This window comes from Typopeltis vanoorti, chromosome 5 (genome assembly GCF_054136105.1).
Source record: "Typopeltis vanoorti isolate ZY-2024b chromosome 5, IOZ_Tvanoo_1.0, whole genome shotgun sequence".
NCBI classification, from domain to species: domain Eukaryota; kingdom Metazoa; phylum Arthropoda; class Arachnida; order Uropygi; family Thelyphonidae; genus Typopeltis; species Typopeltis vanoorti.
In genome coordinates, this window is record NC_143553.1 from 99256462 (window position 1) to 99494103 (window position 237642).

Consider the following 237642-nt stretch of genomic DNA (forward strand, 5'->3'; position numbering starts at 1 on the left):
GTGGTATTGACTTGGGAGGTTTCAAAATTTGTGGATTTCTCCCTTAAGAAAGGATATAGCAGGGCAGGTAATTATAACAAGCTTTGGAGGAATCTTACAGCCATCCCAATGGCATTAGAAATTGTAGCTAAAAGATGTTAGCATAGCATGGGATATAATCAGCGGGAATCTAAAGGAAGCAATATTGGAATGTATTCCCATGATCAGGGAAGACATTTAACTTAGAAGTTAGATTCAAGAGTAGTAATATTAGGTGTGATCAGCAAAAAAAGTAATGCTATGGCAGATTTAGAAGGAGAGAGACAATCAGCACACTCACGAGCAATACAAAAATTCAGGCCAGAAAAGTTACGAGTATAGTAAGGAAAGCTAAATCAGATTATGAGAAGACCTTTGCCAAGCAGGTCAATAGATTTTCCAAAGACATTTTTCACTATGTGGAAAGTGAAAGAAAGAAGGACTTTTGAAGGATAACTTTAGTGAGTGCTGATGGTAGTGAGGTGATTAATTCAGATGTAAGAGTACAGTTACTGTGTGAGCACTTTTCAAAAGTCTGTCACCAGAGAGAGAGAGAGAGAGAGGGGATATTTCTATCTTATGTAGGCAATAACTGATATGCGAATTGAAGTTAATGTATTAGAAGTACTTAGGATATTACAGAATTTAAATGCAAATACTGCTGTAGATGTGGATGGAATATCAGCTCGGGTATTACGTTAATGTGCAAATGAACTATCAACAGTTCTTTCTTTGATGTTTAACCTACGTCTGAGCTATGGTAAGGTCCCTAGGGAGTGAATGGAAGGTAATATCATCATCATCAACAACAACCATGGGTCCAATGCCCATAGGTGTCTGCTGCCTCTTGATATGATTCTTCCATTGCATTCTATTTTGTGCAAGATGACTCACTTTGTGTATTGAATTTCAGCACCATTTGGCGATGTCATCGCCCCATTCTCTGTTTGGTCTTCCTCTTTTGTTCTTTCCTTCAGTTATTCCAAACAGCAAAATTTTTAGTTTTCTCTCATCATTCATTCATTCTACATGTATGGCCAAATAGATGTAGTTTCCTTTTGATTATTTTCTGGATCAGGTTTTCTTTTGGTTGTATTCGTCTGTAGATTTCCTGATTGTTCACTTTCTGTATCCAGCTTATTTTCAAGATCTCTCTATAGCACTTCCTCTCAAATGCTAATATCCTCCTTTCAGATTCTCTCAGGAGTACCCAGGCCTCGCATCCATAGAGCATGCTGCTGAAGATACAGGTTTCTACAATGCATAGTTTAGTTTGCATCTTTATAGCTCGGCTCTTCCATATTTTGTCTATTGCTTTTAAAATAGTTGTTGCTCTGGCTGTTCTAAATTTTATCTCTTTTTCGGGGGCCAAGTCACGCGTCATGTGGCATCCAAGATATGTGATGTGTTCCACATTTTCCAGTTGAAATCTGTCTATTGTAACTCTGTTCAGTAACTCCTGTTGTCCGAATATCATTGTACTAGTTTTTTCAAAGTTGACATATCTTTTTCCTTCTGTGTATAGTGTTTGCAATGACTGCTCCAGCATTCTTGCGTCTTCTTCAATCAGGACGATGTCATCTGCAAAGCAGAGGTAGTTTATTGTTATGCCATTTATTGAAATGCCTCCACCTTCTTCTTTAATCTTATCTAGTGTTCTTCCGAGATGTGTGATGAAGATGACTGGTGATATTGGGTCCCCTTGTCTTGTGCCTTGACTAGTGGCAATCCAATCTCCAGTCTCACCTGCTATCCTGATTTTTGCTTGTGCTTGGCTGATTATATGTTTCAGTGGGCGGATTAATTTATTGTCCACACGGTAGGATTCCAAGACAGCTCATGCTATATATTGATCAATATTATCAAATGCTTTTTGGAAGTCCACGGAACAGCAATATATCGTTTTGTTCTTTCTTCGAGCTTTCTCTGCTGTTAGTCTTAGTGCGAGTATTTGATGTATTCGATATTGTCGTAATCCGACTTGCTCATCCGGAAGATGTGCCTCCATATGCATCTTCAGGCATCTGTTAATATTTTCATCATCACTTTGTGAAGATGACGCATTAATGCAATAGTGTAATTGGTGCATTGTAAAGTACTGCCTTTCTTATGAAGAACAACTAAGACCGATTTTTTCCACTCTTCGGAGGCATATCCAGATCTCCATATTTCATTACATAGCTGATGTATTTCTTTTACAACTGATTCCCCCCTACATTTTAGCATCTCACCTATAATGTTTTCATTTCCAGGACTCTTCTTGTTCTTGAGATGTTTTATAGCTTTATTCACCTCCTCTTCCAAGATGTCATTTTCAAAGATATCTAATGGTGAAGAGACTGCTTTTAGTTCATTGATTACTTCTGTTGCAGTATCATTTCGTTGATTTTTATATAGTTCGCTGCAATATCTTGCCCATCTATGTATGATTTCTGTCCTGTCCATCAATATTTTACCATTTTCATCTTTGACTGCTACTGATCTTGTTGGCCACTTCCTATTGACATTTCTTATAAGTTTGTAGACTTCTCTAGTATTGTGTTCTCCATAGTACTGTTCAGTGGCTTTGCATTGGTCCTCCAACCATTTAGCTTTATCTTGCTGCTTTCCATACTTCATTGCATTTTTGACGGTATAACTCATCTTCTGCCTCTGAATTATCTCTTTTAAGTTTCAGTTCTCTTTTCTCTTGTACCAATTTTAGGGTTTACTGAGTTATTCATTTCTTGTTGATCTTTTCTCTTTCAGGAATTACTTCCTCTACTGCTTTTTAGCACTGAAGTCAGTCGTTCTGCTCTTGTATTTATATTTTATTTTTCACTTCCAGTCTTAAGCTTACTTTCCAATATGTTCTGATATGATGTTCTTAGCCTGTCTTCATTTAGTTTTGAGATATCTCTAGCTTTTTGGAACTTTCCTTTATACTTCTGTTTCAGTTTTAGTCTTATATTCGCAATCACTAAACTTTGGTCCGAATCAATATCAGCTCCTTGGAATGATCTGCACTGTTGAACTGAGGTTCTCCATTTCTGGTCTATTAATATCAGGTGGATCATGTTTCTGTGTTTACCATCGAAGGAGCGCCACGTCCATTTATGACAATCTTTTTGTTGGAATTTGGTGTTGCAAATCGTCAGGTTGTTATCCATGGCAAATTCCAGAAGCATCTCTCCACGTTCATTTCTTTTTCCATATCCAAATTTTCCCATAACCTTTTCCCATCCTGTGTTATTTTTGCCAATCTTTGCATTCCAGTCTCCTCCAGTGATGAATATATCCTGCTTCGGCACCTCATCAATTACAAGTTGTAGATCCCTGTAAAATTTTTCAATGTTTTCATCTTCACTCTCTGCAGTGGGTGCATATATTTGAGTGGTTGTGATATTAAATGGTTGGGCACTGAATCTTGCAACCATTATTCTTTTACTAATTGGTTTGTATCCTATCATTGCCTGACAGGCCTTGTTACTTAGCAGGAAACCTACGCCTGCTTCATGCTTACTTTCATTTCCTGACCACAGAACTCTTCCACTATTTGATTCCCTCGACAATGTCCATCTCATTTCTGAAATACCCAATATATCACATCTGCACTTCTTCTTGAAGCAACTGCAATTTTCCAGTTGCCCAGAGTGTATGGACATTCCATATGCCAATTGATAATCCATCCTTTACAGGCCCGAGGTTGATTTTTTTGTCTTTGTTTTCAGTAACTGATTTTCAATCCAACCCTGATTACTCGATTGGGGACGCAGACCTTGTTCGACCGCGCGACATCCAAGCCGGCATGAGTCTTTTTTCTTGTACTTTGGCATCAGATTTCAATCGTGTTTTCTTTTTACTGTCAGCACATCGACACTTAACTGACAAACCCTTAGTCTTCCTTGAAGAGCTTGGGAAAGAATCAGAAGGAGAAGGAGCATATAGATTTAGGCTTAAGGCGGCCTAAGCTCGCCTTGACGCAGTACCGGCATTGGACTTCTGTGGCATTTTATAGAGTTACTGAGGTTGTCCACTAACCTACCACGCTTTGTTAGTATTGCCGCTTCTTGTTCCGAGACTGCTTATTGGCTAATCGCAGTTAGCCACCATCTCTGTTGGCCATTCCCCGATCCGAACCCTGGGGACCCGTCCAGTGGCATGTAGCTTTGCCTCTGGGGGGAAAGACTCCAGACCAGAGGTAATATAGTTCCTTTGAATAAAGGAGACTCTCAGACTCTAAGAAAATTAATGATCAAATACTATCCTTGAAGTGGTGGTAAAAGAAAAGTATTGGAAAAGTTGGTTAAAGATAGAATCCAGGAATGGGTGGATAAAAATATGCTACTCTATGGGGAAAACATGTTTCCCCCCCCCTCTTTTTAAAGGATGGTCTTGCCTTACTAATTTATTGACTTCTTATAATAGAGTGACAGCTAAGTTGGACAAGGGAAATGGCTGCAGAGTAATACTGCAGGATTTTGCCAAAGCTTTCGACAGAATACGCAAGCAGTAATATACAAATTACAACAAATAGCGATGGATGTGGATACCAGAAAAAAGATTTCAATAGGATACCCACGCAATACTTTTACGGAAATTAGAACCATTGCGGATGGATATTAATCTGATGATGTGGAAAGCAGTCTGGCTCATGGACAAATACGAAAAGTAGTGTATGGAGAAGTAGTCTCCTATATATAAGAGGAATGGCTACAGAGTGATACTGCTGTATTTTGCCAAAGCTTTCGACAGGATATTCAAGCAATACTGTTATGCAAATCTGAATAAATTGGGATGGATATTAAACTATTTATGTGGATACCAGAAAAAACTTTCCATAGGATACCCAAACAATACTTTTACGCAAATTAGAACAATTGGGGATGGATATTAAACGGATAATGTGGATACCAGTCTGGCTCATGGACAGATACTAAAAAGTAATGTACAGAGGAGTAGGTTTCCTATATATAAGAGGAATGGCTACAGAGTGATACTGCTGAGTTTTGGCAAAGCTTTCGACTGGATATCCAAGCAATATTGTTATGCAAATTAGAACAAACAGGGATGGATATTAAACTAATGATCTGGATACCAGAATGGCTCATGGACAGATACAAAAAGTAGTGTATGGAGGAGTAGAGTCCAGAATAAATCAGGTGACCAGTTGTATGTTGTAAGATTTCTGTGCTTGGATCATTATTGTTTAATTTGTTCATAAATGATATAGGAAATGACTTGAGGGGAGATATTCAGTTGTTTGTCAATGATGCAAAGCTGAATAAACAATAAATAATCAAGCTAATGTAGAGATATTGCAGGATGCTTTAAATAACCAGGCCGTATGTACAAATGACAATGGATGTCAGTTCAATGTACAAAAGTATAAAATTATGCATTTTGGGATTAAAAGATTACAAGCTGTGTAGCACATTAATGGAACTGAACTTGAAGAGATTGACGAAACTTTGGATTTCAGGGTGATGGTCAACAGAGAGTTGAATTTTAGAGAGCATATTGCCAAGGTAGCAAGATAGCTCATAAGTATGCTTGGCCATTGAAGAACAAAAAAACATGCAGAGATAAAGAAGTTATGATTCTTTTTTATAAGGCGGTGACGCATCCACATCTGGATTACTATGTTCAGATCTGATTTCCGGGATTCCTTCAAGATGATGAAGTAGTAGAAAATATTCAGAGGTGAGTGACCAATTGGTGAGTGGTGTAAGGCATTCCCCCTACATTGATAGATTGAGAGTTTTTAGGTTACAATAGTTGGTTAATAGGCTGAGAAGATGGAACATGAGAGAAACATTACATAAGTTACTAAATTATTTTTATAAGACTGATTCAAGGGATATATTTCAGTTGTGGAAGAACATGAGGTTATCCCTGGAAATTAAATAAGAGTGTGGTTAACAAGGCTGTGAGGAATGGATTTTGAGCTTGGACAGTGGTGAATGAGTAGAACGCGTTGCCTAACTCAGTCATGAGCACTTTTTCCATCAATAAGTTCAAGAAGAGGTATAATAGATATTGTGTGAACACTATGAATCACACGCGATGAATCTACTGACTCTATGTGGAGGCCCATATAATAGTAATAATAAACAAATAAATAAAGGAGCCTGTGTAACTCAGTGGATGTGGCGTTTGCACAACGGCGCTTAGCCGCACGAAGGAAGAGTTGGTTTCAAATCTAGTCGGTGACTAGAGGAAATTTTTCTAAGCCTTTTATCGACGGGTTCCCGAGTTACTCGAAAACTTTGGCATGAGCAAGCAGGTTTTTTCCTCTCGGAACTTGAGTTTTCGTCCCGTAAACTCAAGAATGACGACCTTCGAACCCACACTATTTTCAGACATTAATAGTATTGTGTTAGGGTCAGAGAGCACGAGATGGCGGCACTTTCTAGCCTCCGTCCTCACTGTGCAGTGATTAATAAGTGATCTTCTTGGGCCAGCTATGTCTGATTCGCTACCAGTGGAGACTGAACTGCCCACTCAGTCTCCAAAAGTTAGATAGGGCTAAAACGGCCTCGCCTACTTCCGATACGGGAACAAAACGGCGTTAGCTGATATATATATACATAGCCACCAATCGGTGAGAGTGATCATAGGGTCTTAACTTGGGAGGTGGCTAAAGGTGTAGAATTTTCAATTAAGACAGGGTACATGTGGAATTATCGGGCGGGAAAGTATGACAAGCTTAGGAGTTTGATTGGTTCAGTGCCATGGCATGTACAACTGCAAGGACTAGAAGTTGATAGTGCATGGGAGGTAGTTAAGAAGTGCTTGCATGAAGCAATGGCTGACTGTATACTTAGAGTCCGAATAATAAATCAAGTAGGGGTAAAATGGATGAATAACACCATTAAGCTTGAGTTGCAAAAAAAGAAACAACTATGGAGGGAATTTAAGGAGAAGGGTGACCGGCAGGCACATGAACGGTATAAAGCGCAGGCCAGAAGGGTGACGAGTGTGGTAAGAAAAGCAAAAAAGGATTACGAAAGAACATTGGCCATGCAGGCTAAAGAGAATCCTAAACAGTTTTTTAGATATGTAGCAAGTAAAAGGAAAAATGTACATGGCAGATTGATTTTAAAGAATGCCGATGGTAGGGAGGTAACTGAATCAGTTGAGATAGTTGAGTTACTGAGTGAGCACTTTGCAAAAGTATATCATCCAGGTGGTGACATTGCAGAAACGAATAAACCAGTAGATTATACGGGAATTGTGGTTAATGAAGTGGAGGTGAGTAGACTATTGCATAACCTCGATGTCAATACATCTGTGGGATTGGATGGTATACCAGCTCGTGTTGTACGAGAAGCAGCTAAAGAATTGTCAGTACCCTTGACCATTTTGTTTAATTTGAGTCTCGGGTCTGGGTTAGTCCCGAGCGGGTGGAAAGAGGGGAAAATAGTTCCACTGCATAAAGGTGGTTCCAAGACTGCTGTTGTAAATTACCGACCGATTAGCATATCAGGAATCATTGTCAAGGTCTTAGAGAAAATAGTCAAGAGGAAAATTCAAGATTGGATAGAAGAAAATGGGATACTGTATCGGGGACAGCATGGTTTTGTGAAGGGTAGGTCATGCCTCAGTAACTTGCTCACGTATTATAACACAGTGACGGCTGAACTGGATAAGGGTAATGGGTTTACGGTGATTCTACTGGACCTTGCCAAGGCCTTTGACAGGATTCCACATGGAATTCTAATCAGTAAATTGCAGCATATGGGAATGGACATAGGGTTGGTGAGATGGATAGGAGGGTGGTTGACGGAGAGATATCAGAGAGTGGTTTACTCGGGAGTAGAGTCCACAAGACGGCCTGTGACTAGTGGTGTGCCACAAGGATCTGTTCTTGGACCACTGCTGTTTAATTTGTTCATAAATGATATAGGAAATGATCTGAGAGGAACAGTTCATTTATTTGCGAATGATGCGAAGTTGGGTAGGGCAATAGTGAAAGCAGATGACGTCAAAATTTTGCAGGATGATTTGGATAGATTGGAGGTCTGGGCTAAGGAGAATGGATGTCAATTTAATGTGGCAAAATGTAAGGTTATGCATTTTGGGGTGAAAAGATTGGCGGCAGTTTACTGCATTGGTGGAACCCTGCTCCAGGAAATTGATGAGGCACGAGATTTAGGAGTGTTGGTGGATAAGGAATTGAAATTTAGGGGACACATTCCAAAAGTGACCAAAACAGCTCATCAAATCACTTGGTTGCTGAAGAATACGTTGACAAGCAGAGACAAGCAGGTTATTGTTCCTCTCTATCGAGCCTTGATAAGACCCCATCTAGACTACTGTGCTCAGATTTGGTCACCTAGGTTTCTTCTTGATGGGGAGGAGGTGGAGAGGATCCAGAGGCGAGTGAACAAGATGATAGCAGGTCTGTGGAATGAACCGTATGAGAACAGGTTGAGGATTTGTGGGTTGCAAAAATTGGTTGATAGGCGGAGGAGGGGAGATATGATTGAGACATTCAAATTACTGAAGGGTTTCTATAAAATTAATTCAGAAGATATTTTTGAGAACAGGGCTGGTTGTGGGAGGACTTGGGGACATCCATGGAAACTGGGCAAAAGTGTGGTTAGTAAAGGTGTTAGAGCTGGGTTCTTTAGTTTTAGAGTAGTGAATGAATGGAATGCACTCCCTGAGTCTGTAGTGGATGCTGTGACAGTGAATGAGTTTAAGGCGAGGTATGATAGATACTGTATGAATGTCAAATAGTTGTGATGAATATGATTTGGGGCCTCCCTCGATGAGTCTAATGACTCCCTGGAGTTGCCCGTAATAATAGTAATAATAGTAATAATATATATATATATATATATATATATATATATGTAGAAAGTATTTTTATGTTATATATATATAGTTATATATAGTTATATATATATATATATATATATATATATAGTATAGTTATATATATGCTTGGTTATATATATATATATATATATATGATGCTATGCATTAAAGGCAAGGGTCACTACTCACTATATCTCCGCAAGGGGTTGTGCTTTGCGTTAGGGGAAAATACTTAGGAAAGTGATCGGATCTTACTCCACCTTTACCACGAGTTGCCTCAGACTTGCACAATGTGCAGGCACAAACTTGATTTACTTATCTGTTGGTTTACTTGGGGAAAAAAGGATTAAAACCTAGTATATAAAATCGCTTGGTATCTTTAACATAGTATACCCAAGTAAAAAACTTTATATATATATATATATATATATATATATATATATATATATATATATATATATATATATATATATATATATATATATATATATATATATATATATATATTAGGATAACCAAGCAATTTTATATGCTTGGTTATTTTAGCTCCTAATCCCAAGTATGCAAACAATTAAGTTTGCGCCTGAAACAAAGTTCAAGTCTAAAGATGGTACAACACCTGTGCAACTCATTGTAAAGGTGGGTAAAGCTCTGATCACTATTCTTAGTATTTTCCCATAATGTAAAGCACATCTCACTAGAAGATGTATACAGTTGCACAGGTGTTGTACCATCTTTAGACTTGAACTTTGTTTCAGGCGCAAACTTAATTGTTTGCATACTTGGGATTAGGAGCTAAAATAACCAAGCATATAAAATTGCTTGGTTATCCTAATATACAATATACCCACGTTAAAAATTTATTTCCATCAATATCTCCTTCAGAGATTTTTATTAAAGCTTAATACACCTTATTGCAACTTATATAGGTAAAGTTGATAACGCTCTGTATTACTAAAACCTTGGTATTTAGGGTCTAGCTACTCACTGAGGAGACCTCAAAAAAGGTTGAAACCGGTCTGGGTAGTGATCCCACCCATAATGCATTGCAGTATACATCTTCTAGTGAGATGTGCTTTACATTATGGGAAAATGCTAAGAATAGTGATCAGAGCTTTACCCACCTTTACAATAAGTTGCACAGGTGTTGTACCATCTTTAGACTTGAACTTTGTTTCAGGCGCAAACTTAATTGTTTGCATACTTGGGATTAGGAGCTAAAATAACCAAGCATATAAAATTGCTTGGTTATCCTAATATACAATATACCCACGTTAAAAATTTATTTCCATATATATTAGGAGCTAAAATAACCAAGCATATAAAATTGCTTGGTTATCCTAATATACAATATACCCACGTTAAAAATTTATTTCCATATATATATATATATACCGGGTGATTATAAAATAACGTCAAGTGTTCAGAGCCCTCTAGCGAGTAATGAACCAAAACTCGCCATTAGGGGAAATTTTGGCGCTGCAAAATTAATTTTAGTAGGTGTAACTAATGAATTACTAAATGGCAAATAAGAGACAGCACTCATCAATTTCATGACATTTATTGTTAATTACAAATGAGGTTCAATATGACCACCATTCTGATGTTCCACGAACTCTACATGGTGTACGATATTTTCCACAGTGGCTCGCAACATATCTGAATTGATTTGTGTCACGTGTAACGTTATTCGATCTTTCAAAGTTGGAATATCGGGTACATGTCCTTGATACACAATGCTTTTAAGAAATCACCACAGCCAAAAGTCACAAGGATTGATATCAGGCGATCTCGGTGGCCATGGCGTAGGAAATGCATGACTAATGATTCTTCTGTCAGAGAAATGTTGTCGCAAAACACGCTGTACCCGAAGTCCGATGTGGGGTGGTTCACCATCCTGCATGAAGATGGTCGAATCGAGACATCTTCTTTGCTGCAGTTGTGGAACCACAAAGTTCTGAAGCATATTGGCATACCTGTTAGCATTGACAGGACAGGTCACTGGTCCATTTTGGCGAATTTCCTCGTAAAAGTATGGACCAATGATAAAAGATGCCGTAAATCTGCACCACACTGTGACTTTGGGCAAGTGGATAGGTATCTGCAGACACACGTGTCGATTAGTGCCCAAATGCGACAGTTGCGTGTGTTAATATCAGCGTTCAAATAAAAGTGCGCTTCGTCACTCCATAAAATCTCTCATGGCCATGCACCATCCACTTCCATGCGCGCTAAGAATCTCTAAGATAAGTCGATTCGTGTGGTCGCATCACCAGGGTGCAATCCTTGAACATGACTGATTTTATAGGGGTAAAATTTCAACATCTGATGTAGGATTTTCCACACCGTTGTGTATGCGATATCCGTTTGCCGGGATATTGCTCGTGCATAGCTGGTAACCTGCACATTCGTCATCTCCTGTTCCACAATAGCAGTTGCAATTTGTTCAACTTGTTGATGATTGATTGGTTTGCGTCCCCTACCTAGCTGCACTGCTAGAGTTCCAGTAGTTTCAAATCGCCGAATCAGTTTTCGCAAGTTTGTTACGATAACCGGTCCTTTTCGTAAATTTTTCATATGCCGAAAATCACGAAGACAAGCACTGGCATTATTGTTCTGCTGATAATAGAGTTTGACTAACAAAGCACGCTCACGTAAGGTAAGAGGCATCGAAAAGCAGTTCGTCTACGAATGATAATAAATCTCACAGGCTTTCCTTTTATTGCATAATCGCTCACAAGAAACGCGATAATGTAAATTAATGCGTTGTACTCGGTTAATAGCGCCAAAATTTCCCCTGTTGGAGACGTTTGGTACTATTGTTTTTTTTCGTTAAATCGAATCGCCATGTTCCACTGTGTACATCTACTGAATATTGATGTGTTTTGTCCAATACATTACTCGCTAGAGGGCTCTGAACACTTGACGTTATTTTATAATCACCCAGTATATATATTTCTATTCGAAGGGCGCAACGACGGTACGTTGCGCCCTTCGAATAGAAAAGGCCTAAATTCGATTCCTGTGAGGGGAGGAATCTTTATATGGACTTTTTCAATTGAAGGTGAGTTAGCCGATCTCATACGGAGGTTACAGGTTTTTTTCTCCCAAAAAAAGCATTGTTCATCCCGCATACCAACAAATTTGCCCTTCAGAACACACGCAATTTACAGACAAAAAATACTAGCTTTGGTTGTGATGGTTGTGAGAAGTAGATGGCGTTTATGCCTTGATGCGTTTATCCACTACTACAGAGAACCTCTACTACCAATCAGGTGATTGGTAGTAGAGGTTCTCTGTAGTAGCGGAGATGGAGAGTTGTACATTAGGTGTCCTCCCGCAATGAGGCTTCGGACTTCTTGGAGGTGTCACGAATAATAATAATAATAACCAGTTGATGCCTTTTATTCTCTTATAGGGAGCAGGCGAGGCGGTTTTAATCATCTCAAGTTTTTTTGGAACTGAGTGGGCAGTTCAATCTCCTCAGGTAGCTAATAAAAGATTGCTAGCTTATGACTGTCACTAATTGTAAGCAGTAACCGATGAAGAGATGGATAAAGAAGTGCTGTGATTTCTTGGTACCTGACTTTAATAGGATGTGTTACTATCTGAAATATTATTTGTTCTACTGTCGATTTTCTTGAGTTTAAGGGACGAAAAACAGGAGTTTCCTGGAGAAAAAAAAACTGCTTGCCCATGCCAGAGGTTGACTAACTCGGGAACAGTTCGAAAACAATGATGTCACTTTTACACAAGTTAACATAGAAGTAGGCAGAGGAAATTCAACCTAAGAAATTGAAACTTCAGAATACAAGTTTACAATAAAGCATATATCTCAACAAGAAAATTTCCAGGCCAGATAGTCTAACCAGTGAATTTTATAAAAGATATTTTCAGAAATATGAAAACTTGTTTATGGGGATGACTAATCGAAAGTATGAAACACAGGCAAAATCAGAAAATTTTAATTGTGCATACTGTCATCACCTTAGTGGCAAATGTTTTCCATCCAGCAATACTGAAGGATATAAAATATGGACAGATAAACATTGCTAAATACAGGTTATAAAATAATTTCAAAAATTCTCACAAACGCACAAAAATTTCTACAGGGACTTGTATCACCTGCTCAAACATGCACAGTAAAAGTAGAAATATAAAAATGCCATAAAACATCTCACAATGTGTATATGAGTACAGTCAATTGACCAACAGCCTATGCATATTACTAAGTCTAGAAATCGAAAGAGCATTTGACACAATGAGCAAATCCTCAAAGAAGTATAGGAAATTAGTTTTGTAGCAAACTTCAAGAGGAAATTCAAATTTTTGATGAGAATGCAGAAAGAAGCGTAATAATAAATTTAGAAATGCTCTGTACCTTTCCAGATCAATTGTTGGGTACAACAAGTTGAGCCACACGCTATGACCCCCATCTATGTATTAGTACTTGAACCACTAATTAGAGCAACAAACGCAAATAAATGATATCATTGAAGTATTATTCATGGAGAAAGTGTAGCAAAACTGTTAGCTTATGCCGATAATATAACACATGCCTTAGTTCAATATTCGCATTGTTTCCTCAAATTCTTTGAGGAAACAATGCGAATATTGAATTCCTTCGGAAAGGCCTCAGCTCTTAAATTAAACTTGACAATATCTTACTGTGTGATAATTGGCGATTAGAAAAAGGAACCTAAAATATGGATACGAACGTCGAAAAAAATAACTTATTAGTGTTAAGAATCAAAATTGGAGCCACGGATACTTAAATGAGTCAGTCGAAAGACTTATAAGCAATATCAAAGAAAAAAAAAAGCAATATATGAAGACACATCTCTCTCTCACATCTTAATGCATGAGGCAAAGTCAGGATTTTAATATGTATTTAGCTTCTCATCTGTGGAGCAAAATACACAATATCCCATACCCCAGACAGTGGATAAATAAAAATGATACGGGCTTTGTGACATACACATGATGTTCACAATAGGAACGATTGCGTACAAAACTCTTCTACGAGAGATAAGTAGAGGTTCTAGTCTGAGTCAATATACATCTGAAAAAATTAATAACCACAGCCTTAGCTGCACAAAAAGCACAATGTTAATTCATACCACGGATATGCAATTGCCATTCTACAAAAATAGCTTCCTGACAAAGTTATCAACTGTCTTACTTTTCTTATACAAAGACCACTTAGAATGTTCGTTGAAATGGCTGAGAGATATCGGTTTATAGAAGACAATTATAGCATACAGAGGTTACTAAATACCAATAAATCACGAGAGCTATATGCAAAACGTTCTAAATCCACGTGCCCTGTACCCCAGCACTAGAACAAAGAAGAGGATAGAAAATTCAAAGTAATTTTTAACAATTTATTTTCCTTTCAAATCAACCCATTTTACAAAATGTTTTTCTTCACAGTACATTTCTTAGAAAGCAGTCAGCAGTCACCCTCATGGGCAATGTGCATGGTGCCATGTAACAAGTCAAGTCACATGTCTCTGGCTGGTATAAAGTGGAAAAATACAATGCGTCCAAGTAAGTTCACTAGGATCCCAGTGAAATGGCTGTGAGAAGAGAACTGACGGAGTTTGAAAGATCCGTTGTAATTGGATGCCATGTTTCAGGCATATATGTTCGGCAAATTGTTGACAAATTGAGCCATTCCAATTCAACAATACAATACTGAGGGAAGCGTTAGGATTCAATTGCAAGTATTACCAACATTGGACGATCCATCACGCTCACCGAACGTGAGCGTAGAGTGCTACGAAGGATAACATGTAAAAACCTCCATTCGCCAGCAGGCTCGGTGAATGCAAAGCTCCGGGCACCGACTGTAACACGAATCTGCAAAAAAACATTCAAAACGAATGCTCATAACATGGGTTTCCATGGTAGAACTGCAATAAACAAGTCCCACATTATCTTAACCAAAATACTGTGTCGTCTTCAGTGCTACAAAAACGTGTGCAGTGGACATGGAAGTGTCGAAAGCTGTATTATGGAGCGAAGAATCACGCTATATCACGTTCACTGGGCACCCAACCAGCTTATGTGGTTGGGTGCCCAGTGAACATATCTTACCAGAGTGTAAAATCCCAACCATGAAATTCGGAGGTGGCAGGTATTGTCCTGTATTTCCTGCTTTGACCTCAGAGCTCTATTTTCGGTGCCACATATATTGATCACCGAGAAGTACCTGAACATTCTGGACAATGCAATGCTTCCTACTTTGTGGCTTATCTACGTAATTAACCATTATCTCTTTCAGCATGTCATAACGCTGCTGCTGTAACCGTGTGTGTTGTGAATATAACCATCACCACAATTGACTGGCTTCCACAGAGCCGTAATTTCAGCCCTATTGGACATCTGTGAGATGAACTGGAATATCGATTCATGGCAAGGGACGTTTGCCCGCCAACAATCTAGGACTTAATTACATGCCTAGAGGAAGAATGGTTCAAAATTGCCGTTAATCCCTATCATATTATTATTATTATTATTATGGGCAACTCCAAGGAGTCCTTAGACTCATCGAGGAAGGCCCTAAACATCATATCAAGAACAAATATTCAGCATTCGCACAGTATCTCTCATACTTTGCTTTGAACTCATTTACAGTCATGATGGCACATATAACAAACTCTGGCAGCTTACTCCACTCATTCACCACTCTCCAAGTAAAAAACCTAGTTCTAATACCATTGCCAACTACACTCTTGCTCAGTATCCATGAATGAACCCTAGTTCTCCTATTACCAGACCTGTTCTGAAAAATATCCTCTGAATTAATCATCTAAAAACCTTTCAGTAATTTGAATGTCTCAATCATATCACCCCCTTTTCCGCCTATCAAACAATTTCTGTAACCCACAGATCTTCAAACTGTTCTCGTAAGGTTCATTCGATAGACCAGCCATCATCTTGGTCACTCGCCTCTGGATCCTCTCTACCTCCTCCTCATCACGAAGAAACCCAGGGGAACAGATCTGGGCACAGTAGTCAAGATGGGGTCTTATCAAGGCTCAATAGAGAGGAACGATAACTTGCTTATCTCTACTCGTCAAAATATTCTTCAGTAACCAAATGATCTGATGAACTGATTTAGCAACTTTTGCTATGTGCCCCCTAAACTTCAACTCCCTATCTACCAACACACCCAAATCTCTGGCTTCATCAACCTCGTGGAGTACAGTTCCACTAATGTGATATACTGCTGCTAATTTTTTCACTCCAAAATGCATAACCTTACACTTTGCTACATTAAACTGACATCCATTTTCATTAGCCCAGTCTGCCAACCTATCCAAATCATCCTGCAAAATTTTGACATCGTGTTTGTTCATTATTGCTCTGCTGAGACTTAAATTAAACAATATGGTCAAGGGAACTGACAATTCTAGCCAACTTTGCATCATCAGCAAATAAATGAACAGTTCCTCTCAGATCCTTTTCCATATCATTAATGAACAAATTAAATAGCAGTGGTCCAAGAACAGAACCCTGTGCCACATCACTCGTCACAGGCCGTCTTTTGGACTCTACTCCTGAATAAATTACTCTCTGATATCTCTCCATCAACCACCCTCCTATCCATCTCACCAACCCTATATCCTTCCCCATGTGCTGCAGTTTACTGATTAGAATTCCATGTGGTATCCTGTCAAAGGCCTTAGCAAAGTCCAGCAGTATCACTGTAAATCCATTACTCTTATCCAGTTCAGCAATTACTGTATTATAAAATGTGAGCAAGTTACTGAGGCATGATGTACCCTTCAAAAAATCCAAGCTGTCCTCCATACAGTATCCCATTTTCATCTTTCCATTCTTGTATTTTGCTCTTGACTAATATCTCCAAAACCTTGACAACGATTCCTGATATGCGGTCAGTAATTTGCAACAACAGTCTTGGAACCTCCTTTATGGAATGGAACTATTTTCCCCCTTTCCACCTCTCAGGACTAACCCAGAGCTGAGACTTAAATTAAACAATATGGTCAAGGGAACTGACAATTCCTTTGCCGCTTCACGTAAGACTCGCGCTGGCATACCATCTAATCCCACAGATGTATTTAGATTAAGGTTCTGTAATATACAATTCACCTCCATTTCATTCACTTCAATTTCTGTATCAGCCATTCATCTCCCATACCTGCAATATCACAGCCTGTATGATATACTCTTGCAAAGTGTTCGCTTAGTAATTCTACTATTTCATCTGATTCAGTTACTTCCCTGCCATCGGCATTCCTTAGAACCATTTTGTCGTATACAGTTTTTCTTTTACTTGCAGCATATCGAATGAACTGATTCGGATTCACTTCAGCTTGCATTGTTAATTTACTTTCATAATCTACTTTAGCTTTTCTTACCACACTAGTTACCCTTCTGGCCTGTGCTTTGTACTGTTTGTGTGCTTGTAAATCACCTTTCTCCTTAAATATCATCAACAATTGTTTCTTTTTTTTTTTTGCAGCTCAAGCTTAATGGTGTTTTACATCCATTTAACTCCCAATTGATTTACTCTCCTAAATCTAGGTATGCAGTCAGCCATTACCTCCCTCAGAACGCTCCTTAACCACTTCCCATGCACTATCAACATCCCTTGCAGTTTAACATGTCATGGCACTGATCCAAGCAATCTCCTAAGCTTGTCATACTTACCAGCCCTGTAATTCCACATGTACCCTAACTTAATTGAAAATTCTACACATTTAGCCACTTCCCAGGTCAAGACCTCATGATCACTCTCACCAAATGGTATCAATATGGTCATATTCATAGTAGAAAATTTATCAGATCCAGTTACTAGGTCAAGCACTCTCTAACCCCTAGTGTGTTAGAGAGTGCTTGATCTAGTGTGTTAGAGAGAGAATGTCTCAGGTAGTATTCTCTTTGGCTGCAGTTCATCAGCAATCATCAATAACACTCCTTCTCTCCCCCTCCCCCATTCTTTTCTCTCTGTCTTTCCTGAATACACTATACCCCTCACATTCTATCTCACTAACTATATCATCTTCTGTTAGCCATGTCTTACTAATTTTTGACCTTACCAAGGTCAAAAATTCCTCCTTCTTATTCCGAATACTCCTGGCATTAGTGTACATATAGTGCAGAAGTCCCCTAGCGCCATCCCTAATTTGATGCCTTATACAAACTATCCCATTTTGGTTTGTTATCCTTCGTCCTAACTCAGGCATATTATACGCATTCTTACACTCAACTGCCTCACTGATGTCTGCATGTCCACTTAACAGCATCATATGCTTGTAGAAAGCATGCCCTGTAAAATTGCTGCATTCACGTAGCGAAATGTCCTACATCTTAATTAGGTGGGTCGAATGGCTGTTTGTTCCTCAGTATATGGTATCCATTGCTTCCTTCCAAGCAGTGTACGTTGTGCATGATTGCTGACCAAACTCTGGGTTGCGGCAGAAGTATACTTATTGAGGGGCCCCCGCAACCTATCACTTTTGTAAACAACCAGAAACACATTACTACGTGATGTTTTATTCTAAAAAAGCAAAAGAAATATGCTGTTTTGGCTGAAAGTTAAGTAGAATGCAAATGATTATAATTATTATAACCAGGGCATTTTTTCAGCCGGAACGATTCGGAAAAGTTTACCGGAACGCATTTCAGCTGAAAAAAAGCCCATATATATAGGGCTTTTTTTTTTAGCCGGAACGGTCCGGAAAAGTTTACCGGAAAGCATTCCGGATCGTTCCGCGGCTGAAAAAAAAAAAAGCCCTGATTATAACTATAACTATAACTATATATATATATTAACTATTATCTAATGACTTAACTCCGAGATTATAAGGAAATAAATTTAATATATCCACATAACTAGTTTCGTCTGGATGCCGACTTCGTCAGGTGTGACAACATAAAAATAATTAAAATACTGTAAAAACATTGCACTTGTAGAACAACTGAGCATCAAAAACTGTAGTTCTAGTTGAATTGGAGTCCGAGCTACAGTTCTAGTGTTATGCACATGCCAGCATATGACTTCTCGTGTTCGCCAATACTGAATAGCAGAGTTATGAGAGTTTGGCAAACTGTAACTGGGATTGCTATTCACGTGGGAGGAGTTAAGGATTGTTTCTTTTGATTCAAGGATACGACGTTCTAGTTTATCGTAACAATTGTGTATGTTGGATGTTAAATTCCAGTCTGTTAGATGTTGGCGGCCTTCATCATTGGAATTAACTGAGAACAAGACGTGGCTGGAGAGGGCGCTGACTCAGGTTTTGTTATAGGAGATGTCTCTCTGGTGGTCTTCGAGACGTAGAAAGACAGATTTTCAGTTTGGTCTTGATATGGCTTCCCACAATCGCACACTATTCTGTAAACACTTGGAAACTGAAGATAGTGATGCTTTTCTTTGGGGTGGCTTAGGACCGACCGGAGTTTTGGTAAAGTGGAGAAACATGTTTTGATATTGAACCTCTTTAAGATTCTTGCCAGTTTAGGGGAGCGAGAGAACTTATGTAGGGTAAGGAGATGTAGGTTCTGGGGTTAGTAGAAACCTCATTAGTGTGTTGATGACGGTGGTATAGTAGTTTGTTAATACTTTTCGAAGAGTAACCATTATTTAAGAAGGTCCTTTTTCATTTTTTGGAGCTCTTCTTCGTCTACTAATACGGAACTGGCACGATGAGCGAGAGTGGATATGATGCCAAATTTCTGTGATGGATAGTAGTGAGGGGACCCATGTAGGTACCTATCTGCTTGGCGGTAAACTTGATTTCGGTTTGAAAGTTATTTAAATAATTTAGAAAAACTTCAAGGTTGTCTGTGCCGTGTTCCCATATCAGGAGAACATCGTCTATATACCGGAGCCAAATTTTCGTTTTCAGCATAGCGGAAGAAATAGCTTTAATGTTTGCCTAGTACCGGCGACAGTGGACAACCCATGGCTAATCCTCTATTTTGTTCGTAAATCTTGTCCTCAAACCTGAAGTAGCCTGAATTAATACAACGCGAAAGTAAAGAGAAGATCTTTTTTGAAATCTTGTTTCTAAGAAGAGTAAGAACATCTTGGGTGGGTACATTGGTAAAGAGCGATACTACGTCGAAGCTTGCCATGATATCTGAATGTTGAGTTTGAGGTTTTTTTATCTTTGAAACAAAAGCATCTGAATTTTTGATGAAAGAAGAAGAAGAAGATTTCCCTGTGAGGCCTTTCAAGGAGGTAACGACATATTTCGAGAAATTATATGCAGGGGGAGTTGATACTTTGAACTATGGGCCTTAAAGGAGTATTTTCTTTATGAATCTTTGGAAGGCCGTACAATCGGAAAATAAGCGGATGAAGAGATCGTAGAGATGGGCGGATATTTCTTGGTAGTTTTAAGAAAATTGTCAGTCCGATTATGTATCTCTCTTGTGGGGTCTCTCTCAAGTTGAGAGTAAGTATCTGACTCTAATAAATCCAAGATTTAAAGCGGTAGTCTGTTTTTTTTATTAAGGATTACGGTTGCATTTCCTTTGTCAGCTGGAAGGATGATAATATCTTTGTTCCTCCTCAGTTGTTTAATGGCCAGTCTGTAGGGAAGTTTTGTTGTCTGTAGAAATGTTGTCTACAGACAACAAAAGAAGAAGACAACAACTGAAGAAATGTTGTCTGTAGGGAAGTTTTGTTGTTGATCGCGAAGATGGCTTCCATGCGAAGTAAATTCGCGTCTTTAGTTGGTAGTAGAGAAGCAGCTTTTTCTATTTTAGTGAAAAAACATTCTTTAGGAATTGATTTTGGAGACAGGACAAAATCGGGGCCCTTTTGAAAGGCTATTTTGTTGTGGACTAGTGAGGATATAGGAAGATTTATTGAAAACTACTTTTTTGAGCACGTGAGAATTATTAGTAGAGGAGGATCGTTCCTGTGCATGTTTGAGAGAATTGAACTTATTAATAAGTTTAGATTCATTGATGTTTTATGTTCTCAAAGCAAAACGTGTGCTTATTTCTTCAATGTTGTTCCATGACATATTGTCTAAGGATACTTCTAAACGACCTTCTAAAGCGGATTTCTTTGTAAAAAGAGAAGCTAAACTGCGTTTCGTATCAGCAATTCTTTCTGATAAGAGTTCCAGTTTGACTTTCCGGTAAATTCTATGCGCCCTTTCTGTTGTTATGATTTCTATGATTTGAAGGCAATTAGTAATAATACAATATATAATAGAACTTACACTGTTTCAAGAAATTCAGCCTGTTGATGAAAAGTTCAATATTCTTAAGGGTCTTCTGATAAACTTTTATAAGATACTGGTTGTCCTCGTCATAAGGAATATGATTATTAGCAAGCAGATTGACTCGGTTTCTAGATAGGTTAACTATTATCTAATAATTGAACTCCAAGATTATAAGGAAACAAGTAAATTTAATATATCCACACAACTAGTTTCGTCGGGATATTGTGTTGATAGTTTGGTTCTTCAACGATGAGTGATAAGAGGTACCCATACAATAAAAATAATAATATGGTAATTACGAGTCCACGCGGTTAGCCTAGTGGCTATGCGCTTCGCAACCATATGCCTGGGGAAGGAGTGTCCTAGGTTCGATTCCCGTCGGTGACGTGAGGAGCTTGAAGGATCTTCCTCAGCCATAGCCAAGTTAGCCAGTCTTGAGCGTGGACAGCAGGGTTTTTCCCCAGTTTATTCTGGGGTTTTTTATCCCGCAAAGCAGACAAACTGGCCTTGAGAACTCAACACTACAGGCCATAGGATACACCGGGGCATAAGGCTGACCACCTTATCCTGTAAACGGAGTGAGGTCCGATGATCAATGAACCCTCGACACCGCAAGGTAAAAGAGGGTATAAGGAAGATGATGATGATGATGGTAATTATGAGACACCTTCAGGGAATTCAAGGACTCATCGCGGGAGGGCATTCTTCTCTACTTCACTAAATACAGAAAAACTTCGCTTAACGCGAATTCGATATGAGCGATAATCAGTTAACGCGATTGAGTGAAATGATACTATTTCCTACTTTAAGAGAGTGATTAATCAGTTAACGCGATTTTTGATGTTACGGGAAATTTTTTGTCGCCAATTCTGCAGCAAGCGAAAAAGCTGGAAGTCATTAAGAGACATGAAAGTGGGGCTAGTAATACAATGATTGTACGAGACCTGAAATACAGCGAGTCTACAGTTTAGACTATAATAAATAAGGGCAAATAATACAAAGAACAAGGAAAAGTGGCTAGTGCTTCTTTAAGCATGCAGATTCCCCGAAATAGAAGCCATTTAATAATCGAGATAGAACGTCTTCTATCACTCTGGAGTGAGGATTATAACCAAAAAAAAAAATACCTCTTAGTACAGGGAATATTCAGGCAAAAGCTCTCAATATTTTTATCTCACTGAAAGAACACCAAATTTCAAGGGGAGTGTGAAAGCTTTACTGCGATTTAGGCTGTCGAGTTCGATTTATAAACCGAACTAAACTGCATATCGTAAGAATAACTGGGGAATCTGCTAGTGCTGATAAAGATTCTGTGACCAAGTTTCCTAATGCATTGCAAAGGATAATTCAGGAGGGTGATTATGACGATCAGCAAATATTCAAAAATTTTGTTGGCGTATGCCAACAAAAAATTTCCTAGCTAAAACTGAAGCATCTCAACCAGAATACAAAGTATCTAAAGATCGTCTTACGATTTTATTAGGAGGCATTGCAGAAGGCGACTTTAAACTCAAGTCCATGCTAGTTTATCGTGCTCAAAATTCAAGATCTAACATCAGCACAATAGGAAAAAAAAAAAAAAACTTGGATTTAATGAACTGGATAATGAAGGTGTGAGAAACTTGCTCGATTTCCATTCAGATGAGTTAAGTGAGAATGATCTCCTTCAACTAGAAGAACTTCAGCGTGCATATGAAGAAGAAGAAGATAAGGAGCACAAACAAGAAGAGAATGTTACGACAAAGAAGCTAACTGGTAAAGAACTTGATCTACTTTTCAATCACATTGAGCATGCTAAGGAAATTTTATTTGATGCTGATTATTATATGTAACGAAGCTACGAAGTCCGCTGAAATTTTTTTTTGTAAAAAATAGTTCAATGAAATCTTTCTTCTTCAAGAGTCATCCCGAGAAGTAGGTTGGCAACCATATCACGGTGTTAAACTGGGTTCCAATTTTAATTTAATATTTGTATTCATATATATGTTACAGTTAAAGTGATAAATCCGGTGATTATTAATAATTACGGGTTAAAGTGAATAATTCCTAGAGAAGTCTGGTAAATGTAATAAAAACACGTTTATAGGTTTTATATATAGATTTTCATTCTCAACAGAAATTATAACAGCTTAGGTTAGGTTAGTTTATAATGAAAAAAGTAAGGAAAGTACTTCTTTTGCACTCAATGAAATCAGAAATCAGAAATAATTATAAACTAACCCAAACTAACCTTGATGTCGCATGTCGAACCAGAGTGTAGTCGTAGTTTGCAGTAGGCAGATTAATGGGGACAAAAGATAAACGTTGTGAGCCAAGCTTAATGATTGCGGGCAGATAAATGGGGATAACAAATAAAAGTTGTTGTGGGCAGATGGGGATTATAGATAAACGTCGTTGCTGTACCTCTTTCCTCATCAATGGAGAAAAAACACTGATCAGTTCCTCTCTGATTTATCTATTATCCTCATTCATCTGCCCACAATAACTTTTATTTGTTATCCCCATTTATCTGCCAGAAATCATTAAGCTTGGCCCAAAACAACGTTTCTCTTTCATCCCCATTAATCTGCCCACGACAAACTACGACTACACTCTGGTTCGACATGCGACATCCAGGTTAGTTTACGTTAGGTAAGTTAGGTTAGGTTATAATGATTTCTGATTTCATTGAGTGCAAAAGAAGAATTTTCCTTACTTTTTTTCATTATAAACTAACCTAACCTAAACTAACCCAATCAATAAAGGTTAGGTTAGTTAAGGTTAGGTTAGTTTATAATAATTTCCAACAGATAAAGGTTAGGTTAGGTTAGATTAGTTTATAATGATTTCCAATCGATAAAGGTTAGGTTAGTTTATAATGATTTCTAATTTCTGATTTCATTGAGTGCAAAAGTACTACTTTCCTTACTTTTTCATTATAACCTAACCTAACCTAAGTTGTTATAATTTTTATTGAGAATGAAAACCTATATATAAAACCTATAAACATGTTTTTATTATATTTACCAGACTCCTCTTGGAATTATTCACTTTAACCGGTAATTATTAATAATCACCGTATTTATCACTTTAACCGTAACATATATATCTTCTGTTCTGACTTGCCCCATTAGTAACTTCTTAATCTAACATTAGTGAGTCATCTCTTAACTACCAATCTAGGCCGATGAGCAATTTTACAAGATGTGCACGTGGGCTATGAAGACAAAGGAAATGTCGTTAATTGGCGCCAATTCCTTTGTTTCAATTCTGTTACTGGTTCCTTTTTAATTTTAGGGAAAATTTATATATAAAAATTTATAATGATTTCTAATTTCTGATTTCATTGAGTGCAAAAGTACTACTTTCCTTACTTTTTCATTATAACCTAACCTAACCTAAGTTGTTATAATTTTTATTGAGAATGAAAACCTATATATAAAACCTATAAACATGTTTTTATTATATTTACCAGACTCCTCTTGGAATTATTCACTTTAACCGGTAATTATTAATAATCACAGTATTTATCACTTTAACCGTAACATATATATCTTCTGTTCTGACTTGCCCCATTAGTAACTTCTTAATCTAACATTAGTGAGTCATCTCTTAACTACCAATCTAGGCCGATGAGCAATTTTACAAGATGTGCACGTGGGCTATGAAGACAAAGGAAATGTCGTTAATTGGCGCCAATTCCTTTGTTTCAATTCTGTTACTGGTTCCTTTTTAATTTTAGGGAAAATTTATATATAAAAATTTATAATGATTTCTAATTTCTGATTTCATTGAGTGCAAAAGTACTACTTTCCTTACTTTTTCATTATAACCTAACCTAACCTAAGTTGTTATAATTTTTATTGAGAATGAAAACCTATATATAAAACCTATAAACATGTTTTTATTATATTTACCAGACTCCTCTTGGAATTATTCACTTTAACCGGTAATTATTAATAATCACAGTATTTATCACTTTAACCGTAACATATATATCTTCTGTTCTGACTTGCCCCATTAGTAACTTCTTAATCTAACATTAGTGAGTCATCTCTTAACTACCAATCTAGGCCGATGAGCAATTTTACAAGATGTGCACGTGGGCTATGAAGACAAAGGAAATGTCGTTAATTGGCGCCAATTCCTTTGTTTCAATTCTGTTACTGGTTCCTTTTTAATTTTAGGGAAAATTTATATTTATACTGCGCCACCCTAAAATGTACTTGATGAATATTTATTCATGGAACCAAAGTCTAGATCAGCACACTGTCTCGTAATTCTTAAACATTTAGCAGAGTATTCTCAATTAATCTCGCTGTTACGATTTATCTCGCAGTCGTAGCCACCTATTTTTTGTTTGTTATTCTTACTTCCCGCCTTGGTTCGAACTTTTATGAACGATTCAGTAAAATGGAAATCAGGTAAGTCTTCATATTCATTTCAAAAGAAATTAACATTGAATTCACTGAATAGACATAATACATGTTATAAGAAATTTTTTACTGACATAAATTAATCTTGATAATATTGGGAAGTGAGTAGTTTCACTTATGATTGCTAACTCTCTTTTAACATATTAGATCATAATTTCATACCATTAATTCTAACAAAGATCTAACTCTCATTTATATATGACACCATTAAAGGCTATTCCTTCTATAATTCACATACATTCAGAATTATCTTCACACTATTATTCCAATTAAAGTATAGAGTTCCTAAGTTTCATCAGCATAACTCCTAAAGTTCTTTCAATGAGGGGCTCATTGTTCTGAGTTCATAAAAGTCCTGAGTTGAAGATTTTACCTATATCTAACTATTGTCCCCTATGCAATTTTATATAACAAATAAGAGTCTACATTACCAGTAGTTGGGGATGCACTAGGCCTTCATGTATATCCCTACTGCACCTTCAATTTCTAGATTACTTTCCAGATTTACCTCAGCTTTTCTATACATAAGTTGAATTCGGACATGACACATCGCTGACGGGTGAAGCAATTCTGACTCCCTGCTCGCTCATCAATCGGTTGGGCATGGGTTTTCGATCTCCGGAGTGATCTGGAACTTTACCGTGTCAGGTCATTCCATAGCCTAGAACCGCCCATGGACACTGCCGCTTGCTGCGATGACCTCACGATGGACTTCTCTGCCGATGACCACTACAGTACAGGGAACGAGAAAAAAGCCACGAGCTACTGCCGCAGCGCCTTTAAAAACGTGTGCTCTATGTTTCTTGCCTACATCGTCCTGATTTCTCCCTTTCCTCATGGAGCGTCACTCCTTTCATCACCTAGCGCCAATCTCCTCCTCTAGCATGTATGACTTCAGGCCATTGCTGTATAATCGGATTGTCCTTTGCCTTCAACATTGTAATAGCACTTACATAGATTACACATAGTTTAAACTTTACAAAACACTTAATTATTTTCAATATGATGCATTAGGTAAAACTTTCTTGAATATTATCGTAACTGATAATTTACAATTGGTTATTTTTCTCGATATATTAATACTGGCTCCGGAATTGATAAACCGTGTTAAATCTGAATGAAAGTAAAGGTTTTGACTTTTCCTTTCATTCAGAGTATAACAATGGAACGTTTTTCTTTCTTTTTCTGGTCTGGAACATTTATGGTACTTCAAGCCAGTCAAGTCCTTAATGTCTTCCAACCATATTCTCCTGGGTCTACCTCTCCATCTTTTTCCATCCAGTTTCTCTTCTAATATTAATTTCTGAATGCCTTCTTGTCTAGTTCTAAAACAAAAAATCAGCTAACGCCTTTTATTCCCCTTATAGGGAGTAGGCGAGGCCTTTATACCCTATCTAGCTTTTCGAGACTGAGTGGGCAGCTCAATCTCCACCGGTAGCCAAACAGAAATAGCTGGCCCATGTCTATCACTAATTATAGAAGCCACCGATGAAGTGGCTGGAAAACAAGTGCTGCCATCTCTTGGTACCAAACCTTAACAACATATGTTACTATCTGAAATAATGTGGGTACTACGGTCGATTTTCTTGAGTTTACGGGATGAAAAACCCGAGTTTCCGGGAGGAAAAACCCGCTTTCATCTTGTCTAGTTAGATGTCCAAAATATTTAAGTTCTCGTTCTTTTCATTTTCATTTCAATTATTTTCATTAATGTTCTTTTCACTTTTGCTTTCTTTAAAACGTTTTGTTTTTCATTTTCTCTGTCCATAGTATTTTCAACATTCTTCTGATGGTCAACATTTCGCAATCTTCTAATTTTTTCAACTTTTTTATTTAGAGTCCAAGTTTCACTGTTGTAGAGAAGGCTTGACCAGATATAGCATTTTATTAATCTTTTTCTTGTGTCTATATTATTGTCTCTGGATGTTAGAACAGTTTTCATATCAATAAAGGCTTTTCTTGATATCTCTATTCTTCTTTTTATTTCTTTAAGGGAATTTCCTCAGTCTGTAAGCATTTGTCCCAAATATATAAAAGACTGAACCTGTTCAATTTTCTTTTTGTTAATAGTTATTTTTAGTTTCTTATTTATTGGTTCATTTGATATAATAATGCACTTTGTTTTCTTCAGGATAATAATTAATCCCATGTCTAAACTTCTGTTGTAAATTTCTGTGACTTAGTTTTGATGATCATCTTCAGATTCAACTATAAGGATAGTGTCATTTGCATACCTGAAGTTGTTGAAGTTCCTACCCCTTACTTTTATACCATTCAGTTCTGAAATATTTTAAAAAGCTTGCTCACTATATATATTGTACAGCAAGGTGATAAGACACATTCTTGTCTTACTCGTTTGTTGATTTCAAAGTTGTCAGAGTATGCATTTTTATATCTTATTGAGGCCATTTAATTCCAGGATATATTTGTATTTATACGTAGATTTTTTTCCTTTTAACCTTATTCTGTAGGATATGTATTAATTTCTTGTGATCTATTTAATCAAATGCTTTGGTGTAATCAATAAAACAAAGATATATGCTTTTCTGTTTATCAAGGCTTCTTTCACATAATGTTTTCAAATTGAAAATTATCTTGTACCTTTGACTTTTTGAAAACCCGATTCAATGTCTTCTATTTCTACTGACAAAGTACCTTTTATTCTTTCTATGAATATTCTCAGTAATAATTTTGTAACATGGCTTGTTAAACTTATTAATCTATATTCTGAACATTCAAAAGTTCTTGGAATTTTAGGAATAGTGACAAAGATGGATTTCGTTAGATCAGGGGTGTCAAACTGGCGGCCCGCGGGCCGCGTGCGGCTCCCAAAGCAATTTCGTGCTGCTCCCGACGCCAAAAGGAAAGATTTTTAAAAAAGAATGGTTGCTTTTTATAATAAAATGGATTCATTCATTCATCAGTTGCATCAGTCTTGGGACTGGTAGCTCAGCAGCAATTTCCTCCATTCCGCTCTGTCATTGGCTATCTTCTTAACCTCCTGGTAACTTCAAACCCGTGCTGTCTTTGACTTGGTTAAGAAAGCTTTTCCTTGGTCTGCCTCTTCTTCTTTTCCCCTATATTTTGCCTTCAGTTATTCTTTTCACAAGTCCATCATGTCGAAGCATATGTCCAAACCACCTATCCCTTCTAATTTTGATCGATTTTATTAGAGTTCTTGTTTCGTTTATCTCTCTCAGGACTTGTTCGTTTGATTTTTTTTCTGTCCATCTTATTTTGTTCATGTGGCGCCAGCATCACATTTCAAAAGCCTCAATCTTCTTACATCTTCTCTGCCTAGAATCCAAGTTTCACATCCATACAGTGAAATGTCTTATCAATGTCTTTACTAGTTTTTTTTTTTCAATTGTAGGTTGAGTTTCCTGTTAAAATGCTTTTCATCTTAGAGAATTGGGCTTTTGCGTTGTTTATTCTTGATCTTATGTCTTCTCTTGTTCTGCCATCTTCTGTTATTAGGCTTCCTAAATATTTAAAGCTTTTCACTTGTCTTATTTGTTTCCCGCTGATGTCTATATGCTCTATATTGATAGAGATTTTGCCTGTAACAATGATTTTAGTCTTATCTGTGTTGATTTTCATTTTATATTTTTCAAGGTTATTATTTAGTAATTCTAGCATTGTTTTTAACGTTCTTCTGTTTTCTGCTACAAGGGCTATGTCATCAGCAAATCTTATACACATGACTTGCTCACCATTTATCTTTATGCCACTATTTATTTTATCTTTAGTTTCCTGAATGGCCTTTTCAATATATAAACTAAACAAAAGTGGTGAAAGTATACATCCTTGTCTTACTCCACTCCTGATATTTATTATTTTCTCCTTATCATTGATTTTAATCATCCATTTTGATTTTTGTAAATTTGATAAATTATTTTCCTATCCCTCAAATCTATGCTTAGACAATTTAGTTTAGGAGTATTTGCTGGTTTACTTTATCAAACACTTTCTCTACATCAAGGAAGCAAATGTAAGTATTTTGACTAGGTCTAATCTTTTCTCTATTATTGTTCTTAAACAGAGTATTGCCTCTCTTGTTCCTTTATTCTTTCTGAATCCAAATTGGTCTTCATCCAATAGACAATCTATTTTTGAGTAAATTCTATTTTGAATACTTTTTAGCAGAATTTTGCTAACATGTGGGATTAAAGCTATTGTTCTAAATTGGCTGCATTTGTTTGCATTAATTCTTTTTGGTATTGGTATTATGGTTGATTTCATAAACTCCTTTGGTATTTCTCCTCTGTCATAGATTTCAGCTATTAATTGATAGAGTAAGGTTTTTTCTCATCACCTAGATTTTGTAGCAGTTCTATAGGAATATTGTCTACACCTGAACTTTTTCCCTTACTCATTTCGCACAGTGCTTTATCAAATTCTTCTCGCATTATTGGGGGTCCTAGATTATCTTCATTTTGATTTTCTATGCTGATATCAGCATCAAGCTGGTCGCCATTACAGAGATTTTTAAGATAATTCTTCCATTCCATTAATATATCGTCAGATTCTATTAGTAATTTTCCATTTTCATCTTTGATGGCATTGTTTTTGCTGTTCTTATTAAATTTGAAAATTAGTTTGTTAATTTCTTTATAGGCTTTCTCTATGTTTTCTTTTTTAAATAATTCATCCATGTTATTACACTGTTCTTCCAGGTATTCTTTTTTGGCTTGTCTACATTTTCTTTGATTTGATTTTTAAGATATTTGTATTTGGCCACATCTTCTTTAACAGCATTTTTATATTTTCTTTTTTCATCCATAAGGCCAAGTATTTTATCTGTTATCCAATGTTTTCTTTTTTATTTTTCTGCATTTTTCAATAATTGATTTGATGAATTTGTAATTAACTCTTTAATCATATTCCATTGGTTTTCAATATTGTTCTGACTATTTATGTTTTCTCGAATGTTATGATCAGTTGCCTCTTGGTATCCTCTCTTTACTTCTTTACTCTTTAATTTTTCAAGGTTCCATCTTATTGGTTGGTATCTTTGGATTTGTTTCCTATGTTTCAGTTCTGTTTTCATTAAGACAAGGTTATGGTCACTACTAATGTCAGCGCCTGGATAGCTTTTGCAATTTTTTATTTGGTTTCTGTATCTTTTCTTGACCAATATATAATCTATTTGATATCTATTTGAATCCCCAGGCGCTTTCCATGTGTATCTTCTTCTTTTTGGAACTTGAAATAGTGTATTTGCTATAACTAACTGTTTTTGTGTACAAAATTCTATTAATTGCTTTCCTCTTTCATTCTACATCCAAGACCAAATCTTTCTAAAACATTATCATTACTCTCTTCTCCCACTATAGCATTCCAGTTTCCCATTATTATTGTATTGTCTCTGCCTTTAAAGCTGCTCCAGATTTCTTCTATTTGTTCATAAATTTCTTGTATTTCTTCATCGCTATGTTTTGATGTTGGCATGTAGACCATTATAATATTGAGGTTTACTGGTTCATTTTGAATGCTTATCGCCACGATTCTGTCACAATAGTTAATTGTAGTGATTAACTTTCCAACTTTTTCATGAAGCATTATTGCAACACCTGACTCACCTTTCTTTTGTCCTGAATATATTTTCCGAAATTCTCCACTCCAGAAATCACCCTGTCCCTCCCATCTCGTCTCACTAATGCCCAGAATGTCTATATCAAGTCTTTCCATTTCTTTTTTCACATTTTCTATTTTACCTGGTTCTAGCAGTGTTCTTGCATTCCGTGTACCAATATTCAGCTTATTTCTTGTCTTCATTTTTGAATAATGGAATAAAAATGGATATACATACATACATACATACATATATCTTAAAGGCCCACTCTTCCTAATTGGGTTGTGGGGGAAAAAGCTGCAAGAGGAACTTTCAATGGTCACGATCCTCTGCCACCAAGTTCAGGTGTTCTGGTGGGATTCCCAAATGTGTCCACCCAAGGTTTTGGATATAATCTATCCAGCGAGTCCTTGGGCTTCCACGTGGCCTCCCACCCTCTGGCTTGGCAAAGAGGGCCTGCTGAGGGAGCCTCTCTTGTGGCATTCTGACCAGGTGCCCGTACCAGCGTAACTGTGATCTCTCAACATGGAGAAGCAGCGGTTGAGTATTGAGGGTTCCCGAATTGCAGAGCTTCTGATTCTGTCGAGTTTTGTCAGCCCCGCAACCCCTCGAAGGAACCTCATTTCAGCCGCTTGGATTCGTGTCCGCATTCTTTCGGTCATTACCCAACTCTCATGACCATAGGTGAGGATGGGGACATAGACTGTATTGAAGACAGCCAGCTTTGCCTTCTGGCTTAACTCCCGCTTCAATACTACTGAACGGCCAAGCTCCCGCAATATTGAGCTTGCTAACCCAATTCGAGTATCTAGCTCTATGTCCCATTTTCCATCCTTCGTGAATATGGACCCAAGGTATTTAAACTTCTCCACCTGTCTCATTGGGACTCCACTTACATGTAGAGTGCACTGGGATGGTTGTCTTGAGACCACAAATGTTTCAGTTTTGGCCACACTGATCTTCATTCCGGCGTCTGCACAAACAGCTACAAACCTGTCCAGGGTCCACTAGAGGTCATCTGTGGAAGAGCTAAGCAGAACTAGGTCATCTGCAAAAAGCAGACGTCCAATGCTACATTTTCCAATTCTGACACACTCACTTCCCCAGCTGTGCTTATCAATCCAGTCCATAAATATTATGAAAAGGAGGGGTGAGAGAACACACCCTTGGCATAGGCCAACAGAGACTGTGAAAGGTTCAGATTTTGTGCTGTTTACTCTGACACAAAACTCTGGGCATTCATACAGGGACTTGATTGCAGCTAATAGTTGACCATCCACTCCATACTCCTGTACTACTTGCCAAAGCTTATCCCGAGGAACCCGGTCATATGCCTTCTCCAAGTCCACAAAACATGTGTAGACATTCTTGGCATATTCCCAAGATTTCTCAAAGACTTGCCTTAAAGTGAAGATTTGGTCAGTTGTGCTTCTACCAGGACGAAAGCCACATTGTTCTTCCTGGAACTTTGACTCAACTATGCTCCTGCACCGTCTTTCCAAGCACTTAGCATACACTTTCCCAGGCAGGCTGAGCAGAGAGTTGCCACGATAGTTACTGCAATCCTTCTGGTCTCCCTTCTTAAAGACTGGTATTATTATGCCTGTCTGCCATTGCTTTGGTGCTCGCCCAGATATCCAAGCAGCCTGACACACTCGAGTCAGTCAGAGAACACCGTCTTGATTTAAGGCTTTTAGCATTTCGGGCAGAATTTCATCATCGCCAGCAGCCTTGCCTGATTTTATTGCTAAATGGACCTCTTCTGCTGTAAGACTAGTCATTGCCCCGATCTGCACCTCTTGGATGTCCACAACTGCTGGGCCACCCGGGTTAAGAAGGCGCTCAAAGCATTCCCTCCATCTGTGGAGGATATCCTTCTCGGTTGTTAAAAGTGCACCATCAGAGGCCTTAATTACCCTTGCTGTGCACGATTTCTTCTCTCGAAGGCGGCGGATGGTCTTCCAGAATACTTTGTTTGCATTCGCATAGGATGAATCTAATCTTTCTCCAAAGGATTCCCAAGCCTTCTGCTTTGCTGTCTTTACTGCCTTAGCAGCAGCTTTTCGTGCCTCAGCCTACTGCAAACGCATCTCAGGTGACCTGACTCTAAGCCATGTTAGGTAGGACTCCATTTTTGCCCGGACAGTTTTTTTTGGACTTCTTGGTTCCACCAAGGTGTCCTTTATTCACTACCCGTTGTCACGCCGAGCCACCTTCTGCCACACCATGAGAGTGCAGAGGCAGTGACAGCTGTTCTGAACAACTCTCATTCCTCCTCAACATCTGCAGTATGCTTGGGAATCTCTTTGAACCTGGAGGAAATGCCATCTGCAAAATTCTTCCTCACAGCCTCATTTTCCAATGTCTCCCATTTCACGCGGTATAGCTGCTTAGGCCTACCAGCGTTGATGGTAGCATCTGGTTTCTGAAGCCATAGAGTGCACACAACAAGGTGGTGGTCAGTTGGCAATTCTGCCCCCCTCTTCTCACACGAACGTCCAACACTGAGGAAAATAGGTCTGCTGAGACTATAAAGAAGTCAATCAGAGACCTTTGTTCTAGTGTATCCCTGTACCAGGTATACTTATGGACTTCTCGGTGCTGGAAGAAGGTATTCATTATGGACAAGCTATTAGTACAGCAGAAGTCCAATAATTTCAACCCATCCACGTTAGGGTCAGGGGCACCGTTCCTCCCAACCACACCCTCCATGTCTGGTCATCTGTTCAAACATGTGCATTGAAGTTGCCCATTAGCAGGACTGATTCCATATCTTCCACCCTGTCAAAAGCAGCATCCATAAAAATGGATATAATGGATTTTATTCAAAATGGATATATTTTGCATAAAAATGGATATAAGGAGATTATTAAGGAGAGTAAAAGATAACAGCATGGTAGGAAAGGTAGTCAGTGTGTTGCCAAGGTATCATAGTGATGAATTGAGAAGGAGAGCAAAGATTATGAATGATATGTTAGCGCAGTTATGTGAAGAGAATGGAGTGCATTTTGTGAATGTGTTGGAGGAATTTGGAGGATTGTAGCCAACGGCTACAATCCCTACAAAATAGATAAAATACTACATAGGCCCATTACTCTGCCCTCCCCTAATACACAAGAATACAACATGACCATTTCTATTCCCTATATCAGAGGTACATCGGAAAAGATAGCCAAAGTATTGTTGAAACATGGCCTTCGCACCACTTTCAAACCTCATGTCAAGCTGGCAAGTCTGATCAGCTCGCCTAAGGATAAACGTCACCCTTTAGCACACCCAGGAGTGTATGAAGTTCCATGTGACTGTAACTTGGCCTATTATGGGCAAACAGGAAGATCAGTGAACATCCGCCTGGAAGAACATGAAAGATACATTCGCTACTATTACTATGGCAAGTCGGAACTGGCAGACCACGCTTTGGACACTCCTTCACACAGGATTAGATGGAGAAAAACGAATGTGCTATTTAGGAGTCGTTATAGATCTGAAAGATTATTTTTTGAGTGAGCAATGGCTTTGAAAAATTCTCCCAACCTTAACAAATATGATTGCATTAATTTGTCAAAATTTTGGGAGATGGTTATCCTAAAAAAAACTCCTGGATAACTGCTGTTTTTTTTCCCGTTAGAGGGCCCCAAAAAATAGGACTTTAGATCTTTTGTCTTTTGCAATTATATTGTTTCACTCACTCACTGTCGCGTTTACAAGTGTGTTGTGCTCTGATGATGCTGAGTTGAAAATTCGCGAAATATAAGTGTTAATAAAACATTTTTGTTGATAAAAGTGTTTGTGGTGTTGTTAATAACGTGAAAAATAAGTCATGGATGAAATATTTAGTTGCGTGTTGCTATAGACTTGGTAATATGGAGGATATTGAGAAGAAAATGTAGAGGCAAATTGGCCTAGCTAGCATGAAACGAGTTATCATTATGGGCGACTTTAATTATGGTAATATAGACTGGAAGCAAGAAACTGCATCTGGGGGTAAAGAAAGTGAATTTTTGGAGTTTTTGAAAGATAATTACCTTAGGCAGCACGTAATGGAGGGTACACGAGAATCAAGAGTATTGGATTTGATCATCTCGTCAGATGATTTAATTATAAATAAGGTGTCAAATCTTCCACCAGTTGGTGAGAGTGGCCAAGAGGTGATCACGTGCAGGGTGAGCAGTCATTCTAGGACGTCTGTTGGAAAGGGATATATGTGGGGTTATAAGACTGGTAATTACGAAAAGCTCAGGAAACAGCCTGCGATAATAAATTGTAAAGAGGAACTGGATGGAAAGGATATCAATGCTGTTTGAGCCATACTCAAGAACTATTTGGTGGAGGCAATATCAGAGTGTATTCCAAGGGTCAAGAGGGTAAATAGAGTGGGTGTAAAATAGATGATTCAAGAGATAAGGTATGCAATCTGGAAGAAGAAGGTATTATGGATGAAACACAAATTGAGTATTTATAACAACCAGTTGCATGAGAAGTACAAAGAGCAGTCGAGGAAGGTGACTAGCTTGATAAGGGTAGCAAAAATGCAGTATGAGCAGCAGTTAGCTAAAGCGGCCAAAAAAAATCCTAAGGAGTTTTTTTCGATATGTCGCCAGTAGAAGAAAGAATAATTATGGCAGGATGGGCTTGATTGGTGAAAACGAAGGAATGATAACCCTGCAGTGGATATACTTGAGATATTTGGTGAGCAATTTCTAAAGGTATTTCATTCTTGTGAATGTGGCATCATGCAGAACTTGAAAGCAGCGGGAAAGGAGGACGACGACGAGGAGGAACTACTAGTAAGTGAACAGTAGGTATATGAAGAATGGAATAGACTTGATGCTATTTCACCACGTGTCTTGAGGGAATGTGCCAGAGAATTAACAGCAGCTTTCGTATATCTTTTCAAAATGAGTCTCTCACTGGGTGAAGTTCCAAAAGAGTGGAAAGAGAGTAAAATTGTCCCAATTCATAAGGGAGCTGATAAGAGTAAGGCTTTGAATTATAGACCAGTCTGTGTATCTGGAGTTGTGGTCAAGGTATTAGAGAAGTTAGTTAGGAATAATATTCAGAATTGGGTTGACAACAGAAAAATACTCTTTGGCGGCCAGCAGGGATTTACTAAAGGAAGATCGTGCTTTAGCAACCTGCTTACTTTTTATAATAAAGTGACAAATGCGTTGGATAAGGGTGTTGCATATACAGTGGTATATTTAGATTTTGCAAAGGCGTTTGATAAATTGCCACATGACAAGCTGGTAATTAAATTGGAACGGATGGGGCTGAACAGTAGATTGGTTCGCTGGATTGGAGATTGTTACTTTCCTCTTCAATAGATTATATTGAAGAGGAAAGTTACTAGTGGTGTACCTCAAGGGCCTGTTTTGGGTCCATTGCTGTTTAATTTGTATGTAAATGATATCTGGAGAGGTCTGAATGGTGATGTGCAGTTGTTTGCAGATGATGAAAAGTTGGGGAGAGCTATCAGGAGTAGCGTGGATGCTGTAGCTTTGCAAGAGGACTTGAATACACTGGCTGAATGGGTAAATAAGTGGGGATGTCAATTCAATGTTTCAAAGTGTAAGGTTTTTAAATTTGGGAAGCAGAGATGGGATGTAAAGTACACAATCGGTGCAAATATCTTGGAAGAGGTAGAGGAAATGAGAGATCTGGGAGTGATTGTAGACAAGGACCTAGAAGTAAGGATGTTATGGTTCCTTTGTATAAGGCTTTGATCAGGCCACATATGGATTACTGTTCCCAGATCTGGTCACCTGGTTTTCAAAAAGATGAAATTACGTTGGAAAAAGTTCAGAGGCGATTGACTAAGGTGGTTTCTGGTCTCTGGAATGTAGACTATGAAGACAGATTGAGAAAATGCAATTTGCAGAAATTGGTGGATAGAAGGAGGAGGAGGGGGATATGATTGAGACATATAAGCTGTTAAGAGGTTATTACTAGATTAACGTCAGGGAGGTTTTGCATAGAATGGGTGAGGATAACAGGAGAACAAGAGGTCATTCCTGGAAGCAGTATAAGGAGGGTGTGAGCAAGGGAGTGAGGAGCAGGTTTTTTACATGGAGAGTGGTGAGTGATTGGAATGCTTTGCCCAAGAGTGTGGTGTGTGCAGAGACAGTGAATATATTTATGGCACAGTATGATAAACTGTATGTATAACAGTGGATCTCCCACGATGAGTCTTTGACTCCATGGAGGTTTTTATAATAATATTTTTTTTAAATAATAATTTATTGATTGCTAAAATATTTACATATACAATAAACATCTTGAGTGACATTGCAACTTATAATTTTACAGAATTCAGCACTAAGTGCTGCATTTTGTACATTGGATTTCAATTAAATTTTTTAACAATATTTTTTGCCTCTATATTATGTATTTACAACACATGTTCTTCTAATATTAACAATAAAGATTATACAGAATTTTTTTGTATAATAATTTTTTATTATACAAAAAAATTCTATTATCTATTATAATAATAATTTTATTTATTTTTTTAATGTCTCAGTAAATTACAAACATTATATGAACACAATAACACAATAATAATAATAATAAAAATAATAATAATAATAATAATAATTTTTATTTTTTATTTTTTATTTTTTTATGTCTCAGATAAATTGCATACATAAATACTGTAATAATTATATATATATATATATATATATATATATATATATATATATATATATATATATATATACTATATATATATATATATATATATATATATATAATATATATATATATATATATATATATATATATATATATATATATATATATATATATATTAGGAGAATATTAGGAGAATAGTCATTAAACTTATTATATATATATATAATATTTATAACTCATTACAATTGTGAGTAACAGATACTTGCAAGTTAATAATTTTCTTCCTTGAAGCTTAGCAGAGCTTATTTGAGGAAGATAATAGATATAGATGGTGGTGGTGGTGGTTTCATGGTTATGTTTCTATACTGGTCACAAGCCAGGTGTTGATTTTACTGTTTGTTGGTACTTGCTTGGAAGACTTCAACTGCTATTACAGTTTAACTTTTTTTTTCTTTTTTGCAAATAGGGTTGGATTTAGACATGGTGTGTTTGTTTCTTTGTGTTCTTTTAGTGATGGTTTTTGAGAGGGGGGATTAGTCATAGGTGTGTGTGTGTGTGTGTTTGTGTGTGTGTGTGTGTGTGCGCGCGTGCGTGCTTGTGCCTGGGGGGGGAGAGAAACAGGAATTGCTCTAATTTTCATTCTCGCTATAATATTTATATTGCTCCTGTTTCAGCTCTCTGTATATTCCTAAGTTTCTGTTGTCGAACGGCAGTTTGTTTATCATGTCAGGTATGGTAGAAGTTTCGGGTGGCTTTGCCGTCGTGATTGTTGTACTTATATGTTATGTAGTTTGTTCACTGTGGTCTTGTTATTTGATATGTTGTTCTGGTTACTCTATAGGTTGGGCTGTAGTAATGTTTTAACAAGACTGTATAGTGGCATAAGTGTTTCACCTTAAATATTTTGTATTTTGTCCGTGCTTCCTGCATAAGTGTGGTTTGTTCCCAGAATATCAGTTTTTCCATTTTATCTTGCAACCATTGTAACCTGTTAAGTCTGTAGTCTGTGCAGAATGCGTATAATGTGATTGCGTATCTTAAAATGTTTTCACATAATGCTTTATAGATTAGTATTTTTATGTGGGTTGGGGCAATGTCTTTTAATTTGTATAGGTTGCTTGCTATTATCCTAAGTAGGGTATGTAGGTAGTTTGTATGGCTATTCCAACTTTGATCAGCATCGAAGTGAAGTCCGATATAGCGTGTTGTTTTCCCCTGTGTGATGGTTGTGATTTTAGGTTCTGCGCTTTGTGTATAAGAGGATGAATGTTGGATAGTGAGATATTTCGTTTCTGTGGGCAGGGTTTGGGGGTTTTTGAATACCATTAACTTTGTTTTTCCAGGGTTTATATATATGCCGTTTTCGGTTAACCAGTTAGTGATTTGATTGATGTCGTATTGAATATTTGTGTAAGCGATATTTGCATTGTTGTGAATGGATACTATGGCCGTGTCGTCTGCATACTGGAAGATTTTACTTTTCAGGGGAAGGTGGCTTATGTCGTGTGTGTATATGTTATATAGAATGGGAGATAGGACAGCTCCTTGCGATAGACCACAGGTTACATGTACCTCTTTGCTGTATGCTGATCCTATACGTGTGGTGTGCTGTCTGTTTTTCGTGTATGCTTTAAATCGCTGGAGTAGACGACCTCCAATTCCGATATGCGTTAGTTTCGTTAACAAGGTTTTGTGTGTTAGTGTGTCAAATGCTTCTGTTAGGTCAATGAATACCACTAAAGTTATCCTGTTTTTATCCAATACATTCATTAGCTCTGTGAAATTTTCCAGGAATGTTTCTGTTCCTTTATTTTTTTTGAAAGCAATATTGTATTTTGGGTATGATTTGAAATTTTTCCACGTATGTGGGGAGTTTCTGATGTACGATGCGCTCCATGATTTGGTTGATTACAGACAACGTTGCGATGGGTCTGTAATTACTAATAATGTTTCTTTTTCCCTGTTTGTGTATGGGTGTGATTAATGCAGTCAGTGTTTCAGGTATGTGTCCCGTCTCGAAGATTTTATTTAACAGTTTTTGTATAACTGGAAGTAGGTTGGTTCAGTGTTTCTTGATGTCTTTTGGTCTGATTCTGTCTATCCCCGGTCCTTTGTTAGGGTTAATTTGTTGAATTGCCAGTGATAGTTCTTCTTTTGTTACTGTGGGGAACCACATCGACTGGGTTGCTCGTGGACCTAGTGGAGAATATTCGTTTGTTTGAGGAAAGGTTGTTTCTTGTAGTTTTTGGACAGAGTTCACGAAGTGCTGATTAAAGTTGTTTGCCAACTGTTTGAGGGATTTGGGGTCGCAGGCAAAGCTGTGTTTTATTGTTTCTGAGGCAGTGGTTCTGTGTATATTGTCCAGCATTTCATTAATCAGGTGCCAGGTTTCCTTTATGTCATTCTGAGCTGTTGTTAATTTGTTGCTATAATAGTTTCTTTTTGCCGTTCTAATCTGTGTTGTTAGGAGATTCCGTTTTCTTTTGTATTCAGTTTTTAAAGCGATATTGTTCGGCGACTTCTTAAGTTGTTTCCATAGGGCATCTTTCCTTTGTATGTCTGTTAATATGTTGTCTGTTATCCATGGATTTTGTTTCGTTTGGGGGCATATTTTTATTTTTATTAATGCTTTGTTATATATTTTGTTAAATGCAAGTTTAAGATTATTATATACAGCTTCAGCAGAGTCTAAAGATGCTATCTGCATCCAGTCTGTTTTTCTGATTTCATCGTTTACTATTGTTTCGTTTTGAATGCTATAATACTATTTTATAGTCTCATTGAGTTTTATGGGTTCTGGTTCAGTGTGTAACTGTAATGCTGTGAAATAATAGTCTGCCAGTTTGCATATTATGACGGCTACTGTGTGGAGGGCCCTTATATTTATGTGATCAATGCAGGTTGAGGTAGTTGTGTTTCCGACTATCTCTTCTCGTGTATACGACTGTATGGATGGGGTTATGTTATATGCCGATAATAGGTCTAGGTATTGTTCTGTGTTGTTATTTATGTTCCTAATGTTTATATTAATGTCTCCTATTATTATCAAGTATTCTGGGGCGCCTCCTTCTGTGGCTGAAGGCCATCTGTTTAGTTCTTCTAGGAATTTTATGGTGCTTAAGTTCGGTGGTCTGTATATTGCGTTTAATACCAAGGATTTTTCTTGTTTGATGTTTTTAATTTCGATACATATGTTTTCTGTGTATTTTAATTTACAGTTTATTTCTGTTATTTCTAGTTTATGTTTGGTAAATATTATTATACCACCGCCTCGTTTTGTTTGACTGCAGTGTTTGTGTTGTTGAATGTAATAATAATAATAATAATAGTAAAATAATAATAATAATAATAATAATAATAATAATAATAATAATAATAATAATAATAAAACAGAAATACCGTATTTACTCGAATATAACTCGTCCTCGCATATGACTCACACCCCTGTACCCTGATTTTACTATATGAAAAAAGAAATTAAAACGTTTTGCATGTACTGTGCATCGCACAGAAAATAAAATTTAACCATTTTCACTTCGGGACAATAACTCGCTCCCCACGGTAATAAACAACACGCTTTCCCCAACTGCAATTATACTATATATGTAAGAAAAACGAGTAGTTTTATTGTACCGCTGAATAAAGTACAGAGACATTTGCTGTCTGTGTAATATATTTCTTTAGTGCGATTAGAGACAACTGGTATAAAAAAAGGCACTAACTAATGAGTCACATGTCCCTGCCATATTAACCATGCTGTTTAGACTTAAGCAAAACCATATGTTTTACCGGCAAACACAGTATCTAACTAAAATCTGTTGTTTTTAGTTAGGTGTGTGTGAGTGCCCCACTAACTCCAACACAAGGCTGCAATAAAATTCGTAAACGTGTTAAACTAAGACATATAGAGTGAATGTTGTTATGACAGTTTCAGATGATATGGAATTTGGTTGAAAAGAATTAGCATTTCAACTCAAAAACGTCGGCTTGACTTCGTGTTTTGGTAACTCGATCTTTTGTTAATACCGCACCAATTATATCCACATCGTCATAGCCGTTCTATCTCAATTGGCTTACCATTGCTTTCCATTTTACGTTCTGCTTTCACTTCTCAGACATTCTTGAAGGGTGTTCATTACGTATCTGAAATCTTGTAAATTATTTGTAATTTTTACTTAGAATAATGAGAAAGAAGATGACAATGCACACAAGGAAACCGCACTCGAGACCGGAAGTACTATAACGAAGAGGAGATTCTCGGTAAGTCATCCACATTTTCAGTTTGTTTTCTGAAAACTTTCGTTTCTAAAAATCCCCACATATATCTCGCATCATGATTTTTTAGCTTTAATTTTGGGGTAAAAAAGTGCGAGTTATATTCGAGTAAATACGGTATCGATTTATTCGATTGCACACGACATTTATAGTTACAATATGGATGCAACGAGCTGCTATAATGTAATTGCAGTAATAAAAATTTATATCGCAATTTCAATGTTAGATCCGATCCTAATCAATTCGTAAACTATATTTACAACATACAACATTACTGACCTAAGGGACGAAGCAAATGCTTTTCATATTCCCCGCTATCTTAAGAGGAAATGTGAGTGAAGAAAGTTTTATGAGCTAATTGCTCGCACTGAGTGGGCTTGGAGATTAGTCCTCACTATTGTAGTTTAGGATAGCTTTTGGTCTTTTATGTTTGAAATAATCTATTGCGTCATAATCTGCATCCAGTTGGATCAGTTTGATAAGGTGCACAGATTCTTTTCAGAAGAATTTGGTTGATATAATCTGCATGAAAGTTTAAATATAGGTGACATTTGTGTCGCGATAAAGTTGCACAGTACGTGCGAACCATGGGGCGTTCAGGATCATTCTGAGGCATTTGTTTTGCACACGTTGTAACTTAAGAATATTAGTATTAGCGGTATGTCTCCAGGTCGGAGAAGCGTAGGTGAGTATTGGACGAACCATCAGTTTATATATGAGTAGTTTGATTCTGGTGCTCAGGTTAATTAGCAGGTAGAGCTGGACTATGGTTTTTGATGAATTTGCACAGAGAGTCTTGATATGGGAGCTGAATGTCAGTTTTCTGTCTAATAGTATGCCAAGATATTTGATCTCAGTTAGCCATGGGATTTTTGTGTTGAAAAGGAGGATATCTTCTTTAGGAAGCATTGATCTTCTAGAGAATAGGACGGCTATGCTCTTCTGGGGATTCACTTGGAGTCACCATTTGGCAAAATATTGATCGATTAGCAATAGGTTTTCTTGCAGTTTCTTGATGGCTAGGTGCTGCCTTTAAAGATCTGGACAATATCGCTGTATCATCGGCGTATAGGGCTTTGATTGATTACAAGGGGTTATGCGGGATATCACACAAGTATATGGAAAATAGAATCGGTGCTAGTAAGGATCCTTGTGGAACTCCAGCCAAGATGCGTTTTTGTGTCGAAACTACCCCACACATCCTAACTTGCATGCGCCTATCGTAGAGGTATGCCTTGATTAGATGAATGATTCCCATTGGTATACCAGTTGATATCAGTTTGTATAGCAAACCATAATGCCAAACCTTATCGAATGCACTGGCTATGTGAAGGAAAACAGCCCCAGTGCATTGACGCCAGTTAAAACCCGTCATGATATATTCCCCTAATCTGTATATTTGTTGCGTAGTGCTATGAAATTGGCGAAAGCCAAACTGCTCCTCAGGAAGGATATTTAGTTGGTGCACTGATTCTTGGAGTCTGGTATGAATTACTTTCTCGGCAATTTTGCCAGGTTTGAGATGAGGCAGATTGGTCTGTAACTTTGAGGCAATCAAGGGTCTTTTCCAGGTTTATGGATTGGCATTATGTCAGCCAGTTTCCAGTAGGAAGTGAAGGATGGAGTTAATTATATTTGTCAGATGCACAATATCTCTGCGAGGTAGTAGCTTTATCACCTTGTTGGAGATACCATCAGGTGCGGGGGCCTTTTGTTCTTCAACTTCTTGATTATATCATATATTTCAGCAGGTGATGTGGGTGCAATTTGAACGGAATATGTGACAGAAGATTTGAGTGAACATCTGACGTGTTGGTGGATCTTATATATGCAACTGAAAACGAAATGATCGTATGAAGGTTTACATTCCATTTCTAAATGTTTTGCTATTGCTTCAGCTTTATTTGCATCGGTGTGGATAAGACTTGAATCTGTTTGGAGGGGGAAAGAGGTTTATTTTTGTTTTTAATCTTTCTGATAAGATTCCATATGAAATGGTTATCAGGAGAGGTGGAGATCAATTTTTCTTCCCAACGTTGATTTCTATTGGCTGTGAGGGCATCTCTCACTGCGGAGTTGAATCTGTTTAAGATCCGTTTGTTTTGTGGCGCTCTGGTGTTGTGGTATCTTTTCCTTGCTTTGGTTTTTTTCCTGATCAGATTCATAATAGCTTCTGGCAAGTGGTTGGATCTGTGGGTAGTTGCAGAGATAGTAACTGTTGCACAGGCTGCATTAATCTGTTCAGTTAGATCTTTTACGGCTGTTTCAATTCCCTCTTTGGATTTTATGATGGGTACAGGACCAATATATTTCGGGAGTACCTTGGAGAGCCTTTCCCAAGGAATGAATGAGTGAGGGGGGGGCAGTTTTTCTTGGTTTCCGAATTATAAGTATTGGATTGTGGTCAGATGATAGATCATTAATAATTATTATACTGTATTGGAGGCTGATATGCTATGTCCAAGACATCAGCGCGACCATAAGTGTTGTGATGGTTGGCTCAGCGGGACCTACCAAAGCAGGTTGTTGAATCCAGCATAGTTTTCTAGTATGTGTCCGTTTTTGTTGGTGGAACGGCTATTCTAGACTGAATGCTTGGCGTTTAAGTCTCCAGTCATGATGGTAGGCTCACTGGTATCCAATATGGCGTTCAAATCTGAGGAGAGTAATATTTTTTGTGGAGGATTATATGCTGCGAAGATTTTTAGTTTGCCAGCCGAACGCGTGAGAATCTCAATGCCGGTGACCTCGAGGTTAGTGGGAAGAGGGATATTTATAGAATGATGAGTGATGCAATTTTTAATGAAAACGGCAGTGCTTCCTCCTCTGTGGGACAGTCTGTCTGCTCTGTACAGTTGATATCCCCTAATTTTGGGGTTTTCTGAAGGTCTTAGGTGCGTTTCTTTTAGTAAAGGACATCCGGCTGAAGCGAAGTTCTGGAGTTCTAAGATCTTACTCCTCAGGCCGGTTGCATTCCACGCGATGATCTCTAAGGAGTCTGGTTTTAATTTATTATTGTTCATTAGTGAGTGCTGAAATGATAGTTTGTGTATCCTTTTGGAAGCTTTAGGTAGAGGAAGGTGAGGGGTTGGATCTACTAAAGTCCAGCAGCATATTTGCTACAGAGGCGGTGATAATAGCTGTCAAATTTGATAGTGGCGCTGGTTGAATCTTTTCCTGGGTTGACTTTATTGTACGAACTATGTCTTTGTCTGATTCTGTAGAGATCTCTGGTTGCAGAGGATGGATTTCTGAGGGTTTTTGGTTGTCCATGGGTGACTGTTGGGCGGTTCTGGTCTCTATCTTCCTCTGCTGGAGGAGGAAGAGATCTGCCTGCTTCCAACTGTTTTTCGGGTTTGGGGTACAACCTCTATAATTGGCAGTTTGAGGACCGCCGCAGTTGGCGCATTTTGCCGGAATAGTTTTTGGCTTTGTGCATGTGTTGGTAAGGTGACTTTTTTGCACACTTCAGGCATTTGAACTCTGCCTTTCAGAGTCTGTGAGCATGACCGAATCTTTGACATCTATGGCATTGCCCAGTTGAAGACCTCTTTCTCAAAGGATCTGGGGTGATTCGGAGACTACATACTGATTTGAGGTCATAGATGTTTTTATAGACTTGATGTATCTCTATTAAAACTAGAGGCATGGGTGTTTTGTCTGCTTTAGTCATCCTTCTGACCTTGATGGGTGGCAGGTCCGGGAGGCGGAGGTCGGCCTCTATTTTGTCAGAGGTTATATCCTCTGAGAGTCCCCACAGGACCACCTTCAAATTTCGTTCCGAACCAAGAGAGAATGTATGGTATTAGATATTATATGAATCCAGTTCTTTTGTTTGTTTTTTAAAGTCTGTCACTGTAGCAGGATGAATCCTAACGCCATCATCCTTATTTTTAGCCGAGACATACTGTATCTGTAGGTTAGACATGATGGCCCTCAATTGTGTCCACTTTCTTTTTTCCCGGAGGACAATCGGGGGTACCCTCTCTTTGGGGGTGGCTGTGAGATCAAGACTGGGAGTATCCTCTTCCATACCTAAATCCATGAGAGGTATAATGTCAGAGGTTTTACGTTTCTTGCGAGCCCGATTTTCATCGTATTCTGTAGAAGGGGAAATCACGAAATCGGGTTTCTCCTCAGTCTGGGGGGAGGGGTGTCTTCGCACTCTTCGAGTTTAGGTGGCAAGGAGTAGAAATTAAGACTGCCGGGCCAATCATTTTCAATTCATTTCAGTATCTTTTTGAGAATGCTAATCAGACATCCTTTGGTTCTGAGCGATTTAATATAAGCATCAACTTCTTCTTAGCACATTGTGAAGTATTTAGTACAATATGCCAGCAATGGCGGTTTAGGCCTAGCGAATTGCACTCTTATACATAGAGTTCACTTACCTGTGTGTGTGTTTAGTTTTAATAACCAGAAGCACTCGTGTACTATTGAGTCTTGCAGATACTGGTTACTGAACTCACTGACTAAAGATACGCGTGAAATACGTTTAACTACATTAGAAACCAATTCCAAAACTCATAATTAAAACACGAAATCGCACTATCTCACCGTTAAAAATCATCCTCATCAATCAAACTATATTTATGCTTTCATTGTTAATTTATAGCACGCTGCTGGTAGCGTCCTGAAAAAGTTGAATTCTATTGGCTACCAGCTGTTCACGTGACGCGCATCATACGCACTCATGGATATCCAGCTATGAGTTTATAATTGCCTGCTATGGGCGTGATTCATTGTGATCGGACGTATTCCTTTAGACTCTGCCTAGTTGAATTTTATATAAGGTTTTTCGGGAAGCTTGCATTGCACTGGAACTAACACAGTTCGAGACTTACTATCTCTCCTTCTGTATGAAATATGCAGAGGTCTGATGGCCGCCAGGCCCCACCCGCAATGAGGATCAGTGGTGGATGAATGGTATTTTAGGGAGGTAGGTCTCTGCACTGTGTCCAAGTAAGTTCCCGAAACTGCTTTTTCCTTGTTTTTAGAATAGTCACCTATAATAAGTTAACATTTTGCTAGCAGACGATTACTCTAGCTGTACGGGATTAGCTAGTAGACTCTCAGTCTACAGGATTACTCGGGAAACCCGAAAACCGCTAATTTCTCTCAGGCCAAATTATGAGCTCCCCATATGATGAGTTCGACTTCAAGCAGCTATTGGCAATCTTCAAACATGTAGGAGGGCTGCTGCAAAGGAAATGGCCAGGAAAGGTAGCAATTCACCAAATAGAAGAGAATGAATCAGAGGACTGCCAATCCCCTCACCCTCTTCAAGATTCCAGCAAAGAAAATGCCACATCAGCTGATATTCACACACTAGACGATAATGACGACTTCCAAGTAGTCAGTAGGAAGAAGCGAAAGAAGGAGTCTATAGAACCTGAAATGCTACCTCGGACCACAGAGAGAGCAACACCAATGGATACTGCAGCACAGGCTGCGGGAGTGGTGGAGATGGATACAGTGGCTCAGTATAAAGAGAGAATTCCACTAGTGATCTTACGATCCAAACAAAAATGGTCATCAATCACTGAGTTGATGAAAAACAAGAACATTAAATTCAACTCAGCAAAGAACACCGATGAAGGAGTCTGGATTCAGCCTGAAGGTGAATCGGACTACCGTCTGCTCACCAGACATTTAGATGAATTGAAAGTCCCATATCACACTTTTCAACTTAAAAGTGAACAACCTCAAGGTGGTAATCAGAGGTTTGATAGAAACCATACCATCTGAAGAAATAGCCACTGATCTCAAATCGCAAGGATTAACACTAATAAAAATATCGCGCATGTACAGAGCGGATAAGCGGCCCATGCCTCTGGTCTTTGGTAGAGATCAGTAAAGATCAACGAGAGATTTATGACCTTACAACTGTCTGTAACTTGGTTATCAAGACTGAACCCCTCAGAAGGAAGACATCCGCCGGACAATGCCATCGCTGTCAAAAGTATGGTCATGCGCAGAAACTTTGTAGGGCGGAATACAAATGTGAAGTGCGGAAATAATCATCCCTCGCACACATGTGCCAAACCAAGAACCACTCCTGCTCAGAGTGCCAACTATGGCGGCCCACATCCAGCTAATTACAAGCGCTGTTCACTCCACCCATCGAACCTGATAAGGACTAGAGAGGCAGTAACCCCGCCCACTCAGAAGCGAGTTACACACCTTAAATCGGAAATTAAAGTGCTGGCTATTTCACCTGATAAATCATATGCCTCTGTAGTTTCCTCATGCAACAAATCAGCAGAAACCCCACCAAGCAGCCAAAACTCTACTGCAATGCTTGCTGCCACTTTGGGAGAAATACTATCAGCTTTTAGCAAATCAAATCCAAACCAGGCTGACACAAACAGATTTCTGAAAAATACCCAAGTCATATTCTCGTTGATTAATGGATTATTCGGCCATCCCAATAAATTCTATACAGGTTGCCTTCTGGAATGCTAATGGATTCATCAACAACATTCTAGAATTCCAAGAATTTGCTACCCACTACAAAATTGATATCCTATTAATTAATCAGACCCATCTGCAGCCCTGTGATAATCCCAAGCTAAGAAATTACTCGTTAATTAGAAATAATAGACCCAATGCCAGAGGTGGAGGTATACTGCAATCTTTATCAAGAAAAACACCGGTTATAATGAGATAAAAAAGATTCCTACAAGTAATCTGCAAAAAACTGGCATAGAAATTTACACCATTAATGCAGGCAACTTAAAAATATATTCTGTTTATAACCCTCCAGGCAGAACTCTGCTCTCCTCTGATCTTTCTCAGCTGCTTGACACAACGGAAGCAACAATAGCAGCAAGTGATCTAAACTCAAAACATCCCTTATGGAATAGCAGGTGTACCAATTACAACTGAAAAGTCCTTTCAAATTTTGCTAAGCTGAGAATATTATCATCGCAGGCCCGATTGAACCAACACACTATTGAACTCATGGCAGGCCCGATGTATTAGATATAGCCATATTCAAAAACACATCTCATCAATTCCAGCTGCAAGTAGTTAACGACCTCAGTACGGACCACAACCCAATACTTCTAAAACTGGGAGAGGATCCGGAACTTATTCCCAGTCAGTCAGTCATTTACTAATTTCACAAAATTCAAGGCTACAGTCAACACTATCATGGATTCAGTGCTGAATATCTCCACCTGTGAAGAAATTGACGCAGCAGTCAACAACCTGGAAAGAAAAATTCAAACTAGCTTAACTGCAGCCTCTTCTATTTCCACTCCAGCTCAAGTGAACCTACTTCCAGAAGAAATCCTTGCTCTAATCAAAAACAAAAATAAAATCAGACGTCACTTTCATAACACGCTATCTGCTTTTTAAACTTTGTTCCCTGAAAACTGAAGATAACTCCTTGTGGAAGTTGGCAAAGGCTATCCATACGGACCGTTCCAATATCCACTCCATTCATGGAGAAAGAGGTATAGTTTATAGGGATGATGAAAAGGCAGAAGCCCTCGCCGAAGCGCTTCATCTTCAGTGCAGTCCTAATTATGCACATGCGGATTTGGTCTTCATAGAGAAAATTTACCGTCGAGTCCATACTGCGCTCCAGCAGCCTAAAAACTGTGTAAATATCTGTCCCACCTCGCCTAAAGAGGTCTACTCAATCATTGGGAAGCTTAACAACAAAAAAGCCCCTGGCCCAGATGAAATTAACAACAAAACAATCAAGGCCCTTCCGCACAAAGCTGTCATGCACTTGGTTGCAATCATAAATGCAATACTCAGACTAAACTATTTTCCAACCCGATGAAAACAAGCAGATATAATCCTCATTCATAAGCCGGGAAAAGCGCCTCAGTTACCGCAAAGTTACAGACCCATCAGTCTCCTTTCATCCTTGGGAAAAGATTACAGAAAAACTGTAATCTTTTCCCAAGAAAGATTACAGTTTTGTTCAACACTTCAAGATGTGGTGAACAATAACAACACAATACCGAAAGAGCAGTTTGGGTTTCGAACCGGACACAGTACTACAACAAGTTCACAGTCTGGTCGAATTTATCACTACTGGATTCAATTGGTGACAACATGCAGGAGCTGTTTTTCTGGATGTAGCAAAAGCCTTTGATAGGGTTTGGCACAAAGGTCTCATCTATAAATTATTTATGGCCAAAGTTCTGCTCTACCTTATCAAACTTATCGACTCCTTTCTAAAAAACCGGAAATTTCAGGTCAAGTTAAGAGGACTCAAACCTTCTTTGACAAGAATCACTGCAGGTGTTTCTCAAGGCTCGTTGCTCTCTCCGCTGCTTTTTAACATCTTCGTTGCTGACGCCCCTAACATGATATCAACCACCACAGCTTGCTATGCGGATGACATGCCAATTTTGAGTAGATCTCTCAGGCCGAACTTAGCTACACAGCGCTTGCAGACCGCAGCAACAAACCTGGAAAATGGCTCAGGAAATGGAGAATAGCTGTGAATGCCGACAAAAGTACTGCCATTCTCTTCACAAGACGGAAGGCATCCCACTACGGAGAAGTCAAACTTTTCAACACAACTATTTTATGGAAATCCAGCACCAAATATTTAGGTATTCAACTAGACATCCGCCTCAACTTTAACTCTCACATCGACTATACCTGCAGCAAGGCAAACTTTGCAATTATGAAACTTTACTCTCTTCTCAACCGAAGAAGCCGTCAGCACAGAAAACAAACTACAGATCTACAAAACAATCATTAGACCCACATTAAGTTATGGATCACTGGCTTGGGGTCACACCCCTCCTAGCAACATCAAAAAGCTACAGGTCATCAAGAACAAATGTCTCCGTATGATATTCAATGCTCCGTGGTTTGTCAGGACTACTCTCCTCCACCGAGACGCTGCCATTCCTGATATTCACATGTTTCTCCGTGACACTGCCATTACATATTTCACCAAAGCAGCTAGTCATCCCAATCAACTCATTCGAGAGTTATCTAACTACGATGAAAATGATAGGTGGAAACACAAGCGTCCGAAAGCGGCTCTGCTTATCGGTACAGACTCCCACACTGCCCTAAAATGGGTGAGCCAGGTGCTCGATAAATTCTCATTAATTTAAGCCATTTTTATAGAGATGAAGGGATAATAATCCATGGGATTGAGGTCCATCAAGCCACAGAAGTTATCAGTTATCAATTAGTGATATTTGAAGTTCAGTGCGCCCGATTCAACGACAACCTAGCAGTGAGAGAGTCCCTAATATTATTCTTTTTTATTTTCACTTGCAATAGTATCGTGCACTGGTCTAGTTTTGTGCGTTTTTATTCAAACATTTCTATAAAAATTGTTAATAATAATAATTAGACTTACCATAAATTTTTTTTATCAAACCGGGACATTTTTCAGAGTTTTCTCAAAACAGAAAGTAACGCCTTCTGTGATTCAAAAGGCTAAATAACGGAGTGGTTAACAAAAAAACATTTCGTAGTAATAATTTTTAATTACTCTTAGTTGAACATAACTTATTATTAAAAAGTTATTAATATTTATCACCAGCGTGATCTTTCTTTAAAAATTCTTTGTTATTTTTAATCGCGTCGAAAAATTCACCACAATTTAGTTCACTATTAAGTTTGCAGCTCAATACAGCTTTTACTGTTGACTCAGACATTCTACCTCTTTCTTCAGACCATATGTTATTCATTATTTAGAATATCCTTTCAACAGGTGAAGATGTGCCTGGCAGGCTGAAAATGTATTCTATAATTTCGACAAGATTGGGCAATGAAATGTTCTTTTCTTTGAAATGACTGAATAGTTGTATCCATTTTTCTTCGCAACTTGTATTTTTCAAAATGTCATAGTTTGCCGACCAAAAAGCTTTTGCAATCATCACTTCATCAAACAGTTCATTCATGTTTATTGTATTATTTGCAAGAGTTTCATTAAGTTTTTGGTTTAAATGAGAAGGATGATATAGATTTTGTTTCAAAAAAATGTTTGCTTTACTGACCCATTGCATTAAGTCTGGTATCAAGACACCTCCTACAAACAAAACCAAGGTCTAGCGATGGGCAACCCTTTATCTCCTATTCTTGCGAGCATTTACTTGGAGGATTTTGAAAGAAAAGCTATATCATCCTTCTCGTTTAAACCAAAACTTTGGAAACGCTATGTGGATGACATTTTTATTATTTGGAGTCACGGCCAGAACTCTCTCATGGATTTTCTTAATCATCTCAATAATAAGCATCCTAATATAAAATTTACAGTCGAACTTGAATATGACAATTCCCTACCATTCCTGGATATAAAACTTTCACGCTGCTCTGGAAAATTTAGAATCTCAATGTATAGAAAGCCTATGCAAACTAATAGATATCTTCACAGTTAGTCCCATCATTTTCCTCCACAAAAACTTGGAACTATTTCTACCTTGGGTCATAGAGCATGCTCTTTTCTGAATAACCCAGGTGAACTTCAAAAAGAAATTAATTACCTCTCACATGTCTTTAGACAAAATGGATATTCTGATAAAACCTTGAAAAAATTTCTTCTAAATCCTCCTAGCCACAGCACTAAAGAAATAACCAACATTAAGGTTTAAATAACCATCTCCATCTCATACATCAGTTCATTTTCCAAAAAATTAGCTGAAGTTCTTAAGAAGTACAAAATCAGGATCTTATTTATTCACTACCTTTCCAAAAATCAGCTCGCTAGTAAGCTATTCAAAGCCTCATCTTTTATTATTAAATTTTCATTTAATAATAATTCGGTTCTCGGGATATCCAGCATATTTGTAACTTTATGGCTATGAACCGCATTCTGGCACTAAACAAAGTCGAAATCTGAAACATCCTGAAATACATAAACTGAAATATCCTGGCGTATATAAGATATGTGTGATTGAAATATCCCGTATTTTGGTCACACAAATAAATCTATTGAATTACGTATGGAGGAACACAAGAGAGACATCCATTAGAAAAGAACACATGCCAGTGCCTTGTCTAGGTATGTTCTTTTCTTGAACAATCCTGATGATGAACACCAGGGTTATTCAATATGCTGGGATAGATCCGAAAACATCTTTCGTTGCCATGATGAGTTTGAAAGAAAAATTGTGGAGTCCAGAGAAATCATCCTTTATCGTGAACATTTAAATAACAATTTGAGCTACAACATCCCTGATAGCCACTCAACTGTTGTTCAGTACTGGCGTTCACGAGAGTCTGTATGCACGCACTCAACAAACAATGCCACGTTTGAAAGAACAACTTAAATGTAAATCCAATGTTTTTTCATGTCAATTATGTACTGCAATTTTCCTGTGCTTCTCAGTTTTAAACTTCAGTGTTTTATTGCTGTTTCCTGTTTTTAGAAGACATGAAAGCTGTCAAAAGCCGAAGAAACTAGCTGTGTTATATATCATTAAAGTCTTACAATTATTCTCGGTTTTAGTCATTAAATCTCTTTATAATATATATATATATTAACCCGAAAATATTATTTTTCTCCAAAATATTTTCAGTAACATTTAAAAAAAGGTGTCTGTGTAGCTCTGTGGATGTGGCGTTTGCATACCACGGCGCTTGGCCGCACGAAGGAAGACTTGATTTCGAGTCTAGTCGGCGACTAGAGGAAATTTTTCTAAGCATTTTTCCGACCGGTTCCCTTTTGCCCATGCCAGAGTTAGTCGAACTCTGGCATGGGCAAACGAGTCTTTTCTCTTGGAAACTCGGGTTTTTCGTCCCGTAAACTCAAGAAAATTGATTGTAGAACCCCTCATTATTTCAGACATTAAAAATATACGAGAGTTAGGGTTAGAGACCACGAGATGGCGGCACTTGTTGAGCCGTCACTCTTCACTGCGTGCCACTTAATTAGCGATAACCTTGGACCAGCTATCTCTGATTGGGTACCAGTGGAGATTGAACTGCACACTCAGTCTCCAAAAGCTAGATAGGGCTAAAAACGGCCTCGCCTACTCCCCATATATATTGGAATATTTATTAAAATAAAATTTAATTTCGGTTTAATTTATTTAATTTCGGGTTAATTAATGTATTGTAAATATTAATATAATAAAAATATTCTTTATATTATTATTTTTTTGAGTTGTCATAATCATTATACTATTTTTTGTGTTTTGTAATGACTTAGAATAAATAAAATTTTTGTTATTAATTTTCCAATTTATTTATACTCATTTTCCCCCTTCCCTTCGATTCTAATTAGTGCAGGTTTTTTTAGTCGATTTTTTTTGCTGCCCACTTGAGTTACACTTTTATAGCAAATGGCCCGCCGTCCAATTGAGTTTGAGACTCCTGTCTTAGATCATCAGGGATGTATCCTGTCTCATAGATGTTATTAAAGATAACCTTTAGGTCATTAAGTGTGTTTTCATTTGCTTTCTTTAAGAATTCGATAGGGATCTGGTCAGGGCCTGGTGTTTTACCTGATTTCATTTGACTTAGAGCATATTCTATTTCTTCATATGTAATTGGTTCACTATCCGTAATTTGTATATCTGGTGCGTCTGTGCGATCAGATCATCAGAATCAAACAGTTCTTTTCCATATTCCCAATGAAATGTTTAGACATTAAATAAAAATTTAAGCAATTGATTTTTATTAACTTTGATGATTTTATCCTCCAATATAGCTTATACTGTAATTTTCCCCCAAATTTACGCAAACATGGATGAATTATAATTATTCCTATTGTTTATTGTATTCGATTAACCCGATTTCGCTTAGCGCGCATTATTTGATGGATTCTCGTTAAGCAAGGTTTTCCTGTACATCTGACCTTCTCCACTACTATTTAATTCTCCTACGACGACACTACTCTCACCGCCCATCATCACCAACAACAGTATTTTTTGTCTGTAAATTGCGTGTGTTCTGAAGACCGATTTGTTTGTACGTGGGGTGAAAAAAAAACTCTGCTACCTCCGTATGAGATCGGCTAACTTACCTTCAATTGAAAAAGCCCATATAAGGAATCCCCTCGTCACAAATTGAATCGAACAGAGGCCTTTTCCAATCGAAGGCCGAATGTTCCTCTGTTCTTCCAATTGGCAACAAGAGCAACAACTATTATTATAATTATTAACAAATATTGTAATTACACTATAATGCAAAGTTACTTTTATCTTTTGTTTGAATTTTGATTAAATATTTATTCATTTTGTGAAACATTTCCATATCCATATGTAAGGCATATTTGTGACAACTTATGCAATACTTTTGGTAATAAGTAACTGCCGTATTTTTTAAAATGACATGCTATGAATATCGATTTCAATTTCTCTTACCACAAAATTTACAATTTGTGCATTGTAATTATTAAACACTGATGTCTTCAGGTTTACTCTCTTCTCTCGACTTTATTATTATTTTAGCAATCTTGAACAATACTTTATTTCTTGGGTTTTCTCCACAGCTCTAGCGAATGCTTGATATTAATCGTCAGCTAGGTCATGTGGATAGTTGAATTAATATTGAATGCTATCGAGAGTAGAAATAGGGTAGGGTTCCTCAATGATTCGTTAACTCAAACGGAATCCGCTCGGCGTTGTGCCTTTTAATTAAGTGCGTGTTATTATATCTAGTGCTTTAAGTGTTTGTTAGTTTTCTATTTAATTCACGAAATTAACGGAATACCAAAGAAAGTGGAAGATTATCAGTATGTTGGAGTTTATATAGGAATATTTATGCAAACTGCTATTACAAAACTTACTTACGATTGAAGTAATTTACAGTTTTTGATCTCCATATCTTCCCTTCCCTTCCCCCCCCTTTCCCCTCGTGTATGTGTATACGTTTGTGTAATCATTGTGTATTGTCAGATGCATATAATGTTTTAGGCCGAATCCTTACTTGTTATACAAGACCTATAATATTTGATACTGTAGTCGATGGCAATACATTATGCAGTTCTAAAGAGAATGCCCCCGGATATTAGTGGATCGGAAAATTTTCATTTAATAATATTTCGGTGCTCGGGATCTCCAGCATATTTGTAACTTTATGGCTATAAATTCTAGCACTAAACAAAGTCGAACTAAATTTATTACAAAACCGGAATAAAGGTGTGTTTAATGCGTACGTTTATAGATCAGCGAATCAAAGTGTACTGTACAGATCAGTTCAATATTCGTGGTTAATGCATTAGATTAATATTGAGAAAGGAAAAGTATCGTGTTTCTACATAATTGTAAGGTTTTATCACTGTAATAACTGTTGCATTTTTTGCATCATTAATCACCAGGTAAATAGATTCCCATGCCATGTCAGATGCTTTTGGCTCTTGAGCTAATATTCGTTTACATTATTTATTTTTAAAAGTTAGATAGGGCTAAAATGGCCTCGCTTACTCCCTATATATGAGAATAAAAGACGTTAGCTTATTTTTTTTAAGTATTTATTTTTAATTAATACATAATGACATTGGCAGATGGTGATCTTAATCTCCCTTGGTACATACCTAAAGGGAACCTTGGTGTACAGTTGTGGGGACAATCTTTTGTAGTGAAACATTTCATTCGTAATCTTGTGAATCTGAATATTATAAGATTATATTTAGTGTTCCATTCGGTTTTCCACTGGTCAGTGATTATTGATAAAATTTTGGTATATCTTGAGAAAAATCATACATAACTAATTGAAAAATTTGTTTTGAGATTAAAGAAAAACCAAGAATGAAGAAAGGAGTATGCTAATGAGTAGTTTGAAACATAATAGGACTATAGTCTTGCTTGTGAAACTAAGCCACTCTAAAGGATGCATTTTTTTAAAAAAAATATCCTTTAAGAAAATAAAAGTAAATAAATTACAGTTACTGTATAAGTTTATAGTAAATCAGTATTTCTGGTTATTTCTTTACTATTACCTCTAAGGAACTTGCTATACTACGGTGCTGATTGCCCAAATAACCTTAAAGTGGTAATAAATATACAGTTGTTTGAATATTGTGTATAACACCAAGTAAATCATTAAACCCTGTAATTCCATTTTATTCTCCAAAGAGTGTAGTCAGAAATCTTTTATCTATAACTTAAGGAAATTAGTGGGTACTTGGATTCCATCCCTTTGATGTACTGGGATAGTTTATTTCATCATCATCCTTTTAGGAATTTAGTTCCAGTCTCATTCCATCTTTTCCTTGGTCATCCCTCACTTCTATATCCTCCAACTGGGTGGTATCGGAGTATGTTTTTAGGTCGTCTTGAACTGTCCATTCTTTTGATGTGTTCAATCCACTTCTTTCAGTATTCATATACTTTGTCCAATACCAAGTCTCTTTTTAGTTTTTTATGTATTTCTGTGCTTTTTTTTTTTTTTTTTTCATCCCAGAGAGTATAGCCTACTGACCTTTGCAGGAATTTCATTTCCATATGTTCACTGGGCATCCACAGATGCCGTATGGTCATTTTGATGCTTGGTGATGTGCCACACCAGGCCTCACCAGTGTTTTTATAGTGTCCAGAATTCACTTCTGTACAGTAGAGAAGGCCTTTCCAAAACTTTATAGACTCTTATTCTTGTATGCTTTTGAACTTGGTTAGATTTGAAAACATTATTGATCATTCCTGTTATCTTTAGAAAATTTGAAATTGTGATGTCGATGTCAGCTTCTTTTGTATATGATACAGCACATCGAAGGTATTTGAAGCAGTTAATTTGTTCTAAAATTTTATTTTCAATCATGATTTTACTTCTGACTGGAGATAGTTCTTTAAAAGCCATGATTTTTGTTTTGTCTGTTGATATTTGTATTTACATTTTTTGCACTTATGTTTAAGGCATATATTGATTTTTGGAGTTCATCTTCACTTTTTGCTATGATTATCTGGTCATCTGCAAACAAAAGAGTAAAGAGTATTAAGTATAGTTCCATGATCTAGTTGAAATACCTGTTTGATATTTTCTTCCATTTCTTCACTGTTTCATCTATATAGATATTAAATAAGAGTGGTGACATTGAGCATCCATGATGGACCCCCTCTAATTATTGATTTCCATTCTATAACGTTTTCACTGATTCTTACAATATTTGGTTGTTTTGATAATTGTTAGTTTTTTGCAGCAAGAATCTGATTTGTAATGTTTAGATTCTTGATACGGTCCACAATTTGTTCCTTAAAACTCTGTCAAAGGCTTTCTGGTAATCTACAAATGCTGTGTGTGTTTCTATGTTGTATTCATAATATTTTTCCATGAATATGTTTGATGTAGAAGCTGGGTCAATGCATGATCACCCTTTTTTGGAGGCCATTTTGTTCTTCACAAAGTTTATCTTCTACATATAGGTTTTGAAGTTAGTATTCGTGCATATAACTTATAACCAGTATCCAGGAGACTTATTCCTCTGTAGTTTTCACAGTTGCACTTATCACCTTTTTTATATGTTGGGATAATAAATGCCTTATTCCAACTTTCTGGGATTTTTTCTTGCTGCCCGATATTGTTAAATAACTTTAAAAGTCGTTTGATGAATAGGATGCTTGCATATTTTATAAGTTCTGTATTTATTCCATCTTCTCCAGGGTATTTTCCTGATTTGCCTTGCTTTGCTGTATTGCTTGTTGGATTTTTTGTAATGTTATTTCTTTCACTGTATAGTTAATGACTAGCATTATATATTTTAGATTTGTTACTGTCTTGCCATAAGTTTTGGAAGAAGTCCAAGTTTTCTCTTATTTCAAGTTTCACTTTTTCTTTTACCTTCCTGTTCATATTTCTTAGATTGTATGTATTTGGTCTTTTCATTGTAAGATCACTTTTCAATTTTGCTCTGAAGTTATCCCATATTTCTCTATTCTTTTTTCAGCATGCTTTTTTGCTTTTGTTCTTTGATATTTATAATTAATTTTTCCTTCTGGTAATTTTGTGTTTATCCACTGTTTATATGCTTCTTTCTTGTCTTTGATTATTGCTGTATATGATGATGTTGTTGTAGTAGGTGGAAAATCAACAATAGTTGATTTTCCACCTACTAATGAGAATGTGGCAGACAATAATACTATGATGAGAATATGGCAGACAACTTGCTTCCTTTGTTTGTAATTTGGACTATTATTTTTGTGAATATTGCATGTCTTTGACAGCTGATTTTTTTCAAGTTGCACAGAATTTTAACATAGGTTTCTTATTCTTATTTTGAGATATAATAGGTTTCTACTACATACTTACCAAAAATTGATCCAGGCACCGATTATATATAAAAAATAAAAAAAAAATAGAAAATTTTTATAAGTAAAATCAAACCTTGAAAGGTTTCTTCAAGTCTAGCATCAAGTTACCACAAGGCTATGTAAGCATCTCGCGTATATTGCCTTAGAAAAAATTGGTAAATGACTTCAAACAGATGATATAGACAAATACTGTTTATTAGTGAACATGCTCATAATGCTGGTAGATTTACAAACTACATTCTTATCCATGGTGTGGATGTATCATTTTAAATTCTTGCATTTAACTTTCAAATCATAAAATGGAAATCAGTCCATTACTGTTATCTGGAATTATGCTACATGTTCCATCAAGTTATTATTATTATCCCAAGACCTCATGAAGTCAGACTCATCTGGGAGGTCCTTCTATCTCACACACACACACACACACACACACACACACAGCTCATCATACCGTTCCTTGAACACATTCAAACTCCTTGCAGACACCACACTCTCAGGCAAGGCATTCTAATCATTCACAACTCTGCACGAAAAAAACCTGCCCCTCACTCCCCTACTTATTTCTTTCTTTCTATGTTTCTTTCCCCCCCCCCCAATCACATAATAGCCTACTGAATTTCTTCTTTAAATTGCTTTTGTTCCTTAGAGCAACTTCCTACACACAGCCAATAGCATCCTCATTACATGAGGTTTTTCAAATTTGTGCCTATAATCTAAAGAGTGGGGACAAACTATTTTCATAGTACACATTTATATAAAATTTCTCTGCAGGTCTAGTACAAAATACAGTACAAAACTGGGCAGCTTTGTACTGTATAAAAAAGCATACTAAAAATGAAAAACATTAAAAAAAACTGTTTAGAAATTAAGGCAATTAAAGCTTATCAATGAAAGTTAGAGAATTTTCAAATATGTTCTAATTATATGAGGAACATATAAATATGTATTGTATTCATTATACGTTTCATCTGTGTACATATTCAGTTGTCTGATTATGATTCTGTGTGCTTCCACTTATATCCAATGTTGAAATAAGTAATGGGCTTGCTCAGTATTTCAGAAAAATCTAAATTGCATAGTCACTAAAATTCAAAGTGATTTTCAATAGTGTGATGGTCCTTCCAGTCTTATATTCTTTGAAACATGAATAAAACATGAATACTGTTGTTGGATTCCATCTTGTCCTATAGCTGTTTTATTCAATTGATATTGAGACTGTGCAGGCTAGTCAGGTTTTCTCATGTTTTCTACAAACTCTGCCATAGTAGCAGCTGCTGTGTAAAATCATGTTGAAAGAGACATAGGTCTGTCATGTAAAAATGCAGTTATTTAGGGAACATTGTATTATCTATAAGTGTTCATATTTACGAATTTAGGGACACAAAACACATGTATTGAAGAAATGATTATTTTACTAATTATTAATAAAATAATTAAATAAAATTAAACATTGAAAAAATAAATAAAAAAATTATTTAATTTTTTTAATTAATTTATTTTTTCAATTTTTATTTTATTTTATTTAATTATCACTAGAGGTCAGGCTAAGAAAAAGATTAATTAACAGCGTAGATTTAAGTTACCGGTATAGAGTGCAAGAGCATGTAGCTTGGTTCCCTATACGCATGTATCCTTCTGATGATGACCTCAATACAGGGGTCGAAACGTCAAGTGTTATTTTATTAATAATTAGTAAAATAATCATTTCAACACGTGTTTTATGTCTCTAAATTCATAAATATGAATACTGATCACCGTGTAACCTTAAAAGAAAGAGTCATCTATAAGTGTTGTATATCTCAGTATTTATCTTTCCAGGTGTTACAACCAAAGGTCTGAGTACATACTAGAAGAAACAGCTCTAGAACAAGTCACAGCTGAGATGATGCATCCTAGAGCTGTATAAATGTATATTAACAAATTAAGCAGTGTGGATTCTCAGATAATTTGCCAGAAGTATAGCATGCATTTCCTCAGGGAAGCAGAATGTCAAGGATGTGTATAATGAGAAAACTTAGAAATTGTGACCTAAAAGGGAGGGGAGATAATGCTATCTTTCTTGAGATAGTCAAGATATATTTTGTTGATTTCATTGTTAAAACGATGATGGAATTCATGACTGAACATACACACGTAACCACTGTAATAAGATTTTTTAATAAGTAAATGTTTCATCCTAAGTATCATAGGACATCTTCAGTACGGTTAATTCAAACAATACTAGGAATCACATACAGTTAGGGCACATGCTTACAATGGAATCCCTCTATGCATGCAGTAGCATGTTATAGAATTAAATTAAAATATATATCTGGAAAAAAAAAGAGGGTTACATTAAAATGAGATAACACATATAAAATTATTTTACACAATTTAGGATGACAATTTCCCAAACTTTATGGATAGTAAATAGTAAGAATATCATTATGGTTTAAATTGGGTCTGTGACGTAGGGCTTCAGCACTTTCTTTATATAAACGTTCATGTTTATATAAAGATATATGTAGAACTTTGGTCTTTTTCCAATGGATCCTATGGTTTGGATTTTCAATTCCATGTTGTGCGAGGTCAGATTTCAGTGCTTTGATAAGACGGTGGTTTGATATTTCAATCTTGATGTTCCAAAATGCGTTTGCTAATGGATCTACCTGTCTGCCCTTTAGTAAGACAATTTACGGGAATATGGGACCTCATACACACCGGGTAGCATCAAAGGTGAGAGTTTGTCTTTAGGAGAAGGTAACTAATTATGGATCTGGTTGATTGGTTTGTAGGTAGCAGCAAATTTATATTTCTTCATAATTTTTGAAAAAAACTTTCGGAAATGCCTTTGACATAAGGTATGGGAATCCTACAGGCTTGATCTTGTCTAGGTTGATGTGTAGGGAAGTGACTGATGATTTTTTTGAGTTGTTTTTGGGTTTTATCTATTTTGTATTGCTGTATTTTTGATTGTTTCCAATTCTTGGTTTAAAGATTCTTTGGAGGAGCAGAGTCTGTGTGCTCTTGTTACTAAGGGTTTGATAATGCCAAATTTTTGAGATGGATGATGATGAGCTGAAGAATTGTGAATGTAGTGACCTGAAAATGTCAGCTTACGATAGACAGAAGTGGAGATAGAACTATTTTTTCTAGCGTGAATTTGATGTGAGGATGAAGAAGGTTGATTTTATCTAGAAACAAGTGTAGTTCTTGTTCAGAGTGACCCCCAGACAGCAAAGACGTCATCGACATATCGTAGCCAGATTTTTGGTTTAGGATTAAATGGGAAAATTTTTTCTTCATGGTGTTTTAGAAAAAGGTTGGCTAAGTTTGGTGATAAGGGAGACCCCATTGCTATTCCTTCCTCTTGCTTGTAAATTTTCTCTTTCCAAGTGAAGTATTCAGATGTGATAACAAATTTGAATAATTCAACAATATCAGATGGAAATTTTTGAGTTAGTAGGTCTATCGTTTCCTTAAGTGAAGAGAGAAACAATGTTGAAGCTAATTAACATGTCAGTTTCCAACAGTTGAATGTCTTTAATTTTTGCATGAAACTCTGTGGAATTTTTAATTGATGAGGCTGAGTGGCCTATGAGAGGACGGAGAAGGTTAGATAAAAAACTTGATAATTTGTAAGTCAGGCTGCTAATAGAATTATGATGGATCTGAGTGGAATATTATTCTTATGAAGTTTAGGTAAACTGTATATTCTAGGAGGCCTAGCATGGTATGTCCTGAGTTTTTTTTTTTTTTTTATTGTTTCTTGATCTAGGGTAGGGGCTTTATCTAGTTTCTTGAGCTGTCTTTTTGTAGGATCATAATCAAGTTGAGTGTATGTATTTCAATCTTGGAGTAATAAATTCATTTTTCTGTCATACAAATTGGTATCTAGGACAACAGTGGTATTTCCCTTGTCAGCTCTGGTGAAGATTATGTTTCTATTACGTTTTAAGGAGGTAAGAGCTTTCAGTTTTGATGGTGGGATATTCAAGTCCGAAGGTTTGGCATCATAGATTATTTTTGCAATTTCAAAACGTAGTCTATTGGCTTCATTGTTGGACAGGTGGCCGATGTTTCTTTCAATGTTGTGTATAAAATCTAAATATGGAATGCATTTAGGTGAAATGGCAAATTTATGATCTCTTACTAGAACATTTAATTCATCTTCTGTGGACGACTAGATAAGCTGACAACCCATTTTTTGGTCAGTAATTTGTTGGTATTTTTCTTGGATCGATTTAACAAAGTAAGGTATTTTTTATGTAGATTAATGTTACTTTTTTCAGATGCTTTGATATCTGCATTTTTGAGACATTAGTAATCAATTGTAGCAATTCTTGATTTAACGTACTTGATAATTCAGCTTCTAATTCTGTGATTTTTAAAATATTTGTTGCCAGTTCATGTTTAGAAACTCTTAATTGATAAATTTTATGAGCACCTGGTAATTTGATAACTTCCTTTAGTTTAGCAAATGTGGGAATGAGTTTATCGTGTCTGCACTTTTTTAAAAAAGAGATTCTGGCACATAGCTTATCCTGTTTAGTCATGAATGCTCCACAGGTTTCATTATACAACAAAGATGATGAAATTCATGTTCTAGTCACTGCAGTATAGGAATATGCTGAACTGCAGTGAACTCTGGTCAGGCTGCAGCAACTATATCCTCTGTATATATCTTTATGTTGGTGACCCTTTAGTAGTCCTGGATATATTCAATAGGCATTAGACTAGAGGTAACTAACCTAGTCAAAGATCGAGATAAGGCATCCATACTTTTCAAAAGAAAGGACAAGTCTGTGTGGTACTAGGTGGTAGATAATGATGTTCCATTGCGTTTGTAATACCACTACTTTGTTCATTGGAATCTTGAAGTGGCCAAAAACTATGTTTAGACCTCAGAGCACAAAGACTTGGTTTATTTTTTTCCATTCTTACACATGCAATGTGTAAGATATCCAACATTTCTTTTCAGAGGGTACAGCTTTAAAATGATTATTTTGTGCTAAATATATATCAGACTAAACAACTTGGAGCAACAGTTCAGGAAGCTTCTGAGTCAGCAAGCAGTCTTGCTGCCACTGTTCTGCGAGATGTATCCAGAGGGAGATGTATCAAGTATATTTAAATGTAATCAAGTAAAATCATGTAAAAGTTACTCTGGAGCTGATGCAGACAGTGATCACAATTTGGTTTTATTGAAATGCAATTTAAAATTAAAAAGTCAGAATCAAGGAAAAGGCTCAAATGGAATATAGATAACTTGAAAATAGAGGAAAACCATTGAATCTGTAAACAGAAGACCAATAAAAGCATCAACATTGGAGAGAGCAGAAAGAAAAAATACAACGAAAGTGGACCTGTTTTAAGGACAAAATCATCAAGGCAACTTTTACTTCTATGCAACAAAATCATTTATTGCATAGAAGTAAAAAAAAATAAAGCAGTGGATCACCTTAGACATTCTAAACATAATAGGTAAAAGAGGAAAATACAGAACCTCTCTATATGAAGAAAGTAAGGAAAAATATAAACTAAAAAATATGTTAAATTAGAAAATGTGAAGAAACAAAAGAACAACGGCATATAGAGAAGTGCAAAGAAACAGAAGATTTAATCAAGACTGGAGAATTGCTAAAGCATATAACATTCTAAAAGGAATGAGCTAGCATAACAAAATAAGCACAATTATCAAAAATAAACATGGGAGCATTCTTATAGATAAGGAAAAATTTCTGAAAGTTGGAGGGGGGGGGGTACTAAGAAAAACTGCAATGAAGGAAAAGATCTAGACAGTGAAGCCATAGATGAAACAAGGCTTGATGCAGAGGAAATTGGTCCATCCATATTACTAGATGAATTTGAATGGGCTTTAAATGAATTGTTTTCTAACATGGCACCAGCTGTTGATAACATCCCCTCAGAATTAATAAATTATTCAGGAAATATAACTAAGGCATACCTATTCATGATAATAAGGGATATATTATTATTATTATTTGGCACCTCCAGGGAGTCCAAAGACTCATGAACTGAAATCATTCCTAAAGAGTTCACACAATGCTCTGTCATTCCCATTCCTAAAATAAATCATACAGACAAATGTGAAAATCATTGAACAATAAGTTTAATATCAGTGCTTCGAAAATATTATTTTCGAAGCTAAAATTTATACAAATAACGTTGAAGAATATTGGCAGTGACTAATTTGGGTTCAGGAATCAAGGGATACGAGGCTCTAAGAAGCTCTTAGAACATTGATAGAAAGAAGAATAAAAATACCGACAGTTTTTCATAACTGGAGAAAGCCTTCGATAGTCTTGACTGGAACCAAATGTTTGAAATCTTAGAAACAATAAAGATAGATTGGAGAGAGATAGAAGGCTCATATTTAATCTGTGCAAGCATGAAGAAGCCCAATAGAAATAACCAACAGCAGAACAAAAACAGCATGGATGTGTAAGACAGAGGTGTTCTCTTTCTCCAATACTGTTAATCTCTACATTGAATAAACAGTAAATAAATTAACAGAAGTAATAGAAACAGGAATTAAGATAAATGGAATTGTAATTAACTGGCTGTGATTTGCTGATGATATTGCAATTATCACTGATAATGAGGACAAAGTGAAATCCACCCCAACAAAGATGGAAGAAATTTTCACGCAATATAGCCTAAAAATTTATTATAAGAAAACTAAACTGCTAATCACAAGTGAAGTGAATCCCATGAAAATAAACCTGAAAATAAATAACCCAATTCATCAAGTAAATTCCTTTATATACCTTGGGAGTCTAATCATTGAATGTAGAAGAAGCCAGTTAATATTAAAGCAAAAATAAGCTTGGCCAAAAAAGGCATTCTAGAAGAAGAAGAAGATGCATTTTTACTAGTAAAGAATTCTGCATTCAACTGGTGAAAACATATAGAGCATGGCATTACATGGTTGGGAGACTTGGACTTCAACAAAACAAGACACCAAAAAAAGTTGGAGTCATTTGAACTTTGATGCTGGAGAAGGATGACAAGGATTAGTTGGACAGAAAGAAAGACTAATAAAGTTATAAACGTGGCTCAAGAACAGCAGTCACTAATGAACCACATCGATAAGAGAGAGGAAAAAAAGAAGCCTAATTGGACACCACCTGAGGATGACTGATTACAGAAATAATGGAGGAGACTGCAGAAGGGAAGAAGACAAGAGGCAGACCAAGAATTTCTTATATAAAACTTAACAATAACAACGAGCTAAAAGCTATGAAGAAATAAAAATGAAAGCACAGGATAGAACATTATGACATATGACTACCACCAACAAATCTTCACATTGACACATCTGAGAAGAGAATATCTGACTTACACATAAAAGGTGACAAGATCTGTAGCACATCAGTGCCATATATGGGCAAGAGGATAGAAAGAAAGAAATCAGTTGACTCTTTTTTGAACATCTGAAGTTGTAGTCCTTGGGGATGACTGAAGGAGGTTGTTCTAAAGAACAGGTAGATGTAATGAAAGAGAAGGTGATTTGGTAAGTTTGGAGACAGACTACAAAAGGATGTTGACCAGTAGCTGCGCTTGATCTTACAGTTTTGGAAAAGAGTGGTGAAGAGTATTTTTAGGGCTGAAGCATCTAAGGATAAGAGGCTAGTGTGTTATATAAATCTGTAAATTGCATGTGTCCCTTCTGGCTGGTTTGCCTGTTATGTGGAATGAAAAACCTGTTTTTTCTGGAGGAAAACCCTGCTACCTCCATTATTGAGACTGGCTAACTCACCCTCAGATGAAAAGTCCTGATAAAGGTTCTTTCCATCCCACGGGATTCGAACCTATTAAAGACCTGGTCTAAGCTAAGCTGTGGAGGTTTCATATAAAAGGCAGAAACAATGTCTGAACGGAGTATTGATATGATTCTTAGAAGTCAGTCATCAGTTAATCTGTTAATAGCATCAAGCACTCATAATATCACATGATATGTGTGACCAGTATTCTGTATTTGTGTGGGTTGGTTTTTGGATTTATACAATATTAGCTGTTGTGGAGGTGAAAAAGGTAATACCTTGAGCAAAAAAGTTCACAGTTCTTTATTAGCTGAAGAAGCTATAGCTGAGATGTATTTGTGCCAGAAAAGGTTGCAGGTGCTGGTAAGCTAAATCTGATCATGTTTGGATGTCATCAAAAGTAAGGATGAGTGACATGAGGTTTTTCTTGCAAAAAATTACACAGGATTGTGGTTGATTTGTGGCTTTGAAGTCCACAAGGTTATCTTTGCCCCATTGATGAATAGCAAGGAGATCCAGAAAATTTACAGCATTGGTTATGGAAACTCTTGAGACTTTTATTGATTGAACATGACAAGGTTTATTGTCATCAGTAAAGCTATGGATAGAATTTGAAGTCGGTGAAGATGAGAGGAAGAGTGAGTCAAAGTATGGAGCCCTGGTTACTTTTACATTCTTTGGGAAATCTGAGGCATGGATATATCTATGCTGATATATAGTGAGCAACTAGAGAGGAAGTTGATGTGATTGAATTGCCTTAGAAATGCCCCAAGTTAGTTTCTCTAATCTTTTTAGTGGTTTGAGTCTAGGAGTGGGCGGTGAAGGCTAGAGGATCAGTGGCGGATCAAGGCAGAATCCGTATTAGTTGGTCACTAGTTCGCTGATGATGGCCCCCATTCACAGTTTGTGTGTGTGTGTGAGAGAGAGAGAATAGAAGTGAGAGCAGTTAGAGGATAAGGTAGTGGCTGACTATCTTTTCTTGAATGGATTGAACATTTAATGTAAGCTTGTTTCCATGCCAGTTGAACAGAAAAAGTTGGAGACAATATTGGATAGGTGCTAATTCTGGAGCACAAGCACTTAGCACACTGCTGGGAGGGACCAGGACCAGATGCTCATGAGTACTTGTTTTATTTGGATTCTTCTACTTCCTTTCTGTGGAAAATTAGAGATTGAAGTGAGTAGTTTTTGGTATAGTGGGGATACTTTGTCATCAGTTTAGGAATTGGAAGAGAAGCATGATGCCAGTATTGTAACATATCCTGGTCTTTGGGATATGTTACAATAGTAGGCTTGACTGCTATTATAACAGGAGAAAGAGTTAAAGCATTCAGCTGCTTCAAAATTGGATTTAGGTTTCTTGATTTTTTTAGTTATTGAAAGCTGCAGTGTAGGCTATGTGTGATGCTGAAGTTTTTGTTTTAAGTCATTTGTGATATGCCAAATTTTTTTTCAGTTTGCTTTGGAACTTATTAGAGAACCAATGCTTTGGATACTGTTTGGGAATTTTAGGTGGAGTGAGAGGACGAAGAACTTCATTCCAGTTATAATTATTTTGATGTTTTAAGGATACTTGTGACATAAAGACTGAATAATATATATGCATGTAAACACAAGAAAGATATTTAATTAATTTATTGTTAGTATTCCACCTTGTATTTGTTTAAAACTGTTCTTGTAGTGCCACTGAAGATGGTCTGCTATTTCCAGACTGAAATATTTGGTTAATTAAATATCTTTCTTGTGTTTACGTGCATATATTATTCAGTCTGTAATTATTTTGGTTTGAGCAGATGTTGAAGAATGAAGGCTTAGATGGTGATTGGGAATTTTGAATGGAATGATAGATGGCCTTCATTTTAGTGAAAATTATTTCTTTTATTTGGTCTGAGCAGGTATTTAGATCAGGAGAATTGAAGCAGTAATTGGGCCATTCTGTGGAGCAATAAAATTCTTAGCTGCTTGTCTTCTGGCACTACAAGGGTGTCATTTCACACCCTTGTAATTCCAGCAGACATGCAACTAAGAATGGCTTAGTGAAGTTGTAGTTTGAGTTACCAAGAAGAGAAACAACATCCACAGTGTATTTTGAAGGGAGGCTTGTTAAGAAGAGGTCAAGATTAAGCATTACTTTTGGGAGGAATGAAGTATCGATATCAGTAATTTTATAGTTATCTGATTGCATTGGGAAATTTATTTCATGGTTGATTAACTGAATATGTGGCTATATAGTTACATGCTGTTGTTCAAGTGTAACAGAAAGTTTGGTTATTTGAAGGTCAAAATATTGAAAGATCACTATATTGGATTACAGTTGACAGTTTGGGTATTTTGATTTTTAATTGATACCTTTTTACTCTTGTAGTGAAATAATCTTTGATATGTGTATTTTGTTCTTTGAATAAATTGAGCAACTATTTTTCAAAGTGTGTAAATCAGAGGCTTTGTTGTGTATGCCATTCCATAAAACAATGCCAGTAATTCAAATACAGGTATTTGTGGAAAAGAATAATTGCAGTACTAATGTTGTGAATGACAAAACTGCGAATATTTAAGATTGCTAACTGTTATTCACAGTATTGTGAATGACAGTTTGGAGTGAAAATTTTTTTTTTTTTTGTCTTCAAGTGAACAAGTTCAATATCAGTTTTGCATGTGGATCAGCATATCTTGTACTGAAGTTACTTTTTTGACTTCACTATATGAGTACACACTGTCCTTTTTGTAATCCCGAAGAAAAAAATTAATCTAAGGATGTAAGTTTGGCAATGTAAGGTAGTCAGGAAATGAGTAATTTTCTCAAGCATCTATACGGCAGACGGGAAACTAAAGATATTGTATGCTATTTCCAAAATGCAGTGATGTCCATTCTTCATTTTGTGAAAGACGATTTTCTAACATATATATTTCATTCACCTTGGAATTAAGGCAAATGAGGGTGACTAGTGGAGTGCTCCAGGGCTCTGTACTGGGACCACTACTCTTTAATTTTTATATTAATGATATAGCAGAAGATTAGAAGGGCATCATCGACAAACAACATTCAGTTGTTTGTCGATGATGCCAAACTAGGGATGGCAAATAATTGATTTAAATAAATTGTCAGTGTGGGTAAAGGACAATAGTTCTCAATTTAGTATTGTAAAATGTAAAGTAATGCACTTTGGGATGAAAAGATTACACAGTTTATATCATATTGATGGTACTAGCTTACAGGAAATTGAGACTAGGGATCTGGAGATGATGATGGGTAAAGATTTGAAATTCAGCGGACATATTGCACGAGTTGGCAGACTAGCTTGGGTGATTACTTGAATGCTTTTTTTATAAGGCTATGATTTGGCCACATGTTGACTACTATGCACAGATTTGGTCACTTGCATTTCTTGGGATTGTGAGGTTATGGAAAGGATTCAAAGATGAGTGACCAAGCTGATGACAGGTCTATATAAAGGGATACTATAAGATTGACACAGAAGAAATTTTTCAATACATGGGGAGGAGGGTTGAAACAAGGGGTCACATTTGGAAGCTGTCTAGGAGTGAGGTTAGTAAGGGTGTGTGTGGACTAGGTTATTTTCTTGGAGAGTGGTGAATGAGTGGAATGGGTTGCCAGAGTGGTTGTGGGCACCCCAACAGTGAATAGGTCTGAGATATATGATAGGTATTCTGTTAATGAATAGAGTGGGGTCTCCTGTGATGTGTCTTTTGACTCCATGGAGTGCCCATATAAATAATAATAAAGTACTGTCTGTTTTCTTTGCAAAGTAAAATTGGTCTAGCATATACACAGTACATACTACCCATTCACTTTGAGAGAATCTGTTCTGGATTCCAGCAGGCAAACTAGCACCTCATATTTAACGGTTGTACCTGGTGTATTTCTTGAAATGTGGAATGCTGCTTCATCTGAAAATGCAGCTCTTGTTCTTTTAACATATTGCAATAGTTCATTTTTGTTTGTTTTTCTCTGCAAAGAAAAATGAGCATACTTCTGTATTTTGCAATACATGCTATTGATTCACTTCAAAAAAATTTCTCTTTGTCTGGATAATTAGAATGTAAACTAGAACCCCCATATATGACACTTATTCTTTCATATTCCTTGAAATGTGCTTCATCTAAAAATATAACCACTGAGGATTCCATCTTCCATCTTTGATATATAATGGAATTCATCTGAGCTTGTCTATAGTTTCATTGATATACTGAAATATCTGCTACATGTAAAGCCTACACTACAATCTTCTTTGAAATACTTTGTGACCATTTAAGAAATGTTCAACTCTAAAAGTTGGTTTGTGTATCAGCAAAAAATGTTCTGTCATGAACTGTGGAATATAAATGGGACAACTTTCAGAATTTTTGACAACTAATGTTGGAGAGCAGTATGCATTATTCCATTCATTGTTAAAAGTAAATCACGTTTCCATCCTGAAGTTTTCAGCATTCTGGAGAGCTTACTTATGGATATGGCAGCCGTATCTTTCCAAAATTTATACTATGCCAGAAAGTTAATACCTGTCTGCATTCCTTTGCATTAAACTGTCTCAAAGAAAGTATGCATAACCATCAGCACTGCTGTTTGGTTATGCATACATTGTGGACAAAACATCCAAAATAACCATCTGGTGGTATTATTATTGCATTGATCAGTAAGCACCCCAAACACAAGAATTATAGAAGCCATTGAATTTTCAAGGGCTACAATCTGTTTATTTAAAAGAGAAAGAAAGTGGATCATCTTTCAGTAGAAATAACTATACCAAAAGCAATAGTAATAAGGAAGTAACATATGGCTTTAAGAAAGTGTGGAGAATGAATGACCTTTTTATTGTTTAGTAATTACTGACATTCTTAGCTGCTAGTAGTAAATTATATTGAAATGTGTATTAGTAGAGAACATAGTAGGAGTGAGTGGTAGTGTAGTGTACAAAATATGAATAAGAGTATAAAAAGAAGTGACCGAAAGTAATGCAGATGATGAGGTGACAGTTTAGAGAGAAATAGTTTACTTGTGTGGTGTCCTTTACAGGACAAAATGCGAGCTCGAGTGGCTAGAGAAATCATTAGAATATGATAGATTAGGAGAGGGAGAATGAAAGAAAAAGTGAGTGAGAAAAATTGAAGATGCAAGAAACTGTTAGTAAGAAGGTATTGTATGTAGATTTGATAGTAAGTATACTTACTGAGAAAGCATGTTTTCCAGGCACAGAAATAAAGCATGTTAATGAAGCCATTAGTTTGGAGAAAGGAGAAGTGAAAGTTAATTTTGTTTTGACAGTCATCACAAATGTTGAAGGGTGAGAAATATGTGAGAGAGGATATGAAAGAGTTTGTGAAAGAAGTGAAAATGAAGAGTAAAAAAGTTAAGATTGTGTGTCTGCTGCCTCTACATGATAGGACAGAATTGAGAAGAATTGCCATGATTGCTAATGAGTCAATTAGAATATTGTGAAGGAGGAATGGTGTACAGTTTATAGATGTATGAATTTGATGGACAAAAGGACTTGTTTATACTTAATGGATACATTAAATGATTTTGAAGTTAGATGTTTGAAGAAAATATTATTCAGTAAGAGGTTGGAAGTGCAAATTCAGATAAACTAGAGGTATTGTGGGGGAGTGGAGTGCAAGCATGTGTCTTGCCATCTCTGTGACAAATGAGTGTGAGCACAGAAATAATTATAAACCATTGAGTACAGTTTTCCAGGTTTCAAATCAAAGTGGGTTGGTAATGACATTACACAAGAGTAACTGTGGATGTGAGGGATGCTGAAATGCATGTATGCAAATACCATAAGTATCAGATATAAAGGAGAGGAGTTTTGGCATTGGTCAGCAAAAATGTATTGGCATCAGCAAGACCTGGTTGTTAGAAAATTATAGTATAAGGGATATTGTATTTTTAGAGAGAATAGAGGATATAGGGGGAGGAGACGTGTTATTGATGATAGCTAAAGAACTTCAATCAGCAAAAATAAAGTCAAAGAGGATTTTAGATCTGAGGAAGATGATTCATTTGAAGCTATCTGATATGAGATCGAGGTCAAAAGGACAAATTGTATTGCTGGTTGCTGCTACTATAAACCAGGTGGACTATAGGAAGATGTGGATGCCATGTATTAGCATATTAGCACATGGAGTGCAGGCTGAGTAATTATAATGAGGACTTCAATTATGGAAATACAGATTGGAAGGGGAAAAGGGCATGTGGTAAGATGGAAGTGGAATTTAATAAGGGATAACTACCCAAAACAGCATCTGATAGAGAGGACCATGTGTTTTGAGAGTGCTGAATCTGGTAATAGCATCAAAGATGTATTGATAATCAAGGTAGACATTTTGCCTCCAGTAAGGAAAAGTGATCATGCAGCCTTATTTTGGGAGGTTGCTAAATGCGGAATTCTCTCTCTCTCTCTCTCAAGAAAGGCTTTATGTTGAACTATAAAGGTGGTAATTATGACAGATATTATGAGTAGCCAAAAGGTGTCACACCTTATTATTAAAATACTCTGGATTAAATATCTCTGGATTAGAGATAGTTATAGAATTGGAAAAACTTGATGTTTTTCCAACAAATATCTCTAATGCAGAGTATTTTAATAATAAGGTGTGACACCTTTTGGCTACTTGTATATGAAAATATGATTTCTGCATTACTTCAACCTTAGTATCACCTCTGGGTCTGGCTCCCACTGATGAGACCTCAATAAAGATAGAAACCAGTCTGGGTAGTGACCTTCCCATAATGCATAGCATTATACATGTCCATAAGGATATGTGCTTTGCATTATGGAATACTAAGGCAAGTGATGTGAAGTCATTAGCCTCTATATATAAGTTGTCCCAGCCCTGAAAATACTTCAGGTGCAAACTTTGTTTGCTTACACTTGGATAAACCAAGAATATAATTTCTAGATATCTTTAATTTATAATTTTAAAATTTTATTTCTGTTGTAAAAAATTTGTAAACTTGTTCTGTAGTACTTGATATACTGAATATAAATATTACATTATGGCAAGATGTGACCAAGATGATAGCAGGTCTGTGGAATGAACCGTATGAGAACAGGTTGAGGATTTGTGGGTTGCAAAAATTGGTTGATAGGCGGAGGAGGGGAGATATGATTGAGACATTCAAATTACTGAAGGGTTTCTATAAAATTAATTCAGAAGATATTTTTGAGAACAGGGCTGGTTGTGGGAGGACTAGGGGACATCCATGGAAACTGGGCAAAAGTGTGGTTAGTAAAGGTGTTAGAGCTGGGTTCTTTACTTTTAGAGTAGTGAATGAGTGGAATGCGCTCCCTGAGTCTGTGGTGGATGCTGTGACAGTGAATGAGTTTAAGGCGAGGTATGATAGATACTGTATGAATGTCAAATAGTTGTGATGCATATGATTTGGGGCCTCCCTCGATGAGTCCAATGACTCCCTGGAGTTGCCCGTAATAATAGTAATAGTAATAATAAAGGATTAAACCAAGAATATAATTTCTAGATATCTTTAATTTATAATTTTAAAATTTTATTTCTGTTGTAAAAAATTTGTAAACTTGTTCTGTAGTACTTGATATACTGAATATAAATATTACATTATGGCAAATAAATGACTGTTTAAAACATCTTGAAGTTATCATTTTTATGTAATGCTTCACTATTCCAGTTTTATTAAATACACTTGTTTTTCTCTCCCTTTATTTATTTTATTATTTATTTATTTGCTCAGAATATAGCTACAATGGGTCAGACACTTTCTGAACCTGTGACTGTTAAAGAAACCTCAAGTTGTGCAAATGAATTTGTTAAAGTAGGTGCTTCATCCATGCAGGGATGGAGAATCAGTATCCTTTTTTTTTTTATTGTTGTTTATGGCATCTTTTAGTTTTAAATTTTAGATGTAAAGTTTTATAAATGCACTAATATAATTTGAACAATTTTGCATCAGTGAAATTTTATTGTAATACTATTTTATTAAAGATTTATAAGTTAAGAGGTCTTATAATAGCAATTTCATTGGAAAGTTCACTGTGTAAAAATAATACAGCTGCATACAATTAGATTGCAAATTTAGTATTGTAGAACCAATGAGAATCTGAACTTCTTGTTCAGAAAAATAAATCATAACTGTTTTTGCAGCTAAGTGTTTCAAAAACTTTAATTTTCACATTTCAGCATACTATTGTTTCACTTTTGGTTGCTGCTTTCCTGAGAGGAAACTAAATGTGCTAAATGTTGATAAATGAATATATATTCCCTTTTTGTTCATTCCTTTATCCAAACGGTATGTTCCATAGTGAAGTTGAAAGTTTTGCCTTCAGCTGATGTATTGTTTAATTCACTTTATTAGTCATAGATCAGAACTTGGATAGCATCTTGAACTTTGTTTCTAATTTGCCATATCCCTTTCAGTATAAACACAGAGTATTAACTTCTTGATACTGTTTACACATTAACATTGTTGATGGCAGGGCTGTGAGTGTAAGCTACCAGGATAGGTATGAGATGAACGATGGTAGTATAAGGATAGGGCTTTAGGAATTGCTCAGTGGAACAGCAAAGATCCACAATTGCTGTGTGTAATGAAGAAAGGGGGAACCAGGGGTGGGTTGAGCTATTGTTTATACTACAATGCAAGGAATATTAGGAATAAAGAGGCAGATGTGTTGTCTTGATAAAATTAGTCGCTCTGCAAGTCATTGGTGTCAATGAGATGTCATTGACATGAATATGATGGATATAGCATTTTTCAGGGAAGATAGAAATGGTAAAAGAGGGATAGGGTATTACAGATGATCTCAGAAGAGTTGTTTTCTTCATGTGATACTTCAAGGAAGCAGTAGCAATTATAGCTTAGAGGCCATTTAGTGTTAAGGTTGATGTAAGCAGTAGTTTTAGATATTTGATAGGGTGCTGGCCAGAAAATGTAAGGGAGGCAATTACAAAATGTTCAAACTGTTGGCTGGTGAATGACAAGTAGGTGATGATAATGTATAACTTTAGCAATAGAAGCATTAAATGGACTCGGGAAATAATGTGCGAGTAAGGAATATGAATTCCTGAGTTACTTAGAGATAACTATCTTGTGCACGATACGAATGTTGAATGTCTCATATAGTAATAACAGAAGTTTCTATGATACACTGGTTGGTAAGCATGATCATGTTATTTTGATGCTGGAAGGTGCATCTCAAATAATGGGGATATATGGATTTAAAAGATGAGAGACTGCCACACTAAGGAAACATGAATTACTATTGGTTTGATCAATTGAAGGGGTGAGAAATCATTAGTGATTGGGACTTGGTTTGAGATCATTTTCTGATTGGTGCTGCTAGATTGTGTTTCTAAGGTTAGGAGGATAAATAAATACTATGGATTTGAAATGAATGAATTTTGAAGTTATGTGGAAGTTGCTGAGAACAATTGCATTATGTAAAATGTATAAAACACAGCATTACTCATCTGCATCATGAGGAGTATAGGGCACAAGCCAAGACAGTGAACATAGCAAGGATGGAGCAGTTAGCATGTGAAAGGAGATTGGCACAGAGCAAAATGTACAGAATTCTACAGTTTGTAGCTAGCAGAAGAAAGCATGAATCTGGAAGATTGACCTTAGTTTGCTGGAGATGGCACATAGGTCACATTCACTGAAGATTATTATGGAAATTTTCAGTGAATGTTTTGTTAGCATATTCCATGTTTTGAGAAGTTCTGAGTTGTGGTGAATAACAATTGAGAAATACACGAGTTCTGACATTTCCAGAATTTTATAATACGGTGACAAGTATATTGGATAGACAAATTGCTTATATTAGTAATTTTTCTAGATTTTGTATAAACGTTTGATAAATACGTCATATTACTCTTGAAATTGAGGAGTCAGAATAATAACTTGGTAGCTTTAACATGTATAATTGACTGATAGGAGCCATTGAGTTGCCTGGAGGAAGGGGCAGATAATATCTCAAAAAGAGAAATGTGAATAGACAAAGTACTACAGGGTTTTGTTCTGGGACTACTGTTATACTGACACTGTAGTTCAAGATTTTGAAAGATATTCACTTATTTTTCTATGATGCTAGCAAAACTGGAGAGCAGTGTTAGGAAGCCTCAATATTATGAGAGGATTTAAGTTGGCTGGTGGCTTGGACTGATGAATGGGGATCTCAGTTCGGAGTTGCTATGTCAACTCCAGACTCAAATGTACTTGGCCAAAGAAAATGGAACAAGGTGTATATTAGAGAAGCATCTCTCAAAGGGAGGGGTGGAGTTGTTGTTGGATAAGAAACTGAAGTTCAGGGTGCACTTTGAAAAAGTTGTAAAGAATATTTAAAATTCAGCAAACTGAAATTATTCAGAAAATTGATGCCCTAATGCAAAGGATGCTGACAAGGAAGGCAACAATTTTTGGGTAATTTTTACACTATTTGCATTGCATCTCCCAAACCACATAATTCTTGTATCACTACCATTGCTACTTCTCCTATCTTCCAATCTTTGCAGAGCACATTCCTTCAATCAGTCCTGATATTTGACATTCTAGAACTCTAAGACAGTCTATAATTACCCCTATATGTGCTTTCTAATAGTTTTTATCAACCACATATCAGTATTATCGATAGTCAACTTCTCCACTACCTAGAGGCCCATCAGTAACCACCAGTATAGTTTCCATCATTTAAGATCTGCAGCTTACTTCTTAGCTTACATCATCTGCCACTGGATATGTACTATGGAAAGATTTGTGGAAACATTCTGTCGCTCTTGACATTTCCAAAGCTTTTGATCATGTCTGGCATTAAGACACCTTAATGCTAAATAAATTGCATTCCATTGGTCTTCCTGTCACTCTCTATGATTGGGCTGCCAGCTTCCTTTCTGGTCATTCACTGTGTGTGTGCATTGATTGATGCTCCCTCTTTTTGAGCTTCAACAAACCAATGCAGGAGTACCTCAGGGCTCTGTCCTATCACCTATTATCTTTCTCCTGCACATAAACAACCTACTTTCAATCATCACTAATTCTCTCTCTTTCTCTCTCTCTCTCTCCAGTTTTGCAGACAATAGTATTCTTCATCACTGCCACCAAAACAGTCTTGCCTTTTTTGTCACAAAAGAGATCTCAGCTCACATTCCCCTCCTTCAATAATACACAAATCACCAGACAGGACCAGATCTCTCTGCTTAGACTGAAAAACTAGGCATTCTGTTTTGTTCAAGATGTTTTTTTACACCCATCCAGCTCTTAACTATATACAAATCCCAAATCTGACCATTCTTAGAATACTGCTCACATATTTGGGGTAGAGTACCTAAAACTTCTTTAAAAATTTTTAATGCTGTCTACAGGAGAGCAATCCTGTAAGCACTTCAATGGTCATTGCTCCACTGAACTGGCCACCATCTTCCCTCCACTTTCTGTTGCACCTGTTAATACAAGAGCAGCAGCTGCTGCCCAGTAACCCTTTACTGTTCAACTGCAAACACACTGAACCTGCTTTATTTCTCCTCTTTTATTCCATCTATCTTCTTCTGAACAGCCTTCCACAAAAAGTATTTCCAAACAACTACAACCTGTAGTTCTTTAAAAAAAAAAAAAAAAAAGTCAAGAAACTCTTATCTGAGTCCTCAATTGTACTCTAGACATGGTACTAATGTGCTTATAGGTCATTCTACCTCTCATGTACGGGATCAATTAAAAAAAAACATCCAGGTGATTCGTGATTAGATCAGCTCATAGAATCATGATGTTTTTTTGTAAAAGGTGGAACTGTCGCCTTTTAGGTATTGAGGAAATATTAAGCATAAGTATGTTCAGTAATCTACCATTTATCTGGCCTTCAAAACAATTACCCTTCAATTAACTGAATGTGGGGTGCTTAAGGGTCAAAGCTGTATAACTGAGAGGAGACCTTCACATAGCCCCTAAAGGAATGTGGAGAACCGACCAGGGCATCTAACCTAATATCTAATTCTCACCTTCTCGTGGTGCACCCTGTTGGGTATCTACCTGGATATTGAACAAACGAGTATGGGCTGGCAATTTGGGATTTAGCCGACCAAATTGTATTCTTATTGGCTTAAACCAATATACAAAATGATGGTACAACATGACAAAATTTCATGCCAGCTGAGGCGTCACCTGGTTAAACAAGGCCCCCGTTGTTTTCACCAGGGAACCAGGCCAAACAGTGAAAAGTCAGCTACTGGAACAAATCTGAATGCACACCCCAACTCAACATCACCAGAGTTAAAGATCAGTACTATCAACATAAGAAGCCTGAATGGCAAAGAAATGGAGCTAACTGAGGAATTAGATAAGTACCAGATCGACATAATAGAGGTGACTGAAACAAAAAAGACAAAAACTGGTGAGATCTTTCTGAGCAATAAATACAAAATATTATATTCAGGCAATGACAATCAAGGAAAAGAAGGAGTAGCCATAGTATTCAACACAAAATACGAGGCTAATCTTCTTGAATAGCAGGCATTCTCAAGTAGGGTGATGTGGGCAAATATCAGAATGGGGAATTAGACAATGAGACTTATTTGCGCCTATGGTCCCAGAGAAGGATCTACTAAGGTAGAAGTGGAGGAATTTTTTGATGCTTTAGAAAAAGCAACTGACACAATGAAAAAGGAAAAGTTGGTCCTTGTTGGGGATCTAAATAGCAGAGTAGGAAATGATTGTGAGACATACAAAAATATTTTGGGAAAATTTGGAGAAAAGAGCAAAGCTAATAATAATGGCAAATATCTGTTGGATTTCTGCTCAGGACATGGACTGGTTATTACTAACACCATGTTCCAACATAAAAATGTTCACAAATTCACATGGAGAGAAGAGGCAAGGAATAAGAAAAGTCTCATTGACTATGTTATTGTTGATAGTGATGTTTTCTCCCTGGTGCAGGACACCAGAGTGTACAGTGCATTTGAAATTGGAAGCGATCACTATTTAGTCTTGAACAGGATAAAATTGAATTTCATATTGAAAATAATAACATGTAAGAAAGTTTTAAAGCGAATAAAAGTTGAGCAGCTCTCAGATGTGAACTGCAGACTAAAATACACAAAGATTATTGAAGAAAAAATGAAAGAGTTTGAGAACAGGAACCAAACCTTGGAGATTCAGTGGCAAGTCTTGAAGAAAACGCTGATTGATTCAGCCAGAGAGGCATGTGATGAGGTTGTCTGCAAGGATAGAAAAATAAGAACTCCATTATGGACACAGGAAGTTAAAGAGGCGGTGAAGGAAAAGAAGAAAGCATATCAAAAGTTCCTGGCAAATAAGTCAGCTTGTGCTCTTAGAGAATACAGAGACAAATGTAAGAATGCAAAACACTGTGTAAAACCAGCTAAACAGAAGTCATGGGAGGACTTTGGCAAGAACATAGAAAATAAATAACAAGGTGGTAAGATATTCTGGAGGTTGTTGAAGCTTAGAAATGGAGGAAAGAGTGCTGTAAAAGGAGTTAGAGATGATAAAGGTGACATGAAAACGTGAGAAAAAAATATCCTTGAAGTATGGAGTAATTACTTCAAAAAATTGCTAAACGAAACAAGCAGTGATAGCACAGTGGTAAAAAACACTGAACAGGCATACAGTCAGGAATACATATCTATAGTTGAAGTAGAAAAATGCCATCAAAGGCTTGTAATGTGGAAAGGCAGCAGGAGTAGATGATACTCAACTAGAAATGCTGAAGTATGGTGGTATAAAAGTCTTACAGTGGCTGCACTGCATAGTTCAGAAAGACTGAACAGAGGGACGAATTCCCAATGATTGGAGTAGAGCTATAATAGTATCCACATATAAAATGGGAAATAAAACTGAATGTGAGAATTACAGAGGTATTTCCCTGCTGAGTGTTTCTGGTAAGATCTATGCAAGTATACTTGAGAAACGTTTGAGAAGAATTGTGGAAGAAAAGCTTGCTGAAGAACAAGCTGGATTCAGGCGAAATAGAGGCTGTCAGGATCAGATCTTCACTTTATGACAAATAGTTAAGAAAGCATGGGAATATAACAAAGATCTGTAAAACACTTTGATCAAGTGTTTTACTTCAGAAGTAAAACACTTGATCAAAGACTAGAGACCGCAGATGTGAGAGTCCTGAGAAAGATTAGAGGCATGAACACATAGCATCAATGGCAATATCATATTAAAAACGAGGATATTAGGAAAGAACTTGACATTGTCAGCATCCAGGAGTGCGTTAGCATAGCTAATCTCAGGTGGTCTGGTCACTTAAACAGAATGGGTGAGTAAAGATTAGCAAAACAAGTGTTCTCTGCTAGGTTGGCAGGAAAACGACCCAGAGGAAGACCAAGATATAGGTGGATTGATACGGTACAAAGTGCCTTAGACGATAGAAATATAAAATCTGATAATATTGGAGTCTTGACAAGTAACAGACTGATTTGGAGGAAAATTGTAGATAGGAAGTTAGTAATAATGTAAAATTTTCATATATTGCTATCATTTCCTGTACACCCCCTTCAGGTTACATGTATGGAATTTGATGATGATGATTAACTGAACCTTGCATGTCAAGCAACTTTTGGTACAACACCAAGTAAATGTACTTCATTTATCTAATAATGGAAGCACAATTACTTAATGCTCTACCAGGATTGTTGTTAAAGCAAGATTATGTTATGTATATACATATTGTTGTCTGTATTGTGTTTGGCCTCTTCTGATGAGTCTTCTTGCTAATTAGCTGTGGTCTTCTGACTCAGTTGACTAATTCTCAGTTGAGTTCATTTTTATCTAATGCTGTAGTGGTATGTTTAAGCTCATAATTAGGTTTAATGGAATGAATACAGCAAGAGAAACACAGTTTAATCATTCTGGTATATCGCCTGACACAGGGACATCTTCTGGGATACAGTATTAAATATTGTATCTTAGAAAGTTGCAGTTGGACGAAAACCCTAAAGTCCTATGAGGAATGCATTCTATGGGTGCTATTGGCTGTCTGTTAGGTGGGAGGTCTAGGAATTAATGTTTCCCCAAATCATGGAAAGTTTAACACAACCTTATTTATTCACAAGTTTAACACAACCATACATAAAGTTTTTTTTTTTTTTTTTTTTTTTTTTTTTTTTTTTTTTTTTTTTTAAGTCTGCTGCTAATTATAAAAAGTGTTTCAAGTTAATGTTTGCAGCAGTGAAGCATAGCAGTCTTTTCCATTTGATTTAGTTCAATATATCCAAGGTATGGTCAGCTAGACCTGATTGACCATAATTAAGTCAACAGATGTCTTTTCCAAAGTGGATGTTTGTAGATCTGCCAGTTTGTCCATAATATGACAAGTTGGAAGAACAAGGAAGAGGGAGGAGTAGATCCAGTCTCCTACTGGATAAGGGCAGCCAGTTTCAAATGAGGTTTGGAAGCAGTTCAGAGATTATACACTGCTTAGAAAGAAGTCAGTGGACACCCTTGGACAAGTGCATCGTAACAAGTCACATGTTTGTAGCTGGTGTAAATTGGAGGAATATAATGCTCCCAAGTCAGTGCAACTGTGTCCTGGTGAAATGGCACCAAGAAGGGAAACTGATGGAGTTTGAAAGAGGCATCGTGATATGATACCAAATTACAGGCCTATCTATTCCACAAATTGTTGACAAATTGGGCCATCCCTGGTCAACAGTCAGTGATACCATACTGAGATAGAAGCACATGGAGTCAGCTGCAAGTGCTACCTGCAGTGGACAACCCACACACTTACTGAACGTGATTGTAGGGTGCTATGAAGGATAATATGTAAAAACTGCCATTCTTTGAATAACATATTGAATGGATAATTCCAGGCATTGACTGGAACATGAATTTGCACAAAAACATTCAGAACTGAGGCTCACAACATGGGTTTCCATGGTAGGACCACAATATGCAAGCAACACATTACCCAAACCAACATGCAGTGTTGTCTTCAGTGGTGCAAAAAGCATGTGCAGTGGGACATGGAAGTTTGGAAAGCTGTGTTATGGAGTGATGGATTGCTATATAACAGAGATGGATTTTTTAGTGCTGAGTACCGCTGCAAAGAAATCAACCTATTTTAAACAAATATGGATGTATAAAATTTCCCAAAATTTGAGAAACAATAATTGTCAAAGGTCCCAGTTTACATCTTAGGCTTCCTACAAATGCCTATTGGGGGTCACCATGTAGACAGGACTTTGTCACCCACGTGTTTCATTAAGTATTGCGTTGTCTTTGTGTGTGTGTGTGTTACTAGTGTTATTTGTACTCCCTGAAGATCTCTCAGTGACTGAGTTGAAATATTTGAAGCATTAAAATTAGTTTTTAATCCTTTCCTAGTGCTGTCAGTACTCTCTTAAACCTCCAACACGATGCTGATACATGAGACAATTATGAACATTTCTGGTTGATAAACGCATGCCAAGCTGCCTTTCCACATTTCAGTCTTTTGATAGTTTTTTCTACCTAAAGTATCATTGTACTTCTGTTTGCATTCCTCATGAATATTTCTACTACTGATGTTCGCTATCAGTGCTAACATAACTAATGAGGCTATTCTTATTTCTTTTGTCTTTATCCCATGTGAACTTATGCACATCTTTATGTTGGAATATGGCATTGGTAATTAATGACTAGAATGCTGGATTTCTGCTATCATGAGCAGAAATCCAGCAGATACTTATCATTATTGTTAGTCTTGCCCTCTTTTCCACATTTTCCTGAAACTTTTCTATATACCTTACAAAAGTCATTTCCTACTCTTCTGCTGAGATCTCCAACAAAGACCACTGTTCAATTTTCTTTACATTAGCTGCATGCTCTAATGACTTGAAAAATTCCTCCACTTCATTATTAGAACTTTCTGTGGGACCATAGGCTCAGGTATGTTTCATGGTCCATTTTGAAGTTTGCCCACATAACTGAACTTAGATTGTCTTCCAATCAAGAAATTTATGTTCGTGTTTGGTGTTGAATGCTATTATTACTCTTTCTTTTCTTGTTATTGCCCAAATATAATGTCTTGTACTTATTATTTATTAGGATCTCACTTGTTTTTGCCTTTTGTCTCAGCATGATAATTATGTCTGCATCATACTTTTTTCAGTTCTTCTGCAAATTTGATTTTCTTTCCATTCATATATCTTTATGTTGATGCTCCCATCTTCAGTTCTTCTGTCATTGAGTTTATTCTTCGTCTTCTTTTAGATATTGGAGTTTGTTCCACTAGATGACTTTTCATTCTGGTTTCCTGATGAAAACAACAGGGGGGGTCCATGTTTAATTTAGCAGTGCTCTAGCTAGCATGAAGTCTCATGTACCATCATGTTTATATCTGGTTTTAGCCAATAGAGAATATAATTTGGTTTGCCAAATTGTGTCCTCTGTTTGCTCTGTCCCAAATTGCTAGACAATTCTCATTCATTTAATAATTTTTTCTGGCCTCTGTGTGCATGAAAAACATTTTGTTCAGGTTTCCAGTCTCAGACTCAATGTGTGCATTAACTATAACCTATGAAATTGCAAAATTACTAAATGATTTTGCTTATCTGAGCCTCCATAGCTCAGTCATTATAGATGGGGTCCTTTTAGTCAGAAGGACCTCGGTTCAATTCCCATCAGTGATGCAAGGAACCTTTATCTGGTCTTTTTCAATGAAGGTGAGTTAGCTGGTCTTATATGGAGGTAGAGGGTTTTTTCACCAGGAAACTCAAGTTTTTCGTCCTCCAGAACAGGCAACCAGCCTTGTGAAGCAGACATAGGATCCACCATGAGGCATAGGGCCAACCACCTTATCCTTGAGGCAGTTGCAAGAATAAAAAATACCTCAACACCATAAAAGGTAGAAAAGGAGGATTAAGAAAGAAAGAAAGAATTTTGTTTATCTGCATAACTATAAAAAAAAATTCATCACTGTTTGAGTTCAGACAGTTTAGATTGTCTACTGTCTAGACAGTAGACAATCTAAACAAATATACCTCTGAAACTAGCTGAATATCAGCATCAACTTGCCCACACACACACACATGCTGTAGGCTAAAGATAAGTAATTAGTGTATTAAGCTAGAATGGGGTTTTTATTTTTTATATTTTTTATGTGGGTTAGAGCATGAAATATTGTAATGGATTATGTAGTATAGATGGTGGCTGGCTTAATTGCTGGCATAGTGGCCATCATGATGAGTAGTCAAGTTTCATGGGGGGGGGGGAGTGTCATGTAATAATAATATGGATCAAATTATAAAGGAAAGCATTAAACCAGATATCAAAATCAGAAATATTCCACTCAGGTTCATATTTTTTTTACAGATGTTATAATCTTAAATAATTCCAGTATACAAGTCCCTCAAGACTCATTAGTTAAATTGAATAACTGCTATAACCAGTGCTGTATGTTGGGTATTCCAGAGGGTGTGTGTGTGTGTTGTGGTAAGGCAACATTTTTTTAAAAAAAATCATTCAATTAAAAAAAAAAAAAAAAAAAAAACTTCATCAAGGACAAACACATTCTGTTTATACATCAGTTCAGCCTTTGTTACTGAGTTGTAAATGCTACTTAACTTTGGCAGAGGCAGACAGTTTACAATCTTTAACTTTTTCTCGATTTGAAAAAGGTGTGCACAAAATATCTTAGATGCTGTTTTCCATTGTCACTAAAGGTAAAAAATAAATGTCAGTTAAAAAATACACAGTTATCTAACAGTAAACAATAAGGAATAACTAATGGTGCTTCACTTTATGGTTATAGGTAATTTACTGAAAGCCTGCCTACCTTTAATTCCTGCACAAATTTCAGTCAGTATGAATGCACTCAGCATGCATATATGCTGCATAATCTCCATTCACCTTTAGTTGTTAAAATCCAGATCGATGCCTCGTCACAGAGACTCCATGTAGAGAATTGCATTTCTCTTTTTTTTTTTGTATATGACTAGTCAAGTGCGTGATTTGATGGCAGTGCTCACCTTATCTGATTTACAGTCACACTATGAATGTTTTTATTTATAACAGTCAGTTATTTATTTCCAATAAATAACTGATATAAATAAGAAATACATTTATTTTAAATAACTGCTAAAATATTATTTCTTCATGAATATGATTAGTCAAATGCATGCTTTGGTGGCAGTGTTCACCTCATCTGATTTACAGTCACATTGTGAATGTCCAGTCACACTGTTAAAAATCCAAATAGATGCCTCGTCACAGACTCCACATAGAGAATTGCATTGCTCTTTCTTCATATATGACTGCTTTCATGGCAGTGCTCACCTTATCTGATTTAAACTTACACTGTGAATGTCTTGATATTTATAACATAGTTATTTATTTCAAATAAATAACTGATATAAATAAGAAATAATTTATTTTAAATAACGGCTCAAAAATGATTTCATGAATTTTCATGGTGTGTGTGTGTGGCATACACGTAGCACACTAGGAATATACACCCTGGCTGTAACAGTTGGCAATAAAAAGACAAACTATGAAAATAGGTAGGAACATGGAAATCAACTGCATTCTCAATGGAGACACTTGCAGAACAAGTGAAATAGTCTACAGTTTACTTATATACTAGTAGACTAGTTGCGAAATTACTTCACACACAAACTTGTTTGCTTACTTAGGTATAGATTTAAACACGAATATAATTTCTTTTCAAGTATAACGTACATTATAACTAAGTGAAAATATTTCCTACAACTTCCTCTGACCCAGAGTATGTTAATTATATGGTGATACACCATTTTACTACTTGTATATATGGAAAATATATGACTTCTGCAGTGATTTGACTTTAGTATCTTCTTGGTCTGGCTTCTATTGATGAGGGGAAAGAAGTTGAAACTAGTTTGGGCAGTGACTTTTCCTATAATGCATAGCAATGTACATCTGAAAGAATGCTTTGCATTATGGGATACTGATGTAGTTGATGTCATGTCAATAGCCTCTATACAAAATCCACTAGCCATGAAGTTACTTCATGCACAATTGTTTGCTGGCACTTGGTTAAGATTTAAAACAAGAATATAATTTCTTGTCAGGTATGATAGGCATTAGCAATAATCTAATTTTAATCATGTAGTACTCTCTTAGTATCCTATACATCCTTTGAGGGTATATATATATATCAGGAAATTGCTGATGTGTTTAAGGCATTGGTTATGAGCAGTCTTAGAATGTTTGAACACTGTATGGTTTGCCAAGTGAAGAGGAAAAATTGAGTGTACTGTAGTCAGCAAAACTAGTTAAGATTTGAGCCAAGTGCAAGAAGGTAATTTGTCTATAGGAGGAAAAGGATGAGATGAAAGTAAGAGTCCTTGGATATTCTGGCATTGGTAGTAAAATTTGAAAAGAGGAAGCCATTCACCATGACACATTGAATGACTAGAGAAGAAGTTGACAAGAAAAGGGGGAAGGTAAACCATAGGATGGTAGTTATTGCCAGGTATGCTTCCATGCTAGACCCAATCAGATGGCAGATAATTCAAGAACAATTGCATAAATTTCTTCATATCTTTCCACTTGCATTATGCTGATCAGTGTGGTTGACTTGATGCTGCAAATTGAGCAGTGAAATTCATACTGGTTATTGCTACTTAATTGTGAGCTTGTAAGTAGGTAAGAAGTTGATTGTTGAGAGAACTCAGGTTAGAACAATGGTATGGTAGTTTGATAACCTCCCCCCCCCTTTTTTTTTTTTTTTTGGAGGGGAAGGGTGCTGGATCTAACCTTGTTTCCATTCTTGATCAGTATGAAAGTTAATAGAGACATCATAGGTGGGTGTTATTTCTTCAGTACAGTTGGAAATGGAAGATATTTTCAGAAATACAAGACTTTTATGATATCTACCAGAAAGACATATTTTGTGATATCTTTCTGGTAAAAGAAAAGGTGGTTTGTCTAAAGTTATGTGCAACAGTTTGGAGAAGAATGATGACAGAGTCAGTTATCTTTTATTGTTGTTAGAATGGTAGCATCTGGATATGATAGAGAGAGAGAAAAATGGAAGCATGGAAGTGTATAAATTGTATCCAGAAGCCTATGAGGGACAAAGTGCAACTGCAATTTGCATAGAAGACAAGTTCATTACTTTCTTAGACTTTAATTTAGATCATTTTTGCATCTAAATTGCAGTTGAGTGTGAAGCAAGAACGATTACATCTTCTCAAAATTTATACTTTAAAATTAGCACTCATCCTATATCATGTATGCAATTTTCCACGCTTGTCTGGCATTTACCTTTAATCCTGGAAGTAAATATATATTCAGATTCAGTCCATTACAAAATATTTAAAAGAAAAAGTGGTAAATATCAGCCATCTAATTATCATTCCATTGTCTTCATCGCCCACCGTTTTAGATCTCTATTTGGCATTTTGCCAAGAATAGTCGATTCATGCTGAAGGGGAGAAAGAAATGAAGGATGTACGAATTGGCTGCCAACATGCGAAATCACGTGCTTTCTTGTCTGTCGCTGTACTAGTACTAGCGTGATTTTTGTTGTCACTTTTTTGCATTATTTTTTTTTATTATTAATTTGTATGATGGATCCAGTACAGTCAACAAGTTCTGTTGTTAAATGTTTCAGTAGCTCTTGCAAAAGAATATTGAATAATGTGCTGACATTTTATGAAAAAGAATCGTCTCCTTGTTCCCCTTTCTCAAGTCATAAAATGTGCAAGTGCAATTGCGGGCGTATTGGGGGTCGACTGTTAAAAGAATTCGTAGGAAATCAAAAGGTGAAGGTAAGCCAAAATTTAAATCTCCTAAAAAAAAAAAAAAGCATCAGAGTAAAGAATACCATCGAAACCGTAACTTTGAATGATTTTGATGTAGACGTTATAAGAACTATTGATGAATTTTACATGGTCAAGAAAAGAGTGCCAACTGTTCCGAAATTGATTCCTGTGCTTAAGGAAAAAATCAATTTTCCTTGGAAAAGAGAAACTTTAAGGAAAATACTTCATGAAATTGGATTTGTTTTAAAAAGTCCCAGAATAAAAGGAAACTTATCATGGAGCGAAGTGACATTATTTTATCTAGAACGCAGTATTTGAGAGCAATAAGATGTTTCAGGGAGGAGAAAAAACTGATTGTGTATCTAGATGAAACTTGGATTGATAGTAATTTAACTTATGGAAAATGTTGGCAGTCTAAAGAAGAATGTGGAGTGCTATAAACCAGAAATGCCTCGCGCCGCATAATAATTTTGTGTGCAGGTGGAGAAATGGATTTTTTACCGAATTCAAACTTACTATACAAAGCCAATTACCATAGGCAAATGAATTCTACAATCTTTGAAAAGTGGGCAGAAGAAAAACTGATTGCAAACCTTCCTAAAAATGCTGTTGTTATAATTGATAACGCTTCATATCACTCTATTCGATCAAACAAAGTTCCAAATTGGTCTAATAAGAAGCAAGTTCTTATGGATTGGCTCTCTGCAAATAACATTTCTCATTCCCCAGATATGCGAAAAATTAAATTGCTTAATTTGGTCAAAAGAAACTCTCCCACAACTAAACTATTTAAATTCGACATGATGCTCAAAGAGCATGGATTTCCAACTTTGAGGTTACCCCATATCATTGCGATATTAATACTATTGAGTATATTTGGGCAGAAGTGAAAAGTTTCATTTGCCATCACAACGTAACTGGAGGTATTGACATGTCGAAACTTTTTAAGCTTTCAGAACAGGCGATTGAAAGTATTACAGTTCAAAACTGGGGAAAATATTGCTTTCATGTCACCTCATTGGAAAATATGTATTGGGACAGAGACAGAATTATCGAAGAATTATGCGAACCTTTGGTGATCAGTTTAAGTGAAAGTGGTGGTGATTCGGACCCCGATTCAGATGACTATGAAGATTAAAAGGATTTGATAATGGTATTTTTTTCCAACCTTTTTTTGCATGGGTTTGTTAAAAGAGTCGCAACAAGTCATAGATAATTAATCGGGTTAGGACATTAAAGTATCTCAGTTCTCTCAACTGTAAGTTTAGAATATCTAAGTTCATTTGAAAAAATTTCTGTTTTTCTGTATAATTATTTTTATTTTATAGAAAACTTTCTTAAAAATAAAGTTAGTTAAATTTTTGTTTTATGCTATACCTTTTTTAATTTTGTTAATACTCTACGTACATTTTTCCAACTGTTATACAAGCAAAATAGTTACACTTTAAAAACTACAATGTTGTTAAAAGAAAAGCTAAATTTTCCGACCTGAATAAACAAACACATCCTAGAAGACAGATTGATTACCCTATTATCGGAATGGATTCTCCTTTTTCTGACATGCACAGAAGTGTCGAGGGACCTCTAATCGGTGGGCGAACTATAGTCAATAAATATCACCTTGCCTGAGGTGGCTTGAAAAAGTTCCAGATTTGATCTCTAGGATAGGATTTTTGGATTATCTAATCCTTTAGCCCACCCACAATACTTATGTATGATCGGTTTATAACTTGGATTAGATTTTATTTTAAAAAATGCACTGCTGGAAGAGTTAATTAACCTGCTAATTAATTGGCCACAGATATTGATTTTGTTTGATCAGTTCACAGTTGATATCTTAGCCACACTATTATTACTCATTTTTGAACACAAGCATTGGAAAAATTTGGAATAAGTTGTGTAGTTGCTCTTTACATTTCCTGAATATTCAATTGTTAAATAGTTCTCATTCCAGATCTCAACTACTATCTTATAGTCTACTTTTCCTACCTTTGTGGAATTCCCCCCCCCCCCTCTGGCTATTCACTATATAAGTCTTGGTAGATTTCTTCTCTCTCTCTCTTCAGATTTCTCATTAATGTTGGATCATAACTTAGGGATCCATTAAACTAGAGACAAAATATGGTCTTTCCAGGTTTCTATGCATTTTGCTTTTCTTCTTTTTTTTTACTATTCTGACTTTTTAAAAATAGTTATTTTTAATGAATTTTTTTTATAATACTAGTGAAATGTTTGAAGTAAACAAAGCACAGGTTTTTATTTTGTAGTTAACTTTGAAAGTAAAGTTAGTAGCTTAAAGAATAAAAATAAAAACATTTATTAAGACTTATCAACATATCAAATTAGCATGCTTTCACAAGTTATTTTTATCTTCATATGAATAAATATGCCAGTTACTTTTTATTTGTTCTAGTGTAATCTTTGTAACATTAATTTGTCATATATAATGATGTACTTATGTGCTTCTGTTTGCTCGTCATCCAAATTTATCTCATTCTTATGGGATATTTATTTCGGGGCATAATTGTATGGGACTAGAAAGCTGTATGCATATTTTATTTTTAAGTTCATTTATTTTTGTAAATGTTCATGCTTTTTCTCTTCTTATTAAAAACATTCTGATAATTTATATCAGAAAAATTCTGATATAAATTATTAGAAAGACTGAAAATAGTTAAATTTGGATCCATTCATCTATAATTAGGGCATTTCTGTGTGTGGGTTGGTTGGTTGGTTGGTCTTTCTCTACATATAAATTCCTTGTTTAGTTATGTTTCTGATATTAAGAGATATTAGAAAGGGAATATCTGTAGAATATTAATATTATGCTTTATCAATTTAATATTTTGATTCTACTAATTTTTTTTTTTTTTTTTAAGAGAAAGTTTCTTTTTTCAGTATTCTTCTTCTTCTCTTCCGTCTAAGACGGGTTGAGTCTTCTCTTGAGCAGGATCTTCCAGTCTTCTCTATTCCTTGCTGTTTGAAAAAAAGTTCCTTATATGTTCTGCATCCCAAGATGTTCTTTATTAATTTCAGCTAGGTAATTCTTGGTCTTCCAGGTCTTCTTTTTTTCAGTTGGAAAAGTATTGATTAGGATGTTAGGAAGTCTGTCTGCATCCATGCTCAGTGTGTCCAAACCATCTCAGTTGTTGTTTTCTAATTATTAGATACGTGAAGAGCCAAAGGCTTCAATTCGGCGACATATAACTTGTTTAAGTTAAGGGATATTACATCCCATATAGTTTCTTAGTCGAATAAGAAACTCAGAGTTTCATGCCGAATATAGTAGAAACTATATAAAGTTCGGCGATTCCAAGCGTAAGCAAATACCTGGATACTGCAGCACTGATCCCAAAGGGTAGTGCAAGCTGGGGCAACTCGTGGTAGAAGTGGAGCAAGCTCCGATCACTATTCTTGATATTTGCCCATAATGCAAATATCAAGAATAGTGATCGGAGCTTGCTCCACTTCTACCACGAGTTGCCCCAGCTTGCACTACCCTTTGGGATCAGTGCTGCAGTATCCAGGTATTTGCTTACGCTTGGAATTGCCGAACTTTATATAGTTTCTACTATATTCGGCATGAAACTCTTTGAGTTTCTTATTCGGCTAAGAAACTATATGGGATGTAATATCCCTTAACTTAAACAAGTTATATGTCGCCGAATTGAAGCCTTTGGCTCTTCACATATCTAATAATTTATTAGAGCACCTCACGGCAATACTCGTAGAAGGGGTACAAGTTCTGTTCGCTACAAACTTGATATTAACTAGGTCTGGCTACTCACTGATGAGACCTCAATAAAGGTCGAAACCGGTCTGGGTAGTGACCTTCTCTCATAATGTGAACAAAAATACAGTTCCTAGGAGCTAAGTTCACATTATGGGCAAATATCAAGAATAGTGATCGGAGCTTGCTCCACTTCTACCACGAGTTGCCCCAGCTTGCACTACCCTTTGGGATCAGTGCTGCAGTATCCAGGTATTTGCTTACGCTTGGAATCGCCGAACTTTATATAGTTTCTACTATATTTGGCATGAAACTCTTTGAGTTTCTTATTTGGCTAAGAAACTATATGAGATGTAATATCCCTTAACTTAAACAAGTTGTTTTCTAATTTTTTCTATTATTGTCTTTTTATACAATAGTTCTTGTCTGACTGTGATGTTTGTTTTCTTTTCTATCCAACTTGTTCTATTTATTTTTCTTAAGCATTTCATTTCAAATGCCAGCAGTTTTTTCTCCTCTCTTTTTTTAACTGTCCACGCTTCTGCTCCACAGATGACTGTTGGTATAATTATTGCTTCATATAATTTGATTTTGGCTTGTTTAGATATCTTGTTTGTTTTCCAAATTTTCTGTAATTTTTCCTTGGTGGTCCATCCTATTGCTATTCTGTGTTTGATTGTTTTGAGTTCATCTATTGTTTCTGTTAGTTTTGATCCAAGGTATATGAAGTTGTTCTTGTTCTATGATGGTAGTTCTGTTCCTCCCTATTTTCATCACTTTTGTCTTTTGTATATTTATTGTCATGTCATATGTTTTACAGGTTGCATTTAGCTTGTTAATCAACTTTTGTAGTTCATTTGGGGTTCTTGCAAGAAGGACGAGATCATCTGCATATTTGATATTATTTATGTTTAAACCGTTGACATTGATTCCAGGCTCATTGTCTATTGCTTTCTTTACAACTTCTTCTAGATATATGTTGAATAGGCATGGGGATAATGGGCATCCTTGCATTACTCCTTTTTGGATCTCTATGGGTTCTGTGGTGAGTGTGTCCTTTTTAATTATTGCATTTGTCTTAGAGTAATATTTTATCAGAAACTGTATTATATATTTGTCTATTGCTTTTTCTAGTAGAATTTTGAGAAGGATTTCTCTGTTGATGTTATCGAAAGCTTGTTTAAAGTCCACAAAACAACAATATAGTTCTTTATGGTCTTCCCAGCTGAGCTCTGCTAGTTGGTGCAATGTGAAAGTCTATTGTTGAATAGTTTCCTCGGAAACCAGCTTGTTCTATGCCTATCGTTTCTTCGTAGGTGTTTTTTAATCTATTTTGTATAATTCTTATGAATATTTTATAGGTGTGAGGGAGTAAATTGATTGATCTGTAATTTCTGCAGTCTCTTTTGTCTCCTTTCTTGTATATTGGGATGATCTTTCCAGTTCTCCAGTCATCTGGGATCTCTCCTGTTTGTAGTATTTTATTGAATAGGGTTGTTAAATATTCTATTGATATGCTGCCTCCATATGACCACAGTTCAGTAGGGATAGTATCAATGCCTGGTGCTTTGTTTTTCATCTGTTTTATTGCGTATCTAACTTCTTGTAAAATTTTTGGGTGATCATTATTTTCTTCTCTTGTTGGCATTGTAGTTTTGTTTCCTTGGTGGAAGATAGTCTTAAAATGGTTTGACCAGATTTTTCTTATATATTCAATATTCCCGGTTTCAGTCATCTTGTTGTTTATCATTGTTACTGCTTTTGCTGAGAATTCCTTTGTAATTTCTCTTACAGTATCATGGAAGACTTTTAGGTTGTTTTGTTGGTATGCTTCTTGGCATTTCTTAGCTTTTTCTTCTAACCATTTTTCTTTGGCTTTTTTGCATAGATTATCAACTTTATTTTTTAGTGCTCTGTATTTTTCTCTATTCTCTTCATTGTTTTGTTGGTTTACAAGTATCTTGGCCTCTCTTTTCTCTTCTATGGTAGCTATCATTTCTTGGGTTATCCACTGTTCGTTTATTTTGGGTTTGGAACCTAGAGTGTCTTTTGCAATTGATAACACTGTTTCTTTTCCTTCTTCCCAGTATTTTCCGCTGTTCTGTAAGATGGAGGGTTTTAATTTCAAGCACATCGGTTCTAAAAATCGACTTCTGCTTGAGCTATCTTTTAGTTTTGATAGGTTGATGTTTTCTTCTTTTCTGATATTATTTTTCCTGTTGAATTTTATCTTCACTTTGGCAGTTAATATTTCGTGGTCAGTGTCACAATCAAAACTTCTTAATGTTCGTACATTATTTACTGCTCTTTTCCATTGTTTGTTTATGATGATATAGTCTATGCAGTTCTTTATATTACCATCTGGGGATGTCCATGTATATTTATTATTAGGGCGTTGATAGAACAATGTGTTTGTAATCATTAGATCGTTTGCTTTACAGAAGCGGAGTAATTGTTCTCCTCTGTCGTTAAGCTCTCCGTATCCAAATTTCCCCATCACATCTTTTTTGTCTGCTGTGAACTGTCCTATTTTAGCATTAAAATCTCCCATCACTATCAAGAGTTCTCTATTTTTGGGATTATCTATTTCCTGTTGTAGTTCTTCATAGAAATTTTCTATTTCTTCTTCTGAATGGTTACTGTCTGGTGCATATATTTGGATTATTTTAATTGTTTGACCTTTTTCTTTTGCTTGAAGTTTGGCTGTTATTATTCTAGGAGACACTGGGTTTATTTCAATTACTGAGTGTGTAAGTTTCTTTTCAATTAGTAATGCAACTCCTTCTCTGTGCATGTTATCTTTTCTTCCTGAGAAGTACAGTCTTCCTTCTGGTAAATCCATGAATCCATCTCCGCACCAATGTGTCTCTGATAAACCTAAAATACTCCATTTCAGTCTTTTTAAATTTTCCTGGACTAATCATAATTTTCCAGGTCAGTATAGTGATCTTATGTTGAGGGTGGCTACATGTTTCACATCCTTGGCTGACCACATTGCTGATTTCTCACCTACTCTATGTGGTCTTTGAGTAGGCGCGTCTGTTTCCCTTACGCAGTAGCACTATCTCGGTTTGTGGCCTTTCTCCTGCTCATGAAAGTTACTGGCATAATATGTAGCCAGCTTGCCATGCCTCTGCTACATCTTTTGGTCCACGGCTCTTTATTCTTTATTCAGAGCAACCCATTTGGGTTTCCCCCATCCGCCACCCAGGGAACACGCCTGGTAGGAGTGTGGTCTCCTCCAAATATTAATGTTTTTATATTCCAAGTATAAAAACATTAATAATGACCTTAAAAATGTCAATAATAGAAAATATTTGTTTTGCTTTGCTTTTTTCTAATTAAATGTTTTTAACAAGTTTCGAAAAACTTTCAGTAATGATTATGAAAAAATTATCAAAAAAAAGTATGACTGTTAAATTGATTAAAGTAATAGTTACCTTTTGTCAATAAATATGAACTTCTTATTTTATTTTATTTTATTTAATTTTATTTTTTTATTTCCAAAAAAATTCCTTTCATCCTACCCACTTTATTCATAGAATATTGGTGGGATCATATTCATTATTGATCTGCTTCTGGATTTTTTTTTTTTTTTTTTTTTTTTTTTTTTTTTTTTTTTTCCCTTCAAACAACTTTTGGGTTTGAACTTTTTCATGCTGTTCTTTCCTTCTGTGTTCTTCCTTATTAGTTTTCTCTGATAATAGTTGCCTTGAGATGTGACTAAAAATTTTGATAATAATAACTAAATGAAAAGCTTATTTACATGAAGTTATCTGTTTTTATTGTAATGACATTTGGTGTAACAGGTGTCAAGTCATCTGCTTTGACTGTATTTTAAAGAATTTAAAAAATTTTCTTTTTTGTGATCTCAAATAAGACAGGTAGTTTTAAATCTGTGCACAGTGCTATTCTAAATGGATAGAAGGTTAAAAAAAAAAAGCATCAGAATTGTCTGTATGTAGGTTGTAATTTTCAGAAAAGGCATATTAAGATTGTTCCAAAGAATGGCAGTTGATAGACAGTGTTGAAAAGTTTGTATAATAGCTGAACAGTATTTTCATGCATGCGATCTATTTAAAAAAAAAATCTATCTTAAATTCTCTATTTAAGATAGAGAATTACATTCAGCTCTCCCTTTAGTAAATTTTTGAGTCAAAGGAAGGAATATATCTTACACTGTGTGATTTTGCTGTAGTTAATTCTTTATCATAGCATTGATTTGGCTTCAACTTTCTGGTAGTTTGTTGCCATGAGCGAATTCAGTATAATGTTTTTGCCATAGTGAGAGTTGAGTGTATTGCATAGACTTGATTAAGATGAAACGTAAACTCTGCAGTCTGAGCCTTTAGTAATTCAGCTGTGTTGAGCACAAAACCAGCAACTTTTTTTTTGCCTATCATTTACAGATTTTTTGCAACATATCATAAACTCCGATATTCAAATTAAGTAGTTAAAATGCTAATTTTATTTTCTAGTAACAGAGTTGAACTACACATTATTGGAAGTATGTGTTCTAACATGTTTGTGTTAAAACATCATTCTAGACCTAATGGGTAAAAACTATGGTAACTTGATTATAAACTCTTAAAAAGTCATTAGGGTGTGTCAGTATAATATTTTCTGTGTTTACATCATCTTTGTGTTATTGTGTTTTAATTTTCAGTTATGGTTGGTCAAGAACTTGCATATATATATGCGTTTTCATATCTGTTATAATTTCTAGTGAAGAGGAGGCAGAAAAACATGAAATTCATAAGTGCGTTTTTAGCATACTTTCAGATGAAACTTGAGAATCAAGATTAACTATGGGCACTATATAAAGTTGCCCACACATCTATCGAACAGTTGTGGAAATGGACTAAATGTAACAAGAAGGTTGTTTCTTTTGTTATTTTAGTGAACACCAAAAAAAGAAGAAAATAATAAGCATAGATTACAATGCTATTTTTGTGAAACTAGTGTTTAAGGCTATAACACTAGAAAAACAAGTCGTTTTCAAATCATATCTGCCATAAGGACTCTAATTCATAGACCTATGTCTTCACTACCAAGAACTGCTTAATATAGTTGTTTCAACCATTTCAATATACATTGTTAATATAAGTGATCAGTAAATCTTACTGACATGTGAGAGTGAACTACATCACTTCACTACAAGCAAATCAATCTTGAGAGAGAGAGTTATCATGCCTGCTTTGCTCCAGGAACACTTCATTTTTCTCAGTGTGGAAGTTATGTGAATGAATTTATCCTATACTTTTTCAGGAAGGTTTACTACCATATTGAGGAATATTTCTGTACATGTTAAATTTAAGTGCTGAAGTATTTAACCCAAGCTAAGGAGGTTATTCATTGACTGATCTAAAAATGCTTAAAATCTGTCCTTCTATTGAATATCAGTATTTTTCTGTTGTTCCAGTTGGTCATTGTGATTACTTTAAAGGGATTCATGAAGATCTTAATTTCCTCTTTCTTCATAAAGTAAAATACATAAAGGTTAATTTAGGATATTTGAAATATCTCTATGTGAGATATGAATGATATAGCACAACCTGTATAATTTTTTTTTTTTTAAACACATTTAAAAACAAAGAGAATAGCTGTAAAATTTTAATTTCAGGTTTCAAAACTTTTTCCAAGAAAGTTTATTAGATTCAGATAAAAATTCTCTTATCACTGTTTCATATAAAATTTGGGTAATGAAACAGTTTTAAGCATTAGACAAGAATGGAAAATGTTTCTTATTAGGAAGAAAATTTACTGAGAATATATGGTTTGAAGGAACATTTGCCACAAGAAAAAAAATCATGGATTGGTTTAAAACTTAAAGTTTTTTCAAGAAGTTTGATAGTGTATTTATAATATGAGCTAGAGAGCTCTCTTTTTTTTTTTTTTTGCTTTCTCTTAAAATGTCAGAGTGAATATCAGAGAGAAAGATTTCATTTAAATATTTAGAGATTGAATGAAGATATCTGGAATGTTTTATGATGGCAGATCATCATTTGTGTTTAAAAAGAATACCAGTACATCATATTAGTAAAGGACTACAAAACAGTTATTTAAAGATTAAAGAACAAGATAGAAATTGGGAATATTAAATATCTATCCTTATTTTGATTATTAAAGAATACATTGATTTGACTTTTGATTATTAAAAAAAATGATTTTTGAATAAACATGAATTTATGTAAACATCTTTCACTTTTTTCTATTTTAATTCTAATCTTATGAAATGAAAATAAAATTAAGAAAATAAAAAAGAGAGAAAAACCTGTGACCACTAAAAATGAACATTTCTGAAATAAGTGTAGCAAACTTAAGCATACATGCAAATTTCTAGGTGTATTTAATGTTATACTTGAATATTCTTATCATATGTTAAGGTTCTTTAACATTTTGTAGACATGGAGGATGCACATACTCATCTTTTATCTTTGTCTGAAGATAAAGAAGCTTCATTTTTTGCAGTATATGACGGCCATGGTGGTGCCAAAGTAGCACAGTATGCAGGAAATCATGTACATAAAAAAATTGTTGGCCATGCATCATACAGTATGTGGGAAACATTTTTTTAATGCATTAAATTTTCTTATCTGTGATATTAAATGTAGTTTACCTGTATTTAATATAAATTCATTCTGAAAAATCAGTTGATGCATTTACTTATTTTCAGTTTTGATATTTGAGATAACTGTTAGCTCTATAGGAGAAATCTCACCAGTTTGCATATTTTTAACTACAATAATCTCTCAGATTAACCAAACTTTAAATAAACTTTCAATTAACTGACCCTTGAATGAGTTGGTGTCAGCTGACTTCTGGTACAGCATATGCAATTGTATCTTCAGTTATCCAACCTTTTAATTATTACACGAGCAAGTTCTCCTATTGTGGTTGAATAATTGAGAGATTACTGTGTAATAGCTGAAATTAATTTGTTGTTCATGACACCTCCAGGGAGTCCACGGACTCATCAAGGGAGGGCACCTGCTCCACAACTCCCTGTCTCCACCACTCAATCTACCAACTACAACGAACCACATATACAGCAATGCCATCTACCGCCAACCACCCCTAGTATTTTCACAGACAATCACAACATCCATGCCCATGGTGGGATTCGAACCCGTAGCCTTTTGGCTGGAGAACGGATACGCTAACCACTCGGCCAACCAGGTTGGCTGATATATGATTATGTTGGTAGGATAGGGAGAAATGAGGGATAGGAGGATATATTTGTTGTACACAAAATGACAAAGTACAAATGTGAACAATGATGGGAAATTTACAAGAAAGAAGAGACTGGAAGAGTATGAAATTATAAAAATGAAATCCAGAATTAATGTTTAATGTATTCCCTTGCTGGGTCAATTATTGAAATTGATCCTGCATCAACTGGTATCCTTAGTTGCAATGCTGACAGGTAACTAGTTTCATTTGCATGTTAGATACTTGCTTTAGCAAACCCCCAAGGATGACTTGAGAAAGTTTTAGTGCAAACTCCTGCTATAGTGAATTAAAAAAAAAAAAATTGATCTCCTATCCCATGAAATAAAGAAAGTGGCAGGAAACAGAATAGAAGAAATGACAGAAGATCATACATTTATGAAACAGTGTTTATATATGGAGGAACCATATGTAAGTAATAATAAATTTAGCTTAATCCTTTATCCAAGTGTGAGCAAACAATGTTTGCACCTGAAAATATCTTCAGGACTGAGGAAAGGTAGTGCAACACCAGGCAACTCGGAGCAAAGGTGGACCAAGCTATCATCGCTCCTATCTCAGCATCTCCCATAATGCAAAACACATCTCCTTGCAGATATGTATAATGTTAAGCATTTGGCCCTTCCCTTAATGCAAAACATTATACATATCTGCAAGGAGATGTGTTTTGCATTATGGGAGATGCTGAGATAGGAGTGATGATAGCTTGGTCCACCTTTGCTCCGAGTTGCCTGGTGTTGCACTACCTTTCCTCAGTCCTGAAGATATTTTCAGGTGCAAACTTTGTTTGCTCACACTTGGATAAAGGGATTAAACTAAATATATTATAGTCTAACCAAGTGCAAAATAAACTTTAAACATATATAAACAAAGGAGAAGGCATGAAACATAATGTTGGGGGGGGAAGAACAAAGGAAATCATACATTTATGATGGAACACAAAGGATAGATAGGAACCATACATAAAGCACACAAAATTACAAAGTACAAATGCAAACAGTAATGGGAGATTTACAAGAAAGAAGAGGCTTGAAAAGTATGAAATTATAAAAATGAAAATCCAGAATTAATGTTTAAATTTTAAATATGTTAGCTTAAATTAATGTTACTTCCCCAAAATCTTCATAATAAACTAAGCATGTGCGGTCTGCATTATTAACATCAAAAATAGCCAGAAAATTTCATCAATCAGTCAACATTTTTAATTGGTTACCTTCATTTACAAAGAGGGAGGGAACATAAGCAGTGTAGTCAACTTAAGGGTAGGAGAAAAGTGATTGGTACAGATGGTGTGAAGAAGTCAGCTTCCTAATCGAACAGATTCATAGTGATGGACAGCTGGCATAAATTGATTCTGTTCTCTTAGAACTGTAAATAAGGCACAAAGTCAGTGACTGTATTATATATAAGAGTATACAGGGGATTTGAAACAGGAAGTGATAATTTAGTTTTGCCCAGGATAAAAGTGAATATCATATTGAAAAGAAAAATTTGTAAGAGTTTTAAAAGGAATCGGTCAAACAGTTTTCATAAACTGTAGACTAAAATATACAAATACTATTTGAGAAAAAAAATAGCATGAAACAAGAACCAAACTTTGGACTGTCATTGGCAAACCAAAGAAAACATTGATTCATTCAGCCAGTGAGGCATTTGTTGAGATTGTTTGCAAGGATAGAAAAATCTGGACTTCATGGTATACTCAAGAGGCAGTTCTGAAAAAAAAAAGAAAGCATATTGAAAGTTCTTATCATGTAAGTCACAGATATTCTGAAAGAATACTGAGAAAAATGAAAAATATACAGAAAGATATTATAAAGAGATATTTTTCTGTATAATATTTTATATTACAGAAAGCAGTAGTTTTGTATATGAATAGCTAACAGAAGTCATGGCAAGAATACAGAAGATATATTTATGTAGCCACCGTAGTGCAATTGGAAGAAAAGCAGAACATTGCGTCCTTCAATTGGAAAAGACCTGTGTTTGATTCTCATCATTATGAGGGGAATCCTTGTAGGGCTTTTTCAATTGAAGGTTAGTTAGCCGATCTCATACGGAGGTAGCAGGGTTTTTTCTCCTGGAAACTCGGGTTTTTCTTTCTGCACACAGACAAATAGGCCTTCAGCCACAGGACTTGCAATTTGTAGACAAAAAATACTGTTCTTGGCTATGATGGGCAGTAGATGGCATTGATGATAGTAGTGTGGTAGTAGGAGAATTAAATAGTGGAGAGGGTAAGATGTATTTAGCGAAGTAGAGTGTCCTCCCCTGATGTGTCCTTGGACTCCATAGAGATGTCACGTAATAGTAATAATATATTTGCTACAGAGATGTCAAACTTTATCAATTCTGTAGTAACAGAAATGATAAAAGTCTTATAAAATCTGAAGATAAAGATATTCTGGATGTCTGAAGTAATTATTTTGAAAGATTGCTAAATGAAATAATTAATGATGGAATATGGAATAGTAGTATAAAATATTTAGGAGTAATGCAATGTGGAATACATATCAGTACTTCAGATTAAAAAAAAAAAAAGACACATGAAATGTGGAAAAGCATGGAGTAGATAACATTTGACTGGACATGCTCAAATATGGTGGTATAAAAATTTTACAGTGAACTGCACTGCATAATTTAGAAGGCATAATCTTGTATGTATGAGTGTATGATTCAAGGTAATTGGAGTAGAGCTATCATAGTTTCTATGTATGGAAACAAAAATAAACCGAATATGAGAATTAGATGAATTTCCATAATGAGCATCCTATGTCAAATTTATGCAAGTATACTTGAGTAAGCTAAGAAAAATTGCAGAAAGAAAACTTTGAGAACACTGGATTCAGGCAAAATAAGAGTTGTCAGGATCTGATTTTTTATTTTAAATACATAATTGAGAAATCCTTGGAATATAACAAGGATTTGTATTTAAATTCTGTAGATTTGGAAAAAGCATATGGAAAGGTGACAAGAGAAAACCTTCCAAATGTTAATTATATGGTATAAGTGGGACATTATCCTTATCCCATTTGTGTGTTGTCTCCTATCTAGGTGGTTGACTATCACCAACTGTGATAGTCAACCTCATGGTTGACTATGGGAGTAATGAGGTGAGGATCCTATCTCTTCCACATATTGCAAGTGTTCATGGGGCTGGTTTGCTTGTTCTGAGGGATGAAAAACCAGAGTTTCCAGATGAAAAAACTCTCTACCTCCATACAGACCGGCTAATTCATCTTTAGTTGAAAGAGACCAGATAAATCTTTCTCACGTCATGGACAGAAATCGATCCTAGGTCTTTTGGACAAAAGGGATTTGTCTATACTGACTGAACTATGGAGGTTCTAAGTGGGACATTATACAGGCATATTGATTGCTCAATATGTCCCATTTACATCATACAGTTGTAGTGTCATATTATTGTATGACAATAATAATAATAATACACTTCATTTTTATTTGTCAACTTTGTATCATCTTATGAAAGAAAGTGGCATCAAAATTGGAGATATTCAAATTTTTGTTTACATTATGCAGATGATGTTATGCATAAAAGCAAAAACATGAAAATAACAGGCAGAAACCGCATCTTGAATGAAGTACATAATAGAATAAATAAAATATATACTTTTTTACAATAAAATAAACATTTTTTAAAAATAAAAATTTTTGTGAAGATGGTAAATTAAATATGGAAATAGAACAAGCAAAGCTGTTGTGCTAGGTAGCCAGTTGAATAAATATATGGCATAAGAAAATTAGCCAAAGCATCAAATCAGCAGTATATAAAACAGTGTTCAGTCTAATTTTGAGAGCTGAGTTAGAAATATAATAGATCAACTAGATAATGTGAGTTAGAATAAACAGAAGGCATCAATATTGACATTATATTAAAAATGAAAATATTAGGGATGAACTTGATATTTGTTAGCATTTAGGAAGCATTTGGAGAGGAAGGATTAGCAAAGCACAGGTTTGCTAATCCTTCCAGTGATGTCTGGAAAACTTGTCTTCCACTGTTAGACCCAGTGGAAGACAGATCCTTGTGGATTGATCAGATAAAAGTACCTAGAGGACAGAAATGTAAGACCTGACAATATCAGTACCTTCCAAATAACAGTAATATTTGGATAAAATTTGTTAATGGGAGGTTAACAATAATGTGAATTTAATCATGTAGTTCTGTTATAGTATCCTATAATCTCCCTTTAGGTACTTTTGTCTGATCAATCCACGAGGATCTGTCTTCCAGACAGATCCTTCCATACCAAGAATTTGATGACGTTACAGTTATACAATGTTCCTTTAATTTAATGTTTAAAAGTGATGAATTATTTGCATTTGCACTCTTTCACATGTTTTGTGTCTTTTATGTTTAGTTTTTATGCCAGCTCTTTTGTTCAGCTGTAATTACTATTTCCTGTGTTGTCACTTCTTTTGTCTGCATGAATTGTGACATCATTTGCCAGGAATTCATTTTGCTATCACTAAGGTCTGAGATTTTAAGTAAATAGCATTGGTTCTGTTGTTTTAAGGTGGGACCTTTTTCATAGTTCATTATAGCATTTCATTACAGTAGTGTGTGTTCTATAATGCATGTCTACCATAGTTCAGTTTCTACATTATTTTCATTTCTTTTGAAATGTCCTTGCCAAGTATTATCTAAAAATAATTTAGATAATACTTTAGATAACACATGCAACCGATGTTTTGCATGTGGAAATAGTTTGTCTCCTTTTTTTTTTTTTTTCAAAACTAAGGACTGTCAGGTGACATCTGATTTTGTTTAGTATGTTCTTATATACAAAGCAATCTTTGTATAGTTATAGCCTTTCACAAACTGTTTAATTGTGATAATTAATGGAATTTAATTTTTATTTCTGTAACTTAAAATTGAGAGAAGAAAATATTGAACTCTCTGACAAGTTTTTTACTTTTAATAGTCTTGTTTACAACAAGCAATGATTTTACTTTTGTTTTTGCTGCTATGTTATTTGCCATACCAGCCATTGGTGTGTTTGTGCAAAGTTTATATTTCTGAAGAAGTTGATATACTGAGAGGCAAAAAAATAGAATAGCTGTTGATTAGAATGAAATAAGATAAGTTCTGAGTGTTGGAAGTTTGGGAGAAATACTGTATAGTAATGGATGTTTAAAATACAGGATGTTTCTTAAGTCAAAAAAGTTTGAAAAGAGGATTAAAAGAAACAAACAGTCACCCAAAATTAATAGATGAATTTCTTTTAAGGGAAAAAAACTAAGTTGCAGTGTAGATAAGTGATAAGAATTATATAGTTTTTCTCTCAGAGTATTGGACTGTTCCTGATATATTAAGGCAGACTCATTCTAATTAAACATTATGAACCTGAAAGTGATGAATTTTTGTATTCAAGGATAAGGAAGAAGTTTCCAGAAGAATAAAAAGAACTTTGAAATTATGTTTGTATTCCAAAGAAATAAAGAAAAAGGAAGTGATATGTTAGAGAAGACATGAAAGAAGAAATATTATTTTACTCTGGAAAGGTTGTGCAAATTTTTTTTTGTTTTTAAAGAAAAACAGATAATTATATTTCAATGGCCATAGTTGAGAGTGGAAGAAACTGTTCTTTATTTATTTCAAGTTTAATTCTTTTGTTTCTTTGTTCTCATTAAATCCCGTAATATTGAAGACAAGAAATCAGAAACCTTGTGTGGCGTTTTTTTCTTTATGTATGATGTTTGTGGGCCCTTTTCTCTTTCGAATGTAAGGTATAATGCAGATTTGTATATAGCACTTGCAAAACATAAACAATTTATACATACACTGTTACACCCATGCAGTACTTAAACTTACACTAAACACTTTTGTTTAATTGTAAATAAAGATATTTATTTTAAATTTACTTGTTCTTTCACTTAGTTTCTTTAATTCTTAAGGTGGTAACTTATTTTTATAATAAAATCATGGATCTGAATCTCTGTTGTTAACTACAATCATTATCAGTTTCCTGATATATACCCCAAGGGATATTCCGGTTACTATGACAGCACTACATGATTAAGTTTACATTATTATTAATCTCTTGTCCACAATTTTCTTCCAAATTAGTCTCTTGTAAGCACTCTGATATTGTCATATCTAACATTTCATTCTTCTAAGGTGGTTCTAACTGAATCGATCCACCTAGACCTTGGTCTTCCTCTCGGTCTCTTTCCTGCCATCTTGGCATCAAACACATTTTTGCTAACCTTTCATCACACATTCTATTTAAGTTGCCATATCACCATAGATTAGCTCTGCTGATAATGTCAAGTTCCTTTCTTCATTTTTAATATGATTCTTGCATTGATGCCATCGGTTCACTATCCTAATTTTTCTCAGAACACTGATATCTGTAGGTTCTAGTTTTTGATCAAAGGCTTTATTTCTAACCCAATTCTCAGATGCATAACTTAAACTTGGTTTGAACACTGTCTTGTGTATACTGCTAGTTTGGTTTTGGCTAATTTCTCTTTATTCCATATAAATTTATTTAGCTGGCTACCCACCATACAAACTTTGCTTATTCTGTTGTCTATTTCCAATTTTAACCTGCCATATTCACTAAAACTGTGCCTAAATAGCTGAAATATTTTACTTGTTCTATAGGATCACCATTCAAAATGCAGCTGAATGTTCCTGCCTATTTTCATAGTTTTGGTCTTTTTATTACTGATTTTCATGCCAAATTTGTTACAGCTGTTATTCAATTTAGAGAATCCTGGAGACTTGCACTATGTGTTCAGGAGTACAACATCTGCATAAATCAGTGAGCTAAGTTTGACATCTCCAATTCTGATATATCGGGCCTATTGCACTTTCTTTCATAATATAATCCATGTAGATGATGAATACGAGTGGAGATAATGTGCATCTTTGGCTTACTCCTGATTTTGTTCCATTCAATAAAGTCCCATTATTCCCATATAATTGCACTGTTTTGAATAAGCTTTTCTCTGGGCACCTTGTCTTATACCTTTTCCAGATCTATAAAACTCAAGTAGATATCCTTGTCATATTCCCACGATTTCTCAACTATTTGTTTTAATGTGAAAATCTGATCTTGATAACCTCAATTTGGACTGAAAATCTGCTTGTTCTTCTCCAAGTTTCTCTTCCACAATCTTTCTCATACGCTAAGTATGCATGCATAAAATCTTACCTGGAGCATTCAGTAGAGAAATTCCTTTCTAATTCTCACATTCTGCTTTATTCCCTTTTTTATAGATGGGTACTATGAGAGCTCTACTTCAATCATTGGGAATTCAACCTACTGTCCAGGTCCTCTGAGTTATGCAGTGTAGCTACTGCAAAACTTATACCTCCATACCAAAAGACAGCCTGTGACTTGGTGTGCTGCAGGGTTCTGTTCTTGGACCTCTACTGTTTAATTTGTTCATTAACGATATAGGAAAGGATCTGAGAGGAACTGTTCATTTGTTTGCTGATAATGCAAAGTTGGGTAGAGCAATAGTGAATGCACAAGATGTCAAAATTTTGCAGGATGATTTGGATAGTTTGGAGGACTGGGCTAAGGAGAATGGATGTCAATTTAATGTGGCAAAATGTAAGGTTATGCATTTTGGGGTGAAAAGATTAGCAGCAGTATACCACATTGGAACTGTACTCCAGGAGATTGACGAGGCCAGGGATTTGGGAGTGTTGGTGGATAGGAAGTTGAAGTTTGGGGGAGGGGGGGGGGTACATTGCAAAAGTGGTTAAATCAGCCCATCGAATCACTTGGTTATTGAAGTATACTTTGATGAGCACAGACAAGCAAGTTATTGTTCCTCTGTATCGAGCCTTGATAAGACCCCATCTAGACTATTGTGCCCAGATATGGGTTTCTTCTTGATGGAGAGGATCCAGAGACGAGTGACCAAGATGATAGCAGGTTTATGGAATGAACCTTATGAGAACAAGTTGAAGATTTATGGGTTGCAGAAATTGGTTGATAGGCGGAAGAGGGGGATATGATTGAGACATTCAAATTACTGAAGGGTTTCTATAAGATTAATTCAGAAGATATTTTTGAGAACAGGACTGGTGGTAGGACTATGGGCCATCCATGGAAACTAGGCAAGAGTGTGGTTAGCAAGGGTGTTAGAACTAGGTTTTTTACTTGGAGAGTGGTGAATGAGTGGAATAAGCTGCCCGAGTCTGTTTTGGGTGCCATGACTGTGAATGAGTTCAAGGCAAAGTATGATAGATGCTGTGTGAATGTTGAATAGTTCTTGACATGATGTTAGGGCCTCCCTCGATGAGTGTAAGGACTCCTTGGAGTTGCCCATAATAATAATACTTAAGCATTTCTGGTCAAATATCATGTACTCCAGCTGCTTTTCCACATTTGAAGTATTTGACAGGTTTTTCTACCTCAAGTATTCATATGTACTCCTCTTTGCATTCCTCTTGAAAATTTTCTAGTACATTTCTGTCACTTCTTGGTTTGTTTAAGTCTTTCCAAGTAATTACTCCAGACATCTAGGATATCCTTATCATTAGTTTTCATGTCACCTCTATCATTTTTAATTCCTTTTACAGTACTCTTCCTCCATTTCTAAGCTTCAATTGCCTCCAGAACATTTTGCCACCTTCCTGATATTTATTTTCCATACTCTTACCGGTCTTCCTATGACTTTTGTTTAGCAACTTTTACACATAGCTTAGCTCACTTACATTTTTCTCTGTATTCTTTTAGGGCACATGCTGACTTATTTGCTAGAAACTTTTGGCATGAAAAATAAGAGCACCATTGTGTGCCCACCATGGTGCTCTTATTTTTCTATCCTTGCGTACAACTTCACCACATACCTCCCTATCTGAGGCATACCTGGTGAGATTCATTTCCTCATGTGCTGTTCAGATCACCAACAAGGACTATTTTTTCCATTTTCTTTATGTCAGCTGCCTGTTCTGATGATTCAGAAAATTCCTCCACTTCTTCCTTAGAAGAACCTTCTGTGGGACGGGACCATAGGCACAAATAAGTTTCATTGTCGATTTCCCCATTTTGAAATATGTCCACATAACTACTTAAAACTGCTTTCCAGTCAAGAAGTTTGTCTTCATGTTCGGTGTTGAATGCTATCACTACTCATTCCTTTCCTTGATCCTTATTTCCTGAAAATGGCATTCTACTTATTATTTAGTAATATCTCACCTGTTTTTGTCTTCTTTGTCTCATTAATGCCAATTATGTCCATGTGATACTTTTCCAATTCTTCTTCTGCAAGTTTGATTTCCTTTCCAATAATACTTCTTATTGATGGTGCCTATCTTCAGTTCTTCTGATGTTGAATTTCTTCTTCTTCTTCTAGATTTTGAGTTGGAGTTTGTTCCAGTAGCTGACTTTTCACTGTTCACCCTGGTTCCCTGACGAAAACAGCAAGGGGCCTTGTTTAACCAGGTGATATCCCAAATGGTATGAAATCTCATGCACCATTATATGCATTTGTGGTTTAAGCCAATAAAATATACAGTTTGGTCGTCTAAGTCCCAAATTACCAGCCCATCCTTGTTCGTTCAGTACCCAGTAGATTAGTGTAGCATAGTGCAGGTTAATGTAGTGTTAACTACAAACAAAAAGTTAAGTTAATAAACCACTCTGGTATACCGCAGATGACACAAATCACTGTATACTCTTATACCCTGAACCAGTGGGAAGATATTGCCATCAACAATAATATAGTCGATAAAACTTATTTCCTCTGTTTCTCTTCATGTTAATTTGTGCACATTTTTATGTGGAACATGTTCGAAATGACTGGTCCACATACCCATAAATCCAGCAGGCATTTATCATTATTACTAGCTTTTCTCTTTTCTTCAAATTTTCCTAGAACATTTTCTTGTCTGTGTAGATCTGTAGCATTTCTTTTTCCTTTGTCAGTGGCTCTCTATAGTAAATTGAGCAATATTCACTTCTTACCTCCTAGAACCTTCTATTGAGACCTTAGGCACAAATTAATCTCATTGTCCAATCTTCTGTTTTGATCACTTCAAACTTTATATGAATTACTTGCTATTCAAGAATTCTATTAAATTGAAAATATAACTGTCTTTTTTCATAGTCACTATTACATGAATATAGCATCTTATAATCATTGAACAGTATCTCATTTGTTTTAGTCTTTTTTATCTCAGTAATATCAGTTAAGTTCTTCTTCCTTTCCAGGCTTATAGACCAAGTGGCCTGTTCCGGACTCAATTCCATCTTTTTAAGGGTCTTCCTCTGCATCGAGTACCTTTTGGATGGTAATTTAGAATTTGTTTAGGTATTCTGCTTCTATTCATTCTTAGTATGTGTTCTTTCCATTTTTCTCTATAGCAAATCACTGTTTCATTTAGGGAGGTTGTAATTCTAAGTTTTTTTCTGATTTCACTGCTTTTCATTTTGTCCATTATTGTGACTTCTTCAGTTCTGCGCAGAAATTTCATTTCGGATGATTCAATTCTTCTTTCATCTGCTTTTTTTATTGTCCATATCTCGCTGCCATAAAGTAAGGTTTGTTAGCAACTGTATTGTAGATTCTTATTCGTGTGTGTTTTTGTACATAATTGGGTTTAAAAATTTTATTTATAATGCCTGTTACTTTTAAAAAATTTGATATCTTTGGTTCTATATCAGCTTCATTTTCATATGACATTGTGCAACCTAAATATTTGAATGCGTTTAATTGCTCTATTATTTTGTTATTTATTACTATTTTGCTTCTTATTGGATTAGCACCTTTGAAGGCCATGACTTTTGTTTTGTCTGTTGATATTTCCATACCATATGTTTTTATCAGATTATTTAGACTGCATAATGATTTTTGTTGTTCATCTTCATTATTTCCAAGGATTATTTGGTCATCAGCAAAAAGAAGAGTAGCTAATCTGGTGTTACGGTTTATCTTGAATCCTCCTTCATTAGTTATCTTCCATTCTTTTATGATTTTATCTATGTATATATTAAATAAAACCGGTGAGAGAGAGCAACCCTGACGTACTCCTCGATTTATTGGTTTCCAGCTTGATGTTGAATTATTGTACTTCACAGATATTTTATTATCTTGATATATATTATATAAGGCTCTAAAGAGTTGGTTTGGTATTTCATATTCTTCTAGGATTTCCCATAGTTTTTCTCTGATAATTTTATCAAATGCTTTGGTGTAATCTATAAAAGCTGTGTGTGTTTCTGTGTTCATTTCTCTGTGTTTTTCAATTAATAATTTTAATGTAGATGCAGAGTCTATGCAAGACCTGCCTTTTCTGAGTTATCAGTTAAGTTAAAGGTAGAAAAATGGTCCAGAAGAAGAAGACAAAGATTTAGATGGATTGATGCAGCAAGACATTTCAGTCCTTATAAGACTGAAATGTGAGAAATATCAATTTTCTTCAAACTAATGCTAGGAAGCTAATAACATAAATCATATAGTACTATCTTAGTAATCTTTTGCACTCTTTGATGTGCATATTAGGAATTTGGTCAACGTATCACCAAAGTAATCCTCACTGGCATGAAAACATACATTCCCCACGCTTCTCTAAACTGCCATCCCCGTCCTCCTTCAATGCCTATACTGAATCCTGAAACAAGAAAATTATCAATGCTTCCAAAACAGAATTTGAACATGCAAAAAGCAGGAAACTTGCAGCCTGTCCAAATGGCAGCCATGCTTTTTGGTCCCTTGCCAAAACAATTGGTCGCAACTTTTGCTCTATACTATTCCCACCCTATTATACCCAGATAGCTCAATTGCAACATCATCCACAGAAAAAGCTAACCTCTTGGCTGCACACTTTGCCTCCAATGCACACATAACTGACAATGGCAAACATCCTCCAGTCATTCCAGCTGTCCCCAAATACAATGCCTCCTATAACCTTTTGCCAAAAAGAGATCATAATCCTGTTGTCTAAATTAGACACAAAGTCTAATGGCCCTGATGGCATTCCTCCAATTGTCCTGAAGGTCTGTGCACCAGAACTGACTCCTCTCCTATGCCATCTGTACGTACTCTCTTACTCCACTGGTATATATATCCCAAAGCCTGGAAATTGGCCTATATTCAACCCATTCCTAAAAAGGGTAAAATTTAACTACCGCCCTATCTCACTCACTCACCTCAGTCCTATCTAAAGTGATGGTGAAAACCATCAATTCTCAACTACTACTCTTGAAGGCCTAGCTATTAAGTGATAACTAGTACAGATTCCATTGATGCTGATCAACAGGAGATCTACTCTCATATATCACCCATCTCTGGACAAATACCATGGGGAAATTTGGTGAATCCCAAGTGCTTGCACTTGATATCTCTAAAGCCTTGATGTATCTTTTACTGGGTCTGGCATAAATGCTTACTAAGCAAAAACTGCTATCATTTGAACTGTTTCAGGACTTTTGCAAATGGATTGCCAGCTTTCTGTCTGGATGCACACTATGTGTGATGGTAGACCACTCCCTATCCTCTCATCATCCAACTAATTCTGGTGTCTCACAAGATTCAGTTCTCTCACCAACCCTCTTCCCTCTGTATATCAGCGACCTACTTCAGTTGACCTCCAACCCAATACACAGTTTTGCAGATGACAGCATCTTGCACTCCTCCCCTTCATTTGACAAACCATACTCTACACAACTTACTTCAACCTACAGAACATCAACCACCACTGCCCTTAATTCTGACCTCCAAGCCCTTCTCCAGTGGGGCTCAGATAACTGCTTCAACTTCAACGCTAGTAAAACCCAGTTCTGTCTTATTTCTCACAACAAAGAATCATTTCCCCGAGTATTATTTTTGATAACACTCAAATTTCCAGACAAGATGAGATTTCTCTTCTTGGAATTACCCTGACATTAGTCCTCTCCTAGCACAAATGCATCACGACCATTGTATCCTCAGCTTCCAAAAAACTAGGATTTCTCTTTCACTCAAGACGTTACTTCACCTCTAAACAGCTGTTAATCTTATACAAATCACAAATCTGCCCGGCTATCGAATACTGTTCTCACATTTGGGGTGGGGATCCCCAAAGCTCCTTCAAAATGCTTGACTCAATACAGAGGAGAGCAATTAGACCGACAAACAACCAATCTTTTACCAACTTGCTCCCATCACTTTCACATAGACATTTGGTCTCTGCAATTTGTATATTCTATAAATGTTTCCATGGGAAATGTTCATCTGAAACGGCATCAATAATTCTCCCACTCTGTACTAAGCCCATTGGAACACGTAGCTGCTGCCCAACACCCTTTCACAGTACACCTTGAAACCCACAGAACAAGTTTCTTTTCTTCTTCCTCCATCCCTGCTACTACAGTATTATGGAACAGTCTCTCCCCCTCCCTCTGACATATTTCCTAAGGAATGCAATATACTGGCTTTTAAATTCAAATATAAATAAGTTGCTCCTTTCCCATCCCACTACCCATATACAGCACTAACATACTATAGGTTGATCAGCCAGTCTCTCGTATATGGGCCCAACATTTAAAAAAAAAAAAAAATATATATATATATATATATATATTGTACTGATAGAATGAACAACCAGTCTCTTCTGTTCATCAAATTCCTGATGTCTCAAGGGATGTGTAGGATACTATATTAGTACATGAAAAGCTAATATTAATGATTGAGACATAAGTTGGCAAGAAGCTGCTACCAGTTTAATGTGAAAGAGATCTTCAACAGAAGATCCCCATCTCTTGTTTTGTATGGTAAATGTTAGCCTCCCTTTTTAATAATATGATTAATCCTTGTTTTAAGATTTAGAGAGAGTGAGAAGTAAAATTGCTTTTCTTTTAATGTTTCACAGTGATCAACATTCATTATGATAAAATTATGGAGAGTAGAATAATAAGAGTAGTAACTATGATTTCTTGACCTTTTAACCTTTATATTAAGGTCATTATAAAAAGTGTGTGCGCGTGCACACACACACACAGAGAAAGAAACAAGTTACATTATGGTTCAAACTGTTTGTCAAAGAAAAACTAATTCATTTACGAGTTACTTTACTGATCTAATGTCTGGTGGGCATGGGCGTGGGTGGGGGGGGAACCTACATCAAAGTTATAGTCCTGTTTTACATGACTAGAGATCAAATTATTAATAACCTTTAATGATACAGCATTAGTTGTGGCCTAATCAATATTTAAAATAAGGGTTTGTTATTTACAAATTAAGACTAAGGTACTGGAGTACTGCATTCCCATATCGCGACCTGTTGAAGAGAAAGTTATGTAAGTCGAATATCTACCATTCATACTGTTGTGATCAGGTTGATTAGAATTTCACAGGCTTCTTTAAATTTGCACTCATACCAAATTTTGTGTGATGTAAGGAACAAGTGCCTTTTGAGTCGGTTGTATGTCATGATTAGAAAGGTCAGATTTGCCATTTATTAAATTACATATGTTTATGTTAATTTTTCTGGATAGGATCACACATTCAGTTTTACCTATATATATATATATATATATATATATTCTTTTTTTTTTTTTTTAATTTTTTTTATAAAGAATTGAATGACTATAACCGAGATTTAAGTAAAAAGGTTTTAATATAAAAACACAACTAGTTTCGGCTTGTAACAGCCTTCATCAGGTGAAGAAAGAAAAAAAAAAGAAAAAACACTAAAGACTTGCCTGAAAAACTTTATAGGTATTTGGCAAGATATTTTGAATGTTGTACATCAGAGAATTGAATATCATTCTTCTATCTTGCCAAATACCTAAAAAGTTTTTCAGGCAGGTCACCATCCTTTATCAAGAACACTACAGAATTTGTTACATACATCAAGGATATTACAGTTAATGAAGATGACATCATGACTAGCTTGGACATAACTTCTTTGTTCACTAATGTCCCAGTCCTAACATTACTCAAGGACAAGTTATCCAAAAAAATGTTAGCCTTGCTTACACATTGCATCAGGTCCAGTTACTTCAAATTTCAAGATAATATATACAAACAAAATCATCGACTGGCTATGGGTAATCTTTTATCTCCTGTACTCGCAAATATTTACTTAGAGGATTTTGAAACCAAGGCTGTCTCTTCCTTTATTTTAACACCTAAAGTTTGGAAATGCTATGTAGATGATGTCTTCATTATTTGGAGCCATAGACATGATTCCCTTATGGTTTTCCTCGAACATCTCAGTAGCCGACATCAAAGTATTAAGTTTACTGCTGAGCTTGAAACGGATAATTCCTTGCCTTTTCTTGATGTCAAACTGACTTGCTCTTCTGGTAAACTCAAAATATCAATATATAGAAAGCCCACACATACCAACAGATATCTGCATAGTCAGTCCCATCACTTCCCTCCTCATAAGCTTGGAATAATTTCCACCCGTTCTCTTCTGGATGATCCAAATGAACTTCTTACAGAAATAAACCATCTGAAAACTTCTTTCGAAGTTAATGGATATTCCAAGAGAACCATTGAGAAATTCCTTCTTAATCCTCCTAGACATCACTCAGAAGAAACAAATAGATTCAAAGGCAATATATCTATTCCTTACGTAAGTACAGTTTCACATAAATTAGCAAAAGTTCTAAGAAAATAAAATATCAGAACCTTGTTCACTCCACTTCCAAAGATTCGTTTCTTAATAAGCCACCCAAACCTTGTCATCATCAACTCAATTACCCTGGTGGATATAAAATATTGTGTGATTGTGATATTCCTTATTTTGGGCAGACAGACAAATCTGTCGAGTTGCGTATGGAAGAACACATGAGGGACATTACTTACAAGAGACAGCGAGCCAGTGCATTATCAAGTCATATCCTTTTCTTGGCTAATCCTAATGACGAAAACCAACGTCACAAAGTCTGCTGGGAAAAATCTACTAACATCTTCCGTTGCAATGATGAACTAGAGAGAAAAATCGTGGAATCTAGAGAAATCATCTTCAATCCTGTTCATCTAAATAATAACTTGAGCTACAACCTCCCAGATTGTCATTCAGCTGTAATCATGTACTGGCAGTCACGAGATGCTACTAGCACACACTTTCCCAACAACAACTAACAAAAGAACAGCTTTAAATACAACCTTTTTACTTACTCAGTTCTAGTCATTCAGTTCTATTTAAAAATATGTATGTTAACCGAGTTAATGATCATTCTTTCATATATATATATATATATATAGCAAGTTATTGGTGCATTGAATACAGTACACTCCAGAATGAGGCAGAAGAGGAAGGAAATCCTTGAAGGAGTTGAATAAGTTCTTTAATTTTGCAGGATGTTTAAATGTGGAATTGAGGTTGTATTTGTGTAGTATTCTGTTTTATTTTTTTCTGATAACCTTTAATATATGAAATGGCTAAGGTTTTATTATGATTATTTTTAAGTGCGGTCATGTGAAGATTTTTGTTTTGCTGTAGCCATTTTTCAGAAAAATGTTACTAATAATTTGTAATTCATACTTAATAGCTTGCTTGCTATTGAGATCAAATATTTATAGGTCTGTTTTTGAGTATGTTAATAATATGTGGTTTTTGTGTTGGATGATGGTAAGAGTTTACACATGTATGCATTATGAATTAATAAAGAAATCTTACAATCTCTAAATACAAAACAAAGAAATTATTATATTACAATAATTGTTGCTGCATTGTAAGTGGACAGAGAGGAGTACAGAGAGAAAAAGCGAGAAGCCAAGAGAGTTGTTGCACAGCGAAGACCATGGCATATCAAGACCTTTATGATCAATTAGAAACCAAGGAAGGTCAGAGAAAGATTTATCGATTGGTAAAATGTAGAAATAAGGCATCAAATCACATAATACATGTCAGGCAGATCAAAGACTCAGGAGGAAGGGTATTAAGGAGGGATGTGGATGTAAGAAACAATGCAGAATATACTTTGAAGGGCTTTTGAATGAAGAAAATGCAAGGACTCACAGAGAAGATGGGGACCCTTATGAGGGGATGGTGCAGAACATTAGTAGAGTGAAAGTGAAGGAGACCATAAAGAGGATGAAGAATGGAAAATCAGTGGGCCCTGACAGGATCCCAGTGGAGGCATGGAAGGCATTGGGGAGGGGCGGGGAAATTGACCTGCTGTGGGACCTGTTAATAAGGTTGTCAATCAACAGGAAAATTACCAGAGGAATGGAGGAGAAAGTACCTTATGAGGGGATGGTGCAGAACATTAGTAGAGTGAAAGTGAAGGAGACCATAAAGAGGATGAAGAATGGAAAATCAGTGGGCCCTGACAGGATCCCAGTGGAGGCATGGAAGGTTACTGGGGAGGGGATTGGCCTGCTGTGGGACCTGTTAATAAGGTTGTCAATCAACAGGAAAATTACCAGAGGAATGGAGGAGAAAGTACTCTTGTCCTCATCTACAAGAGTACAAGGGCTGCACAAGACTGTAAAAATTACAGAGAAATAAAGATGATGTCCTACACAATGAAAATCCTAGAGAGGGTTCTTGATGGAGGACTGAGGAAGGAGGTGGAGATTGCAAAGGAGCAATTTGGCTTCATGCCTGGTCAATCAATGACAGATGCTGTCTTTGGGTTACAGCAGATGATGGAAAAGTTTCGAGAGTAGCAACAGGAGCTACATCTGGTATTTATTGATCTGGAGAAAGCATATGATAGAGTGCCAAGGCAAGAAGTCTGATGGAGAAGAAGGTACTGGAGAAATATGTCAGGCTGGTGTAGGAGATGTACAGAAATGTGAAGACAAGAGTTCGGACCTGTCTGGGAGAGACAAATTTTTTCAGTGACAGTTGGCTTGCATCAAGGGTCAGCATTAAGTCCGTTCCTGTTTAATATTGTAATGGAGGAGGTGAGAGAAGACGCGCCTTGGACTATGTTGTATGCAGAATCAAGAGAAGAAGCGGCAGCTGAACTGGAAAGTCGGAGGAAAGTACTGGAAGAGAGAGAGAGAGAGGGTATGAGACTGAGCATAAGTAAGACGAGTATATGTGTTGCAAAGTGGATGCAGCCAGGAGACAGATCTGTAGCTGGAAGGAAATGTCATCAGGAAGGTCAGTGACTTTAGATACTTAGGTTTAGCAATGAAAGAGGATGATGAGGCTGAGAAGGAAGTGGGATGCAGGATGGAGGAACTAGAGAGCGAGATGGCTGGAGTGCTATGCAATAATAGGGTGCCGATCAATCTAAAAGGCAAAATCTACAGGACAGTAGTGAGACCAGCTATGATGTATGCTATGGAAACTATGGCCCTGAAGGAAAAATAACATCAGCAGGATGGAGGTAGCGGAGATGAGAATTGCTTAGGTGGATGTGCAGTGTGACCAGAAAGGATCGTCTGAGAAATGACTATGTAGGGGGAACAGTGAAAGTTACAAACTTAGGAGCAAAGATACAGGAGGAAAGGCTGAGATGGTTAGGTCATGTGATGAGGAGGGAGGAAGAGTATGTGGGAAGAAAAGGTCATGCAGATGGATGTGCAGGGAAGGAGGAAGCACGGGTGGCCAAAGAAGAGATGGAGGGAGATGGTGGAGGAGGGCTTGAGGATAAAGAACTTGGATGTGGCTACAACCCAAGACAGGAGGTTGTGGAGGAGACTCGCTACAAACAGTGATCCGTGATCCTACTTAAGTGGGAAAAACAGAAGAAGAAGTTACTGCATTGTATAGTTATAAAATGAACAGGGAAAAAAAAGTATTAAAAGATCAAGAAAATGATGGAAAACGATTCCTAATTCTTCTAAATCCATGTTTGGATTTAGAAGAATTAGGAATAATAAACTTTTCTTCTTCTTCTCTTTGTACTTATTGAACATATCAGCTTAATAATTGAATGAACATGACAAACGGGAGATATACAGACTATGTACAAGATGGCATAATCCTACCGTACTAACTGGTGCTCAGTTTTGAGTGCATTGAGGAGAACTTGTTGGACTGACTATCTCATTTGTTCCAGATTTTTGATAGTAAGTAGTCATATTTACTTAGGTTAGGAGATTGTTGTAGAGATGTGACAAATTTGAGTCAAAGCTTTCAGATTTAAATTTATAGTCAACTTTATATCAAACTCCTAGTGACTAGGAATAGTTTATTAATTATATGAAGAGCCAAGCTTCAATTCGGCAACCTAAACTTATTTAAGTTAAGGGATATTACATCCCATATTGTTTCATAGCCGAATAAGAAACTGAAAGAGTTTCATGCTGAATATAGTAAATATATAAAGTTTGGCGAGTCCAAGCGTAAGCAAATACCTGCTTGATGTTACAACTGATCCTTTAGGGAGTGCAACACTGAGGCAACTCATGGTAAGGGTGGAGCAAGTTCTGATCACTATTCTTGATATTTCCCCATAATGTGAAACCCAGCTCCTAGGAGCTGTATTACCCAGACCGGTTTCAACCTTTATTGAGGTCTCATCAGTGAGTAGGTAGACCTAGAAATACCAAATTTGTAGCAAACAGAAGTTACATATACCCTACTATGAGAATTGCCAAGAAGGTGTCCTAATAAATTATTAATTATATGAAGAGCCAAAGGCTTCAATTCGGCGACCTAAACATTTAAGTTATCGGATATTACATCCCATATTGTTTCATAGCCAAATAAGAAACTGAAAGTTTCATGCCGAACATAGTAAATATATAAAGTTCAGCGAGTCCAAGCGTAAGCAAATACCTGGATAGTGTTACAACTGACCCTTTAGGGAGTGCAACACTGATACAAACTTGGTATTTCTAGGTCTACCTACTCACTGATGAGACCTCAATAAAGGTTGAAACCAGTCTGGGTAGTGACCTTCTCTCACTCATAATGTAGAACAGTAATACAGCTCCTAGGAGCTGGGTTTCACATTATGGGAAAATATCAAGAATAGCGATCGGAGCTTTGCTCCACCTTACCATGAGTTGCCTCAGTGTTGCACTCCCTAAAGGGTCAGTTGTAACCCTATCCAGGTATTTGCTTACACTTTGACTCGCCGAACTTTATATATTTACTATATTCGGCATGAAACTCTTTCAGTTTCTTATTCGGCTATGAAACAATATCGGATGTAATATCCCTTAACTTAAATAGGAATAGTTTGTTATAGTAGATTATTTACCGCAGCGATTTCTTTTAGTATAGTATTGTATCTGTTTGGCTTTGGTTTGGATTTTTCAGTAGTTTGTTATAGTGAAGAAATCCGATATAGCATTGTTTGCTCTAATGAGTTGGCTCTGATATATTAAAATTAAATTTTACATTACATTTTATGGAGATTTCATAAGAGTTGGAAATATATTTAGTAGAATTGATAACTAGTAAAATTGCCTCGGTATGTTTATCTGGTTTTGCTATCAAGAATCTGAAGTATGCCATTTATAATATGAAAGGAATTCTGAGATATTCATAACTTAGAATTCCTTTCATCTAGTGGGAACAAACAATTTGAAATTGGGACCTCAGGAATTTGATTATGATAAAATATTGGAGGCAGATTTTTTTTTTTTTTACTACGAAATCAAGAATGAATAAATTCAGCTTTATAATTTCTAGACCTGTGGGGGGGGGGGGGAAGAAAAGGTCTGATAAAAACCTAGAACAAAAATTGACTGGTTTGTGCAACAAGGGAAAGACTTTTTCCTCAGAGGATTGCAAACGATGCAGCAGCGAACACTTCATGGGAAATATGTAGAATAATGTGTAAGTTACATGGTTCTACCCCAATTCCTTCATGGTGATTATCACAACTTTGCAGCATATCCTCTTATAGATTAGTGCCTGAATCCTGATTTTCTTATCATCCTTATGTATTCAACTGGGTAAAGCTTTAACTACTATGACATTAAAAAAATCTGGAGTAACTACCACAGCTGATTGGAAAAGAGAAAAATGTATCAAAAATGGAAATTTGAGAAGTTAACATTTCTTTGCAATAATGCACAATCGTCAAATTTCTGATATCTATTCTGTAGAGGGTAGGATACTATCTGTGTAACTGCCCATACTACCTTAGATAAGCTCTGGTCCAAACCCTCTTAAATGCTAACAGTAAAAAATTGTTTCCTGATATCTTTATTTTACATGTAATTCTGTGATTGATACGATCTGTTCACTTTAATTTTTCTCACAACTCCCATATCCATGATACCTGTCTAGTCTCTGATCATCTGTTTTATTTCTAACCCCACTCTTAGATTCATTAAGTTAAAATTAATTTGAAAACTATTTATTTGCTTATTCCATTTCCATATTGAATTTGCCATATTCACTAAAAATTGTGCTTAAATAGCTGAAATATTTCACTTATTCTGTGAGTTCTTCATTGAGAATGTTATTGAAGTTTTTTGTGTTCCTATCTATTTTTATAGTTTTGGTCTATTTATTTGATGATTTTCGTGCCATGTTACGTCGGTTATTCAATTTTGTTAAGTAATTCTAGAGACTTCAATAAATTTGTTTACGAGTTATATATCTGCATAATGTGCTAAATTTTATATTCACTATCTTTCATAATGTGATCCATATAGATCAGTGATGGCGAACCTATGACATGCGTGTCAGCACTGACACACTTGAGGGGTTTCAGGTGACACACCTTGGATGTTGAAAAATATTGGTATTCTGATGAAAAAATTGCGATAAATCGTGTAGGATCGCTCTCAGTTAAGGCGAAGGTAGGTTTGTTCATTGAAAGAACTTTCTACCAGTAGTCAGCAACAGAAAAGTCATTAAATGTAATGTAAGTTTGTAATTTCAGTTTATTAAATTAATTGTATAATATGAATTCATAGATTTTATATCAATGTCCTATTAAATAAATAGCCTAATATGATATGTATAAGTCACCAATGATTATGTAGTTACATTTATAATGCATGTATGCAAGTGGCACATCAACAACGTCAATATTTAAAAAAAAAAGAGTTTGACACACCTGGGTAAAAAAGGTTCGCCATCACTGATATAGATAATCAATGAGAGTGGAGATAATGTACACCCTTCTTTCACCTTATTTTACATCAAGCCATCATCATATACTTCAATTCTAACTGCTGACTTATAACTTTAATATAGACTATGTGTTGTTGTAAATAGAAATGCGCTGATCATATGAGGGTGGTCTGAAAAGTTCTCGGCCTAACAATGAAAAAACGAATTTATAATTTCAAAATTATTTTCATTTTTCAACATAATCTCCCTTAAGACTAATACATTTATTCCAGCGATGCTCCAGTGCCATTATCCCGTCCCTGTAGTGGTTCTCAGTAAGATCTGCAAAATACCCCTCTTCATCTGCAATCACCTCATGATTCGAAGAAAAACGTTGACCAGCGAGGAAGAGTTTTAGTTTTGAGAAGAGATAGAAGTCAGAGGGAGCCAAATCTGGTGAATAGGGTGGATGTTCCAACAATTCGTAGCGCAGATCCCATAATTTCCCCATTTCCAAAACACTTTTGTGGGCAGGTGCATTGTCTTGATGAAAGATGATTTTTTTCTTCTGCAAACTGGGTCTTTTCTCACAAATTTTTTCGTCGGCTGGTTAAAAGATCGGAATAATATTCCCCAGTTATTGTTTTACCCTTTTCAAGATAATTAATAAACAAAATTCCTTTAGCATCCCAAAACTCCAATGCCATGACCTTTCCTGCTGATGGAACTGACTTTGTTTTCTTTGGTTCTGAACAACTAGCTTCTGTCCACTGTTTTGACTGCTGTTTGGATTCTGGTGTGTAATGGTGAATCCAAGTCTCATCCATAGTAATAAATTGATACACACAATCAGTTTTATTCTTGTTAAAACACTCCAAGCACTGTTTAGAGATTTTCATGCAAGTACATTTTTGATCTGCTGTGAGCAAGCGTGGCACCTATCTTGCACAAAACTTTTTCATTTTCAATTCTTCATGCAAAATATATTTTACATGTTCTTTTGAAATGCTTATAGTCTCAGCAATTTCATGCATTTTGACTCGCCGGTATCCAATACCATATTGTGCACTTGATCAATGATTTCTGGTGTTATTACACTTTTTGGACATCCTTCACGTGGGTCATCTTCAAGGCTAGTACAGCCTTGTTTATACTCGGCAGCCCATTTCTTAATTGTCGAAAATAAAGGAGAAGAGTGCCCATAAACTTTTATGAATTTCGAATGAATTTCTTTTGGCTTTTACAAAGAATTTTATAACCATACAATACTCAATTTTATCCATTTCAAGGGATGATAGAGCACACTTTTGCTTCAGACAGCTGTATAAAACAAACTACTTGTGAAAATGACTTGCAATTTCACATGGACACTTATGACAGATGTACCAACTTAGAAAAAAAAAAAACTTGCTGGTGGTGTTGCCATCTATGGTCAAGGCTGAGAACACTTCAGACCACCCTCGTATTAGTAGATTGCCAGACAAAAGGAGATAAAATTGAAAAACGAGGGGATATCAAGAGAAGTCCATCCATAGATCATCCATCAAAGAACTAGATGAATAGATGATCTACAAAAGTTTTCACATGAGATGGTGGATATTGGTTAAAGACAGAACTGTAAAATTAAGGGAGTGGCCTATATCAAGCAGTCGAAAGAGGCTAATGAAGAATATATTGTTGTGCATAATATTACATTTATCCCATATAATTGCAGCCTTTTGATTCTCTTGGTGTCTTGTTGTATGCTTTTATCTGTCTTAAAGGAGTCTGATTCTAACAGCTCCTGTTCTAAACACGGTGTGTTCTTCTCCAAGTTTCCTTTCAACTTTTTCTTGAGTATATTTGCATACATTTTATCAAACACTGACAGAAATTGCTATATTCTCATATTTTATTTCCCTTTTTATGGATGGGAACTATTATTATTATTATTACGGGCGGCTCCAAGGAGTCCTTAGACTCATAGAGGGAGGCCCTAAACATCATATCCATCAAACTATTTGACATTCACACAGTATCTATCGTACTTTGCCTTAAACTCATTCACTGTCACAGCACCCACAACAGATTCAGGCAGCTTATTCCACTCATTCACCACTCTAAAAGTAAAAAACCCAGCTCTAACACCCTTACTAACCACACTCTTGCCCAGCTTCCATGGATGTCCCCTAGTCCTCCCACCACCAGTCCTGTTCTCAAAAATATCCTCTGAATTAATCCTATAGAAACTCTTCAGCAATTTGAATGTTTCAATCATATCTCCCCTTTTCTGCCTATCAACCAATTTCTGCAACCCACAAATCTTCAACCTGTTTTCATAAGGTTCATTCCATAGACCTGCTATCATCTTGGTCACTCGCCTCTGGATCCTCTCAACCTCCTCCCTGTCAAGAAGAAACCTAGGTGACCAGATCTGGGCACAGTAATCTAGATGGGGGTCTTATCAAGGCTCGATACAGAGGAACAATAACTTGCTTATCTCTGCTGGTCAATGTATTCTTCAGCATCCAAGTGATTTGATGAGCTGATTTAGCCACTTTTGCGATGTGCCTCCTAAACTTCAACTCCCTATCCACCAACACTCTCAAGTCCCTGGCCTCATCAATCTCCTGGAGTACAGTTCCACCAATGTGATATACTGCTGCTAATCTTTTCATCCCAAAGTGCATAACCTTACATTTTTCCACATTAAATTGACATCCATTCTCCTTAGCCCAGACCACCAATCTATCCAAATCATCCTGCAAAATTTTGACATCATCTGCATTCACTATTGCCCTACTCAACTTAGCATCATCAGCGAACAAATGAACCGTTCATCTCGATCCTTTCCTATATCATTAATGAACAAATTAAACAGCAGTGGTCCAAGAACAGAACCATGCGGCACACCACTAGTCACAGACTGTCTTTTGGACTCTACTCCTGAGTAAACTACTCCCTGGTATCTCTCCATCAACCACCCTCCTATCATCTAACCAACCCTATATCCATTCCCATATATTGCAGTTTATGGATTAGACTTCCATGTGGTATCCTGTCAAAGGCCTTAGCCAGATCCAGCAGTATCACTGTAAACCCATTACCCTTATCCAGTTCAGCCGTCACTGTGTTATAAAACCTGAGCAAGTTACTGAGGCATGATATACCCTTCACAAAACCATGCTGTCCCTCATACAGTATCTCATTTTCATCAATCCATTCCTGTATTTGACTATGAAACTATGAAAGCACTTCCATTCATCTTGAATTCTATCTTCAGGACTATGGCATCTGAATGATGAATGCAGCTGCTGTAAAACTTTCAAACCTATATAGAGCATTTCTAGTTGAATATTATATGTTCTAGCTTCCTTTTCATATTTCAGGTTTTTGATGGCTTTTTTTCTATCTCAGATAGGGATATATACTCCTGATTGCATTCCTAATGAATATTTTCTACCATTTGTTCTCACTTGTTTCATTTAACAATCTTTCCATACATGCAGGTATATCTTTGTCTTCAGCTTTTATATCACCTTCATCATCTCTGATTCATTTTTGTAATACCCTTTCCTCTATTTTGAAGCTTTTTCAGCAGCTTCCAGAACATTTTGTCATGTTCATGATATTTATCTTTTATATTCTTACCAAAGTATTTTCTTTACTTTTGTTTAGATACTTTTACACAATTTCTCTTGCATTTTTCTCTGTATTCTCTGGGGCATCTGCCAACTAAATTTTGATATGCTTTCTAAACCCCTGTTTTGTCTGAACCTAGTTTCCAAGTTTCCTTTCAACAGTTTTTCTTAAGATGTTTGCATAAATTTTACCTACCACTCTCAGAGAAATTCCTCTAATTCTCACATTTTATTTTCCTTTTTATAGATAGAAAAAAGTTATGATTTTTCAGGAAATTTTTCTATCTGTTTAACTTATGTCTGCAATGAAGTTAGATTTTTCTGTCCTTCTGAACAAATTTACTTGCCCATATTCTTATGAGCTTCCCCCCCCCTCCTCAGCTGAATCTGTATTCTTAAGGGTTTGAAATCTGAAGAACACACTGATTGTTTTCAAACTCTTTAATATTTTCTTGAATAATATTTATATAGTAGTCCACAGTCCGTCTTTTAGAGATGAGCTGTGGACTGCTAAAAAAAGAAAAATAAATAAAAAAAAAGAATAAATAATGAAATAAAATAAAAATGGAACTATGTTAGACAATTTCTGAAGTCCTCGTATTAATTTTCTTTTGTTTGGGGTTGTTCTGGTCTGTCTATGCAGTTCCGTTTTTATTTTTTATTATTATTTATTTATTTATTTTCTATTTCATTTTATTTTTTTTCACCCGAGGTCAGGCTAGGGTAAATGATTAACAAGCATTTATTATTATTATGTGACACCTCCAGGGAGTCCAGAGACTCATCGAGGGAGAGTGTACCAGCAGCATCGAAAGATTGAACCCTTCCAACTACTAACCACGCTCAAAGTTGCTTAACTTTTTGCTTGAGCCATTAGTAGCAGAGGCTCTACCAATCGACCAACCTTTGCTGGCACTTACATTTTGTATAATGCTGTGTCATGTAGCTTGTATCTTATGCATATGTATTTTTCCTGATGATGACGACCTCAATACAGAGGTCGAATGTTACTTTTTTAATGTTAAGTAAAATAATTATTCTGACGTGTATTGTGTCTCCATAAATTCTTCACTATGAATGCTGACCACCGTGTAACCTTAAAAGAAAGTAGTGTTATTAAAAAAAATTGTTAATTATGAATTGTAAAGCTAAATTTACAGTTCTTTTAATTGAGTTTAACTGTCTAGAAATGCTATGTCCAGATCTAATGTTTATATAGATTTTAAAAAGGGTCAGTGAAATAGAATGCAAGTCACTGATGAGTTTTAACAGTAAAACTTTTGGAGGACTCTTCTGAGGTACTGGAGGAATTTAATAATGTTTGTATCTGCATAGCCACTCAGTCATTGTTGTGATAGGACATAGATAATACTCAAAGATTGAAGATGGGATAATTCAAGTATAGAAGGGAAATGCACCTATAGATCTAATACTGAAACTAGCCTATAATTTAAATTGGCAATTGATAAGACCAGGAATGAAATGCTTGGTAATAAACAAATATATGATAGATTTAATTACACTTCTTTGATTATCTTGAAACAGTCTTTGAGATCAGGAATTGTCCCTACTAATTGAAAATTTGCAAGGAAATACAGATTCAAAAGGGGAGTGAGTGGGTATTTGAATTGAATGGAGAATTATGGATAGTCTTATAAGAGTTATTGATAGTGTAATGGAAAACTTAATTTGGAATTATTTAATATATATCCTTGACAGATATCATTCATTGAGCAGCACATAGCATGGCTCATTAAGAGTCACTTTGATTTTGACAGATTTGTTAATTTTTTTATGCAGAGGTCATGAGGGAAATTTGTGTCTGTGATGTGATTTCTTTGTTTCAGCAGAGTCTTTGATAGTGTTCAATATATGAACTTACTGATTGAGATGCATTAATTGGTTATTGGTGATTTGTTAAATAATTTCTGGCCTGGTTGATTGAATGGATAGCACCTTCTCTCTAACCAGTTTGGCTATGGATTCATACCCCCCCCCCCCCATGGGTGTGGATCTTTTGCAGATGTTTTTAGGTAGTAGATGAATTTCATTGATCATGGTGATCTCATTCCTGTGAGATTATCACTGCTTATTGGATCTTGAAATGGATTTTTAAAAAGTTCTGTTTGCTCTCTAGATAGAGCAGATTTCAGATTCTTTAACACAGCTCATAGTAATATATTAACATATTTTAGTAATAATAAATATACTAACATCGAATTCAAAGGAGATAAATTAGTCGTTATCAATGTACAGGTCATAGTGTGTTTGGTAACAACCTACTACCCTCTATCATGGGTAAGTTTTCTATTATGCTGAAAACCAAAACTGGGTATTTCTGCTTCAAGAACACTACCACAATGTATCAAAATTTACTTCTGGAACCGTATCCTTTAGAGGTGCATGTTGTCAGTATGGTTACACACATGCTGTTGTCTCTCCTATAACACCCCTGTGTTGTGTGAATTTGTTCATACAGTATGTGAGAAATAAACGGGGGAATAAAATCACCAAAACCTAAAACACGTTAGCTTATACACATTATTTTCCATAAATTGGTTGACTTTACTGAGTAACACCAGGTGAATGTGAGAAACTACCCAACTGGACTTAGTGATCTGTGGAGAATTATACAATACACATAGTAGTGAAAAAATTAATCAAAATAATTTTGATTTCAGTTTACTATTTTCAACTCAACAATAGTGACCTGTGTAGGATTATACAAAACACACAATACACACAGTAGCGAAAAAATTAATCCAAACAAGCTGAATTTTCATCAGTTTTTTGGTTTTGGTTTCAATAATTTTGATTTCAGTTTACTATTTTCACCTCTGCAATAGTGACCTGTGGAAGATTATACAAAACACACAATACATACAGAAGCGAAAAAATTAATCCAAACACTATGAATTTTCATCAAGTTTTTCATCTGGTTTCAGTTCACAATAATTTTGATTTCAGTTTACTATTTTCAACTCAGCAATAGTGACCTGTGGAGGATTATACAAAACACACAATACACACAGTAGTGAAAAAAATGAATCCAAACAAGCTGAATTTTCATCAAGTTTTTCATTTTGGTTTCAGTTCACAATAATTTTGATTTCAGTTTACTATTTTCAACTCGGCAATAGTGACCTGTGGAGGATTATACAAAATACGCAATACACACAGTAATGAAAAAAATGAATCCAAACAAGCTGAATTTTCATCAAGGTTTAGGTTTCAGTTCACAATAATTTTGATTTCAGTTTACTATTTTCAGTTTTGGTTTTAGTTCACTATTTTGGTTGAGTGCTGTGTGTTTTAACTGTCTCTGCGATGTTTATTAATAGTGTAAACAAGTTGACTTTCATAGCATTTTATTCATTCACTTGGAAAATTAAATTGTTATACAAAGGGGATAACTTAATACAATCCATTATAAAAGTATGGTTTTGAGATGCAGAAATAAGAAAATTGTTTTATGTTTGTAGAGTCCATGCCTAAGCAAATTAATGAACTTATTAGGAACAGAGTAGGACATATAAATTATTAGATAAAGTTGGAATTTAATTTCTGTACTTATTTTCTTGCAAAATTAAAATTTTTCTTTAAAATCCGAGTGTTCAGATTAATTTATTCTCTTCTGTATCTCTCGTTCTCTCCCCCTACCCCAGCATACTCGTGCATTGCCCAATGAGCAGTTATTGCAGAGTTTGTGTACTTTCCCTTGATAAGTGTTCAGTATAGCTCCCCAAACATGAATAAGCATCCTGGTTATAACAAATCAATAATGTATGAAAAAAGTCTTAAGTATTGAGAATAAGCTTAAAAGAATAAAATTTTGAAGAAAACGAGAGAACATGTGATACAAGATCACAAGAGCGACATCTGCAAAAGGAAACAACATTGTGCACCATCAGAGAGTGCTGTGAAAATAAAAGAACTTGTTTAGCAAGAATAATTGCTAGTGCTGTAAAGTCAGTTAGAATAAAGCCTAAAGAAATATAGTATTTATTGCAGTTCTGTATTTATTAGAAATTCAAGATTTTTAAACTAGTAGCTATTTTTTTTTAGCATACAGTATAATACATCTTACGAGACTGTATGTTTTGACTGTTCTGCTCCTAACCCTATTTTCCCCATAAGTCTTGTTATTTTTATTGTGTGAAATTCTATAATGCAGTAATTTTTAGGAACACATTTACTGTGCTATAGGAGAATGTTTTTGCTCACAAAATATTGTAAACCTGTGGTACACTAAAATTTTTTAAAAATAATTTTACTTGTATTTTTTTTTTTTTTTTTTTTTTTTTTTTTTAAATTTTACATAGTTAAAAAAAAATAAAAAAAAATATGGAAATTCAGCTCTAGAGACCAAACATGGGACTTTTTCATGCTACTTCTCCATTAATCTAGACTGTGGTTTCAAACCAAACAAATTAATCTCCTACTAAAAATAATTACATACATCCACTCACAGTGGGATTTGAACCCACAGCCTATTTGGTTGGAGAGCAGGTATACTAATTGCTTGGTCAACCAAGCCTGCATGTTATGGACTCTTTCTCTCTTGGGTGATTTCAAGATACATTTTTTTATTTTTTGTGTTCCTTGCAGGACACATAGGTAGCATGGCAAAATCACCAAGAATGACTTCCAGAATCCCCAGGTTTGGAGTTTGAATAGCACAAAATATATTATGGTTTAGGCCTCTTCTTGTCCTATGTATCAGTCCATGGGGTGTGTGTGTGTGGCATTAATTTCAGTGCAAAGATAGAAAGAAAATAAAAATTTATATAAAGATAAGTTGGTTGACAAGTAAATAAGTATTCATAGGGCAGACCAGTTTTGGGAACTTTGTCATTCAACATATTTATCAGTGAGGTTCATTATGTTAAATTTCTCTTTGTTGATGACGTAAAATTGGTTAGAGTAGTTAAGGACAATAAGCTTCTGTGGTCATTGGTCATGTTCATGATCCAGTATGACCACATAGAATTAAAAAAAAAAAGTTGCTTGTTTTAATTTATGCTCTGTGATGTACTTCATCCTATATGTTATCAGTTTGAAAACATGTAGGAGCAGAATGATTCCTTAAAACAAAAAATAAACTAACATTAGTAGAACTGTTGTTAACATGGTAGTTAATATTGTGTTCAGTTGTCCCTCATATACACATATATACAATTCTTCATTTTTGATCTGTGCTACATAATGCCCATCATAACATAGCTCTATTAATTTCATGTCTTTGATGGCTGACCAAAGTTAGTATAGGATGAGGTCCTGGTTTTTATTATACCAAGTTGTATGATAAAATGGAAATGTCATGCCATTTCCAAGGCTTCTTTAAACTTACTGCCAAATATTCTGTTTGTTTGAAATATGTGCCATGTGAAAAAATTTCTGTATGCATCCAGCTTCTTGAGAAGTAGATGAGGCTCCTTGGATGATTTTAGTATTCTAGGAGCCTCATCCTTGGATGCTAAAATATGAAATGAAAGTTTTTTCGTGGTATGAAAGCTACTTTGAGGCTGTTCTGTTTCAGCATCCCAGCTATTTTATCTGTGATATTCGTGATATATGGTACAGTGCTTTTTTTTTTGTTAAGCCTTGTTTGTATCCGCATTGGAGTATTAGGTCTTATTTCATTTTTGATGGTTAGTCTCTTCCATGGTTTCAAATTATGGTTTCTCTTTAGAATGGATGATCTGATATAATCTTGTTTTTATTGAATTGTTGTAGATCTTTCTCTCAGGCCGAAGTAAAATCATTTTCATGGAAAATAACTTTATATACCAACACAACAAACCAGCTAATTAATAAAAATTCCCTCATCCCATATGAACCAGTCAGTAGGTTTCCTCATATTCATTGAAATCGAAACTTTATTGGCTCGAACAAGAGTATCTAACAACACTAACTTTTCACAGATCATAGTTTGGGAGCAACTCCAACCACCTTTGCATAGACATTTAGAATCCACTGCATGCATCGTCTATATAAATATGTCCATGGCAAATTATTCATCAGAAATAGTATCAATAATTCCTCCTCTCTTTAACAAATCCATTGAAATGCATTCAGCTGCAGCCCAGCATCCCTTCACATTCCAACTACTAACCCACAGAACAGATTCCTCCTTTTCTTTCATTCCTTTTACTACTGAATTGGAGAACAGATTTCCTTTCCCTCCTATGTATTTCCCAAGGAGTATATGCAGGACTTCAGATCTAATGCGAATAAGTTCTTTACTCAGACCTCTTTCTGTATACCATACTATAGGTTGACTATCAACCTCTCTTGTTTGGTCTAAGAAAATAATATATTGAGAAATTGGTATTCTTGGAACATTGACAGGGATACAATATAGAGAAAGAGAATTCCTCTCTTAGGTTTTCAAGAATTATTACTATTGATTAAAATAGTCATTCTTTTTCAAAAATATTAATTATACATCACTCCACTTTCCTTTCAGATATGAAAGTCGTGAAGTTTTTTATGTGTCTTTTCTGCATTCTAATGTAATATACTTTCTGGGCTTGAAAAAAGGCGGTCTTCTGCTTATCCATAACAAGGGAGAATTTTTGGTGAAAAATAAATCAGAAGAGGAGTTTTAATTGTCAGTTTTATTTATGGAATGCCAATTCAGTGGCTTGTTTTGTTTTACCTTATTTCAGGGGAATTGCTGGGGAATGCCAGCCATTGCAGATTCTTTTTTTGTTGATTATCACTATTTTATCATAATGGATAAAAAAAATACTATCAAGAAAATTCTTCAAGTTCTCACCTAATGTCACTTTTAAACGTCTAAATTAAAGAACCCGTTCTACTCCTCTAAGGATCACATTCCTTCCTGGGCTAGCCCAGAAGTGTGTACATTAATTGCACCTGTAACTTGCCATATATAGGTGAAACTGGATTGGATGCATGATTCCTATCTGGAAGAAGGAGCACAGATGAAACATTAAATTTAATAACTATGGTAAATCTGGTGCTTTCGGATTCTGAAATCTGAAAACACACCCCAAATCAACATCACCAGAGTTAAAGATTGGTGTACTATCAACATAAGAAGCCTGAATAGCAAAGAAATGGAGCTATCTGAGGAATTAGATAAGTACCAGAGTCACATAACAGGGGTGACTGAAACAAAAAAGACAAAAACTGGTGAGATCTTTCTGAGCAATAAATACAAAATGTTATATTCAGGCAATGACAATCAAGGAAAAGAAGGAGTAGCCATAGTATTCAACACAAAATACGAGGCTAATCTTCTTTAATGGCAGTCAGTCTCAAGTAGAATAATGTTGGCAAATATGAGAATGGGGAACTGGACAGTGAGACTTATTTGTGCCTATGGTCCCACAGAAGGTTCTACTAAGGTAGAAGTGGAGGAATTTTTTGAGGCTTTAGAAAAAGCAACTGACACGATGAAAAAGGAAAAGTTGGTCTTTGTTGGGGATCTAAATAGCAGAGTAGGAAATGATTGTCAGACATACAAAAATATTTTGGGAAAATTTGGAGAAAAGAGCAAAGCTAATAATAATGGCAAATACCTGTCGGATTTCTGTTCAGGACATGGGCTGGTTATTACTAATACCATGTTCCAACATAAAAGTGTGCACAAATTCACATGGAGAGAAGAGGCAAGGAATAAGAATAGTCTCATTGACTGTGTTATTGTTGATAGTAATGTTTTCTCCCTGGTGCAGGACACCATAGTGTACAGAGGATTTGAAATTGGATGTGATCACTATTTAGTCTTGAGCAGGATTAAATTGAATTTCATATTGAAAAGAATAACATGTTAAAAGTTTTAAAGCGAATAAAAGTTGAGCAGCTCTCAGATATGAACTGTAGACTAAAATATACAAACATTAAAGAAAAAATTAAAGAGTGTGAGAACAGGAACCAAACACTGGAGATTCAATGGCAAGCCTTGAAGAAAACCCAATTGATTCAGCTAGAGAGGCATGTGGTGAAGTTGTCTGCAAGGATAGAGAAATTAGAACTCCATGGCGGACACAGGAAGTTAAAGAGGCAGTGAAGGAAAAGAAGAAAGCATATCAAAAGTTCCTGGCAAATAAGTCAGCTTTTGCTCTTAGAGAATACAGAGACAAATGTAAGAAAGTGAAACACTGTGTAAAACTAGCTAAACAAAAGTCATGGGAAAGACTTTGGCAAGAACATAGAAAATAAATATCTAGACGGTGGTGAGATATTCTGGAGGTTGTTGAAGAAGCTTAGAAATAGAGGAAAGAGTGAATGAAGAAAGAGAAGGAGTTAAAGATGATAAAGGTGACATGAAAACGGGAGAAAAAAATATCCTTCAAGTATGGAGTAATTACTTTGAAAAATTGCTAAATGAAACAAGCAGTGATAGCACAGTGGTAAAAAACACTGAACAAGCATACAGTCAGGAATACCTATCCATACTTGAAGTAGAAAAAGCCATCAAAGGCTTCAAATGTGGAAAGTTAGCAGGAGTAGATGATATTCGATCAGAAATGCTGAAGTATGGTGGTATAAAAATCTTACAGTAGCTGCACTGCATAGTTCAGAAAGTCTGGATAGAAGGATGAATTCCCGATGATTGGAGTAGAGCTCTCATAGTACCCATATATAAAAAGGGAAATAAAATTGAATGTGAGAATTACAGAGGTATTTCCCTACTGAGTGTTCCTAGTAAGATATATGCAAGCATACTTGAGAAACTGCAAATAGTTAAGAAAGCATAAGACAAATAGTTGAGAAAGCATGGGAATATAACAAAGATTTGTATTTAAGTTTTATTGATCTGGAAAAGGCATATGACAAGGTGCCAAGAGAGAAGCTATAAAATACGCTACAGTTATATGGTATCAATGGGGCATTATATCAAGCAATACTTAGTCTTTATTTGAGTTGTAAGTCAGCAGTTAGAATTGAAGGACGTACAGGAAGATGGTTTAATGTTAAATCTAGTGTGAGGCAAGGATGTACATTATCCCCTCTGTTATTCATTATCTATATGGATTACATTATGAAGGAAAGTGGTATTAAACATGATATCAGAATTGGAGATGTTAATGTCAGCTCTTTGCTTTATGCGGATGATGTTATACTTCTAAATAAATCTGCTACAAGTCTGCAAAATTCTCTGACTAAATTGAATAATTGTTGTAATAGATATGGTATGAAGGTCAGCATTAAAAAGACAATGAAAAGAGGTAGTATTGTTGAAAATGTTAACTGTGTTGTGAACAGGGAACCTGTGGAACAAGTAAAACATTTCAGCTACTTAGGCACGATTTTTAGTGAAGATGGTAATTTAAATATGGAAATACATACCAGAATCAACAAAGCTGGTATGGTAGGAAGTCAATTGAATAAAATCATATGGAATAAGAAAAAAATTAGTCGAAACACTAAATTAGCTGTATACAAGACCATGTTCAAATGAGAGTCCTGAGAAAGATTATGTGTGAACAGATGGCATCAATGGCAATTCATATTAAAAACGAGGATATTAGGAAAGAACTTGACATTGTCAGCATCCAGGAATGCATCAGCAGAGCTAATCTCAGGTGATATGTTCACTTAAACAGAATGGGCGAAAAAATATTAGCAAAAGAAGTGTTGTCTGCCAGGTTGGCAGGAAAATGACCCAGAGGAAGACCAAGATATAGGTGGATTGATACGGTACAAAGTGCCTTAGACGATAGAAATATAAGATCTGATAATATTGGAGTCTTGACAAGTAACAGACTGATTTTGGAAGAAAATTGTAGATAGGAAGTTAGTAATGATATAAATTTTTCATGTTGTACTATCATATCCTGTACACCCCTTGAGGATACATGTCAGGAATTTGATGATGATGGTAAATCTGGTTTATCTGATCATGTCTTGGATATTGTACACAGAATTTACTGGTAAGTTGCATATATTCCTTATTTCACGCCAGTATCTGATATGAGCACAAATTTAAAAAACCTGTAAAATTATAATCAGCCACCCTACCGCACCAGTTGTGATGACCTAAAGAATATGGACGGCACATATTTGACCCACATAATTTGCTCCAATTTTTGCTTTAGCTATTTTTTAGAAAAGTGTTGCTGGTGGTTTGCGATTCTTGCCTTGGCGGGTGCTCGTCGGAGCAGATGTTTTTAGGTCTGTTTTTGAGTGTGTTGACAACACCTTGTTTTTCTGTTTGGGTAGTTAGAGAGCCTCTGTAGCTCAGTACAGATGAAGCCCGTTGGTCAGAAAGAGCTGGGTTTGATTCCTATCTGTGATGTGTGGAATCTTTATCTGGTCTCTTTCGACTAAAGGTGAGTTACCCTGTCTCATACAGAGGTAGGGTTTTTTTTTTTTTAACACGGAAACTGGTTTTTCGTCCCTCAGAACAGGCAAACCGGCCAAGTGGACACACAGATTACAGCCATGAATACTTACAACAATATGTGGAAGAGATAGGGTCCTCACCACGTTGTTACACCATAGTTAACCATGAGACACATCATGGTAGTCAACCTCCTAGGTAGGAGATGGCACATGAATGAATCATGAATATGATCAGTAAGAGAATAGAATATGCACACATTTTATCTTCAGAGAGAGTGTTCTGTTGTACTGCAAAGTAGCCTGCTAATCACAATGCAGTAACCTAAGGATAGATGGACAATGGTAATTAGCTTATTTCCTATCCAGTGATGGAATATGTGGAAAGTTAAAACTTTGTAATAATTCTTTCTCAACTTTCCATTTTATTTATTTCTCCCAAATCTAATTTCTTCATATTGATTCTAAACGTGTAACCTAAATGTTTTTAGATTTTCTCATTGCTGCTGTGTTATAAGACATCACTGGGACCTCTCCTGAAAATGTTTTGGAACTAGTTTTAATTTAGAAAAGCCATCAATTTCTGAATTAGTATGTTTTCTGAAAGCATGCACACTGATGTAGTTGGTGTCTGTAGACCTAACAGTTTGTATGATTTTGAATGTTATGTCAACCTTTGCTTATAATGATACAGAAATTCCTTTTTTTCATAAGTGGTTCAAGACTAAGTGTTAGAACTGAAAACATGTAAAATTGATCATTAATAAATTAATAATGCTTATATATCACTGAGTCTTTTTCTTTGTGTCTCATAGGTTTATAAATGCACTAACATATATGAGGGGGAGTATATAAAGTTCTGATAAACACCTAGAACAAAATTATATTAAAGCAACTGATATAACCCATAAGAAAGAACATAAGTTATCTTCTTAACTCTAGTATTATCAAAGTAATCCTCACCGGCATGAATACATACATTCCACACAGCACTCTGAACTGCCATTCCCTAACGAAACCCTGGTTCTCCAAAAGATGTGCCAAGGCTGTAAAGATGAAACACCAGACATACCACAACTAGCTAAAATCAAGAACCTCATCCTCTTTCAAAGTTTACACCGAAGCCCGTAATACATGCAAAAAAAACAATCAATGCTTCCAAAACAGACTTTGAAAGAGCAAAAAGCAGGAAACTAGCAGCCTGTCCAAATGGCAGCTGAGCCTTTTGGTTTCTCTCCAAAGCAATTGGCTGTACATCAATTCCCAACTCCTACACTATCTTGAAGACACTCACCAAATAAATGACTGCCAGTATGGATGCTGCCACTGCTGATCAAGGATATCTCGCATATGTCACTCATCTCTGGACAAATACTATAGAGAGGTTTGGCAAATCTCAAGTGGTTGCACTAGATATCTCCAAAGTCTTTGACCGGGTCTGGCACAAAGGCCTACTAGGCAAACTACCATCATTCGGTCTGACCCAGGACTTCTGTAGTTGGATTACCAGCTTTCTGTCTGGATGCACACTGTGTGTAATGGTGGACGGCTCCCTATCCTCTCACTACTCAATGTTGGTGAGAGAACAGAACCTTGTGGGACCCCATGCTGAGGTCCCACAAGGTTCTGTTCTCTCACCAACCCTCTTCCTGCTATATATCAATGACCTACTACAATTGACCTCCAACCCAATACAGTTTTGCAGATGACAGCACACTTCACTCCTCGCTTGCATTTGATAAGCCTTACCCTTCACAACTCACCTCAACCTACAGAATATCAACCACCACCCTCAACTCTGATCTCCAAGCCATTCTACAATGGGGTTCGGATAACCTCATAAATTTCAACACCAATAAAACCCAGTTCTGTACTATTTCCCATAAAAAAGAACCATTTTCCCCCCAGTATCCTTTTTAATGATACCCACATTTCCAGACAGTCTGACTTGCTTCTTGGAATCACCCTCACATCAAACCTCTCCTGGCATAAGCATATCACAACCATTGCATCCTCAGCCTCAAAAAAACTAGCATTTCTCTTTCGCTCAAGACGTAACTTCACCCCCGAACAGCTACTAACATTATACAAATCACAAATCTGCCCAGCTATTGCATACTGCTCCCACATATGGGGTGGAGCCCCTAAAAGCTCTCTCAAAATGCTCGACTCAATACAGAGGAGAGCCATTAGACTTATCAATGAGCCATCCCTTACCAACCCCCCCCCTCCACTTTCACGCAGACGTATGGTCTCTGCACTATGTATATTCTACAAATATTTCCATGGGAAATGCTCATGCGAAGTAACATCAATAATTCCTCTGCTCAGTACAAAGCTCATTGGAACACGTGCAGCTGCTGCACAACATCCCTTCACAGTACACCTAGAAACAAACAGAACAAGTTTCTTTTCCTCTTCCTTCATCCCTGCAACTGCTGCACTTTGGAACAGTCTTCCACCTGCTGTGTTCCCCAAGGAATACAATTTAAAGTCATTCAAACGTAAACAAATTCCTCCTTTCCTAACTCACTACCCATACAAGGTACAAATGTACTATAGGTTGACCAACCAACCTTCTGTGTACGGGCCCAACATAAAAAAAAAAAAAAAAACCAAAAAAAACTATTATGTTCTTTCTTGTGGTTATGTGTTGCCTTAACCACCTTACCGGCCATTATGGATCAAATACGCATCAGCATATGCTTCGTGTCCATCATATATTTCAATGTAATATCAATGGTATTAAAATTTTAATATGCACTTCGCATCCATCATAACTTGAACATCTATAGACGTCTTGGCTGGTAGCGTGGTTAATATCATTTTGTTCTAGGTGTTTATCAGAACTTTCAACCTTCCTCGCATAAGTAATTTTTATGTCACACCTATAGTACATTACTACTGTATGTTAAGAGTTTTTAATTATTTTAAAATGTTTTATTTTTCTGCATTTCTTATTTAGTTTTTTGCACAATTCAGAAACCCTGCTCTAGATAGAAACCAAACATGGATTCCCCCCCAAGTTGTATTTTAGGCTTCCAGTAAGTGGGGAGATGGTCTCACACCTCACCTAGGCTGACACCTGACTGGTGAGCCAGCACAAAAATTTCAAGCCTTAGAGCCATTTCCTTTTCAGAAATATTAATTATATATCACCCCTCTCCTTTCATCCAATTCTACCTCAGATTTGAAAGTTATGAAAAGTTTTGTGAAAAATTTGGATTTTATTTATTTGTTTTGTTTCCTGCATTCTTATATAAATGTATCTGATATTTGGATATTAACAAAATAAAATTTAATTTCAGAAAAAGGGGACATTGTAGAATCAATCAAGCAAGGCTTTTTGGAAGTTGATGCTGATATGTTGAAGGGTACGTATTAAGTTTTGCTCAAAATATATTTCTGAATATGCATTAATGGCATTTCTTGATGGTCCTATTTTTGGTTTTCAGATGAAAATATGAGAGATGAATTAGCAGGCACAACAGCTGTAGTTGTATTATTGAAAAATGGCAAAATATACTGTGTAAGTATTTTTGTCTTAATATGTATAGTGAATTGTCTTACTCCTTTTTTATTATTATTTCTGGTTTCAGCTCTATTCCTCATGTTATAAATGACCACCCTATCATGAATATAAATGCTGTATCTTAATGCAAAAAGAAGTCAGTTTCATATGACAGATGGATTGAGATGCCACTCCTTATTTTTAAAAGTACTGTGGAGTACCATGCCACATAAAGGAGTCATTCAAACTGTTTTTTTTCTGGATCCATAATGTTGAATATGTTATGATACTTTCTATTAGTGAGCCATGGATGCTAAACTAAATCTTGGGGATGTAGTAATATGAGGGTTGTTTGAAAAGTTTGGTAAAAAAAAAATAAGTTAAACACATTTTTTGGAAAAAATGTGTTTAACTTATTATAAAGGTAATAAGCCTTGATGACATCCTCTTTCGAAGAAAATTTCATGGTATCATTATGGAATCCCACCGAGCCAAATTTTTAATTTTGGGAACAAGAAGTAGTTGCACAGGACCAAGTCCAGAGAATACGGTGGATGTAGAATCGATTTGAACCTCAATTCGTGCAGTTTTGCCATTGCGATGCCCAATGTGTGGGATGGTGCATTGTCTTGATGAAAGAGCACTTTTTTGTGTGCCAATCTTGGCTGTTTTTTCTTCAGTTCTTCTTTTAAAGGGTCCAACAATGATGCATAATAGACTCTTGTTATTGTCTAATCCTTTTCCAAATAGTCTATCATGATAATTCCTTGGGAATCCTAAAAAACAGTTGCCATCATCTTCCCAGCTGACAAACAGTCTTTGCTTTTTTCGGTACTCAAATTCTTTCATCTACAGTCACGAATCGATGCAAAAAACCTGCGAATCGCGATTAAACATCGTCAAACTGCATTGAAATGTCTTTTCGCATGCATTTTTTGATCAAAGTCAACAATTGCGACACCCATCGTGCCCACAGCTTTTTCATGTGCAATTTTTCGTGCAGGATATTATACCCATTCAGTTGAGAGATGCCTACAATCTGAGCAATTTCATGCACTTTCACTCAGTGGTCTTCCATAATGATACCATGGTTTTATCAATCATTTCCTTTGTAGTGACCTCAGTCGGGTGTCCGGAGCACACTTCATCTTTGATGGACTTACGACCATGTTTAAACTCTTTTATCCAAAAATAAATAGTCTTCAGTGCTGGTGCAGAGTCCCCATGAACTGCATCTAACTCGGCTTTGATCCATTCGGCCATCCACTTCTTCAAATAAAAGTGTTTTATCACTGCACGAATATGAAAAATGTGAACACGGTCATTTTAAATGTTTGCCAAACGAGAACTACGTGTCACTCATGGCTAAAATTTTGCAGGTGTCATGAAAAAGATGATACGTGCCGACACTGGTATGAACGAACGAATTGTGTCACCATCTATTGGAAATTTATCAAACTTTTCAAACAACACTCATAATTACAGTAGGATGTGAAGTATGGGTTTATAGCTATTCAGAGATCTTTGACTGAGCAAGGGTGCTAGACTATCCTGAAATGATTAAAGGTTTTTGCACTAATGACAATGAAATAATACTAGATAACAGTTGGATATGTGGTTGATTGCATATCACTAGAAACTATTCATATTATTGATATTAGCTGAGAATATTCAGGTGATGCAATATATATATACACCTTTGAAATGAAGTCTTAAAAAGTTCATGAGGAAATGAGCGTATGCTAATTGACTAATGGTCTTTCTTTTACAGAAATTCTGCTAACAGAATTGAAGTTGGGAAAACCATATTGCATTCATATGCTATGCCTGATATTTAGTTTATCATATGTTATTTATTTGAAATAAAAATCAAGGTCTTGTAATTTCTTTAATGTCTCTCTTATCCAACTCTATCTTTCTATTTAGTTTCACCTTGGCTTTCAATCTGTCTGGATGTGTGCTTTACTGAAGTGATCACTTAATAACCCAGCTGTTGCCTATGCATTCATCACTTTCCTATCATCTCTGCAAAATAGATAAACTGCCAAAGAGTACATGATTTACAGACATAATACACTGGTCTCAGAGCCTTAGTTGCTTTGGCTGTAATTCTAAAACTGATATCATCTGTGTTTGCTAAGGTTATTCTTCCATAATCATTCTTCCTTTCACTATAGCAAAGGAATTCTCTCAAATTTCCATTAACCTGTTCAGTCAACCTTTTTCTTCTTTTTTGCAGTCTGATTTTGTTAGCTTCCTTCTTCTGAATACTATTACTCAGTTTCTCAGACCATATTGCATCCCCCCCTTTTTTTTTTTTTGATAATTATTTATTTTTTCCTTGGAGCAAAACAGAATTGAAATCTTGTTTGTTAATTTGAACAAAATGACTTCTGGGATGTTCTCCTTTCACTTTGGTAACTGAGCAAACTTTTTATATATTATTTTACAGAGAAATACACAGTTTATATTTAATTTAAAAAGTGAGATTTTTTTATTTAGTTGTATATTTTTAAACTAGAGTTTAGATAAAACAAATTGGTTTCACATGTTTGCTTTTTCAGCATACATACATACATATATATATATATATATATATCTACAAAGAGAACAAATATAAATACAAAACTGAAACTGGTAACATTCCAAATATGGAAAATCAGGCATGAGCCATACAGCTGGCATGTTGTTTATTTTCTCCAATGCCTTGTAGATGATTGTTGGAAAAGTCGGTGTGTGTTAAGATCTCATTAAAGACTTCCAGATATTATTTACAATGCATCATTTCCTATTGATTGATCTATTGAGTGGATATGTAGCTTTGGATTCTTTTTTGTTGTGATAAATCTTCTTCTTCTAAATAAGCCATGGTTGGCTTTATCCTGTTCTGTGTTTTGATTAGTAGCAGATACATAGGCAATCTTTATGATAGTACTTCACCATTCCTCTCAGAAGTTTGTCATCATTCCTACATTAAAAAGAGCACATCATAAAAGAAACCTGCGACTAATAAGGGTTCTGACTTTGCCAGTCATATTTAATGGCTATCAGAATAAGTCTGTTCAAAAATTATTTACATGGAAACACCACCTTAATAAGTTGCTAACATTCAATACAGAGACCTTATATACACTGCTTGGAAAGAAGTCAACAACAGCCACTCCCATGAGCAAGTTGCATTGTGTCATGTAATGGGTCACGTGTTTGTAGCTGGTATAAGCTGGAAGGAACATGATACTCCCAAGTCACTGCAATTAAGGCTGTGAGAAGGAAACTGATGGAGTTTGAAAGAGGTATTGCGACAGGATGTCATGTTGCAGGACTATCTGTTTGGCAAATTGTTGACAAATTGGGCCATCCCAGATCAACAATCAGTGATACTATACTGAGATGGAAGCACAGGGAACAGTGGTGGCCCGTGAAGTTTTAAATGGGGGTGCTGTCTATACAAAATAATTTTTTAAAAATTATTTTGTATAGGCAGCACTTCCAGTTAAAACTTTACGGGCTGCCACTGACAGGGAATCAGCTCCTTGTGCTTCCATTAGGTGACATGACCATAGAGTGCTACAAAGGATAACATGTAAAAATTCATGATCCAGTCGATGCCTGGAACTGCCATTTGGCAGTTCCAGGCATCGACTGGATCATGAATCTGCACACAAAACATTCAGAACTGAGGCTCACAACATCGGTTTCCATGGTGGGACCACAATATTCAAACTCCACATTACCTGAACCAACATGCAGTGTTGGTGCAAAAAGCATGTATAGTGGGATGTGGAAGCTTGGAAATCTGACTGATTCATCACTGCATAACACAGATTTCCAAGCTTCCACATCCCACTATACATTTCCAAGCTTCCCCATCATTGAGCAGAAGGATGGGTGTGGTGGATGCCCAATGAACGTCTCTTACCAGAGTGTGTAGTCCTAACTATGAAATTCGCAATCATTGAACTCCATGAGGTATCTGAACATTCTGGACAATACTTCCTACTTTGTGGCATTTCTATGTAACTGACCATTGTCTCTGTCAGCAAGACAATGCACCGTGTCATAAAGCTGCTGCTGCTGTAACTGCATGGTTTGTGGACATGAACATCATCGCCACACTTGACTTTCCTCCATAGAGACCTGATTTCAATCCTCTTGACCATCCACAGATGGTCAATCCTATTGACCATCTGTGGATGAACTGGAGCATCAGGTGAGGTTAAGGGATATTCTGCCCCACAACAGTTCAGGATCTCATTACATGTCTCCAGGAAGAATGGTCCAAAATTCCCACTGATTGCTATCGTATGCTTGTGGAAAGTATGTCCCGTAGGATTGCTGCAGTCATTGCATCAAAAGGAGATAAGTGGCATGGCTGTTTGTTCCTCACACTATGGATTCTGTTGACTTCTTTCCAAAGATTGCTTCATTACTAAAAATTAACACCTAAGTTACATGTTTATCTAGGAGTCTGCAGAATTCCTTATCCTTGCGGTTTACCATATAGGGAGCTTATTATAAGTTTCAGAATCCATGTAAAAGAACATAATGACATGATCAATAAAAGAACATGATAACACAGAATTTACAGACAAAAAATACTAGTGATGGTGGTGGGGAGTAGATGGAATTACGTATAGATGATGATAATGGTAGTGGCGTACTTTTCATGAAGGAATAAAGTTGCAAACTTGGATGTCTTGTAATGTCTCTAAGACATCATCTAAATGATTTCATATGGAAAAGAATTACTGGAAAGCTTAAAGGCCACAGAATTACTGATATTGCTAGAGAGTTTGGAATCTCACATAGCATTGTATCCAGGCCTCTGGGCAGATTTTCAAACCAATGGAATGTATGTTTCGAATGTTTAACAGCAAAACATAATCAACACACCATGGCAGGTCAGCTTGCAAGTCGGGCTTTATTCAAGCATAGGTACACGAATATCTTGACAAACTGGCAAGATATCTGCAGCAAGTAGACATGTAGTCTGCATCCCTTTATCCACAGCTCATCCTAGAGTACATTTTCATAGTGTTATATCTATAAAAATTGGACAAGACACCAATTGGCTGATGTATTCTTTACGGATGAGTTGTTTTAGTCATTCCTCTGATTATAGGTGACACTTGATTTGGCATGAAAGTGGTACTGTTTATTATCTCAAAAATGTTCTTGAAATAGATAAAGCAGTGCTGGGATCATTGTGGTAAGACATTATGCTTAATAGTACGCACTGAGCTACAGTTGCTGGAAAAAGTGACCATAACTGGTGAACGATATTGCAGTGAAGTTCTTCACCATTATTTTCGATTGTTCATTGGTGCTGTGGGCGAAGAATTCCTATTTATGGATGACAATGTCACACCATCATACACAAGCAGTGGAGATACTTATGGAGACAAAGGATATTAATCAAATCAAGTGGCCAGCACATACCCCAGATCTCAACCCCATAGAACATGTTTGAGATGCATTATGGCTTGAAATTCCCTTCCAGAAAATAAACAAGGCTTTATCCTTGCTCTGAAGAAGGAGTGGGCCAGTTTGTCTCAACAACTCCTGAATTACTTGGTGCGACATTGGGAGAGCTGCATCACAGTTCAGGGTGGACACTGTACATTAATTCCTTAACTAGGTCCTTAGGAACTTTGTAACTTTGGCCAAAAATATATTGTAATTTAATTTGTGCAAAATTTATAACACAATTTTTGTGCAGTATATTTATTAGTATGCTAGCGATGAATTTATGTCCACATTTGGCTGTAGTCATTTTTTTCCCCATATATATATACATCGAATTTAGTGCTTGTGTAAAATTGATTTTTGTCTGTTTTATTGTGTTTTTCCCTTAGAAAATTAGTGTTTTATAGTATATTAGTGTAGATTTTAGTGTTTTTGATAACACATTTTTATTAAGATATTGCAATAATAAATATAGATTTAAAATGGTGCCAAAAACGCACAACAAGTGTAATTCTAAGAAGAGCAGAGCAGTCGAGAACAAGAAGGCTAGCCCTGCCATTGAGGTTATTGGAGATATGGAGGAGGTTATTGAAAATCTATAATCTGCAAAATAACAAAATTAAAGCATTCATTTTTTTAGACAAATTATGGACTCCATGTTGTTGTTGAGAAATTAAAATAATTATTTTAATTTCTCGACATTTCAACCTTCCTATTAAGGTCATCATCTGGAGTATATATATATATATAGAGAGAGAGAGAGAGAGAGCTATATTACATTTCACACAGTATGCTAAATAGACAATGATCAACGGTTATTCTACTGGTCTGACCTCCAGTTAAAATAAAAAAATAAAGTAACTACATTCTATTTAAGACATCAGAGAAAAAAAAATTTTTTTTTTGCAGATAGTTTTATTGCAGCAAAAATGATGTTCTAATTTAACATGGGAATTGTTATATTAGATTTAAGATCATGGATTATATAGGTAACTATAGTCCTATTTATTAAAATAAATTAAACAGAAAAATTAATAGAAATTATTAGAAAAAATGAAATAGAAATTATTATTTCTAACATGGTTGTAGAGTCCATAATTTGTCTAAAATGAATGTTGATCACCATGTAACACTAAAGGAAAGGAAAAAAAATAAATCAGATTATCAGAGAAATGACACAGGAATTACAAAAAAGTCAAGAGGTGTTTAAAGGAACATAGAAAAGAAAATTAAGCAGTAAAATAAGAAACAACAAAGCACGGAAACAAGTAAATCAGGAAGTAACGGAAATCAGGTAAGTGACATTGTTTGTAAAAAGAAGGATGTTATTTGGTATGGTGACTCTATAATAAAACATGCAATTGACGAATGAGTTATAACTTCAAGTTTTCCCAGAGCGAAAATTAAGAATATAAAGGAAGCAATTCAAAAACAGAAAAGAAAAGTAAACAAGATCGTAATTGTAGTAGGTACTAACGACTTGCGATAAGTTCAGTATGAGAGAGGACATGAAAAGGTTGTTGGAAGAGTGAAGAGTGAGGAAAGTGAAAATCATCAGTATATTATCTTGATATGATAAAAATGAATTAAGAAGGGCTATGATATAATGATATTTTGGAGAGATTTGACAAGTGACATAGTTATTTGCTGATAATGCAAAGATATGTAGGGTAATCAAAAATAATTCTGGTTTTACAGTACTTGCAGAATGATTTGAATAGGCTGGAAGTGTGGGCATGGGAAAATGGATATCAGTTCAATGTCAGTAAATGTAAAGTCATTCACTTTGGCATGATTAGATATCCAGTGTTATATTATATTGGTGGGATTATGCTAGAAGAAACTGATGCGACTAGGGATGTTGAAGTGTTAGTAGATTGCAAATACAAAAAGATAATTGCAATGCTGAAATGAATGTTCGCATGTAAAGATAAGAATGTAATTTTGCCTCTTTATAAGGTCTTGATAAGACCTCGTTTGGACTATTGTGTGTAGGCCTGGTCTCCTGGTTTCTGTTGTGATTCTGATATAGTGGAGAGAATGCAAAGGAGAGTCTTAAAAATGATATCAGGATTGTGGAATACTTATTATGAAGACATATTGAGAATTTGTAGACTGCAGACACTAGCAAACAGGAGAAAGAGGCGATACGATTGAGACAAACTTCTGAAAGGGTCATACAGGATTTCAGTTGAAATCCTGTATGACCCTTTCAGAAGGAAGGAATTTTTCAATTTATGGAAGGTGGGGAAAGGTCAAGAATGCATCCTTGGATGTTGAGAATGAATGCCGCTAAGATGGGGGTGATGGCTAGATTTTTTCTTCATAGGGTGGTGTTGTGATTGGAATGAATTGCCATTGGATGTTGTGAATGCAAGAAGTGTGAATAAATTCAAGAATAAGTATGATAGCTGGTGCATCTAGTATGAGGCCTCCTTCGATGAGCCCCTGCCTTTCTGGAGGTCTCTTAATAATAATAATATACAGTAAAAATGTAGTTTTTACATTTACAGTAAAAATGCTGAAAAATTACAGGTTATCATCGGTGGTAAACAGTAGTTTTAATACAAAGTAGAAAGTGAACAGTGAAACTGATTTAAAACAGTGAAAGCTACATGATGTTATTCATGACAACACAAAGGCATAACTGTGGAGACATTATATTAATTCCTCTTCATCCAATTGTTGACTGTATAGATTCTCAGACATATCACATTGCAGAATTTTGGCACATTTATTAAAAGATCATATTGGTAATTCCTGCTCTTTCAAAAAAAATTCTGCCAATTTTCTTAATAAATTGAAAAAAGTTTCCATATAGTCTAATGATTTAATGGTAAGTTTTGATATTGAATCACTGTTCACCAACATACCTCTAGAAGACCCACTTCATTTGCTGTCACCACCTCCTCCACTGGATATAGAGAAATTATTGGATTTTTGTCATTCACTCTGGTTATTTTCTTTGTCAAAACAGAATCTGCAGGCAAGTTGAAGAAACCACCATGGGAAGTCCGCTCTCTCTCCTGCTTTTACTAAATTCTATGTGGAACATTTAGAAGACATCCTTTTCTCATCCATACACCCTCACCCTTTGTTTTGGGTTTGTTATATATTGATGACATTTTTGCGATCTGTTCTCACAACAAAGATACATTACTTGCCTTTCCAGCAAGTATAAATAATCTACATCCATGAATTAATTTTACTATGGAAAAAGAAAATGCAGTTCTCACTGTTTCAAATTGATTCATTGTTCATTTTTACTTTGTATTAAACTACCATTTGCCACTGATGATGACTTATAAATTATCCTTCTTAGAGATTCTGCTCTGCTGTCCATCATAAGGTGAACTAATTACTTCTGTTTTTTGAAAACCTACCTTCACTTGGATGCTACATTCAACAGCAATTGACTCACCATCCCTCTCAAAAGATTGAAATTCTCAAAACTTGATTATAATGTATTTATATCATGGTTCCCCTCTAACAACTATAGCAAGAAAATTTAAATATCAAATGATATATTAAACTCAGTAGCTTCTCAGTTCTGCTCAAATAACAAAGAAACAGTATCTAGAGTCCCCATCCCATACATTCTAACATCTCAAAACCAATTTCAAGAATTCTTAAGAAGTACTGTCTAGTGGCTACATTTATTCCACTCAACAAACTATCATCATGGTTTCCTTTTTGTTCTTCCTTATGACAGTTACCTTTTTTTTTTTAGACAAACTACATATGTTCAGCAGCAAAAAAAACAAAACAAAAAAAAAAAACAAGAACACAAGTCATAGCATCAGAGAAATCGGGCTTTGAAAACATGAAATAGATTCATATCATAATATCATATGGTCTGAAACTTGTTTACTCCATTGTTATTGGTATAGATTCAAATCTTTATTTAAAGAAAGCACCAAAGCCTTACTTCATTGTTCAAACTTGAATTGCAATGACTGCTTCTCAATATCAAAGATGTGGGAGATTATTTGAATTACACTTGTTCTTCTTTATGACAGTTACCTTTCTTTTTTTTAGACAAACTGCACATGTTCAGCAGGGGAAAAAAAAAAATACAAAAACACAAGTCATATCATCAGAAGGAAATCGGAGAAATCGGGTTTTGAAAACATGAAATAGATTCATATCATAATATCATATGGTCTGAAACTTGTTTACTCCATTGTTATTGGTATAAATTCAAATCTTTATTTAAAGAAAGCACCAAAGCCTTACTTCATTGTTCAAACTTGAATCGCAATGACTGCTTCTCAATATCAAAGATGTGGGAGATTGTTTTAATTAATAATAGTTATTTAATAATTAATGTCTCCTCGGTTATGTCTGCATTGTGCCATGTATAGCATTGCACAATGCAGGGCTCTCACTGTTAAATTGTTGGAAGTTTTTTTCACTTTGTTATACTATAAATTACAGATGCCAAGAAATTATATTCTTGGTTTAATCCTTTATCCAAGTGTAAGCAAACAACGTTTGCACCTGAAATATTTTCAGGACTGGGGCAACTTGTATATAGAAGCTAATGACTTCACATCACTTCCCTTAGTATCCCATAATGCAAAGCATATCTTGCAGACATGTATCATGCTATGTATGAATTATGGGAAGGGTCACTAATCAGTCTGGTTTCAACCTTTATTGAGGTCTCATCAATGGGAGCCAGCAACTATCCAATTTCCAACAACTGTCTCTAATTCAGAGTATTTTAATAATAAAGTCTGACACCTTTTGGCTACTCGTATATGAAAATATGACTTAATCACCTCTGGGTCTGGCTCCTACTGATGACACCTCAATAAAGGTCGAAACCGATCTGGGTAGTGACCCTTCCCATAATGCATAGCATTATACATGTCTGCAAGGGTATGTGCTTTGCATTATGGGATACTAAGGGAAGTGATGCGAAGTCATTAGCTTCTGTATATGAGATGCCCTAGTACTGAAATACTTCAGACACAAACGTTGTTTACTTACACTTGGATAAAGGATAAAATCAAGTATACAATTTCTTGGTATCTTTAATTATCTCACTGTTTCAAATCAATCCATTGTTTGCTTTCTACTTTGTATTAAACTGCCTTTTTTTTTCTACTGATGATGGACTGTAATTTTTAGACTGAAATATATGGCATTTGAATAAATATTATTCAGTTATTTTCTTGTGTTTTCATGTGAGGTGAAGTATAAACAAAGTCATTGAGGGAGAGGATCCCTTTAGATGCTCAAATACCTATAATTTCTCTCTGTTTACCAGAGACTCAAGCATTCATCTAATGGGAACCCATTCTGCTCGCTGGCCACATTCACAATAAGAATTTTAGATGCTTCTTAGCAGGCTCCATAGCCAGACTCTGAGTTCTGTTTTCAATTCATTGTTTAAAGTTCTCATTGTCTTTTGAACAGTAATAAATACATCAATTGTCATATACATCAGGTATGAGAAATGTTGTTCCCATAATTATTGAATCCTTTAGCATAGAATGATTGAGGTATTGTGTTTTTCTTATTGCATTTTGTAATTGCCATTAATGGTTTGGAGAGAATATTTTAGTTGTATGACAATGCTTGTTTATCTACGGAACTAGCATGAATGATGAGAACATATACTTGTCTTTAATTACTAATAATACAATTTGATTTATTATAGATGAATCAGATTCTAAAGTGCACTATTTATTTTAAGAATGAGTACTTTTGTAATACAGTAGGCACCACTTATTGTGGTCACTTTAGGATAGTCGCTTTTCAATAACCAGCTGATAACATTAAGCAAATGATATAAAAAAAATTTGCATCATTTATTTCAATTTATTGTTATGAATATTATTTAATTTATTATTATAAATAACTTTAATAAACAGGAACATAAAATTTATTTTAATAACTTACCTAGTGTTGTCTGTCATGTGTTTGAATATAGTAGTTCATGAATAAATTGCTCATACTTATAATGCCTTTCGAAGTTTGTTGCTGTATGTTGCACACCACAACGAAGTATTCATAGAGCTTATTGCATCTGGGTATTGGTTGAAGGAGCTTCTAAAATTTGTTCTTCTATATATTAGGTTCACTTTTTTCTATTAGTTTAAAGTTCTCATTAGAAGTAGCGTGATATATTTCCAACACTGTCATTGTAGCCACCACTTCAACGTTGTTATCAATATCCAACAATTTTCAAATTCTTCTTTTGACATACTGTCTGGGGTTTTATCAAAAATTTAATTTGTAAGATATTGAAATTCTTTGGAAGAAGAAGTTTCAGAGTTTGTCTTAAAAAAATCCACCTTTTTGGAAGTGGTTTTCAATAATCTTCTCTGAGACTTGCTTCCATGACATTGCTACCAAATGCAATGCATGAAGGGAGAAACCTTTTTTTGCAGTTGCACTTGCATCAAATTGATCTTTTATGTAATCAGGTTCAGCTATAATTCTCGCATGAACTTCCCTGCGATAAGCTTTAAAAGCTCGTATGACGCCTTGGTCACATGGTTGAATTAATGATGTGGTGTTCAAAGGCAAGAAGATTACATTGATGTTCTTTAACGATAAATTGTTTGTGTGTGTGTGCAGTGCAGTTGCCTGCTAACAAGGCAATTTTTTGCTTTAAGATCCCACTTAACTAACCAATTGTTGAAAATGGCATTAGTCATCCAAGCATTTGCACTAGAACAGTAGTCAACAGGCAAACTTTTGACACCTTTGAAACATCCAGGATTTTTACTTTTTCCGATTACTAGGAGCTCTCTTGTTTCTCACCTTTCATATTAGCACAACAAAGAACTGCCACTCGCTCTTTTGAAGATTTAAATCCTTTAGTACTTTCTTTTTTTTTTTTTAAACAAATAAGTATGCCCAAGCATTGCACGGAAATAGTCCTTTTCGTCTGCATTGTAAACATCCTCTGGAGAATATTCAGCAATAATTTTTGGCTACTTGGTCTTAATTCGTGCATCAGCTGATAAAAAGTCAGCACTTTATTCTTCACCATGAATATGCTTGTACACAATATTCTCTCCCTTTTTCCACCTGTTAAATCATCCATCAGTTGTGGTGAAATTTCTTTGCCCATTATTTTTGCAAGTTCTCCTTTTTAACACATCAAAGGCCCCATTAATCAGGGCATTATTTTCACGAACATGACTAAACCAAATTTTCAGTGCTAATTCAACTTAGTATGCTTATCAGATCAGGCACTTTTCCAATCCATCTTCTCATTAGTAAGAGCTGAAGTTCTGCCATTAAAAAAAAAAAAATCTACCATCCTCAAGCTATCTAGCTAAGAACTATATATGACTGGTTGTTTTTTGTATAGTGTGATCTGTCTTTTAAGCTCTTACACAAGAGCGGTTGTGAAATTTTTAAATGTACAGCTGCACTGTGCTGACTCATTTTGGGCAACTTAACATAGCAAAATTCTTTGCTTTTCTTGAAAAGATAAATCTTAACGTTTTTTTACTTGCTTCTGCCATAATGCTAAGGGCTGTTTTAATGAGCACTTAAAGTCAAATTCACTTACTCAAAGAGAGTACGAAAATAAACTCGAAAAACCACAGTTAAACTGTATTTATATCCACCTGCATTTATTTGCCTAGAAGATTTAAGATTTAAAAAAGATTAAGATTACCCACCTGCCTTTGCCTGGAAGATATTTGCAGAAGATTAACAAAAAAAAGTCAGATTTCGACAAATGTTCTTTGTCAAATTTTCTTCTGATTAACCCTTATTTCTTAGAATTCTGAGATGCAAAAGGCTAAACATTCAAGGATTTTGATAACAATAACTGGAACTTTGATTATAATAGATGAATTATTTTTAATTCATTTTAAATGGTGTGTTTTGGGACTGACTGATTTTGATAACAATAGCTGATTGATAATATTATCTGTGATCATAACAAGCAGATTCTACTGTATAAGATTCTACTGTATATGTATAGCTAAGAACTTGTTGTTTATTGTATAGTTTAATATAGTTGTAATATAATTTTATATATTCATGCTTGATTTTGCTGTTGATTTCAGTGTATTTTGTCATACTGTATAGCTGGGTTGCAACCTTCATGGGTGGACATCAGATCTCTCTCTCTCCTTAAACTTGATGTGATTTTTTGGATAGTTGGAGAACCTTGGATATGTCAATAACATGTGATTAGGGATGGGAAGAGTGAAGATGAAACTTTCTGATATTCAGATGATTATTCCAAATAATGAAAGTAGAGGGGATGAAAGTTTTTTTTTTTTTTTTTAACCATCCCATCTACATGCAAAAGATGGCGAGCACATCAATGTCCTATGTGGGAAAGAGCATAAGAAGGAATCTGTTTTTTCATGATTATCTGAAGGCTATTTTAGATATATGACCTGGTGAATAATACAAAGAGCACAGGTAGTTGAATGAAAGGTGGGTGGTAAAAAAAAAAAAAAAAGTTGACCACCAGCTGCTCTTATGGGTTTGGAAAAAAATGGATAGAGGTCAGTTGAGAAGTGTATTGTCCATGAAACTACCTATAAAATAGACATAGGTGGAAATGGAACATTAATGTGAAGGAATTGGCATGATTGCTTGAGAGAGGGAAAGAGAAAAGTCATCCGTTAATCGGATTGCTCCCTTTCTGAATAGCATCAAGCATTATAAGACGTTTTGTGTACACCACACACACACACACACACACTAATCAAAACAGACCATGTGAAATCATCAGGGAAACAAAACAGCAGATTTTTTGGGATTTCTGTTGCTACCAGATACATGGTAGTTTGCAAAGATTGACGAATTGCACAACTTCTAACCAACTTACCCAGCAGTTTTCTGCTAATGTGCCTTCCTGCCACTTATGTTAAACAATTTTTAAATCTCAGAAAGCAGTCATCTCAAATGATGCCTTAAACCAAAATAAAAAATGATGGTACAACATGACAAAATTTCATGCCGGCTGGGGCGTCGCCTGGTTAAACAAGCCCCCCCCCCCCCCCCCCGTTGTTTTTCTCCAGGGAACCAGGGCACACAGCGAAAAGTCAGCTACTGGAACAAATCTGAAAACACACCGCAACTCAACAACACCAAAGTTAAAGATTGGTACTATCAACTTAAGAAGCCTGAATGGCAAAGAAATGGAGCTAGCTGAGGAATTAGATAAGTACCAGATCAACATAATAGGGGTGACTGAAACAAAAAAGACAAAAACTGGTGAGATCATTCTGAGCAATAAATACAAAATGTTATATTCAGGCAATGACAATCAAGGAAAAGAAGGAGTAGCCATAGTATTCAACACAAAATACGAGGCTAATCTTCTTGAATGGCAGTCAGTCTCAAGTAGAATAATGTTGGCAAATATGAGAATGGGGAACTGGACAGTGAGACTTATTTGTGCCTATGGTCCCACAGAAGGTTCTTCTAAGGTAGAAGTGGAGGAATTTTTTGAGGCTTTAGAAAAAGCAACTGACACAATGAAAAAGGAAAAGTTGGTCCTTGTTGGGGATCTAAATAGCAGAGTAGGAAATGATTGTGAGACATACAAAAATATTTTGGAAAAATTTGGAGAAAAGAGCAAAGCTAATAATAATGGCAAATATCTGTTGGATTTCTGCTCAGGACATGGACTGGTTATTACTAACACAATGTTCCAACATAAAAATGTGCACAAATTCACATGGAGAGAAGAGGCAAGGAATAAGAAAAATCTCATTGACTATGTTATTATTGATAGTGATGTTTGTTTTCTTCCTGATGCAGGACACCAAAGTGTATAGAGCATTTGAAATTGGAAGCGATCACTATTTAGTCTTGAACAGGATAAAATTGAATTTCATATTGAAAATAATAACATGTAAGAAAGTTTTAAAGCGAATAAAAGTTGAGCAGCTCTCAGATGTGAACTGTAGACTAAAATACACAAAGATTATTGAAGAAAAAATGAAAGGGTTTGAGAACTGGAATCATACTTTGGAGATTCAGTGGCAAGGCTTGAAGAAAGCCCTGATTGATTCAGCCAGAGAGGCATGTGGTGAAGTTGTCTGCAGGGATAGAAAAATTAGAACTCCATGGTGGACACTGGAAGTTAAAGAGGTAGTAAAGGAAAAGAAGAAAGCATATTAAAAGTTCCTGGCAAATAAGTCAGCTTGTGCTCTTAGAGAATACAGAGACAAATGCAAGAATGCTAAACACTGTGTAAAACTAGCTAAATAAAAGTCATGGGAGGACTTTGGCAAGAATATAGAAAATAAATATCAAGAAGGTGGCAAAATATTCTGGAGGTTGTTGAAGAAGCTTAGGAATGGAGGAAAGAGTGCTGTAAAAGAAGTTAGAGGTGATAAAGGTAACCTAAAAACGGAAGAAAAAGATATCCTTGAAGTATGGAGTAATTACTTTGAAAAACTGCTAAATGAAACAAGCAGTGATAACAGCACAGTGGTAAAAAACACTGACCAGGCATGCATTCAGGAATACATATCCATACTTGAAATAGAAAAAGCTATGAAAGGCTTAAAATGTGGAAATGCAGCAGGAGTAGATGATATTCGACCAGAAATGCTGAGGTATGGTGGTGGTATAAAACTCTTACAGTGGTTGCACTGCATAGTGGTGCAGTGCAACCACTGTAATGTTTTGATTGGAGTAGAGCTCTCATAGTACCCATATATAAAAAGGGAAATAAAACTGAATGTGAGAATTACAGAGGTATTTCCCTACTAAGTGTTCCTGGCAAGATCTATGCAAGTATATTTGAGAAACGATTGAGAAGAATTGTGGAAGAAAAGTTGGGTGAAGAACAAGCTGGATTCAGACCAAATAGAGGCTGTCAGGATCAGATCTTCACTTTACAACAAATAGTCGAGAAAGCATGGGAATATAATAAAGATCTGTATTTAATTTTTTTTCTATTTGGAAAAGGCATATAACAAGGTGCCAAGAGAGAAGCTATTCAATACGCTACAGTTATGTGGTGTCAGTGGGGCATTATATCATGCAATACTTAGTCTTTATTTGAGTTGTAATTGAGCAGTTAGAATTGAAGGAAGTACAGGAAGATGGTTTAATGTTAAATCTGGTGTGAGACAAGGATGTACCATTTTCCAATGTTAAATCTGGTGTGAGACAAGGATAATGTGATCCATATAGATAATGAATAAGAAAGGGGATCACATTATGAAGGAAAATGGTATTAAACATGATATCAAAATTGGAGATGTTAATGTCAGCTCTTTGCTTTATGCAGATGATGTTATACTTCTGAATAAATCCGCTACAAGTCTGCAAGATTCTCTGACTAAATTGAATAACTGTTGTAATAGATATGGTATGAAGGTCAGCAATAAAAAGACAAAGACAATGAAAATAGGCAGAATCATTGAAAATGTCAACTGTGTTGTGAATGGAGAACCTGTGGAACTAGTAAAACATTTCAGCTACTTAGGCGTGATTTTTAGTGAAGATGGTAAAATCAGTATAGAAATAGACAACAGAATCAGCTAAGCGTGTATGGTGGGAAGTCAGTTGAATAAATTCATATGGAATAAGAGAGAAATTAGTCGGAACACTAAATTAGCTGTATACAAGACAGTGTTCAAACCAGTTTTAACTTATGGATCTGAGAGCTGGGTCAGAAGTAAAACACTTGACCAAAGACTAGAGACCGCAGATATGAGAGTCTTGAGAAAGATTAGAGGCATGAACAGATGGCATCAATGGCAATATCATATTAAAAACGAGGATATTAGGAAAGAACTTGACATTGTCAGCATCCAGGAATGCATTAGCAGAGTTAATCTCAGGTGGTATGGTCACTTAAACAGAATGGGCGAAGAAAGATTAGCAAAACAAGTATTCTCTGCCATGTTGGCAGCAAAATGACCCAGAGGAAGACCAAGATATAGGTGGATTGATACGGTACAAAGTGCCTTTGACGATAGAAATATAAGATCTGATAATGTTGGAGTCTTGACAAGTAACAGACTTGTTTGGAGGAAAATTGTAGATAGGAAGTTAGTAATGATGTAATTTTTTTCATGTAATACTATCATATCCTGTACATGGCAGGAATTTGGTGATGATGAGATGTGATATATCTTTCAGCATTAGCAAGCTCACTGAAACATGTAACTTCGATCCCAGAACTTCAGTAACCTCTGTTATAATCTGATGAGCAGATCTGAATTTATAACAACTGTAAGTGAATTCAAAGACGCTTCATCTTCATCACATATGAGATATTCCAGATCTTACCCTTGGCCAGCAAGAACAAGGTCATTCACTAGATGGTCACCTGGAGGAAATATCTAAATGGATAAAAAAAGGAATTGACTATAAAAAAAAAATTAATCTTGATGCTAACATTAAGTTTTACTAATAGTGACTGTGGAAATCATAACTCACACTGCATAGGGAATGTGCTCAGTTGCAGTCAACAGCATCCCTCAGAGAACCTTCCAGATCTGCTTCACAGGTATATGCGGTCTCAGTTCTAACTTTAGTACTATTATTTTCCAAATACAATCTGCTAAACTTTGCGTGCTTTTCCTCACAAACTCAGATTGTAACTTCTCAAGCATTATTCATCTCTATTGCTGTTTCCATTTGCATACTTGGACTCATTTTGACTTCATGGTGACATCTGTAGGATGTTATATTCAGCCAGTAATGCTTGAATATAACATCCTATACAGCATCCATCTATAAAAAAAAAAAAGGGGGGGGGATGGAATGCAAGAATTACATACTAATTGCTCTACTGTTGCCCTGGCACACTTTTTGGAAAACCAAGATGGATATTAGATGGGAATTTTGAAATAGAGAAGCGCTCACTCCAACATGGATAATTTCTCTAATAAGGTCACAAGAAATATCTGGAGAACAGAAATAATAGTCTGACCATGCAAAGAAGAAGAAAAGTATTTTCACTTAGCATTATTGTAATGCCAAAGGACACAGTTATGAATGGAACTTGATGATGTGATCTTTAATTATCAAGGGAAGTAGTCCCTCAGCAGTGAGCCTGGAAAGAGAAATGGTTCAGAAAAGACCCATAGTGTTGGGTGAGTAGAGAGGATTGTTAAGTATTCTGGTAGAGAGAGAGGAAAAAAAAAGAGATGAACAGTTTGCTTTAGATCATTACTTATGGCAAATTCCCTAGCTTCTCTTCTAGCTTGCTCAGTAGAATTTGAAAAAGGAAGCCACTGAAATCCAACTAACCTAATGTGGACATTAGGTTAGTTGGATTTCAGGAAATCAAGCTTCAAGGATAAGAAGTCAAAGAGGTCATAATGACTTTCAAAATTGAGGAAGGGGCAGTAGAGACAACATATGAAAGATATGTAATAAGGCAAGGAAATCTTAAGCCACAGAAAGTCAAATAATGGAAAATTCAAGATCCTACATCACACCAGACAAAACTTTAGTTGCTATCTTCTTCTTTATCCTCTTTCCATCCAATGCTGGATTTAGGCCTCCCTCTCTTAACTTTCTAGTCCTTTCTGTATGTAGCCAGTGTCCATCATCTCATGTCAAACCTTTGTAGATCATCCCTCCATCTTGCTTTGCCAACCTTTTCTTCTGTTGGTAACCACTCAGTGTTTAATTTTATCCATCTTTCATTTGTTAATTCTGCAAATATGGCAAGCCCATCTCTATTTACACACTATGCAATTTCCTGGTATCCTCTACTCCAGTCAATCTCATTCTAATTATGTTATTTCTAATTCTATCCCTTTTTTTATGTGGAGCATTCTTCTCTCTCCATGGCTCTTTTGGCAACATGCAACCTGGCTTCCTGCTCTTTTTAGTCATTGCAAGTGCCTTGCTTCCATAGGTATACACTGGAATAATGCACACATTAAATAGCCTTCTTTTTTTAAACATATAGGTAAATCTCTTAACATATAATCTTTATACAATAAAATGCTGCTTTGCTTCCGTGTGCAATTCTATTTATTTGTTTATCTTGTTTTTCCTTAAAACTAACTAATTCTTTGAGGTTTATATCCACAATTCAATAGGATTGTATGCTAATTTCAGTTTAATTTGATCTGAATTTGTCATCAAATTTGTTTGTTATGTTAATTTTTAAACAATTTTTTTTGCTTTCTCTGTCAAGGTCATTTAGCGTTTCCTGAGTTTAATTTCTTGTTAACAGAAATGTCCAGGCAGATGAATGCATCTCACTGACTCATATAACAAAAGTTATCATTCTGATGTGTTGTCTTAATTTTTGCTATCTTGTCTTATTCAAATTTATCCTCCTTATTAATATTGTATAGTATGCCACAACAAAGTAATACTATAGAGTGAGGTTAAAATGAAACAGCGAAGACAAAATAATACAAATCATAAACAAGATACAGCAGAAATGATTGTTAATGATCTTTGTGCAAAATATTACCTAAGCACTTCATGATTGATATTTTTTTGACTCACATTAATTCCATAATTTTCCAATGAGACATTCTGAATGACATTCTTGTAATGTGGCAGAAAACAGTTGGGTGATATTGATCTCCTTGTCACACTCCTCTCCCCCAATGTTTTAACTTTATACTGACTGTGAAGTTCTGATTTATAGTTCTTAATAATCTGATATACTTTTGTTAAGATGGCCAATTGTTTTAAGCTGATATAAAGAATTGAAGCTGTTCTCAAAATCTACAAACACTAAATATGCAAGAATGTGATATTCATATGCTTTTCCTATTGCTTGGTTAATGGCATGTGATCTATTGTAGAGAATCTTACTCTGAAGCCTGCTTGTTTATATGGCTGTTCATCATCCAAAAATCTTGTGATTCTATTTAATATAATAGATATAAAAATTCTGTACAACCGTCATAACAAACTGATTGGTCTATAGTCATTGATATCATTTCTGCTTACCTTTATTGTGTAATATAATATAATCATTGATTTATGGCATTGCAGTGGAATTCTTTCTGTAGTTAAAATATCATTGAAAATATCCAGTATGACGGTATGAAACTGTGAGCCTCTTGATTTCATGTGTTTTGCTAATATACCATCTTTTTCCAGGACTTATTCTTTGCTGACTTTGAGGACTTTTCATAAATATTCTTATGATTGGCAGTTCTATATCTGCCTCACCTAAATTTAGTAGAGGATCTGTTTCTGTGCCTGTTGCATAGGTTCCTATAAAAAAAAAATCACTGCATATTTTCACTGAATAATCATAGTTTACAATTATGAATCTTTTTACAATTGTTTCTCTATTCTAATATATCAGTTTCGTGACACATGTATTGGCATGTGTGATGTGCCCGCTATTGATTTTATTATTATAAAAATGAAATATAAAGCATTTGAAATTGATGTACTTCTGATAATTTGTAAAAATTATTAATTTCTTTATTGTAATATAAAATTGTTAAGTGTTGAGATATTTGTTGTGGTTTATAAAGACATTTTCGTTATGCTAATTGGGACAACGTGTCAGCCATTATACATAACTTCTTGCTTGCCATTTACATGGAGTGCACATGCTCGCTGAGGAATTGGATGGGTGATTGACAGCTTAGAGAGAGTGTTCGGCATTGGAGTAACAAGGAAAACTAGTAGAAAGAATAGAAGTTAAAGAATGTAGATCAGAGAATTTTGTTCTTAGGAAGTTAAGTTTTACGTGACAGTCGGGAGAATATTAATAGAAGATCGTAGAACTGTGAGTCTTTAAACAGGAGGAGTTGAGACTGTCAACAAGTATTTAGTAAATAAAAGAAGATATTGCAGTCGACATTCTAATTGAATGTTCGAGGAAACGCTGAATGGAAGGTTTCGTCTTCTGTGTTAAGCACACCGGATTACTATGGAAAAAGCAATTGGTGAAATTCGAAACAGTAAAGTGGCTTAACATAAAGAGCTCAACCTAGATATGTTGTTTAGGAAGTAGTAGAAGAAACTTCTTTTTTTTCTGGTATAAAAATTAGTAAATTGTCTGTCAAATAGAATTGTAAGAGGTTAGAATCAGTGAGACAGGAGGAATAATATTGTGTGCTACATAAGGGAGATAAAAAAGGATCCCATGGAAAAGAAGAAAATTTTATATTTTTGGAAAGAGCCTAACAAAGAAACTGACTCTGATGAACATTTTTGTTGTTGTGAAAACAAGGTCTGGTAGATGTAATTAAGTATATGTCAAACAATCCAATAATAGAATGTCAGAGAATGGATGTTTTTAATATTTTTATTTAAGAAAATCTCTAAAGTGTAGATTTATTTTAGAAGGCCTTGGATTCAGTTCATTTTGTAGTTGTGTAATTTTATTTAAATGTATATTATGTTTTAGTTTCATTAAATGTATATATTTTTTATTTTGGTCTTCAGTCAGTGATTTTCCAAATTCTAAAAGAAATAGTTAAGTCAGTGCACCAATCAGAATTGAACCCTTGTGTAATTAATAAACACATCATCATCAAATTCTTGACATGTACCCTCTAGGTGTGTACAGGATATGATAGTATCACATGAAAAACTTACATCATTACTAACTTCCTATCTAAAATTTTCCTCCAAATCAGTCTGTTATCTCTCAAGACTCCAACTTCATCAGATCTAATATTTCTGTCTTCTAAGGCACTTTTTACTGTATCAATCCACCTATACCTTGGTCTTCCTCTGGGTCTTTTTCATGCCAACCTGACAGAGAGCACTTGTTTTGCTAATCTTTCCTCTTCCATTCTGTTTAAGTGACCATACCACATGAGATTAGCTCTGCCTAACACATTCCTGGATGCTAACAATGTCAAGTTCTTTCCTAATATCCTCGTTTTTAATATGATATTGCCATTGATGCCATTCTGTTCACATGCCTAATCTTTCTCAAGACTCTCATATATGCAGTCTCTAATCTTTAGTCAAGTGTTTTATTTCTAACCCAGCTCTCAGATCTGCAAGTTAAAATGAGCTTTAACTATGTTGTATACAGCTAATTTAGTGTTTTGACTAATTTCTCTCTTATTCCATATAAATTTATTCACTTGACTTCCTATTATACCAGCTTTGTTGATTCTGTTGTCTATTTCCATATTTAATTTATCATTTTTGCTAACAATCGTACCCAAAGTAGCTGAAATGTTTTACTTGTTCTATAGTTTCTCCATTCACAATGCAGATGATATTTCAACAATTCTACCTATTTTCATTGTCTTTGTCTTGTTATTGCTGACCTTCATACCATATCTATTACAACAGTTATTTAATTTAGTCAGGGAATCTTGTAGCGGATTTATTCAGAAGTATAACATCATCAGCAAAGAGCTGAGATTCACATATCCAATTTTGATATCGGGTTTAATACCACTTTCCTTCATAGTGCGATCCATATAGATAATAACAGAGGGGACAATGTACATCCTTGTCTGACACCAGATTTAACATTAAACCATCTTGCTGTACTTCCTTCAATTCTAATTGCTGACTTACAACTCAAATAAAGACTAAGTATTGCTTGATATAATGCCCCATTGACACCACACAACTGTAGCGTTTTGAATAGCTTCTCTCTTGGCACCTTGTCATATGCCTTTTCCAGATCTACAAAACTTAAATACAGATCTTTGTTATATTCCCGTGATTTCTCATCTGTTTGTCGTGAAGTGAAAATCTGATCCTGACAGCCTCTATTTGGCCTGAATCCGGCTTGTTCTTCACCAAGCTTCCCTACCCCCAATCCCTCTCAACTGTTTCTCAAGTATAATTGCATAAATCTTACCAGGAACAATCAGTAGGGAAATACCTTTGTAATTCTCACATTCAGTTTTATTTCCCTTTTTATATATGGGTACTATGAGAGCTCTACTCCAGTCATCTGGAATTTGTTTCTCTATCCAGGCCTTCTGAACTATACAGTGCAGCCACTTTATTTTGTGTTTGGCTAAGAAGAATACATGCATATGCTACCACACACACACACAAAAAAACCACATACAAGACAACAAAATGCATAAAAGAATACAATAATCTGAAGTGACACTATAGTCATATACATAAAAAAATATACAAATAAGCATAAAATTAAAATGGAATATCTAAGTTTGACAACCAGTCAAAAGCATCAGTAGAAACTTATAAAGTCAGTTACTGGTCCCATGAAGGCTCTCTGAAGACAATCAAATGTGATATGTTGTATAGTTTAGTTATCCTCACCACAGTTACAAGATGAGTTTGGTCTTATTCTCCCAAGTAAATAAGGAAGCTCTGCACCTACCGTGGTTGGTGCAAACCCTGTTTAGGGAAGTCCATATTTCTTTGAGGTAGGTCGAACCCTGATGGAGGGCTGTTTGTGTTAAAGACAGTCTGCCAGATTACTGTTGCTTTGGCAGTCCATTCCATCTGCCATGCTATTGTTGCATCATAGCCCTCAGTGACTAGTTGTTGTGCCGTTATAATAGGCTGGGTGTCTTGACTTAAGCCTCTGTGATGTAAAGCTATGACTATCAGAGTGCATAGGAAGCAGTGGGTTCCGGCAAATTTTGTTATATTTGTGAATCAGGTTGTCTTGGCATTGTTATTGTGGTGGTTGTATGACTACTCCATCGTATTTGTAACCAATACGATGGAGTAGTCTTTATTGTTCCAGAAATGATACACATTGTCTGATTCAGTGCAGTATTAATTAATTTAACATGTGCACTGTTCAGCCAGACAGCTGAGCAGTATTCAGCAGTTGAGTAGACGAGGCTCAGAGCAGATGTCCTTAATGTGGGAGCACAATCCCCCTAGGTCGTTCTGGCAAGTTTATACAGTAGTTATTTCTAGTTCTGAGTTTGGCAGCAATATTGGAGAGATGTCTATTAAAGGAGAGGGTTCTGTCCAGAGTTATGCCCAGATACTTTGGATTAAAATTGTGCGGTAGTATGTTCCCATTTAGTGGCACTCTTAAGATGTCTCGTGCCATGCTATTGTTCAAATGGAAACAGCACGTTTCAGTCTTGGTAGTGCTTGGAACAAGACACAACTTCTCAATGAAGTGGCTTAGCTCCTCTAGGTCACTAGTTAGTACATACTCTATAGTACAGAAGTTCTGGTGTTGGAATATGATGCATAAATCATCAGCATATGTGAATTTTCTAGACATTGTCCTTGGAAGGTCAGAAATATACAAATTGAAAAAGAAGAGGAGCCAGAACTGACCCTTGTGGGAGTCCATTGTTATGTGTTCTTGGCTTGCTCATATCATCATCTAGAACTGCCTGTATTGTTCTATTAGATAGAATAGTGTTGATCAGATGGGTAATTTTTTTTTACATTTCAGTATTTTAAGGAGCTTGTAGATCATGCCTTTCCTCCATATGGTGTCATATGTAGCCATCAAGTCTATAAAGACTGCACCAGTTTAAGCATTTTTCGAAGCCAAATTCTATATGAGTCGTTAGGGCCAAAACTTGATCTTCACAGTTGCACCAGGGCCTGAAACCAGCCTGTTCATGAGGGAGAGTGTCAATAATAATAGTACTAATTCTATTGTAAATAAGTTTTTCTAGTAACTTAAGACAGACACTGAGCAGTACTATGGGTCTGTAGCTTTTAGGTTTATCAGCAGGCTTTCCAGGTTTCAGGATGGCTATTATCTTTGATTTTTTAAATTCTGCTGGTAATCTAACACTCTGTAGAATATTAGAAAAGAATTTTGTCAGCCATTCCACTGTGTTTGGTCCGGAGTGTTTTAAAAACTCTGTGAATATTATCAAATCGAGGCACTTTACCAGTTTTCACTCCCTGGAGTTCAACTAGAAGTTTTCTTTGGTGAATGGATTTAATAGATTGGTCATTTCAGAACAGCCTTCTTTAAGTCTGGTCAATTCCTTCCTAATTATTTTAGTGTTGGTTTTTTCTGATTTAGCTCTGGACAGATTCACTATCCGATTGGCAATACAGTTGGCACTAACAGCAGCTTTTGCATTGGGGCAATGGGAATTACCATCCAACTTTTTAAGGAGGCTCCATGCTTTCCTAATTGAATGTTTAAAGTTCAGCCTTTCGATGGTGTCAATCCATTTGTTCTTTCTAGCTTCATTTATGCTGTCAATAAGATCACCTGCAACATCCACACGCCCACTATTCAGAAAGTCCTTATAAAGTGCCTCCCTGGTTTTGCTCCAGCCAGGTATGTATTCTTTTCTAGTACCTCTAGGGATGTGTTTTTTAGCTATAGAAATTATTATTTTCACAAAACTTCGGTAGTTATAAGGTTGTGGTGGAATCCAGCACACATTTTTATCTAAATCTGATGAAAAGCTGTTCCAGTTTGCCTTGGCAAAATTCCAATGTGAAATTGGTGTAGTTTCAGTAATTAGGATTTGAGGGCCCACCTCAATAAAGACAGCATGGTGTTGACTGTGTGGGAATCTTCCTAAAACACGACAGATGGTTGCACTGGGAGGCCTCTTTGATTGGTTGTTAAAACATAAGTCAGGATTGGTGTCACTATTTTATCTAGCTGAGTTAAAAATGCAGTTATCCTTGGGATGATCAAAAATCAGCTATATGTTGTTTGCCTCTGCTCACTCTGATAGCTTGGCACCATTTGCATCAGTTTCTCTATAACCCCTTTTGGATATATTGACGACTGTTAAAGTCTCCAATATGAACAGCAGGATGCATTAAGGCCGGCAAAACTTCATCATGCCAGCTTGGAGATGGTGGCTTATAGACAATGTTATTTTTAGGACGTTAACTTCTATAATAACAATAGATATGTTTGAAACATTGCTAGCAGAAATGAAACAGACCTTAGTAAGTGAATTTCGGGCATAGGTGGCTACCCCATGCATCTGATGTATGTTGCTCCTATAAGATTGAAACCTGGAATAGAGCCCATTCTCATAATTGACTCATTGCTTGCATGGGTTTCTTGTATGATGGCAATGTCAATTCTGTTGTCATGAAGTCTAGTAAGACATTCACTCTTAGCTCTCCTGATACTTTCTATATTCAGCTGGCAGACTTTGAGCAGTTGTCAAAGGGACCGAGTCTTAGGGCACTTCTGGTTGACAGGATGAGTCCTAGTTTCCATCATTGTAACCTGATAAACTGTTTGCATATATATGTACACTAATCCAGGATATCCTAAGATGGTCTTGGGTGGCCAGGTAGTTCTAGCTCTTTAGCGTTATCCAGGATGCACCATGTGGAGGCGAGCTAGAGTTGCATCTGAGTGCAGCCACTGTAAGACTTTTATACGTCCATACTCGAGCACTTCTGGTTAAATATCATCTACTCCAGCTGCCTTTCCCCATTTCAGGTTTTTGATGGCCTTTTCTACTTCAAGTATGGATATGTATTCCGGACTGCACAGTGGTAAAAAACACTCAGCAGGCATGCATACTCCATACATCAATGATATCTTTTTCCTCCAGTTTTCATGTCACCTTTATCATCTCTAATTTCTTTTACAGTGCTCTTTCCTCCATTTCTGAGCTTGTTTTCAATAACCTCTAGAATATCTTGCCACCTTCTTGATATTTATTTTCTATGCTCTTACCAAAGTCTTCCATGACTTTTGTTTAGCTAGTTTTACACAGTGTTTAGCTTTCTTACATTTGTCTGTATTCTCTAAGAGCACAAGCTGACTTATTTGCCAGGAACTTTTGATATGCTTTCTTCTTTTCCTTCACTGCCTCTTTAACTTCCTGTGTCCACCATGGAGTTCAGATTTTTCTATCCTTGCAGACAACTTCACCACATGCCTTCCTGGCTGAATCAATCAATCAGTGTTTTCTTCAGGGCTTGCCATTGAATCTCCAAGGTTTGATTCCTGTTCTCAAACCTTTTCATTTTTTCTTGAATAATGTTTGTGTATTTTAGTCTACAGTTCACATCTGACAGCTGCTGAACTTTTATTTGCTTTAAAACTCTCTTGCATGTTCTTCTTTTCAATATGAAATTCAATTTTATCATGCTCACAAATAAATTGTGATTACTTCCATCAAATCCTCTGTACACTGTAGTGTTCTGCACCAGTGAGAAAACATCTCTATCAATAATAACATAGTCAACGAGACTTTTCTTATTCCTTGCCTCTTCTCACATGGAGAGAAGAGAACAAAAATGTGCACAGTGTGAATTTGTGTACATTTTTATGTTGGAACATAGTGTTAATAATAACCAGTCCATTCCTGAGCAGAAATCCAACAGGTATTTGCCATTATTATTAACTTTGCTCTTTTCTCCAAATTTTCCCAAAATATTTTTGTATGTCTAACAATCATTCCCTACTCTGCTATTTAGATCACCAACAAGGACCAACTTTTCCTTTTTCATTGTGTCAGTTGCTTTCTCTAAGGCCTGAAAAAATTCCTCCACTTCCAAACCTTAGTAGAATCTTCTGTAGGACTACAGGTCCAAATAAGTCTCATTATCCAGTTCCCCATTCTGATATTTGTCCACATCAACTCTACTTGATGTTGCCTTCTATTCAAGAAGATTGGCGTCGTATTTAGTGTTGAATACAATAGCTACTCCTTCTTTTCCTTGATTGCCATTGCCTGAATATAACATTTTATATTTATTGCTCAGAAAGATCTCATCAATTATCTTTTTTTGTTTCAGTCACCCTTATTATGTCGATCTGATACTTATCCAATTTCTCAGCTAGCTCCATTTCTTTGGCATAATCTCTTCATAGAGATGAAATAAGAATAACATGTGTAATATTCATATTGTTTTTCAGAAATTTTGTTTTGAATTGCTCTTAAATTATATTTTCTGTCATTTTTTTATATATTTTCTAACTAAATTTCTCATTTCTACAAATTCTGTATTATTTGTTCTACTTTTACTTCTCCATTTCTATAATTCTTTGCTTTTTTTTAAAAAATTAGATGAAGTGTGTGTGTAAAGTTAAAATGGTTTGTTTACTGGTAATGATTTTCTTCTATTATTGTTTAAGTTGCTGTCAGTTCACAGCAAATGCAAGTCACAGAAATATATCACAAAAGATAAATTTACATATAATATAATTTCAACATTTTTTATGAAGTTAAGTAATTCAACCAAGGTAAGCAGTTATTTATTACTGTCATAATTTTAATTTACATCAGATCTTCATCATTCATCAATACCCATGATAAGTTCAACAATGAAGGTAGTATCTATGTATTGTGAAATGCAGACAAATAAAAGAATGCACTTTTAATTTGCATGACTAAAACTTAAATGCAAAGCAAAATTACAAATTAATATAAAATATTGGTGATTCTGGAGAAACCAAACATAATAAGTAAATTACATTTATTTGAGATTTTTACGTATTACTTCAGATGCACTAAAAAAATTTATACTCCATAGCAAATCCCTGTAGTTTACTGTCTCTGTGCATGCTCTCTCTCTCTCTCTCTCTCTCTCCAGGCATATACCCTTTCATTATGAATATATGACTATCCATATCCAGCCAATTCATAAAAAGTCATAAAAAATAATGGAAAGAGTTGACTGTATTGTTACTTGAAAATTCATCAGCTAACCAACAGTGTGTTTACAGTGAAGAAGCTTAATTAAAGGTAAAAATTAGATACAAATATTTTTGTTGAAGTTCTTAACAATCATTGTTATCGTTGTTGAGTCCATTGAAGAGCTTCTAAATATGACCGTGCATCTGTAGAACTGCTTTGGCAATCTGTTGAACTTTTAAGTAGAGCTTTTCTCTAGGATTATTGTCAATTTTCTGTAGAGCAGCAGCAATTGCTGGACAAGAATAAATATGGACAGGTGTTAGTTCAACTCCTGGACAGTTTTTGCATGTTTCATAGCTCCTACTACTGTTGGGCTGAATTTTCTTGCCTTTAAAATGTTCTGTCCTTAGTCTGGTGATAATTGTGGTTATTTCTCTATTTTCATTAATTTCACTGATTTCATTCTTCTTGATAATTTGTTTTACCAATCTTATTTTGATGCAGAGTTGGACATCAGTGATAGTGGGTGTAATTTTTGAGGTAAGTATCTTGCTTCTTTGGCTAGTCTGTCTGCTCTTTCATTGCCTTCAATATTTACATGGAATGGTATCCATTACAGTGTGCAGTTCTTATTTTTCAAATTTAAGATTGTTAGTAGTTCATGAATTTCCTGTGTGAGTTTTGTTTTTCCATTTTTTAATGCCTCAAGTGCAGAGTTTGAGTTGTTGTAGATGGGTATTCCTTCTGTAATGTTTATTACTGGATTTGAGAGCTGTTTGTATGGCTGTTAAATTCACAAGTGAAGTTTGAAGCTATTTTGCCAGCTGTGGTTTTGATTTGCATATTCTCATCTTCAGGTAGAGTTAGAAAAACCCTTGAACCCCCTTGGTTGAGTGCTTCATCAGATGATCCATCAGTGTAGGCAATGACATGGTTTTGGATTTTTAAGTGATGTATAGTATCAAGTCCTTTTCTTTTATTTTCTTGCTGTGAATCCTTTTTTGAACAAAGTTCAAGGTAAGTTTATCATTGTGTTTTTTGGTAGAATAGTGGAAAAGAATGGCTCTTTGCTTATATTCTCTTTGCTTATATATCAATGGATAGATGTTCTAAGTCAGTCTGTTTTCTAATTTCTTGATCATATTGTAATGTAGATGAACTCTTTAGTCTAGATTTTCTTGTCCAGGCATCGAAAGTCCTGAGTGAGATGTGTTCTTGTTGGTGGCTCCTGATTCTGTTAGTGAATTTAACTGTGGAGAGTTTTCTTCTGTCTTCTATTATGTGAAGCTCATACTCTTGAGCTTTTGAATTATTTGTGGATGAGACTGCACCTATGATAATTTTTACTGCTCTTGATTGTATGCTGTCAAGTTTTTCTTTTGAGCTAGCAGAAGCTGGAGCCCAGAGTGATAAGGCATATTCCATAGTGGATCATATGAGTACCATTTATGTAGTTTTGAGTGTCTTCGGTTTTGCACTTTGCTCCACAGAGCCTTTTGATGATATTAAGCTTTTTAAGAGCTTTATTAGATATATTGTAATATGAGTTGTAAATCTCAGTTCAGTATCTAGGGTTAGGCCTAAGTATTTTGGAGACTGTTTTTTCTATTTTGGTGTTATATATCTTGATTTGAGGGTTGTAATTGTATCTATTTTTCTATCAGTGGAGAAAATTAAAAAAAAATAGTGCAAGTGGTATCTTTCTCTGCGTAGTCGCAAGAGCACTAGATTAAAAATTAATGCTATTACGATCTATATAGATATATAGATCCATATAAGTCCCAATAGTATGTTAGATTTTAATCAAGTGCTCACAGAGAAAGATTCATTCATTCACACTGATGATGATTTAAGGAACATAGCTGAAATGTTTGCATCTAATTTTTAACCTTTAAACTTATTCACTGCAAATACTTGTTCTTATCTTCGTGTCTGATTGTTGATTAGCTAGTGAATTTTTGGGTTATTAAACTTCTATACTGTGAATACATATTCTTATTCTAATGGATTTTACAAAGCTATTGCTCTATCAAGAAACATCATGGATTCCAGTGCATTTGATCCATAAGAGATTGTGCATATATTGCATACCTGTGAATCCTTGCAATGGAAAGGTTAAAAAAAAAATACAAGAACTAGCTGCTGCATTTCCTTGATATTTGATTCTCTAATAAAATACATAGAAGACTTATCAGGAAATTCCTATCCTGTGCTTTTACTACATTTTGTAATTCTTTTGCCATTTACTTATTTAGCCAGTCACATAATTTCTTCAGAAGAAATTTTTCTTCCAATCTCCCTACAAATGTAGGAGTGTTTATTTCTCCATCTGTACTTCAAACTATCCATGACTTTCTAATGATAATGCAGTTCATCCTTTTTTCTCATCTGACAAATCATGCATTACTGAAAAATCAAAACTTCAGATACTGCTACTACCTTAAATGTAGATCTTATGCAATCCTGCATCTGAGAAAAGATGGTTATTTCCATGCACATAAATCCTGTTGTTCTTGCAAAAACAAACTTGCTCCATGCCTTGGGTATTGAACTTACATATGTATTGATGAAGGCTTGATATAAATTAAATGATTGAGTTCTTGAACTTTATAGGAATGCTGAAATTATATGAAAATGTAATATAGTATAATCACTTAATATAATATTAATCTAGGCAACAACTTTTTTATATATCACGATTGGCATTCTTTGTTAGGTTTTTCTCTTGTATTCACTCTAAGGTAATTGATTTATTAGGATAAATAGGAATTCTTAGAAAGAATAAAACAGAATTTATCTACTTGCACAGAGGTAACTTTAACTGTTTATTTAATAAAACCAATTAGCACTAGAAAAATATAAAAATAATGCTACTGACTTCATTTGGCTTTTAACTATGTAATTTAAAATTAAATATTTCACGATTCTAAGAGTTTGTTGCACTTCAGGGAAATGTTGGAGATTCAAGAGCAGTTGCAAGTGTAGCTGGTCAAGTTCAACAGTTGTCATTTGATCATAAACCAAGTAATGAAGCTGAAACTAGAAGAATTGTTGCTGCTGGAGGTTGGGTAGAGTTTAATAGGGTGAATGGTGTGTAAATTTTTACTTATGTTAATTGCAAAGATATAAATATTTTTTAACATTACAATTTCTTCACCTTTGTTATTGTCTTTTATTGGTATTACTTGGAAAACCATTAGATAGAAAAAAAAATTGCTTGGTTTCACTTTGAATATTGTTGAAAAAGAGTGATGTAGCTCCACAGCTAGCAATGAAAATTCTTTTACTAGTGTCAGACTATTGTTATCCATTTATTATTATTATTATTTTTTTGTGTGTGCCAAAATGGCAAATTGGAAGTAGGAGAGACAAGAGATCTGGGGATGATGATTGATAGAAACTTGAAATTCAGGGAACATATTGCAAAGGTGGTGAAGGTAATCCAGAGGATTGCTGTAATACTGAGAAGGATGCTGACCTGCAGAGATAGGAGTTATCATTTCATTGTATAAGACATTGATCAGACCACACTTAAGACTATTGTTCTCAAATTTGGTCCCCAGGATTTGAAGGGGATAAATTAATTCTGGAAAGGGTACAGAGGCAGATAACAAAGATGGTTTCAGGACTGTGAGGTGATATGATTGAGACTTTTAAAGACTTTTTGAGAGGTAGTTACAGGATTGACACTGTGGAGTTCTTTTGCTTGGTAGAACAGCAGGAAGGAGCAATGACAAGGGGCCCATCCCTGGAGGTTAGGAAAGGAAGCTGTGAGGAGTGGTTTCTTTGCATGGAGGGTGGCTGAACCATGGAATGCATTGCCTGATAGTGGTGAGACCAAGAATGGTCAATGAGTTCAAAGAGTGGTATGATAGACTGTGTTTCCTAGGAAGGACCTCCCACAATGAGTCTTTTGACTCTATGGAGGCCTGAATAATAATAATAATAAAATTATCCAGATAACTTTTATAAAAATACACAGTGAAATATATATAATTTTCATTTGATTTTTGTGTTAGTCCCAGTGGCCTCTCACAGCCAAGTGACTTGGCTTCTTATAAGACAGGTTGGTTAATCCTCTCTGCATTGTTTGCATGTTTATAAATTGTGTGTTCTACTGGCTTGTTTGCATGTTTTGCAGGATGAAAAACCCGAGTTTTCAAGGGGGGGGGGAAATCCTGCAACCTCTGTGTAAGACCATCTAACTCACCTTAAGTTGAAATTCTTGATAAAGGTTCTTCACATTGTAGACAAGATTCAAACTCAGGTCTTTCCACCCAAAAGGCATTAGCAATACTAACTGTGAACTATGGAGGTTCTAAAATGTATTCATTTTGAAAATGAAAGCGACACCTTACACTCTGAAGTTTATTCTGTTCATATCAAACTATTTAATGTTGTGTATTTTTATAATTTATACTACTTTAAAAGATGGTTATTTCTTAATTTGAGTATGAAAGGCAGTTTCATTTATAATTTATTTTATTTTTTATTTTATTTTTTTTTTTTTTATATATCAAACTGTGATTGAAAATCTTGTGTGCTCTTTTCTTTATCAAATGTAGTTATCAGATTTTATGGAGCATGTAGAAATGAAACATTTATGTTCTTTTTTTATATAGTATCACAGTTATTATGTATTAATTTGAAAGATTTTGTTTACATGAAGTTTGCATTTCTAAAATGCATAGATACTGCTGTTGTCATTGTTACCATGTGAATGTACAAAGACAATGCAAAATTTAATATTGTAATAGCTATACCACTTACATTGATCATAATCCTTAAGGAATTGTATAGAAATATTGAAATTGTTTTAACCTTGTCTTATTATAATAGTGTGTTGTGTTAAGCATCATTGTAATATATATTTGCTCTGCAAGAACAATATTATGACTTAAATTTCATTTTATGCACCAGTAAGCATGAACAATAGCTACAAATTATTGGAATAGCTGTTGTTTAGATTATACAATAGATATAAAGAAAAATAATTCAGAATAGAAAAGCAAGTAGTGGATTCATAAGTGAATTCCAAAACTTTTATAGATTTTTTTTATGATCTAAGAAGAAATAGTAACTGATAGCATTGAAGGCAAAATAATGTCATTCATAATTCAGAATGCTCTGAATCAGTTGTAGGCAGAACAATATTACTTTAAAAATTCAAAATTATGCTTCCATACAGAATTTGTTAAATCACATAGCTCTCTCCCTCTCTCTTTCTCAAATTATGTGATTTAATCTGGATATGAATATAGGAATAATAGTGCTTTGATCTTGTTTGTTTAGCAAGGGGAATAGGCTTGTATTTCAACTATTTTATAGGGATTATGGCTTAATATTAGCTGAAAATTTGTAGCAAAGGTCGTGAAGTTCTGGGGCAAGAGCTCTGTCATTAGAATAATTTCCTTGGCTCTATGAGTTAATGTTTTAATGATACCAGGCTATTGGGTTGGTCATAGATGACTATCTATAAACAGAAAAGATACTAAACCTTTGAAAGAGTTGTGACTAGCATGGGTTGCTTAAGGATCAAAGCGAAATGACTGGGAGGAGACCACCACATCTGTCTTCAAGGAATACTCTAAACCAACTGGAGCTTCTGATCTAATGTCCAGTCCTTGCCTTCATGTGGTATGCTCCATTATTAGGTATCCATTGGAAAACGAAGAAATGAGAATGGGCTGGCAATTTGGATATTTAGCCCACAAAGTGTACTGTCTACTGGCTTAAACCACAAATATATGTGATGGTATAATATTTCATGCTGCTGGAGTATTGCATTGTTAAACAAGGCCCCTGCTATGTTTGTCAGGGATCCAGGACGAACAGTGAAAAGTCAGCTATTGGACCAAATTCTGACTCAACACCTAGAAAAAGAATAAACCCACTATCAGAAGAACTAAAGATAGGAACCATCAATATCAGGAGTATTAATGGAAAGGAAATTGAACTTGCAGAAAAACTCGAAGAGTACCACATGGACATAATTGGCATAATGGAAACAAAGAAGGGGTGAGATTTTACTAAATAAGTATAGTACATCCACACTTGCGAGAGCTTCGCTTGGCAACTTGCCAAGAATAGTTGATTCATGCTGAAGGAGAGAAAGAAATGAAGGATATACAAATTGGTCCCTGACACGCGAAATCACGTGCTTTTTTGTCTGTTGCTGTACTAGTAGTAGCTTGATTTTTGTTATTGCAGAAGATGGATTGATTACCCTATTATCGGAATGAATTCTCCTTCTTGTGACATGCACAGGAGTGGCCCTGTGCATGTACATGCGAGACCCCTGAAGGGTCTCGCATCTGTGGGCACAATTGAGCTTTCCTCAATTGTTATTGTCCAAATAATGACATCCTATACTTATTTAGTAAAATCTCACCCCTTCTTTGTTTCCATTATGTCCATGTGGTACTCTTTGAATTTTTCTGCAAGTTCAATTTCCTTTCCATTAATAAGTAGCAATTGCATTTAACACTAAACATGAAGACAAACTTCTTGATTGGAAGGCAGTTTTAAGTAGAATTATGTGGGCATATTTTGAAATGGGGGAAATGGACAATGAAATTTATTTGTGCCTATGGTCCCACAATAGGGTCTCCTATGGAAGAAGAAGTGGAGAAATTTTTTGGAGTCACTACAGGCAGCTGACATAAAGAAAGTGGAAAAAGTGGTACTTGTTGGAGATTTAAACAGCGGAGGAGGAAGTGAATCCCACAGGCACATATAAATGCTTTGGGAAAATTTGGAGAAAAAGGCAAGGCTAATTATAATGGTAAGTATCTGCTGGATTTTTGATGAAGACAATTCTCTAATTTGAATATTTGAAGATTTATTTGGAGTGCTTAAGGGTCAAAACTGTATAACAGGGAGGAGACCTCCATGTATCCTTTTAAGAAATACAGAGAGGTGACTGGGGCTTCTGACCTGATGTGCATTCCTCACCTTCTTGTGGTGCATCCTATTAGATATCCACATGGATACTGAATGAACGAGGAAGGGCTAGCAATTTGGGATTTAGCTGACCAAATTGTTTTCTTATTGGCTTAAACCACAATGCAAAATGATGATACAACTTAGACAGAATTTAATTAAGTGAAAATGGTAAATTAAATATAGAAACAGTGACAACAGAATTAGTAAAGCTGGTATGGTAGGAATTCAGCTGAATAAATTTATTTGGAATAAGAAATTAATCAAAATGCTTAATTAAATATATACAAAGTGTTCAAACCAATTTTAACTTATGGATCTGAGAGCAGATTTTTAACTTGTGGATCTGAAACCATACCAAAAGTTCCTAGCAAATAAGTTGACACTAAAAGAATATAGAGTAAAAGTAGCTAAAAAAAAAAATCCTGGGAAGACTTTGGTAAGAATATAGAAAATAAATATTAGGAAGGTGGCAAAATGTTCTGGAGGCTGTTGAAGAAGCTTAGAAATGGAGGAAAGAGTACTGTAAAAGGAATCAAAGATGATAACGATGACATGAAAACTGAAGATAAAGATATCCTAAATGTCTGGAGTAATTACTTTGAAAGACTGTTAAACAACCCAAACAGTGTCAAGACCATACTAGAAAATTTTCAAGCAGAATGCAAAGAGAAGTGCATATCAATACTTGAAATAGAAAAAGCCATCATAAACTTGGAATGTGGAAAAGGTAGCTGGAGTAAATGATATTAGACCAGAAATGTTTAAGTATGGAGGTATAAAAGTTTTGCAGTAGCTACACTGCATAATTCAGAGGACCATTTCAGAAGGTTGAATTCTCACTGATTGGAGTAGAGCTTTCATTCTATCCATTTAAAAAAAAGGGAATAAAACTGAATGTGAGAATTAGAGAGGAATTTCTCTACTAAGTGTTCCAGGTAAGATTTATGGAAGCATACCTGATAAGAGTTTGAGAAAGACTGTAGAAGAGAAGCTTGGGGAAGAACAACCAGGGTTCAGGCCAAATAAAGTTTGTCAAGATCAGATTTTCACGTTAAGAAAGATAGTTGAGAAATTGTGGGAATATGACAAGGATCTGTACTTGAGTTTTGTAGATCTGGAAAAGGCATATGACAAGGTAGGTGCCCAGAAAAAAGCTTTTCAAAACACTGCAATTGTATGGGGTGAATGGAACATTATACAGAGTAACAAGGAATTGGAGATGTTCAAACTTAGCTCTTTGCTTCATGCAGATGATGTTGTACTCCTAAACACATCTAGTTCAAGTCTCCAGGATTCTCTAACTAAATTGAATAATAGCTATACAAAATTTGGCATGAAAATCAGCAATAAAAAGACCAAAACTATGAAAATAAACAAGAGCATAGAAAACTTTAGATGTCTACTGAATGGAGACTCTATAGAACAAGTAAAGTATTTCAGCTATTTAGGCACAGTTTTTAGTGAAGATGGCAGGTTAAATCTGGAAATAAACAACAGAATAAGCAAAGCTGGTATGGTGGTTAGCCAGCTGAATAAATATATATGGAATAAGAGAGAAATTAGCCAAAACACCAAACTAGTAGCATACAAGACGATGTTTAAACTAGTTTTACATTATGGATCTTGAGAGTTGGGTTAGAAATATAGAACTTTATCAAATGAGAAAATTAGGGGAATGAATGGCATCAATGGCAGAATCATATTAAAAAATGAAGATTTTATTTTATTATTATTTTTTATGTTGAGCCCATACACGAGAGATTGGTACCTTGCATGGGTTAGGAAAGAAAGTACTTGTTCACATTTGATTTGAATGACTGTATATTGTATTCCTTAGGGAACACAACAAGGGAAAGACTGTTCCATAGTACAGCAGTTGCAGGGATGAAGGAGGAGGAGAAGAAGAAACTTGTTCTGTGGGTTTCAAGGTGCACTGTGTAGGGATGTTGAGCAGCAGCTGCACGTGTTCTAACAAGCTTAAAAGTACTAAGTGGGGGGGCGGGGATTATTGATGTTATTTCAGATGAATATTTTCCATCGAAATATTTGTAGAAAATACATAGTGCGGAGACCAGCTGTCTGTGCAAAAGTTGGGGGGGGGAATGAGTTGGTAAGAGATGGGTCATTAATGTCTGATTGCTCTCCTCTGTATTGAGTCGAGCATTTTGAGGGAGCATCTGGAGGGCTCTACCCCATATGTGAGAGCAGTATTTGGTGGTTGGCAGATTTGTATAAGGTTAACAGCTGTTCAGGGGTGAAGTAACATTTTGAGCGAAAGAGAAATCCTAGTTTTTTAGAAGCTGAGGATGCAATGGTTGTTATGTGTTTATGTCAAGAGAGGCTTGACGTCAGGATAATTCCAAGAAGGGAAATCTCAGATTGTCTGGAAAGTTGGGTGTTGTCAAAAATAACACTGGAGGAAATGATTCTTTTTCATGAGAAATGAGACAGTACTGGGTTTTATTAGCATTGATTAATTAGCACACAACTCACCTCAACCTACAGAACAGCACCCACGTTGAGGTGAGTTGTGTGGAGTAAGGGTCATCAAAAGAAAGGGAGGAGTGCAATGTGCTGTCATCTGCAAAAGTGTGTATTGGGTTGGAAGTAAGCTGAAGTAGGTCATTGATATATAGTAGGAAGAGAGTTGGTGAGAGGACAGAACCTTGTGGAACCCCAGCATTAGTTGAATGGTGAGAGGATAAGGAACCATCCACCACCACACATAGGCGTGTGTGTCCAGACAGAAAGCTGGTAATCCAACTACAGAGATCTTGAGACAGACCAAACAATGGCAGCTTGCTTAGTAAGCCCTTGTGCCAGACCCAGTCAAACGCCTTGGAGATATCACGTGCAATGCTTGAGATTCACCGAACTTCTCCATGGCATTTGATCAGAGATGGGTGACATGTGAGCAGATCTTGTGTTGATGGGCAGCGGTGGAATCCATACTGCTGGTTGTTTATTAGACAGGCAACTTCAGGGTAGTGTAGGAGTTGGTAATTGATGATTTTTTCCATTACTTTAGACAGGACTGAGGTGAGCAAGATGGGTAGTTGGACTGCAGTGATTTGTTGTACTTCTTGGGAATGGGTTGAATATAGGCCAGTTTCCAGGCTGTGGGAGATATAGTGGAGTAAGACAGTATATTATTATTATTATTGTATAATACCTTCAGGGAGTCCAAAGACTCATCGAGGGAGGGCACCCACTCTCTAACTCTCCGTCTCCACCACTCCATTAAGCGCAACTACCTTCATCATCTACAACAACACCATCTACCGCCGACCACCAATACTAGTATTTTCACAGACAATCACAACCATCCATGCCCACGTCGGAATTCGAACCCGCAGCCTTTTGGCTGGAGAGCAGATATGCTAACCACTTGGCCAACCAGGCCGGCTGGTTGTATAGGCAACATAGGACAGGAGTCATTTCTGGTGCGCAAGTCTTCAGGACAGTTGGAATGCCATTAGAGCGAGAGTTTTTTGTGTCTAATTTGGAATATTAGCAGCTGTTTGATGCCAAGATGGCAAGAAAGAGACCCAGAGGAAGACCAAGCTAGGTGGATTGATTCAGTCAGAAGTGCCTTAGAAGCATGAAATGTTAGATATGACAATATTGGAGTGCCCACAAGTAATAGATTGATTTGGTGGAAAATTGTTGATAGGAGATTAATAATGATGTAAACTAAATCATGTACTGTATGCCCACACTTCGTAGAGTCAACCTTGGCTTTGTGCCAAGAATAATCACTTCATGCTGAAGGGGAGAAAGAAATAAAGAATGCATGAATTGGCCACCAACATGCAAAATCACATGCTTTATACATAAATTTTCCAATTGTTGTACAAGCAAAATAATTACCACTTTAAGAACTAGAATTTTCATAAAAGAAAGGCTAATTTTCCAGCGTACAATAATAAACACTTATCCCATGAAACACATTGATTACCCTAATATCGGAATGGATTTTTCTTCTTTTGACATGCGCAGAATTGTCGAAGGGTCTTGCATCTGTGGGTGCACAGTAGTGCTGTCATAGTAACCTGAACATCCCTTGGGGTACATATTGGGTAATTGATGATGATGATAGAGCTGGGTGAGAAATATAACACTTGATCAAAGACTAGTGACCACAGATATGAGACTTCTGAGAAAGATTAGTAGAGTGAACAGATGGCAGCAATGGTCGAGTCATATTAAAAATGAAGATATTAGAAAGGAATCTGACATTGTTAGTATTCAAGAATGTATGAGCAGAGTTAATCTAAGGTGGTATTGCCACTTAAACAGAATGGTCGAGGAAAGTTAGCAAAACAGGTGTTTAATGCTAAGATGGCTGGAAAGAGACCCAAAGGAAGGCCGAGGTGTTCATGGATTGATTTAGTCAGAATTGCCTTTGAAGTACTGACATTAATAGTCTAATTTAGAGGAAAATTTTTGATAAGAGATTAATAATACTGTAAACTTAATCATGTGGTATTGTTATAGTAGCCTGAACGCCCTTTTGGTACATATCAGGAAATTGATAATAATGTTGGTGACTAGCATATCAACAAAGGGCAGACTGTTATTTTATTTTTACTAACATGAAGTATATTTTAGGCTGTTGGCTGTTTAGATGAGATCAAAACGAGTTTAATCTGTCTGCCATTGAGACAAATGTTAAAAACTTTCAGTTGGTCTTTAAAATAATTCATAATTTTTTTTCCCTGTTTCTAGAAAAACACACACCCACACCCACAGGAAGATACATAAACAGTCATGCCGTCATCCTTCCCAACTGTATTTGGGCATCCTTAAAACACTTAACTCAGAGCCACTGCTCTTTGTTCTAATGACACATCTCTTTCTGCAGAAGTCATGCACATTTGTCACATATCTTCAGCTAGTGGTTATAAAGATTTTATAAACTGCATTAATCTCCTCCCCCATGCTATTCTCTAATCATACAAGACCGAAGAACTACTATTCCTATCACTTATACCCAGGATGTAACTGAAAAGATATTTGAAATACTATAAATACAACCTCCACACCAAGTTCAAACCACACTTCAAATTAGCATCTTCATATGCTTGCCAAAGGACAAATACATCCAGTTGTATAAAATACTCTGTGACTGTAACTTGGCTGTGTGATGACTCTGTGACTGTAACAGGACATCCCTGCACACACAATCATGTGTGCAGGGATGTCCAAACATGATTATGTTTGACTTCTATATATAGTATATAGAAGCCAAAAGTCAGAGAGACAAGTATGGCTGCTTTAAGTTACCAAAAATTTGGCATGACAGTCATCATCATCAAATTCCTGTTATGTACAGGATATGATTGTACTACATGGAAAATTACAGCATTACTAATGTTTATTAAATTAAATTTAATTTATTAAATTAAAAATGTTTTTGAATGTCTGACAATTATTTCCTACTCCTCTATTTAGATCCCCAACAAGGACCAACTTTTCCTTTTTCATTATCATAAATTTAGTTTAATCCTTTATCCAAGTGTAAGCAAACAAAGTTTGTGCCTGAAAATATCTTCAGGACTGGGGTAAGGTAGTGCAACTTCCAAACATTTTCCTTTTTCATTGTACCAGTTGCTTTCTCTAAGGCCTCAAAAAATTCCTCTACTTCTACCTTAGTAGTACCTTCTGTGGGACCACAGGCACAAATAAGTCTCATCGTCCAGTTCCCCATTCTGATATTTGCCCACATCACTCTACTTGATATTGTTTGCCATTCAAAATGCTCAGAAAAATCTCACCAGTTTTTGTCTTTTTTGTTTCAGTCACCCCTATTATGTCGATCTGGTACTTATCCAATTCCTTAGCTAGCTCCATTTCTTTGCCATTCAGGCTTCTTACGTTGATAGTACCGATCTTGAACTCTGATGAGTTGGGGTGTGTTTTGGGATTTGTTCCGGTAGCTGACTTTTCACTATTCGCCCTGGTTCCCTGGCAAAAACAATGGGGGCCTTGTCATTTTATATTTTAGTTTAAGCCAATAAGAATACAATTTGGTCAGTTAAATCCCAAATTGCCAGCCCATCCTCATTCATTCAGTATCCAGGTAGATATCTAACAGGATGCACCATGAAATGGTGAGGATTGGGCATTAGGTCAGAAGCCCTGGTCGGTTCTCCACATTCCTTTAAAGGCTATGTGGAGGTCTCCTTTCAGTTATACAACTTTGACCCTTAATCATCCCTTTTGTTTTTAATATGATATTGCCATTTATGCCATCTGTTTATTCTACTAATCTTTCTCAGAGCTCTCATGTCTGTCGTCTCCAGTCTTTGGCCAAGTGTTTTATTTCTAACCAAGCTCTTAGGTCTGTACGTTGAAACGGATCTGAACACTATTGTCTATACAGCTAGTTTAGTGTTTGACTAATTTCTCTCTTATCCCACATAGATTTATTTCGTTGACTTCTTACCATACCAGCTTTGCCAATTTTGTTATCTATTTCCAAATTTAATTTGCTTGGCCTAAATAATTGAAATGTTTTTTACTTGTTCTATAGGTTCTCCGTTCTGGATGCAGTTGATGTTTTCAATGCTTCTCTCTGTTTTCATTATCTTTGTCTCTCCATCCCCTTATATGTAGTACTTCACAAATAACAGCATATCAATTGCCTTCTATGCTATTTGCTCCTAGCTGTTATTTTGTGATGTTTTCCCTTTTGTTGGTCAAGATGCACTGAATGACATCATATGGATTGTATCAGTCACATGTGGACTCTTCATTCCTGTGCATACCAGTATTGCTCTCTACACATGCCTTTTTTCTAGAAGTAAATAACTCATTATAATTTCATCAAAATATATTACAATTTTATTATTATTATTTTTTTCAAGTAGTTTCTTCTGCCATGTGTTTAAAATCCCCCCCCCCCCACAGTTCCATTTTCAGAAATGCTTTGCTACAATGTCAGCAACAGTAGGTACTAATGTTGTTCACAAATGCTTTAAACGACTTACATTTGGCCACTTTTATATTTTCAATATTTCACAATGCCATATACATTAAAATAAAATATTTTATACGAAATAAATTGGTGTATATTTTACTTGAATAAATGTTCAAGAAATATATAATGATAATTTGATGACTGACTTTTATCTTCTTTCTTTCTTTGGCATTCCAAGGAATATGTGCTTATTTCCATGCTATACTAGATGAGTGTGAAAGAATTGTAAAAATGATACAGGATGAGCATTGATTCAGGAACACATCTTAAGCACAACTCTGAGAATATCAGGATCAGAAGACTTTGGTATATATAAACTGTATATGAACTGATTCTTGATATCTTTCTGACAGAAGACCAGAGAAGGCATGCAATGAGTACTTCTAAGTAAAGTTGAGGTAGTACTATACCTTGATCATTATTGCAGGATTTGGAGGAAGAGAATGATGTCAGGAACTCAGCCATGTCTTTAGGTAATGTTAAGTAGTACCATGTGTGTATGGGGGGGGGAATCATTGATGGGCAGAAGTTGCATCCATTGACCTTGGCAAAGGGCTAGGAGACTCAACTGCCATTTAAGCAGGATGCATGTTTTTTTTTTAACTTGATCTGACTTCAGTGGCAATATGTGTAGGTTTCTTAGAAAATAATTAAGAAATTTTCTTGTATACCCATTCTGAATCATTTGAAGAGAAGATTATTTTTTTTTCCTTTTTAAGGTCATCTTTTACAATATACAAAACCATGTTTTCTAAAATTGTGATAGTACTTCTAAACTTTTGTTATAGATTTAGTGAACTGTCATGAACATTTATACTTATCTAGCAGTGTGATTGGTTTCCTGTAGATATGAGATATTCTGTCTTCTTTTTGGTTCAAGGTCGTTCGAAAGGACAGACCCACCTTTTGAGTCTTCAAAATTCAAATCATCAGAATTCAAGGAGAACTGGCCTACCAATCCGGAACCTGGAAGGGGGGGGGCATCAGAGGGGCAGAGCTCCCCTAGTATATAAATAAAATCATAAAAGAATGGAAGATAGCTAATGAAGGAGATTCAAAATAAACCATAGCAACAAATTAGCTACTCTACTTTTTTGCCGATGACCAAATAATCCTTGGAAACAATGAAGATGAACTACAAAAATCATTATGTGATATAAATCCAAAGCTATCAAACTTTTTAAAAGTAACAGGCATTATAAATAAAATTTTTGAACCCGATTATATACAAAAACATTCACGAATAAGAATCTACAATACAGTAGCTAAACCTACCTTACTTTATGGCAGTGAGATATGGACAATAAAAAAAGCAGATGAAAGAAGAATTAAATCATCCGAAATGAAATTTCTTCACAGAACTGAGGGAGTCACAATAATGGACAAAATGAAAAGCTGCGAAATCAGAAATAAACTTGGAATTACAAACTCCCTAAATGAAACAGTTATTTGCTATAGAGAAAAATGGAAAGAGCACATACTGAGAATGAATAGAAGCAGAATACCTAAACAAATTCTAAATTATCACCTACAAGGTACCCAATGCAGAAGAAGACCCTTAAAAAGATGGAATTGAGTCCAGAACTGGTCACTTGGCCTATAAACTTGGAAAGGAAGAAGAAGAAGACATTGAGTAAGCTAGTCTGAACTTCATTAAAGTTATTTTATTATTATTATCATCATGATTATTGAAGTTTTTATTTTTTTAACCAAAACTCTGACTCTAATCGCAGATGTAGCAATAAGTTGCACGATGATTTTCTTTTGTGTGCAAATATGATCTAACCTAGCTTTTAGCTGCATTATTGTAATAAAATCACAGGAGATAATTAGCATCCTCCCTTAGAAATTTATAAAGTAGCTCACATATGTAAAAAAGATGGATATAAATACGTTCAAGTAACAAATTTAGAAATGGAGATAAGGGTACTGTAGAAGAAGAATCAGATGAAAAGGTGATGATGATGATGAATCTTGAACCTTCAAGTTTTCAACTATCTTCTCTAAGTATCAGTATAACAACTCCTTTTGTAAAATATTCAAAAGTAATACACAATGACTCTTGAATATTTTACAAAAGTGTTCTCGGCACTTGGTAATGAGATTGATTTTAATCTGAATAGGAGCCACTTAAGGATCAAATCCAAATAACTGGAAGTAGACTTCCACATCACTTTTAAGGAATGTAGAAAACTGACTGGGGGTTTCTGACTTAATGTCCAATCCTCACCTTCATGTGGTGTCCTGTTAATAGGTATCCACTGGGTACCAAATGAATGAGGACATGCTAGCAATTTGAGACTTAGCCGATTAAATTGTACTGTCTATTGGTTTTAACCGAAATATGTATGATAATACAATACAATGAAATTTCATGCTGGTTGGGCATTGCCTGATTAAACAAGGCCCCTGCTGTTTTTGTCAGGGAACCAGGGCAAAGTGAAGGTCAGCTACTGGAACAAACTCAAACCCAACATCTAACAGAACAACAAACTCAACACCAGAAGAACTGAAGATAGGGACCATTGGCATAAGGAGCATTAACGGAAAGGAAATTATTTATTTATTCTTATGGCAAAAGCAGCTACAGATTAATGTCCAGACCAGAAAGCCAATCCAGGGCCTCATCTGTTACCTCATGGATGTCCTCATCGACATAAGGAGCATTAACAGAAAGGAAATTATTTATTTATTCTTATGGCAAAAACAGCTACAATTTAATGTTCAGACCAGAAACCAATCCAGGGCCTCACCTGTTACCTCATGGATGTCCTAGAGGCCACCACCATGAAATTGGCACCTGGGCAGTCATTCACAATATGAGTAATCATCTGGGCCACAGGGGGACAGTCACAATAAGGGTGGTCTGACAGTCTCCATTTATGCAGTAGGTAGCCACATCTGCCCTGGTTGGTTCTGATTCTGTTGATAGATTACCAAATCTTCCTAGGAAGGGTAAAGCAGGCTGTGGAGCACAGGGATCTTCAACCAGGAAACCATTTGTTGGAAGATTGTTGGACCAGTGTTCTCTCCACATGTCAGGTGTTGATGGTAAGGCACCTGAAGAGAGTTCATCCATGGACAGAAAGGGCTTCTTGATTTTAGGCGAAGACTAGGTGGATTTATGAGAGTCTGATGCAGGGGCAGGAGCAGGTTGTTCATTACTTTATTAAATACTTTAATCGAGGCTTTTCTTTTCCATATATTTAGTAGAGCAATTTTAGATAGGACCGGCAGCCAGAGGAGAGGGGTGCTTCTCAGTGTCCCACTAATTGTGCACTTGGTAGAGTTTAGCTGGGTGTCTATAATGTTAGTGTGCGCACTTCTTTCCCAGACAGAGGCACAGTATTCTGCCACAGAGAATGCGAGGGTTAGTGCAGACGACCTTAAGACATCAGCACAACCCCAGGTTGTTCCAATAAGCTACGAGATGATATTATTTCTTATTAAAACACTTAAGGAATTGAACAACGTAGTTAAGGATATAAATTAAATTATACTTTAATAAATACTTTCCAGTATTTCGGCAATGTCACGTTGCCATCTTCTAAAGGAACTTACAAAAAAGCACGTGCACGTAGGCACTACAACACAGTAATTGGGAATGAATCTAGCACCTCAGCCCTAAGAAATTCTCCATACCCCAACAAATTTGGTTGTATGCGACTGCCCCAAATTTGGGATGCTTACATCAGTAGACCTTCAGCCCAACTGCCAAGAACACCTACTTAGCCCACTAGAGGGCACCATTAGGACTTTTAGGAGAACAATAGCTTCATCTCTTCATTCCCAGTTACTGTGTTGTAGTGCCTACGTGCACGTGCTTTTTTGAAAGTTCCTTTAGAAGATGGCAACGTGACGTTGCCAAAATATCGGAAAGTATTTATTAAAGTGTAATTTAATTTATATCCTTAATAAATAAATTAAGGATATAAATTCTACGAGAATCAACATCATCCACGGAGATACGATCGCACGGAAGGCCCGCCAATACGGTAAATTGAAGTTGTCTAGACAATTAAATTGTCTAACTTTCCTGAAACACTGCCGGGATAATAAGGTAATTCTGAACTGTGTAAAATTAAAGCACCGTTTTGTTTCACAAAAAGCTCTCCGAATATATAACCGCGCTAGCTACTCGTTGATACACGAACAAATCACCGCCATGTGGTTTCTCTTAGCGGACATTAACGAAGCTATTTGTGCCGTCGAAGATGAGCTTTCTTGCACTTTAAACCACGAACTTTGGTCAATTTTACATGATATCTCGTGTACCGCTGCAGACAAAGAATTTGAAAAAATACGAGGCCGACAGATGAAAAAATTCGAAAAATTAAAAAAGGACTCTACCATCTTTCCAAAACTTGCTACCAACACCGTAATCAACCTTTTTTCAATCACCCTGAAGCACTCAACGCACTTTCACATGGCCATACCTAGTGAGGATATTATGATCCAGATCGAACGTGGAATCTGTCACCTTCCACATCAAGTCGCCAACAGTGTAAGACTGGATGTAGCTTGTGTCCTCTCCAAAGCAAGACCACCAAAAACCAACATATCCAACAAGGAATATAAAGCTCTACAGGAAATGAGGAATAATAAAGAATTAGTTATCACCAAAGCAGATAAGGGAAATGCAACCATAGTACTTAACCAAAAGGACTATACAGGTAAGCTAAATGCTCTTCTATTAGATCAGGCTACTTACCTCCCTATCGAATACAATCCCACGAACTCTCAAATTAGAAAACTTTACAGGCTCCTTAAGAAAGTCTCTTCTTGGCCTGTAGAAGTTAACATAAGATTAAAGCCATTTAACTCTATACCCCGCCCCCCCGTATTTACAGACTCCCAAAAATACATAAAGAAAATGTGCCATTACATCCCATAGTGGATGGCATTGATTCCCCCACATACAAATTAGCTAAACATTTGGCCAAAGAGCTCGCACACTATACTGGCAACACACCATTACACATAAAAAAAACTCAGCCCATTTCAAAGCCAGCATAGAAAACCTTACACTCCAACGTACTGACATAATGGTTAGCTTTGACGTCTCCTCTTTATTCACAAATGTCCCACTCAAGGAAACTTTAAAGCTAATCCAAGCTAAATTTTCTCCCGATATCTCAGCCTTATTTCAGTTCACAATAAACTCAGTCTATTTCGTTTGGCAGGGAAAATTCTACAAAGAAATAGAGGGGACAGCTATGGGTTCACTGCTCTCCCCACCTTTGGCCAATTTCTTTATGGAGCCCTTTGAAGAAAAAGCCTTAGCCTCTGCCTCACAAAAGCCAACCATATGGCTTCACTATGTTGATGATGTGTTCACTATTTGGTCACATGGCTCTGAAACACTTCTCTCCTTCTTAACACACTTAAACAACCAACACCCCAGAATCAAGTTCACCCTGAAAAAAGAGGAAAACAACACCCTCCCTTTCCTAGACACACTAGTCGCCCGGCAGCCTAATGGAACCTTGGTTTTCTCAGTCTACAGAAAACCCACCCATACAGGCAGATACATTCACTAACAATTCCCCCCCGCCCTCACAACAATATGGAGTGGTGAAAGCACTATACAACAGGGCTAAACTAATCTGTTCAAACGACTTGGACCTAAACACAACTAAATCACATCCTCAACACTTTCTCAGCCAATGGCTACCCCCCCCCCCAAAAAAAAAAAAAAAAAAAATCCAAAAAATATTAGAACCCACAAACCACAGGCCCCCCTCCACAACAAGGATTACTCTAAATCCATCACCATTCCCTACATCCGAGGCACCTCGGAAAAGATTACCAAAATCCTAAAAAAAACATGACCTGACCTCCTGTTACAGACCTTACAGAAAATTGGCATCCCTTATCTGCTCCACTAAAGACCAACCATTTCCCCTAGACCTATCTGGTGTATACCAGGTCCCTTGCAGTGTAGGACTTTGGCCAAACAGGCAGGACAGTGAATATCAGAATTTCTGAACACAAGGACTACATCCGTTTTCACAAATACAGCCATTCTGGTCTTGCAGACCATGCTCTGGATACACACCACAGAATACACTGGAAGAAAGCTACAGTAATACACCGTAGCAAATACAAATTCGAAAGACTATTTATGGAATCAGCCTCAGCCCTAAGAAATTCTCCAAACCTCAACAAATTTGGTTGTATGCAACTGCCACAAATTTGGGAGGCTTACATCAGCAGACCTTCAGCCCAACGGCCAAGAACACCTACTTAGCCTGCTAGAGGGCACCATCAGGACTTTTAGGAGAACAGTAGCTTCATCTCTTCATTCCCAATTACTGTGTTGTAGTGCCTACGTGCACGTGCTTTTTTGTAAGTTCCTTTATAAGATGGCAACGTGTTGTTGCCGAAATATCGGAAAGTATTTATTAAAGTATAATTTAATTTATATCCTTAACTACGTTGTTCAATTCTTTAAGTGTTTTAATAATGCATAACCAACGTATAAGCCTGTCTATGAGATATTATTTCTTGTATGCCCAGTTTCTCTTGAAGAGATACATGAAGCCTTCAAACTTGCCAAGAATGGCAAGGCTGCAGGAGTGGATGGTTGCCTCCCAGAGATATGTTTGGTGCTACCATTTGATCTTTATTTTTCCTTCATGTATGCAGTATAGTGTTTGTGGTGGTGGGGGGTGTATTTCATTTTTTATGGTCATTTTCATTCCAGCTGTCTCTTAATTATGCGAATTTTCACTAAATATGGTATGTAACTCCTAATCGTCTCTGATGTATTTAATTATGCAATAAAGCTGCACTTCACCAAGGTCAAATAGTCCAAAGTTTCATCTATATCAGCATGAGTGGTTTGTGTCGAGTGAATTTTTTACTGATGTTAAGTAAATTGTGATAAATAATTTGTGATCCCAGTTTACAGAAAACAATAAATCCCATACTGGAGTAGGGAAACTGAGGAACTTTTAATCAAATATAAAGAAACTGAAGACCCTACTGTTGCTAACGAGCTCATAGCAACGCTGGACAAAAACCGAAAAGGAAAGATGGATCTCAAAAATCCATGAGCTCGACTTCACCAAATCTAGACGGAAAAGCTGGTCACTTCTGAGAAAATTAGGGGAGGGGCGGAAGAAACAACAACACACAAACCACCAGAGATAACTCCTGATCAGATGGCTAATCATCTTCTGAAAACCTCCAAGATACATCCTAGCTCTATCAGGAAAATAACTGTGCAATCTTTCATCAGAAAAAAAAACCTGAAGATGGGCCCCGAGCTTCCTAAACTTCTGCACCCAGTATCACTGGAGGAGGTACAGGAAGCCTTAAAACTCACCAAGAATTGGCAAGGCTGCAGGAGTGGATGGTATCCTTCCAGAGTTTCTGAAACATCTTGGCCAATGAGGTCAAATATGGCTTGCTGCCCTTTTCTCAAAAATTATAACAACTGGAAAACTACCAAATTTGTGGCAGGAAGCCAAAATAATTGCCATGCCCAAACCAGAGAAAGATCCAAGTGATGTTAAAAATCTACGACCTATCTCCTTGCTTTGCTCCACCTTTAAGCTCTTTGAAAGAATTCTCCTTAAAAGAATTTCACCACTCATTGAAAGAGCACTCCCTATTGAATAAGCTTGCTTCAGGCTGGGAAGAAGTTGCTGTGACCAGGTCCTGGCCCTGACAATGCAGATTAAGCTGGCTTCCAGAAGAAACTTAAATCTGGAGTCACTTTCATTGACCTAACTTCAGCTTATGACACAGTCTGGATCAGGGGTCTCTTCCTAAAGCTAGGCAATATTATAAGGTGCAAAAAAAATTTCCAGCTTTTTGAATCCATTCTCTCCAAGAGAAAGATCTGGATCCATATTGGTGGAAAAAAAGAGCAGTTCCAGATTCCTCCACAACGGTCTCCCACAGAGCCTGTGGGAGACCGTTAGCCCCTTTACTCTTTAACATCTACATGTCTGACTTATCACATACCAGCTCAAGCAAATATATATATTATTATTTGTGACACTTCCAAGGAGTCCGAGGACTCATCGCGGGAGGACACTTACTGTACAACTCTCTGTCTCCACCATTACCAAACCTCTACTACCAATTAACTAAATCAGCACCATCTACCGTCAACCACCACAACAAGTATTTTTTGTCTGTAAATTGCATGTGTTCTGAAGGGCGCCGATTTGTCTGTATTCGGGATGAAAAATCTGAGTTTCCAGGAGAAATATATGCCGATGATCTTGCTATCTTTTTTGCCAACTTGGAAACTATCTTGAACACAGGCTTGAACATCCTGGAGGTGTACTTCAAGAAGTAGTACCTGAGGCCAAATCCAACAAAAACTGTGTCCACATCATTCCACCTGAACAATGCAGAGGCGAATCATACCTCAACCTCTCTTTCTGTGGCAAAATGGTAGAACATTAGCCTCACCCGAAATACCTTGGAGTGAGCCTGGACAGAAGCCTAACCTATAAAAGGCACATCACAAACCTGTTCAACAAAATTAAAATGGAAAGGAAATTGATCTTGCAAAAGAAAAAAAGCCAGATTATATTAAATAAGTATAGGATGTTATATTCAGGCAATAATGATCAAGGAAAGGAAGGAGTAAGGCTCTTTAGGAAGTTTTTTTAGTGAAGGTGGCAGGAATATGAAAATAACACAATATGCAACTCTGGTGTGGAGGAATCCAGTTTGAATGTTCAGATCAATTTTAAGTTATAGATATGAGGGTTGGATTAGAAATAAAGCACTTGATCAAAGACTAGAGACCACAGATATGAGACTTCTGAGGAAGATAGTGAACAGATGGCATCAGAGGCAGAATCATAGTAAAAATGAAGATATTAGAAAGGAACCTGACATTTTTAGCATTCAAGAATGAATAAGTAGAGTTAATCTAAGGTGGTATTACCACTTAATGGATGAAGAAAGTTAGCTTAACATCAAACAGGTGTTTGATGTTAAGATGGGAGGAAAAAGACCCAGTGGAAGACCAAGGTCTAGGTAGATTGATTCAGTCAGAAGTGCTTTAGAAGAACAAAATATTATATATAATATTGGACTGCTGAAAAGTAATAGACTTTAAAAACTCAAGTGGTAATATAAATTATACTTGCCAAGAAATTATATTCTTGTTTAATCCCTTTTCCAAGTGTGTGCAAACAAAGTTTGCATGAAATATCTCTTGTCTTAGGAGTGGTGGTAGAAGTGTTGTTCAAAGATAGAATTCAGGAATGGGTGAATAAGATTATGATACTTCATAGAGGGCAGCATTGATTTGAGAAGGATAGGGTTCTATCATGCCTTATTAATTTACTAACTTTTTTTTTTTATAATAGTGACAGCTGAATTGGTTAAAGGGAATGGCTACACGATGATACTGCTGGGTTTTGCAAAGGCATTTGACAAGATACCACATAGAACTGTTATGCAAATTGGAACAAATGGGGGATGGATATGAAGTTGGTAATATGGATACAAAGGGTGGCTGATGGACAGATATCAGAGAGTAGTATATGGAGGAGCAGAATCCAGGAGAAAGCAGGTGACTATCTCTGTGTTGCTAGAGTCTGTGCTTGGACCACTGCTGTTTAATTTGTATAAGGCAATTATTTGAAGGGCAATTTTCAGTTTGCTGATGATACAAAATTGGACAGCATAATAATTAGTCAAGATGATGTAAAGAGCTTGCAGGATGATGAACAGTATGGGCAAAAGATAATGGGTGAACAGTTTAATGTGATAAAGTGTAAAGTTGTGCATTTTGAGATGAAAAATTATAAGCTGTGTATACTACATTGATGGAAATATACTCCAGGAAATAGATGAAGCTAGAGATTTGGTGGTCGTAGTACATAGAGTTGAAGTTGAGTGGACGTAATGTCAAGGTAGGCAAAGTAGCTCATAGGATCACTTGGTTATTGAAGAATACACTAACAAGCAGAGATATGGACATTATAATTCCCCTTTATAATACCTTGATGCAACCACATCTGGATGAGAAGTGGCAGAGAGAACCCTGAAGCAAGTGCCAAATGGTGAGTAGTCAATGGAATTCCTCTCTGATAGATTGATGATTTATGGAATGAGGATCCAGATGAGGAAGTGATGGAGAGGATTCAGAAGCAAGTGGCAGATCTGATGGGTGGTCTCTCGAATTCTTTCTGTTACAGTAGATTGAGGAGTTGTGGATTGAAAAAGTTGACTGACAGGTGGGAAAGATAAGTAAACTTGGATAGTGATGAATGAGTGGAACAGATTGTTAGTCAGTCACGAGTGCTTTGTCACTGAGTTCAAAGGGAGGTGTAATAGAAATTGTGTGGATAGTTTGACTTTTTTACAGTGAGTCAATGGACTCCATGGAAGTGCTCATGTAATAATAATTTCTTAAGTTTTTTTTAACAGCTTAATTCACAACACAAGACAGTAATAATAAAATAATGTATTTATTTACTTAGTTGCTGATATTTTGCTGATTTTATATGCACCATCTTCAGAGTACATATAGTTTGTCACAGTGTGCAAACTGCAGCAATCAATCATTAGGTAGCAGTTTAAAATTGCAACAGATAGCAGAAACAAATTAAACTCTTAATTGGCACTATTTTGTTTTAAAAGTATTAATTTGATTTTAAAATTACCCCCAGATTTTTGGTAAATAAATTGATGCATCCATACTTGAGGTTTGGAAAATGTTTTTAAGTTGCTTCTGATTCCAATTACAAGTTATTACTTGTGATAACTTCTGTGTAACATTTTTTTTTCACCCCCAGCATCCTGTGTTGAAGGGTGGTGGGGAAAAAATGATGGTGCCAAACCTATTCACATCCTCTAAGATGGATATTAACATATGTTCCTATCTGTTCATAGTAAGCCAAGTTATAAATACAGGGCATTTCATATACTTCTCTGATGATGTGAAAATTTACCCTTCAGTGAATGGATGAGGGTTGCTAGTCTTATATAATATAAATTAAAGATGCCAAGAAACTATATTCTTAGTTTAATCATTTATTCAAGTGTAAGCAAACAAAATTTGTGCCTGAAGTATCTTAAGGACTGGGCAACTTGTATATAGAGGCTAATGACTTCACATCACTTGCCTTAGTATCCCACAATCCAAAGCACATTCTTTCAGACATGTATAATGCCTATGCATTATGGGAAGGGTCACTACCCAGACTGGTTTTAACCTTTATTGAGGTCTTCTCATTAGTGGGAGACAAACCCTGAAGTGATACCAAGGTTGAAGTAATGCAGAAGTCTTATTTCTATATACAAGTATCCAAAAGGCATCACACCTTATTATTAAAATACTCTGGATTAGAGATAGATGTTGAAAGTTTTTTTTTACTTGTTTATACTATAAATTACTATAAATTTGTTTGCTTTTACTTGGATAAAGGATTAAACCAACCAAGATTATAATTTCATGGGATCTTTACTTTATAGTATAACCAAGTTAAAAAAATTTTTAACAGTCTTATATAATGTCTAGATGTAGTGTGGAACTTATTACATGCTCTGGATATCTTTTCAGATGTGTTCTGAATATACAGGAGAGTAACAGCTTTGCTGTGGTCTTGTGTATTAAAGGGTAAGATTTGGAAAGAGAGAGAGAGGGGGGGGGGAGGTATTTTATTTTTTGGATGATAGTCACTGATTATAAAAGTGTTACAATGGTAAGTGAGTTCAGTGATAAGAGCAGTATCAGTGAAGCATTTAACTCTGGCTCTGCGTTTGTGTGCTTTTGGATACCAAACTCTTGTGTTGGATGATGTTGTGATTGATTGTGCAAATAACTTCCAGTATGTGAAGTGCCTATAAATAGAAAAAGCTAATAAATCATTTGGCTAGTTTATCTAGGAAGGACAGACTGATATTTGAATCTTTACCCATTGTAAAGTGGATTTTAGGATGCTAGATGATACAACATGACAAAATTTCATGCCGGCTGGGGCATCGCCCGGTTAAACAAGGCCCCCATTGATTTCGCCAGGGAACCAGGGCGAACAGAGAAAAGTCAGCTACTGGAACAAATCTGTAAACACACCCCAACTCAACATCACCAGAGTTAAAGATCGGTACTATCAACGTAAGAAGCCTGAATGGCAAAGAACTGGAGCTAGCAGAGGAATTAGATAAGTACCAGATCGACATATTAGGGGTGACTGAAACAAAAAAGACAAAAACTAGGAGATCTTTCTGAGCAATAAATACAAAATGTTATATTCAGGCAATGACAATCAAGGAAAAGAAGGGGTAGCCATAGTATTCAACACAAAATACAAGGCTCATCTTCTTGAATGGCAGGCAGTGTCAGGTAGAGTGATTTGAGCAAATATCACAATGAAGAACTGGACAATGAGACTTATTTGTTACTATGGTTCACACAGAAGGTTCTACTAAGGTAGAAGTCGTGGAATTTTTTGAGGCTTTAGAGAAAGCAACTGACACAATGAAAAATGAGAAGTTGTTCCTTGTAGGGATCTAAATAGCAGAGTAGGAATGATTACCAGACATACAAAAATATTTTGGGAAAATTTGGAGAAAAGGGCAAAGCTAATAATAATGGCAAATACCTGTTGGATTTCTTCTCAGGACATGGACTGGTTATTACTAACACCATGTTCCAACATAAAAATGTGCACAAATTCACATGGAGAGAAGAGACAAGGAATAAGAAAAGTCTCATTGACTATGTTATTGTTGATAGTGATGTTTTCTCCCTGGTGCAGGACACCAGAGTGTAGCGATCACTATTTAGTCTTGAGCAGGATAAAATTGAATTACATATTGAAAAGAATGACATGTAAGAAAGTTTTAAAGCGAATAAAAGTTGAGGAGCTCTCAGATGTGAACTGTAGACTAAAATACACAAAGATTATTGAAGGAAAAATGAAAGAGTTTGAGAACAGGAAAACCTTGGAGATTCAATGGCAAGCCTTGAAGAAAACCCTGATTGATTCATCTAGAGAGGCATGTAGTGAAGTTGTCTGCAAGGATAGAAAAATTAGAACTCCATGGTGGACACAGGAAGTTAAAGAGGCAGTGAAGGAAAAGAAGAAAGCATATCAAAAATTCCTGGAAAATAAGTCAGCTTGTGCTCTTAGAGAATACAGAGACAAATTTAAGAAAGCTAAACAGTGTGTAAAACTAGCTAAACAAAGTCATGGGAGGACTTTGGCAAGAACCTAGAAAATAAATATCAAAAAGGTGGCAAAATATTTTGGAGGTTGTTGAAGAAACTTAGAAATGGAGGAAAGAGTGCTGTAAAAAAAGGTGAAATGAAAATGGGTGAAAAAGATGCCCTTGAAGTATGGAGTGATTACTTTGCAAATTTGCTAAATGAAACAAGCAGTGATGACAGCACAGTGATAAAAAAAACACTGACCAGGCATGCAGTGAGGAATACATATCCATACTTGAAGTAGAAAAAGCGATCAAAGGCTTGAAATGTGGAAAGGCAGCAGGAGTAGATGATATTCGACCAGAAATGCTGAAGTATGGTGGTATAAAAGTCTTACAGTGGCTGCACTGCATAATTCAGAATGCCTGGACAGGGGGACAAATTCCCAATGATTGGAGTAGAGCTCTCATAATACCTATCTGTAAAAAGGGAAATAAAACTGAATGTGAGAATTACAGAGGTATATCCCTACTGAGTGTTCCTGGTAAGATCTATGCAAGTATACTTGAGAAACGGTTGAGAAGAATTGTGGAAGAAAAGCTTGGTAAAGAACAAGCTGGATTCGGGTCAAATAGAGGCTGTCAAGATCAGATCTTCACTTTACGACAAATAGTCGACAAAGCATGGGAATATAACAGAGATCTGTATTTAAGTTTTGTCGATCTGGAAAAGGCATATGATAAGGTGCCAAGAGAGAAGCTATTCAATACGCTACAGTTATATGGTGTCAGTGGGGCATTATATCAAGCAATACTTAGTCTTTATTTGACTTGTAAGTCAGCAGTTAGAATTGAAGGAAGTACAGGAAGATGGTTTAATGTTAAATCTGGTGTGAGACAAGGGTGTACATTATCCCCTCTGTTATTCATTATCTATATGGATCACATGAAGGAAAGTGGTATTAAACATGATAATCAAAATTGGAGATGTTAATGTCGGCTCTTTGCTTTATGCAGATGATGTTATACTTCTAAATAAATCCGCTACTAGTCTGCAAGATTCTCTGACTAAATTGAATAACTGTTGTAATAGATATGGTATGAAGGTCAGCAATAAAAAGACAAAGACATTGAAAATGTCAACTGTTATGAATGAAGAACCTGTGGAACAAGTAAAACATTTCAGGTACTTAGGCACGATTTTTAGTGAAGATGTTAAATTAAATATGGAAATTGACAACAGAATCAACAAAGCTGGTATGGTAGGAAGTCAATTGAATAAATTCATATGGAATAAGAGAGAACTTAGCTGGAACACTAAATTAGCTGTATGCAAGACAGTGTGTATACAACCAGTTTTAAAGTTTTAACTTATGGATCTGAAAGCTGGGTCAGAAGTAAAACACTTGACCAAAGACTAGAGACCACAGATATGAGAGTCCTGAGAAAGATTAGTGGTGTGAACAGATGGCATCAATGGCAATATCATATTAAAAACGAGAATATTAGGAAAAAACTTGACATTGTCAGCATCCAGGAATGCGTTAGCAGAGTTAATCTCAGGTGGTATAGTCACTTAAACAGAACGTGCGAGGAAAGATTAGCATAACAAGTGTTCTCTGCCAGGTTGGCAGGAAAACGACCCACAGGAAGACCAAGATATAGGTGGATTGATACGGTACAAAGTGCCTTAGATGATAGAAATATAAGATCTGGTAATGTTGGAGTCTTGACAAGTAACAGACTGATTTGGAGGAAAATTGTAGATAGAAAGTTAGTAATGATGTAAATTTTTCATGTAGTACTATCATATCCTGTACACCCATTGAGGGTACATGGCAGGAATTTGATGATGATGAGATATTTAAACGCACAAAAAAAATTTATCTAATCTGTCTCTTATTGGTTTGATTGGTACTGTGTTGTTTTGATTCTCTAAGTGTTTCTGTGTAGAAACTGGCTAAAAGAAGGAAAAGATGAACCCATAGTTGTACCATCAAGTTGTGTCTATATTTCCTTTGCATGTGAATAACCAGCATGTATTGTGTGTGTCAGATATATGTTTACACATATATCTGACATATCAGATATATGTTTAGAGTATTTAAATAGCCAACATCCCAAAATCCACTTGACAGTGGATAAAGAATCAAATAACTATTTGTCCTTCCTAGATAAATTAGAAAAATGAGTCATTAACTTTTTATATTTATAGAATGCTCGCACATACTGGAAGATATTTGTACAATCAATCAATCAATCACAGCATCATCCAACACAATAGTATGGTATCCAAAAAAACACTAACACACAGAGCCAGAGTTATCTATTTTAGTGAATATTGCTCTTATCACTGAACTCGCTCAGTTTTGCCACACTTTTATAAACAATGACTATAATTACAAAAGAGAGTGAAACAAAAAAAGACATTAAATACTAAATTCCTCCCCTCCCCACCTCCAAATCTTCCCCTTCTTTAATACACAGGACTATTGCAAAGCTTGTTACTCTCCTGTACATTCAGGACACATCTGAAAAGAGTAGCGTATGTAATAATTATAAGCTTCACATTACATCTAAACATTATAAGACTAGCAACACTCATCCAAAGAACAAACTATCACATCATCACAGGAGTATATGAAGTGCCTTTTATTTGTAACTTGGCTTACTATGGAGAGACAGGAAAATCTGTTGGCATCCACCTTAGAGAACAAATATCAATTATATATTTGGTTTAATCCTTTATCCAAGTTCTCGTGGAACTTGGGATAAAGTGTAAGCAAACAAAGTTTTTGCTTTATCCAAGTGTAAGCAAACAACGTTTGCTTACACTTGGATAAAGTGGAAAATACTTCAGGCACGTTTTTCCTGAGGTATTTTCAGGACTGGGGCAACTCATGGTAAAGGTGGTATATGTTCTCATCACTTGCATTAGTATCTCCCATAACGCAAAGCACATCTCCTTGCAGACATGTATAAAGCTATGCATTAGCGGAAGGGCCACTACCTAGACCGGTTTCGACCTTTATTGAGGTCTCATCAGCTGCAGCCACCTGCAAAGGTGGTGATACCAAGGTAATTTTTTAATGGGTCTGGGTAGTGGCCCTTCCCCTAATGCATAGCATTATACATGTCTGCAAGGAGATATGCTTGCATTATGGGAGATACTAAGGCAAATGATGAGAACTTGTACCCCTTTACCATGAGTTTCCCCAATCCTGAAAATACTTCAGGCGCAAACTTTGTTTGCTTACACTTGGATAAAGAATTAAACCAAATATATAATTGGTAGCATGGCTTGTGTAGCTCAGTGGAAGTGGCGCTTGCGTCCTCTGTGCTTGGTCGCTCGAAGTCAGACTTAAGTTCAAGTCTAGTCGTCAACTGGAAGAACTTTTTCTAAGCCTTTCTTTGACCGATTCCCGAGTTAGTCGATCTCTTGCACGGGCAAGCGGGTTTTTCCTCTCGGAAACTTGGGTTTTTATCCTGTAAACTCAAGAAAATCGACCGTAGTACCCACATTATTTCAGACAGTAACATATCTTGTTAGGGTTAGGTACCAAGAGATGGCAGCACTTGTTTGCCAGCCTCTTCATCGGTGGCTGCTATAATTAGTAATAGACATGGGCCAGCTATCTCTGATTGGCTGCCGGTGGAGATTGAACTGCCTACTCAGTCTCTAAAAACTAGATAGGGTATAAAGGCCTCGCCTACTCCCTATAAGGGAATAAAAGGTGTTAGCTAATTTTTTTTTTAATATAATTGGTAGCATAGCCAAGTGAAAAAACTTCCATATACTTATCTCTAATTCAGAGAATTTTAATAATAAGGTGTGACACCTTTTGGCAACTGGTATAGGTAAATATGATTTCTCCATTACTTCCACCTTGGTATCACCACTGCTGGGTCTGACTCTCCCACTGATGAGACCTCAATAAAGGTGAAACCGGTCTGGGTAGTGGCCTTTCCTCTAATGCATAGCATTATACATGTCCACAAGGAGATGTGCTTTGCATTATAGGAGATACTAAGGCAAGTGATGAGAACTTGTACCACCTTTACCACGAGTTGCCCCAGTCCTGAAAATACTTCAGGTGCAAACTTTGTTAGCTTACACTTGGATAAAGGATTAAACCATATAATTGGTAGCATAGCCAAGTGAAAAAACTTCCATCTAGAGAACAAATACATTTGGAATAAATATGTTATGGGAAGTTGGAACTAGCAGAGCATGCTTTGGACAGGATGATGGGGGGGGGGGGGAAATCATAGTGCTACACAGAAGTTATTACAAGTAGCTTGCAATTAGAATAGACTTTGAAACATTTCCTAAACCTCAATATGACTAGGAAACCAAAAATCTGAGAGACAGTCATTTTAAGATCAAATCAATACTTTTAAAATCATCAGATAAGTGCCATTTAGGAGTTCAGTTCTTTCTGCTGTCCATTATGGTTACCTGTTGACTGATTGTTGTAGTTTACATACTGTGAAACTGTTTGTGCTTTTGAAGATGACACATAGAAGATCAGCAAAATATCAGGAACTTTAATAATAAAGAAATATATTATTTTCTTTTTTGTTTTGTGTTGTGAGTGAATTAAACTATTAAAAAACTTCAAGATGAACTGTTATGATGCTTGTGTTAGCACACAAGCCTTTCTCTAATACTGCTTTGAAAGCTGGGGCTAATCCCCTAATCCTCGCAAAACTGTTATTACATCAATTTTTCACCAAAGAACCAAGAGGCTCATAAACTAAAAGTAAACTTCTACAGGACTCTAATTTGTGAAAGTGATCCTAGCTACCTTGGTATAATACATGCAGCCTCATGTACTGATATTTGAAAAAAATTAAAGATAAGAAAGAAAAAGCCAAGCTATTTATGGCAATGAAGCAGTCTCTTTCTAACAACTAGGCTTAAAAGTTAAATTGAATGTGGTTTTAATTGAAGGATATTGATTTACACCTCTGTGTAAAAATTTTGAAGGTAAAGATGATAAAAAATTGATGAAAGATGTGGTCAGAGCAGAGATTGTATGCAATTCAAAGTGGCGAGCACAAGATAGCGTCAACTGAGTGCAAAAAATACATTCAGATAAATGAAAAAGGTAAAAAACCAATGCTGAAAATATGTAAACTGATAAGGTGAATTATGCAAATGAATTGAAAAAAAAATTGAGAATAAAAATCTGATATACACATTGTAAGCCAACAGTGAACATGATGGGTGCTGGCTGGTTCATTAAAATATCACCAGATGAAAAACACTGAAAACTATGTAAGCTGGATAGCCACGTTTGGTTGATTCAAGAGTTATTTGGGAATTGGGTTAGTTTGAGAGATGGTCTTTTTTGCGTTTATGGCACATCGATTCTTATTGCTAATGATTCAGAACAACATAATTTGGATTCATTTTTGTGGAAATCGATAATGGTAATAACCCTTTCAGTTTCAGGGACATGTTTAGATTGCATATTTCAGTACTAGGATTTTTATTGTTTCTGGTTTGTTTTTGTGTTTTTTCTTTGTGGTAGAAAGTAGTCAGGTATGGGAATATTATAATCTCGATAATGTTCAGTTAAGTGAGACTTAATAGAACAAATGGTAGAACCATTGTAGCATGTCTACCTGAGTTACAGTTACTGTGGTTCTTTGTTTTAGTAAATTTTGTAGTTGGTTGTTAGTGGTGAAGACAGTTCTGTAATTTGAATATTTGTTTTATGGCTTTATAAATGTTTTGGATACATGGAATTTTAAAACTATAGTGCTGATTTTTTCAGAAATTTTACAGTATTAAGTTAAATGTCTGCCAGAACATCATAAATAATCTCACAGACATGACTTGAGATTGCAATGCTTCAACTCTTAGAACAGCAGCCCTGGCTCTGCTCTTCCTTGTGGCTGAGTATTACTCACCAGTTTTCAGTCGAAGTCACCAAACGACTTGTGGACACACACAGCTTAACATAACAATGAGGACCATCTCTAGTACCTTAAGATCTGTCCCTCTCCCACGGTTGCTTGTTTATTCCTCCATGCTTCAGAAGAGAAGCTGCCATTGGTTGCCTGCTCACATCACTTCTCCATGCTTCAGAAGACTAAAAGCTACTATCAAAGAAATAAATAGAATAACATGAACTTTCACATACTTCAAGTTATCTCTCCACCTCCAGCTTGCCTCCAGATCTCCTTTCTGACTTATGGTGGAAATACAAGATGATGATCCTCATCACACTTTAGAATAAACTGCAAACAAGTCCCTGATCATATATCCAACTGCCAAACCTTCAGGATTCAATCTAACACGTGCGCATGCACACACACACTCCCCCCCCCCTCCCCCCCTCCCTCCTTTTCTGGAGGCCTCAGGAGCTTGCATTTACTCCCAAATAGTGCCATTGATTGGTTAATCGAACTGTCAATCTGTATATATAGTATGCCACAAGAAAAAAAAGTACTAAATAACTACAACGATACATATTATGAAGTTAACAGTTGTCGAAGTTCAGTACTGTTTTTGTGCTGTACTGTAGTTTTGATAATTATTTCTTGTGTTTTTACCCATATGTTAAATAAATGAATAAAATATTGATTTTTTTTTTTAATCATTGGCGAATCTGGATGAATATGAAATATGATCTGGTGATGAGATATGAAAGCAATATCTGATCTCTTTTGAGGTGAACTACTCAATGAGAGAGTGCAATTTATCCTTGTTTTCTTTAATGTTACTGTTTTAATATCTGAGCTATTCTGTTAGTCTTGCTTTTATGTAGTGAATCTTTATAATTGCATGTTTCTGGGCTGTTGGATGGTGCCTGGATTCTTGATATAATAGTGTTAGCTGCTTTTGTATTATAACCATTTTTGTTAGGATATTTTTTAAGTATTCAAGCTCTTGGTTTTTATTCTCTTGTTGCTGAAATAACATATGCTCTGTCTTTTAAGATCTTGATAAATACCATGTTTTTGCATTGTAGGAGGGGGGGGGGATGTAATGCTGTTGGATGGAGTCATCTTTCTGGGTTTGAAAGATGTAAATACCTTTTTATATATATGTACTGAGGTTGATTTACTCGGTTGTTAAACATATTTTTTAAAAGAATTGAATGACATAAATTACATGTATGACATATTAGCCAAAGTTCTCAAAAAATATAACATTAGAACTTTATTCACTCTGCTTCCTAAGATCCGCTCTCTAATGAACCCCTAGCCATCACAACCTAAAATATCCTAGTATATACTAGGATATTTTAGGTTGTGATTTGGTGTAACATTCCTTACTTTGGCCACAGATAAGTCTATTGAATTGCGTATGGAGGATATCAATTTGTACTGTGATTGAAAAATCACGGTATCGCTCATCACTACATTGCTGCTGCAAGCATGCAGGTCACCATGATGGCAGAAACGAAACTACAGCCGAAAGCAATGCCATCTGGGAACAGAAATGTGCAGATTTCCGCAGAAGATTCAAAAATCAATATTGCCACACAAGAAAAAAATGCAAATCACGGGAAATAATGTCCACATCAAGTTGTTGATGGCGGGAAAACAATATATCGTATAATAGGCCTTAAGATGGGACCAACGGAAAATGATGTAAATGGCAGTAAAAAAAATAAATTGTAGGAACGTAAAAACAGGGTTTTACTGTATATATAAAGGTATTTACATCTTTATTTTGGCACCTTATGAGTGTTATAGTGATAATTCTACTGCCTTCACTTCATATTTAATAATAGAAATTGAAAATGGTAATTCTAGCTGGATATTTACAGCTTAATTTTTTTTCCTCTTCTCCCTTGTTCCAGGCAACCTTGCTCTGTCTTGAGCATTGGGAGACTTTGTATTTAAGAAATATACCAAAAGAAATATATATTTCTTTTGGTATACTGCACACATTGGTTTGTTTTGCTTATTCATGGAGATCATATCCAGAAACAAAACAGATCCCCAGGATGTAAACTTAAATATGAGGTATGAAGTACTTTAAATCACAACCATGTTAAGATGTTATTAATATATCTACTCTTGGAATTTTATTAAAAATTTTCATATAAATATAAGCAAACTATGAAAGTGAGTTCATTGCCACATTTTCTTTCTGTTGAAATAAATGAGTATATGAGAATAGATTTTTCTTGAAAACAATCACAAAAGTATATAATATTGTTAATTAGAGGTTATACGTTATAGCATGAAGTATCTTCATATCAATCACGTCACAAAATAATTTATTTTGGCACCTTATGAGTGTTATAGTGATAATTCTACTACCTTCACTTCATATTTAATAATAGAAATTGAAAATGGTAATTCTAGCTAGATATTTACAGCTTAATTTTTTTCCTCTTCTCCCTTGTTCCAGGCAACCTTGCTCTGTCTCGAGCATTGGGAGACTTTGTATTTAAGAAAAATGACAAAAAATCTGCTGAAGAACAGATTGTAACAGGTTTGTTTGAATTCATTTAAATGGATTTTTCAGTAATGAACTTTGCTTAATTCATGTAGAATGTAATTTTATCACGAATAATGCTAAATTTAAATTGTTTTATAAGTGGCTAATAATGAAATGGCCAATAATGAAAATATAGATTTTGAAGCTTGTCTTGAGAAAAACTCCAGTTCTGTTTGAAACTTAAATTGCATGTGAAATGCAAATAAACACATACACACCCTGTCAAAGCATTGTAATAGTTCAAGTAGTTAGTAGCTGTGAATGATTTACTGACTACCCTTCCAAAAAGGGAATGAGTACAATGAAGCAGATCTCATCTGAGGTTATCTGTTGCTAGTTTCCAAAATCTAGTTGTCAGTAGCTTTTGGAAACTGATCTAATGGTCAGTTTTGATACAAGCTTTTTATATACATGTGTACCTGTTAAATATACTCTATAATAATCATAATGCATCACCTTATTCTGTTTAGAATAAGAGATTAGCTAACTACTTTCATCTGAATTTCTTCAGATGAAGGTAGTTAGCTGATCTAGGATGAAGATGGCATGGTTTTTCATCCTGCAAAAAACTGGCTCACTGAAGAGCACAAACAATTTACAGACACACTGTTTTCTCTTAAAACTCAGTTGCTTCAGCTGTAATACAAAAAAAAAAAAAAATAAAACTGTTCTCCCATCTCTAATATTAATGCATTCTTCGGTTTTGTATTTAATTCTGGTTATTTTTCCTGGCAAGGGAAAGTTATAAGTACATTAAAATCTTGACTATAGGTCTCCTCATTGGCAAAGCACATCAGAAATTTCCAAAATATTGTCCAGGACACAGTTAACACCAACCTATTATATGGCTGCACTAAAAGGATGTGTTCAATGGCTCTGACAGAAAGAAGCCTTTTTAGTGCAGTTAAACAGGCCTACATCTCTAAATCTGTTGAACTATATGGATAGCAAAGAGTAATGTTTGTCCTTCCTTAATGTTCTAATTTCACGTAAACCAGAACATCTACTTTTAGTTTACTCAAAGCTTATTCACATAAGTGTAGATGTTTTCAGCAATGCCACTATTCTTCCACATTTTGTATAGTCACAGGACCAGAACTCTGTTCCAAGAGCTCTCTCTCTCTCTCTCTTTTCACTGAACATAAGTCGATTATATTCATAGCCAATGAATGTCCTTGTAGAATTAATGAAATATTGAATACATCCTTGCTCTTCTCTCTTCAGAACCCTGATTGCAGTGAATCCATAACTATCCTGTATAGGTTACCTCATAGTAGGAGTTTCACCCTCTACACCACATTCAGGTCTCACAATTACAGTAAACCCTCGATTTTACGGACCTCAATTTAATGGACTTCGGATTTAACGGACAAAATTTCCAGTCCATATATCACGTGAAAATTAATTTTAAAATGCTTTTAACCAAGATTTGCTTATAATTAAATTAACAGGTTATTTTTTGTTATTAAGTTCCTGTTATTTTTAACAAATTTTGGCAAATAGGCCATCATATGTTGGAAAAACACTAGTAATTTAGCCAACACCGCTCATAAAACACGTTTGGCAAGTACTTAATCTTAATTATAAAAGTTTATACATAAGTAAAAACATGTAAATTAGCTAATTTGTCAATTTTTTAATATATGCATTCGGAAAATCTACTTTATTATATAACGGACTTTCGGATTTAATTGACACCCCCCCTCATCCGAAGTAGTCCATTATATCGAGGTTTTACTGTAGTTGTCCACTTTTGCTTGTCTAAAAGATTCTTTTCATCACCTAGATCAATCTGCAATGTATAGAATCCCTTGCTCAAGCAAATGTTTTTTTTTTTTTTTTTATCAAGACTTGAAGACATGTCAAACATCAGAGTAGAAAAGCATTGAAAATTTATCTAGCACTTCATTAATCACTGCCCAAGTGGAGCATATGAGGTTATTGATTCCTGTCAAAGAATGTCAAAAAAAATTCTAAATAAATTATTATAGGTAATATACAAGAAATTACAAGAAAAGGAAAGACCTTTTTTTGTAATCACCTTATTTTTTTTTTAGTTCAGTCCCTCATCCTGAAGAAATACATCTGCATTACTGTCACAAAAATTTTGAAGTCAGCATGAGATATCCCAGTAGCTGAGAACATCTAACTGTGCTCTGAGTATATAGACCAAGTCTTGACCAAGCATGCTTGTTTGTTTGCTACTTTCATTTAACTATCTGTATGCAAATGCTCATTCTTTATGTTCAGGTAGTATGTTTATCTATCTTCATTTGTCATATTCCTGATATATAGCTTCAGAGCTTGTACAAGATACTGTGATAGCACTACATGAGAAGTTTACATCATTACTAACTTTCTGTCAATGATTTTCTTTAATCAGTTTAACTATCAGGACTCCAATATCTCACTGATCTCGCTGTTTTCACTAAAAATTGTGCCTAAATAGCCGATATATTTTATTTGTTCTGTAGGTTCTCCATTTATGATGCAGCTAATGTTTTTCTTATTTTCTTTGAATATTTCTTACCTGTTTGCATAATTGCTGCCATTTTATTGATGATTTTTGTGCTAAATTTGTTACAGCAGTTATTCAGTTTAGTTAAGAAATGCTACAGACATGTATTATTAGATTTATTTAGGAGTATAACATCATCTGTATAAAGTAAAAAAGCTATGTTGAATATCTCCAATTTTTATATTAGGTTCATATTGTGATCTATATAAATGGCATCCCTGTACTATACCTGATTTTACATCAAACCATCTTCCTGTACCTTCACTTCTCTTAACATGCATTTCAAACATAAACTATGTGTTATTTGAAATAACATCCTGTTCACAACATGGAATATTCTAAAAATATTTTCTCTTGTCACTTTGTCATGTGTTTTCCAAATCTATAAAACTTGTAAATACAGATCCTCGTTATATTCCCATGATTTCTTAACTGTTTATTGAAAATAAGAAGTAAAAATCTGATTTTGCCAACATCTGTTTGGCCTAAACCCTCCTTTTTCATTTCATGTTTCTCTTCCACAATTTTTTCTTGGATTCTTCTCTAATATGCTTGCACAAATTTTGCCTGTAGCTCTCAGTAGGGAAATTCCTCTGTGATTCTCACATTCAATGTTATTTTCCTTTTTATAGGGAGATACTATGAGAGCTCTACTCCAGTCATCTTGGATTGGACCAGCTACCATACTTCATGAATTATTCAAAGCATCTACTGTAAAACTTTTATATGACTAGGTTTGAGAATTTCTGGTCATCTATACCATTTGCTTTTTATACTCACATGCTTCTGTGGTTGAATCAATGTTTTCATCAAAGTCTACCGTGGAGTCTACCATTGATTATTGTTTTCAAATACTTCAATTTCCATCTTTGTCTTTGCCAGCTGCCTTTTGTCTCTTCACATGGGGCTTATGGTGGAGAAGACCTTCCTGTACCACTTGACTGTACTGGCACTTTCATTCTTTATCTTTTTCTGTACCATATTTACTCAAATATAACTTTGTCTCACGTAAATCTCGCACCCCTGATTTTACTTTACGAAAAAAGAAATTAAAAAGTTTTGCATATACATCGCAGATGAAAAAAGGTTAAAACTTTAAGAAATAGATAGTGAATATTGTTATGGCAGAAATGGTAAAACTTTTAGATGTGAAGACCGATGTGGCTGTTATTCCTGGTGGTCTTACACCTTGTCTACAGCCCTTGGATGTATCGTTGACAAACCATTCAAGGACTACATATGAAAATTCTGCACAGAGTCGATGGCAGCCAGTGGCTACGACCTGATTCCGGCAGGGAAGATTAAGATACCATCATTAAAACTGTTGTGTAACTGGATTTTGAGAACTTGGGACTTGATTTTGCCAGAAAAAATTGCAAGAGTTTTTTTTTAAAAACCGGCCTCTCTAATGCACTGGATGGGAACGAAGATGATGCTATTTGGGTAGATTTGACAATGCACATAAAGAAACTGCTCATGTGCTCGCTCGAACCCAGGTCTTTCTGACCAAACAGCATCGTCTATACTGATTGAGCTACGGAGGCTCTAGGTGAGCAATTAAATGATAAGGAATACCGAGGATTTAATTATAAATCAATTTAGTTTTTTTTAGTTCCATTTCTTTTTCACTGATGCTTCTTACATTGATAATACCTATTTTAAATTCTTTTTATGTTGAGTTGTGATGTGTTCCAGGATTTGTTCCACTAACAGAATTTGTACTCTTCACTCTGGTTCCCTGATAAAAACATTGGGGACGTTGTTTAACTGGGCCAATAATTTTTGTGGTTTACTTGGCTTAAACCACAAAAATATAGTGGTTTTAGCCAATAAGAATACATTTGGCTAAATTTCAAATTGCCAGACCATTCTCGTTCGTTCAGTATCCAGTTCACCCTATTAGGTAGATACTGATAGGGTGCACTTGTACATCATGAAAAGGTGAGGATTGGACATTAGGTTAGAAGCACCCAGTCAATTCTCTGCATTCCTTAAAAGGCAACGTAGTCTCCTCCCAGTGATACAGATTTGACTCCTTAAGCACTCTTTAATTCCAAGAATTGTTTCAATAATGCATAACTTTTGTTGTTGTTTTTAGAATTACTGCAAAACAACTAGGGCAGTGAATCTATCAGTTGTGTGTTCTCTGGCTGGTTTGTCTCTTGCAGTATGAAAAAAACCTGAGATTCAGAGGGGAAAACCCTGACACTGCCACGTGAAACTGATTAATTCACTTTCAGTGAATTCCTAATAAAGATTTTTCATATCTTAGATGAGATTCAAACCCAGGTCTTTCAAACCAAAAGGGCATTGGGAGGCTCAATGTTTAACATGAGAGTTGAGATCAGAGCAAACAAAAATTATAGTTCAACTAAGGAAATGAATGTCAAGTAATATCACCTAATATGGAAGTGTTTTGTGAAGATTTGATTTGTCTAGAGATCAACAGCATCTACAGTGTATTCAGAAGGAATATTATAATAATCTAATATTCTGTTAGGCATGCGAACAATTTGCATGAACAACAGAAATTCAGCATTCCACTAACTGGATCACTTTAGCAGCCTCTTCATCAATTTTCAGTCCATTCATTGAACTCACTGCACTAACTACTTTTTGTTTATCCCTTCTGCCACTGTCCTTCAGAATGGGCTGTTTATATTGTAATTTCACAGTAATCATTCAAGAAAAGGGCAATAATTTATTCTCTATCTTTAAAATTTTTTGGTTAGCATTTCTATTAAAGAAGAGAAAACAGATGATTGAGTTAAGAGCATTGCAATTTCTGAGGAAGATAATTTTGCTTTAAAAAAAAAAAAAATGGATTGGAAGAAGGATTAAAAATAGAATACCAAAAGTTGCTACATATTGGCAGCAGAAGAGAAGCTGCAGAAACAAAGATTTTTGATAAAAGCTTATGTTGTTGTTATAGTTCCTGTTTAAACTGTGTATTAGATATGAAGGAAGGAAAATTCAGTTTATTTTTAAGGAAGGTGAGGGGAGCAGAGAAAAATGGTAGAAGGAACCTGTGTTAATAAAAATGCCAATATTGTGTATTTTCTTTCTACTTTTGAACAGCTTCCTGTCCTTTGAGAAGTTTTTGTTATATGCCATATAACAAGATATATTAATCATCTTACCAGCCATGACATGTTCAGTTGTCATGCAAAAGATGTGTAGCATTGAAAATGTTTGAAATAACGTGAATGCAACTATGAGATATTTGATATGTTTCATCAACCATGCTTGTAAACAAATAAAATGTGAGTAGCCTTCTTTGTGGTTGTTTGCTGCATGCCATAGTTGATAACACACTCCTCAGATTTTCCCACCACTGCAGGCATATCTGGAGTTCACATTATTATTTTACACCTCCAGGGAGTTCGAGTTCAAGACTCATCGAGAGAGGGCACCTACTCTACAACTCTCCATTTCCACCACAACCACCAATGCCATCTACTGTCCACCACTAGTACTTTCCCAGACAATCACGAACATCCATGCCTACGGCAGGATTCGAACCTGCAGCCTTTTGGCTGGAGAGAAGAAATGCTAACCACTTGGCCAACCAGGCCTACTGTACTCTGTTTCTTTTTTTATTTGAAGTGCCTTTTAAGCAGACATATAAAGCTTCATAAACTTTTATAACTCATGTTATAAACTCTGATTTCCTAGCCATATTTCAATGGGGATGAGGATGACCTTGTAAACTTCAATAAATACTACTAAACTGCAATTCTGTCTTATTTCAAGGAAGATTTTGCTTAACATCCTTCTTACCTTTGATAGTGCCTACTTGTAGATCTCCAGACAAGATCTTATTTCTCTTCTTGAACTGGTTTACACTTCTAGCCTTTCCTGGCACAAACACATCACATCTGTAACATCTCCATCCTCCACTTTTTCACTACAGATGCTATTTATAATCCATGCAACTGCTAATGTTATATAAATTTTAACCCCCTCCCCCAACCTTGAGTTTTGGTGCACCATCCCACATTTGGGATGGTGCACCAAATGCTGGATGCTGGATACTGTCAAGAAAGGGGCAATCTGGTAAATTAATTATCTTCCCCCTCCTCTGCAGATTTACTCCAATCACTTTCTCATAGATATTTTCTGCCTTGTGCTTTTTTTTTGAAAGTGGACACTGTTCTTATAATTCCTCTTCCATTTTCCTCTAAGCCTACAATACAAGCATTAGTTGTTTAACATCTATAATGTTTTAGCCTTGGACTTAATTAGCTTCTCTTCCTTCTCTGTAATTCACACCTGTGAAACACCCCACAAGAAAATTATTTTTCCTTACTGACTCGTCCACATACATACCCCTGATCATGCTTTGGATATTGCAACCTTTGGTGCAGTGTGAATCCAGGAATAAAATAATAATAAAAATAAAATATATATCAGTAATATCTCATCCAGTCCAGTTTATGTAAAATATTATTGTACTTCTTTAAAATTTATTGTGAAAGTTAAAATTTTTGTCTTTGGTAGCATACCCTGATGTTGTAGTAAAAGACATTACGCCAGATCATGAATTTATTGTACTAGCATGTGATGGTATATGGGATGTCATGACAAATGATGAAGTAATTGACTTTATCAGGATAAGAATTTCTGTAAAAATGGAACCAGAACAGGTAATTGAGGTTATATATTTAATTTTTCTTAATGGTTATTGTTCTTACTATTATTATTTATTCTTATCATCCTCATCATGATGATAAGAATAAATAATATATAATAATAAATAATAAGAATAAGAATAAATATAATGGGGCCTTCACCTACCATACACAAAGTTCATTAAACAACTGTGTTAATAACTCATTCACGTTTCTGCACTCAACAGCAATGCATTTAATTCGCCACACTCTCTCTCTCTCAAAAAATGTGCTATTGACACTTTCCTATTCCTCCCAATACAGTCTCTAGGATGGCCTCTTTTCTAAATTTCTTTTCTAGAAAAATTTATTTCACATTAATTTAGTAGCAAGACTTCACCAACCTATATATGTCAGTTGCATTACATCATATCTCTTTTCTCATCTATCAGGCACTGCAAATATTACATTTCTTCAATCTCTTCTCACACCCAATATTTCAGAGACCTGATATCATTGTATTTCTCCCCTCCTAATCTCCCCCTTCAAGTGTATCCCCCATTCCCCTGATAATCAGGTAACCAAATTTTTGCATAGCAGCCCATATGTTACCTGCTTATTATATAGTGAAACCATAACTACTTTATTCCTGCATGTCATTGTCCTCACTGCTATAATTCATTGTGATGACATTCATTTCTTGCTGGCCTCAAAATTTCAGGTCCCTTTCTACCATCATTCCTGTCTCTGATATTCCCACCAATTGTATCTCATGCTTGTCCTCCAAATCTCAAGAACATAAATTTCATTACATTGAACTGACATCTTACCTCACTTGCTCAGACAGTTCCATTCAAATCTTGCTATAAAATTTGAAAATTCTAATTTTCAAATTTTATTTGAAATACAAAAATTCTAGTTCATTTGTAGTGTGTTTTACTACTTGCTATTACAAACCTGACAATAGGATGTGTAATCAAACCTGATGACACTCATTAGTTAACTGCAGGTGTTTCAATGCATAATTGATGGCAGTGTTATAAAAAATAAAGTATTAATCTTTCAGTTACATTTATGACTGCTTTGTTGATGAGTTCAAGTTTTTCATTATTTTAGAAGTAATGAAGAAATAATAAGAATAATGGTAAGCACTTGCTGAATTTCTGCTCAGGATATGGACAAGTCATTACTAATACCATGTTCCAGCATAAAGATGTGCAAAAATTCACATAGTTAGAAGACACAAGAAATAAGAAATCTCATGACTGTGTTATTGTTGATAGTGATATCTTTATGGTGGTTCAGTATACCAGATTTGAAGTAGAAAGGGATCACCATTTAGTTTTGAACAGGATAAACTTGAACATCATATTGCAAAGAAGTGTGTGTAAGGAAGTTTTAAAAAAGGAATCAAAAGTTGAACTGCTTTCAGAGGTGAACTATAGACTCGCATATACAAAAATTCAAGAAAAAAAATGAAAGGGTGTGAAAACAGAAATCAAACTTTCAAGACTCTTTAGCACACTTTGAAGAAAACATTGCTTGATGCAGCCAGGGAAAAGGAAACCTAGTGAAGTTTCTGCAAGGATAGAAAAATCAGAACTCCATGATGGAATCAGGCAGTCAAGGAAAAGAAGAAAGTTTATTTGAAAGTTCTTAGCAAGTAAATCCCCATATACTCTGAGATGATACAGAGAAAAATGTAAGAAAGCAAAGTAGTATGCAAAATCAGCTAAAAAAATCATGGGAAGAATTTAAGAACATACAAGATAAATATTGCAAGAAGCAACATGTTTTGGAAGCCATTGAAGAAATTATAAATGGAGGAAAGAGTAATTTAAAAGGAATCAGATGGTACTATCTCTGATTCCTTTAACAGGTGGCATTAAAACTGGTGATAAAGATATCCTAGATGTCTGGAGTAATTACTGTGAAAGATTACTGAGTGAAACATAAATGACAAAACTCTGCCAGAAAAGAGTCGAGAGGAATTCAGTCAATATTAGTGGTAGAAAAGGCCATCAAAAACCTGAAATGTGGAAAGGCAGCTGGAGTAGATGATATTCAACTAGCAGTGCTCCGATGTAGAGCACTGCTAGTTGAATATCATCTATAATAGTTTTACAGTGGCAACACTTCATAATTCATATAGCCTGGTCATAAGGTCAAATTTCTCTGATTCCTTTTACAGGTGGCTTACTAACTGATGATTCATTAACATCATTAACTGGTGATAAAGATATCCTAGATATCTGGAGTAATTGCTTTGAAAGATTACTGAGTGAAACATAAATGACAAAAGTGCCAGAAAATAGTCAAGAGGAATTCAGTTAATCCTAGTGGTAGACAAGGTGATCAAAAACCTGAAATGTAAAAAGGCAGCTGGAGTAATGATATTCAACCAGCAGTGGATGTGGAAGTATAAAAGTTTTACAGTGGCAACACTTCATAATTTATATAGACTGGTCATAAGATCAAATTTCAGATGATAGGAGAAGATCTCTCATAGTACCCATCTTTAACAAGATAAATAAAACAATGTTAGAATTACAGAGGAATTTCCTTCTCGAGTATTCCAGATAATATTATTGTAAGCATACTTAAAGAGGCTAAGAAAAATATAGGAAAGAAAACTTGGAAAATAAAAAGCTGGGTTCAGACTGAATAGAGGTTGCTGTCAAGATCAAATTTTCATTTTAAGACACAGTTGGATCACATTATGGGGGAAGTGGCATTAGGGCTTGATATCAGAATTTTAGCTATTCAGCTTTGCTCTTAGTTTATGCAGATGATACTGTACTCGAAACAAATCCAGTAGAAGCTTGCAGGATTCCCTGACTAAATCAAATAAGGCATAATAAATTCAGTATGAAACTCAGGAATGAAAAGACATACTGAAAATAGGCAGGAAAATGAAAACATCAGCTATTTAGGCATAACTTTTAATGAATATGACTAATGAAATATGGAAATAGACAACAGAATTAACAAAGATGCTGTGGTAGTAAGTCAGCTAACAGATAAATCTGGAATGAAAGAAAAATTAGTCAAAATGCTAAACTAGTTGTATATAAAACAGTACTTAAATGAGTTTAAGTACTGTTTTATGTACAACTAGTTTTAACATATGGATCCGGGAACAAGGTTAGAAATAAAGCATTTGATCAGAGATAGAAGATTATGAGAGTTCAGAGAAAGATTAGGGGAATGGACAGTATTAAAAAAAAGTTATTACAAAGGAACTTGACATTGTTAGCATTCAGGAATGTGATAGCAAAGTTTATCCAAGGTAATGCAGTCACCTAATAGAATGGGATGGGAGAAGAAAAGTTGGTAAAACAAATGCATTTTTTGTCAGGAAGGTAGTAAAAGACTTAGGGGAAGACCAAATCAAGGTTAATTGATGCAGTAAGAAGTGCCTTAGATCAGTGCTTCCCAAACTTCTGGATGTCAGGGTCCCCTTTGCAAAAATTAAAATATTTCACGGCCCCCCCTCAAAAAAAAATCGTAATAGAGAGATATATTATTATAATATTTATTGTATTTATATTCAATACAAAACATACACAGCGAATATTGCAAAAATCAAATGCATATATTACATTTTTTGCCTCTTACCGTTGGGTTCTGAAGACGATGCGGGCTGTTCTGGTAAAATATGAAATACTGTCTTTTTTTTTTTAAGTCTGTTTCTGCTTCTTCTGATTGTTCGTGGGATTTTTTTAAAATTTTTTATCAGCCACTTATCCATCTCAGGGTTAAATTTTTTAACGTAGAATAGATCAAATAATATCACCACTTACTGATACTGGCACACCGCAGACTGATAACATGAAATTAGTGAATATTACCTGAATAAGGGAATTCCCGGACCAAGAACATTTTTCTCTTTTGTGACTTTTCTCCCTTTACGGTAATTAAGCCTAACGCGAAACAGACAGCAAAGACAGGTTTTTAAAACGTGCATATGATTGGTGCGGTATTAACAAAAGATCGCGCAGCCGAAAGATAAAAGCATAGCTGACAATTGAGTTGAAATGCTAACTCTCTTCAACCGAATTCCATATGTGAAACTGCCATAACATTATATATATATATATATATATATATTACTTAACACTTTTACAAATTTTAACACGTTTACAATTTTAACACGTTCGGTTGAATTTTATTGCTGCCTTGGGAAATTGAACTCTCACGTCTAATTAATAACAATAGTGTTTAGTTAAGATACTGTGTTTGCCTGTGCAACATATGGTTTTGCTTGAGTCCATATATACAGCATAGTTTCTGTATGAGGGGACATGCAATTCATTAATTAGTGTTTTTATCCCAGTTGTCTCTAATTGCACTATTTGTTGAGAAATATATTATACAGACTGCTCATACCTTATTCACTGGCATAATAAAAGTACTTGTTTTTATTTCCTCTGCAGTATAGTGGCTTTTAGGGAGGGGGTGTTGTTTACCACTGCAAGCGAGTAACTATGTCCCCACATGAACTTGTTTAAGCTTTTTTTCATGTGTGAAGTATATGCGAAACTTTTATTGGTAACAGAAAACTAGCTCGGATGACAGTGATAATATAAAAGGAGTTTTGATATGTATATAAAGTCAATATCAACAGTCCCTTATTGATGAAAGAGACAGTAAGATTTGGAGCTTCCCTGGAGAGCTTACAAAGTAAATACAATTAACCACTGCTTTGAAATGAAACATATGAATAAGCAATATTTACTAATATTCATTAAGCGCCGAAATACGCAGCACCAATGTGTGAATTTTTCCATTAAAATATAAAAAATAACAAAAAACGAAATAATAAATAATAAAAGTTAAAATACGTTTCTTTTAAAATAAAAAAAAATCTACTTAGTCTTAAAACATTTTGAATTTGTTTTCATTATTTCACGGCCCCCTCAACAAAACCTACGGCCCCCAAGGGGGCTGCGGCCCACAGTGGGAAGCGCTGCCTTAGATGACTGAAATATAAGACCTGATGATATTAGGACAGATATTAATTTTGAAGAAAATTGTCGATAGAAAGTTAGTAATGATATGTACCTTCACCCCTGAGGATATATATATATATATCTGGAATTTGATGATGATGAAGAAACTTATGTGTTAAAAAGAATTAATTTCAAAAATCAAGAAAACATGGTCTATACTCTATTTACAATTTTCTGAACCATACTTAATTTCATTTGTCCTGATGTGTCTGTTAACAAGTTTGTGTGTGTGCATGTGCGCGTGTGTGCGTGCGTGCGTGCGCGCGCACATTGTTATACTTGATCCAGTATTTTTTTGTGTCATAATATTAATCTTCATTTCAATTAAGAATCTTTTCAGTGATCTCTGTAAAATTTCTTTTCTGTTCTGTTATCAGTAATTCTACAGATTATTATGCAGTTTTTGACTTTCTCCTCTTACCTCTTTTTTTTTTTTTCAGGTACCATTCCTGTAAAGTTTGCTGCAGACTGTAACTATTCTTTCTTTCACTTGCATTGATAAATGAATTTCTGTTTGCTATGTTAGTTTGCTCTTTAATGTCATCTTTAGATTTCTGTCTTTTGCTTATTTAGTGCTTATCTTCTGGCTATCCTTCATTAGCCAGTGCTGGAATTGTATACTTATCTCATATGTCTAGAGTGTATTGCTTTCTGCTTCTGCATTGTTCCTGTATAGAAATATACTGGCAAATGCCATATTGCCAGTATTCAATCTGCCCATTTGATTTTCAGTATATGCTTCTGATCATGTGTACTGAAAGTTTTCATTTAATAAATTGCTTCTCTTTCTCTGTCCATACTTCTGAACAAATAATAGCAGATCATATATATCATTTTACTACTATTATTATTCTAGGAGTCACAGGACTCATCACAGGAGATCCATCTTAGATGACACAAAATCTATCATACTACTCCTACCCATTCAATGTCTGCACATTCACCACCCTATTAGGCATTGATTTTCATGGTCCAACTTCCCTCCATGCAAAAAAGTCACTTCTCTCATCCTACTCTCACGACATCCTTTTGCAGCTTCTAGGGATGGTCTCTTGTCCTTGTCCATGATCTTATAAGCATTCCTGCTAAGATATGGTTGTCTGGGTTCTTTAAAGATGAAGAGTGAGAAAGAGAATATAAATATTCATTGACAGATAATGTATGACTTATTTAAATGCATATTTTGTTTCTGTTGAAAACAGTTGCATTATTTCCAGTCCCTATTAGTCCGCGCGGTTAGCCTAGTGGCTATGCGCTTCGCAACCATATGCCTGGGGAAGGAGTGTCCTAGGTTCGATTCCCATTGCTGACATGAGGAGCTTAAGGATCTTCCTCATCCATAGCCAAGTTAGCCATCTTGGGCATGGACAGCAGGGTTTTCCCCCCCCAGTTTATCCGGGGTTTTTCATCATGCAAGCAGGCAAACCGGCCCTGTGAACACACAGATCTACAGCCATAAATACTTAACCCCTCATGCGGGGGCTCAACTCGCCCCAATAGGGACGGGGGAGAAAAGGGAGGTAACTCCATATGAATAAATAAAATTCAGTTATTCTCTTGATTTGTGAGTTTTGGCCATTGTTATCACCAAATATTTTTCTGTCTAACAGAAGCTCTTTATTGTGGATGGTTTTTGGTTTTAACAATACTTCCTGAATTCAGTAATGACATTGAGTATTCTTGGCAGGAAAGTCCATTTATTTGCTTATGACTAAAGTTGGAGAGGATAATAAGAAACATATCTAGTACAGAATTCCTGCAGACTGATTTGAACAAATTGGACCTGTGAATAAATGATAATGAGTGTACTTCAAGGTTGCTAAGTGCAAGTTTATTCATTTTGGATTGAGGACACTACTTACTACATATTATATCAATGGGAATTTATTTTGAGTGGTCATTGAACTTAGAGATGATATGGCTGATAGTAGTGATAGCGTAAGGTTTAGTGGCTGAGGTGATTAAGATCTCACATCAGATAACTGCAATCACTTTCTCTCTTATCTGAGAGAAAGTGGTTATCCACTTTTTCTTCATCTGAATTCCTCAGATATGGTTGCCTAGGTTCTTTGCTCTCTGAAAATGGAGAGAGAGAGAAAATGTAAGTATTCATTGACAGATAATTACAACAGTATATGGCTTATGGAATTTTGCATATGAGTGCAGATTGTGGAGAATGTGTAGTTTTCAAAGTTTGATGTAGACAGAGGTAAGGAAATGGTAAGAGGATCTTAAAATAGATAGTGGAAAGCTTGCCCTTTCAAATTCCAACCCAAACATCATCATCATGGGAGGGAGGACAACGGAAAGTATTGAAATGCCAGCAAGGGTCAGGGATGGTGGGAACGTTTTGCACCCCAAGCCACTATGCTAGCCATGAAAGTCTCAGGATGTTCTGAAAATCCATGGGAATGAATGGAATCCAGGTATGTGACACTGGTTTATGGAATGTTCCATATGAGATTGAAGATCTGTGAGCTTTGAAAACTAGCTAATAGGTGAAAAAGAGAAGACATGATAGAAGCATATAAATTATTAAAGTGGTTTTATAAAAGGATTGACACTAAAGAAATTTTTAGTACATGGCAGGAAGGGGGGAGAGAGAGAGAGGAGGGGGGTTTAACTGTGGAAATTGCATAAGTGTGTGATTAGCAAGAATAATAGGACTAGATTTTTTTGCTAGGAGTGTGGTGAAAGGGTGTAATGAGTTGCCAGAGGCGATTGAGTGCCTCTCCTTAAACTCAGTGAATGAGTTTAAGGCGAGGTATGATAGGTATTGTTTATTTTATATAACTGTTTTATATTTTATATATTGTTTTATATTATATAAAATAAAATTTTGTTTTAATTTATATTGAATAATGGGTCTCCTGTGTTGAGTCTTCTGACTCCATGGAGATACCTGTTTCATAGGTAAAAATGAAGTAATTTTTTTTTTTTATTAAGTTATTACAGTGATTGTGCATACAAAAACTCTAATTCCTCTCAAAAATCAAATACAACTCTTCCAGACTACACTTAAATCTGTGCTGATGTGGGACAGAAGTAACACAACTGTAAGTAAGATACAGACCATGCATTTCTCAGGTTATGGTGGTGACACAGTGGCTCGTTTTATGTAATGCTATGCATATACTTATATGTTAAGATATTATTATTATTATCAAACCTCCACTGAGTCAAAACACTCATTGAAGGAGTTCCCAATGTCATACATATCACCATATCATGCCTTAAATATATGCACCAGCTCTTCATCCGCCACACACTCAGGCAGTGCATTCTAATCACCCACCACTCTCCATACAAACAACCTGCTCCTTGCCTCTGTACTTGCATCCTCCTTCTGTTCTATTCTACCTTCTGTCTTTCCCCCATTCTGCATAAAACCTCTATTCTAGTAATAACCCTTTAGTAACTAACATGTCTCAATCAGTTCTTCCTTTCTGCTATACACCAGTCTCTGCAAATTGCTTTTCCTTAATTGGTCTTAATACTCAACTTTCTGGAGACAAAATCCACTTTGGTATATCATCTGTGGATCCTTTCCCTTTTTACCCTTTTGAAAATCAGGTGACTAAATCTGTGCATAGTAATTCATACATTGCCTGATCAAAGCTTCATACACTGGAACCATAACATCTTTACTTCTATGCATCATTGCCATAATCTGCTGTGCTGTTCACAGTTTATCGTGTATGGCAACATATGCATATTATTCTCAGATACAATTTAGAATACAATAGTTTAAAAGTCCTATTAATTTAAAAGTATCTAATTTTTTTTTAATTAATAGGATTTTAAATATATCATATTTTAAATTGTATCTGAAAATTTACAAACTAAGGTAAAAAATATTTATTTGCTAATAAGATTTTCTTGTGGCCCACCAGGATTATTTTTCACTTGGTTAGACTATAATAAATTTAGTTTAATCCTTGATCCAAGTGTGAGCAAACAAAATTTGCACCTGAAAATATCTTCAGGACTGAGGTGAGAGAAAGATCTCGAAAGTTTATTTTTCACTTGGTTAGACTATAATAAATTTAGTTTAATCCTTTATCCAAGTGTGAGCAAACAAAGTTTGCACCTGAAAATATCTTCAAGACTGAGGTAAAGTCTCTTGCTCACACTTGGATAAAGGATTAAACTAAATTTATTATAGTTAACCAAGTGAAAAATAAACTTTCAACATCTTTCTCTTTACCTCAGTCCTGAAGATATTTTCAGGCACAAACTTGGTTTGCTCATACTTGAATAAGGATTAAACTAAATTTATTATAGTCTAACCAAGTGAAAAATAAACTTTCAACATCTTTCTCTAAATCCAGAGTAAATTCATTATAAGGTGGCACACCTTTTGGCAACTCCTATAGGTAAAGAAGACCTCTCCTATTGCTTCTACCTTACTATCTCCACTCTGGGCCTGGCTCCCACTGACGAGACCTCAATAAAGGTCGAAACCGGTATGGGCAGTGGCCCTCCCCCTTATTGCATAGCAGTATACATGTCCGCAAGGAGATGTGCTGTGCATTATGGGAGATACTGAGACAAGAAGTTGAGAGCTTGATCCACCTTTGCTGCAAGTTGCCTGGTGTTGTACAGGGTGTCCCAAAATTCACGCAAGAAGTAATTTTGGTAGAAAACACAGGTTTTTAATTAAAAATTGTAATTTCTTATTGATTCATAAAGTATACAGTATAGGGTTATGCATGGAATAGCATATCGGGTAAATGGCCTCCATGGCTTTGCTGTCACATATGCACTCTTTTGTCGAAATTTTCCATGACCGTTTTGCATAAATGTGGCTGAATTTCGTTGATACAGTGCTCAATTTCCTCCTTCAAGGCGTGGAAGTCTAAGGTTTATGCCAACAATGGGCTTGTTGGCATAAACCTTAGACTTCAAAAAACCCCAAAGAAAAAAGTCCAATGCCGTTAAGTCACATGATCTGGGCGGCCAATTCTAATCACCAAAACAGGAAATTACACGACCAGGAAATGACTCGTGCAGTAATTGAATTGTTTCTTGGGCTGTATGGCATGTGGCACCGTCTTGTTAAAACCACATGTCATCCACATCCATATCTTGCAATTTAGTCACAAAAAACTGAATTATCATGTCGCGATAGCGAGCACCATTAACTGTTATTGCCTTACCAGCCACATTTTTGAAGAATGGACCGATCATGCCTCTTGCCCAAAATCTGCACCAAACAGTGACACGTTGTGGATGCATTTGTTTCTCAACAATCACTCGTGGATTTTCTGAACCCCAAATGCGACAATTTTGTCGATTAACGAAGCCATCAAGATGAAAATGAGCCTCATCGCTGAAGATGATTTTGTTCGAAAAATAAGCATCCACTTGTTGTTGTTCCATAATCCATAATCCATTCAGCGAACTTTGTTTGCTGTGTGTGGTCAGTAGGCTTCAGTTCTTGAGTCAATTGAACTTTGTAAGCATAAAGATGTAAATCTTTCATGAGAATATGTTGTAGAGAGCTTCTCGAAATGCCCAATTCAAGACCACAGTGCCGAATTGATGTTCCTGGACTCTCAGCAACGCTCTTATGAACTGCTTCGATGTTTTCTGTTGAACGACTTGTGGAAGGACTGCCAGAGTGTATAGGATCGCTAATTGATCCAGTTTCCTTGAATTTTTTAATTAATCTTTTTACAGCTGATGAAGTTAAATCACTATTCCGACCATATTTTGTATGAAAATTGCGAACTGTAGCTGCCAAACCTTCATTATTTTTAAAATATTGCTCAACAATGAAAATGCGTTGTTCTTTCGTGTAGCGCTCCATTTTTAATAACCCTGAACTGTCAGCTGTCACGCTGTCTTTTTTTTCTCGTTGGCAACACTTTACCACACTAATGGCGCTAAATTTAAATCTTGCATGAATTTTGTGACACCCTTTACTACTTTACCTCAGTCCTGAAGATATTTTCAGGCACAAACTTGTTTGCTCACACTTGGATAAAGGATTAAACTAAATTTATTATGCTAGACCTTCTCTTAAGCTCATTCACACTGTATGCACTCACTACATCAACAGGCAAATTGTTCCACTCATTCACTGCTCTGTAAGTGGAACAATTTAGCTCTCATCACAAATGGCTTCCCTTGTCCTCTCCCCACCTTCCATATAACGAGAAATTTCATCAGTTCATAATCTATAACACCCTTTCAGAAGTTTATAGACTTCTATCATATCACCCCTCTTTTTCCTGTTTATCAATGCTATAGTGCACATACTCTCAATCTGTTCTAGTAACATACATTCCATAATCCCAATATCATCTTTGTTACTCTTCTTTGCACCATTTCCACATCTTTATCTCCTCCGAACCCAGGAGACCAAATCTACATCTAGTAGTCCAGGTATATGGTCATATCAAGGCCATGTAAATAGTTAAAAATGACCTCCTTATCCTTACTTGACAGTATTCGTTTCAACATTGCTATCCTCCAAGTTGTATTTGCATTTTTCTGCAATGTGACCTTTGCACTTCAGTTTCCTGTCAGCCATAACTCGAAGATCCCAAGCCTCATCAATTTCTTATAACATAGCCCCACCAGTGTAATATGTTGTTGGAAATCTCATGCCAAAGTGCATAACCTTACAATTGCTAACATTGAACTGATAGCATCATTGTCCAAATTTCCAGGCTATTCGAATCATTCTGTAAGTGCTGGATATCAGTAGCATCTCTTATGCTCCTGCCTATCTTTGCATCCTCAGCAAAAAACAATTGAACATCTAATGTCAGGTCCTTCCCAATATCATTAATGACTGATTCCTTTGGGGGGGGTGTACTAACGGTCACCTAAAATCTGGTAGATTCACTCCAACCATTATGCCACTTAGTGATACCAATCTCTCAGCTACCCTTTTATCCAAGTCAGTACTTTATATTCCATATTCTCCAGTTTATGCAACAGCCTTTCATGTGGCACCCTATCCATTTCCTTTATTTTACTCAGCAGTAACATTATGATAAATTAAGAGCAAATTGCTAAAACATGAACTTCCCTTTAGTAAATCCATACTGCTATTTGCAAAGTATACCTTAACAGTCAAAGCTGTATAACCGAAAGGAGACCTCTGCATAGCCTTTAAAGGAATGCGGAGAACTGACCAGGCCTTCTGACCTAATGTCCATTCATCACCTTCCCGTGGTGCACCCCGTTAGGTATCCCTGAATACTGAACGAACAAGGATGGACTGGCAATTTGGGATTTAACTGCAAATTGTATTCTTATTGGAAACACAAATAAAATGATGGTAAAACATAACAGAATTTCATGTTGGCTGAGTCATTGCCTGGTTAAACAAGGCTCCTGTTATTTTTGCCAGGGAATCAGGGTGAACAGCAAAGTCAGCTACTGGAACATTCTGAAATACACCCCAACTCAACATCATCAGAGTTAAAAATTGGTGCTATCAACATAAGAAGCCTGAATGGCAAAGAAATGAAGATAGCTGAGAAATTGGATGAGTACCAGATCGACATATTAGGGGTGACTGAAACAAAAAAGACAAAAGCTGGTGAGATCTTTCTAAGCAATAAATTCAAAATGGTATATTCGGGCAATGACAATCAAGGAAAAAGAGTAGCTATAGTATTCAACACTAAATACGAGGCTAATCTTCTTGAATGGAAGGCAGTATCGAGTAGAGTGATGTGGACAAAATCAGAATGGGAAACTGGACAATGAGACTTATTTGTTACTATGGTTGACACAGAAGGTTCTACTAAGGTAGAAGTCGAGGAATTTTTTGAGGCTTTAGAGAAAGCAACTGACACAATGAAAAATGAGAAGTTGTTCCTTGTAAGGATCTAAATAGCAGAGTAGGAATGATTGTCAGACATACAAAAATATTTTGGGAAAATTTGGAGAAAAGGGCAAAGCTAATAATAATGGCAAATACCTGTTGGATTTCTGCTCAGGACATGGACTGGTTATTACTAACACCATGTTCCAACATAAAAATGTTCACAAATTCACATGGAGAGAAGAGGCAAGGGATAAGAAAAGTCTCATTGACTGTTATTGTTGTTAGTGATATTTTCTCGCTGGTGTGCAGGACACTAGAGTGTACAGAGGATTTGAAATTGGAAGTGATCACTATTTAGTCTCGAGCAGGATAAAATTGAATTTCATATTGAAAAGAACATGCAAGAAAATTTTAAGGCAAATAAAAATTGAGTCAGATGTGAACTGTAGACCAAAATACACAAACATTATTCAAGAAAAATTAAAGAATTTGAGGACAGGAACCAAATCTTGGCATTTGGTTTCTGTTCTCAATGTGTTCTTCAGTGGTCCTGAAGAAAACATTGATTGATTCAGGCAGAGAGGCATGTGGTGAGGTTCTCTGTAAGGATAGAAAAATCAGAATTGCATGGTGGACAAATGAAGTTAAATAGACAGTGAAGGAAAAGAAGAAAGTATATCCAAAGTCCTTGACAAATAAGTCAGCTTATGCTCATAGAGAATACAGACAAATGTAAGAAAGCTAAACAAAAACTAGCTAAACAAAAGCAATGGGAAGACTTTGGTAAGAGCATAGAAAATAAATATCAGGATGGTGATAAAATATTTTGTAGGCTGGAAAAAAATGCTTAGAAATGGAGATAAGAGTGCTGTAAAAGGAATTAGAGATGATAAAATGATAAAGGTGACATGAAAACTGGAGAAAAAGATATCCTTGTATGGAGTAATTACTTCGAAAAATTGCTAAACGAAACATGCAGTGACAGTTCAGTTGTTAAAAAAAAAAAAACACTCAACAGGCATGCAGTCAGGAATACATATTCATACTCAAAGTAGAAAAAAGTCATCAAAATCCTGAAATGTGGAAAGGCAGCTGGAGTAAATGATTTTTGACCAGAAATACTCAAGTATGGAGAAGTCTTCCAGTGACTGTACTGCTTAGTTCAGACGGTCTGGATAGAGGGACGAATTCCCGATGATTGGAGTAGTGCTCTCATAGTACCCATATACAAAAAGGGAAATAAAACTGAATATGAGAATTACAGAGGTATTCTGGCCAAAAGAGGCTCGTCAGTATCAGATTTTCACTTCATGACAAATAGTGGAGAAACTATTTGTGGGACTGTAACAAAGATCTGTATTTAAGATTTGTAGATCTGGAAAGGCATATGAAAAGGTGCCAAGAGAAAAGCTATTCAAAATGCTACAGTTACATGGTGTCAGTGGGGCATTATATCAAGCAATACTTAGTCTTTATTTGAGTTGTAAGTCAGCAGTTAGAATTGAAGGATACAGGAAGGTGGTTTGATGTTAAATCTGGTGTCAGACAAGGATGTACATTATCCCCCTCTGTTATTCGTTATCTATATGGATCACATTATGAAGAAAAGCAGTATTAAATCTGATATCACAATTGGAAATGTTAATCTCAGCTCTTTACTTTATGCAGATGATGTTATACTTTTAAATAAATCCAGTACAAGTCTGTAAGATTCCCTGACTAAATTGAAGAACTGTAGTAATAAATTTGGTATGAAAATTATCAATATAACAAGACAAAGACAATGAAAATAGGCAGAAACATTGAAAATATCAACTGCATTGTGAATGGAGGACCTCTAGAACAAGTAAAACATTTCAGCTACTTAGGCACAATTTTTAATGAAGATGGTAAATTAAATATGGAAATAGACAACAGAATCAACAAAGCTGGTATGGTGGGAAGTCAATTGAATAAATTCATATGGAGTAAGAGAGAAATTAGTCGGAACACTAAATTAGCTGTATACAAGACAGTGTTCAAGCCAATTTTAACTTATGGATCTGAGAGCTGGGTCAGAAGTAAAACACTTGACCAAAGACTAGAGACCGCAGATATGAGAGTCCTGAGAAAGATTAGAGGCATGAACAGATGACATTTTTAATTGAATGAGATTTTTTATTAGATAGATATTATCATAATATTAATCCTGTCAGCTGTGCCATTGTTAATTGAAAGAGATATGTTTATATAGAGAATAGAGGATATTATCATATTAATCCTACGACTGCACTGTTGTTTAAATATGGAATTTTTATGTATTTTATTTAATCTCATTTTCTAACAATTATTTTTTTAATTCCGAGTGTACCGATTGGTGCAATGACCTCTTTTTTACTATTGCTTTCAGAATCCAAAAAATCACTGACTGAAGACCAAAATACAAAATAAATACATTTAATAAAACATAAACAATATATATACACTTCAAACAACTTTACATAACTATAACTAACTACAGAATTAATTGAATCCAAGGCCTTTTAAAAATAAACTTACACTTAAGACTAGACTAAACACTTTGTTTTCACAATGACAAAATGTTCATAGCCAGTTTCTCTCTGTGTCAAGGCCCTTTTCCGAAGATAAATGACTTTATTCTTCATTTTCACAGGTTCCTTTCTCATCACTCATGTAGCACAGATTAATTCTTCCTATCTCAATTCTGTCTCTTTTTAGTAGAAATAATAGATAAATCTGGTGTCCTTAAGACAGATTTTCATCTGTCTTCCTAATCAGAGTTTTCTCAAACATTCCTTTAGAACATAAATAGCAATTTCTTCTTTTATCCACTAATGCTTATCGACAGTCTTAACTTTTCCGCTTTAAAAATTCACAGTTCTACGATTCCCTTTTTGGAATCTACTACTAATCTTCCAATTAGCATTTCCTTGAATATTCCTTTTAAAACATCTATAGCAATATTTTCTTTTATTTATCAATACTTATTCCACTTTGAAACTTCATAGTTCCGCGATTCCTTTTTCGGAATATACTATTAATTTTCTTCACTGTCACATAAAAAAAACTCAATTTCCTCCGAATCTAAATGTCTGCCGGCCTGTGTTCTAATTTTCTCTCTGAACACTCTGTTGTTTACACCCGTTACTCTGATACCGAATGCTGTTCTTGTCAGCTGTCAATCACACATCAAACTTCTTGGCGAGCATGCGCACTCCATGAAAGTGGCAAGCGAGAAACTAAGTATAATATAATGGCTGACATGGTGTCTCCGTTAGCGACAAGAGAATGTCTTCATAAAACGCAAAACTTTAATATTTTAAATTGCAATAAATTTGTTTAAAGTACACAACTATTCAAATCAGGTAAGTACATAAATTTTTAACTGATTTACATATCATTTTTGACAAAACCATTTCAATAACTGGCACATCGCAAGTGCCGACAATGCGTGTTATGAAACTAAAACTAATAAACATTCTAACATAAACAATTCATAAAAATATTCAGAATTTTAAATTATGATTATTTTTACATCAATGCAATATCATATTAAAAACGAGGATATTAGGAAAGAACTTGACATTGTCAGCATCCGGGAATGCATTAGCAGAGCTTAAACAAAATGGGAGAGAAAAGATCAGCAAAACAAGTGTTCTCTGCCAGGTTGGCAGGAAAAAGACTGAAAGAAAGATCAAGATATAGCTGGACTGATGTAGTAAAAAGTGCCTTAGAAGGCAGAAATATAAGATTTGATAATGTTGAAATTTGATAAATAACAATTGATTTGGAGAAAAATTGTTGATAGGAAGTTAGTGATGATGTAAGTTTTTCATGTAGTACTATCATAATATCCTGTACACCCCTTTGAGGGTACATGTCAGGAATTGATGATGATGATGACCTATCTAATAGACAAACTTAGTTGTGGAACATTATTCATAACTTATTTTTATGGTATTAACAATACTAAATGAACTATTTTATATATATATATATATATATATATATATATATATTTATAGAAAAAAGAATCTTATTTGCTTACATTTTGCTGGATTTCAAACCAGCATTTTCAGAACATGTTATGAACATGTAAGCAGCATGTTATGATTTATGTGCAACAATGAGTAAGTGAAACAATTCAAACATATGTGTTCTGAGCTATTCAGGAGGCATTGTTGAATGGACCCAGCTAGAGGTGGAGAATTTAGACTGTCTTTCTCAGTTTATAGAAAACCCACCCATACAGGCAGATACATTCACCAACAATCCCACCATCCCCCCTCACAACAATATGGAGTTATTAAAACATTATTCAACAGGGCAAAAATAATCTGTTCTAATGATCAAGCCCTAACCACTGAACTAAATCACATCCGTGACACTTTCTCGGCCAACGGCTACCCCCTCCAAAAAATCCAAAAAATACTTAACCCAGTTATCCACAACCCACCACCCCCTCCCCTTCACAAAAAAGATTACTCTAAATCCATCACTATTCCCTACATCAGAGGCACTTCGGAAAAAATCAATAAAATCCTAAAAAAACATGACTTGACCACTTGTTACAGACCACATAGAAAACTGGCATCCCTTATCCGCTCCATCAAAGACCAACCACTTCCCATAGACCTACCTGGTGTATACCAGGTCCCTTGCAGCTGTAAACTGTCCTACTTTGGCCAAACAGGCAGGACAGCAAATATCAGAATCTCAGAACACAAGGATTACATCCGATTTCACCAGTACAGCCACTCTGGGCTTGCAGACCACGCTCTGGATACTCGCCACAGAATAAGATGGAAGAAAGCCACAGTAATACACCGCAGCAAGTTCAAGTATGAAAGACTATTCATGGAATCAGCCTCGGCCCTTAGGAACATGCCAAACCTCAACAAATTTGGATGCATGAAACTGCCCCAAATTTGGGAAACTTGTATCAGAAGAACTTCAGCCCAAAGCCCAACTACCAATATAGCCCGCCAGGGGGCACCATCAGGACTTTAGGAAAGCGCTAGCTTCCTAGCTTCAGTCTCATTTGCTGTTATTAGTACTTGTGTGCACGTGTCTTTGTAGTAAGTTCCCAAGAAGATGGCAACGTGACGTTCGCCGAAATATCGGAAAGTATATATTAAAGTTTATTTAATCTATATTTCTAGTATACGCTGTCAATTCCTTAAATATTAGTTAGAATGTGATGTTAGAAATGCTACCATATTTTCTTGACAATAATGGGCTCTGCTTGAATCTACCAAGTGGCAGAGTAGCCATGTTTCATGCTGTCAGCAGCACCATGGCATCATTTAATGTTAACATTAGTATATAAATATTGTTAGTTTTTTTTGTAATGTCATCTGTAGAATTGTTTGTCAGGATGGTTGTGAAGCTGCTTGTCATTGTGTGTTGCCACACAGAGCTTTTTTTTTCTCTTCTTTTGCTACTGAACATTACTAGGACTTAGGTATTTAACCTCCCCTCCCCTCTATTACCAAAAAAATAAAAAAATAAATAAATAAAATAATAATAAAACACTGCCAAAAATGAAATATATCACTAAACAATTCTGCTATGTAACAGAGAAAAAACATTCAGTAACTAATTACTCCACATTAATAGTAACATGGATCTATCATGAATACAGATTTTCCCTAGAAACCCTATCAATAAAGCTGGGATAAAATTCTATAAGTGTCAGATGCTTATGGATCTAGCTTTTTTTGGAGACTTTGGGGGGGGGGCTAGTTCAGTCTCCACTAGTAGCCAATCAGAGATATCTGGTCTAAGACTATCACTTATTATAAATAGCATCTGGTGAAGAGAGGCAGCCACATAATGTGTATGTCATGAATTGAATTGGATCACTGGTAATATGTTCGCTGCTTCTTTACTGTTCTAGTCCTTTTCAACCTTTGGTATACAAAAGTGATTTATTTATATTTAATTAGGTTTCTTTGGCTATTAGTTGAATTAGTTGTAAAAAAAGTTTATAATTTTTTTTTTTTTAATCACGCATCCAGAAACAGAATAGAATATTTCAGTTCAGGTGTGCATTTTTGGGTTCTTTCTGTGGTTCCAGTTAATTAACAAATTCATTAAAAGCTGTTACCTATATAATATGGAGTTTGTTCGGAACAAACCTGCGCTTTGAGATTAAGATTTACAGGATTCAGGGTTTAGCTTTCTTCAAAGTAGGCCTGTTCTTGAAAGCTGTTCATTTTGCCCATCATTTCTACCAATTATTATTATCGACACTAGACATCCATGGAGTCAAATTCCATCACAGGAGGTATACACAGAGCTAATCAACCTGTGCTTTTAACTTCAATGTGTCTACATTCACTACACTCTCAGGCAATGCATTCTGCTCACCAACCACCCTATGCAAAGAAGCTGCTCCTCACTTTCTTGTTCCTGCCCTCTTTATACAGTTCCCAGGGATGACCTCTTGTTCTATCTCTCTCTCTCTCTCTCTCTCCCCTCCCATTCTGTGAAAAATTTCTTCCACATTAACTCAGACACAACCTCTTTCCAACTTATGTCTTAATCACATCCTCCTCTACATGAGGCCTTGCAAACTGCATTTTCCCTGTTTCTCTTCATACCTCACATTCTAGTCTGGTTACTATCTTAGTCAATCTTCTCTGGATTCATTTTAATATATCTTCATCACCATGAAAATTAGGTTTCAAATCATGTGCACAATATTGCATATGAGGCCAATCAAGGTCTTATACAGTGCACCATACCCTCTTATCTCTACATGTTAAGTTCCTCTGCATCATTGCCATAATCTGATTTTGACTTCACTACTTATGCAGTGTTGATCACTGAATTTTGTCCTTTGACTGCTTCCAGATATTTCATCTCCTCACCTTCCTTCGAAATTTCCCCACCAAGTTCATACTTTGCATCCCATCTCCCAAATTTCAGAACCTTACACTTTACTACATTGAACTGATACTTCCAGTCACTTGCCGACTCATACAATCTGTTTGTGCCCTCCCCAATTTTGTATCATCTGCAGACATTTGCATATTCTCAGTATCATTAATATACAAGTTAAACAACAATGATCCCAAAGTGGTTGGATGAGTAGTTAATCTTTCCTCCAACCAGCAGGCTTCCGGTTCAAATCCCACCATGAGTATGGATGTCTGCGATTGTCTTTAGGTTGGAGATGAACTTCATCGCAGAGTGTAAGATCACTTCTCCACTTATTAGAGACTTGAAAAAGTTCCATGCTTGTTCTCTAGAGCAAGGTTTCTAGGTTAGGTTAAAATAAATAAAAATCCAAAAAGATAATAGGGAGAAAAATGGAAACAAAATTCCTTAACCCATCCACAGTACAAATGTACTTTAGATTTTCAATAATCTTTTGTGAGTGGAAGCCACACACACACACATGTGCAGGGGGGGGGGAAACCCAGGCCCTTATTGACTGGTAACTAGCGACGTTCTTATCTTGGGATAATGCACCTTATGGTGATACCTCTGACAGCCCCCCCCCCACCCTCATCTATCCAACTTGCTAATGTAGTATCCAATTCCATCTGTTCCAATTTAGTCGACCAACTTATTGTTTGGCAATTAATCAAAAGCCTTTGCAAAGTAAGTGTACTTTATTGTATGCATCTCCCTTGTTCAATGCATTTGTCATCATCTTATATGTAAGTAATATATAAGTAAATCTTTTAACACATAAGTAAATTGGTAAAACATGACCTCCCTTTAACAAACCAATGCTGATAATCACAAAATATTGCTGCTAGCAATATTTTGTGATTATCAGCTTCTGTATCTTAGTTCTCACTAGGCTCCATTCCTCAACAATAATGCCAGATATACAGATCGCCTATAATTTGTAGCTTCAGCCTTTATCACCACCTTTGCAAAGTGGAATGATTTTACTTTCCTTCCACTCGTTTGGGACTTGTGCTGTTGCAAGACTTGTTAAACATGTATGTATGCCAAGACTAATGCTAATTAATCATTGGAAACATCAAAATTCATTTTCAAGATATTCAAAAAAAAATGTTTTTCATTGAATTTTTATTATATTTATTATTATTGTTATTACATGACAACTCGGAGTCCAAGAAGTCATCATGGGAGGGCACTCCACACAATTTATCCTCTCCACCACTTAATCCTCCGTTCACACACAACACTAACCACCATCAATGCACAATGAATTTCATTTAATTAATGGCCTTCCTGTCATTAACAACATAGTCAATGAGACTTTTCTTTTTTCTGCATCTTCTTTCTATATGAATTTGTGCACATCTTTATGTTTAGAACATGGTATTAGCTAGTTATTTATTTTAAGTTATTGTTTATTTAGACTGGTTACAACTCAGGATATGGTCGCTCATTAAGTTTATCTTGTAACTGGTCCATGTCCTAAACAGAAATCCAGTGGGTACTTAACATTATTATTAGCTTTCCTCTTTTCTTCCAGTTTTCTCAAAACATTTAAACTTGTTTGTTTTAATTTTTCAAACAAACATAAATGAAACTCAGATATTAATTCTGTGAAATAAATTTAAGATTTTACATTAAATCTTCAAAGAAAGCTCATTTTAAATTAGTATCGTTTATTCAAACTGTAACTCAGAAATTCTTTATCATGTGCAGCACACAAAGCTAAGAAACAATGGAAAAACATTAGTGAATGAAAAAGGCAAAAAGCCTGTTCTTGACATAATGTTGCTTTTGCTACAGTTGACTGTATGAAACCACTGCAGTTTAATATACTTCAAGAGTTGTGATGAAATTGTTATTTGTAATTTTTCTTTCTTGAGTGAGTATAATTTAAGGTAGGATTCATCTTGCACTTATGTTGTCAGCTAATTTGAATAATACTGAAATTTGATCTATAAAAGGAACATGTAATTTTCAGATGATATAAACAAAAATAAATGGAAATGAAAGGTATTAACCTAACTTTGTCTTTGATAGATTTGTGAAGAATTAATGACTCGCTGCCTTGCTCCTGATTGCCAGATGGGAGGACTAGGATGTGACAACATGACTGTTGTTTTAGTGTGCTTTTTACAAGGTTTATCATATGAAGAATTGGCTGAAAAGTGTGCCAGACCAACTCTACCATCCCCACTTGATGATGGTCCTGTGACTGGTTCTGATTCAGCTTCCTCAGAAACAGAAGAAGTTGATAGTGAAGAACAAAACAAAGACAGGTGCTTGACAGCAGAATCTGATGCATATAGTAATAGTAGTGACAGAAGTCCACCATCATCAACAAATATGAAAGACAAGTCATCTGGATCACATCTCAGTGGACTAGTGCTTGTGGACAGTCCTGTTAGAGATGGAGGTGAAATGGCATTTGCATGATGGTTGTTATAAATTATGACACTGTGTAAAAGAATAATGTGAGAAACTATGACTAAAGAGATTCTGGAAGAATGTAATGTTATCTGTGGGTATATTTTCCAAATTTTTATACTACATGTAAAAATGCAGTTTCTGAAGTTCTGGCATTACAGGAATATCTGGTATTACAGGAACAAATTTACCTTTTTTTTTAATATATATATATATATATATATATATATATATAAAATGAGCAATGCCTTGTAAAATCACTACAGTTATTTTTGATCTCATTATTTTCCCTTTCTCTCTCTCTCTCTCTCTCTCTCTCAGTATCATGTACAGAAGATTCAGTAACCAGTGACTTTATTTAGATATATCCACTAATCACAGCTATAGATACTAATACCTTTGAAAATGCAGTTATTGCCATAAATGCAGAATGCAGTCATAATTAGTTGGATATATTTTAATAAAAATTTTGCTAATTTTTCAAAAGTATTGTATCAAAATAAGTATTTTTCCATGTTTTTGTAAGATACTATGTTAATAATATATCTAAATAATTTATCTAAGCCATCACTGATATTTATAATGAGAAATCACCTATTAAATGTTTGCATAGTTTTGTCATTGCTATGCTGTAAGTAATTAAAAATACAACAAATGGGTTATATTAACCCTTTTTTTTTAATATATGGAACTATTATTTTTCAATTCATAACTTTTTTTTTAATTCTGGACAAAATTATCCCATTATTATAATTATTATAATAGTTATGTTATAAACTTAATTCTGTTGATTCAAAATTTTAAAATGGATCTTTAATATACATACACATTTCTCAGAGACAGTGTATTATTGCTACATATGTATATTAAAGTTTTTGGAGAAACAAATGCTGTCAGATTAATTACATCTTTAGCAAAATTACTAAAGTTTTAATGATAACATTGTGCTGATTAGCTTCAATTATCTCAGTCATCAAAGAGGAAATGAATAATGTTGGATGACAACCAAAGTATATTAATATTTTGCAACAGTTTTGGCATTTGACACATGATTTCCTTTATATAATTATTGTAATTTTGTATTCTACTTTTTAATATTATCTATCGATTTCTATTTAATGTTCATTTTCCAAATGAAATTCTATTTATGCATTTTTAAATATTGTTTCATATTATTTCAGAATATATTTTCAAAATAATTTCCAAAACAAAGGTGGGGGGGGGGGTGGAAGCAAAGAAATAAACTGTGGAAGTTAACATAGTTATATTATAATTGTTAATTTCCAGAGATTCATTTTTTCCTTTCTTTAAATATAACCTATTGTCTGCAGATTACATAATGTTAAAAAGAGAAAAGATTGAGAGAGATTGGGGGGGGGACAGTCATATATGGCCTGTTAAAACAAGATTTATGATGATATTCTGGTTTAAATTAGTGATATTTATTAATATATTCCTGACTGTATACATTACTTGTTCTGGTTAGTTCTTTTTATTTCTCTCCCAACATATATCTTAGTTATATTTAACAATTAACAGTGCTGTATTTTCCTCATCTAAAATTTGTATTGAAAATTAAGAAATAAGAATTGCTGCATTGGTAAATTTTAATTGTTATGTTGTTATAATATTCTTTGTGCTTTAATGCATGTAATGCCTGATTAATCACACAGAGTTAAGGGGGGGGGGGAAGTAAATATAACAGTAATTGCATGTGTGTGCATTTTAATTTATCATGTTTTCTAATCAGCTGAAACAATACTTTTATAAATTGATGATTAGTTTTAATTTATCAGGCTTAAGTTTCTACTCCTCATATTGAAGAAAGATTCAAGATATCTGCCATTTTTAACAAGTGAACCATATTAGAAAAGCTGTTTAATCTGTATATTTAACGAACTGTTGGTAGAAAATTTTTACATTGATTTGTTAATATTTCCTAATGGTTTTATAATTAATGATTTTAAAAATATCACTCAACATTTCATTATAAATTGCTTTTAGTGATGGAATGTATAAACTCTATGTTGATAAATATGTGAAGGCGTTATTCATTTTGAAAGATTGGTTTTTCCAGCATCTGAGTTGTCAAATTATGTTAAAGCATATGTGAATTGATTTATTTTAAAAACAATTTCAGATTTATTATTTGTTTAGATTAGATTAAATAATAAATATGAAATTATGAAGTAAAATTATCATGAAACATAGCATACAAGGTATATTAGAATGCCAGTCATTATCAACATTGCAGTAACGTTTCTTTCTTCATCTCCAGACTGAAGAAAATTAAACTGTTTTTCACATCTGATTTCATTTTAGTCTGAAGTGGTATATATTAGTAAGATAGACAAGCGAGTAGAAAATATTGTCTTCTAGGGAAAGCTTTGTTGTTGCAGATTATACTCATGTTTTTAAAGTTCATAACTGTTATTTATATATCTAATCTTACTTAAAGTTTCACATCAGTCAACATAGTTTTATACTTTTTTTTTAACTTATATTAGTTAAAATTCTGATGTTATATATATATATACATACATTTGCTTGCTGGTTGAATGCATTATTGCTTCCACTTATCAGCCAACCAACTACCAATACACTATGGGCTTAAAAGTCCTACTATGCAGTGGATGCTTATGAAAATCTTTGGTAATGGCTTGAAAAAAAAATATGTTTGGTCCCCAGTGCTTGGTTCTCAGGTCATTTAATCCTAAGCATACCCATAGTACAAAAAAAAAAAAAAAAAAAAAAAAGTATAATTGACTTACAACCAGGTGTGATTCACATAAATAGCATTACTTCCCAGTCTCCATCGAGTCCAAAGACTACTGAAAATCCCTGACCAAAGCTCCATAAATTAATACTGTGTTAAACAAAATTCACTATAAGAAACTATCCCCTATAACAAACTATTCCTCATTGGTCCTTATGAGTTTGTTGAGAGTTGAACTGTAATTAAACAGAAAAGAATTTCCTAACATTATAATGTTAGGAAAATAATGTTAAGTGCAAACAATTTGTGGACCATGGAGACGTGAATAAAATATTTGATTTATTAGAATATTAAAATTCTGGTATTGAGGATTTAAGAATAAATGTGCTTGAAATAACTGTAGCATGATAAAATAATTATAGTTTTGTTTTTAATTGAATTTATGCTGATATAATTTTCTGTTTCTTTTTAAAGTAAATTTTCATTCACTAATTTTTTTTCATCTTTTCACTTTATTTTGGAATTTATATTTTCTCTTTTTTTTTCAGCTTTTTATTAGCCTTTTAATATATTTGAAATTATTATTATTATTATTTATTTATATTTTTTTTTTTTTTTGCAAGTTCATGGTAAGGCCAGAGACTTGAAACACACACTGACAAGTTGCAAAATAAATCTTAACATCCAGTAAGGAAACAAATTGTTTAGGATAGTCAGCATATCTTCAACAGGAACATTCATGAAAAATGAGTACATCTAAACTTGTTGAAAGAGTTTTTTTTGTAATCTTTAGATGGCATCTCATTTTATTAGATGAGATATTATATTTTTCCAAGGTGAAGTTGAGAAGTGTGGCAAAATACTTCAAAGTGAGTAAGCAGGGGCTACTGATACTCCAAGATACATAAATATGATGCATCTTCTTTATGTATCTTGGAACCCCAGTAAATCCTAGCATTAGTGGGTGTTTTTATTTTAATTTTGCCTTCAGTTTTTAAATTATATTGTTAATATTATTAATTATTGTTATTGTTTGTGACACCTCCAGGGAGCCTAGAGGCTCGTCGAGGCAGGGCACCTACTCTACAGATCTGTCTCCACCCTCAGTCCACCAACTACAATGAACTGCAACTGTCATCATCATCTACACAACGTCATCTACTGCTTACCATTACCACTAATATTTTCACAGACAATCACAAACATCCATACCTCATTAACTCTGCCAACCAGGCTGGCCTGGTTGGCTGAGTTAATGAGGTCATTAGTTTTAATATTTATGTTGGATCTGTGCTGGTCATATGTGTGGATGTGGGAAGGGAATTTGGATTGTGACTGGAAGCTGAGTAGGTGTATGGTTAGAAAGCACGCAAGGTCTGGGTTTTTATGGCTTGTGGAATGAACTACCATTCACATACATACCTTGAAAAAAAAAAAAAAATCATGCAAGCAAGTTGTGAGTGCATCTTTGGTAAATCTTTTCAAAAGAAAGATGTGATAACTATTTAGGCAATGTTTAACTTGGATAAGGAGCACTCTGAGTCTTTAACTCCCTGCATAATGATGATTCTGTGAATGTGTATATCTTCTGTCAAGTCATTCATTAGAAACTCAATTAGAATAATCTGTCATACCTAAAAATGACAGTTGCATTTGCTTTGTAAGATTCTTCTGAGATTCCATATTGCTTTTTGTTCATTAATTTTTGTTAAATTAGTATCAGGAAACCAGTATATATATGCAGAACTGAGGTAGTTTGAATGTGGGGAATTGTCCACTTTTGTCATGATCAGTGTTAGGCATACATTTCAGCTATTGCAAATTAAAACCTTTAGATTAAACCTATTGTTATGCTTAAATAAATTTATGACTCAAATTGTTTATCAGAATTTCTTGTTTAAATCTAATTTGCTATCTTTAAATGTTTCTTGGCATTTCAGCGATATTTGTGCCATTAGGTTTAACAAATTAATACACAATAAAAGGGTGAACAATAAATTTTAATAGCCAGATATTTCAACTTGAAAATTATAGGTCATTAGTAGCATTAGCATCAAGCAGTGTGAAAAAAGAATGCAAACAGTAGATTATTTAAAATACTAAGAGTCATGCGATGTTATACATAGAACACTGTAAATGGATAATAGAGGAAGCATTGTATTATCTAAAAAAGATATATTGGTGTTTGATTAGAATGACTCCCATACTTTCAATAGGAAAAGGTAGTTATTCTGATTCAGTGGTGCAAGACTTTGGAGCTCTCTTTAAACAAACATTTGAACTTATTGTGGAAGTAATGAATTAAG

General features: G+C 35.6%; 1 protein-coding gene across 3 annotated transcripts; it reads left to right on the top strand.

The window, feature by feature from the left end:
• Positions 1-55426: 55426 nt before the first annotated feature.
• LOC150106687 (putative protein phosphatase 2C T23F11.1) lies at positions 55427-234670 on the top strand. 3 transcript variants are annotated; one of them, XM_090392637.1, is made up of 9 exons: positions 55427-55511; positions 74615-74729; positions 98765-98914; positions 138736-138801; positions 138883-138956; positions 170764-170905; positions 203251-203334; positions 210359-210504; positions 232234-234670. In XM_090392637.1, the coding sequence occupies exons 2-9, from the start codon at positions 74627-74629 to the stop codon at positions 232627-232629; spliced, it is 1161 nt and encodes a 386-aa protein (XP_090248763.1). In that variant the 5' UTR covers positions 55427-55511; positions 74615-74626; the 3' UTR covers positions 232630-234670. The 3 variants fall into 3 exon arrangements, with proteins under 3 accessions (XP_090248763.1, XP_090248761.1, XP_090248762.1); XM_090392635.1 differs by having other exon boundaries at positions 55454-55605; XM_090392636.1 differs by having other exon boundaries at positions 55469-55670.
• Positions 234671-237642: the final 2972 nt, after the last annotated feature.

Coding starts and splice junctions, on each gene's coding strand:
- LOC150106687 (XM_090392637.1), top strand. CDS start 74,627: ATGGGTCAGACACTTTCTGAACCTGTGACTGTTAAAGAAACCTCAAGT. Junction 138,802..138,882: donor TGATGCTGATATGTTGAAGG/GTACGTATTAAG, acceptor TTTGGTTTTCAG/ATGAAAATATGAGAGATGAA. Junction 203,335..210,358: donor TGAAGAACAGATTGTAACAG/GTTTGTTTGAAT, acceptor TGTCTTTGGTAG/CATACCCTGATGTTGTAGTA.